Source organism: Schistocerca serialis, chromosome 2, assembly GCF_023864345.2.
Source record: "Schistocerca serialis cubense isolate TAMUIC-IGC-003099 chromosome 2, iqSchSeri2.2, whole genome shotgun sequence".
Taxonomy (NCBI): Eukaryota; Metazoa; Arthropoda; class Insecta; order Orthoptera; family Acrididae; genus Schistocerca; species Schistocerca serialis.
In genome coordinates, this window is record NC_064639.1 from 782,213,667 (window position 1) to 782,502,024 (window position 288,358).

Here is a 288,358-nt window from a genome sequence, read left to right on the forward strand (position 1 = left end):
GTACTTGTGAAAGTAATGGAAATACAGCAAATTGCGATATTGTACCTACTGATGATGAAGTTTCAAAACAAAATCCAGATGTTGAGACTGAACACAGAAAAAAGGAGCCACCGGACGACTCAGTGTTTATTTTGCAAAGAGTTCAAGTAAGCAAAAACTTTGAACCCCAGTAACCGAGAAAGCCGCCAGATATAAATGGTTCACAGGTCAGGAACGTATCTTGGGATGATGTCACAGTCGACCAAGGTGCGTTGCGGAAAAAACAGGAAAGGGCATGATTTAGAGTCTGGGGCAGGTTTATATCGGACTTTGAGAATGTCATGAACACATTACATCATGAAACTACTGGGTTCCCACCGGAAGAAATTTTGTTAGGCAGCAGAAGTAAAAGTTTAATTGAGGAAAAACTAGAGTTTCCACCTTGTACAAGCTTAGGCTTGAGTCAAAAGAAAGAATTGGTCAGAAAGAGGGCAAAGCAAAAAGCTGAATCTAGATCTAAAAGACATAATAAAAATCTGTAAGTGTCAAAATTTAAATTTGGAGATTATGTTCTTTTAAAAACCCACGAAAAATCTAGTGAACTGAACCATGAAATTTCCAAATTTAAATATATTTATAATGGACCGTAAAAAATACAGAACATTCCACATGATAATGCTTACTACCTGATCTACCCAAAATCCAAAAGACCTTTAGGTGTAAGAAACGTTGTGGACCTGAAACTGTATGTTCCTAGGAGTGAGTGACCTAAGTACACTCAGAAAGCAATCTGCAGTAAATGTGCTGTATTATATGCTGAAACTAATTTATTCCAAATGTAACAAATCTTTGTTAATATATGTATACCAATATCAGTGTACTAATGTACTTATGTAAGATTCAGATTGCCTAATGTCCTATAAATGTAAAGATGTATGGAGAAAAGGACTGAAAAGAAAAAGCAAATGCTGCAAGCCAAATAAAAGATGGGACTGTCAAAAATCAAAGAGGGCAGATCAATAGTCAAAGGAGGATTGTAAGTGTGGTACAGGAGATGTGATAAAATGATGCGAAATGGACTGCCCAAATCTGAATAATAGGCAGCAAATTTATGTAGTGATTTTTCTAAATTTTATTGTGTGTTTATTAATAAATAAGGAAAAGGACTGCCATTCAATGCAAGCAGCAACAAATTGTTTTATAGTATATATAGGTATTTGTATCTGCTTTTGTAGTTAAGTGTTTGTGTTCTAAAATTTGATTTTATTTCTCTGAGTAACTTAATAATAATGAGTAATTTGCTATTTAAATCATGTTGTGATAGGAGGTTGGACTGTGCCAAAGGCACTTGAGCAAATGATAGGTAAATGTTCTTGATATGTTCAAAAGTATAGATCTATATGATGTGAGTGAAAGGAAATTGTGGTATAAACTTTTATGATGGCACATTCATGCAAAGATTCAGAACCCCTGTATAAATATAAAGTTCAGTGTCCCCATAAAATTTGCACTTAGTGAAATTTACTGGAAACAGGGGCATGTGTAACAACAACAACACTGTACTGTTGTACATATAATATTTTTCTCTTCTGATTTTCGATAAATTAGTGTAATCGATGTTCTGATTTCATTTCTTTATTGTTTCATGCCATTATGTTAAGGAAACTGTAAAGAATTTTCAATGTGAATATTAATGTTTATGTCAAATTTCAAGCAATATTGTAATAGAATTGAAGTGTAACAAATGTTGAGACTGTTGTAAGATGTTAAAGTTGTAATTGTGAGTCTGGTCCATCGTAGGCAATGTATTAGGATATGTAGAATGCAAAACCTCGGGTGAATACCCTGTCTGTAAGGGAGCGGTAAAAGGTTGATTGCAGGCGAGCGCGGGAAAATGCACAAGGGCGCTGTACGGCATAACTGGCTCAGCAGTAGTAGTTGGAGTTTGGCATTGGTCTGAGCAACACGTTCTGGATCGAGGGGGCTCTCCTGGAAGACGTGGTTTCATTGAGCCTCGGATATGCCGTTCCACCGCCTATACAGCATGGCAAAATTCCATAGGCACTAAATGGAAAAGTATTGCGACGCTATAAAGAAGTAAAGTGCAGATACATCAAGAGCCATAGCTGTGGTTGTATGTGCGCTCTGCGCCTCGCCATCTAGCCGCCCGCCAACCGCCGCATCGATACGAACAGGTTAAGAACTTTTAGTACTGTATTCGTGTGGACCAGTGTTACTTTTGTTCCATACTGTTCAATAACAACTTAAATTTTACGAGAACTGTCCTATCATTTAATTATCCTTACAACTAACTTAGACAGGGTCCTTTCCAAATGTTGTGCAATCCGAGTGTCCCGAAATGAAGAATTAAAGTTTAGGTTAATAATAATTACCTGCAGACCTAGCTTTGTTAGAATGATATTTAAGGAACTGTTTTGTTAATGAACTATTTAATGAATAACGGAGGACTGACAAAGTTGGAAGATAATTTTGATATTGATTTAGTAATGAAGTTTAATTATTTCGAGACAGATATAATGGTATTTAAATGAGCAGGGAATAATATGAAAAGAGTAGTAACTCATATATTGGAAATCTTGAGCACATAATGATTTCAGTAATCAAATTTTTTAATACAGTGACCATAACAGTTTTAGGGTCCCCCCCCCCCTCTTTTTTATTCATTTGAATTCGGAAGTGTTCTAAACTGATTTGACCAGCAATGTTAAAGTCAATATAAAAGCCAAAATTTATCAGTGTTTTATCTTTATTAAAACTGACATTTTGTTTGTAGCTCGAAATTACTATTTCTAGGGTACCCTATGCCCGATTTTAATCAGATCAATAGACAGTACGAAGTTTAGTAGTAAACCTTAAAGTGTGGTGTTATGTATTTATGGTTCATCCATATCAGTACAGAAAGTGAAATTAACAGTTCAGTAGATTTTATGGTTCTCAAATTTACCATATTATGCAGTGTTACTACGTGTTGTTTTGCATGAACGTACATCGACTTGTACAGGGAAGAAAATCAGTTAATGCCTAATTAGGCTGGCGACCGTATTATTGACAAATTGGTAGCAACTGCTGTGTTGTTTCTTGTCCGTCCTGACGTGCAGTTGCATTTCAAACTTGCTTGACGTATCATTGTTATTACAGAGTGGGTGTAAGTCTAATTTCCCTCCATTCAGGTACACGCGGTCAATATCTATACGAAAATCCTTTCTCATAAGGTGAAGCCCGTCAAATTTCCATAGTACAGGCTTTAATGAGTATCGTGTGCCAAAAGCGCGCAGCGTTACAAGTGTTGTCGATAAGGGATCTCAGATCGATTCCATATTCCTAGATTTACAGAAGGCTTTTGATACCGTTCCTCCCAAACGAGTATTACTCAAACTTTGTGTCTAAGGAGTATCGTCTCAGTTGTGTAACTGGATTCGTGATTTCCTTTCAGAGAGGTCATAGTTCGTAGTGATAGACGGTATATCATCGAGTAGAACAGATCTGGCGTTCCGCAAGGTAGTTTCAGTCTCGCGGGATTAGCCGAGCGGTCTGAACCGATGCAGTCATGGACTGTGTGGCTGGTCCCGGCGGAGGTTCGAGTCCTCCCTCAGACATGGGTGTGTGTGTTTGTCCTTAGGACAATTTAGGTTAAGTAGTGTGTAAGCTTAGGGACTGATGACCTTAGCAGTTAAGTCCCATAAGATCTTTTTTGAAAATAAGAAGGTAGTGTCATAGACTCTCTGCTGTTCCTGATTTACATAAATGGTCTAGGTGATAATCTGAGTAGCCCCCTTAGATTGTTTGCAGATGATGCTGTAATTTACCGTCTAGTAAAATCATCAGACGAACAATTCCAATTACAAAATAATCTAGAGAGAATTTCTGTATGGTGCGAAAAATGGCAATTGGCACTAAACAAAGAAAAGTGCTAGATCATCCACACGGGTACTAAAAGAATTCCGATAAATTTTGGGTACACGATAAATCGCACAAATCTAAGGGACGTCAATTCGACTAAATACCTAGGAATTACAAATACAGTAACTTAAATTGGATAGACCACTTAGATAATATTGTGTGGAAGGTGAAACAAAGACTGCGCTTTGTTGGCAGAAGACGTAGAGGATACTGTGGTGTCACCGCCAGACACCACACTTGCTAGGTGGTAGCCTTTAAATCGGCCGCGGTCCGCTAGTATACGACGGACCCGCGTGTCGCCACTGTCAGTGATTGCAGACCGAGCGTCGCCACACGGCAGGTCTAGAGACACTTCCTAGCACTCGTCCCAGTTGTACAGCCGACTTTGCTAGAGATGGTTCACTGACAAATTACGCTCTCATTTGCCGAGACGATAGTTAGCATAGCCTCCAGCTACGTCATTTGCTACGACCTAGCAAGGCGCCATTATCATTTGCTATTTATCTTGTGATGCATGTACCGTCAGACCGATGTTCACCAATTATGAATTAAAGTTAAGTATTCCAGCAGCAACGCACCTTATTGGCTATATTAATTACATTGTCCTGTTCCAGACCTCACGCCAGCCTGCGTGAGCTTAAATGCGTGCCTTTCGGCTACCAATCATAGTGGCTTGGCTGTCTTGCCAAGTCACAACAGATACGACATTAAACTTATCCGTCCTCTGCAGGACTATTACTGCACGGTGCGGGATGCTAACCAGATAGGATTGACGGAGCACATCGAAAAAGTGCAGAAAAGGGCAGCTCGTTTCGTGTTATCGCGCAATAGGGGTGAGAGTGTCACTGATATACGCGAGTTGGGGTGGCAGTCACTGAAATAAAGGCTGTTTTCTTTGCGGCGAGATCTATTTACGAAGTTTCAATCACCAAATTTCTCTTTCGAATGCGAAAATATTTTGTTGACACCCACCTACGTAGGGAGAAATGATCATCATAATAAAATAAGAGAAATCGGAGCTCGAACGGAAAGATTTAGGTGTTCCTTTTTCCCACGCGCCATTCGAGAATGGAATGGTAGAGAAGTAGTATGACAATGGTTCGATGAACGCTCTGCCAGGCACTTAAGTGTGAATTGCAGAGTAACCATGTAGATGTAGATCTCTTGAAGGTATCGCGGACCAGTCAAATTTCCGTAGATTGGAATCAGAGCTGTCTGCCGTCCCATCATTATTGGCGCCCAGAATATTACATTTCCACCTGCAAAAGGGCGGAATTCCTGAACGTATCAGCGTTCTTGGCGTCGACTAGTGCTTCTACAAGCAGTAGTACATTCAGTGTCTGGTTGCAAACCAATCCTGATGTCGCCAGTAGTCATGACATTACTCCACTGTGCAATGGTCTAACGCTGATGTACAAGAGCCCACGTCCTTCGATTTCGTAGGTTCCGTTGGTTCATGCAATACTTCTCATTGGTCTTCTGGAATGAAGTACATCCTGATGCAATCTTCTACGCACTGTTTGGTCTGAGATACGAACCCCTGTTGTCCGAGAGAAGTCATTGCCAATATTTCTGGCAGTCAATGTCGGGCGCCTGGGAACATATACTTGGAGGAAACGATCTGTATTGGTGTTGTCATACGAGGACGGCCATTGTGAGGTCTATCGTTCACATTCCCGTCTCTCTGTATTTTCTCCACACCTTAGACACGCCACTTTGAGTGACATGTAACCAATCGGCATAATATTGCTGTGAGTGACCTGCTGAAAATAAAGCTACTGTCCTGACTCAAAGTGTCGTACCCCTCTACATAGCATGTTACTGCATTGCTGAACACAAACTGAATGAGGATCTTGTCGACACTGTATTGTTCGCGGTGTGCCGCTGCGGCAGCGGTATGTCGGTATGTTTACATGACTGGGAAACGGCCACAAAGCATGCCAGTAGTAAACACCTCCCAGTATATGGGCTCTAACTGGATAATGCATGAAGTGTCTTGGTCAGTGAGACCTCTAGTATCGTAGATTACATTTTACAATAGTTTTCCAAGATTTTGTTGAGCAGTGTATTTCATGAGTCCTTGTTTTTCATCTCCAGATTTAGGAGAACATTGAATCTGTGGCCCTGTAACGAGTGAGCTATACTTACGTATCTGGACTGGGTTAAGTCATCACCAAGAAGATCGGCTTTCCTGTAGAGCTTGATGTTTTCTTGTGTGACCTCTTTTCGTGTAACTGTCTGAGTTGTGGTGTGTATATCATGTATTTTCTCCCACAGGGGTACCCCTGGTACCAATCAGAGAACTTTATTTTGGATTTGCAGAGACTTGAATCTTTGAGGCTATTCCAGATGCTGAGTTACCGTACATCACTACCGACAGCATCGCGCCCTTCTTCAGTTTCAACTAGATCTTCATGAGCAGTTCTTAGCTGTTGAGAAACGGAGCCAGAGCTCCCGTCACTCGAAGGCCTTCCCTCCTCTTTTCCCGAATACGGTCATGAAAGTAGAGATCAGCGTTCAGCGTTATTCCCATGTACCGAACATGGGGCGTTCATTGCATCCGATGATTCTAAACTTGGATAGGGACTAGTCAAGATTTTTCCTAGAGGAGTATATCTGCGTAGTTTTGTTGAGGTTTAGTGTCACTTTATTTAAAGGCACCAAGTGACCACCCGGTAAGCTGTCTCTGGAGGCGATTTACGTGGAAAGTGCTGCCGTCCGCTGGTAAGGAGCGATGTGTCGTCCGGGAATTACGCCAGGTGGAAGTTTTCTTCTATGGGCAGACCATGACACATACAGGGTTATTACAAATGATTGAAGCGATTTCACAGCTCTACAATAACTTTATTATTTGAGATATTTTCACAGCCGGCCGAAGTGGCCGTGCGGTTAAAGGCGCTGCAGTCTGGAACCGCAAGACCGCTACGGTCGCAGGTTCGAATCCTGCCTCGGGCATGGATGTTTGTGATGTCCTTAGGTTAGTTAGGTTTAACTAGTTCTAAGTTCTAGGGGACTAATGACCTCAGCAGTTGAGTCCCATAGTGCTCAGAGCCATTTGAACCATTTTTTTATTTTCACAATGCTTTGCACACACATACAAAAACTCAAAAAGTTTTTTTAGGCATTCACAAATGTTCGATATGTGCCCCTTTAGTGATTCGGCAGACATCAAGCCGATAATCAAGTTCCTCCCGCACTCGGCGCAGCATGTCCCCATCAATGAGTTCGAAAGCATCGTTGATGCGAGCTCGCAGTTCTGGCACGTTTCTTGGTAGAGGAGGTTTAAACACTGAATCTTTCACGTAACCCCACAGAAAGAAATCACATGGGGTTACGCCGGGAGAGCGTGGAGGCCATGACATGAATTGCTGATCATGATCTCCACCACGACCGATCCATCAGTTTTCCAATCTCCTGTTTAAGAAATGCCGAACATCAAGATGGAAGTGCGGTGGAGCACCATCCTGTTGAAAGATGAAGTCGGCGCTGTCGGTCTCCAGTTCTGGCATGAGCCAATTTTCCGCGGGCTACGCGTGAAACTTGCCCGCACGCGTTCAACCGTTTCTTCGCTCCCTGCAGGCCGACCCGTTGATTTCCCCTTACAGAGGCATCCAGAAGCTTTAAACTGCGCATACCATCGCCGAATGGAGTTAGCAGTGGGTGGATCTTCATTGAACTTCGACCTGAAGTGTCGTTGCACTGTTATGACTGATTGATGTGAGTGCATTTCAAGCACGACATACGCTTTCTCGGCTCCTGTCGCCATTTTGTCTCACTGCGCTCTCGAGCGCTCTGACAGCAGAAACCTGTAGTGCGGCTTCAGCCGAAAAAAATTGGCTCTGAGCACTATGGGACTTAACATCTGTGGTCATCAGTCCCCTAGAACTTAGAACTACTTAAACCTAACTAACCTAAGGACATCACACACATCCATGCCCAAGGCAGGATTCGAACCTGCGACCGTAGCAATCGCGCGGTTCCGGACTGAGCGCCTAGAACCGCGAGACCACCGCGGCCGGCGTAGCCGAATAAAACTTTATGAGTTTTTCTACGTATCTGTAGTGTGACGTGACCATATGTCAATGAATGGAGCTACAGTGGATTTATGAAATCGCTTCAATCATTTGTAATAGTCCTGTATATTCAATAACACTGGTGACAGGACCGAGCCCTGTGGCCTGTTGGATTTCAGCTGAAAGCAGTTTGGCGTTAGACCGTTGTTCTTCGACGGATACTGTGATCCGCTTATCTTGCAGTCGACGAGGTGTGTGTAACAATCCGGAACTGAAGTCTGGTGCATCATCTTCTTGGCGATCCTTTTCCGCCCTACCTTATACACATCTTCCCAATCCAATAATGCCGCGACCGTGGACGCTGAGGTCCTACTGTTGTGCTGCATGGCGCGGAGGACTTGCATTTCTGCAGACAATTTCTTCTGAATGCCATATTGTTAGAACCTAATAGTTCCTTCGGCTGCAGGAGACTAATAGATGTAGTGGCGCACTACTCATTCGAGGATTTTAGCCATTGTAGTGAGCATGCTAATTGCCGTATAGTTTGTGGCTTGCCGGAGGCCCTTTCCTGACTAGGGTCGGGGTATAATTCTGGCTGTCTTCCACTGAGATGAAAAAAAAGATGAGCTGCAAATACCTGTTAATATTGTAATCAGAATAACCAATGGTCTTCGTGGAAGCTGTTTTAGGTGTTCATTTTCATACGTCTAAGAAAAGGCCTCCGCCACTAAGAGGAGATCGTAGAGCAGTGTCTGGGCTGTAACTGGGCTCTTTCCGGTTGAGGAGACGTCCGCAGAGCCTTCAAATGGTTCAAATGGTTCAAATGGCTCTGAGCACTATGGGACTTAACTACTGAGGTCATCAGTCCCCTAGAACTTAGAACTACTTAAACCTAACTAACCTAAGGACATCACACACATCTATGCCCGAGGCAGGATTCGAACCCGCGACCGTAGCGGTCACTGGTTCCAAACTGAAGCGCTTAGAACCGCACGGCCACACCGGCCGGCCCGCAGAGCAACTTTTGTTATTGCAGAAGAAGGATATCCTTGAACTTATCCTTCCATGCCGGTCGGAGTGGCCGTGCGGTTCTAAGCGCTACAGTTTGGAACCGAGCGACCACTACGGTCGCAGGTTCGAATCCTGCCTCGGGCATGGATATGTGTGTGTGATGTCCTTAGTTAAGTTTAATTAGTTCAAAGTTCTAGGCGACTGATAATCTCAGAAGTTAAGTCGCATAGTGCTCAGAGCCATTTGAAAATGACATTAAGTTTTAATGGTTGGTTTGAACCATATCCTTCCATTTCTCATGTTCCCATTCCACCGGTCGGGACCTGATTTCTCGCTCGAGCTAGTATATTTCCATCGTATACGGTGGATTCCGATACGTTTGCCAACTTCGTCGGTTTTTCTGATGACGTAACTGCTGTAGCAATGGTAGTAATGGTAGTAATGCGTCCGACGGCGGTGCCGCAACTACGGTTGTCGTAGTGGCGCGACGAATCGCTATTTGGTTCTCCTGGTATGTAGTCGACCGCTGTGACTATGTTCGCTGTCGATCTCGGTTACCGCGGGGCGAACAATGTTCATCACGGTTCGCCTATATTGGTCCCACCTTCTTGCTCCGATCACTGGTTGGTAGACTGATCCGGTGCTGCACGGCTAGCATTAGCTAGTGGTCGGAGGTGAGTTCGTTAACTGTCATAAGCTCAATTTCCGCCTGCTCATGTTTGGTAATGGCGATGTTGAAAGTATCGGGACGCTGCCTGCTTTGAACGACAGCTACATGGCGTCCCGTGAGCTAGCACCTGCGCCACGGCCAGGAGATGGCGTCCACGTATGTCTGTCGATCCTGCGAGAGATTCAGTGCTGGTGTCGATTCCGTAAGCGAGTTGAGTGCTTCCACCTCCTGCGGGAGTCGATCGTTGCAGAAGGCCAGGCATGCTGCCACGAATGTAAATTACCCGTCTTCGTTCGAATTGTTACTGCAGCGGACTCTATGTCAGGCAATTGTGGAAGGTCTTCTTGGTGATTGGTGAAAGATGGTTTGAAGAACATGGCAGTGTCGCCGCATGTCCTGTTGTGCTTTCAGACCGGTAGGATGCCACGTTACGCAGTCGGAAAGGTTCATTCTCACGAAGGTGTGATTTGCTCGTAAATAAAACTTGCATCGTGATGACCTGCTTCACTACCACTTCACTTCGACCGCTTCTGTTTTATTCCGTTGGCTTTCCATATTACCACGTTTAGGCCTTGTGAGCTCTCTGGGTGATGAACCATCAGTCGAGTATTGCCACGATTCCTTCCACTAATGCCAGTATTTTCTCGCGGCGTCTGGCGCTTATTTTATTTTTGTTACTGTATGTTTATCAATGACAACATTCACTGATGTCATTGCTATAATCAGTGAAGGTGAAGAGAAAATTATGAGATAACATTCGTTGCAATAAGGCACGCAGCCGTGCAGCGCGGTGGCTTCAGGATGGCTACTTTTTTTCTTCGCCCTGACTCATAACGCAGCTGACGCTTCCGGCCGTGTGAACGGTCTCAAGTAACATTCAGTCGGTACGCAAATTCATACCCCCTACGAAACTAAATAAACCATAGTAATTATCATCCAATTTCGTTTAAACTTGGTACACAATCTTTCGTTATTAATAAAGGGATCCTGTCAAAATTTCAGATTTTTATCTATTATAAATAAGGAGATTGAGAAAATTACTTAAATGTCCTAAAACCGACACTTATGTTTCAAAACTCATTTAGGAACAATAACCAAATGTCTTTTATTATCATCTGAAGTCATAACAAAGCTCACAATATATAAAATCACTTAACTCGAAGCCGGCCAATGTGGCCGAGTGGTTCTAGGTGATTCAGACTGGAACCGCGCCATCGCTACGGTCGCAGGTTCGAATCCTGCCTCGGGCATGGATGTGTGTGATGTCCTTAGGTTAGTTAGGTTTAAGTAATTCTAAGTTCTAGGGGACTGATGACCTCAGATGTTAAGTCCCATAGTGCTCAGAGCAATTTGAACCATTTTTGAACTTAATTGGAATTTTCTTTTCAAAACTTTAATTACTCTACGTTATGTAGTATAAAAATCATTCAGAATTATTATTTGCTTCTTATTTTGTTTTGTGAATACATGGGAATGAATGAGACAGTGTATGCGGGACATACATTAAAACTTAATGCCATTTTATGTAAAACCTTAGTCCGCAGCTCGTGGTCGTGCGGTAGCGTTCTCGCTCCCCACGCCCGGGTTCCCGGGTTCGATTCCCGGCGGGGTCAGGAATTTTCTCTGCCTCGTGATGACTGGGTGTTGTGTGATGTCCTTAGGTTAGTTAAGTTTAAGTAGTTCTAAGTTCTAGGGGACTGATGACCATAGATGTTAAGTCCCATAGTGCTCAGAGCCATTTGAACCGTTTTTGTAAAACCTTATAAAACTGGACCGTGGGAAAATTGTGTTACAATCACGATGCTGATGCGTATGTCGATGTGTGCTTGCTTTTGTAAGGGAGCAGCCAGAGTAAAAGTCTGAATCGGAATATGTTTCTCTATTAATTTAAAGATACTTTTGCATTTCGTTCTATTTTATTAAATAATATATTGGAAATTAAAATTGTAATGACGTAAATGACTATCTGATTAGTGGTTGTCTAATGCAAGTTTTGCAGCGAGAATGATCTGGAAGGATCATTCTGATTGGTCATTCAGTTCAATAACCAATCAGAACTAAGCGGTTCCCGCGCGCAGACAGTTAAATAAGCAGAGAGTAGAGGTGCGTCAAGAAAGGCGCTAGCTAACCTGCTTCGGAGTAACACCATGCTAGATGTCTCCTCGAAAATAGCATGTTAAATGAAGAGCTAGTGAGATCATTTCAGATAGAACGTGTCGTGACTAAAGCGGTTTAAGTTACGAACATTTTAAGGAAAGTGCGATGTTTCGGAATTAATTAGCTGAAGTTATTTTTGGGCGTGTGAAGCATTCGTCATAGTGACTATTCCGCATGGCACATTCCGTGTTCTTTATGGAATACTTTGGCGAGTAGTTCTGACATAGAAGACCACTGAAACGACTCAATGTTCAACTCGCTAATACTGGTGGGTCAGCGACTGTTAGATCGCAAAATTAACCGGATCGGACTTACAGAAATTCAGGCTCCTTTTTCGTGTGAAATATGTAGTATAGATGGTGAAATTGGAATGATAGAGCATTTGTCTTATTAAATACGGACTTCATAGCCATTAAATGTACTTCCTTATGAATAAAAAGGCGTTAACAGAATTTTCAAATGCTTACTGCAATTAATATGCATTCTCCTACTGAAAGTTTACCGTCTTACCTCCTTGCCTAGGGACGCCAGATGAAAGTTGATGTCGTCAAGCCCTGAATGAAAATTGCGCAACGGTTTACTGGGGAGGGGAGCTTGGGGGCGCTACCTAGAGAGTGTGCCCTTTCTGTACGATACTAGGCAAGGGGCTGGAGGGCTCACACGCTGATGTGTGGGTCCCTGCATTCTATATCTTTTACTTTAAATAAATTCCCTTAACTTGACTTCTTTGTGATTTTTAAGGTATGTTAAAGATTGATGACAGTTGATTTCCTATTTATTTTAAACATTATCACTCGACTTTACAGCGATAGCAGCAATTGTTTCAGTTTACAGATATTACAATTTTACAACACATAGCGCGGGTATATTATATACTAATCTGCACGCACATTTCTACGGGTAAGACGGAATTGCGTTGGCCAAATGTATACCACCAAAGTCTCCCAATATTTTACATAGGACATTCACTATGTGAGGAGGATAATGGGCAAACTGGTGACCAGATACATTAACACAGGGGGTCAAATTTCCTAAATTAAACGGGCACATTCATTACCTTACACAATCCGAAGCTGGAAATAAAAGAATTAGTACAAATATTCAAACACCTCTCTTCCATGCGTGAACCTTGAGACAGGCGTACTGTGGGCACGTCTGCTCACTTACCCGTCTTCGGTCACACTCCCAGAATATGGCGGGCACCCGGAGGTCTTCCTGGGCCCCGGTGGAGGGGGTGGTCGAACCACTTGGCCGTGACCAACCTCTCCACCCAAATCTTGTGACACTGAAAAGTCTTTGACTTTTACCTGCCTGTGCTGTCTCTCTGATCCCCTACCCAGGAGTAAGGTTGGCACTACTCTACTACAGAACTACTTCCCAACAAAGATTTGGCCACGCTTTACGGAAAGGTGTGACGAGGATTAGGAAAGTTCATGAGCAGATTCACATCCACGTACAAGAAATGCATAATAGACGACACATATAAATACGTATTATGAAGCCTGACACGTTTCTTTCCACCCGTCCACATGGGTTCTGTTGCACCCGCGGCCGGCCGCGTCGTGTAATAAAATTGGCTGCGTAGCCGCCTCTGTTTCTATTTCCCGGTGCGAGCGAGCAGCGAAACCTGCTGCTTATAGAGCGGAAACTACTGTAATGTTTCACTACCAACCGAAATTTGTGAAAATGAACTTACAGAACTGATCTGCAACTTGAGTTACGCGGCCTCTGTGTGGTAGCTGTTAGGTAGTGGTTTCATCAACGCTGCTTTACACTGCCTAGCGTGTATCTACTACTGCAGAGTGAAGATACGTCGGAAGAAAGAAATATAGAGGTAGGTGAACTGTTCGATGAAAGTGGCAACCCTATGGTACATATCTGTGCAGGAGTTTATACACTTTAGTGTCTTCTGTTGCTAAAAGGGTCTTAATGTTTGTAGACAGATCATTTCCAGAGGTCATCAGACGCCGTAATAGCTTCGTAGTTTCTTGATACCTTCTGTGACTGCTGAAGAAAATGTGATTAACATCTTCCTCACTGACGCGTTCACGTGAAGAAGATGTGATAATGTTAAGGCGGTAGACATGTTGCCGGAACCTCACGTGGTTGAAGCGAAGTCGAAGCATTGTCACAATAAAGTTTCTGCTACATTTACAATTTTGGTACCAGAGACGTGATGGGAGATTAGACATAGAGCGGCATTGTGTCTCCCTGCTACCTTGGAAGTAAATTAACCGATGACTGACGAAGCAAGGACCTCTAAAGCAGACTGGCACAGGAAGAGAGGGCTTTCTTGGGCAAAGTACCTCTATTAGTATCAAACATGGGACTTAATATAAGGGAAAATTTTTTTAGAATGTACGTTTCAAGCACAACATTGTATGATAATGAAACACGATCTTAGGGAAACCGGAACAGAAGGGAATCGAACTTTCTCAGATCTGGTGCTGCGGAACGATGTTGAAAATCTGATACTCTTGGAAGTATGGTGGTTCTCCGTAGAGTCGACGAAGAGTAAATTATTTGGAAAACACTGACAAGATAGGATGATGGGACTTGTGTTAAGGCATCATGGAATAACCAGGAACGCGTCAACTATGTGGGCTGCGTCATTTACGCTTGTTGCCGTTCTTGTGTGGCAGAGACATTATCTGCGCAGAAACAGAAATTCACTTCCGTGAATCTGCGAATGCACACTAGACAGCAATAACGCATGCATGCGTACACGGAGTACCCCGAGAGTATTTTCTACTTGTTATTGTTTACGGTTTTCTGTTATTGTTGAGAACTGTGGCCAGGTTTACGTATTGGAGTTTTTGGGCGTTTTACCGTGACTTATTTTACATAAACGCGGTAATGAAACGAAAGAAATATTTGCTGGCGGCATTCTTTTATGCACGCTGTTCGCAAAAAGCATTCTTCGTACTGATAGTGTTGTAGAAAAGTCGAAATCGAATGGACTAAAGAAACATTGTGTTAAGCGAGGAAACGTGTGTGTGTCATCCTGACGACCGACCATAATAAGGTACGTCTGGAGTCGTTTATTTCTTAGTAAATATTCTTATATCTTTACATGTGCGATTTTCAGTTTGTGATCCTGTCCGGAATGCCTTGCTAGCGCCTTTTCATGCTGTACAAACGTAAATTTAGATGAATATATGACTGGGCACACAGGTGTCATTATTGGGGGGTCCGGAAAACAGAGAAGGATATTGAAGTGCTATAGAACATACAAAATTGATTGAAAATGTAATTTTTTTTGCATACACAATAAGTAATTTCTCCCATTTATGTATGACAAATTATATCCTCCATATGGCCACCCAAGGCCGCGCGCCAACGAACAATGCCTTCATTGAATTTCTCGATGATGCATGCACAAACATCTGGTGGAATGCTTTTTAATTGCATCGCTCAGTAGGTGTACCGTTTGTGGTTTTTTCACGTGCACTCTTTATTTACAAATCCCTACAAAAAATAAGTCAATAGGCGTAAGATCTGGCGGGCCATTCCTGATTGCCATGCAGAGAGATAATTTTCTGAGGAACCTTGTCATTCAGCAGAGCAATCGTTTCGCGGGATGTGTGACATGTCGCACCAACTTGTTGAAACCAAACATCGTCATTTTCATCCATAAGAGAGAAAAACCAATCAGAAAGCATGTTTCGGTAACTATCGCCGTTCACACTGACGGCAGCTCCCTCATCATTTTCAAAAAAGTACGGGCCGATGACTCCTCCTGCCCAGAGCCCAAACGACGCAGACTTGCGTTGTGGATGCATCTCATCTTCCGCAGTCACTCGTGGAGTTTCGGTACCCCAAATTCTCCAGTTCTGCTTATTGACGTACTCACTGAGGTGGAAATGCGCCTCGTCTGAGAAAATTATTCTTTTGTGTAGTTCTCGTTCTCCGCTTGTCGACCCAAGACCCACTGGGCAAATCGGTGTCTTTTGCCATTATCTGCAGGTTTCAACTCTTGTGTAAGTTGAATTTTGTAAACAGGCATTTTCAGAGCTTTTGAAAGGATTTCATGCAGCGGACTTAGTGAATTCAATTGTTGAGCTCGTCCGCGAACCCATTTTCTGGGACCTACGGTCATATTGTCAAGCACACCAGCAATGTTTGCTTGTGTTCGAACATAACGCGGTCGTCCTGTTTTCTTAACGTTTGAAACAGAATCCGTAGTCTCAAAACTTTCGGATCAACTTACGAACTGATAATTCGGTAGAAGCAGCATTATGTCAGAGTGTCACACGCAATTCACGAACGGTCGCCGTGGGACTTTCATTGTTTTTGCTGCTCAGTTGTCATCTTCTCCATGACAAAAATAAACACTAAACATTAATGCTCACCACATTAAAGCTCTCTAGCTACTAATGGGAAGGACCACAGATACAAAACATGAAAAAACCACGACTGCCAATCGTAATATGACTAAATGGCGCAAAATTCAAATTCGTCCTTACTTCTCGGACACCCGAATCCATAATTCAATCGTTAACTCCCATAAGAGGACAACAATAAACAGGAATCTTGAGCTCCCTGAATTTTTTTTTTTTTTATAGTGAAGGAATGAGACATAACCCTTACAGTTTCGCGCGTTATTGCGCATCTGCTGATTCTCGTCATGAATATCTTGCGTGTATCGTGTAATCGAGCTACGTGAACCAATCTGCAGTTCGAAACATGTACACTTGTGGCGCTGTTGTAGAGGTGTAAACCGTAAGGGCCCTATACACGCACCAACCAACCCACCGACCGACCGAAGGATTGGACGTGTGTAGGCGTTTTGACCGATTGAGGACGAACATTCCCTGTCGGGATGTTGGGCGGGTAGAAACACGCGATTGCCGACCGCACACGTGTGTAGCGCTGTCGTGCCAACCTCACAATAAAAGTTATTTTCTGGCACTGCGCCGGTGTTAAATACTGTTTTGATAAAAGTGACAGGGTGCAAAGCGAACGAAACATTAAGGAATAGTGTTTCTGGAGAAATTAAAAGACTGAAGATGTTTGTGGGGTACGTGGCGCGAGAAGAATAGCAATACACGAGTGTGAAATGAACCTGTGGTTTCGTGTGGTACTTAGAGAGACTAAATGTCCGTCGACCATCTGCGTTTCTATTTTTTGGTTTTATTTCCGATATTTATCGGAAATGAAATATAAAAACAGAAATATCGACGTTTAGAGGATATTAATTAGTAAAGTATATTGCTTCATTGTTATTAATGTTAAATAAGTCCAGCCTATATCCAAGCCCTCTGCTATGGATTGTAAAGAGTGTGACTTCTTTACACGTCTAACAGTTGCTAACAAGGGAACCTCCCCATCGCACCCCCCTAAGATTTAGTTATAAGTTGCCACAGTGCATAGTCCTTGAAAAACTGAACACAGATCAATCGAAAAAATAGGAAGAAGTTGTGTGAAACTATGAGAAAAATATGCAAAATATACAAACTGAGTAGTCCATGCGCAAGATATGCAACATCAAGGCTAAACTGAACTCAAGAGCGCCGTGGTCCCGTGGTTAGCGTGAGCAGCTGTGGAACAACAGGTCCTTGGTTCAAGTCTTCATTCGAGCGAAAAGTTTAATTTTTTATTTTCAGACCATTATCAAAGTTCAGGTACTCACACATAATCAGCTTCGCTCTCCAAAATTCCAGCACGTGTTCAGATTTGCTTGGACATATGCAGGATTTAACGAGCTACACACGGAAAAATCTGAAAACGTTAAAAACATATGTATTGACAGAGCACAGGGAAAAGTGTGCTACTGTGAAACTGTTGGATTCATTTGTTGCAGTTTGTGACAAACTCTTATGTTTTCATCACTTTTTTGGGAGTGATTTTCACATCCACAAGAAAACCTAAATCGGGCAACGTAGAAGAATCTTTTTACCTATTCGCCAAGTGTACAAGTTAGGTGGGTCGACAACATATTCTTGTCATGTGACGCACATGCCGTCACCAGTGTCGTATAGCATATATCAGACGTGTTTTCCTGTGGATGAATCGGTTGACTTCTGACCTTGCGATCAAATGTTTTCGGTTCCCATTGGAGAGGCACGTCCTTTCGTCTACTAATCGCACGGTTTTGCGGTGCGGTCGCAAAACAGAGACACTAAACTTATTACAGTCTCGTCTCGTCAATGAACGAATGGACAGATCATAACTTTGCGAAAATCAAGAAAACTTTTCGCTCGGGGGGAGACTTGAACCAAGAACCTCTCATTCCGCAGCTGCTCACGCTAACCACGGGACCAAGGTGACCCTGAGCTCATATTAACCTTGATGTTGTCTATCTTCGCATGGACCACTCAGTCTGTATATTTTGCTTATTTTTTCATAGTTCCACACAACTTCTTCCTGTTTTCTCGACTGATCTGTGTTCAGTTTTTCAAGGCCTATCCACTGTGCCAACTTATAACCAAATCTGAGGGGGGTGCGATGGGGAGGTTCCCTTGTAAGTGCCTCATTCCTTATCTGTCTGTCGTATGTATCAGATGATATACGCCTCCACCAAATTAGTTTTTCTTGCTCACATTTGAAACTAGTTTCTTAAACTTACACGCTGGCCGCTGTGGCCGAGCGGTTCTAGGCTCTTTAGCCCGGAACCACGCGGCTGCTACGGTCGTTGATTCGAATCCTGCCTCGGGCATGAATGTGTGTGATGTCATTAGGTTAGTTAGGTTTAAGAAGTTCTAAGTCTAGGGGACTGATGACCTCAGATTTCAGTCCCATAGTGCTTAAAGCAATTTGAACCATCTTAAACTTACAGGTCATGTATTATGCTACATAAAGAAATAAATTGATTGTGTTTACATGAACGTCTTCTGTGTTATTTATTTTTCTTTAGCAGGATGTAGTACTTCAGTTAACTATAAATCAGACTGTAGATTTCAGGATCATTTTAATTGATAATTTTTGGGGATACGACAGAACTGGATTTGAGATCCTCGTAACTTCAGCCAGTCGCTAGAAATCATTAAGTAGGAAACATCCTCTCCAGTGACTTATTTTTCCTTAAGAATGGTTTGATGATGTGCGGCAACCCAGAAATGCATGATTCATTCATTCTGAGATAATAACGAATATCATCGGATCCCAGCTGCTGACGTGGCAGAACATGGGTGAATTCTTACCTTGCATTAGCCACTTCTTTGCCCACAGCTTTCTCTCGGCTTTTTTTGGCCTTACTACCTCCAAACCAGCAAAGGCAAACCTCCGTTTTGTTTCTGTGTAAAACTAAGCGGAATCTCGTAGAACACGAGCACAATGAACTTACGATACACAAATAGCAACAATATGGCCGCGCTGTCATCGTTCGGCACGTAATTAGGCTGCCACGAAATTGCTCGGTCGGTTAGGCGATAAACTGGGGCCTTTATGGTTCAAATGACTCTGATCACTATGGGACTTAACATCTGAGGTCATCAGTCCCCTAGAACTTAGAACTACTTAAACCTAACTAACTTAAGGGCATCACACACATCCATGCCCGAGGCAGGATTCGAACGTGCGACCGTAGCGGTCACGCGGTTCCAGACTGAAGCGCCTAGAACCGCATGGCCACTAGCGGCCGGCGGGCCTTTATGTGCAGCGAGTAATACGGGGTTTAGTATTGAGTCACGGCTGTATATTTGTTGAGACGCCATTCTACACCTTCCCTACTCCTCCCCACCGCTGGCGTCCTTCTCCGAGCACACCACGGACCTCCCCGCTGCCGCTCCTTGATCTCATTTACATGGGTCCCTCCTCCGTTCCAACTGATGTGATTGCCGCCACATGGCGCAGCTCACGTGCAACAGATACGGAAGCCTGAGGGCCGCCGGTGCGTCGCCAGTACCACTGAAGGGCATGTTACGCAAGGCTGGCCCCAGTTTAAGCAGAACTCGAGAGCGCCAGCGGCCAGAGCACCTGCCGGCGACTCGTCCCCTCCCCGGCGAGGCGTGTTTACGACTGTCAGCGCGCGGGCCGGCGTGCTAAGTAGCGGCAGCGGCCAAGCCGCAGCGCACCGCCGTTGGTTTATATTTACCGCGCCGCTGCCTGCCAGAGGCACCACGGACCACGCCTCGTCGCGTTGGTCGCCAGTCTCCAGCGACGCGGCTCTCTACACGTACCGCTCGTGTCGTGCCGTCTCCGCGCTCGTCTTCAGCCGTAAGAGCCACAGTAAGTACAACCACGGGCGTGAGACTCATATAGGGACTTCCGGTAACACGACTTTGGTTCGGTGCCAGACCGCTTGGGTCGCTGCAAGTTTATCAATTCCTCGTGCAGTCACTTTCCTATCGCGTGATTTAAGGTCTTCCGTACTTGTTTGTGTTTCGTAGTAAACTTATACAGGTTCCATCACATTTGGTTTCTGCTTGCGACTTATTGCGTGAATTCCATTGGAAATACGTTGCTAGTATTCCGCTTGGTCTCTGCTCACGTCCACAGCACTGGACGGAGTAAATGATCCCATATATTTTGATTCATATAAAGCAGAAGCTGGTTTCGTCGTATACTGTTCTGTGGGGTTACGTACATTTATTACTGTTTACGGGTTCGTGTGTGAACTGCTAGATTTAAATGTATTCTGGGTATAGAGGAATGTTCGATACGAGTTGTCAGCTTTGACCAGTGGCGTAGGAAACATACGACAAACGCCGTAAACAATATGGTGATTGTAATCTGATGTTATTGACGACGCATTCAAACGGGCTAAGCTACAGATCAGTATGTTACTGCAACAAGGCCTTTTTAACATAACATACATTGGCTTCGCCAACTCGCAACCGAACTATTGCCTTACAACCTAACCTAGATCTTAGTAAATATACACATGAGTCTAACTGGCAATCAGCCTGTTGCATTCCAATCCAACCTATGCCTCGGGGTAGACTACGCATCAATCTGTCACCACAACTAGTTTTTTTTAATTGCTTTATGTTCGTTTGCTTCGACAACTAACAACAAAACTGTGAATATATGCACGAAAAAGCGACCTGATGGCACCCATTAACTTTAAGTCAGTGGCAAACGCCAACGACTCGTATCGAAAATTCCTCTTGGCCCTGCATTCCAATTATATTGTTTTATTCCACTTCACTTGTTTGTATCCGTTTCCCGTTCTTTCTCGCATTTAAAGGGGAACTCCATGTTAGCAGCTTTTGACAGAATTGGTATTCATTGTATCTTGCGCTGAATGAGTGTGCAGTTCTTCTTTGAATTGTATTTCTTCTTGCCAATGAGTGCTATGCATTTCACAGTGATTTGCATATTATGTAGATAAGAATGCTTTGTAGCCTTGGTGACTACAGTTTCATTCTTTGCAAATGTTAGAAATGCAATAGTTCTTACGCAGATCTCTCCCCACGTTATCAAGAGGCATTTAAATCAATACAATCCAGCAGAAATACATCTACTAGAATCGTCCTCTCACCCAAATTCTAATGTCGGAGCTTTCGTATGTGTATCCACAGCTGTTAAATAATTTGAAAACAGCATATTTGTGCTGTCAGCTGTACAATTGTATGATTATTCTGTCAGTTTCTATTATTAACATTGGCTTCATAGGAGATAAACATCCACTGAAGGCTCTGAGCACTATGGGACTTAACATCTGAGGTCATCAGTCCCCTAGAACGTAGAACTACTTAAACCTATCTAACCTAAGGACATCACACACATACATGCCCGCGGCAGGATTCGAACCTGCGACCGTAGCGGTCACGCGTTTCCATTGAAGTATGGAGTTCTCACAAAGTGTGTACTACTGTAATCGTGCCATAGTACAGCGCATTTACACGGAGTATGTGACAACAGACTTACGATAGTTTTACATGTTCTGTATTTGATTGGCGCATAGATGACAAAATTATATGTTCGAGCCGGCCGCGGTGGCCGTGCGGTTCTAGGCGCGTCAGTCCGGAAACGCGTGACTGCTCCGGTCCCGGGTTCGAATCCTGCCTCGGGCATGGATGTGTGTGATGTGCTTAGGTTAGTTAGGTTTAAGTGGTTCTAAGTTCTAGGGGACTGATGACCTCAGATGTTAAGTCCCATAGTGCTCAGAGCCAATTGAAACATTTTTGTATGTTCGATGCATTGATGTACTTTTTGTACACTGTTTTCCTCCTGTGAAGATGACCGTAATAATCTAAACAGATAGAGAATACGCATACAGCTGTACAGCTGATGGAACAAATATACTTTTTCCAGATTTAAAAATCTAATGCCTGCATTAAATGCCAAAAAAAAAGTTGAGTCCACGTATTACCATGCGAAGAAACTAGCTTCTGGTTTAAGCGAAACAAAAACGAATACGAAAGCATTTACCACACCCAATACAATATTAATGAACTGAGCGAAAGTTAAGTAGAATAACAGCAACACTTTCGCAGGGCAATTCAAACTTTGCAATACACACAAGAAGGTTGCGGTCAGGAACAGGAACAGGTCAGGAACTTCTGTGTTATGTCATATCATCTGGTTTTAGGTTTTGATATCTGCTGAATCGCAACTATTTCCACTTGATACTGCAATACTGGGCTTGGAAGGAGAGACAGCATTGGTCGTATTTTTTTGTTTTATTAACCGCAAAATCGATTTTCGGTCACTTGGTGACCATCCTCAGTGCTGTAATATACAATTTAAATTGGTAGGCATTGGTGTCAACAAGCTTAGAGCGATCACAAAGCTTGTTGACACCAGTGCCTACCAATTTAAATTGTATATTACAGCACTGAGGATGGTCACTAAGTGACCGAAAATCGATTTTGCGGTTAATAAAACAAAAAAAAAAAAAAAAGACCAATGCTGTCTCTCCTTCCAAGTATATCCATTATCTGGTCGTGGTGCACAGGGCACTCCATGGAGTCGCCAATCAATACTGGGCTTTATAAATAAATAATTTACCCTCAAAAGACGCCACGATGTCATTCACGAAGTTTTACATGACTACGAGAGGTTAAGAATTAAAATTTCTCACTTTACACTGTCACAAAAACTTTTCCAAGTACACACTGTACCACCAAACTACGAGCCTCATTCATGAAATATTAACGAATAATATCATCTCATAATATTCATACTTCGCAAAGCGAGAATACGTAGATTCGCTCCATATTTTCCCGTATCCGAAGTTCACTAGAAGGCCGCTAAGAACGCTACTAATCTGATTTCGTATCTTAAACACAGGCATTCCACCGGGCCACGTGACGCAGTCGATATTCCGCTGGACTCCCATTTGGGAGGACGACGGTTCAAACCTGCGTCCGGCCAACCTGATTTAGGTTTTCCATGATTTCCCTAAATCGCTTCAGCAAATGCCGGGATGGTTCCTTTGAAAGGACACAATAGGACCCATGACATCGCTGTTTGGTAACCTCGCCCAAATCAACAAACTAACCTGTCTGTCATAGTTCGCTTCCCCTGATCCAAGCTAGAAAGACACAACAACAAGCCTTGCACTTCTTATTATTTGGTGTTTTTGAGCACAATAAGATCTTCTGTGTCTCTAAATGCAACACATTTGTTTTAATGAAAAAATGCTAGTAGGCAAAGAGATTCAAGATTCTATGATTCTATCTGTCTAATTCGAGAAATGTAGAGTTTCATGAAGACATGATTACTTGCATACAACTGATGCACATCTCAGCAAGTGAAAAACGCGTTTCTGTCGGTAACAAGAGTATGCCGTTGACGTAAATGAGACATGTCCGTTTTTGAATTATCAGCTCCTGCTTTCGCGCATTCAGAAAGCAGACGTAACTGAATGTAGCACGTATCAGACCATATGAAGCCTGTAAGCGAAAGTAGATTATTAATATTATGTAATTATTTTTCTTTGAGGAGGACACACCGGATTTCCTTGCCTAATGCTAACGTGCTCTTCTACTGAAATGGACTAATTGTGTACGAGGCGTTAAATTCTAATCTCATCCCATTCATTTATTTTTCCGTAATTGTTGTTTTCCCAATGTCTTCTTTAATCGCAATTGATATTGTTCTAAATAGCAGCGCTATAAAAATGTACTGAAATGTATGCCGGATTGGCGTTTGGTGCAGGAATTGGGAGCTCTTCTTCAGCTAAAAAGAAACATGGTGTTAAAATTATATTCCATATTTTGAGATGTGATGGTCTGGACCAAACAAGACAAAAATGCCCAGTAAACATGGCCTCTGAAATGTATATCTGAAGAGCTATAGGCACGTGTTCATCTTCATTATTGTGAAACATCTCTTTTTCTGCAAGCACATCGCCGTCACGGACGTCGTAGGGAATGCAGTATGCAACATAGTAACATCTGTTAGTGTTGTTACTATATTAACAGGTCTGGGTTCTAATGGAACCATTTGTGTTTTGATAAGTTTCTGAAATGCTTTTACATTGTAGTTCTTTCTTTGCACTTACCAGCATAATGAAAACCTATTACTCATCACAGGAGATGGCAAACGTTATTCTCAAAAGGAAGCAACCGTCGCCCACCAGACGTGTATCCTGAAAAAATCCACAACAAAGGGTACCACCAGCACAACAATTCAGCCGTCTTTGTTTACTGCGGTATGCTGGCCGTTTGTAATGACAAAGAACTTACAGTAGAAGATATAAGTTCCACAACAGCGAAGATGAACACGCGCTCATAGCTCATAAGGTATACATTTTAGGGGCCATGCTGACTGAACATTTTTGTCTTGTTTGATACAGACTATAACCTCTCAAAATATGGAATACATGTGTGTGTTTTTTACACGCTATAAGCAATATCATATGGCGCTTAAACACACAGAGAAACCAGTTATTCTTCGATTACAGGACTGACGAGTAATCATTGGGAACAGTCATATTGATTGACTATGTGGGACCAGGCGTACCGAGCGATTGAAAGCTGACAGACCAAATAAAATTAATCGTAGGAGTAGCAGACGATGGAATGAAATTCATTGACAGTATCTTCAAGAAGTGAAATCCACTCACGAATGACATAGCCTATTCATTCGACCGATACTTGAATATTTTCCTCAGAAAGGAACCGTTACGGACCAAGATTGACAGAGAAGATACAAGGAAGGCCTACGACAGACCGATTGTTCATCGCGACTTGCGGTTACTTTTAAAATTGTGAGAACGTGGAAGAGAGAACCAACATTTTGCCACCGGTACCAATAAAATTACGCTGATTACTGTATGAGTAATTTTTAAAATGCAATTATTAGCAATTCTAATGATAATGAAATACGCATCCGTTGTCATCACGACACCACATCTTATACTCACGACACAGGCTTGTATTTGACAGCCAGCCTTGTGAAAGATTTTCCTTAAATGAATGAATGAATGAAGGGAGGGAGGAAGCTTATGGATTAACGTCCCATCGACATCGAGGTCATAAGAGACGGAGCACACGTTCGGAAATATTTGAAGCATGTGGAAGGAAATCGACCATGTCATTTGCCTGGACAAATTTAGGGAAATGAGGAAAACCTGTACTGGACGCGGATCTGAACCGTTGTCTCGAATGCAAGTAGTGTGTGCTAACCACTGTCCCAACTCGTTCGGTGATATCGAGTGTTGCACTCATTTTGTGCCATGGTTATCAACTCGTCTGTGGCCTACAACCAACTCTCGTCTGCACAAGATGAACCACAACCACGTTAAAATGTTGCAGATTTTCAACGACAACATCCTACGCAAAGCCCGAATGCTACTGAATGTCTGTAACGGTAGTGTCGGTACACTTAAACTTACTATAAAAATGTTACGGATTAAAAGTGTGTGAATGCAGTCTCGTCGTAGACCCATCACTCCAAACTCCCAGGAAATTTGCGTAGCATTTGAGTTCCCTATATTCGCTGCTTTGCCTAGAGCTCTCTAGTCGCATATACACAATGGGGATCTCTTTCACGTTTCTATAGCGTCTTACGAAGTAGCAGCTGGGAGGGTTAAGTATCACAGGAACAGTCGTCTGTTTCTTAACATGCTGAACCTACCTACCAGTTCAAGATGAGATCCTATGGAAGTTAAAAAAGTAAGACAAGAGAGACCAAGAGAGGATACGACAGAATAAGAGACGTTAGTAATGGCAGGGAGAAGAAAACCAGAAGGTTTTTGACGAGATAGGAATACTCGAAGCAGAGGATGCGAGAAGTGGCAGAAGACGCAAAAAATTTACTAAAAATCTGTAGTTCCTATGAGAGGCATGCAGAGGTTCGTGGCCTGATGAGTTTTTTAACCTATTAGTAGGCGTTATATTGTTCATGGAATGTGGTGAATTTGTTTTTGATGATTTGACAAACATGTGATTACTCTGAGCTGCTCGATATCGATATTAACAACCGATTGACCTCCGTGGTTCGTATTGAGCACATCTCTGAAAAAGAAAAGCATAAGAGTTTAATATGTCTTCAACGAAGAGCTAAACTTACGGAGTGTGACGTCAGATTGCAGAAGAACGGCGAAGTAGTTCGGCAAGTCTTTCACAAGGCAGACCTCCAGTACTCGGTTTAGGGTACCCACAGAAAATTCTGTGATGGCCTACTGGGGATATGAACCACGGCCTCATGTGAGAGACCAGTGCCCTAACCATTGCGCCATCCCGCTCAGCCATTCAGGTCAGCAGTTCCTATTTCCTCTAAGAGCCAATCTCTTCCAGAAACATTCGTCTATGATTTTACTTGAGAAATACGGCAAAGGCAAAACTTTGAGGACCACCTGAGTGGTGAACAGCACATTGTGTGGAATTTGTTGGAAAGTGGAGGAGTACAAGTAAGAGTACAAAGAGCGGAGGGCTGCAAGTAAAAGTACAAGAGAAAACAGTTGCCTGTTTGCTGGCAAGTCCCTTTAATTTCTCTCACGCCGATATGAACCGTAAAACAATGGTGTAGCCTGGAACGATGGACTGCATTGGAGCACCGCATTAAATAGTATCTGTTTTTTTTTCTTTTTCTTCTTGAGGTCCCATCGGAGAATGAGTGTGTTAGTGGGAGCTGAACAAGAAATAAGCGGATTTTGAATGTATGCTGGTCGAGATGTCGGAAATATATGGGGACTGGGAGAGCAGTGTTTAGGCCAAAACAGAAGGCATTATGAATCAGTTACCGGCAACTGTAAATATACAAACTTGATGGTTTTATTCGTGTTTTTTATGAGAATATTGTGACTTAAAAACCATTAATTTCCATTTGCATTCTTGGAATGGCAAAGAGAAAGTTAACTTAGGTTTCTGAACATAACGGAACGTTTCGCCTGAGAATGTCATCAGCAAAAAAAATTTTTATGGACATTTATAATTTTGTAACATTTCTGTTTAAAAATTTAATCGTAGGTTAAATCGTTAGCGCCAGAAAATTATTTCCTTGGTATCACATTTTAAATTCAAGTTAACATCTTCTGGGTTATTAGGCCGTGTCATGTTTCTTCTAAAATGTTCGACGTTTCGACCCCTCTGCTGGGATCTTCCTCAGGATATTTTGGTGTCCACTTTTGCTAGAGTGTTCTAGCAGTAGTTGACACCAAGAGATCCCGAGGAAGATCCCAGTAGAGGGGTCGAAACGTCGAACATTTTAGAAGAAACATGACGCAGATTAATAACCCAGAAGATTTTAACTTCAATGAGAACGGCCACGAAAGCCTGCAGACTTGCATTTTAAATTATGCACTAGTCCACAAAAATAATATTCGGTTTCGGTAACACTACTCAGCGACACTAGTTTCAGAGCCAAGTTCCTTTCGAGGCCGTAAAGCTGAATTCATTTAACATAGTTTGCACCAGAGTACTGGCAGTGTAAGGATCACCATTAAATGCGTCGTCGCAGATTTACGTGAAAGGCAGTTTACAACGACAAGGCCGGACGCACGATTTACGTAGAAAAACAAGATCTGAAAAAGCTGCTCTGCAGCATTCAGCAGACAGCGTAAGGTGGGGTTTTCGCGGTTATGGGTAAGTGTCTTGAAGTAAATGTAAAGTGCACACTTGTAATTTTAAAGTAAATATGCATTTTTGGTGTTGTCATCAAACATTTTTTAGTTGGTGCTATACCATGGTCTATATCCTGCTTATTCCTCATACAAATTTCATATTACTAGTTGTAAACGATTACTTGTAAATATAGTTGATTCTCACAGTGTGTGGCTGCAGAAAAGCACCACTGTTGTGCGTACGGTTAACCAGTTAGAATGCGCAGGTTTCGTCGGATGACATGACAGACGTGGTATGTCGGTGGAGTTTCCTGCTCAAGTCTGTATCTACACTCCTGGAAATTGAAATAAGAACACCGTGAATTCATTGTCCCAGGAAGGGGAAACTTTATTGACACATTCCTGGGGTCAGATACATCACATGATCACACTGACAGAACCACAGGCACATAGACACAGGCAACAGAGCATGCACAATGTCGGCACTAGTACAGTGTATATCCACCTTTCGCAGCAATGCAGGCTGCTATTCTCCCATGGAGACGATCGTAGAGATGCTGGATGTAGTCCTGTGGAACGGCTTGCCATGCCATTTCCACGTGGCGCCTCAGTTGGACCAGCGTTCGTGCTGGACGTGCAGACCGCGTGAGACGACGCTTCATCCAGTCCCAAACATACTCAATAGGGGACAGATCCGGAGATCTTGCTGGCCAGGGTAGTTGACTTACACCTTCTAGAGCACGTTGGGTGGCACAGGATACATGCGGACGTGCATTGTCCTGTTGGAACAGCAAGTTCCCTTGCCGGTCTAGGAATGGTAGAACGATGGGTTCGATGACGGTTTGGATGTACCATGCACTATTCAGTGTCCCCTCGACGATCACCAGTGGTGTACGGCCAGTGTAGGAGATCGCTCCCCACACCACGATGCCGGGTGTTGGCTCTGTGTGCCTCGGTCGAATGCAGTCCTGATTGTGGCGCTCACCTGCACGGCGTCAAACACGCATACGACCATCATTGGCACCAAGGCAGAAGCGACTCTCATCGCTGAAGACGACACGTCTCCATTCGTCCCTCCATTCACGCCTGTCGCGACACCACTGGAGGCGGGCTGCACGATGTTGGGGCGTGAGCGGAAGACGGCCTAATGGTGTGCGGGACCGTAGCCCAGCTTCATGGAGACGGTTGCGAATGGTCCTCGCCGATACCCCAGGAGCAACAGTGTCCCTAATTTGCTGGGAAGTGGTGGTGCGGTCCCCTACGGCACTGCGTAGGATCCTACGGTCTTGGCGTGCATCCGTGCGTCGCTGCGGTCCGGTCCCAGGTCGACGGGCACGTGCATCTTCCGCCGACCACTGGCGCAACATCGATGTACTGTGGAGACCTCACGCCCCACGTGTTGAGCAATTCGGCGGTACGTCCACCCGGCCTCCCGCATGCCCACTATACGCCCTCGCTCAAAGTCCGTCAACTGCACATACGGTTCACGTCCACGCTGTCGCGGCATGCTACCAGTGTTAAAGACTGCGATGGAGCTCCGTATGCCACGGCAAACTGGCTGACACTGACGGCGGCGGTGCACAAATGCTGCGCAGCTAGCGCCATTCGACGGCCAACACCGCGGTTCCTGGTGTGTCCGCTGTGCCGTGCGTGTGATCATTGCTTGTACAGCCCTCTCGCAGTGTCCGGAGCAAGTATGGTGGGTCTGACACAACGGTGTCAATGTGTTCTTTTTTCCATTTCCAGGAGTGTATATACAGATAAGCTGCACGTTGACTGTACACTAGTGAATTAGGCGATAACACCTTTAAAGCCATAAAATTTTGTACCAAAATAATTATAGTACCCACTATTTACTCCACCGCGACAATTTTGTTTACAATTAAACGCTGTGAAGCGGTAAAGGTTTTTTCTCGAGAATGAAAGCTCTTAGCAAGGGCGTGTTAAGGTGAAATAGCTCTATGAAACTGAGTAATCTTCTGACGCTTCAGGAAAGAAACGGTATTGTTTCGTGTAAATAAACTCTTGGGGTGAAAGTTGAAACGTAATATTTGCATCTCTGCTTCCTAATTTATATTTACTTCGTCAAATGAATTAATTTCGCACAGAGAGATGCCGAGTCACTTTGACATGCGCTTGCTTTGTGGCTTGTAGGGCAGGCGAAATTTTGGTTTGAGCATTTACATTATTTGTGACCTCAAAGTAAACGCAGGAGCGACTGGAATGCTGGAGTGCTGTGTAACATTGTGTTAACGCACTGCACGCTTTGTTGCGGTATGTTGGATTCACTTTATATCGGGACCGAGCAATGACTTGTTGGTGCATGCGTTCACAAGCGTTGGTGACAGGAAACAATTTAGCTAGATATTCGTTTAAACAACTCCTACCTTAGCTTTATGGTTGGATTTACCGTTTATTTACTCTGGAGACATGCACAGTTCGAATTTTGAATTCAAATAAACTGGTATAGAAGGTAGACAACCAAACTTTTCTTGATAATCGTTCACGAAGCTTGATACCGGAAATAGTTTTGTTTACGAAAAGAAAATGGAATAAACTTGAAATTCCGCACTTAGGAGAGAACATAGGGTTGTATATCATTCTTCCGAGTTCAAGACCTGGTAACTCAGTACAAGCTCAGCTGGATCTGGGAAAGAAACGAAATCTACTGTGAAAGAAATGTGTAGCGTTTATCTTTGCTAGAGCTCTTGTCACATTTTTTGATTGAAATATTTTGTGTTTTCAATTGCACATACAAGGAGGATACAAGGATCTGGACGTGGAAAGCTACTGGACCGCACTCTTCAAACAACACTCAACAATTTTATTAAATATCAACAAATTCCACATGGAACATACTTTGATACCTTGAGCACAGAGCCAAGGTTAACTGAAATTTTATAATTAAAATATTCTAGACTGCAACAGCCATTGGCCTTCAAAGTTCATCACAAATGAAACCCAGTTATAAAGTTACAATTTAAATGACGACTGATAGGTTTTACACATTGGCTGAATTATAAAACAAAGGGTTTTAAACAACAGCAAAAGGCTCTTAGAATCTTACTTACCCAGAGAGAAAAATAATACTTCTTACCTAAGCAACCTGAACACGGATGGCGCCCATAGTTGTTTACAGGGAAGGACAGTTCATTTAATACAACAACTTGAATACGGCAAAAGACCCACGAAAATCTACAGCAAACAAAGCAAATGTCACTAATTACTGAAGTATTTGAATTTACTTGAACAAATGTTGATTCATCACCCTACATCATATTCAACAATCAAGGATCACAGGCAATGGCCTAAGTTACTTTAACAAAACGCAGCCAGGTTTTACCATAATCGGCAATACCCCACAATTTAAGTACAATCAGAACGTTAAAAAAATCTTGAGGCTTTTACAATCAGACCCCTTAAAAATTCTCGTGGTTGCCTGTTTCTGGAACATTATGATCAGAATATGTATTTATTTGTTTATTTATGTATTGAACCTATTGCGGAAAGGGCCATCAGGTCCTCTCTCATAATGGATCAGGATTTCACACGTGCAGTACATTTTTACATTTTCCACCATAGTTACTTAAGAAATAACGATTGTAATATGATAAGTAGTATTAAAATGTGGCTCCATAAACTTTCACGGTGTACCGTAGTATTAAAATGATTTGCATGTGTGTAGAGGCAATGTGAGAAAATGATACTGACTGTGAACTAGTAAAATTAATACCGGTAGATCTTCTACTATCACTGCCACTATTATTACTATTATTATGGGCAGCAGTAAAGCAGTAATGGAAGAACTCCTGGTACAAACTTTACTAGTTCATAGTCAGTTATTAATTATTACTATTATTATTATTATTTCTTTCTTTTCTCAGACGTTATGTCTGGTCAAAAATGGAAAGTGATGCGGACCTTGATCAAGTGTGATTTCCTTTTAACTGTACGGTATATGTTATATTGCATTTAGGGACTTTCGGGTGATTGAACATGTATCAGTAATTACGGATACCTGTAGTTGTATATATAAGTTTTGATGTAGCTGTATTGCATTGATTTACTGGTGGATATTTCGTGGTATGACTCCGGGTAGTTGATAGTACAATTGGTATAATGTCAACTTTATCCTGATGCCACATGTCCTTGACTTCCTCAGCCAGTTGGATGTATTTTTCAATTTTTTCTCCTGTTTTCTTTTGTATATTTGTTGTATTGGGTATGGATATTTCGATTAGTTGTGTTAATTTCTTCTTTTTATTGGTGAGTATGATGTCAGGTTTGTTATGTGGTGTTGTTTTATCTGTTATAATGGTTCTGTTCCAGTATAATTTGTATTCATCATTCTCCAGTACATTTTGTGATGCACACTTGTATGTGGGAACGTGTTGTTTTATAAGTTTATGTTGTAAGGCAAGCTGTTGATGTATTATTTTTGCGACATTGTCATGTCTTCTGGGGTATTCTGTATTTGCTAGTGTTGTACATCCGCTTGTGATGTGATCTACTGTTTCTATTTGTTGTTTGCAAAGTCTGCATTTATCTGTTGTGGTACTGGGATCTTTAATAATATGCTTGCTGTAATATCTGGTGTTTATTGTTTGATCCTGTATTGCAATCATGGATCCTTTCATGTCACTGTATATATTGCCTTTTCTTAGCCATGTGTTGGATGCGTCTTGATCGATGTGTGGCTGTGTTAGATGATACGGGTGCTTGCCATGTAGTGTTTTCTTTTTCCAATTTACTTTCTTCGTATCTGTTGATGTTATGTGATCTAGAGGGTTGTAGAAGTGGCTATGAAATTGCAGTGGTGTAGTCGATGTATTTATATGAGTGATTGCTGTGTGTATTTTGATAGTTTCTGCTCCTTCTAGAAAGAATTTTCTTAAATTGTCTACCTGTCCATAATGTAGGTTTTTTATGTCGATAAATCCCCTTCCTCCTTCCTTTCTGCTTAATGTGTATCTTTCTGTTGCTGAATGTATGTGATGTATTCTATATTTGTGGCATTGTGATCGTGTAACTGTATTGAGTGCTTCTAGGTCTGTGTTACTCCATTTCACTACTCCAAATGAGTAGGTCAATGTTGGTATAGCATAAGTATTTATAGCTCTTGTCTTGTTTCTTGCTGTCAATTCTGTTTTCAGTATTTTTGTTAGTCTTTGTCTATATTTTTCTTTTAGTTCTTCTTTAATATTTGTATTATCTATTCCTATTTTTTGTCTGTATCCTAGATATTTATAGGCATCTGTTTTTTCCATCGCTTCTATGCAGTTGAAGTGGTTATCCAATATGTAATCTTCTTGTTTAGTGTGTTTTCCTTTGACTATGCTATTTTTCTTATATTTGTCTGTTCCAAAAGCCATATTTATATCATTGCTGAATACTTCTGTTATCTTTAGTAATTGGTTGAGTTGTTGATTTGCTGCTGCTAGTAGTTTTAGATCATCCATGTATAGCAAATGTGTGATTTTGTGTTGATATGTTCCAGTAATATTGTATCCATAATTCGTATTATTTAGCATGTTGGATAGTGGGTTCAGAGCAAGGCAGAACCAGAAAGGACTTAATGAGTCTCCTTGGCATATTCCACGCTTAATCTGTATTGCTTGTGATGTGATATTATTTTAATTTGTTTGGATATTAAGTGTGGTTTTCCAATTTTTCATTACTATGTTTAGGAACTGTATCAATTTAGGATCTACTTTGTATATTTCCAATATTTGTAGTAACCATAATTGGGGTACACTATCAAAAGCTTTTTGGTAATCAATGTATGTGTAGTGTAGCGACCTTTGTTTAGTTTTAGCTTGATATGTCACCTCTGCATCTATTATCAGTTGCTCTTTACATCCTCGTGCTCCTTTGCAACAGCCTTTTTGTTCTTCATTTATAATTTTGTTCTGTGTTGTATGTGTTATTAATTTCTGTGTAATGACTGAAGTTAATATTTTGTATATTGTTGGTAGGCATGTTATGGGACGATATTTAGCTGGGTTTGCTGTGTCTGCTTGATCTTTAGGTTTCAGATAAGTTATTCCATGTGTAAGTGTATCAGGGAATGTGTATGGATCTGCAATGTAACTGTTAAATAATTTAGTTAGATGTGAATGTGTTGAGGTGAACTTCTTTAGCCAGAAATTTGGTATTTTATCTTTCCCAGGGGCTTTCCAATTGTGAGTAGAATTAATTGCTTGGGTGACTTCATGTTGCAAAATTATCACTTCAGGCATCTGCGGTATCATCTTGTATGTGTCTGTTTCTGCTTGTATCCACAGTGCATGCCTGTTATGTTGTACCGGGTTTGACCATATGTTGCTCCAGAAGTGGTCCATGTCTGATATGCTTGGTGGATTGTCTATTTTAATGTGTGTGTTATCTATTGTCTGGTAAAATTTCTTTTGGTTTGTGTTGAATGTTTGGTTTTGTTTCCTTCTATTTTCACTTTTTTTGTATCTTCTAAGTTATTTGGCCAATGCTTGTAATTTCTGCTTCTTTTCATCTAATTGCTCGATCGCTTCTTGATGTGAGATTTTACCTAACCTTTTTCGTTTTTTTTTCTGACATTTCATTTCTTATAAATTGTGTTAGCTGTCCCATGTCTTTTCTCATTTTTTCTATTCTGATCTGTAGCCTGTGTTGCCATGCTGGTTTTGTGGGTTTCTTCTGTGTATTGGTTGGTTCTGATTTCTGCCTAGTGTGTATATTTAGTGTAGTGAGTGCTCTTATGTAAACCAGTAGTTGTAACTCTTCCATAGTTGTTTTCATTTATTTTGTTGTGTATGATTGTGTTGATAGTTTTTATTGTTGTTTCGACTTGTGGGTTATTTGGCAGTCTATGCAAGAATGGTCTTATGTGTGTATTTGTGTTCTATGTTGTGTATTCTATATATGTCCGCTGAAATTTTTCTTCTATATCTAACATGTATGACACTTCATGTTCTGTTTGTGCTTGTTCTGGTGGCTGTCTTAAGATTTAGTTTTCCTCTGATTGTTTAATTGATGCGTGTTGGTCTTTGTTTGTTTGCTCTGGGATGTTTGAGTCAATTACGGTATTTTCTTCTTCTTCTGATTGCACATTATTTTGTTCCAGTATTTGTTGTACTTGTTGTTTGATGTTTTATAATTCTGACTGGGTATCCTGTTATTTTTTATTATTACACGGATCTGATCAGCTAGTCGTTGTTCTGTTAAAAATTTTAATTCTGGGTATCTGGTAATAAATGTTGTGTATACTTGTGATCTGTATCCAGTTGTGTTGGTTCCTAGGTTTGTTGCTTGGTAATAACAGAACATGAGGTGTCGATTAACTTCATCTGACCATCTCATCCTCTGTCTTTGTTTTCCTTCTAGGGTGGTTGCAGGAAGCATAACCTGCAAAACACCTCTATTTGGATTTAAATCATTTTCCAGTTGGCTAGCAGTGTCGTTACTATTGTGGGCGGGTATAGGGTTCAAGCGTCGACCCCGACCATGACGGCGCTTGTCCGAGGCTTCTTTAGTTCTGTCCTGAACCAAGTAATCACATTAAAAGGGGGGTTAGCCCTATTAGTGGTTTGTTCTTTTCGTCGCCTTTTACGAGTGGCAGAACATACCGGAGGCCTATTCTTTTCCCGGGCCTCCACGGGGTTTATTATTATTATTATTACTGTAGTAGCAGATAGAAAGAGAACTATGGAACATAAAATTTTTAATTTAATACCATTTCTTATACTACAAACTTTTAACAACTGGCAAATGCAACTTGTTTCACAGCAAGCTGTTTACACCAGTGCCTAAGGGAAATAGCATATTCAGGAACAGAAGCTGGACAAAATCCATAGGTCCGTTGCCGTCTTAAATTAGTATGCACAAATAAGAGCTCGGAACTCTACAACAAAAGAAACAAGTAGAAACACAGTTAATACACGCAAATAACAGCTCGGAACTGTACAACAAAAGAAACACGATTAAAAACACACGCAAACAAGTATGTGTCAAAAGGTGCATTCTTGTGACAATGTTCTGCACATAAATATGCAAGTAAATGACTGTCGAAAGATAAAACCTTAACAGAGAACGCGCTTCGTCCCCCTCCCCTCCCCCCCCCCCCCCCCCTCCCGTCAGAGGTTCGAGTCCTACCTCGTGCATGGGTGCGTGTGTTCTTAGCGTAAGTTAGTTTAAGTTAGATGAAGTAGTGTATAAGTCTACAGACCGATGACCTCAGCAGTTTGGTCCCATAGAACCTTACCACAAATTTAACAGTTAACGCGTCCGACCTTGCCAGCCACACTAAAGCCCAAACATGACAGGACTTTATGTCTACAGTTCAGTATTTGCCCTCCTGTATTTAAACCCACAGACTGGCATATTAGAAGGGCAGGCGTTAACAGGTAGCCTAATTCAACAAGGCAATAACTAAGCTCAAACTGCACAGTTCAATACATCAGTTAACGAATAAACTTCCACGGACAGTCGCTAAAGCTGAAACATGATCAATCTGTCCCCTTTTATCTCAGCATAACATGGCACCTTTTAAAACAGAAAGGGAAGCTCGGAATTTATCAGAACAGTTTGAGAAGATGAAGGTAGCCACTACAGATTTGCAGCACGATGCGGTACTTGATCCCCAAAGCTACGACATTCCCGGCCAGCAATATCACGCCGCGCCCTCCTGTGTACCTCGTCTCCACCTCTCACCGGGTCCAGACTGTTAGGACCACTATCTGTTCACAAATGGCAACGTCAACGCCGGCCGGGGTGGCCGAGCGGTTCTAGGTCTGGAACCACGCGACCGCTACCGTCGCAGGTTCGAATCTTGCCTCGGCCATGGATGTGTGTGATGTCCCTAGGTTAGTTAGGTTTAAGTAGTTCTAAGTTCTAGGGGACTGATGACCTCAGATGTTAAGTCCCATAGTGCTCAGAGCCATTTGAACCATTTCAGCAACGTCAACATGGGCGTGGCAGCGTTCACTTGGCCACAGGTGCTCTGAAACTCCCCTGCCCGACGGCCTCCAAGAGACAACTGCCTTATTCGCACTCTCGCACCGTCTTCAAATTGCCTCTTCCCGTGCCTCGCGCCGTATCGCCACATCAGCTGGAAGCGCAAGAGCCGAACCAGCGATATTGTGTGACGTCGTATTGCTACGAAAGTATGACTGACAATTATATGTAAATTGCTGGTGGAGGGGGGGGGGTGGTGGGTGGTGGTGGGGGGGACAGAGACACGAAAGGAAAGGAAAGGGACTCTAGATGTCAGCTGCATCGGAACTTAATGCGGAATCAACGGCTGAGAGTGAAAATGTATGCCGGATTGGAATTAGAATGCAGAATCTCCTGCTTAGTAGACAGTTACGTTAATCACTGCCCCTACTGGACACAGTGTTTATCGTAATTGTGCGGCCTGTCTCGACACGCCTCTCTGCCGAGCCGCATTCCCACCTAGCACCACCTATTCGCAGTCCCCACCCATGTCCTCCATGTTCGCTTCTTTCAAATCTCCGCAATGAGGTTGGACGTAATAGTGTATCCACACTGAAGGTTGTGAATTCATTCCCCATCGAGGTGAACCAATTACATGAATTGTATGTCCGAAAGAAAAGGTACCACGCTTTCATATAATTATATGTTTGGCCGTCTGCTGCATAACGTGCTAGACAAATAGAGCTCTATAGAAGATAACAGTAACTCAGTATCTATGAGATTATTTTTCCTATTGTGTCCAGAACTTACCATATCAAAAATTTATGAAGGGCAATGCTAAAGATCAAAAACCACGTGTAAGGAGACAAATGCCAGTCTTGAATGCCCTCGCAATACTGCACGGGTGTGCGAAACTTAAGAACTAATGTAACATTTTGCAAACTGCCTATTGGCTTCTGTCTCGGGTTCTTCGGCCGACGTTCAACTAATGATTTTACTGACGTTTTGCCAGCACGAGTGGCTGGCATTGTCAAAGCTTCACCCTCCATTGCCGGTGGTGAACTGGAGCCGAGCTCGCGGCCGCAGGCTATATGTACCTAGCGCGCCAACGTCCGAGGGCTTCTCCGCGGTCATTTCCGGTGCGGTTCTCCTCTTGCTACCTGCGGCGGTACGCTGCAGTACGGTAAGCCAGGATCCGTTTACCTTAAGGTTTTCCTCTTTCGTATTGAAGCTGTTCGCGTGTTTTTGTATTTCTACAGCTTCTCTGAACAAGTGAGTGTGATAGTACTTCTCTACAGCCAGAACTTCTGTGTAGGCGAATTTTATTACGTGGTCGGTCTCGCTCAGTGCGTGCTCTGCCACGGCCGATTTCTCCACGTGCCCCAACTTGCAGTGTCGCTTATGTTCTTGGACCCTGGTGTTGATTGATCGTCCAGTCATTCCGACATAAACTTTTCCGCATGTCCATGGTATACGGTATATTCCCGACATTGCAAGTGGGTCCCTTTTCTCCTTTGCCGATCTAAGACACCAACGTATAAACTGGCAAAACACTTGGCCTCTCTGCTCCAGGCATGGGCCATTGGAATTCGGTTGAAAGGGAAGGAGAAGAATAAAGAGTAGCGGGAGAATAAAGGATTTGTAGTAGCAATGAGACGGGAGAAAGACTGACTGACTGACTTCTGAAATATATTTTAGCTAGTAATGGCGAATACTCTGTTGAAGAATCACAAGAGGAGGTGGTATACTTGGAAAAGGCCTGGACACAAGGGAAGAGTCCAGCTGTATTACGTAATGACCAGAGAGAGATTAAGAAATATGATGTTTGATTGTAAGGCGTACCCAGTCGCAGAAATGGAACCAGATCACAATTCAGGTATGATAAAGAGTAAATTCAAGTTAGAGGGAATAGTCGGGAAGAACCAGGATGGAAACAAGTGTGATGCTGAAGTAGTGAGCAATTATGAGACGCTTTGAAGTTCGCTAAAGACGTGCTTACTACGATAGGGAGTACCATAGTGGGCAGTGTCCAGTTGAATAGCAGTGGACATCTCAAGAAATAGCAATCACATACGTTGGACAAACATACGTACAAGGAAGGTAACTGCGAAGAAACCTTGGGTAACAGGAAAATGCTTCAACTGATCGACGAACGAAGGAAGTACAAAAATGTTCAGGAAGAGGCAAGACTACATCAATATCAGTCACTTATTAATGAAATAAATAATAAGTACAGCGAAGCAATGGCGAAATGGTTGCACGAACAGCGTGAAGAAATGGAAAAAAATAAGCGTCGGAAGGACTGGTTCAGCGTATAGAAAAGTCAAAACAACCTCCAGTGAAACGTAAAGCATTGGTGCCAACATTAACATTGCAGCGGGGACCCCATTGTTAAACGCATAGGAGAGAGTAGGCAGGTGCAAAGAGTATTCTGAAGGCCTGTGTGAGGGGGAGGAATTGTCTGAAAAAGTGGTGGAAGAAGAAATTGGAACTGAAGGGCAAGACGTACGCGATTAGAATTTAAAAGAGCTGTGGAAGACTTGAGATGAAGTGACAGAAGAGATAGATAAAATTTCATCGGAATTTCTAAAATCACTGGAGAGAGTGGCAGCCAAACGACTATGCAACTTGATATGTAGAATATGGGAGACTCACGACATACCATCAGACTTTCAAAAAATATCATCCACACAAGCTCGCGCATCCAAATTGCAAACACGAAAACTACACAGAAGAACGGAACTGAAAACGCAGTACCTGTCGCATGACCAGTTTGGCTTTGAGAAATGTAAACGCACCAGAAAGCAGTTCTTAATAAAAGCAAGAGTGAAGAAACATGAATACCTGTTCACAGGATTTGTCGATCCGGAAAAAGCTTTCAATAATATAAAATGGTCCAAGATATTCGAAATTCTGAGAAAAATAGGTTTGAGCTAAAGGGAACGGTGGGTAATGGGCAATACGTATAAGAAACGAGAGGGAACAATAAGGCTGGGATATCAAAAATGAAGTGCTCGTATTAAGAAGGCTGTAAGACACTGATGCAGTCTTTCGCCCACTACTGTTCTAGACATCGATGAAGCAATGACGTAAACAAAAGAAAGGTTTAAGAGTAGGATTCGAATCCAAGCTGAAAGAGTACCGTTGATTCACTGATAACACTGCTCATCCTCACTGAAGGTGAAGAAGAATTACAAGATCGGTTGAATGGATTTGACAGTCTACTGAGTACGGACTTCAGATCGACAGTAAACGGAAGAAAGACAAAAGTAATGAGAAGTAGCAGAAATGAGAATAGCGAGAAGCTCAATATCAAAGTTGGTGATCACAGTGTAGACAGAGTTAAGGAATTGTCCTACTTTGAAAGGAAAATAACTTGTCACGGAAGAAGCAAAGAGGATATGATAATAAAGAAAGATAAAATAAATTGTTTAAATTAATAACACATGCAAAGATGGCAGTCCTGTGTGAAAAACGGAATAGAAGAGAATTGAAACGTTTGACATGTGCTACAGAAGAACGTTGAAAATTATGTGAATGAATGAATGAATGAATGTCGTGTGACCAGGGACTCCCGTCGGGTAGGCCGCTCGCCGGTTACAAGGGGATGAAATGACGATGATTAGGACAACACCAGTCCCTGAGCGGAGGAAATCTCGAACCCGGGCCCTTAGGATTGACATTCTGTCGCACTGACCACTCAGCTACCGGGGGCGGACTGAAAATTAGCTAAACTGATAAGGTAAGGAATGAGGAGGTACGACGCAGACTCGGTGACGACACGAACATATGAAAAACAATGGAAAGGAGGAGGGAGAGAATGATAGGACATTTATAAGACTTCAGGGATTTAAAACAAAAGTCTAATGTGTTAAGCTACTTCGTAAACAAAGTGCACAGTACTCTTTATTTAACGATCTATCTTCTTCTTGTATCTACTTTCAGTGAAACTGTCACAATTAGCGTTATTTAAACTATTTTAAAGCATAAATAAATTATACCTCTACAGACAGCTATCATAGACACTTATCTAATATTTTCACTACATTTATTGCTTTACAATTTGTTTTGTACTTAAACGCGTTTTTTAATCCTTAGAATCAACATTCCGTCTGATGATTCAAATCGTGCTGGTTAATAGAAGTTCTGAAGCTGATTTTTGACACGTTCGTTAAGATCGATTAAGACTTTTGGGAGTTATTTATTTTTAAAAGTAATAGGTACATTTGTATCTTCCTTCTCCGGTATCTGAAGCAGTATTACATCTACAGATTTGGTGTTCAAATATGGTTCCTCATCTCATTTCTCTCATCCATGTGTGCCGTTGACTATTCCGTATATAAATTAGTGTATATTTTAATTATGCAGTGGCCGTGAAAAAATTTGCGGCCGTTGAGTCTGCCTCACGGCAACACCTCTCGCTACGTGCGGATCTGCAACGACCACTCGGCCCGCGGAAACCACTCGCAGTATTCCTTCAGCCTGCCTGCTGCCCACCTGTCAGGCGGCTTACTTCGTGGTCCGTACATTTCGCCAGAAGCACAGCAGCACAGGCTGAGGTGCCGTCTCTTTCGTAGACGGCTCCACTCGCCACGTTTCGTGTATAATGCTCGTTTGTGCCGGGAATCATGCCGCACGACAGTACGTATCAAGCCAGAGCGCATCTATCCGTTTTGTCTGTCATCTCTCTATCGCCTAGCAACTACACATGTTGAATGGTACAAACAAATGTTTGTGTGTGAACTTTTCAAAATATGTTATCTCGTAAACGACTCGCACGGGGATCCTGCAACAAACCACACTGAAATTCGAATTTGCCCTACTTTTTGTTTGTTAATGTCAATAGGCATTTTTGCATTTAAAAAATGTATTTTTGTACAAAAATACACTGTTTAAGTATTATTCAAATCTTCTTTAGGCTAAATATACGAGCCCTCGACTACCAAACCATTCTTTGAAAACCACGCATTAGTAGCACTCTCCATTTCTTCAGTATCTGCGGTGATTCACCCTGTATTATCGTCTATCAACCTTACGATCTCTATCTTGTGGCGTCCCTACAGTGGTCGCTATCTGACGATCTTTGAGACTACCCACTACCTGTCAACACCTTGTCACTTAGCAAAGAACCAATTGCCACGTTGGGCTCTTCGTAGATCCAATTTACTGTCCCAGCCATCCGTGACCTTCGTACCCTTACTCTCAAACTGCCTCAACAAAGTTATTCGAGACCTCTCTAACATAATCACTCAAGCCACTGGAACTGCTGTTCCTCTTTATACAGGCCCCCTCCAAAGCAACCACTATCACTTGGCAACCTTTACTCAGAACCGTTGAAAGGCCCTGTAACGTCTGTAGCGACATTCTCTTTTAAGCAGATTCTTGCAAAGTCTCCCTAACTAATGAAATGCGCTACGAAGGATATTGGGTTCAAGTGTTACTCATATAAAGAATTTGGTATAAGAGACAAATTCGTGGCGACCCGCATCAAACCAATCAAAAGATTGGGGTGGGTTGAATACTTGTAGCACTACGTCTCCTCCTTGCGAACCGAGGCCCCTTGTACACAGGTGTGGCCAACTAGGTAGTATAGAGGCCTGCGAAAGACCAGAACCTGTTCCTAGTCCCCTTCTTCGTGGATCTATATCTTCTCATGTGTCGATCCTTGCTGCACACCTAGCAGCCCATTTAGCGGCAGCATTGGCGTCATTTTCTAACAGTTATAACCTTCGAATGCATAAAAGACAAGCTGAACATATCCCCCATCCTCTGTACACGAGAACAATTAACTATATAATTTACCTTTCATTGCCAGGTAACTGCTTTACGCTTTTTGCTTGTCATGTTATGCAGACCCCGGCTTTGATTAGATTCGTACTCAGATGTCCCAACATCTGGATGTGATTCGAAGCCTTCATATATCATTTTGTTCATCCGTATTTGGCTGGGAAGTATTCCTTCGCAATGAAAAGTGAGTGTCATCCCAGTTCTCAAGCCACCAAAAAACCCAACGTTCCTACCGACCGATGAGCTTCTGCAACCACGTTTGCAAACTGCTTGAGAGGAGTTAGCCAGATGATTATTCTGTGTTCTCGAATCGTGGTACCCTTTGGCCTCCTATCTGTGTGTTTTCTGAGAGGGGTGGTCGACAGCCTACCTCCTGGTTATATTGACCAACATCTACTTTCAACTTTTCTTAACCTGAATAGGGCATTGCACACTACTTGACGCATATACAGTCTTCTGACTTTTGATGCGTTCCTCCGCTAATTCCTCGCCTGCACCAACCTTTTACTCTCAGGATAGCGCTTCCACCAACATCCACAATTACTTGTTCGATGTATTTCAGTTTCAGTCTTCCGCTACAGCTTTTACCCTCTACAAGCTCCTCTAGTTGCATGGAAGTTATTCCATGATGTCTCAACAGATATTCTAACATCCTGTCCATTCTTAGTGTCAGTAGCTTCCACAAGTTATTTTCTTCTTCGGTATTGCGGAGTACCTCCTCGTTCCTTATCTCTCTAGACCTAATTTTTAACATCCTTCTATAAAACCACCTTTCGAACGGTTCGAGCCTCTTCTTTTCCGATTTTCCTACATTAATATAGTACTTTCTCAGAAATTTCATCCACAGATTAAGGCCGATATTTGACAATAGCAGACTTTTATATGTCCGGAATGACCCATTTGTCCGTGCTAGTCAGAATGTTATGTCGTCTTTGCTTGGTTTGTCTTGCTTTTCTCCTTTCCAAGATAGCAGAGATCCTCAACTTCGTGTACCTCATAGACACCTGGCTGGATGTTAAGGTTATTGGAAATCTCATGTCTGCTGCTCCTCATTACTTTCTTCTCTCTTTAGAATACTCTCACGTCATTTTCTCCACTGATTAGACTGTTCATTCCATTCAGCAGATTTCTTAAATCTTCACTTTCACTGGTATAGCAACGTCATCAGCCATTTAACCCTGAGTTTTACTCGCACTATTGAATATTTCTTTTATTTCAGACATTGCTTCTTCTGTCAACAGTATGGGCGATAGACTACGTAACTGCCTTACTCTCTTTTCAATCCAATCACTTCGTTCTTGGTCTTCCATGCTTCATTTTCCCTTTTGGTTCTTGCACGTACTGTTGTAAGTAGGCTGTTTATGTTTTCTTTATGTAAGTAGGCTGTTTATGTTTTCTCTATGTAAGTAGGCTGTTTAGGTTTTTTATTGGTAACGCCACCTCTGTATGACAATCACTGGCTGTGCTGTGTGCAGTCTGTGGCTGCTTTGCATTGTTGTAATACTCGCCATTGTAGTGTTAGGCAGCTGGCTGTGAACAGCGCGTAGCGTTGCGCAGTTGGAGGTGAGCCGCCAGCAATGGTGGATGTGGGGAGAGAGATGGCGGAGGTTTGTAATTTGTCATGAACTGATATATATATTATGACTTGTGATGATATTAAGGTAAATACATTGTTTGTTCTCTATTAATATCTTTCATTTGCTAACTATCCCTATCAGTAGTTAGTGCCTTCAGTAGTTTGAACCTTTTATTTAGCTGGCAGTAGTGGCGCTCGCTGTATTGCAGTAGCTTGAGCAGCGAAGATTTTTGTGAGGTATGTGATTTGTGAAAGGTATAGTTTAATGTTAGTCAGGGCCATTCTTTTGTAGGGAATTTTGAAAGTCAGATTGCGTTGCGCTAACAAAGTATTGTGTGTCAGGTTAAGCACAGTCTCGTGTATAATTGTTCAAAGGGGACGTTTCATATGGCGACCCTGCCAGGATTATGAAACGTCCCCTTTGAACAATTATACACGAGACTGTGCTTAACCTGACACACAATACTTTGTTAGCGCAACGCAATCTGACTTTCAAAATTCCCTACAAAAGAATGGCCCTGACTAACATTAAACTATACCTTTCACAAATCACATACCTCACAAAAATCTTCGCTGCTCAAGCTACTGCAATACAGCGAGCGCCACTACTGCCAGCTAAATAAAAGGTTCAAACTACTGAAGGCACTAACTACTGATAGGGATAGTTAGCAAATGAAAGATATTAATAGAGAACAAACAATGTATTTACCTTAATATCATCACAAGTCATAATATATATATCAGTTCATGACAAATTACAAACCTCCGCCATCTCTCTCCCCACATCCACCATTGCTGGCGGCTCACCTCCAACTGCGCAACGCTACGTGCTGTTCACAGCCAGCTGCCTAACACTACAATGGCGAGTATTACAACAATGCAAAGCAGCCACAGACTGCACACAGCACAGCCAGTGATTGTCATACAGAGGTGGCGTTACCAATAAAAAACCTAAACAGCCTACTTACATAGAGAAAACATAAACAGCCTACTTACATAAAGAAAACATAAACAGCCTACTTACATAGTGCTAGCCGAGTGCTAACAAAATCTGAAAAAAATTATTACTGAATTAGAAGCTTTAGCTATCGTTTGGGCATTTAACAAATTCCGTTTCTTTCTTTCTGGTAAGCACGTAAAAGTATACAGTGATCATCGTGCATTACAATTTCTTATGTCTTCAAAATTAAATCATGACAGGTTAAAACGTTGGGCATTGTTTCTGCAAGAATTCCGCTTCACAATAGTCTACATTCCCGGCAAGGAGAACATTGTTGCGGACGCACTGTCACGCGCACCGGCTGGGCTTGAGAAAAGTACCACAGAAGGCAACCTCGAGAAAAATTTCAGTATTCTTTACATTCAGAAAGTCGCCTTTGAAAACTTCATCACCACATCTTTAAAGGACATTTCAAACAAATTTTTTGTGAGTGGACATGTGGTGGTTTATGGACTTGCTATATTCTCCGCAAGACACTTCGATGGTGATTGTGCACCTACACATTTGCAACAGATGGCTGCTGGCCGTCTCTACAAGGACTACAGTGGGTCTGCGTCTTTGCTGACTCACCTGTACCATTATTTCTACAAGGACTGCAGTGGGTCTGCGCCTCTGGTGGCCCACCAATATCGTAATCTCTACCAGGACTACAGTGGGTCTGCGCTGTGATGACCTACCTACCAATATTCTTCCAAACTTCGAATGACTCTGCTGTGGGTTTGCTCTGTTGTGGCCCATTATCTGTCAGCATGTCGAGAGTCAGCACTGTCTTTCCGTTGGAAGGTCAACACTACTTCTTCAAGACTGCATGGAAATCCACTACTTCTATGTGCATTTTCTTTTACTGCTTGGACTTTGAGAAAAACTCTGCATTTTTACTGTGATGAACAATGTGGACTGTCTTTATGGACTGTGAGAAATTTTGATCTTTTGACCAACATAATATTAATAAGTGTGTGCATTTTATATCTTTGTTACTGTAATTGTGAAAAATTTTTGTCAAATCTGTATTGGCCAGTGCCCAACACCATTTGTAAAAATTTTTTGTGGGGAGCATGGGGGCTATGTAAGTAGGCTGTTTATGTTTTCTTTATGTAAGTAGGCTGTTTATGTTTTCTCTATGTAAGTAGGCTGTTTAGGTTTTTTATTGGTAACGCCACCTCTGTATGACAATCACTGGCTGTGCTGTGTGCAGTCTGTGGCTGCTTTGCATTGTTGTAATACTCGCCATTGTAGTGTTAGGCAGCTGGCTGTGAACAGCGCGTAGCGTTGCGCAGTTGGAGGTGAGCCGCCAGCAATGGTGGATGTGGGGAGAGAGATGGCGGAGGTTTGTAATTTGTCATGAACTGATATATATATTATGACTTGTGATGATATTAAGGTAAATACATTGTTTGTTCTCTATTAATATCTTTCATTTGCTAACTATCCCTATCAGTAGTTAGTGCCTTCAGTAGTTTGAACCTTTTATTTAGCTGGCAGTAGTGGCGCTCGCTGTATTGCAGTAGCTTGAGCAGCGAAGATTTTTGTGAGGTATGTGATTTGTGAAAGGTATAGTTTAATGTTAGTCAGGGCCATTCTTTTGTAGGGAATTTTGAAAGTCAGATTGCGTTGCGCTAACAAAGTATTGTGTGTCAGGTTAAGCACAGTCTCGTGTATAATTGTTCAAAGGGGACGTTTCACTGTATACTGTCTATCTTTTCCTAGAGCTTACTCCTCTTTTCCTCTGAATTTTCAACATTTTGCACCATTTTACGTTGTGGAATGCTTTTCCAGGTCGACAAATTTTACGAATAGGTCTTGATTTGTCATATGCCTACTTGATTCCATTATCAATCTCAGGGCCATAATTGCCTCTCTGGTGCCCTTATCCTTCCAAAAGCCAAACTGATAGTCATCTAACAGATCCTCAGTTTTCTTTCATATTCTTTTCCTTGTCAGCAGTTTCGACGAATGAATCGTTAAGCAGATTTTGCGAGAGTTCTCCCTCTTATCTGCCCTTACAGTCTTCGCTGTTGTGTGAATAATGTTTGTCCAAAATTGTGACAGCGTGTCTCCAGACTCACAGATTGCTCCACTGAGTTGAATAGTCACATGGTTGCCATCGTTCCCCCTCTTCCCTCCCCCCTCCCCCCCCCCCACCCATCCCTTCCACGGTAACAGAAATTCCGGAGGAATTGTATCCATTATATCTGCCTTATTTGATTAGAAGTCTTTGGAAGCTCTAACACATACTGGGTCCCCTATGTTTCCCATATCACTCCCATTTCTTCCTTAATGATACCAGACAAGACCTCACCCTCGTAGGACCTGTGTGTTCTTTCCATCTGTCCTCTTTCTCCTTTGCGCTTTTGGAATTCCCTTTGCTCTTTTAATGTTGGCACGCTTACTTTCAATTTCATTGACAGCTGAAACTTCCAGGTAGATTGAAACATTGTGCTGGCCGAGACTCGAACACAGGACCTTTGCCTTTCGCGAGCAAGAGTTCTATGAAGTTTGGACTTCTGTGAAGTCTGGAAGGTGGGAGATGATGTACTGGTGGACGTAAAGTCGTGACGACGAGTAGTGAGTCGTGCTTGGGTAGCTCAGTTGGTAGAGCACTCACCCACATAATAGAAAGGTCAAGAGCTCGAGTCTAGGTGCGGCACACAATTTTGAACTGCCAGGAAGTTTCATATCAACGCACTGTCCGTTGCAGAGTGAAAAACTCTTCTCACTGGAAGCTGTTGTGACTTTCCTGTGTGGTGAATCAGTCCTTGCGACAACCATCCTTTTTCGATTTCTTCACATTTTTCTTGTAGTGGATTCGCGTTGGCCTCCCTGCATTTCTTATTTATTCAGTTCCTAAGAGACTTATAGTTCTGTTTTTCTGAGTCGGTTGTGAGCTCTGCAAGATCCATGTATTAATTTATATTTACGTGAGAAACCCTAATTCTACCCCCCAGGGGATCCACAACTCTTTTGTGGATACGTGTGTAGCGAGCACGGGACCCCGAGCTAATGTGGCCTTCCTTCCTTTCCGGGCTGCATACCTTCCCTTTCCGTATCCTTCCCCATCCCCCATCTTCGCCCCCCCCCCCCTCACCTCTGGCTCTTTCCTTCCCTTTCTCCCCCTCTGGGAGTATGGTTTGTGCCTACGTCCGGAGACGGACGCTTGTAAATGTACCGCACTCTTCGCCTTCCTTGCTTGTATGTCTTCATCTTTCTTCGTCCTTCTCTTTTCCTTACCTCTTCTCTTTACCTCTTCTCTTTACCCTTTTCTCCGCTGCGGCGTTTGAGACCTCTCTTCTTTCCTTTCCCTGTCTCTTTCTTCCTCCCTGTGCGTGTCTGAAGGCCGACCCACGCACTTCCATGCGTAGCCGGTGACGGGGTAACGCGTAATTCCCCGCCCCGGGTAGACAGGTAGGACACGTACGTACCCCCTGGTAACGGCCAGGCCCAGGGAGGGGTGATTACCCGAGCTGATACCTTCCGAAAGTGCCGATTGGTCCCTCCGTCCGTTTGTCGGGAGGTGTGACCTGAGGTGTGAACAATCACCTAAGGCGGGTGTGCCCTCGGTGAGGGCCCCCACAAGGGAGGAGCGCGCCATCGGAGACGCCGGTAATCATGGGGGATTCTTCCGCAATGGTTTCCTCACCTTCCACTATGTCTGCTCAAAAACGTAAGTTCACTGAGTCTCAGCCACAGACGGTTCTTCCATCGTTGCCACAGTTCCTTGTTGTTTCTCGGTCTGACGAAGGTCACGACTTTTCCACGGTCAACCCTTTCATTATTCAGAAAGGTGTCGACGCAATTGCGGGTCCTGTAAAGTCTTGTTCCAGATTACGGAATGGCACCCTGTTGTTAGAAACACACAGTGCCCTCCAGGCTCAAAAATTGCTGCGTACGTCTCTGCTCCACACCTTCCCTGTCCGGGTGGAACCGCACCGTACCTTAAATTCCTCGCGTGGAGTCGTTTATACACGCTCCCTCGATGGATTGTCTGACGAAGAAATTCAGCACTACCTGTCTGACCAGGGCGTCACTGCTGTTCATCGGGGTATGAAAAGGGTTGACTCGAACATCATTCCGACCCGCACTGTCTTCTTGACATTTGACAAAGTTCAACTCCCATCAAAAATCAAAGCAGGCTATGAGATAATTTCCGTTCGCCCTTATGTCCCAAACCCTACGCGTTGCTATCGGTGTCAGCGGTTCAATCACACCAGCCAGTCCTGTTCCAATCCGGCCAAATGTGTTACGTGTGGCAGGGATGCCCATGAGGGTGCTTGTCCACCTCCATCCCCTCGCTGCATCAACTGTATGGGTGACCACGCTGCTTCCTCTCGAGATTGCCCTGTTTTTAAGGACGAAAAGCTGATCCAGGAAATAAGAGTGAAGGAAAAGGTGTCGACCTTTGCTGCTCGAAAGTTACTCGCCAGTCGACAGCCCACCGTGCCTCAGAAAGGAACATACAGCACTGTTCTTGCTTCTCCTCGGCCAACAAAGGAGGCGGCCACGCAGACTTGCGACCTTACATTTAGTACCACGGTCGTCAGATCGGCCAGCGCAAAGATCGCCCGTTCAACCTCACCACTTTCGGCTGCCCACTCTATGGCTCACCCTTCGTCGGGTTCTGCTAAATCTCGAGCCCAAAAGTCAGACGCCAAGTCTTCAAAAAAAGAGCATTCTCGTGAAGAGTTTTTACGTACTGCAACTTCACAACCATCGGTTCCTCCTTCATCTAAACATACCTCCAAGAAGGCTACGAAGAAACACAGTTCCTCTCCTTCTCCGCCAAGGCGTGTCCCATCTACAGCACCACCTGGCGGAAATCGCCCTCGGCCATCTTCTGTGTCGCCGAGGCGCACTGTTGGTGGCCGGTCAACTGGCCGATCGTTGGTGGCAGGAGCTGCTCCTGACCAACCTATGGATCAGGATCTTCTGCCTTCGACTGAATGCCATTCCATGCTGTCGGTCGCAAGCTCTGAGCAGTCGTTGAGTTGACAGCACCCTTGGTGACGTTCCTCCATTTTCTGTTCACCCTATGTCCATTATCCACTGGAATATCCGCGGCATTCGCGCCAATCGGGAGGAATTGTCGATCCTCTTAAGATCCTACTCGCCGGTCATCTTCTGTCTTCAGGAAACAAAGCTGCGTCCCCATGACCGCTTTGTTCTCCCTCATTTTCAGTCCGTCCGATATGACCTCCCCTCTGTTGAAGGCACTCCAGCCCATGGAGGACTCATGATTCTGCTCCATGATACTCTCCATTATCACCCAATCCCCATAAACACTTCCTTCCAAGCTGTCGCCGTCCGTCTTTCCCTTTCTGGATACACGTTCTCTCTTTGTACGGTATACATTCCATCGTCTACACCAATGGCACGAGCTGATCTCCTTCATCTTCTTGATCAGCTTCCACCCCCCTATTTGCTGGTTGGGGACTTCAATGCCCACCACCCGCTTTGGGGATCTCCACATCCTTGTCCACGTGGCTCACTATTGCTAGACGTCTTCCACCAAGCGGATCTAGTCTGCCTCAACACTGGGGTCCCCACATTTTTGTCTGCCTCCACGGCAAATTTATCTCATTTGGACCTTGCGGTCGGTACTGTTCCGCTAGCTCGGCGCTTGGAATGGTTCGCCCTTGATGATACACACTCGAGTGACCACTTTCCATGTGTTCTTCGACTGCAGCCTCAACTGCCATATATGCGCTCGCGACGCTGGAAGTTTGCCCAAGCCGATTGGACACTTTTTTCGTCTCTAGCGACATTCGATGACCGTCGCTTTCCCAGCGTCGACGATGAGGTCACACATTTTACCGACGTTATTCTCACAGCTGCGGAACGTTCAATACCACGCACCTCCGAATTGCCCCGGCGCCCCCCAGTTCCTTGGTGGAACGAGGCATGCCGTGACGCAATACGTGAGCGGCGACGTGCTCTTCGCATTTTCCGTCACCATCCAACTTTGTCCAACTGTATCCGATATAAGCAGCTCCGTGCGCGATGCCGTCGCGTCATCCGCGATAGCAAGAAGGCAAGCTGGAAATTCTTTACTAGCTCATTTAACAACTTCACTCCCTCCTCGGAAGTTTGGAGTCGGCTTCGACGGTTCTCAGGCGCGCCTAGTTTCTCCCCGGTCTCTGGGCTCACTGTCGCGCATGATACCTTAGTGGACCCCGTCGCAATTTCTAACTCATTGGGTCAGCACTTTGCTGAGATTTCGAGCTCTTCAAATTACCCGCTAGCGTTTCTCCCGAAGAAACGTGCAGCGGAAGTGCGACATCTTGCTTTCTCCTCTCAAAATCGCGAAAGCTACAATACTGTTTTCTCCATGCGCGAACTCCAACATGCACTCTCTTCTTCTCGCTCCTCCGCCCCAGGACCGGATGGTATCCATGTCCAAATGTTGCTGCATTTATCAACCCATAGCCTGCGTTACCTCCTTCGCCTTTATAATCGAATTTGGACCGACAGTACCTTTCCCAGGCGATGGCGGGAAGCTATTGTCGTTCCCGTTCCGAAACCTGGAAAGGACAAACATCTCCCCTCTAGCTATCGTCCCATTTCTCTCACGAGTAGTGTCTGTAAGGTTTTGGAGCGTATGGTGAATTACCGTTTAGCTTGGTGGCTGGAGTCCCGCAGTCTTTTAACACCAGCCCAATGCGGATTCCGAAAGCATCGTTCTGCTGTTGACCATCTTGTTGCTCTCTAGACTTATATCATGAACAATTTTCTCCGGAAACGCCAAACGGTAGCAATATTTTTTGATCTGGAGAGAGCGTATGATACCTGTTGGAGGACAGGCATCCTCCGCACACTGTTCTCTTGGGGCTTTAGAGGCCGGCTGCCCCTTTTTCTTCGCGAATTTATGGCAGAGCGCACATTTAGGGTGCGGGTGAACACTACTCTCTCCCGTACTTTCTCCCAAGAAAACGGGGTACCCCAGGGCTCCGTGCTGAGTGTTGTACTGTTTGCCATCGCCATTAATCCAATTATGGATTGTCTCCTTCCTGATGTCTCGGGCTCCCTCTTTGTGGACGATTTTGCGATCTACTACAGCTCTCAACGGACCAGCCTTCTTGAAAGACGTCTTCAAGGATGTCTCGATCGCCTCCACTCGTGGAGCATCGAAACCGGCTTCCGTTTCTCACCCAGTAAGACCGTTTGTGTTAATTTTTGGCGACGTAAGGAGTTTCTTCCGCCCTCCTTACATCTAGGTCCTGTCAACCTTCCGTTTTCCGACGTCGCTAAATTCTTGGGTCTTATGTTTGACAGAAAACTGTGCTGGTCCTCCCACGTTTCCTATCTTTCGGCTCGCTGTCTGCGTTCCCTTAACACCCTCCGTGTCCTGAATGGTACCTCTTGGGGAGCGGACCGAGTGGTCCTTCTCCGCCTCTATCGCGCCTTAGTGCGCTCGAAATTGGATTATGGAAGCATAGTCTACTCCTCTGCTCGGCCGTCTATTCTTCGGCGTCTCGACTCTATCCACCACCGTGGATTACGTTTAGTGTCTGGAGCTTTTTACACCAGCCCTGTGGACAGCCTTTATGCTGAGACTGCTGAACCTCCGCTGTCCAATCGGCGGGCAGTCCTTCTGAGTCGTTATGCTAGCCATCTGTCTTCCATGCCTGCTAATCCAGCCCATAACCTTTTTTTCGACGCCTCCTTTGATGTCGGGTATGCAGGCCGCTCCTCCTCCCTACTACCCCCGGGAGTCCGCTTCCGTCAACTGCTCCATTCTCTTTCCTTCCGCTTTCCTAAAACCTTCTTGACAACTTGGGGTACAGCACCGCCTTGGCTCCGTCCCCGGATCGACTTGCTCAGAGACCTATGTCAATTTCCCAAGGATGGTACCCCTACACTTGTTTACCGTCGGGCATTTGCTGCTCTATGTGCACAAATGACGGAAGCCACATTTATTTACACCGATGGCTCGAAAACATCGTTAGGTGTAGGGAGTGCCTATATTGTTAGCGACACCCCAAATCACTTTCGGCTTCCCGACCAGTGTTCGGTTTATACTGCGGAGCTTTACGCTGTTCTCCAGGCTGTCCACTACATCCGCCGCCATCAGCGGATACAGTACGTAATCTGCTCAGATTCTCTCAGCTCTCTCCTAAGTCTCCAAGCTCTTTACCCTGTGCACCCTCTGGTCCACCGGATTCAGGACTGTCTGCGCTTGCTCCACCTGGGGGGCGTCTCAGTGGCGTTCCTCTGGCTCCCGGGACACGCTGGTATCTGTGGAAATGAGGCGGCCGATATAGCGGCCAAGGCTGCAGTCTCCCTTCCTCGGCCAGCTCTTCAGTCTCTTCCGTTTACCGATTTACGGAGCGGTTTATGTCGCCAAGTTACTCATTTATGGCATGCGCATTGGTCAACACTTCCCCACAATAAATTGCGGGAAGTGAAAGCCCTTCCTTGCGCTTGGACCTCTTCCTCCCGAACGCGTCGTCGGGAGGAGGTAATTTTAGCTCGACTCCGGATAGGGCACTGTCTTTTTAGTCATCGACATCTTTTAAGCGGTGATCCTCCCCCACTCTGTCCCCACTGCTCTCAGCTGTGGACGGTCAGACACCTTTTAATTGAATGCCCCTATTTTAATCCGTTACGCTCCCGTCTACAGCTATCGCCTGATCTATCGTCGATTTTAGCAGATGACACGCGCTCAGCTGACCGCGTTCTACAGTTTATTAGTGACAGTGAAATGACGTCAGTCATTTGAAGCATTTTTTTGGGGGACAACCAACCCCTTTCTATAGTGGACTTTTAAGCATTCCTTCTGCCTTTAGTTTCTCAAATTTTCTGACTTTGTTTCCATTGCTGCTGATTTTAAATTTCGTTTTTTCCTGTTTTCTACGTCACGGGCTGGGCGCTAATGACCATAGAAGTTTTGCGCCCTAAAACCACAAACAAAAAAAAAAAAAAAAAAAACCCTAATTCTAGGGCTATATTTCATTTTGACAAATGGATCTATGCCGACATTTGTAAAAACGGCGATGGTACATTAGTCCTTACTAATGTAAAATTGCCACCTTCTGAAGAAGACAAATTTATATTTGTCGAAACCTAGGTAAAGAATTCTTTATCCATTGCAACTGGTCGGCTGTTTATAATTTTACTATAGTCATAACTTGTAAAAAGTTTGCGTTAGGACATTCAAATTGCTCGGCTGGCCACAGGGCGTGATGGAAATTAGTATGCTCATACATAGTCTGGTTCAGCGACGAAGCCCATTTTCATTTGGATGGATTCGTCAATAAGCAAAATTGGCGCATTTGGGTGACCGAGAATCCACATTTCGCGATTGAGAAGCCTCTGCACTCTCAAAGGGTGACTGTGAGGCGTGCAGTGTCTAATAACGCAATAATCAGTAAGATATTCCTTAATGACACGGTGACTACCAAATGGTACGTGAAGGTTTTGGAAGATGATTTCATCCTCATTATCCTAAGTGATCGTGATTTCGGCAAGATGTGGTTCATGCAAAATGTAGCTCGGCCCCATCGAAGCAGGAGAGTGATGTCATGGAGGAGCACGTTGGTGACGCCATTGTGCCTCTGGGATACCCGGAGGCACAGGCATGGGCCTCGATTGGCCACCATATTCTCCGGATCTGAACACATGCGACTCCTCCTTCTGGGGCTGTATTAAAGACAAGGTGTACAGCAATAACCCCTAAACCATAGCTGAGCTGAAAACAGCCGTTCAGAAGGTCATCGACAGCATCGGTGTCCCGACACTTCAGCCGGTCATGTAGAGTTTCGCTATTCGTCTGCGCCACATGATGGCAGGGATATCGAACACGTCATAATCTAAATCCGAATATCGGTTAAGTTTACATGTTGAATAAGTGTGTGAACGCCGTAGTTTGTAACTAATTTTCGTTTATTCCACGTAGTTCAATAATTGTTAGCCTGCAAGTGGACTGGAAACAAAACAGATATTCAGTCACACAAAGAAAAATAAGGAAAGGATTTGCTCGTCGTGCTTTATTGATCTTCACTGCAGTACTAGAACGGACATAACGGTACCGAAAACCCGGATATCACCGGCCAGGGTAAACATAATTATCGGTGGACCAACGACCTAACAGTAAGGTAAATGGTATTTGTACGTAGATATGTGACAAGACATCTATATTGTTTCCAGTCCACTTAATAACAGTATAAATAGCAATAAGTACAGTGTTTGTTGCATCGTAATACGTCAATCGCATCTGGATTATGAGCAACGTGGGATTCACACTTGCATCTCTGGATGTGCAGTAGCGGCGCTTTTCGTTTATTTCAAGCGTCAGCTTCATTTTGCAGTTTCTCAGGATGTAGTTGATGTACAACAATGCAACCAACGCTATTCTTTTTTTATTTTATTTTTCATGTTACCAGTTGCTTAAGAAATAATATGGGGTGTTCATTTTTTTAAAAATTACATGTTTGCTTTGAAATGATGTTTGCTTACGTGTTAGAATGTCTCATAGTATTTACATTCATGAACCCCTCCCTTAAATCCATACTCATGAAAGTCGTTTCTCTGTATCTATCGTTGTTCCAGAGCTTTTTTTTTTCTTGCTGAAACATTTAAATGGACAACATTGTATGTAGCTATTATAAGAGAAGGAAACATCCCTCTGTAACTAAATTACTCGTGTCACTTCAGAAGAACGATATTTTTAAAGGAAGCAAATTTTCATTATGCACAGTGCTGAAAGACTCAAGCTTCAGCTATTCAGTGTTTAACGGATGCAGAATACTGATGGAAAGAACAGTGCAAGGCAGTGGAAGTTTCTGCGTAGGACCGTGGGTGAGAGAATCGAAAATATAGTGTGGACAGAAGAAACTCGAGTTAGTGGTAGCCATTCATTACGTAGAAGCTGGAGCGATGGAATGCCCGAGGGGACCATGGCATTGCCTAACAGAAAAGGAGGGTGAACTATTGTTTGACATACAAGTAAATCGGACGGTTTTGTGCCAAACAACTTGTTAATGTTTCCTTTAAAAAGACAGGTGATTACCACGAAATGATAAACAGTGTGGTTTTACAAAAGTGGCCAGAGACATCACTTTTGACTAATCGGAAAAGTCTATCAGTGATCGTCATGGTGAATGTCCCTTTCTATATCGTTGTTCACGATAAAACATCAAGTATGGCAACGAAAAAAAGCCGACAGTATTCAAGGGCTGAACGGACAAAAAGTGTATTTCAGAGCAGGGTTGAAGAAGGCAGAATTATTCGACATTGTGGCACAAAAGAAGTCACAATTTCAGACATACGTAATTAATGAGATTGCTAAAGGACACGGGTATGAAATTGTTCGGTTTCATCCACGCCGCTGTCAAAACGGTGTCATTGAAGGGGTATGGGCACAAATAAAAAATTAAGTTGCTGCAAACACTATCTCTAAAGCTGAAAATCTCCTTGTAGCAGTTGTCAGTCAAATGAGAAGAGAGACCGGGACAAAAATTGCGAACCACATTGAAAGTGTTGTCAGAGAGGCAGCCAGAAACGAAGGCGTCGTGTTAAAATGCACATAAAATTTAATTATGCGTCTAGGAGCAAGCATTGATAGATCGAGCGGTGCTGAAGAAGAGCATTTCAATTCAGATTCTGATAGTAATGCGAGTGGAGCATTAGCATAACTATAACACACTCAAGGATATAAGGAAGGATCATACCGACGACCTATCATGCCATTGGTTATAACTTTTAATATACTGAAAAATTATCCTGTTCCTAGTAGTAGATCTAATAAATATTGCTAATTTGTAACAACTGTAACAAAGAATTTGCAGAAATAGTTTTCATGGTTAATTTTGGTAAATAACTTTATGGTATTTCAGCATATTCTAGACTAAATAGCTCTTTTCAACTTTTCGAGATTATTTATTACAGGTAGCAACTATATATAGATTCACGCGTGCAAAGACGACCTGCATGTTGTTGACGCTCTTGTTTCTGCTGCTAGAGAACGCGTGTAAGTAGAGACCGTTTTGTCGTAAGCCACTTTCGGCAGCATAACGGTCTGCACGCCTGAACTGTCAATACCAGTCACTCGTGACACTGACTATAGTCAGTACCTGCCCAATAAAATCGTAGTAAATGAGCTATTGCTGAATTATATAGACGCTAGCACAAAAAGACTCCTATCGGAGCCCAGTGAAGGCGAATATGGACGTCATTAAAAACTTCTGAGAGAAAAGTAGGGAAGCCGCTGCCTCAGACCGCATTCCACCTTCCTCAACAAAAATTTTGGCATGCGAACGTATTCGCGCTCTTTTACCACAGTACATTCTAAATTCTTTGACCCAGGCTGTCTTTGCAAAAAAATGGCTCTGAGCACTATGGGACTTAACATCTATGGTCATCAGTCCCCTAGAACTTAGAACTACTTAAACCTAACTAACCTAAGGACATCACACACATCCATGCCCGAGGCAGGATTCGAACCTGCGACCGTAGCAGTCGCGCAGCTCCGGACTGAGCGCCTAGAAGCTGTCTTTGCAGGTAAGCCTTCATACTCAACATCTCCCTCTTACTGCGACTGTCTGTATATGTCTCCCTCCATTGTCTCCCATTGATCTGCAGTATATTCCTGTGCGACTGTGTGCTCTTCTCACTAACGATTCCCCCATTTGCCGTTTTTGCCCACTGCCACTCTCTCTTCTATAGCTCGGTTGCTCAGAAATTCTGTGAAACCTTCCGTACAGCCACGTGTTAAAGTTTGCAGGTCTGAGAGGATCCAGAGACCCCCCTCCCCCCCTCTTAGCCCATTTATGGTCTCCTCTCTTCTGTATTTTCTCCTCCACTGTTTCCTCTCTCTTTTGCTCCAACAACTTCCATCTGCATTCACCTATCATTTTTGTTGTCGCTATCTTGACTGACCATCAATATCTCTTCTCTCTTGCACTCCCACTGCATTTGTCTTCATCCATCTGTCTTTCTCTTTCACTGCCACTTTTTCACTCCCACCATCACAGTCTCTTCTCAATTCCTCTCCCACTGTCTCCCCTCTTTTCCACCGTCACTACTTCTCTGCTACCCTCTTTCACCACAAAAAAGCGCGAACATGTATGCATGCGAAATTTTTTTCGTGAGGAAAGCGGAATGAGAATTCAGGAAGCTGGTTCCCCACTTTTCTCTCAGAACATTTGAAAACTGAACATATTCGTTTTGCTGTGTTCCGACACAAACATTTTTACGCTGGTTCCGTTGTTTTGCACGTTTCAACAGGGTGTGCTGTTTATACGACATGAATTCTATGGGTTAGTAAAGTTTTAACAGTTTATTTATATGCTACTACTCAGTTATATATTTCGATATATATAAATAATAGAGAACATATAATGTTTATGAGACGTACATAAAACCATTTGCTTCTCATTTTTCTGGATGCTTTGCTCATCGGTTGCAGTTCACCGAAAACACCCAGATTATGGTTTGTATCTTAAAAGAAATAGTTTACCGAATTTGCTATCTTTACAGTGTTACATAACTTTTGGCGGTCATGTTAAGTTTTTTTCAGGCGTGTTAAGAGCCTTTTTAGTCCATTTATTGCCACTGCCGTACCAGTTTGGGTGTATCTGTATAGGCGTGAAGTGCCCATTATACAGGGTGTTACAAAAATATACGGCCAAACTTTCAGGAAACAATCCTCACACACAAAGAAAGAAAATATGTTATGTGGACATGTGTCCGGAAACGCTTACTTTCCATGTTACAGCTCATTTTATTACTTCTCTTCAAATCACATTAATCATGGACTGGAGACACACAGCAACAGAACGTACCAGTGTGACTTCAAACACTTTGTTACAGGAAATGTTCAAAATGTCCTCCGTTAGCGAGGATACATGCATCCACCCTCCGTCGCATGGAATCCCTGATGCGCTGATGCAGCCCTAGAGAATGACGTATTGTATCACAGCCGTCCACAGTACGAGCACGAAGAGTCTCTACATTTGGTACCGCGGTTGCGTAGACAAGAGCTTTCAAATGCCCCCATAAATGAAAGTCAAGAGGTTTGAGGTCAGCAGAGCGTGGAGGCCATGGAGTTGGTCCGCCTCTACCAATCCATCGGTCACCGAATCTGTTGTTGAGAAGCGTACGAACACTTCGACTGAAATGTGCAGGAGTTCCATCGCGCATGAACGACATGTTGTGTCGTACTTGTAAAGGCACATGTTCTAGCAGCACAGGAAGAGTATCCCGTATGAAATCATAATAACGTGCTCCATTGAGCGTAGGTGGACGAAACTAAAATGAGCTCTAACATGGAATTTAAGCGTTTCCGGACACATGTCCACATAACATCTTTTCTTTATTTGTGTGTGAGAAACGTTTCCTGAAAGTTTGGTCGTACCTTTTTGTAACACCCTGTTTAGGGACATCGAATCATAAAGATTTATTGGTGAAAAAAATGCTAGCTAAAATTTAGCTTGCTCTCCTCAGAACCCTTGCCATGTGTTCAAAACGTCAGTTAAACCTGCATTTATGCCTCAAACCGGATAGTACGAGCGTATTTTACATGTGTAGTACGGTAATTTTGAATCTCTAGATGTTGGTAACGGATAATGATTATGAAAAATTTCCAAATTCCCCGAAAGCATCGCAAGATCATAAGATAAAATTTTTGAAAATCTACCATTAATAGGAATTATACAGGTAGCCAATCGCGCAACTGATACTTTTCGTACACAAAAATCACTTTTTTCTTGGGCTTTTATCAGGAATCGACTTTAAAAAGTGGCCCTTTTGTAAGTTAGTTACATCCTAGACCACACCTAACGGAAAAGAAGCAACCGGTAGATCAATTTTCCTGTGCTATTGGATTTCTACATCATGCCCTTTCCTCCGTTTGGTATGCAAATAGTCGGTAGGCCAAAGGCTATCCAAAACCCCAAACCTGATCTCTGTGATTAGTAGAAACTGAGATGCCTCCTCTTCCCCCCGCCTCTCCCCTGCCAATGGGAAGTGGCAATTTCGCTCCCTGATGTTAATGGAAAACAACTTCTGGTTGTTAAATGTAAACGTTATTGAGTGAATTCAGATGTGTTTGGTGTAACTGGGGTAATAAATGGGAATTTTAAGTCGACTTCCAGTTACACTTCCGTGGCTGCAATGGGAATCACCGTTTTTTATTGCAGATTACGATTCTATGGCAAAATCTACAAACGCTTTGCATGAAGCGTTTTCTTCGTTTTGCCACAGACGTTGCTGTAATTGGAGGAATAGAAATGAGAACACAATCGTAAATCACCATATGCTACTCAATGACCCTTGAATATACAGTGGCATATTGGACCCAACCGCTATACTGCCATAGTAGGAGAGGCCAGTATTTCATAGCTTCTAATTGGAAACTACTTTCGCAATGTTGTATTCCTCCGACATATCGAAAACGGGATAATTCGACACGCTACTGTGACCATGGCTTGAGGCGAACGGTTCTACTTTTCCAGGTGCAGTAGAGTACTGCCACCAAATTCAATACACTTAGTGATCCACTTTTCGAATGGTCGTGCACAGGACAGAAGCATATATGCCGGAATGTCAGCACAGGCGTTTCTGATGCAGTCAACCATGTCGTCAAGATCTGTTGGCACTTTCTGGTACATCTTATCTGTTAAATATCCCCACAGAAAGAACTTAGGCGACATCAAGTCTGGCGATCTAGCGGGACAATAAATAGGGCCACCTCTGCTGAGCCTCCGTCCAATATAAACACGGCCTAATACCTCCCGTGCTTCAGTTGTGTAATGCGCTGGGCAACCATCATGTTGAAACCACATGCGTTGTCGAACGACCACGCCAACGTTCTGCAGTAGTACCAGTGGCTCCTGTTCCAGAAACGTTCAATATTTGGGTCTATTCAACATTCCATTGATAAAATACGGACCAATGAGTTTGTTCCGTTAACCATCCAAGGACGATGATGCTCAACTTGTTGTAACCAGTCGGGGTTGTCTACACTCCAGTAACGTATGTTATGCCGGTTAACGCTGCCATCGTTTATGAACGTCGACTCATCGGGAAATACTACCTAAGGAAAGAAAGTGGGGCTTCTTTACATTTTTTTGACTTTCCCACTCACAAAGCACTACCCGGTTATGGATATTGGCGCATGTAAGTTCTTGATGCAGTGACACGTATATGGATGATACTTACGACAATGCAATATTGTGACATTACTACCTACGGACATACCGGAATCACGGTTTAATTGCTGGGGCTTATCCATAGGTTGTGGTGCATTGCCTCTAGTACAGGTATTTCGTTAGCTTCTAGTGTGACACGTTTGCTTAGTATCCTTTTGCCTGTCTATACACTGCCATCAGACTTAGAGGCATTCATAACGTAAAAGAACGAACAAGAGCGAGCTTACTCTGAAAAACGCTTGGTATACAAGACAACAGCATCGTCAACATTTCTCCTACATTCTCCGTAAATCAGGATCATTTCAAAGTTTTCTTCTGTGGCTGCAACATTCATCGTCCACTTGCACGTCTGTTCTCTAAATGATAGGCAGGTGTGCAGGCAATAAACACTGCACGAATATTGTAATGTTTGGAGCCGCTATCTGTTATACGTAAGCACGATAAATGAGCTCTGGTTGCAGTGTACTGCCTGTTATGATACGCCGTAGTTCACTACACGGCCGCGGTGCCGCATGCAGTTGTCCCATGTTCGATATGTTGGAGAAATACAACGTTGCGAATGGCATTTCCAGTTAGAAGTTGTGAAATACTGGCCTCTCCTACCCTTGAATCATGGAGATGAGACCCAACGTACCATTGGATATTCAAAGGCCACTGAGTGGCATGTCGTAGATTACGATTATGTACCCATTTCCATTCCTTCGATTACAGCGCCATCTGTGGCGAACCAAAGAAGATGCTTCAGACAAAACGCATGCAGATTTTGCCGTAGAATCGTAATCTTCCATGATAAACGAGGCCTCCCAATGAATATTTCAAAGTTGCCCCCGACGCAACCCACAGGGTGGGGTTGGGTGGCGGGTCGAGTGTGGTGTCATTGGATGTTCCCCACCGAGAGAAAAAAGTGGTATTATAACTTTTTTAATCTGATGTGTAGTTTTTGAGATATTGCAGAGTTTTCAATTAAAAATGAACACCCTGTAATTTGCAGATAAAGCTAGTTATTTTGAGATTTGCTACAAAAGGTATTATTTTAAATATGAAATCATATTTACAATTACTTAGATAATGATTTGTGTATTGTTTGGAGGATTGTTTGTGCTGCATGGAATTATTTCTAATTGTCATGTTGATGTTTCATAATTTCTAGAATTCTGTAAGGTTTCACTTTTCTAGTTAATCTACCAACAGAAGAGCTAAGAGATTGATGTGTTTATAGTCAGAGTCGGTCCATCAGGAGCTTGTGGAATGGTTTTAAAATTAGAAATGGTACAACATAGAAAAGTTGAGAGTTTCTTGGCGTTATGAAACCACCCAGACTGGAAGCATCTCTAGGTTTCAGTTTCTGTCTCAAAATGTATCAGTATTGTCACTTCGGAGCATTTCGACTACGTAGCTCACCTAATGCTGTTAACTTTGATGAGGTTTCACTTTTCACGACGGTATCACTCCCGGACTCTTTTGCAATAAATATTTCAGCCTTACATCACATCTTTTTATGGCCTGTTCATTTTTCACTCAACGTTACGTTTAACAAGGAACTCCTTCAACTGACGGGATCGTCAATGGACGCCCTCTTTCTCCATCGGCAACATACTCCTTCAATAAACCGGTTTCTGTACTACTTTGACAATACTTTCCTAATAAGGCCACATACAGGGGAAAATACATGTTATTTATCCAGCATTTCATCTCTGTTCGTAAGAGCACCTAGCGTACTACAGAAATGAAGAAGATGCTTGTTTGAAATTCGTAGACATTGTTGTCCACTAGAATGATGGTGGCTTTCTGGACCATTCAGATTATTGTAAATCCACTCAAACTTCATTTTTCCGTCGTCACCAATCACATATAACACACATGGTGAAACGAAATTCGCGCACTCGGGCTTCGTAGCGCGACTCATCACATGCCAGCGATAAAAAAACGTCTCTTACAAAATTTCGTTGGCGAGTCCATCCGGCAGGAAAAGGACGTTAAAGAGTGGCATTCTGGCAACACTGTAACCACATATAAGGTAACTGTCTCTGTCAACATCTATTAGTTGTATTGTACTGTTGGTTTGCTGATTTCATTCTGTTGTGTTGTACTGTTGGTTTGCTAATTTCATTCTGACAATTCGTAATGCAATATACACCGTTTCTTAGGTCGAATGTGTCCTAAATTTACAACATTTTGTAACGTTGAACGTAACAAATACGTGGTCTGTCAAATAAGAAATCGACAGTTAAAACAAATGACTTGTCATAGGGCAGAATAACTACAAAAACAAAATCTATTTCGAGATGCTAAAGATTACAGCTCAGTACGATAATACGACATCTACTTGTCATTTATACTACATGTAATATGAGCGCTCAGATGTCGCACATTAGCAACCAGTGACAATAATAATGTCCATATTAATGGCCGCATGACCTTCACAACGGAATACGTTGTTCTAAGAACAACAGATGCTCAAAGCGACCACCTGCATGTCCAAACATTGAGCAACCCACCTGTTCAAACAGCTCTGGACTCTTCGCAGCAAGCTGCGTCCACAGTAACAAGAGCAGCATGAACACGCGCTACCAATTCTTCCACTCTCGTCGGTGGTGTAGAGTACACGTGCTCCTTCAGGTGTCCCCACAGGAAGAAATTAGGTCAGCTGAACGCGGTGGCCATACAACTGGACCTCCACGTCCGAGCCATTTCCCTGGTAACGTTCTGTCCAAATACTGTCGCACATTAATTCCAGAGTGTGCAGGTGCAGCATCATGTTGGAACCATATCCACTAGCGAACATGTAGTGGAACACCTTCCAGCGCATCAGGCAGATAGTTTGAGAGAATGCATTGTAGGCCGGCCGCGGTGGTCTAGCGGTTCTAGGCGCGCAGTCCGGAACCGCGCGACTGTTACGGTCGCAAGTTCGAATCCTGCCTCGGGCATGGATGTGTGTGATGTCCTTAGGTTAGTTAGGTTTAAGTAGTTCTAAGTTCTAGGGGACTGATGACCACAGTAGTTAAGTCCCATAGTGCTCAGAGCCTTTTGAACCGTTTTTAGAATGCATTGTACCCTTGTGCAGTCAACCGGTCAGGCAACATGTAGAGGCCCAAACACTCCGTTGCAGATGTTGATACCAACCCGAACTTGATATCCACGGTCGCGAGTGACGTGCGGGTTAACCTCACACCACTAGTGGGCATTGTGCATATTGGAGACACCTTCACTAGTGAATTCTGCTTCATACGACCGTATTACGGTGTTCACAAAGTCATCTTTGGCTTCCTGTTGTTGTTGTAAGTATTCACAGAATTGCATCCACCGATGGCGATCTGCCGAATGCAGGTGTTGCATGAAAGCATAATGATAGGGTTGCAGCCCATGCTCGTGCAGCTGCCTTGCTACGCTACATGTGTTTCGCTGAGGTTCTTGATGTATGACCTCCAGAGTAGCTTCCTCGGTAGGAGAAAATCGCTCAAAAGAGGAAAGGCCGCTGGACCTGATGGGATACCAGTTCGATTTTACACAGAGTACGCGAAAGAACTTCTCCCCCCCCCCCCCCCCTTCTTGCAGGGGTGTACCATAGGTCTCTAGAAGAGCGTAGCGTTCCAAAGGATTGGAAAAGGGCACAGGTCATCCCCGTTTTCAAGAAGGGACGTCGAGCAGATGTGCAGAACTATAGACCTATATCTCTAACGTCGATCAGATGTAGAATTTTGGAACACGTATTACGTTCGAGTATAATGACTTTTCTGGAGACTAGAAATCTACTCTGTAGGAATCAGCATGGGTTTGGAAAAAGACGATCGTGTGAAACTCAGCTCGCGCTATTCGTCCACGAGACTGAGAGGGCCATAGACACGGGTTCACAGGTAGATGCCGTGTTTCTTGACTTCCACAAGGCGTTCGATACAGTTCCCCACAGTCGTTTAATGAACAAAGTAAGGGCATATGGTCTATCAGACCAATTGTGTGATTGGATTGAAGAGTTCCTAGATAACAGAACGCAGCATGTCATTCTCAATGGGGAGAAGTCTTCCGAAGTAAGAGTGATTTCAGGTGTGTCGCAGGGGAGTGTCGTAGGACCGTTTCTATTCACAATATACATAAATGACCTTGTGGATGACATCGGAAGTTCACTGACGCTTTTTTGCGGATGATGCTGTGGTATATCGAGGGGTTGTAACAATGGAAAATTGTACTGAAATGCAGGAGGATCTGCAGCGAATTGACGCATGGTCCAGGGAATGGCAATTGAATCTCAATGTAGACAAGTGTAATGTGCTGCGAATACATAGAAAGAAAGATCCCTTATCATTTAGATACAATATAGCAGGTCAGGAACTGGAAGCAGTTAATTCCATAATTATCTGGGAGTACGCATTAGGAGTGATTTAAAATGGAATGATCATATAAAGTTGATCCTCGGTAAAGCAGATGCCAGACTGAGATTCATTGGAAGAATCCTAAGGAAATGCAATCCGAAAACAAAGGAAGTAGGTTAGAGCACGCTTGTTCGCCCACTGCTTGAATACTGCTCAGCAATTTGGGATCCGTACCAGATAGGATTGATAGAAGAGATAGAGAAGATCCAACGGAGAGCAGCGCGTTTCGTTACAGGATCATTTAGTAATCGCGAAAGCGTTACGGAGATGATAGATAAACTCCAGTGGAAGACTCTGCAGGAGAGACGCTCAGTAGCTCGGTACGGGCTTTTGTTGAAGTTTCGAGAACATACCTTCACCGAGGATTCAAGCAGTATATTGCTCCCTCCTACGTATATCCCGCGAAGAGACGATGAGGATAAAATCAGAGAGATTAGAGCCCACACAAAGGCATACTGGCAATCCTTCTTTCCACGAACAATACGAGACTGGAGTAGAAGGGAGAACCGGTAGAGGTACTCAAGGTACCCTCCGCCACACACCATCAGGTGGCTTGCGGAGTATGGATGTAGATGTAGCTGGAGTACGGCGAGTCCGTGGACGACCTCTCCCACGTGATGGTGGAAGCAGGGAACCTGACTCCCGAAGGCGCAGTCCTAGACGACGTAACACATTTTTATCTGCATGGCGTCAACGAGGATATCTAGCAGCATATTCACGAGCGACAACAGCAGCCCATTTATCAGATGCACGAAGGTCCAGAATCATATTCACATACTCATCGTTTGTGTATGTCATACGCCTGCCACGCTGGTTTAGCGACTTAACAATGAGAAAATTCGATACGTGTACGCATGTACATTGCAGTCTGTCGCGGGAGCGTTACTCCGCTCGCATCTAGTCCCTGTCTGGTGGACATCGCACATAGTATAAACACTTCGTCAGTCCTTCGCGCTGTTCCACCTAACGCGCATTACCCGTCTGACAGATATTGTTCTCCATGATTCATCTCGACACCGCTAATTGTGAAATGTTCGGTTTAGAATTACACTGTTTCACTAACGGTAATGGACGTGATGTTTCCACAGTCCCACTCATAGAATAATAATAATAATAATAATAATAATAATAATAATAATGCCGTTACCACAGTCAGTGTCGAAAGGCATAGTTAGTGGGACCATGGTGATAACACATACAAATAGTAACCGAGTTCGGACATTATTCGCAAAATATGTTTCTAGTCGGACTGGTAACGTAAGGGCCTACCGAACTGTAATTCACCTGAACGAGGCAAGAATAATATTTGGTACAAATCTATGGGACCATTGGAGGAGTATACAAAAAAAAAAAAAAAAAACAGGTTTCACATCTAGTAGATGAAGTGGTGCGAATAAATTCACGCTCACGACGTGGAAACGGCTTCTTTCAAAGCCGACCAAGCTTCCATTTCTACTGTTGCAGTATGTAAGTGCAATTGTTTTCTGGAGCACCCTTTGCAATAGCTGTTGACGGATTAATATGCCACTACCTGGACTACATTTACCATATGAAAAACACATGTCTCAAGCCAGGATCGAAACATCGACCTCCTGCATGCGAACCCATATACTCGCGAGACGAAATTTTGTGACAGACATTTTTTTATCACTGGCATGTGAGGAGTCGTGCTGCGAAGCTCGAGTGCGCGAATTTCGCTTCACCATATACTACTGTAGAGAGCGAGAGAGAGAGAGAGAGAGAGAGAGAGAGAGAGAGAGAGAGAGAGAGAGAGACAGATACACCACCGTTCCCGATTCTGTGTTTCTGCCTAAAGATTTAGGCTTCTGAGAGCGAAGTTCAGGGAAAATTTTGCGTACGTCAGGCATATAAACAAGTCACTGTCAGTTAAACTACGCAAGCAAGAAATGGATGAGAAAGGTAATGCACCGGCAAAATTCGCAGATTCCCTTTCGCATGTTTCGTTCAATATAGGCGGGATCCTCCTGACATCTCAAGTTTATACAACTTCCGCCCGTCATCTAAGATGGAAGGCTATCTTCTATTGGTGAAGCATGATTTGCTTTTACGAAACACAGGGGTACGTAAAATGCTTTCTCTGTGTTGTATGGCTGACAATGGTGAGACCACATTCACCATGGGAATACAATGTGTAGAACGATGACGCTATATTCACCTTTTGCAACCCGTACCACTCCCGTTCTCAGGAGGTTCGCTGCTCTTTGGCGGGTTCGAGCTTAGCTGCCATGGGGCCCCAGCCTTTGCAGCATCTTTTCTCTCCCGTGTTGAATGTCTATCCCCTTGCTATTCCTTTTCCCCGTCCTTCTGGGAACATGAATGGGATGTTTTTGGGAATATGTTAAGCATTTTCACCAGTCTGACATCAGAGCAGTCTCTCCATTGTTTTTCGTTCCTTTTCTTCTTTCTCCTTCTCTTATCCTTCCTCGGCTTAGGCGTTAGAGGTTCCTCTTTCTCTTGTTCCTCCCCGTGTGTTCCTGGAGGCCGGCCCACTCGTCTGACGTGTAGAAGGTGACTATGACAGCAGGCCCAGGGAGGGGTGATTGCAGAGCTGTTACCTTCCAAAATTGCCACGTGGTCCCTCTGGTTTGGTGTTCTGGAAGTGTGACCTAAGGCGGGTGCATACCCCTGTGAGGGGAGCCCCCAGTTTGAAGGAGCGCGCCATCGGAGACGCTGGCAATCATAGGGGATTTTCTCGCAATTAGCCAATAATCTTCTTCACGGTCTATGTGTAATAAACGTAAATGGAATGAAGCTAACGTGTCAAAGATTCTCCCAGCTGCACCATGGTTCCTCGTGGTATCACATACTGTAGGTCAGTCCTCTGCTAAGGCAAAGGCATTTATTATTATACGGTAAGGTGTTGACGCAGTTGCTGGCCCTATGAAATCCTTCTCTCGTTTATGTAATGGCGCTTCGCGTTTGATTATCATGCAAAAGAACTGCTTGCAGCTTCATTCCTCCACGGATATCCTGCTCATGTCGAAGTCCATAGAATGCTCAATTCTTCGCTTGGTGTTAATGTACACTAGGCTACTCGATGGTCTGACCAAGAGAGAAATCTAAACGTACCTTTCTGATCAGGGCGTCGTTGCAGTCCATCGGACGATGAAAAAGGTACATACATTCATAGTGCCCACACGCACTCTTTCTCTCATATTTGCTAGACTAGTGCTTTCATCAAAGATCGCAGCAGGCTATGAAGTTATCACAGTCCAACCGTACATTCCAAACCTGATGTGCTGCTACCAACGTCATCATTAAAACCGCACTCGAATATCCTGTTGACACCTGGCCAAATGTGTAACCTGTGGTAGGCGATTGTCTATCCCCTTCTCCCCAATGTATCAGTCGCAATGGCGCCTAGATAGGCCCCTCCAGAGAATGTCCCGTGTATCCCGGTGAGCAGGCGGTCCAGGAGATCCACGTAAAGGGAAAAAGTACCTTATTCTGTGGCTCGCAAGTTGTTGGTTAGTCATAAACCCTGAATTTTACCATTCGGTACTTACAGTACTGTTCTTGCTGCATCTCGCTCCACGAAGGACATAGCCACGCAGACATGAGACCTCAAATTCAACACCACGGTTGTAAAATCGCCCAGTGTCTCGGTAGCATCCCCGTGTCCTCCTCCTCCTCCAGCTGTGCAACAAGCCACCAAACTTTCCCTCACAGGGCGAAGCCACCTGCTACGCAACCGGCAGGCCGGAAAGGACAGAAGGAATAATCCTGCGAAGACTTTGTACAAACATCTGAATCATCATCTGCCACTCGCTAAGGCTTCGTCGACTTGCAGATCATCTTCAATGGTGTCTCCTCGTGATACTCTCACCCGGCCAGCCTCCATGTCGCCGATGCGCACCACCAACCATTTATCTGCCTTGGACTCTGCAGACTGACAGAGGGAGAATGCTGACGCCTGTGTAGATCTCATAGAGCAGGATTGCTCAGTCTCTGCAGTGAGTCTTCGAAGGCTGGCACTCGGCAGCAGCCGTGGTGATACCTCTTCATTTTTTCCCTTCTCCCGTTTCCTCGTCATAACTTTCCTCGAAAGGAACTTTTTTGGCCTTAGATACAACAAAGAGGAATTGTGGCAGCCCTTGGAATCACAGCGTTCACTTGTCCTATGCCTCCAGGAAACAAAACTGCGTCCTCACGACCGCTTCGATCTCTCGCAGTTCTTTTCGGTCCACTTTGACCTTCCCCCGAGGACGGTATTCCGTATCACAGGGCAGTCATGCTGCTCATCCAAGATGACATTCATAGTCGAACTATTTTCCTGATTACGCAGCGACAAGCTGCTGCAGTCCACGTTTTCCTTTCTCACATCATCTTTTCGCTTTGTGCCGTTTACATCTGTCTGTCAATCGGTGTCACCAGGGACGACTTCCTCCAGCTTATTGGGCAACTTCCTCACACATTTCTGCTGCTCCTGTCCGAGAGGTGCCCTCTTGGCTGACCTTCTCAATCAATGTAACGTAATTTGTCTTAACACGGGAGCATCCACGTTGCTTTCAGACTCCACGCACACCTATTCTCATTTGGACCTTTCCTTCTGTACTGCCAGCTTGCCTGTGGTTTAGAATGGTCCATTTTTTCTGACACGTATTCGAGCGACCATTTTTCTGTGTGTTATCGTTTTGCTGAATCCTACCCCACCTACGTGCACACCAGAATGGCCGCTTTCTAAGGCCGACTGGAGGCTTTACTCATCCCTGGCAACCATCGACGAACAACATTTCCCCTTGTTTCGATGATCAGGTACAATATCTTACAAACTTTATACTTTACCGCCGCAGAACGTTCCATTCCTCGCACTTCCTCTTTACCGCACCGTGTCCCGGTCCCTCGGTGACTGAGGCGTGCCGCGACGCAATTCGCACGCGGAGACGTGTTGCAGAACCTTTCTCTTACGGGGAAGCACTGTCTCCTTCATACGTATAGTCGCATCTGGGCACGTTTCTGAAACGCTAGCGTGAAGCCACTGTCATACCCAAACCTAAACCGGTAAGATCTAACACCTTTTTTCTAGCTACCGCCCAATTTCTCTCACCAGCTGTGAATACAAGTTGATGGAATGTATGATTCATACCGGGCTGGCATGGCGGCTCGCGACTCGCACTAGCCACTGCTCAATGTGAATTTCGGGTCAGCCGTTCTGAATTTGACCATCTTGTCACATTGTCAACCCATGTCATGAATGGTTTTCCGTGGAAATACCAGACTATGGACGTGATTTCTGATTTGAAGAAAGCCTACGACACTTGCTGGAGGTCTGGTATCCTCGGTGCTCTCTAGAGGACGGGTTTTTGAGGCCGCATGCACCGTTTCCTTCAGAAAATTTTAAAAGAATGATATTCTATTGCAGTTCTCCACAGACTTGTCTCTTTGAGCGGCGTCTTCAGCGTTGCCTCGATGGAACATCGACAATGGCTTTCACTTTCCCACTGAAAAAACTGTTTGCATGAATTTCTGGCGGCGCAATTGGCTTCTTCCACCGTCTTTACATCTTGGGTCTGTTGCTCTTCCGTTCGTTGAAACTACGAAATTCCTGCTGCTCATGTTCGATAGGAAACTTTCTCGGTCTTCCCACGTGCCTTACCTGGCTGCCTAATGCCCTACATGTCCTCAGCAGTATTTCCTGCCGAGCGGATCGGACCACCCTCCTCCGTATGTACTGGTCCCTCGTCCATTCGAAGCCAGACTATGGGTGTTTCGTTTATGCATCTGCACATGCGTCCATCTTAACTCCGTCTCAATACAATCCACCATCGTGACTTCCATTTGGCCACTGGCGCCTTTTACACTAGCCCAATTGAGTGTATTCAGAAGCTGCTGAATTGCCACTGTCATACCGACGTGATTCTCCCCTCGGCAGATAAGCATGCCGTTTGTGTGCTATGACTGGCCACCCATCCCATGCCTCCTTCTTCGATGATTCCTTTGATCGCCAGAGGCCGCATCCCTCTTTCTCTTGCCTCCTGGTGTTCGCGGCTATTGGTCTGGCAGCTTAACTTCATGCTGCCTCCCACTTTCCCGGTGGGTGTGAACCCTTCACCACCTCGGCTTGCGCGGCGGCCCATGTTCACGTTGGACTTCATTCGCTTCCTAAGTACACTACTCCGGATTCGCTGTATCGCTGTAAATTTCTCGATCTTCGCACAGAACTTCGCGATAGTACCTTCGTGTACACTGATGGATCTCGGATTGACCGTGGTGTCGGGTATGTCTTCGTCATTGTCACCGATGATTTTCGGTGTCGGCTTTCAGAACACTGCTCAGTATTTACAGTGGAGCTCTTCGCCCTGTTTCAGGCCACGCAGTACATCCGGTGACACAGGCTTTTAAATTGTGTCATCTGTTCCGACTCTCTGAACGACCTTCAGAGCCTCTATCACATTGTCAATCCCTCAGTGCAACGGGTCCAGTAAAACTTTCGCTTCCTTACTCTTTATGAAGCCACTGTAATTTTTATGTGGGTCCCTAGACACGTAGGTTTGACGGGAAACGAGGCCGCCGACGCTGCTGCCAAGACCGCAGTCCTCGTACCTCATCCCGCTAGTTCTTCCATTCCCTCCAATGCTTTCGTTGTTGCCGTCTCTCAGCAGGTGGTCTCGTTTTGTCATCAATACTGGTCTACCGTTCATGGGAACAAGCTCCGAGGAATTAAACCTCTCCCAGAGGCTTGGCCGACATCCTCTCAGCCCTCTTGCCGAGAGGAGATCATTCTAGCTAGGCTGCGTATTGGGCACTGCATTTTTACCCATCGCTTTGTGCTCATTGCCTCAACCTTTATTGGTTCGCCGTTTCCTGACGGAATGTCCCTTTTTAATCACATACTTTCTCATTTATGTTTGCCGTCTGAGTTATTGGCCGTTTTGACGAATGACGCGCGAGCTGTCGACGACGTTGTACTTTTTATCTGTCGTAGCAATATGGCGAAGAATATTTAATCTTTAGTTTAGGCCCTCCTTTGTCTCTGAGACGTATTTTATGGATCCATCTCCAATATGCTGTTTTTAGCTGTATTTCCTTCCATAGATTGTGCTTAATATGTAGTCGCTTTTAACTCGTTTTTCGTCTGCGTGTTCTATGGTTCTGACATGGGCGCATATGGCCCTAGTTGTTTTTGAGCCCTAAAACAAATCCTTCTGCAGCCGAGAAGGTCTGCCGTTGCTGAGTACTGCATATCCACAGAAAATTCAGTTTGAATAAGATTAAATGGCTTTTACTGCATCTTTTGGCAGTCCATTATCAAATAAGGAGCGTGGTGGAAAAGCTAATAAATCGAAACAGCATGTATTAGTCGATTGAAGCATGGAATCAAATTATCTGGACGGTTTGTCTAAATGATAGAATACTCCGAGGTCTAAGGCGTGCAACAATCCACCACATAGGTGAGTTTCTGTCCTCTGCCCTCGAGGGTCCTGTCCATTGGCATCGTGATCTGTTTTGCTGTAACGAACTTGCCGTCCTCAGCATGTAGGTTGCAGCATCTGAATACGTAACAACTTTTTCTTCTTGAATTCCCTCAAATGGTTCAAATGGCCCTAAGCACTATGGGACTTAACATCTGAGATCATCAGTCCCCTAGAACTTACAACTAATTAAACCTAACTACGTGACACACATCCATGCCCGAGGCAGGATTCGAACCTGCGACCGTAGTGGTCGCGCAGTTCCAGACTGAAGCGCCTAGAACCGCTTGGCCACATCGGCCGGCTGAATTCCCTTTAGCCATAGTACTGTATGACTGTCATCAACAAATCATGCTAGTTTTGAATGATTGGACTTCGCAGGAAATCAGTAACTGTGGGTTGTTCTCCGTATAGTTTGCGAACAACGAGATTGCTGTGAAATGTCCACTTAGATCAGTTGTTTCGTCGATGGATGTTCATATGCTGTGTTTAATTATGTAGTGCCGTGCACTTTTCGCAGCTTCTTGGTTAAAAAAATCTAAATCCAGACAGTTATCTTTAATGTCATTTCATCAGGTATTTCTTGACTGCAAAACTTTTGTATAAACGTGCTGTATTCATGCACTTGACGATTGTACGATGTAACGTTTGCAATAACCGCTGCAGAGCACATGTAATGGGAAAAAAATCATTCGTAGAGTTTGGAGCCTTCCGTATATGCACCAGTAACATTTACTACTTATACGACTGTACTGATTTGTTGTTCGTTAGTGCATCATTATGTGTATGTTGCAGAAATTGGAACTTCTTATAGCTTCCCATCTGCTTATTATGCATTGGACGTAGAACAGTCGATCCTTCAATAGTGAAAGTGTCATTCATAGTAACCGAGAATCTTAATTTGGGTGATAATTGTGATGATCAGGAACACAAACAATCGTGAGCTCTTAGTAACAACTATTTGGCAGACGAAGAGCCGTACTCTACACAGTTTATCGTTTTATCAGCTTTGCTTTTGAGAACTGAAATTCCAAATCTTCGAAAATTACGCTGAGGCACGTCGTTCATAATCCAACTCAGTGTGCAATTAATCAACTTTTGTGATAGGTTTGATTCGGATATTCGTCTAATGGAATTGGCTGCTGCGGGTGTGGGGAAATATGGAGGAGAATGAAAAGCAATAATATGTAATCTTACGTAGTATGAAACTAAAATATGTAAAAAGAACACGTAAGTGTAGAATGAGATGCATCAACTCTGGTAACATAATTGCTTAACATTTACACATTTTGCGTGCTTATGAGCTAAGGGAAAAATGTAATTACATAAAAAGCCGGGCTATAGTTCCAGACTGCTTATTGCATACTGTATGTGTGATTTCTTTCCACAGTAGCCGCATCAGGCGTCTGCTGTGTTTCGGTGTAGATATCGTGGAGTCTGGCAGTCGAGTGACAGACTTGGTAGTGTAGTTTGCTTACGTGTAATCGGCAGTTTCAGCAATCCATACTGACAGGGCTCATACACACAGCTGCTACGTTTGTAATGTGTATATTCTAGATGGTGTATAGTTATCTTCGATTACATAGGCCGAACTGCAAGTGCGGATTTCAAGTAGATACTTCTACAACTTGTCTTTCCTCGTACATTAATATGAATAAAGGGACGCCGATCACTAACGTGCATGTGTCAAAAGAAATAAGTCAAACGTAATGTGAAGTAAATATTTATCTCAATATTTGTTACTGAAAATTACAACTTCACTTGCAACAGAAATGCAGCATGAGAGCCATTTTCTTAGAGTTCGTAAATAACTGGCAAATGTAAATCTCTCACCGGAACGGCATTAAAAATACCTCGACCATATGACCTATTAACAAAACCATAATGTACTGGCATAAAATACCGCAGGCCTCTCCTTATGCTAAATTGTGTTTAATTTTTAGTGACGGGAGGCGTGTAGATGTCTGGTTGTGAATTTGCATCGTTACTTTAACTGTGCAACTAGTGCCTCCGGCGTGTTAGCGATCAAATCTGTCAACAGAATATCGTTATTCAAAATGGCTTGAAATGGCTATAAGCACTATGGGACTTAACATCTGAGGTCACCAGTCCCCTAGACTTAGAACTACTTAAACCTAACTAACCTAAGGACATCACACAGATCCATGCCCGAGGCAGCTGGATTGGAACCTGCGCCCGTAGCAGCCGCGCGGTTCCGGACTGAAGCGCCTAGAACCGCTCAGCCACAGTGGCCAATACCATTATTACAATAGCACTGAATAAGATATCTTACTAGAATATTTCAGAACTATTTGTTCTGTTTCAACATTTCCATAATTGCTTACTAATTATTTCTGGATAATGGTATGTCTGTTGATTCATTTTCAGGTATTCGAGATGAACAGTATTAATGCTGCAATGCTTGTGAAGTTATTTCCGTAGAGGTTGTTGCTGGATTACTTGCTGTGTGTGTGTGTGTGTGTGTGTGTGTGTGTGTGTGTGTGTGTGTGTGTGTGTGTGCACCCCACTGTTTCGGTCAGTGTAAATACGTAGTGGAGAGGTCGTAGAGAATAGCGTTGAGCACTTCCCTAGGACTAAGCTGAAGTGCTGATGGAGCGCGTTCCCAGTAACCGATCCTAATGGATAATTCTGTTGTTTCTCTCTTGGAAGATCCATTAGCTTGAATAATGTCTGATTTGGAATATTTGCCGAACCACTGAGAGAGCACGCTACAAATAGCCTTTCCGTGAATTCCTCTGCATGCTAAGTGGGGAACAAAGCATTTCTCGGCTTCCATAATGCGTAATTGTGTGCATACTTCTAGTTCTGTTCTCTGATGAATGAAATTTAGCTTACACTGCTAGTTACGCTAGACAATGAATGTCGTTTACAATACGTTAAGAGGTATTGTACCAGGTAACATATAAAATAGGTTAATCAGTGAAGGAGTGGGTGGACATCGTTTTGATATTGCTTTCATTTTCTCAGAAGCGGATTAAATGCTGTAAATCATAGGTACGACTTAACACCACCACCACCACCACCACCACCATCACCACCACCACCATTCGAAATATGATGGAATTACAGCTTAAGGTGTGAAATAAAATACTCCAGAACAGTGCAAACATAATCCATACAACATGAAATAATTTTTTACTCAGTCATTATGATAAGAAGTGCCGTACACATTATCAGATACGAGATTGATCTCTGGATAATTTAAATACCTGGTTGACACCGTGACCACGAAAATCCAGATGAATGTCCACGTCAATAGCCGCGTAGCTGCTGCTGCATTTTGTGAATTGAGTCGGCGCTCTTTCCTTTTTAGTAACTTACTTTTACATAGCGCGGTGAGCATAAAGCCGTTGTTGTCTTTTTTTTTTATTTACACGTCAGGTTCCGTAGGACCAAATTCAGGAGCAAATCTCCAAGGTCATGGAAAGTGTCAGTATATGAAATTACAACGTAAAAGTAATAACAGATAAAAATAAAATGTTTATGAACCCGAAAAAAGTCAAGCCATAAGTTTATGTAAATGCAATCAACTTTGTAAACGGTCACTGACCACGCAGCCATGTTTAAAACTTTAATCAACAATACAACAAGAATAAACTTAATTTTTCAAGGAACTCCTCGACAAAATAGGAGGAGTGACCCATGAGGAAACTCTTCAGTTTCGATGTGAAAGCGCGTGGATTACTGCTAAGATTTTTGAATTCTTGTGGTAGCTTATTGAAAATGGATTCAGCAGTATACTGCACACCTTTCTGCACAAGAGTTAAGGAAGTGCGATCCAAATGCAGATTTGATTTCTGCGGAATATTAACTGAGTAAAAGCTGCTTATTCTTGGGAATTAGGTAATACTGTTAACAAGAAATGACAGTAAGGAATATATACATATATTGAGAGGCTAATGTCAAAATACCCAGACTCGTGAACATGGGTCGACAAGAGGTTCACGAACTTACCCACTTATTGCCCGAACCGCCCGTTTCTGAGCCAGAAGTATCCTTCTAGAATGGGAAGGGTTCTATAGGAACCATATATTATGCGAATGTAGTGGATAAACGTGAACACAAAATACATGAAATGTCTGGCATCGAATTAACACGTAAAATGATTCTGAGTTAACGCAATGTACAAAGAAGATAAATTTCAGTTCAGTTTGACGACCCAGACAGTCCGAACGCAGTAGCATCATGTGCCGAAAACATTTTATTGTGAGGATAAAAAGACCGAGTGACACAGTGTCTCCATGACGGCGACAGTGCTTAGTAGCTCTAAGTGGTATAGAAATAATGGGAAATGTAAGAGTTGATACAACCACAAATACTGAACAATCAACGAGTTGCATTAAACAGTAAGCCTAAGCAACAGTATTTTTACACTGTCAATCCCAAACAACAGCGTACTGTCCTAGATCTGACGAAAATTGCATTCACTTTGCATTCAGTACCCCTTACTGGAGTAGATAATCTGCAATAATTCCTGTGGTTGCACAGAGATGTAACATGTTCTGTTCGCCTTCAGAACCGTGTTTGTTGCGTCGTTTAGTTTAAGGGTACAAGTGGAGCAGCGACGCAGTTAAGCGTACATCCACCTCGTTGTACTAGATCGACTAATGAACGACGGATGAATGTTACCAGTTTGAGTGGTACGAAAACCAACAAAAAATATCCCGACTAGCAGTCTACAGTAGAAGTTACTGTAACGTAGTAACCTTGCAGAAGCATATTTAGCGTTTGCGTGTAAGAAATTAAGTTTGCCTTGGATTAAATAGCTTTTGAATTTTACACTGAAGAAGTACTGGCAGAACTAAGACATCTGATCTTTCCTTTATCCGACCTTTGAACTGACGTGTCCAACTAGCTTCATGGGGGTCACAGTTTAACTGGAACTCCGAACCACAGAGAGACTTGATATTTTACACGTAACAAATCGTTTCCAGACCTGAAAGAGGTCACACAAAAAAGGTCTTACGACCGACATTGGGTGCAGTCCAGACGTTCAGATTTCTAGTGTTGCACTTGTCCCCTAGGTCACCTAACGAAACCACAACGGAGAGTATTTACTTCTATTGGACGAAATGGGAGAACGAATTGCAGTTACCTGCTATATTAATAGTAATCTCCTTGATTGATCTACAACTAGATGGTTTGTATTTCCCTCAGTATTATTGATGACGTTTTTATTGATGTTTTCTCCCAAATTACGTTTAAGTTCATTAACTCATTACAAGGTAACAAACGTTTATATTTTGTTTACTTTAGCGGCAACATAGGTAACACTTGCAGAGTTCACTGTAGGAGGTGCATGTGAGTTGCCTTCTCTCAGTACCATGTGTAATATTTACCAGTTCGTGCTGATCTGTCGTACCAGTAGAACTTCCAAACATTCTTCTCTTGGGTACGTGGCTCAAACCAGACCTCCTCTAGAACTCTGTTCGTCTCTCAGGTTATACGCTTTTAAAGGGCTTATCGCGTAAACGTCGCGAAGTTGGTATAAGTCCTTATGCTCGTTTTAATTTAAAATCAAGGCTATTAAATTCAGCCTATATTAATGAAGAAAAGAAGAGCTCTTGTTTCGCGAAATACGTTGTATGAATTACAAGCTTTTAACTGGAGTGATGTAGAAGACATTCGAAACTGGCATGGTATTATTTTTCGAAACAGTTTATGAATCATGTCAGAATATAAGCATGTTACCGTTATGGAACATGTTTATATAGACCAACAGTTAAAATATCGCTATGCACGGAATATAAGGAGTGTTTCTGTTTAACAGTGATTAATGTACAGGGTGGTTGTAATTAAACTGACAGTGTTCCGAGAGCTGCAGTGCGTTCTTGACACATCGCAGGACACTCAAACACCGTAGGTTTGTGCATTAATTGGTGCGCTCGTGGAGTATTCTGAAAAAAAAAAAGAATAATACTTCCTCTTTCTGCCGCCACGTGAAAATATGTCGCTGTAAGTAGTCAGAATGCGAAATGTTCACTGTTTTCACGTCAGTATGCTGTTCGTTGCTTTGCGACGTGTGTTGATTTCTTTTACGAAGTGACTGTTGGTGTAAAGTGTTAAGAAGGTTGAAGATTTCCGTACTGTATGCAATACCTTGCCTATTGAGAAGACAGACCGTTCACTGCTGGTAAAGTCGTTTTATGAAAACGGCAGCTACAACAGTGTTGCATTGCGGATCACCTACAGAAACAGCTGCGGAGAGGACACATGTCAATAAATGGGCTGAGGAATATGACGAAAAAAATTTGAAGAAACAGTTTAGTTAGGTGGTGCAGCAGGGAGAGGAAGACGGCCCATTCCCATGGCAGTTGTCGATGAAGTTTCTGTAGCCATAGCCGAGCGTGCAGTGCAGCACGTGCCTCAGATTCCGCAGCCAGTGCTTGTTTCTCCCTTGGTCAACAGTTCAAATGATTTTTCGGCGTATTTACACTGGTATCCCTACAAGATTCAGAATGTGTATCAAATGAAGCCCCAAGATAAGATTGAACACCGTAACATTGCCCTTAGTTTTTTGGCACACATGGAAATGGATGGCATGAGGCCAGAGAATATTCTTTGGATGCACAAGGCACATTTTACTCTACACAGTGCCGTGACTGCTCATAATTGTCGAAGATGGAGTTCTCTTCTAAATGTCATGCAGTGACATCCATTGCATTCAGCTTATGTGACTGGCTGATGCGGTTTTGCAAGCTGTTGTGTGCACTGTCTGTTTCTCTTCAAGCGGATGACACCTCGTGAGCTTGTTAGGTGTACATACATGTGCACGTTTAATGACCTTCTTTGTGAACAAATGATGCCAGTTTTGCAAAAATTCAACCGTGTCACAACCATTATTTTCACACAAGATGGGATGACACCACATCTCACTTGCCAGATGTTCTACGAGAAAACCTTGGTAACGACCACATCATATCTAGATAATTTCAAGATGTATGGCTTTCCAAATCCCTCAACCTAAATCCATGTGACGTATTGTTGTGGGGATAACTGAAAAATCGTGTGTATCAGGGACGTATCCTGACTCTTCCTGATCTGAAGAATAGCATACCACGTCATATCGCCTTGATTAGCTGAATATGCCGCAATCAACTGCCAACCATGACGTGTTACAGATACAGAATGTTGCTGAGTAGGGAGTATTTAATCATTTGATTCATCGTTACACCACTTTTCCTCAACTCACACCAGGTTCTGCCTACTTACAGCGCCATATTTTCACCTGGAGGCTGAGAGTGGAACTATTGTTCTTCTCAGCGTCCTCTACGAGCGCTAATGAACGTACCTATGCTGTTCTAGCGTTCTGCAGTGTTATACAGCTCTTACCGACGGAAATCAGGAGATGTGATTTACAGGAACAGATAAACTAATGTACACAATTTCAGAAAAACTAGATGATCTTTTCAAGAGAAAGAGTTTAACAAATTCAGCAAGACAGTAACACATTTTTCCATCTGGGGTTCTTACGAGAGCAGTCATTCGCCTTGGCGTTTTCCTGGGTGATATCATGCCAAATTTTGTCCAATAGGCGCGTTAGATCGTCAGAATCCAGTTATGGTTGCGTAATGAGCCATTCGACCTTTCTGGCCAACGTAGGGTTTGCACAAAGTCACGCAGCAGAATCTCTCGCCGTGTGCAGGCAGGCATTATCTTTGCCGAAATGCAAAAAATGGTTCAAATGGCTCTGAGCACTATGGGACTTAACATCTGAGGTCATCAGTCCCCTAGAACTTAGAACTACTTAAACCTAACTAACCTAAGGACATCACACACATCCATGCCCGAGGCAGGACTCGAGCCTGCGACCGTAGCAGTCGCGCGGTTGCGGACTGAGGCGCCTAGAACCGCTCGGCCGGCGCCGAAATGCAAACCCAGGATCGCTTGCCGTTTGGCATGAAGGGTAACAAAGTGGGGCGTAGCATAACGTAACGTACAGCTGTGTTGTAAGGGTGCCGCGGATGACAACCAAAGCGATCCTGCTGTGAAAAGAAGTGGCGCCCGCCGCCTGAAGTGGCCGTGCGGTTCTAGGCGCTGCAGTCTGGAACCGCGAGACCGCTACGGTCGCAGGTTCGAATCCTGCCTTGGGCATGGATGTGTGTGATGTCCTTAGGTTAGTTAGGTTTAGGTAGTTCTTCTAGGGGACTAATGACCTCAGAAGTTGAGTCCCATAGTGCTCTGTGCCATTTGAATGGCGCCCCAGACCATCACTCCTAATGGTTAGTCAGTATTGCGGCCGACAGTCAGGTTGGTGTCCCACCGCTTTCCATGGCGTCTCCAGTCACGTCTGCGATTGTCATCAGGGCTCAGTTCGAAGCGAGACTCATATATGAAAACAGTTATACTAGAGTCAACCGGATTCCAGGCGGAGACGTGTCTGGTGAGGCCCTGAACAGTGGTGGAATGTCAACCTGACTCTCGCCCGCCGTATTACCCGACAACCTGGAGTTATGGTCTGACATTCCTTTTCATACCAGCATTCATTTGGTTGTCATCCGCGGCATAGTTACATGACAACATTACATCGACGATATTGTAGCTCCGTTTCTCTGGCCTTAACGGATAGCCATCCTCAGCTTACTTTGTGTTTACCAAACCCGACTTCGGCCAGTAAGGTCGCTTGAACTTCCCCAGTTGAAAATGTTTGGAGCATTGCGGTCAGGGCCCTACAACCAGCTCAGAATTTTGACATTCTATGGCGCCAGTCGGAGAGAACGTGACACACCATCCCTCAGGATTACATCCAACAACTCTATCAATTAATGCCGCACTGGCGAGTCGTGGTGCCGCACTGGCGAGTCGTGGCGCCGCACTGGCGAGTCGTGGCGCCGCACTGGCGAGTCGTGGCGCCGCACTGGCGAGTCGTGGCGCCGCACTGGCGAGTCGTGGCGCCGCACTGGCGAGTCGTGGCGCCGCACTGGCGAGTCGTGGTGCCGCACTGGCGAGTCGTGGCGCCGCACTGGCGAGTCGTGGCGCCGCACTGGCGAGTCGTGGCGCCGCACTGGCGAGTCGTGGCGCCGCACTGGCGAGTCGTGGCGCCGCACTGGCGAGTCGTGGCGCCGCACTGGCGAGTCGTGGCGCCGCACTGGCGAGTCGTGGCGCCGCACTGGCGAGTCGTGGCGCCGCACTGGCGAGTCGTGGCGCCGCACTGGCGAGTCGTGGCGCCGCACTGGCGAGTCGTGGCGCCGCACTGGCGAGTCGTGGCGCCGCACTGGCGAGTCGTGGCGCCGCACTGGCGAGTCGTGCCGCCGCACTGGCGAGTCGTGGCGCCGCTCTGGCGAGTCGTGGCGCCGCTCTGGCGAGTCGTGGCGCCGCTCTGGCGAGTCGTGGCGCCGCACTGGCGAGTCGGAATAACACATTTGTTCACAGAGAAAAATTTTCAGTGGAATCACTGTGATTGATGCTGATCGTTTGGACCTTACAAAGGGCTGGAAATGGTGCTTACTGGGGTGCGAGATCACCACAGAGGCAGTGCATGCTCAGCAACGTGGTCTAATGTTTGCCACGCATTTGTTATGCGTTCTTGTGGTAGACCGTTCCATTCCACAACCTGCCCGCCTGACAACTGTTAGAGGGTTGTTGGAGCGTGTGGACGTCCTGTATCATGTCTCCACAACGTGTCCTAGACGTTCTCGATGGGATTTAAGAAGGGGGCAGGCCAGTCCATTCGCCAAAGTCCTTTCGTTCCATGACCTCATCCACTCGGGCTGTTCGATGCGATTGCGCTTTGGCATCCAGAAAAATGAAGACAGGACGGAATGAAACCTGAAAAGATGCACATGGAGAAGAAGTACAGGTTCACAACAACGTTGACCGGTGAATGTACCGTTTTCAAAGATTTGGAGACGGTCTGGCTCCCCACGCCGTAACAACTCGACTCCAAGACAAACATATTTGACAATGGCGGACGTATCCCCATATGACAAGAGGTGGAAACACTTAATGCACCCAAGAGCAGACCCAATACCCTCTTTATCCCCTAGAGAGCCCAGTCGGAGCTGTCCATAATTTCCTGAGATGATGAAATTCATTCGCACTGTTAGTAGGGTCAGTAATAAGATGAGAATTCTCTGTAGGAAACTTATGTCAATCCTCAGGGCAGAAATCATATAAAAGAGGCGCATCTTGCGAGGTCAGATAGGTTTTCTGGATTTCAATCGGCTGGCTGTAAGTATATGGCTGGTTATACAGAGGTGAGTTCTAAAAGTAGTAAACTTTCGGAACACTGTCACAGCTGCTGCTTTTCGTGCCGGCCGGAGTGACCGAGCGGTTAAAGGCGCTACAGTCTGGAACCGCACGACCGCTACGGTCGCAGGTTCGAATCCTGCCTCGGGCATGGATGTGTGTGATGTCCTTAGGTTGGTTAGGTTTAAGTAGTTCTAAGTTCTAGGGGACTTATGACCACAGCAGTTGAGTCCCATAGTGCTCAGAGCCATTTTTGCTGCTTTTCGTCTAGTTGATGGCTGAGCAGTTTTAAATAATACGCCTCTAGTTATACTCGTTGCTTGATTTAGCTTAATATCAACTTTGCGGGCATGTGCTTTGTTTTCCGTACTGTGGCACAATATTCTGGAATAAACCAATGACATTGTAAGAGTACGAAGAGCATCTGCGATTCGCCCCGTCCTGAAACAGCTAGTTTCCTAGTAATCACAATTTTAATGTTGATTTTTTCTTATATTTTCTAAGTGGTTTTTAAAAGTAAGGACTCCGTCCATCATGAGCCTGGCTGTGCACCTAGCAAGGGGTGAAAGCATGCAACAGATCAAGGAAAAGAAATGAGGAAGACATCTTAGTTTACCCCAATATGCGACTGGTGGCGCTGCAAGCGACAATGGATAGAACGCAAACGTTATTTACGGACGTAGAGAGCGCCACCTCCGCATGTGCTATCTTCGTCATAATACCACAACGTACTCCAGCTAATCAGATGCCGTCCTCTAGAAATAAAAGCTGCGATCTCGCCAGTTTCACGACATTCAGACTTAACTCCTGATGACAATCACATACCTTGAATGAAAGCTTGGCATTTTATCCGATTTTGACAAGGCAAATTAACTTTTTATCCAGAGACTTCTTTGTGAAAAACTTCGTATCCAGGAGTACTGGTTTTGGATAGCTATCCTCTTAGCTCAAAGCGTTCATTCATTTGTAGCCAGCTTTCCTCATTGTATACGTCTGTGATACATTCTTCTATCACTTATACAGGGTCTCTCATGAAAGTTGAGTAATATTCAGGGATATGACAGGATCCTTTGAAGCAAAAAGCTTCCCACGGACATATGCAATATTGAAAGTGCTTTCCGAGATCTAACACATTTAATGTAGATTGTTATTTATTTCTGTATTCTTTAGCACATTGTCAGGTTTACATATGTACAATAGTAACTATTACAAGATGTGTTTTACATAGTATAATTTGAAAAATATGTATTTTCTACACGTTCACCATTAAGCATTATCGTACATGTCACATTACAACTAATTTAAATGTCAGAACAAATGTTCGAATACCCCACAGTCAGCTTAAGTGAATTTGTGCAATTTTAGGAGAACATTGTTCCTTGTCTTAGTGCCTCTGCACATTCCCTAACGAGGACACCAGTTTATCTCTCGTATTCATCTTTCGTTTGTACAACAGTGGCTTCATAAAACCCCGGAAACAAAAAGCTGATGGTGTAAGGTCTGGCGATCTCAGTGACTATTTATGGTACTACCACGACCAGTCCAGCGACTAGGGAAAGTACTGGTGAGATGGTAGCCTCACACCTCTGGTAAAATAAGGAGGGGCTTCGCCCTGCTGGAATACATCGCAGTCCGAGAGGCCAAGGGAACGTCCTCAAGGTGTTCAGCAAACGAGTTTTCCAAAAAAATAAGTGATTTTGTCCCGTCTTTCTCTCTTTTAAAATAACTAGACATAAAAACATGTTACCGATCATACCGCACCAAACATTGATCGAAAAACTATATTGGAAATTGGTTTCACTAGAGCGTGTTGGTTTTTCTGCGACCTTCGATGATTATTACGTATGTTGGTGATTCTATTCCGTGTAAACGTGGCCTCATCTGTGAATAGTATTAACCGAAGCAAATAACGATTGTAAGTTAACTAATGACCAAATTCAATTCGTGTGGCATTGTTTCCAATGTGAAGATAGTCGATACGGTGTGTGTTTACGAGTTTTTTGCATGTAATGTTCGCCATAGAAGTGTTCGTGGGTCTCTGATACGTGCAGAAAGTAGCCTATGCTGATAGTAGGACTACACTGCGCTATTTCAACTATGTGTTGATGTTCCCGTTCAGGTTGTTGAACTACATGTTCAGAAGAAAAATGGAAACTAGGAATATTACGGTTTTCACGCAGTGTACTGAAAACTCTGGTAAACATACAACAGTCAAGAACTCGACGTATCGGAAAGAGCCGAGGCTATTATTTGACAGCACAGGGAGCGCTACCATTGCAGAAGCCGTAAACGTATGTAGTTGTCATTAGTGAAGACGGTAGCGTTTTAGCCAGAGCGCATACAAACACAGTTAAGCGATGCTACTCCCTGATATAACCTCAGTCCCTCACACTGCTTCACTCACGATACACAATCGACAACTGCGCGTTTAACGAGCTGGTTTAATGGCAGAATGATATCTGGGCAAAGAGGTTGAAAGCAACAAGTAGCACTAGGATAAATCGTTCAAGATGGAGTGGCTAAGGCACATAGGTGCGCACCATTAGCCCAAAATAAATGTGCATTAAATGTGTTCTATCTCGGTAACCATTCGGAATATTGGATTTGTCCTGAACAAACCATTCGTCATGAGGCACCATATTTTCCGGCAATGTACGCAGGCCCTAATGACATTGCTTTTTCCATGTCAAATATGAGTGACAAGCTTTGTTCATTGTCACGATTGACACAAAAACTACGTCATAACGTAAACTCTAAGAAATCACAGATCTTCAGAACACACTGAACATTGGTCGTGGAACAGTTTGTGAATCAGTTCCTACTGTAATTTTCGGTGGTGCCTAAGCACGATACTGGTTTTAGCAGTGGAATGGCCTGTCAGGAGATAAGCCTACTCGGGTGGGTCACGAGACTATGCAGCTAAGCGTAAACCGCCGGGGTTGGAAAGATATCCCGAAAAGCCAAAACGTTATAGCCACTCTCCGATGCCAGGTTGAATACTCGCTGTTGGCGTATCGGGCGCGTGACGCGGTAAGAAAGGTATATACGCGGATTAGAGACAAAATGGGGTTCATTCTAGTGACTACATGAGCCGCAAATGGGGAAATCTATTGAGATAAGAGTCTTTGACAAAGCGCACATAGTTCTGACCCGGTGCCGCACAACGACCGTAACTGGAAGTGTGAAGATGACAGACTGTTCGCGTGATACTGTCGGTAGCGTCTATGGAAAGCGCTTGAAGGACGGTGAAACCGCGACCAGACGGCAGGTATTGGAATTCCACGTCTCATCACAGAACATGGAGATTGTAAAGTAGGATACGTGGCAGTTCCAGTTATAGAGTACAATTCTGCTGCAGGCACGAGTGTTTGGAGAACTTTGTTGAACATTGGGCTCCGTAGTAGAGTACCATCACTTCTGCCCACGTTGACACGATGACACCGTTAATTCAGATTGCAATGGGCACCAGACAATCGAGATTGAACCGTGGATCGATGGGAAAGTGTCGCCTGCTTGGCTTGGGTGAATTAAGTTTATTGGTACACCAGGTCGTGCCCAGATACACCGTCTGTTCGAAACATGCAGCACACTACGGACACAGGCCGGTGGTGGAGGGCATTCACCTATGCTTCCATCGGACGTGTGGTAGTAATAGAAGGCACCGTAGTAGCTGGGGCTACATGAACATTCCGGTGAAGCGTCTGCATTCCTTCACGCTTCGTAACGTCTCCGAAGGCGACAGCATCTTGAATAAATAGAGCTGAATGTGCCTCAGTGCACCGAATTCACATGCTCTGAATTCATCCGGGACGCTTTCGGGCATCAGCTCCCCGCGAACAGGCCACCAGCGCAGGCCGGGGTGGCCGTGCGATTCTAGACGCTACAGTCTGGAACCGCGTGACCGCTACGGTCGCAAGTTCGAATCCTGCCTCGGGCATGGATGTGTGTGATGTCCTTAGGTTTAAGTCGTTTTAAGTTCTAGGGGACTGATCACCTTAGAAATTAATTCCCATAGTGCTCAGAGCCATTTGAACCATTTTTGAAGACCACCAGCCGGGCAATTTACGGTAACTACTTGAGCTGTGCACAGAAATCGGGTGCATCAGAGATAATCTACATCTACATACATACTCCGCAATCCACCACACAGTGCGTGGCGGAGGGTACCTCGTACCACAACTAGCATCTTCTCTCCCTGTTCCACTCCCAAACAGAACGAGGGAAAAATGACTGCCTATATGCCATTGTACGAGCCCTAATCTCTCTTATATTTGTGGTCTTTCCGCGAAATGTAAGTTGACGGCAGTAAAATTGTACTGCAGTCAGTCTCAAATGGTGGTTCTCTAAATTTCCTCAGTAGCGATTCACAAAAAGAACGCCTCCTTTCCTCTAGAGACTCCCACCCGAGTTCCTGAAGCATTTCCGTAACACTCGCGTGGTGATCAAACTTACCAGTAACAAATCGAGCAGCCCGCCTCTCAATTGCGTCTATGTCCTCCCTCAATCCGACCTGATAGGGATCCCAAACGCTCGAGCAGTACTCAAGAATAGGTCGTATTAGTGTTTTATAAGCGGTCTCCTTTACAGATGAACTACTTCTTCCCAAAATTCTACCAATGAACCGGAGACGACTATCCGCCTTCACCACAACTGCCATTACATGCCTGTCGCGGACTTTTCCGATCTCTGGCACGCAGGATCGCTGCTGTACTGTATTCGAATGTTGGACCAACGCACTAATAAGCAGGTGATGGTAATGTTTTCACTCATCATTCTGTAGTTAAAACGTATTATGTTCCACATCCACGCGGATCTCCTCAGCACGGTTCTATGGAACGAAAAACTAATCTAATCTAATCTCTGTTCATTTTCAGGTAACAGTATCATTTTTCATTATTGAAAGACATTTATAAATAATTAGGTTTTTTCAGAAATTAATCAATTTTACTTCATTATCATCTTACCGTATTCTGATTAACAAACCAATATCCTTAAATAAATCAGTTATTTGGCCTTTCGTAATTTATTGTATACAGCATGCTTCCAATATTTTATTACTGTGGTGTCGATGGTCTGCTTCTTTCACATACAGTTGCTGACAAAGGCTGACAGTGCATAGTTATAAAGATAAGCATTAATACACACATCAAAACAGTTTTGCGTCAACTCGGTTCCGAGAGTTCCGGAACCTGTACAGAAAATTGGAACGGAGATCAACATAAACATCATTTCCGCCCCTTTTTATTGCTCATGTTGAGAGGCACCCACATGCCTTGCTCATACTGTGGCATCAAGCAGTCAGGCCTGCAAGATGAGTGGTCTGCCAAGCGAGTGGATTCATTCTTATTTATCGAGTAACATGAGCTCTAGTACTCACAATTAAGCTACAAATTATTCTCCTGTTTGAATATTTCGCAACGGAAACGGATAACTAACATCTGACTATCAGTAATTTACACAACTCTGACTGTTCACTACGCACTGGCAATACCACATTTTCTTTCTTACCCAACGGCTTTGATCAACACATGGCCATCGCACTGAATATGAATGGCGCACACATTATAAATTCTGGATATCATGACAACATACAATTCGAAGGAAAAGGCCACCAATCTTTTCCTTTTCACTATCTTTTTTATTCTGATAAATTCTATAACCTAAACACACCATTACATTTTCTACAACAATTGTACATGAGAAACTCTGCCCAGTGGGCATGGCCTTACATTGGTGATTCTCTACCTTATGGTCTCGTAATTATCTAACACTACAGTGCACTATAAGGATAGGATGGTGGATCTTTTGCTATAACTCACACTTCGACTCTCACAGCCATCATCACGAAAATTTCCTCCAGACCGAGCGGTACAAAAGGAACATGCATAACCCACTACCTCTGAACCTATCTTGCTACTCTCCCATGCAAACCACACATACTTACATTACATGAAATACACCACACTGGCAGCATGGAATACAAGGAATGGTCACAATGTTATAATCACATCACTTTCAGCTTTCCCACTTCATTTAGAATTCATCCCAGTTTCACACGACACTGCCCCACTTCGTAGCTTTTCTTTCCTACTATGAACTCTGGAGGATATATGCACGTCTTCCTGTGCAATGCAAGCCAAGTGGCGTTGCTGGATAGACGGCTGAGTCACCTTGCTTCACTCTCAGAGTATTATGGTTTGAATCAAGCGTCACACGGAAACATAACACGCACAGTAATATTAAGACATATTCGTCACACACGCGAGTCCTCAACTGATACCATGGACGAGTACTTCTCTTTATCCTTTGTCTCATACACAGATTGAGACTCACACAATACTCACCACGTAGAAGTACACGTCTCTAATTTCGAGTGCAGCACACGCCATTTCTTAAATATTTCCAGCTTATAGTACACACGCCAGTAATTCAGCTTGACTTAAGCACTCGGAAGTATTTCAACTTATGGCTACACGTGGTTTCATTGTGACCGTTGTTCACTTCCAAAGATTACTACGATCCCCTAATATTACCTGCCTGACATTTAATTCTCTCCACAAAAGTTCCAGAAATAGAGAAATTATTATTCCAAACTACTCTTAAGTACACTCCTGGAAATGGAAAAAAGAACACATTGACACCGGTGTGTCAGACCCACCATACTTGCTCCGGACACTGCGAGAGGGCTGTACAAGCAATGATCACACGCACGGCACAGCGGACACACCAGGAACCGCGGTGTTGGCCGTCGAATGGCGCTAGCTGCGCAGCATTTGTGCACCGCCGCCGTCAGTGTCAGCCAGTTTGCCGTGGCATACGGAGCTCCATCGCAGTCTTTAACACTGGTAGCATGCCGCGACAGCGTGGACGTGAACCGTATGTGCAGTTGACGGACTTTGAGCGAGGGCGTATAGTGGGCATGCGGGAGGCCGGGTGGACGTACCGCCGAATTGCTCAACACGTGGGGCGTGAGGTCTCCACAGTACATCGATGTTGTCGCCAGTGGTCGGCGGAAGGTGCACGTGCCCGTCGACCTGGGACCGGACCGCAGCGACGCTCGGATGCACGCCAAGACCGTAGGATCCTACGCAGTGCCGTAGGGGACCGCACCGCCACTTCCCAGCAAATTAGGGACACTGTTGCTCCTGGGGTATCGGCGAGGACCATTCGCAACCGTCTCCATGAAGCTGGGCTACGGTCCCGCACACCGTTAGGTCGTCTCCCGCCTACGCCCCAACATAGTGCAGCCCGCCTCCAGTGGTGTCGCAACAGGCGTGAATGGAGGGACGAATGGAGACGTGTCGTCTTCAGCGATGAGAGTCGCTTCTGCCTTGGTGCCAATGATGGTCGTATGCGTGTTTGGCGCCGTGCAGGTGAGCGCCACAATCAGGACTGCATACGACCGAGGCACACAGGGCAAACACCCGGCATCATGGTGTGGGGAGCGATCTCCTACACTGGCCGTACACCACTGGTGATCGTCGAGGGGACACTGAATAGTGCACGGTACATCCAAACCGTCATCGAACTCATCGTTCTACCATTCCTAGACCGGCAAGGGAACTTGCTGTTCCAACAGGACAATGCACGTCCGCATGTATCCCGTGCCACCCAACGTGCTCTAGAAGGTGTAAGTCAACTACCCTGGCCAGCAAGATCTCCGGATCTGTCCCCCATTGAGCATGTTTGGGATTGGATGAAGCGTCGTCTCACGCGGTCTGCACGTCCAGCACGAACGCTGGTCCAACTGAGGCGCCAGGTGGAAATGGCATGGCAAGCCGTTCCACAGGACTACATCCAGCATCTCTACGATCGTCTCCATGGGAGAATAGCAGCCTGCATTGCTGCGAAAGGTGGATATACACTGTACTAGCATGGGAGAATAGCAGCCTGCATTGCTGCGAAAGGTGGATATACACTGTACTAGTGCTGACATTGTGCATGCTCTGTTGCCTGTGTCTATGTGCCTGTGGTTCTGTCAGTGTGATCATGTGATGTATCTGACCCCAGGAATGTGTCAATAAAGTTTCCCCTTCCTGGGACAATGAATTCACGGTGTTCTTATTTCAATTTCCAGGAGTGTATTTCACATGCATACTATGTCTCCACTCTTTTGTCTTTTCGGAGCACACCTAAGACAGGTCTTACCAACACTAGATCCAGCTGCAGAGTGCTGAAACATGGCCATTCTTCAGATCATCTCGCACCTCCGTCGAGGTGGAGGAAGACCATGCTACCCATTGGTCAGCCACATTTCAGGCGCTCAAACCTCAGGTAAATTTCATCTCTTTGGTTCCACCAAAGGTGACCAAAGGACCGTCTCAAAGATGATCATACATTGAACATTCACTGTCTGTGGTTAGCAGACGACCATGCATTCATTCATTTCGCAGCTCTCACCAAATTGGATGTAGTGATTTATTTTGTGGGAGTGCACATGTGATCAATTAAATAAATAAATTGTCATTCTTTCCTACACTGGTGTATTAAGTGAAATTGAGTTATTATTACAAAAAATATGTTGTTCTGACAAGAATAACGAAGAATGTTGTACCTATTTTCAATGTCGGGCGGTACTGTACCCTCTCAATGTAAACCACACATTACATGTTGAACCACCACACAGCGAGACCTTCAGAGGTGGTGGTACATCTAATACCCAGTAGCACGTCCTCTTGCATTGATGCACGCCTGTATTGGTCGTCGCACACTATCTACAAGTTCATCAAGGCACTGTTGGTCCACATTATCCCACTCCTCAATAGCGATTTGGCGTGGACCCCTCAGAGTGGTTAGTGGGTCACGTCGTCCGTAAACAACGCTTTCCAATCTATCCCAGGCGTGTTCTATAGGCTTCATGTGTGGGGAACATGCTGGCCGCTCTAGTCGAGCGATGTCGTTATCCTGAAGGAAGTCATTCACAAGATGAACACGATGGAGGCGCGAATTGTCGTCCATGATGACGAATGCCTCGCCAATATGCTGCCGATATGGTTGCACTATCGGTCGGAGGATGGCATTCACGTATCGTATAGCTGTTACGGCGCCTTCCGTGACCACCAGCGGCGTACGTCGATCCCACATAATGCCACCTCAAAACAGCCGGGAACCTCCACCTTGCTGCACTAGGTGGACAGTGTGTCTAAGACTTTCAGCCTGGGGGGTTGCCTCCAAACACGTCTCCGACGATTGTCAGGTTGATGGCATATGCGGCACTAATCGATGAAGAGAATGTGATGCCAATCCTGAGCGGTCAATTTGGTATGTTATTGGACCCATCTGTACCGCGCTCCATGGTGTCGTGGTTGCAAAGGTGTACCTCTGCATGGACGTCGGGAGTGAAGTTGAGCTTCATGCAGCCTATTGCACACAGTTTGAGTAGTAACACGACGTCCTACGGGAAAAACATTATTTAACATAGTGGCGTTGCTGTCAGGGTTCCTCCGAGTCATAATCCGTAGGTAGCGGTCATCCACTGCAGTAGTAGACCTTGGGCGGCCTGAACGAGACATGTCATCGACAGTTCCTGCCTCTCTGTGTCTCCTCCATGTCCGAACAACATCGATTTGGTTCACTCCGCGACGCCTGGACACTTCCCTAGTTGAGAGCCTTTCCTGGCACATAGTAACAATGCGGACGCGATCGAGCATTGGTATTAACTGTCTAGACATGGTTGAACTACAGACAACACCAGCCGTGTACCTCCTTTTTGGTGGAATGACTGGAACTGATCAGCTGTTGGACCCTCTCCGTCTAATAGGCGCCGCTCATGCAAGGTTGTTAACATCTTTGGGCGGGTTTAGTGACATCTATGAACATTCAAAATGACTGTGTCTGTGATAAAATATCTACAGTCAACGTCTATCTTCAAGAGTTCTGGGAACCGGGGTGATGCAAAACTTTTTTTGATGTATTTGTGGTCTGTATATGTTTTCCAGAAACTCTATTCAAGCATTCAGATGATATTCTCGTGTGCTAGTGTTGTGTCTCTATGGACCTCATAGACGAAGAAAGTCCTATATATCCCGAAATTATGGAGTTTTAGGCATTTTAGCGCGAAGTTATTCAAACATTACTGTCGTGAATGAAGAAGAAATCGAAAGGCGTAGTGCTAATTATATTCTTCAATACTTCCTGTCTAATTCACTGTATTGTTGAACTAAGAACACTAATATTACTATTCGTCTAACTAGTTGCTTGTAGAGGTATTCAGTCTGAAGACAGCTCCTTCATCTCTGCACAACTGCTAGGACCTACAACTATTTTAACCTGCTTATTGACGTTAAGTCTTGATCTCCCTGTACAATATTTTATCCCCAACCTCTCTTGAATTACCAAACTGATTATTTCCTGATGCCTCAGGATGTGACCTATAAACCGACCCCTTCTTTTAGTCAAATTACGCTACAAATTTCTTCCTTCTTAATTTAATTCAGTACCTCTTCATTAGTCATACGATGTACTATCAATCTTCTGCATTCTGTAACACCGCATTGCTTAACTTCTGTTCTCTTCTTAACCGAGTTGTCCATCATCCACTTTTCAGTTCCGTACGAGGCAAAATCACAGACAAATCCCTTCAGAAAATACTTACTGACACATATTAGATATTAATGTTTATTTACTATAGCTAACTCGCATTTCATACCCTCTTTACATCTACCCCGCTCTTGGGGTAAAAGACGATTTGCCTGTTAAATCGCCAGCCGGTGTGGCCGTGCGGTTCTAGGCGCGTCAGTTTGGAACCGCGTGACCGCTACGGTCGCAGGTTCGAATCCTGCCTCGGACATGGATGTGTGTGATGTCCTTAGGTTAGTTAGGTTTAAATAGTTCTAAGTTCTAGGGGACTGATGACCTCAGTAGTTAAGTCCCATAGTGCTCAGAGCCATTTGAACCTGTTCAATCAGGCACAGTGATCTCCGAGAATCTTGATCTTCACAGATCAGAGATAAAAAACGTTAACATGATTTTAGTGAACTGCAGGAGCATCCAAGGAGATGTACCAGTATTAGTATAGCTCATTGAAGGTTAGAATACACAGATAGCATTGGGAATAGAAAGCTGGTTGAAACCAGAAGTCAGTGACAACTAAATTCTACGTTCAGATTGGAATGTTTATCCTAAGGATAGGTTTGTCGCCAATGGTGGCGGCGTGTTTATTGCAGTATAAAATTCGATGAAATCGACCGAGGTTATCACGGATTCCAAATGTGAATTAATCTGGGTGAAATTGAGTATCAGTTTTGACCTATGGCAGCGCCATCTAGTGAGTCAACCATTGCGCCACCTGGTTTCCCCCTTCAAGCTAGACAAGTTTAGTTCTTTGTAGTTTTTTCGTTTGTAGTTTTTTCGTGAGATATTTGGCCTGGTCACGATCAATGGATCACCCTGTATTTGCTCAGCAAAGGCGACAGGTTACATATTTCAGAATATCTCAGCATTCAGCATCAAATATTCGGTGATGAAGACGAATATGTAGAGAACAAATGGAAAAAATTCAAAGGCATCGTGCAATACGCCCTAGACAAGTCTGTTCCGAGTAAGGTTTTAAGGGATGGGAAAGATCCACCGTGGTTTAATAGCCGTGTTAGAAAAGCGCTACGTAAACAAAGATCACTTCTTCTCAAATTCAAGATAAGTAAAAACCTAGCTGACAAACAAAAGCTGAACGAAGCGAAAATGAGCGTAAGGAGAGCCATGAGAGAAGCTTTCAATGATTCTGAAAGTAAGACCTTGTCAACCGACCAGAGTAAAATCTGTAAGAGATTTTGGTCGTATGTAAAATCAGTAAATGGGTCAAAATCCTTTATTCATTCTCTCAGCGATCACACCGGCACCGAAGAGGTAGATAACAGAGAGAAGGCCGAAATACTGAATTCGGTCTTCCGAAGTTGCTTCACCGCGGAAGATCATAACATTGTTTCTCCTTTCAATCGTCGTTCGAAAGTCTAAAAGCCAGATATTGAGATAACCGATCGCGGAACTGAAAAGCAGCTAAAATCACTTAGTAGTGGAAAGGCGTCAGGACCAGATGAGATACCCATAAGGTTCTATAAAGATTATGCCAAAGAACTTACTTCCCTTCTAGCAGTAATGTATCGTAGACCGATTGAGCAACGAGAGGTACCTAAAGACTGGAAAAACGCAGGTCATTCCCGTCTTTAAGAAAGGCTGTAAGACAGATCCACACAATTATAGACCTATATCGTTGACGTCAAGCTATTGTAGAATCATGGAACATGTTTTATGCTAAAAAATTATGACGTTTTTGGAACATGAACATCTCCTCTATAAAAATTAACATGGATTCCGCAAACAGGGATCCTGTGAAACACAGGTCGCTCTGTGCCTCATGAGATCCGCAGCTTATATGGCAGTTGTTCGCCTGATTCTTGAGTACGGTTTATCAATCTGGGGTCCGTATTAGGTAGGACTGATAGAGAAGATCCAACGAAGTGCGGCGCGTTTCGTCACGGCATCGTTTAGCTGGCCATAGAGCGCCACGGAGACGTTAAACGAACTCCACTGGCAGACGTTACAAGAGAGATGTTGTGCATCACGTAGAGATTTACTATTGAAATTTCGGAACAGCACTTTTCAGGAGGAGTCAGACAACATATTAGTTCCCCCCAACCCCCACCACCCACATACATCTCGCGTATTGACCACGAGGAGAAAATTCGAGAAATTAGATCCAAGACAGAAGCTTACCGACAATCATTCTACCCACGCTGTACTCGCGAGTGGAACAGGATTGGAAGGATCAGATAGTGGTACCGAAAGTACCATCCCCCACACACCATTAGGTGGTTTGCGAAGCATGATGTACATGTAGATGTAGATCTGCCTCTTCCGATATAAATTTTATGACACTGCACGCAGTATCCCGTGTGTGATATGACGCATTTTCCTTGGAGTGGAGACTGCGAAACCATACTGTGTAGAACAAAGATAGCAGTCAGAACTCTCGCAGTACAGTAGTCAGTCGGCTACAAACCACTGTGGCGGCTACCACTAACAGATGAAGTGTGCAGCTCAGCAGGACACAGGCAACTGAGGCGGCCGCCTCTTCAGAATGAAGGATGGACTCACTGAGTGACCAGGAAGAGAAAGCATTCCTGCACACATTATCTTGCGTGACCTCTAAGCTGGTTCGAATCCTGGTGGTGGATGAAATTCTTCACGATCACCAGTCTTTGCGCCAATATCCTGGATTTAATTCCAAACCACTCCACGTTTGATGAAATGAGGGCATGTGACACTGTTGATGGTGATCCATCCGCTAGATGGGGACGTTCAGCTTGGCTTTACCCCTGGTGCTATTGGAGAGGAGTGCGTCATGTGCAGCACCGTGTTTCAACCTCTCCATACCACATCATAATCATAAAACGTATACATAATACCACACTGTGCACATATCCATTACACTCTCTCATATTGAAAAAATACACATAACCACATGGGACTGATGACCATAGATGTTAAGTCCCATAGTGCTCAGAGCCAGCCAGCCAGCCAGCCACATAACCACAAGGAAAGGGGCCATACAACATTTACATGAGAAGTAACCCAGTTGTGGAAGAACTTCATATTATGAAATACTACTTCACTTGGCTGCACTGTTCACAAACTAAAATTATGTACACACATTAGCATCTCTCTCTTAACCAAATCGCACGGGTATAGTGATGATTTCATCTCGCGGTAGCCACTTCATTCTACGTCGGATATAACAATAGTAACTTCACGATCAGCACGCGTCGCACAGCACAATACCTTCGCGATTAGTCCATGTGGTTCAGTTCATAGTTCGATGCACATGGCGTAGTCAGTGCACAGCGGCAGGTATTTACGAATACAGAATACTTCCCGTAAGATTGCTCTCAAACACACAAGTGCCTCGCCTCTCGCAATCTGCGAGATACTCAAACACGCACCTCAGGGACCTTTCCAACTAAGTTCCGCATGCCAGACGTCTCTAAGCTCCTAGAAACAAACGAAAGCATTGCTACCGACGAGCTATCTATAATATTAGTGTGCACTCAGCGTCAAGAGGTATACTGAGGAACTAACCGAATGAGAAGTAGCGGCTCCAAGTTTCAGAGCGCTGAAAATGGCTGGGAGAACGGTGTGAAGGTGCTGTGTCCCTGCACACATACGAACGGCTATACAGAGAGGAAATGGCACAGCCTTTGTTGAACATTTCTTGGTCCACTGCGCTCCATCACCGAGTTAAATTATGATTATTTTAGCCATATATTTGTGTGGTGTCTGCCCTGATGTCCAAAAAATGAAATGCTAATTCATCAGCTCTTTTCGAAGTTGGTCCTCGGAGGATAAAAAATTTTGTCAAGTGATCCTGTTATACAAATACGAACTTCGACTTATTACGTGGGTTTGCCAGCATGTCGATTAAGTCAATTTGGCATCGTGAATTCATTTCAGTGTGTGAGATAGGTTTCACTACAACACACATGTTCATTTTTTTTTAAATATGGTTAATATAATTTCAGAAAAGTAACAATTGGCTCAGTAGTCACTTTATTGTACTGAAATTCAATTCCATAATCATCCGAGTGCGGCTGCCATGGCCCATAGAAATGTGAGTCTCTTGTATTACATTACACAGTTCATGAAGACAAACGTAATAAAGAATTTTTTGTTTTCCAGCAGACACTGGTGCTATCTGTTTCTCTTCACCTCAGATGTTGAGAATATCACATCTTGCTTCAAACGTCTGTATTGAACTGTTTTTTTGGAAACGGCTTTTGCATTTTTCACGTTACTTAACAGAATGTTATTACGGAGTTGTTGCGTAAAAATTGTTGTCCTTATTCACTGATTCACTTAAAAGTTTATGAAATCTGTTACGTGTAACAAGAAGGAACACCACTAAGGCGAGTCGCAAAGATGAACGCACATGCGCTCACGATACTCGGCCCAGCGGTTAGCGGCCTGGTAACAAAATGTCATCAACAAAAAAACATGTCTGTACTTGGACGACGGATGTGGGATATTCCTTCCAGCTTTTACCAGTTCGCATGGGAAATCGAAAGTGTTGCCTACGTCTCTTGATGAAATTTAGCAATCTATGCACTCAATAAAAAATTTTAGGTTTTACTGGTAAATTTTAGGATTTACCAATCATCTTATTTTTACAGTAATATGTAATCTGAAAAAGAGGGAGACGGCACCTTGACATCGGTTTCAGTACGAATGCACAAATATAGTTAGAACTCTTATGGTAATCAGGATTTGCGATTAGAGAGTTTCATAAAAGACAGGCGGTCTATTGCAGCGTGTGCTGAGTTGGAAATTTGAATCTGTAACGGGACATCCTCCTCTAGCGTTATTTATCCTCAACAATAGTTGTCGACACCAGTATTGTTTCTTGAATCTTGGACAGATCAGTATTATCACAGTTACTTTTCTGAAAACATTCTTATAATTTTATACACAGCATGATATATTTCAAGCTAAAATTTAAGAAAATTATTTACTTTATAAAATATTTTAGTTTCTGTATTATAAGCGATAAGTACTAGTCCTGAATGTACAGTTCAAATAATTTTTTTTAGACATTACAAATTATTGGCGCACACAGTATTTCTGCTAGTAATTACGCAACCCTACACTTTTTACTATATTTATTGCTGTATTCATTTATGAAATAATAATCGAAACTAATACTGTAACGCAGGAACTCATTTATTAAGAAAATATTGTAAACCCTTTGGAATATTGTTAGTTTCCGCAGAGTGTGGGAGTCGTAAGCATGCCCCTGATGTGATCGGACGTATTTTCATATTTTATGCGAACAATGTAATTTCGGCTTTGTTAATGTGAAAAATCGAAAGACTGTATGATATACTAAAACCTACGAAAATATATTTACGTAAAACAAAAATTCTGTAACAACAATCTTCAAGTATAGATGAATCCAAAGGGCCCAAAATGTGACGTTTCCAGCTTCAAGAATCAGACCCCTAGACAAGGACTGGAGCCAATTCTACATGACAAGCTAAGTAACTTAGAAAATTTACTGTAACGTTCGACCCTCTCAAATCTTCATAAAAGAGTAATGTGCACAATGGATGGAATTAGGAAGGAGGGATTAATTACAAGTCGCACAGGGACTGGGTCCGGATGGTCGAAGCGTTTAAGGCAACCCATCACACGGAGCAGGAAATAAGGGTTCGAGGCCCAATCCGGCACAAATTTTCAACTTTCGCCACTGCTTTACCGCAATGCCCTATGCGGCTAGCCGTCACGATTTCCCATTCAACTCCTCCGTTTCCTTCCCCTTTCCTAAATTTCATGTTTATATAGCATTTTAATTGCCCTTCAGCCGAACTTATTTTTTGTCATAAATCTGAAGGAGTAACTATTTATCACAGCATCTCCTCAGTATACCTACCTTCCTCCACCTCCACCTCATCCTACCTCTCCCTCTCCACTTCCCTCTCCCCTCCCACTCCCACTCCCCCTCCCCCATCCCGTCCCCCTCCCCTCCCCCTACCCCATCCTCCACTCTCCCCCTCCCCTTCCCCTCCCACCACCCCTGCCTCCTACTCCCCCTCCCTCCCTCTCCCTTCCTCCCCCTCCCTCTCCTGCTCACTCTCTCTCTCTCTCTCTCTCTCTCTCTCTCTCTCTCTGTGTGTGTGTGTGTGTGTGTGTGTGTGTGTGTGTGTGTAGTCGCGAGTCCGAGTCTTCTAATGCTGTACTTGTTCGCAGCAAGATGTCGGCTGCGTGGTGGGCGCTGGCCTGTGTGCTGGTGGCGGCGGCCGGGGCCCCCGGGTGCCTGGCCACAGCCAGCCTGCCGCTGGTGGAGCCGTCGACGCTGGCGTCGCTGGTGCGCGCGGCGCCGCTGGTGTTCTGCGGGCGCGTGGCGCGCGTGCTGCTGCCCAGCCTCAGGGAGGTGCTGTCGCTGCAGATGGACGGGCGGGCGCGCGTCGTCACCGCGGGCGGCCGGCCCGTGCCCGACGAGGCCATCGCCGCCGTGCTGCTGGTCAGCGTGCGCACCATGGTCAAGGGCACGCTGCCCGGCCAGCGCCCGCCGCAGGAGCCCGTCGACTACCTCTTCCCTCGCAAGACTGTCGAGGTGAGCGCTTTCCGCGTGTTTGTACACTTCGTGTTCAAAAGTACCCGGACACGCCCAAAAACATATGTTTTTCATATTAGGTGAAATTTGTTTGCACCTACTGCCAGGTACTCCATATCAGCGACCTCAATAGTCATTAGTCATCATGAGAGAGCAAAACGGCGTGCTTCACGAAACTCACGGACTTCGAACGTGGTCATGTGATTGGGTGTCACTGGTGTCATACGTCTGTACGCGATATTTCCACACCCCTAAACATCCCTTTGTCCACTGTTTCCGGTGTGATAATGCAGTGGGAACGTGAAGGGACGCGTACAGCACAAAAGCGTACAGGCCGACCTCGTCTGTGGACTGACACAGACCGCCGGCAGTTGAAGAGGATCGTAATGCGTAATAGGCAGACATCTATTCAGATCATCGCACACGAATTCAAAACTGAATCGGGATCCACTGCAAGTACTATGACAGTGAGGCGGGAGGTGAGAAAACTTGGATTTCAGAGTCCTACTGCTGCTCATACGCCACACATCACGCCGGTAAATGCCAAACGACGCCTCGCTTGGTGTAAGGAGCGTAAACATTGTACGATTGAACAGTGGAAAAACATTGTTTGGAGTGACGAATCACGGTACACAATGTGGCGATGCGATGGCAGCGTATGAGTATGACAAATGCCCGGGGAACTTAATCTTTCAACACCAGCGGGCACCTGTTCATAATGCACGGCCTTTGGCGGAGTGGTTACACTACAATAACATCCCTATAATGGACTGCCTGCACGGAGTCCTGACCTGAATCCGATAGAACACCTTTGGGATGTTTTGGAACGCCGACTTAGTGCCAGCCCTCACTGACCGACATCGATACCTCTCCTCAGTGCAGCACTTCGTGAAGAACGGGCTTCCATTCCCCAAGAAACCTTCCAGCACCTGATTGAATGTATTTCTGCGAGAGTGGAAGCGGTCATCAAGGCTAGCAGTGGCCCAACAATATACTGAATTCCAGCATTACCGCTGGAGGGAGCTATGAACTTGTAAGTCATTTTCAGCCAGGTGTCCGGATACTTTTGATCACATTGTGTACGTCTTAGCACAATGTCAACGAAAGCAGGGAGTGTGAATTCCAGTATCCGTATCGGGGGAAATTATGTACCTTTATTTCATAGTCGAGGCACTTGCCGCACTGTGGCGCAAGGCAGTCAACGGCCGACTCGCGAAACTCCTGGGGTGGCGTTGTGAACCAGTTCCGAGCGCATTGCTTGACATCTGAGGAGAATTGTTTTCCTGTCAGAATCTTGTTTAGCTCACCAAAATTGTCATAATCAGTTATTGCAGTGCGTGTCTTATTCTGATCACAATGCTCTGCGGCGACACAGCCGTTACGAGACACATCAAATGAATTCGCAATTGGAAATACGTATTACCGTTGGCTATTGAATAGTAAGCGGGAAATCCGGGTTCGAGTCCCGGTCCACCACAAAATTTCGTTGTCGTCATTCCATTCAACAGCCGATGGTAGTCCGGTAGTCCTTATTCGCAATAGCGATTTCATTCGAAATGTCATAATGGTGGGAAGACAGATCCGGATTGTATGCAAGGTGTCTGAAGACCTATTTCAATGTATGTCACATCTCCTTCAGTACGTTTACTGCATAGCGTCCTGCACCGATGTGGAGCACAATGAACCTGCAGATGAGGTGCCGCGATCTTAGCGATTTGATTACTTTGCAAATGGTGGTCAAGGTTTCTGAGTATCGCTGAGCGATCACCGTCGTTCCAGGCTGCAGGAAGTCTGTAAGAAAAGGACCATTTCGCTCATAGAGGAAGGCGAGCATAATCTTTCCCACAGTTCAGTGGACAGCTTTGAAATGTTTCGGTGGCGACATTCCTGCGTACTTCGACTAGAGACTTCTTCGTTTTAATTTAGTTCAGAAGTGACGACACTATGTCTCCTCTGCAGCGACCACTGGTTACAGGAAGTCATTCCCTTCTTTGACATAACGCTTCGTAGAGAGAGAGTGAGTGACACTGCATTGACTGTGAGGCACCCAGTGGAAGGCAGTTTGTGAGATATCACTCTGACGTTAATGATGGTGTGAGCACTTCCAGTATTTCGACGCCAACAGATGCTGCCGCTACTTACTGGTCGCCAATAACGGTGGCTTACTCCTTCCGAACATTGGGATTGGCTGTTCAGTGGGGTGTTACAGAACGTGCATCATTGACCAACGACATCCATCCTTCTCTTCATCACTTGGGCCGCGTCTTGATCCTTCAACGAACATACATTGTACACCGTACACTTGTGCCAACCTCCAGTTAATTTCCGTTCCCTGAACTCCTTACACTGTCAGCAAACACACTAAACTCCTTTGCTCTTCTTTTAAAGCCTCCATTTAAGTACGAATGCGTGGTAGTGTCAACATCGACACTTACGTTTCATGCTGATGAATAAAGCGCAGACCGCGAAATATACTACTCATAGTAACTGATGCTCTTTTGATGTTATTTGCAGTAAGGTAGCTATAAAGTGCTACCAATGGTTGATTGCAATTAGCGCATTCCGTACGCGAGTGGTAGCATGCAGACTGGTAAGTGCAATTCAGCACAAACTCGTCACAATAGGAAAGTGTTTGGCAAACAAAAATTTATCAAGGTACCCATACTGATTAAACACTTGCAGCGAATATTATAGTCCTATTATCCAATCAAAAAGTGGAGATAAGCACTGTCTGATTCACAGTGGAAACTGGAAGGGAGGATAAATTCTTTCGATATTAGTTTTTTGGACTGACATTTTGTGTTAGTCCAAGCGTAAACGAAACACTCAGTATACGCGACACCGCCCAATTCTCGAAACCTCCTGACGATAAAACTACGATCTGAACCCGGATTAGAACCTGGGACCTTCGCCTTTCACGGATATGTGTTCTACCGGATGATCTATCCAACCATAACTCGCGACGCATCCCTCACAATTTTAATTCCGCCAATATTTGTTCTAACTTCCTAAGTTAGCCTTGAGGACGTGTTGTGAGTTTGTACAACAATTTCCTCTAACAGGTAAGAATCCCAGACCAGCACACATTTTTACTCTGACAGGAAGTTTCAAATCATCGCACACCACGTTGTAGAGAGAAAATTCATTCTGAAAACCAACACCCGTTTTTATATAGCAAGGCACAAGAAACAATACAGACTTTTGTGCATTCAGTCCTTGGAAAATATTGTGAAACGATCCTATATCATTATATTGCAAAAATTTGCTACTCTCAAATCAGGACCCACGTTCGTAGTGGACGTCTTTTGATTAATGAATGGTGTAGTTGGAGTCACGTACGACGGTGAAACTTCCGGCAGATTAAAACTGTGTGCCGGACCGAGACTCTAACTCGGGACCTTTGCCTTTCGCGGGCAAGTGCTCTACCAATTGAGCTACCCAAGCACGAGTCACGCCCCGTCCTCACAGCTTAACTTCTGCCAGTACCTGGTCACGTACGATGGCGGTTGAATTTAGGCTTGTTCTACGCATCTACGTCACGTATGCTCCGACCGCCAATGAGCGTTCAGTATGTTTTCTCTGCTGTTAAATGCCGTAACTAATGCGAGTATTCAACTTGATCGTAGCCAGTTGTTTAGTGGTGGTAAGCGATAAATTCCGCATAAGTAGGCGAGAGACATAATTTGCAGGAATACGCTTTCTTCAAGCGGGAAGCACGAGCTTGCGCGTGTCGAAACCGCTTGGCACCGTCAGCAACGCGAACCGCGTCCGTGCCTGGAAATGCGCCAACCGCCATCTTTCGCGAATCGAACTGTAGTGAGTGCCCAAAGAGAATGGAATGTTGCTGAGAACGTGTTTCCGTGACACAAAGCGTGACCTTCATTAGTATTGAGCATAACCGCAGCCAGAAGGATGCCAGAAAACTTATGGGCCCAATGAAACTATTGCCGATTTTGTCTACCAAGGATTTTCATCTGTCACGATCGTAGTCCAGCGGTGATAATTTTTAAATGCCCCAAGAAAGGCGTGAATTTGATCTCCGTAACGCTTAAGGAATTTACATTGCTGCCAGGAAGCAGTTTTCATTCCGCTTTTTAGTTGAATTGGAGCTCTACGTTTACGTTCGTATTGTCTCCTCTTTCGAAAGAAACCACTAAACAAATGGAATGGCGATGTGTAGCCTACGTGTTCATCCAATATTGTCTTCCAGTAACATCATAGCCAAAGGATGGATGTAGCCTACTGTACAGTGGAATGCAATTCCATGTATTTTAGCTTAGTTCCATACCATACCTGTGAATCCGGAGTTCGGATCACTTACACAAAGTACAGGGCTATTACAAATGATTGAAGCGATTTCATAAATTCACTGTAGCTCCACTCATTGACATATGGTCACGACACACTACAGATACGTAGAAAAACTCATAAAGTTTTGTTCGGCTGAAGCCGCACTTCAGGTTTCTGCCGCCAGAGCGCTCGAGAGCGCAGTGAGACAAAATGGCGACAGGATCCGAGAAAGCGTATGTCGTGCTTGAAATGCACTCACATCAGTCAATCATAACAGTGCAACGACACTTCAGGACGAAGTTCAACAAAGATCCACCAACTGCTAACTCCATTCGGCGATGGTATGCGCAGTTTAAAGCTTCTGGATGCCTCTGTAAGGGGAAATCAACGGGTCGGCCTGCAGTGAGCGAAGAAACGGTTGAACGCGTGCGTGCAAGTTTCATACGTAGCCAGCGGAAGTCGACGAATAAAGCAAGCAGGGAGCTAAACGTTCCACAGCCGACGGTTTGGAAAATCTTACGGAAAAGGCTAAAGCAGAAGGATTTCTTAAACAGGAGATTGGGAAACCGATGGATCGGTCGTGGTGGAGATCATGATCAACAATTCATGTCATGGCCTCCACGCTCTCCCGACTTAACCCCATGTGATTTCTTTCTGTGGGGTTATGTGAAAGATTCAGTGTTTAAACCTCCTCTACCAAGAAACGTGCCAGAACGGCGAGCTCGAATCAACGATGCTTTCGAACTCATTGATGGGGACATGCTGCGCCGAGTGTGGGAGGAACTTGATTATCGGCTTGATGTCTGCCGAATCACTAAAGGGGCACATATCGAACATTTGTGAATGCCTAAAAAAACTTTTTGAGTTTTTGTATGTGTGTAAAAAGCATTCTGAAAATATCTCAAATAATAAAGTTATTGTAGAGCTGTGAAATCGCTTCAATCATTTGCAATAACCCTGTATATCTTAGACAATGAAGTGCAGCACAAGGTCTGTATGTAATTAATAATACAGAAATAAAACTGTATTTTGCGTTAGTTTCATTTTTACTCGTTTCACTACGTGTTTCAGATCACAACATCGCGAACACCTGGAAACGTTTGTCGTGAAATACTCAACACAACAAATTCATGCGGAGAATTGTGTATATATGCAGCAAGTGGTATTGGTCTTTTCGAAAGCCTCTCATATCTCATTCTTGCCACTCGACGCGAAAAACAATGACATGATCATCAATTAACACAGTTTATGTAAACTACAAGTGAATCCTCCTGGCGTTGTCTGTGTCACTGTATAAACACGATGTGAATCTTGGAAAAGTTTCGTTAATGTGTAATATTGTTTTATTTATACATCCGGTATAACGAAGTACGATACGATAGTTATTCGTAATACCTCAGATCCTCAGTGCTCCTTGCACGTGATGAATACTGTAAGCCAGTGGCGCGGCAGATCTCTTTGTTTGATAATGTGGTAGGCCATCCAACTTCCAGCGAGAGAAACTCGCCTCTGTAAATGACGTGACGGATGCTTTTAGTGAACACCATACATTTTTGCGTCAGAGAGGCTTTTCTTTCATACATTTGCTATAAAGAACTTTACATTTTGCCCAGCTGCCACATACGGCGTGTTGCTGCAGGCCATTACAGATTGGTATCAGAAATTAATTAATTAGCCTCTAAAGCAAAAAGTACGTGGGCCAACTGGAAAGTTCGTGGTGTTGGTGGCACGCATGGGAGAACACTACCCCGCGGAACGCGGCGCCACACAAGCCTTTTATCAGAATGGAACCAGCTAATGCACTCGCAATCGTCCCTGAGCGCAGAAACAAAATTCCGCTGCGTGACGCTGAAACCGTGTGTTCGCCAAAACCAGGTATATAATGAACAAATGATCTTTTTGTAGAATTTACGAAGGTAACGTCTCGAAATCGTGATCACTGATCAGTTAAATATATATAGCGTCATGGTTACTTGCCTCTTAAAAGCTCAATACAACAGGAAAAATATCTGTTCACGTAAAAAATGGAAAACGCTGCAGAACGATAAAAATAAGCCTGTTATTACGTAATGAAGGAGTTCAAAATATTTATACTTGCACTGTTGATTATAAACTCCGGAAAACGCGTGTTATAGGACTACGAATTAACGTTCAATAAGTTCAGCTGCTAACATCTATTATCGAATATCAAATTTAATTTCGCTTTCATTTGGACTAAAAATATCGTGACACGTTATTTCGAAGTATGAAATACGTTCATTTCACGTATCTCTTACGTACAGCGCTACAACACGCTGCTTCCGATAGGTGCAGCATGAAGCAGTGTATGTAGTTTGTGTTTAACTACAATGCAGAAAAACTGCATTGTTTTGGAGGCCTCAGGTATTACAACGTCACAATTACAGTTTTTCATTAAGTATATACAGTCATTATTAACACAGGAATCTGACAGGAAATCACAAATTCTAACCGTAAAACTGAGCTCACAGGCGAGTCGTGTGCGAGGTTACGGTTACTAGGCACCACTGACTCAGGTGTGAAGTGCAGTCCGAGTTAGTATAGACAGGACGAGTAATGTAATATGGTTGGCCCTTCGTATTAGTTCTGTGATCAACCAGCCACATTTATACCATCAGTATGCTTTATTAATACTCTTAACACATGACTACGAAATCAGCAGATACTATCTACTGGAGAAAGCATATGAATTTTTTTTATGACTGAGGCTCTACATATATGACCGTAGATTTCTTTTTAATAAGACTGACTACTCGTACAGCAGAACCACTATACTGAACTAGGACACTGATGAACCAGCTGTTGATCGCCCAACAATTCAAAATCTATCTGTCCGTCCATCCTTAAAGAAGGTGAATATGCAGTGCTTATCTATCCTTTTCGCTTCTTGAGTTTCCGATGTTTGCAGAAAATGCTGTAATAATTCTCAGTTGTGACAAGTACTCCAGACCTGAAATATTCGCTTACATTTATTTAATTTTTAGCTTTAATATGTTCTGTTTAGTCGTGCTTTGCGTCGTCAAATGTTATCTCAAAATCCCTATATTTTGCTGTACTCTTCTTGTGTCTAGTCCCTTTCTCTAAAGATGGTTGACTTACGATGCCCCTCTAATTGGATAATCGTTCCGAAAGATCAGTATCTTCAGTAGAATACCCATCGTTAGCGTTTCCATAGTTAAGTATGTATTTGTTCTTCATAGTAACGATGGAAGAAGCTATGAAAATACGAGAGTTTCAGCTGATTCAATAAAGCAAAATCTATTCGTCAAAATTTAAATCTGTCTACTGTGTAGATAGAAGAATTCAAGAACAACTTAGCAATTACTTTCCTAGAAAGGATGATCGGTGCTGGTTCTCATAATAGATGGGCCCACCGGAAAGCTCAGTAAGTTTTTCAGTTCGGTACTAATATTATTCCTTCAGGAACTCAAATCGGCCCTTTGCAAGCAGCGCATTTTTGCCCACCAGAAAATGATGGACAATATTAGCTTAATTAAATACGAAATACTATCCTACACAAATTTCTGTTCATTGAAAATGCAGCATTTACAGTTTCCATGTTCCCCGAAACTGATCAGTGCGTTATCATTCCGCTTTTTACAATAGTCTTAATTAGCAGGTATTGTCGGCTATACTTGACAATACACTCCGCCCTTATTATATAACTTCTCTTGAAATATTAAATTTCATATATTTTATTTTGAAACACGCATGCCATGAGGTAATTCTGACAATCATGGTGAACATCGGAAAGTTTGATGATGAACATAAACTTCACTTCTTAGTGTCAGTTAACCCATCACTTGCTGTATGTGTTTGTACCAAGTGAACTTAGATTTGCGTCGGTTTCTTGAGTATAATTGAGGCAGAAATGCAGAACTATCTGATATTTCACTAAACGAGAATGATAAACCACATCAGATCCAAATTCATGTTGGCTAGTGTGTCGACATTAGTTTGGCGTAGCGTAGTATACTCGTTCACTTCATCGTACTAGTTTTTAATATTATATTGAGGAAGGTAGGAGACACTAAAATATCCTTATTCAGAGTTTTTTGGTTTCCTAAGTACTCACGCTTGCCTTTGACAATCTGCTTCGTCTCTATTAATACAACAATTTTTTGTGAAATCTTCATGACTGGCATTTCAATAACAGCAGTGATAGTAACTCACTTTCTCATGAATATAAAACACGCAAGAATAGAATAGCGTGTCAACATTTACTGCGATATGCAGACGCCTCACTGTGACTACTGATGCCTTGTCCTGTTACTGTCAACACCGATGGTCCACCAAAAGTGTGTGAGGTAACACAATAGTGATTATTAAGTATTGCTACATTTGTCATTTGTTGTGATCTTTTTCTTTTTGTTATAATGAGAGATGAGCCAGTTTATCGGTCGTTGAACAAATCGCTGCATGCGGAATTCTCGATCATGCAGAAGGTTACCTCCTTGTGTCACTTTTCGTTTTGGCAGATCGTCGAGGCTAAGCATAGGTACAGTGTCTGAACGCAGGCCTTAGTTCTTCAACTCTCGGAACAACCCTCCAAAATCAACCAGTAAAGTGAGCACATAGTCTTGTGCACGCCGCTTGGCGCCTCTCTGTTCACGATAGCGCACTTCCAAACCGGGCAAGTTTCCACGCCTTCAGCCGTACACAGCCGTACCGATTCAGCTGAGGAAAACTGACCACGTCGTAAATGCGGACGACACACGGCCCATAAATAGTTGGAGCTTACCTCACACTGGAGTCAGTAGTTGGAGCCCGCCAACTGGGATGGTTGCGGTTCGAAGAACACTGCCGGTTGGGTGACTAGCCGAAGCACCACCACGCCATTGAATGCTGCTTCTTGATGCTTCTGTATCTGTCGAGAGATGTGCTGGTTGCGTCTTACTGGAGTTCGATTATCGGACACTGTCCGAGACCACCGCATCCTACGCAACAGCTCCGTCGCCCCGACGTGGAGCTAACACGTACTGGAACAACCGCCGGCGTTGGAAGGCATCACCGTTGCCTGATACACTTGTTTTCTCTATGTTGCCTACATGTACGGGCACATAAGCCGATATATTACACTACCTGGCAAACATTTTGTAATATTTTTGTAATGGCACTTGTGTTGAGGCGCGCCAAATGCGAGACATACTGTCTGTTTATTGGGAGACAGTTATTTCTGCCACTGTGTGGTACATCGAAAGTGTAAAGTTGTGCACTATGTGCTGAAGTAAATGACCCAGTCTGTGGTAGAACACTTGAAACGACTGAAGTACACGTTTCTAGCCTTCAGTTGATTGCAAGTAACGCGCCCTTGTAAGGAAGCGCTGCCCTTTTGAGCGTCTGACTGGCTAACATTAGAGAACAGAGACTCTGAAAGTTTGGGAAGAGGGGGCGAGGCTTTAGGTGAGCCTATGCGGAGGAAACGTACCTAGTACGAGTGCACTAAACAGTGCTAAATTTAATTATGTTTTATCTAAATTGTTTGTATTTATTATTAAAAGTTAAAGTGCTGTATCCAACAGCAAAACTCGAATTAAGTGTTTGGCTTTAACAACCTGCCCATATCATCACGTTTTCGCCATAATGACGAGTAGAGATTTTGTAATGTCGTATGACCATCGCCTTACCAACACACAGAATCGCTGTATTTTGTACCATGTGCACTAACGGGAAAGAAAGTCCCAACGCCAAGGAGTTGCGCAACATAAACGAAAGTTGGTAAGCATGTTTCTACATCTATTCAAAAGTGGCTCTAGTAGTGCTACTGTGAGGATGAAAATCAGGTAAGCTTTAAATACCCGCTATAACGGCCGTTGGAGTTCGTTATCTTTGAGATAGGACGTAGTGAGCTGGTGTAAGGAATGGCTTAAGGCCGGCCAAGACGTCATTGTCACCACCTTGCTGAATTTGAATGAGGTCATGCAATAGGTGTATGAGAAGCTGGATGTTCCTTCTGCGATATTTTTCCTTCAATATATGGCGGGAATGCAGTCACTGTTCATGATTGATGGTAGCGGTTGTCAGGAGTCGCAGGCAGACCGGGCTCCGCACTACCGAGATGGACGACCATGACTATCGACATATGGGTCCGGCGCATCGTACTGCATTTTCAGCAGCAATTTGAGCAGCACTTGGCACCACAGTGACACAAAAAACTGTTAAAAATCGATTACGTCAAGGACAGCTCCGAGCCAAGCTGCCTGTACCGTGCATTCCAATGGACCTAAGCCACCACCACTTGCGACTTCAGTGGTGTCAAACGAGAGCACATTGGACGGCAGGCTTGTCTTTTCTGATGAAAAGCTGAGTCTGCCTCTCTGTCAGTGATGGTCGTGTGTTGGTTAGGAGGAGGTCATTTGAGGGACTGCAAACAACCAGTCTGCGTGCTGACACACTGGAACTGCACTTGGAGTTATGGTCTGGGTTGCGATTTTGTATGACAACAGGAGCACTCTCGTGATACCCCACGCATTGTGGCTGCAAACTTCTACATAAATCTGGTGATTCGACCTGTTGTGCTTCCATTCATGAACAACATTCCAGGGGGTGATTTCCAACAAGATAACGCTCGCTCGCATATAGCTCAACATGCTCTACAGAGTGGCGACATGTTGCCGTGGCCTGCTCTACATCAGATCTGTCTCCAGTCGAGCACTTATGGGACATCATCCGATGGTAACTCTAGCGGTATCCACAAACAACATTAACCGTCCCTGTATTCACCTAGCAAGCGCAAAGCCTAGAAACTCCGTTCCACAAACTGACTTCCAGCACCTGTACAACAAAATTCATGCACATTTGCATGCTTGCATTCAAATTATGGCTTTTTTGTTTGTTTATCTGTTTTTGCGTCCAAAACAGAAGGTCATAAGCGTCCACGCCATAACCTTAGTGTAAAAGAAGTTAAAAGCGACTATAAATCAAGCTCAATGGAAACACAGCTAAAACCAAGGACTTCCGTTTGGAGAAAGGTCAACAAACTAATTCGTAGAGACAGTGGAGTTACCTAACCAAAGATTAAATGTTGTTCGCCATATTGCAACGACAGATAAAAAGTAAAACGCGATCGACACCCTGCGCGTCAATCGCTGAAAAGGCCGTTTACTCAGACAGCAAACGCACACTGAAACGTAAGTGGTTAAAAAAAGAGCACTGATTCAGAAAATGGCGAACTGTCAAAGGCTGATGACAATGAGCACAAACTGTGGGGTGGGGGGGGGGGAGGGATGCGGGGGCGGAGGGGTTCACCACGTGATAAATGACAAATGGTGATTGATAAAAATTTTGCCCAGTACGCAACATAGCTGAAAGGACCTCCTCGCGACGGGAGGGGCCAGAGGAAGTTAGCCAAACCGTTAGGACCTTGTTCCCTTGAAGAGAAGTCCAGTGGTGCAGCCAAAGTGACACTACCTGCCGACAGACGGCAACACGGAGATCATGCGAAGGAATGGAAGACCCAGCAGACAGAGGGAGAGGACTGCAGCCTTGGCAGCACTGTCGACAGCCGCATCTCCCGTCAGACGGACGTGACCAGGACACACGTAAACATCACTGTTGCTCCCTCAACAGCGACACTAAGAGAATCAGAGCATATGACACAATAAAAAGCCTATGTCGCCGAATGTACTGGTTGGCCTAATAGAGGGCGAAGAGCCCATCTGTAAAAATGGAACAATGTCCGGGAAGCCAATGACTAAGGTACACCTGACACCACGGTCGGTCTTACAGCCATTAGTGTAAACGAAGGTATCGTCCTAAATTGCGTGCGAAGGTCGAGAAACTTCCAGCGATAGATCCAATCTGGAGTAATGTCCTTGGTAACTGAATGAAGACCAAGACGAACACGGGCCGCCGGCCGCAGTGGCCTAGCGGTTCTAGGCGCTTCAGTATGGAACCGCGCGCCCCTACGGTCACAGGTTCTAATCCTGCCTCGGGCATGGATGTGTGTGATGTCCTTAGATTAGTTAGGTTTAAGTAGTTCTAAGTTCTAGAGGACTGATGACCTCAGATTTTAAGTCTCCTAGTGCTCAGAGCCATTTGAACCATTTGAATACGGGCCGCCGCACGAAGCCAAGGCGGCTGTGAAGCGTTCACACCCATCGGGAATGTGGCAGGTAGCGTGAAGTTACGCTGCCAGAGCAGTAGCCGAAAGCGAACTCCGGGAGGTAACAGAGAAGAAAAGCACGCTCCGTACTGGCGATCTAGGGAGTCATCGAAAAAGGGAGCATATGATGGGTGACCGGGCGTGGAAGAAAAACTGCGTACATATCCGCTGAGAAGGCCATCACGCCGGTATTAGAATGGTAGTTCGGCAGCTTCTGCCTAGTGTCTCAGCCGGGCTAGTGTAAAAGGTGCCAGTGGTGAAAAGTACTCCACGACGGTGGACTGTGTTAAGACGGCGTAAGCTGGACTGACGTGCAGATGAATAAACGAAACACGTCTAGTCCATTTTCGAAAGGGCAAGGGACCAGTATAAAAGGAGGAGGGTGGTTTGATACGCTCCCCAGGAAGTATTGCTTAGGACATATAGGACACTGAGGGACTGGATACAGCGTGCTGTCAGGTAAGGCATGTAGTAAGACCAAGAAAGTTTCGTATCATGCATCCGCTCCAGGAATTTCGTTGTTTTGGCGTCGGAAGGGCAGCAGACCCCATATGTAAAGACGGTGGGAGGAACCCATTCATAAAACGTGTTTGTCAGCGGAAAAGCGAAAGCCGTTGTTAATGCTCCACAAGAAAAGACGATCGAGAAACCGCTTAAGACGCCGTTCAAGAAGAGAAATCAGTGGAGAACTGCAACGTCACGCAAAGTCATCACGAAAAGGAACCAGAGATGCCCGGCAGGAGACAGTCTATAATAGGGTTAATGGCTGTAGCAAAGAGGACGAAGCTTAGGACGGAGCCTTGAGGCAGCCCGTTCTCCTAGACAAAGACGTCTGACAAGGCGGAAACCTCACAAACCTTGAAAACTCGGTCTTTTAAAAGTTCCTGAGGGAAATTGGACAGGCAGCCTCGGTAACCCCACTTGTATAGAGAACGGAGGGTCTTCCAGCAGGTGCAATAGGCTTTCTCCAAATCAAAAAACACGGTCATAGTTTAGTATTTCCGCAGTAAACCGTTCATGGCATGGGTTAACAAAGTGACGAAACGGTTACCTGCAGAACGGTTAGCACCAAAGCCACATTGTACACTGGTTATTAGACTGCGAGACTCGAGCCACCATGCCAGCCGGCTATGAATTAAAAGTTCGATCACCTTGCAAACACAGGTGGTGAGTGAAATGGAGCGGCAGCTAGAAACGAGATGTTTCTCCTCACTGGGCTTAGGTATGTGTACGTACAAAGGAGAAGGTGCTTGCCCTCAAGAGAAAGATGCTGCAACACCTGAATGTAAACGTCGTCCGGCCAGGGCTGGGGGGTCGGTATAAGGTGAGAGCATGGTCCAGCTTCCGCATAGTGAACGCGGTTTTGTAGCATTCTGAGACGATAAGGATATCACCCGAGCCTCCTACACTCGTTTCCGAGGGAGGAAGGCGGGCTGATAGTCGGTGGGGCTCCAAATCTCCGCAAAATTGAGGTCCAATGTGTTGAGATAGCAATAGGGCCCACAATGACGGCATCTGCTATTGTCAGGCTGCAAATCGGGAAATCAACCATGGTCCCAGAGAGCAGCCAGAGGTTGCTCCACACGATGGAAGAAGAGGTTGCAACTGTTAAAAGAAATAGTAAAGGAAATCTGCTAGCTTGTTTGCTATCACGAAGCATGCAACGACAATGTGCACGCAATTCTTCATAAAAAATACAGTTCGCAATCGTGGGATGACGGTTAAAAATGCGGAGAGCACGTCTCCGCGGCAAGCCTCATTCGACCAGGGGACCAGGACAGGGCGCGATAAACAAGTAATGCGAGGTATGGAACACTCTGCTCTTGAAAGGATGACGTTGGTAAGCTACTCTGCCTGGTCACCATCACAAATGGGTAAATGTTGCCCATCGAAGGTCGCCAGAGGGGAGTAAAGCCTCCATTCGGCCTTAGAAAGCTGCCAATTGGGTTTACACGCATGCTGTGTAGGAGTCACCAAACGTATAGCACACGAGAAATGGTCGCTCGGGTACGTGTCAGAGAGAACAGGCCACTCAAGACGGTATGCAAGCTAGGCAGTGAAGAATGAAAAGTCCACATGGGAATAGGCGTGGGTGGGGTCTAAAAGGAACATGGGAACTCCATTGTTCAGACAGATGAAGTTGATTTGACTGAGAAGGTCAGCCAAGAGGGAACCTCTCGGACAGGTGGTACACAATACACGCGACAGGCTGTCTGTTGTAGGAAGGACAGGGCCAAAGGGAGAGTAAACGTCATTCGTGTTATGAACTTTCCACTTATTTTAACAGAACACACAAGCAGTATTTGTTAAATATCTATTCGAAAAACACATTCAGTGGTTCCAAAATGAGATTTTCACTCGGCAGCGGAGTGTGTGCTCACTACCTGGCAGGTTAAAACTGTGTGCCAGACCACCTGCAGATAGTAGAGCACTTGCCCGAGAAAGGCAAAGGTCTCGAGTCCGAGTCTTGGTCCAGCACACAGTTTTAATCTGCCAAGAAGTTTCACATTAAGTGGTGCTGATGTTATGTATGAGGCGGAACTGTGGGCCTCATGAAAAAGGGTGACCCGGCTGAGTCACGCAATTTGACTCTGTCTGATCACGAGGTGTGGCCATTAATTGCACGCGTTGATCACGTAGGCTGACGGGAGGATCGATGAACTATACTTGACGGGATGTATCTGGAACATCTTAGTTGATTAGAAAGTTAGTAGGCAGGAATACAATTAAATACTTAGCTTTAATTCAGCATCAGCGGTGAACGTCGATCTTGACTTTGTACAATAATATTTAAAAGTGCAGTTATAGACTGAACTGCGAATACTTCTTTACAATTCTGATTGCTTTACACACATATAGATCAATTGTCATTGCATAAACCTTATGTGGCGCCTGGCTAGGTCGTAGTTACTGACTTAGCTGAAGGCTACGCTAACTAGCGTCTCTGCAAATGAGATCTCTGAAGCTATAACAAGTGAACCATTCCTATTAAAGTCGGCTGTAGAACTGGCCAGTGCGCTAGCTCGTCTCGTAAGACCAGCCGAGTGGCGGCGCTCGGTCTGCTAGCGTCGACAGTGGCGACTCGCGGGTCGGTGACGGACCGCGGCCGATGTGAAGCCTACAGCCTAGCAAGTATGGTGCCTTACGGTGACACCACAGCTGATTACTAAGAAACAGAATAATTTACAAGGATAAAACTGTACCACATTTATTAATAGGAAACAGAGTAATAGTTAAAGCAGTACAATAAAGGAGCTAAAAATTCTTTCTCGAAAGAATATGATTTACAGTCAAAATTGGAAGTATACTCCTCAAATAAGCATCATATAGGAAAATTATTAGACGGATAGATAGCGAAGACGCAGAAGACACGAAAGAGAAATAACCAGACAAAACTGATGTAAAACATTTCGTCCTGAATGGTAGACATAGTCAGTGAGAACCTTCGTGAAACTAACAGATCTCGAATCTGCTGGTGCTTGGCCGGTTCAAAAATAAAAATGCATAAAAGAGGTAAGATTAATAATCTCTCAGTTTTCTGAGTCACACTTGCGTAACACATTTAAGTAAATAAAGTTAGTAATTACGCAATTGGCAAATTGACTGATTAACACTTGAACAATTTACATGAAATAAAATAATTAAAAGGAGAGCTGCAGTAGGCGCGTAATGATTAAATGACCAGTGTGTACATCGACGTGCTATACAGCCCTTTCTTAGCAAGGCATAGTGGGCTCAGAGAGATTGAGTGGTGCAGGACCTCATGAACGTGGCTGCCCGTTCTGCCGATCGCTGACTTGGCTCCATGTTCGGACGCTGTGCTTGCTCTATCAACCAGGCATATTTCATCCAGTTCCCACCAAAAGAAACACAAATGGTATACTAATTAGCAAAGAAACAAGAATTTAGCACAGGAATTGGGCCAGGCGTCTACTATAGACCGAAAGCCGCTGTACAACAGTCAAAATTACAGCAATAAGAAAGGGATAGGCAAAATTACAGCAAAAAGAAAACAAGTAAGTAATTTTTCAGTGAACTGACGGATTCAAATCAATGAAACTTGTAAGGCGGCTAAAATCTAAACACAGTTCCAGATACATTCACCGGGCAGGAAGTTTGACTGCCAACCACATACTGTACTTACTCTCGCCACGTGGGTGAGAACTAAACAAGTAACGGCCACGTGGAGCGGAGCACTACCCCGACTAACAGCAGATACAACATAACATTTTATTTAACATCACAGCCACGTATAATATAGTAATAACAATTGCAAAATAAAGTACTCACTGAGTGAGACTTAATAATTAAGATAAAGAGGCCCCACCATTACTGGGGCAAAGCCGTACCACCCCAATTGATCAACTAATTACCCTCACATTATGTAATAGGTTTTCCCCATCTGGTAGGATGGGTCGAAGTCCCCTCCTCCTCCCTTACTTTCGAACTCCCCCTCCCCTGTAATGCCCCTCCCCCCATACGCCCTAATGGCAGGAATTCCAAATTTTGGTCGAATTTCGGTGGGGAATTCAAAAAATGGTGGGAATTTAAAAATGGAACAAATTTCTTTGTCCCAAGGCTATGCTGATATCCCACTGCACCCCTACACGGGAAGTGGTGGGAAATTCAAACTATCAGAAGCGCTTTCCGGGACTCGAAGCCTGATCGTTCTGGGTGGAAAGCCGAAGTAAACCCTATTATACTCCTGTATGAGTGGAAAGTTAGGTTAGCGTACTTTATTTTGTTTCAGATGGTTCAAATGGCTCTGAGCACTATGCAACTTAACTTCTGAGGTCATCAGTCGCCTAGAACTTACAACTAATTAAACCTAACTAACCTAAGGACATCACACACATCCATGTCCGAGGCAGGATTCGAACCTGCCACTGTAGCTGTCACGCGGTTCCAAACTGAAGCGCCTAGAACCGCACGGCCACACCGGCCGGCGTAATTTATTTATTTTGGGTCGGAAACGTAGGTAAGGTTCGGTCCTAATTATGTAGCTAATCTAAAGATCAGTCCTAATTTCACAATTACATGCAGAGCTCTACACAAGGAGCGAATAAATTCGCAATACAGCTCAAAAATTGACGACGTTACACAACTGCTGTTATCCTGCTGGGGAACAAAATTCGCAATACCCCTCAAAACTAGTGGTAGACATACGCAAAATAAACTATACGTCGAATGATCCATTTACCTACAAGTAGAAATACGAGGGTAAGTCAATTATTATACGCAAAATAGTTATAAAATTTTATTGCAATCAAATAGGAAACTTACAAGAACATCATTTTGCGTTTTAACACACGTGGTCCATCGTTGTACAAGCTTCCTGATGCCGTCATAAAAGAAGGTTTCGGTTAAGCTGCGAACCAAGAAGGCACCTCTTCTTTCACTGCTTCGTTCGAGGTAAATCGACGGCCCCTTAACGCCTGTTTGAGTGGACCAAACAAGTGATAGTCAGAAGGGGCACGATCGGGACTATATGGAGGATGATCCAGTACTTAAAATTTGAGTTTCTGGAGCGTTTGATCAGTGTGGGCAGCAGTATGCGAATCGGCATTGTCGTGCAACAACACAACACATTTTGACAGCAATCCTCAGCCTTTGCTTCGAATCGCAGGCTTTAGCCTCGCCGTACGCATCTCATTGTAACGTACACTGTTTATTGTTGTGCCACTTTCCCCATAATGTTCCAGTACCGGATCTTGTGCGTCTCAAAAAATCGTAAGCATCAGTTTTTCTACAGATGGTTGGATCTTGAACTTTTTCTTGCACGGCGAATTTGGATGTTTCCATTCCATACTCTGCCGTTTACTCAACGGCTCGTAATGATGGATGCATGTTTCGTCAGTAGTAATGATCCTATCTAAGAAGTTGTCCCCTTTGTTACCACAGCGATCCAAATGGTTTTTGCAGATGTCGAAGCGCGTTTGTTTATGCAACTGTGTGACTTGTTTTGGGACCCATCGTGCACAAACTTTATAAAACCAAAGACTGTTGTGGATGATTTCGTAGGCAGAACCTTGACTAATTTACAGATAATGTGCCGCTACGTCAATAGTTAATCGTCTGTTTAAGACAATCATTTCACGTGAATGCTCAGTGGTTTCTTCATTTGTGTCGGTATCGGTCGTCCAGCTCCTACATCGTGCGTAACACTTGTGCGAACATTTCGGAATTTTTCAAGCCATTCGTAGACACTCCGTTGTGGCAAAACAGTGTTCCCGCACTGTGCCGAACGTCTTGATGAATTTTGGCTCCTGATACGCCTTCCGACCACAAAAAACGGATCACTGAACATTGCTCTTCTTTGGTGCAAATAGACAGCGGAGCAGCCATGATTAACAGCACGGCAGCGGTAACGAAGTTAACCTAACAGCTTGAAAATTGCAGACATTACAACAAATAAACAAAGCATGCATCATCAACGTGAAACGACAGTACTACCAAAACAAACAAAAATATAACTAAATTGCGGATAATAATTCACTTACCCTCGTAAATCTCTTGTGAACTGCCAGGAGAAAGGCAGTGGAAGGCACTATCTGTATTTTGGCGGGAAATGTCTTCAAGTGATGAGATAGTGATGAACAGAGAGGAGCTTAATAAGTGTATTACCTGTAAAATTCCATAACACATAGGGACTACTGCCATTTGCTGTAGCTGTTTGTGTTTCTGAAATGGCCAGTCAATCCACAGTGCAGGACACGATTTCGCACACCTACAGTCATGACTTTTACAGACCACGTATGTGTCTTGCTGGCTGACGTACGTCGGAATTCGTTACAGATGCCTCCCGCTGCATTGCTTGACAAGCACCCTGTTACTCGAAATTCAAACAAATGGTGCTCCCTTTATTTCTCGACAACTTCGTCATATTCCAGTAACCCTGAGAGACCACTTTGGTATCGCTGCGCTGTAACTTGTACATTGATGCATAGTAAGAAGGGGTAAAAGACAAACCATCATTGGGTGTGGGAAGACCGAGGCACGATACCACAACTGATGGAAAATGCTTCACTGTTCTAATTACAGCAATGCAGCGGGAGGCATCTGTAACGAATTTCGACGTACGTCAGACAGTGAGACACTTACATGGTCAGTACAAGGAATGGCTGTGGCCGATTGAAGTCGTCATCTACACTGTGGCCTGACTGACCATTTTAGATACACAACAGCTCCACCACAGGTAATAGTCCCTATGAGTTGTAAAACGCATCGTCAGTTCACCCTACTGCATCACTATTATTTGATGAAAAGTATTCCCCCTACGCTCGTCCATTATCACTTCCATCTATTCCTCAGATAGGAGGCTATAGATAGAGTCCTGAGCTGTATGCTAACAGGCAGCACACGTATTAAACTCCTCTGTCTCAGACCCCAATATCTCGTTAGCTGAACACATTTCCCACCAAAAATAAAGATAATATCTTCCACTCCAGCTTTTCTCCTCGCAGTTCGCACTTAGAATAGAGTAAAGGGATCGTCCTACGTAGGGTTTATTTTGAGTATATCTGCCAATAGCTTCGAGAGGTATTGTGAATTTTTTTGCCAGCAGGATAACAGCAGTTTTATGACATCGTCAATTTTTGAGCTATATTGCGATTTTAAGCGCTCCTTGGTGAGCACTCTGCATATAGTTGTATAATTATGACTGATCTTTATGATTAATTACGTAATTAGGATGGATCTGTACTTCATTTTCCCACTCTAAATTAATGAAGTAATCTAACCTTACTCACCTGCAGCTGGAGAGTTTCCCTGTGTATGGGGTGCACTTGGGCTTTCCGTCCAGGAGTACTGGGGTTAGAGTCCCGGAAATGGTATCTGATAGTTTGAATTTCCCACAAATTCCCAGATGGGAGGTGGGGTTGGACGTTCAGCAAAGCCTTGGGACAAAGAAATTCCCACCATTTTGAAACGCCCAATGTTTCTTGAATTTCCCGCTAAAATTCGAAATTCCAACCAGTAGGGCAGGTTCTCAGGGAGCGGCGAAGGGGAAAGGGGAAAGGGGAAGGGGAAGGGGAAGGGGTTCCTTGTACTGGCTGGGGATGATGTCAGGGGTAATAAACTAATCAGTTAATTATTTTGATATCAATTTTATATCAATATTGAGGTGGTAACGGTTTCGTCCGCCTATTCCCACACCTACAAACAATTAAAAAACAGTTAAAATTGGTAGTATAAAAACCCAATAAGACAGGAAATGAAACTGTGCCCTCCATTAATAGTTTATGCAGGGCATGGCACATGAAATGAACCCATTTAATATATAAATGTGTCCCACCACAAATCCGACGCCTTAACAGTGTCCATTTGGGAAGCTGAGACTGAACTTTACAAATAACACTTAGAATGGACCGGAACCGCGCGACTGCTACGGTCGCAGGTTCGAATCCTGCCTCGGGCATAGATGTGTGTGATGTCCTTAGGTTAGTTAGGTTTAAGTAGTTCTAAGTTCTAGGGGACTGATGACCACAGATGTTAAGTCCCATAGTGCTCAGAGCCATTTGTACCATTTTTTTTTTGAACTTAGAATTGAGCATTAAATGAAGAAAAAAAAATCGGTAATTTGATGTGAGTGCACACTTAACTTTCATGCCTAAAGAAAGAAGTGTGATCAATAACCAGAAATCTGATAAGGAAACTGACGTGAATCTAGAAGGACATAATACTGAGTGCACTATCCGAAAATTACCTCGAGCAATTAAACAGAGAACCGACTCGTGGAGATAACATCTTGGACCTACTGATAACAGACCCGAACTTTTCGACTCTGTAAGTGCATAACAGGGAATCAGTGAACATAAGGCCGTTGCAGCATCCCTGAATATGGAAGTTAATAGGAATATAAAAAAGGGAGGAAGGTTTACCTGGGTATTTGGAAAAATCTGCGGTGGCTGAACACAGCCTGCTTAACAAGCATAAGATTTTATTTGAAGAAACCAGAGTAATAGCCCACGCATCGAATTACTGGGACTCTGTGATCCGGGAAGCACTCGAAATTAGACATAGCGATAATAACTTTAACAGAGACAACGGCTATGCACTGAGCAACACTTGGAAGAGTGCACTGGATAAAGAAAAATCGCAGAGAAAAACTTCCCGCACTTTACCTCCTGATTCAAGGGATGGCGCTGCAAGCAACGCAGGATAGAAACTACATCTATGGAAGTAGAGGGCGCCACTTCACTACGCGCCATATCGCTGTTGCTATGACGTATTCCAGCCAATCAGAAGCCGTCCTTGGCATATAAAAGTGGGAACCTCGCTAGTTCACGACAGTCAGTTTTAGCCCTGACGACGACCATGGAGATAGTAGTTGAAAGCTTGGAGTTTTATCCTGAATTGACGCGGCATGTACACCGAGAGATTTTTATTCAAGAAAAACGTCGCGAAAGACTTCGTAGCCATATTAGTTTCCTCTGCGGGGAGGACATAGCGCGCAGCGTTCGTCACTTGGAGAAGCTGCGCCTGAAACAGTCTCAGTTGCTGAGCAATCTGGCTTTTTTACAACGCTGTCGTGACAAGGAGGTAGTACCGAAGTTTGCAGTCGTCAAACACCACATCAGAACCGCTGCAGTAAACAGAATTTTACGAAAGACCAGCCATGCTATTGTGAAAGAGAGAATACGTCATACCAGGTATGAACTAGACATGAACACTCGCCTGCTATTTAGTTGCCATTTACTTCTGGCCGGAGTCCTCTCACCATTGGACTGGGAACGGGTGGATATGACTTTGGCGGCACACCAACGAGCCAATTTAAGCAGGACTACGGCGAAACAGGCCGATAAATTTGAGCGGCTTAACCGTGATCGAGGAAATACTGGGTCCAACGGCATTCACCGCACTGTTATCAACTTCTCTGACAAGGAACTTGATGAAGCTACCATCTCGGCTCTCAGTAAAGGATTGAACTTTGCCGCAGCTCCACGTAAGTTACCGGTGGTTGAGATTATTAGTGGAGTGGAACAATCAGTTCGTCATCTTCCTCAAGAAGCAGCGGATGACGTAAGGCTTGCTACTAGCGGTATTTTAGCGACATCCAAGTCGCCTAAGTCAAACATCAGCAGAGAGGAGAGACAAGGACTGAAATTGTTGCAGAAGGATGAAGACCTAGTTGTTTTACCCGCTGACAAGGGGAACGCCACGGTAATCCTCAATGCTACACATTACCACAAGAAAGTTGGATTATTACTGGAGGATAGCACATACCGGATTCTCAGACGGGATCCCACATCGGCGCTCAGCAGGAAGACAAGGGAGCTACTAAAAATCTCTGGCCTCTCCGACGAACTGGTGAAGAGCTTACGGCCGAGAGCACCTAGGCCACCAAGACTGTACGGTTTGCCAAAGGTTCATAAGGAGAACGTCCCGTTGAGACCGATTGTTAGCGCTATTGGCTCTCCTACGTACAGGCTTGCAAAACACTTAACTAAATTGTTGGCGCCTATAGTTGGTCACTGCTCTCATCATATTAAGAATTCAAAAATGTTTGTTGATATCATATACCAGATGAAGATAGGCCCATGTGATATCATGGTCAACCTCGACGTGGTTTCTCTGTTCACCAAAGTACCTGTGGATGACACATTGCCGGTCGAAGTGGCCGTGCGGTTAAAGGCGCTGCAGTCTGGAACCGCGAGACCGCTACGGTCGCAGGTTCGAATCCTGCCTCGGGCGTGGATGTTTGTGATGTCCTTAGGTTGGTTAGGTTTAACTAGTTCTAAGTTCTAGGGGACTAATGACCTCAGCAGTTGAGTCCCATAGTGCTCAGAGCCAATTGAACCAATTGAATTGATGACACATTACAACTGTTGGCTACCCATTTTTCCTCAGAAATTTTGAAGTTGTTCCGGCATACCTTGACGACGACTTACTTTTTATACAGTGGAAATTATTATGAAATGACGGATAGAACAGCAATGGGTTCGCCACTGTCACCAGCAATAGCGAATTTTGTCATGGAGGACTTTGAAGAACGAGCGTTGAGCAGTGCTCACCTCCGCCCATCATGCTTCTACAGATACGTCGACGATACACTTTTAATCTGGCCACACGGCAGCGACACGCTGCAGCAGTTCGTCGAACATTTAAATGGTGTACATCCAAACATAAAATTTACATTGGAGGCAGGGAAGGAAGGGAAGTTACCTTTTGGTAGAGCGAAAGCCGGATGGACGACTGGGCCATAATGTGTACAGGAAGCCAACCCATACAGATTTATTCTGCATAGCCACAGCTTCCATCCTCCGTCTCAGAAGAGAGCTATGCTGAATACTTTAGTACACAGAGCCAGGACTATTTCCGACAAGGACCACCTCGGTCCCGAGATTAACCATTTGACGAATGTTTTCAAGAGGAATGGTTATTCTGCCGGTGAAATTTAATCAGTATTGTCCAAGAAAGTAAGACACGATGCCAGCCATTTACAAGAAGAGGACCAACACATAGCGCGGCTTCCTTTTTGTGGTGCTACAACGAGCAAGATAGCCAGAGTCCTGAAGAGGCAAGGAATAAAACCAGTTTTCCGACCACCTAGGAAAATTAAGGAAATGTTGAGATCAGTCAAAGATAGTCTCGGCTTAAGAGTGCCGGGAATTTATACTATTCCTTGCGAATGCGGCAAGAATTACGTGGGCCAATCTGTAAGAACCGTTGCCGACCGCTGCATCGATCACCAGCGCCACCTAAAATACAGGTATTTGGAAAAATCTGCGGTGGCTGAACACAGCCTGCTTAACAAGCATAAGATTTTATTTGAAGAAACCAGAGTAATAGCCCACGCATCGAATTACTGGGACTCTGTGATCCGGGAAGCACTTGAAATTAGACATAGCGATAATAACTTTAACAGAGACAACGGCTATGCACTGAGCAACACTTGGAAGAGTGCACTGGATAAAGAAAAATCGCAGAGAAAAACTTCCCGCACTTTACCTCCTGATTCAAGGGATGGCGCTGCAAGCAACGCAGGATAGAAACTACATCTATGGAAGTAGAGGGCGCCACTTCACTACGCGCCATATCGCTGTTGCTATGACGTATTCCAGCCAATCAACAGCCGTCCTTGGCATATAAAAGTGGGAACCTCGCTAGTTCACGACAGTCAGTTTTAGCCCTGACGACGACCATGGAGGTAGTGGTCGAAAGCTTGGAGTTTTATCCTGAATTGACGCGGCATGTACACCGAGACATTTTTATTCAAGGAAGGTTTACCTGCTTAGCAAGAGTAATACAAGGTGAATTCAGACTACCTAACAGATCAAAACCAAAATTTCTGTTCCGACACTGACAATATTGAGTGTTTATGGAAACAGTTCAAGGCAATCGTAAAATGCGTTTTAGACAGGTACGTGCCGGATGAAACTGTGAGGGACGGGAAAAACCCACCGTGGTTCAACAGCAAAGTTGGGAAACTACTGCGAAAGCAAAGAGAGCTTCACTCCAAGTGTAAACGCAGCCAAAACCTCTCACAGAAACAAAAGCTAAACGATGTCAATGTTAGCGTAAGGAGGGCTATGCGTGAAGCGTTCAGTGAATTCGAAAGTAAAATTCTATGTATCGACTTGACAGAAATTCCTAGGAAGTTCTGGTCGTACGTTAAATCAGTGAGTGGCTCGAAACAGCATATCCAGACACTCCGGGATGAAGACGGCATTGAAACAGAGATTGACACGCGTAAAGCTGAAATACTAAACACCTTTTTCCAAAGCTGTTTCACAGAGGAAGACCACACTGCAGTTCCTTCTCTAAATCCTCGCACAAACGAAAAAATGGCTGACATCGAAATAAGTGTCCAAGTAATAGAAAAGCAACCAATCACTCAACAGAGGAAAGCCCACTGGACCTGACGGGATACCAAATCGATTCTACACAGAGTACGCGAAAGAACTTGCCCCCTTCTAACAGCCGTGCACCGCAAGTCTCTAGAGGAACGGAAGGTTCCAAATGATTGGAAAAGAGCACAGGTAGTCCCAGTCTTCAAGAAGGGTCGTCGAGCATATGCACCAAACTATAGACCTATGTCTTTGACGTCGATCTGTTGTAGAATTTTAGAACATGTTTTTTGCTCGGGTATCTTGTCGTTTTTGGAATCCCAGAATCTACTCTGTAGGAATCAACATGGATTCCGGAAACGGCGATCGTGTAAGACCCAACTCGCTTTATTTGTTCATGACACCCAGATACAGGGTCCCAGGTAGATGCTATTTTTCTTGACTTTCGGAAGGCGTTCGATACAGTTCCGCACAGTCGCCTGATAAACAAAGTAAGAGCCTACGGAATATCAGACCAGCTGTGTGGCTGGATTGAAGAGTTTTTAGCAAACAGAACACAGCATGTTGTTATCAATGGAGAGACGTCTACAGACGTTAAATTAACCTCTGGCGTGCCACAAGGAAGTGTTATGGGACCATTGCTTTTCACAATATATATAAATGACCTAGTAGGTAGTGTCGGAAGTTCCATGGGGCTTTTCGCGGATGATGCTGTAGTATACACAGAAGTTGCAGCATTAGAAAATTGTAGCGAAATGCAGGAAGATCTGCAGCGGATAGGCACTTGGTGCAGGGAGTGGCAACTGACCCTTAACGTAATCAAATGTAGTGTATTGCTAATACATAGAAATAAGGATCCTTTATTGTATGATTGTATGATAGCGGAACAAACACTGGTAGCAGTTACTTCTGTAAAATATCTGGCAGTATGCGTGCGGAACGATTTGAAGTGGAATGATCATATAAAATTAATTCTTGGTAAGGCAGGTACCAGGTTGAGATTCATTGGGAGAGTCCTTAGAAAATGTAGTCCATCAACAAAGGAGGTAGCTTACCTAACAGACGTTCGTCCTATACTTGAGTATTGCTCATCAGTGTGGGATCCATACCAGATCGGGTTGACGGAGGAGATAGAGAAGATCCAAAGAAGAGCGGCACGTTTCGTCACAGGGTTATTTGGTAACCGTGATAGCGTTACGGAGATGTTTAGCAAGCTCAAGTGGCAGACTCTGCAAGAGAGGCGCTCCGCATCGCGGTGTAGCTTGCTGTCCAGGTTTCGAGAGGGTGCGTTTCTGGATGAGGTATCGAATATATTGCTTCCACCTACTTATACCTCCCGAGGAGATCACGGATCTAAAATTAGAGAGATTCGAGCGCGCACGGAGGCTTTCAGACAGTCTTTCTTCCCACGAACCATACACGACTGGAACACCGTTGGGTGGCTTGCGGAGTATAAATGTAGATGTAGATGTACTAGAAAATACTGAACTAAAAAGTCACAGTTCTGGTACAGAAAATGGCTATTATGGATATGGTTACTGCCGATGCTTGGCGCACTCGCATCCGATAAACCAAATCAGAAGCCCACCAGATATATCCATGAAACGGTCCAGGAAGGACAGCATCAGGCCACCAACAACGTCAATACAGCGGCAGTCCACTGTCTGGCTCCAAGTCCAGTCAGTCACTGAAGCATACCAGATGCTCGTTCCCTCTGTACACAGCTAACACTTCCACTGGTCAGCAGCCAGCTGGAGCAGAGATAATAAAGGTTTGCATTCCAGGAACCCAACTGAGGGGCTCTTCCTGGTAAGGCTGCTATGCTCAGAGCCGGTGACTTGACTGCCACACTTCTACCATCCACCAACTTCCGGCACACCACTCGTCTCCCTGTCTGGGTACAACTCCACTGCCTTACTCCAAGCTAACCATTTGGCCTTCCCGGTCTCACTACCACTGCCCATACGCCTCCACCCACCACGCGAAGTATGCCGTCCTAAACAAAGACACTGTCGCACGACCTATCGATCACGCAATGGTCCAAGCCCCAAAGGGGATGGTGGGCGTAAACAACAATAATGGGTGGTAGAACTGACTAATAAACACGAGTCAGTGTGCCCTGGAGACAGCGCGTAACGAAGGGATGTAGACTTTTTTTTATTTGTCACCAGTCTTCTGACTGGTTTGAATCTTGCAACCTACGTCCTCAATTATTTGCTGGATGTATTCCAATCTCTGTCTTCCTCTAAAGTTTGTGCTTTCTACAGCTCCCTGTTGTACTATGGAAGTCATTCCCTCATGTCTTAACAGATGTCCTATCATTCTGTCAGTTCTCCTTATCAGTGTTTCCCACATGCTCCTTTCCTCTCCGATTCTGCGCAGAACCTCCTCATTCCTTACCTTATCAGTCCACCCAATTTTCAACATTCGTCTGTAGCACTTCATTGCAAATTCTTCGATTCTCTTCTGTTCCGGTGTTCCCACAGTCCATGTTTCACTACCATACAATGCTATACTCCAGATGTACATTCTCTGAAATTTATTTCTCAAATTGAGGCCGGTATTTGATATTAGTAGACTTCTCTTGGCCAGGAATGCCTTTATTTGCCATTGCTAGTCTCCTTTTGATGTCCTCCATGCTCCGTCCGTCATTAATAATTTTACTTCCTAGGTAGCAGAATTTCTTACCTTCATCTACTTCGTGACCATCAATCCTAATATTAATTTTCTCGCTCTTCTCATTTCTACTACTTCTCATTACCTTCGTCTTTCTTCGATTTACTCTCAATCCATACTATTTACTCATTAGAGTAGTCGTTCCGTTCAACAGATCATGTAATTCCTCTTCACTTTCACTCAGGATAGCAATGTCATCAGTGAATCTTATCATTGATGTCCTTTCTCCTTGAATTTTAATTCCACTCCTGAACCTTTTTTATTTCCACCATTGCCTCTTCGATGTACATATTGAACAGTATGGGCGAAATGCTACATCCTTGTCTTACACCCTTTTTAATGCGAGCACTTCGTTCTTGGTAGTCCACTTCCATTATTCCCTCTTGGCTGTTGCACATATTGTATGACACGTTTCTCCCTATAGCTTACTCCAACTTTTTTCGGAATTTCGAAAATCTTGCAGAATTTTACATTGTCGAACGCTTTTTATGGGTCGACAAATCCTATGAACGTATCTTGATTTTTCTTTAGTCTTACTTCCTTTATTAACCGCAACGTCAGAATTGCCTCTCTCGCGCCTTTACCTTCCCTAAAGCCAAAGTGATCGTCATCTAGCTCATCCTCAGTTTTCTTTTCCATTCTTCTGTATATTATTCTCGTAAGCAACTTGGATGCATGAACTGTTAAGCTGATTATGCGATAATTCTCGCACTTGTCAATTCTTGTCATCTTCAGAATTGTGTGGATGATGCTTTCCCGAAAGTCAGATGGTATGTCGCCAGACTCATACATTCTACACACCAACGAGAATAGTAGTATTGTTTCCACTTCTCCCAATTATTTCAGAATTTCTGATGGAAAGTTATCGATCCCTTCTGCTTTATTTCATCTTAAGTCCTCCAAAGCTCTGTTAAATTCTGATTCTAATGCTGGATTTCGTATCTCTTCTAAATCGATTCCTGTTTCTTCTTCTATCACATCAGACAAATCTTCCCCCTCATAGAGGCTTTCAATGTATTCTTTCCACCTATCCGCTCTCTCCTCTGCATTTAACAGTGGAATTCCCGTTGAAATCTTAATGTTGTCACCCTTGGTTTTAATATCACCAAAGGTTGTTTTGGCTTTCTGGATGCTGAGTCTGTCCTTCCGATAATCATTTCTTTTTCAATATCTTCGCATTTTTCTTACAGCCATTTCTTCTTAGCTTCCCTGCACTTCCTATTTATTTCATTTCTCAGCGACTTGTACTTAGTATTTCAGTATTCCTGAGTTTCCCAGAATATTTTTTTACTTCCTCCTTTCATCGACCAATTGAAGTGTTTCTTCTGTTACCCATGGTTTCTTCGCAGTTGCCATCTTAGTACTATGTTTTGCTTCCCTACTTTTGTTATGGCCCTTTTTAGAGATGTTCATTCCTCTTCAACTGTACTGCCTACTGAGCTATTCCTTGTTGATCTATAGCCTTAGAGAACTTCAACCGTATCTCGTCATTCCTTAGTACGTCGGTATAATGAGAAATGGATGGAAAATGCGAATTCCAACAGCTTGCAGGCAGGTGTTCAATGAGATGGTCTGTCCATGGACATGTGTTGTAGAACTTTAGAACATGTTTTTGGCTCGAGTATCATGTCATTTCTGGAAACCCAGAATCTACTCTGCAGGAATCAACGTGGATTCCGGAAACAGCGATTGTGAGAGTCCCAACTCGTTTTATTTGTTCATGAGACCCAGAAAATATTAGATACAGGCTCCCAGGTAGATGCCATTTTCCTTGACTTTCGGAAGGCATTCGGTACAGTTGCGCACAGTCGCCTGATAAAGTAAGAGCCTACGGAATATCTGACCACCTGTGTGGCTGGATTGAAGAGTTCTTAGCAAACAGAACACAGCATGTTGTTCTCAATGGAGAGACGTCTACAGACGTTAAAGTAACCTCTGGCGTGCCACAGGGGAGTGTTATGGGACCATTGCTTTTCACAATATATATAAATGACCTAGTAGGTAGTGTCGGAAGTTCCATGGGGCTTTTCGCGGATGATGCTGTAGTATACAGAGAAGTTGCAGCATTAGAAAATTGCAGCGAAATGCAGGAAGATCTGCAGCGGATAGACAATTAGTGCAGGGAGTGGCAACTGACCCTTAACGTAATCAAATGTAGTGTATTGCGAATACATAGAAATAAGGATCCTTTATTGTATGATTGTATGATAGCGGAACAAACACTGGTAGCAGTTACTTCTGTAAAATATCTGACAGTATGCGTACGGAACGATTTGAAGTGGAATGATCATATAAAATTAATTGTTGGTAAGGCGGGTGCCAGGTTGAGGTTCGTTGGGAGAGTCCTTAGAAAATGTAGTGCATCAACGAAGAAGGTGGCTTACAAAACACTCGTTCGACCTATACTTGAGTATTGCTCATCAGTGTGGGATCCGTACCAAGTCGGGTTGACAGAGGAGATAGAGAAGATCCAAAGAAGAGTGGCGCGTTTCGTCACAGGGTTATTTGGTAACCGTGATGGCGTTACGGAGATGTTTAATAAACTCAAGTGGCAGACTCTGCAAGAGAGGCGCCCTGCATCGCGGTGTAGCTTGCTGTCCAGGTTTCGAGAGGGTGCTTTTCTGGATGAGGTATCGAATATATTGCTTCCCCTTACTTATACCTCCCGAGGAGATCACGAATGTAAAATTAAGAGAGAATCGGACGCGCACGGAGGCTTTCCGGCAGTCGTTCTTCCCGCGAACCATACGCGACTGGAACAGGAAAGGGAGGCAATGACAGTGGCACGTAAAGTGCTCACCGCCACACGCCGTTGGGTGGCTCGCTGAGTATAAGTGTAGACGTAGATGTAGATCCCGAATGAGCAGCATGACTCACCCAAGAGATGGAATGCCGTCCTTGGGGTGAAGGGATTAGTAGTCTGGAAGGAAATTCTAGAGGTCAAAGTGGTCACAGAAAACAACTGGACGCTGCAACTCCAAGAACAGCCATAATTCCACGTTTTTGGACCTAATGCGATGAACATTCAATTGAGGAAAAGTCGTCACATGGAATGGGGAGGAGGGAACAATTAAAGGGCGATCGTCGTGGAGGCTGCCATGTGCCAGCCTTTTAAGACTCACTGCTACAGGGCGCAGAGAATGGAGGATCTTGTTCTATGTAAGTGACGGAGGCGTCAGCATTCTTTCTCACTTGGCCTGCGGACTCCAGGGTAGAAAAATGGTAGGCAGTGCGTACCAGCGAAAAAGAAGTCGGTCTGTTGTGGGTATCACTCGGCGACACAGTTGAAGAGGATCTTCGAATCGGGCATGGAGAACATCGTTTTCTTTGTTCGGTTGACTCAGACGTTTGTTGGCTAGAGGGATGAAAAAAGTTTCGCGGGAGTATTCATTTTGTCCTTTCTGGCGTACAAATAGAGTAGCAAGGGATTTCGCCACCGGAGGCGAAGATGGAATGGCTTGTTGCGCAACTGCTGAAGGAGACGGGGACACTACCGTGATAGTAGGCAATTTCACAACTGCAGTACTAAAACTTGAGGTCGCAAGTCTATGTGGCCGTGTTCTTCGTGGAGTGAGACATAGCGAGAGCGATAAAATAAGTGTCGGATGCTAAAATGTAAGACTTTCAAGTAGCCAACAGCTTTTGAGCTTGGGTTGGGTACATTTTCCTTCACCCTGGTCTCCTGATGGGCTGCTCAACGAGATACACGGGACACTCAGGGGATGAAGCGGCATGGTCGTCATCAACAAGTAATGCAGCAGGGAGAAGGGGCAGGCAATCGCCCTCATGAGCCTATCTACCGCAGGTAACACATTTGGCCGTGTTTTAACAGGTCGTGGGATTGTGGTTATAACGTTGACACTGATAGCAATGCACTGGGTTTGGAATATACGGTCGGACCGTGATGACTTCTTAGCCTGCCTTAATTTACGTTGGAAGCACCAGTCGATCTAATATGAGAAAGAGAGTGCGTGTGAGCACGAAGTTTGCGTCAGCCTTTTTCATTACCCAATGGGTGACGGTGACTTCCTGATAAGACATGTAGAGTTTGATTTCTGTCTCGGTCAGGCATTAAGCGGCCGAGTGTGAATAACACCAGGCGAAGAATCCAAACTAAGATCGGCCCCCACACAAACAGGATAGCCATGGAGGAGCGAAGGTGTATGCAGTTGTTGCGATGGAAGATCACAATTTATCTCCAGAAGCAAAGTGCCATCATGTAAGTGAGAGCAGGATTTCACAGGACCTGCACTTGCATCAACGCCTTTATGACTAATAAATGGATTAACTGTAGCAAAAGTCTGATCTACGTCGGCAAGTGACACCACAAGGAACCCAGTTGCAACTTGGAGATCGTTGAATCTTTTGCCTCATCCCGATTACGGTAAGTGGACGTAGACTGAGTTGAAGATGGCTGGCTCATTGCGAAAAATATTCCGTCTTGTTGACTGCCAGCGTCTTCGACGGCGCACACCTTCCGCTGGGGGTCCCCTCTCTGAGGGGCGCGCACCTGCCTCGGACAACTGTTCACGCCTCAAGTCACACCTCGAGAACTCCAGACAGAGGAACCAGTTGGCAGTTGGGAATGTAACAGTTCAGGCAGTCATCCCTCCTTGGGCCTTGCCTGTACCAAGAGATAAGTGCAAACTCTACCTATCGAGGAAGGTAACAGTTTAGGCAGTCATCCTTCCCTGGGCCTTGCCTGCACCAAGAGATAAGTGCAAACTCTACCTGTCGACCTGGGGCTGCGGGTTACACCTTACCCAGTCGCCTGTTACGTGTCAAAAGCGTGAGCCGGCCCTCAAGAGCGCAGAGGGAGGAAGAAGAAACTAGAACAGACCTCAAACACCGAAGCGGAGGAAGGGGAGAAGGAGGATAACAATAAAAGAAGGAAAAGCAGATGAGGGGCTGTTCCGATGCCGGGCTACCGAAGCAGTAGAACGCATACTCGAAAATACCCAAGACATGTTTCGCAAGGGAGGGAAAAAGGTATAGCAGGAGGACAGACATACAGCACGAAGAGGTGCTGCAAAGGCTGGGGCCACCTGAACCAAACATGAACTCGATAAAGAGTGGTGAGCCCATCAGGTGTTCAACATTCTGGTGGTTACACCGCCTGTTAATGTACCAGCATTTCACACTTGCAATGGCTTAATTCCCTCTTAAATTAACCTGTGATCTTATAATGTTAATCACTTAAATATGTCATGGAGAAAAATGAATTCCCGAGGCTGTATTACTCTATATTAATTATTTTTTGGTGTTGCGATTATTATCCGTCAGAGTATGTATGTATGTTCAACATCTCCTCCTAATCTTCCACATAGATTTCAACCATACTTGATACACCTTCACTTGCTATCTGGAAAGAAGCGCAGTGTGGTTAAGAACCATCTACGTACCATAGGGATGGGAATGAGAATCTGGTGACATTGAAGCGTAACTCAGGGTTTACCGAAGAAATTTCAGCCAAATGTGGTATATACGGAACTCTCCTTTTGTATAAAAATACTGTGGGAGTAAAATTCCTAAGGGCCAGCAGGGGTGGTGGTGTCGATGAGAACGGGTGAATGTTCTTAAACGACCTGCTGGTATTTATTTCCTGTATTTAGTTGACTTCGAATACTTTTAAAAGAATGGAGTGCAATTTTTCTCTTATTTCTGCTGCTCAACTTGTCAACCAGGTCGCGAGAATGAGCGCTGCAGCGAGCCAATGATTTCGTCACTTTGTTCCTGAACGTATCATTAAGCCACACGGATGAATACCAGAGATAAATTTTACAACCTCTTTGTAATTTGCGGCGGAGCGTTGAGATTCTGCTGCGTATAAAGTTCCGCTCACCTTGTGGTGAATGTCTTCTCTCACACGCACCCGCCCTTGAACTTACTGAAATGTAGTTCTCAGTAGGAAAAAGCTGTAGGAAAAACAGGTGTGTTCTGGTTAGACACTGGACTCGCATTCGGGAGGACGACGGTTCAATCCCGCGTCCGGCCATCCTGATTTAGGTTTTCCGTGATTTCCCTAAATCGCTCCAGGCAATCGCCGGGATGGTTCCTTTCAAAGGGCACGGCCACCTTCCTTCCCCGTCCTTCCCTAATCCGATGAGACTGATGACCTCACTGTCTAGTCTCCTTCCCCAAAACAACAACAACAGGTGTGTTCCTCGTAACCGCAAGTAGTACTAAAATTTGTTTTGTCGGTGGAAGGTTATCAATAGTTAAATGAAAGTATATAAGTGCGTAAAATTTCTCTCTATTACGGTAAGCTTGCATACAGCAGTTACTACCAAGCGTTACTCTAAGCTGTAAAAGTCTGAATAGTCCACACGCACACATCATTCACAACCGTTGTCAGTTTATCGCAATTATTGGTACCCTTCACAGAAAATTTACAAATGGATTGTTTCTTTTAGAATAGCTCGCACACATGTTGCTATGAACAATCTCACGTAGAAAAATGTGCACGTTCGCGAGTAAGGAACATGCGATGGGAAATTTAGTTATTTAAAATGTCACCAAAAGTTCAATTTCACACAGTGGTTAAATCGAACTCTCTTCCACTCTTTACGCCATCATTCTCGTCGGAGCACCTCTCAATAGGTCCGACCACTATGAGACCCACGCCCCGACTCTACTCATCTCTCTGCACGAAAAAAGTTTCTAGTTCCCAAAATACGCGCCAATATCCTAATTTCTGATTACCAGAGAAACATCACAGCCAGTCGGAAAGCAGCATCAAATCCGCTAAATCCCGCGCATGTATACAGAACCAACCAAAATTAGCCACTGCATCACAATAGTAAATTAAAGCACTCCATCTTCAGGTCACGAGTGGCCTACCGGGATCATCGACGGCCGTGTCATCCTCAGTGGAGGATAAAGGTAGGAAGTGCGTGGGGTCAGCACACCGCTCTCCCGGTCGTTATGATGGTATTCTTGACCGTAGCCGCTACTATTCGGTCGACTAGCTCCTCAAGTGGCATGACGAGGCTGTGTGCACCCCGAAAAATGGCAACAGCGCATGGCGGCCTGGATGGTCACCCATCGAAGTGGCGACGACGCCCGACAGCGCTTAACTTCGGTGATCTCACGGGAACCGGTGTATGCACTGCGGCAAGGCCGTTGCCATACAATAGTAAATTAACATAAATAAATTTTGAAAACCCACAAATCTAAAATGAACTCCGTCTTAACATAACCAATTTACCGAAATCATGATCTCATTTCCCCAATACCATGAACCGAACAAATAGTTAATAACAAACTCCCCGGTACGAATGACTGACACACACGTTGTTCTCGAACCTTCCTCAAGAAGCCGGCCGAAGTGACCGTGCGGTTAAAGGCGCTGCAGTCTGGAACCGCAAGACCGCTACGGTCGCAGGTTCGAATCCTGCCTCGGGCATGGATGTTTGTGATGTCCTTAGGTTAGTTAGGTTTAACTAGTTCTAAGTTCTAGGGGACTAATGACCTCAGCAGTTGAGTCCCATAGTGCTCAGAGCCATTTGAACCATTTGAACCTTCCTCAAGAGACCAGTTACCTCAATGTATAGTATAAAAACCTTACATAAAACATTATTTCACATTCATACCTTAATTCACTCTCAAACTAAACACAATTACAATGGTAACTAACAGACAATTAGGGAATTAAACAAACCGAACTACAAATGAAAATGATAGTATTTCGACTGTAGCTCAGTGTCCGTCAGCTAGTGATCTCTACCACATTGCATAGAAACTACATACACTCTAGCATCTGACACCACTTGTCCAGAGCGTGACTCGTACTGCACTTCAGTTCACCGTTCTCTGATGTCAAATGGCATGAAGCAAGACGCTACACCTCAAGCTGTATGGCGAAAAACAACAGACAATCAGGCGTATACATGGTAGGCGAGAAGTCTTCATACACACTAGCATCGAATGCTGACTGATTTTTTTAAACACAAATCCTTCCTTACGTATTAAGTGTTCAGTATATCGGAATGTACCCCATAATGCTGTAAACACATTTCCATGCACCTCCATGTTGTTCTTGACATATTTTTGATCATGTCCAGTGTTATAGTGCAAAATGCATTCTCAACAAGTTCGCGCATTTCTTAGTTTGCAGCTTAACGACGTGCAGATACATGCTCCTTAATGACTCCCTATAATGTCTGCTCAGTTGAGGTTAGGTATTCTTGGTGGGTATTTCAAGGGCGCCGGTGTTGCTGATGAATCACTCTTCACCGTCCTGGAAAGTGTCCATTTCGGAAGTTAGGAGGGTAGTGAGGAGGCGCTCCGTCTTGCTGCGACCATACGCGTTCTGAAAGACCCATTTCCTCAAGATGAGGTATTGACCATGTTTGTAACTTGTGTCAGTACTTTGCGCCAATCACAGTCCCATTAAAAAAGTACGGTGCAAGCAAATGTTGTGATGTCATCGCTGCTCCTGTCATTACATGAGATGCGTTGCTTCCTAACTCGACTTTGCAAAGAGGATTATCTTTCGCCCAAACGACAATATTTCTAACACGTCAATTGCGATAAATGGTACATTCCTCTGAAAATATAAACTAGGTATGGTTCCCCGCTTTTTGAAATTGAGTTAAATAAGCACGATATGCTAACAAAACGCGCTCATTCCGCTCTGTATTCGATATCTCATTTACGATCGTAGGTCGGAGAGGTCTGACGTTAAGGTCTTTTTGCGTGTGATCTCGCATTGATGGCATCGGTGTACCGAGTTCTGTAGCACGTTTATTTAGGTGTTGACTTCATAGGTGACTGCTCAATTAGAGACTCTGGCACATGTGCCCTCTCGTGTCTTCTTCCCTCCACTCCGGGGCTCGTCTTTAACACAGCCAAAAGTAAAACCACTTCTTTTCAAATCCAGATGTGTTGCCTTTCCCGATGGTGCCTATTAAATATTGTCTGGAACGCTCCTAAAATCTATCTCATTGTCTGCCCTGTGTGCTGTCGTTTCACATCTGCCTTCGTTACAAATTAATACTCGACCTGCAGCTGCGGAAACATATTAACAAGAATTCCAAAAATGGATTCCAACCACCAGTAAGAAGTACCGTAGCTACCTACATGCATGATAACGTTTGATACTGAATACGAGTTACAGGAATACAGGAACTTCTCACCCATCCTGTATGTGTCCATATGTCACGTAAGTCATTTCTAATCTTCTAAGCCTGTTGCGTAATAATATCAATATAACCAGTTACGCTGCTATGAATATTATTTTTATTCGAAGTATAGGCCTATTTCTGCTATATAGCCATCATCGGGTTATCTGTATTAGAACATCTGATAAATTTTGGTACCCATTTATTACATGCAAGCTACTCCAGAATATTATGATTGTACATACATTTCCAAGTCTTGACTTCGGTGCAATATCAAGTCTCTTTTGCTGTCCATTTGTTACTGGTTATATCCTTTAATTGTTGTTCTAGTAGTAATCAGTTGTGTGTTATGTTCTGACATTTCATTGATAATGGTCAAAAACAAAATTAATTTCCAGTAGAAATTTTGTGACAGCAATTACGTCAGATGGTCAGCAATGTTGTATGATTACATCTGCTTGTTGACAACTCAACAAGCATAGAATGAAGGCTTTCACGACCGGATGACAGAGCTGCTCGTAAACCTTTCGGGATGTGAGGTCCTGGTCCGAGAAACTCTTTTGTTTCTCTTAAAAGTCAGTATCGTCATTAGACTTCTTTATTTGCATTGTTACATTTACACGATCATGATTTCGGCTTCAAAGTGCCATTATCAAGTGTCTTAACTGTTATACAGTGTCTAAGATGACATACTGTCGTATTTAAAATACGCTTTTAGACACATTGTCTAAGGGTCGATATTTCTGGTAAAGCGTACTGCTTTGTTTTATCGCTGAGTATATCATCTTCATACGGTGGTCGTTAATTTCTGTATGGAGAAATTTGAACAATCGGCTCTGCACAAAGCAAATAACAAACCATATCGCTGTTACTGATTTATAGACGACACATTTGTGGTTTGGTCCCATGGTAGAAAGGCCTTGGACGAATTCTTTGAGCATCTAAATATAATTAATCCTAAAATCCAGTTCACCATGCAAATAGAAAATCATACGAACGGATATGCACATTGGAACACCTGGACGCTTAAATAAAACGTCTGAAACAGGCTTTCGAGAAAAATGGCTACTCAGAGAAAGAGGTAAAGAGGATTTTGCGACCAAGGGACAGAAGACCGAAGGAAAAGGATGAACCACAACGATGGAAAAATACAAAAGAATGGTTCCAATGGCTCTGAGCACTATGGGACTTAACTTCTGTGGTCATCAGTCCCCTAGAACTTAGAACTACTTAAACCTAACTAACCTAAGGACATCTCACACATCACTGCCCGAGGCAGGATTCGAACCTGCGACGTGGCGGTCGTGTGGTTCCAGAATGTACCGCCTAGATCCGCTCGGCCACTCCTGACAGCGAAAAATACAGTTTATCTCCCTTTTACTGAAAAAGTAACCCATCAGATCGGCACGATTTTACAGAAACATGACATCAGACCGGTCTTTAGACCAACAAAGAGAATAAGTACTCCGATCTGTGAAGGATAAACGCCCTCCTCTGTCGACTTGTGGTGTTTACAAAATTCCATGTACACGTGGTAAAGTTTAAATTGGAAGTACCAAAAGGAGCGTAAATAGGCGGCTAAAAGAGCACAGAAGTCTTTGCCGATTAGGAAAAATAGAGAAATTAGTTGTAGCGGGAGATGCTCTTCAGTCAGGAAACCACACAGTAAAGTTTTCTGAAACAGAAATTTTATCTTCAACGGTCTGGAACCGCGCGACCGCTACTGTCGCAGGTTCGAATCCTGCCTCGGGCATGGAAGTGTGTGATGTCCTTAGGCTAGTTAGGTTTAAGTGGTTCTAAGTTCTAGGGGACTGATGACCTCAGCAGTTAAGTCCCATAGTGCTCAGAGCCATTTTATCTTCAACGTCAAATTATTATCCACTACTATGTAGAAAAGTCCTTGAAATTTATAAGCATCAGAATAATTTTAATAGGAAAGAGGAGGCAATGAAACTTAGCGACATATGGACAGTGGCTCTGCAAAATCGCTAGAAAGTTTTATCTTTGGTAAGACGATAATCGATAGTTATGCTTTACCTCTGACAAGGATTATCTCTGCTCATCACGACTTACTTTGACCACACCCCCTTTCCTACAGTACTTATGTCGCTCTAAGACGTCCGATCGGTCAATCGGCAAGACTCATCGGAGGAGCGCCTCAGAGGATGTCCAGCGCAGTCCTGGACGAAACATCAGGAAGAGAAGAGTTTCTTGGATCACGACCTCACATCCCAGAAGGTTCACCAGCAGCTAATTCTACAAGCGATGTTATTGGGTTATATAGAATGGATATCTGTTGTGTTGTGATATTTAAGCTAAATTTTGTCTCTGGTTGTGTTGTGGTGTATCCTGGATCTCGATGGATAATATCAATAAAGTTTTCGATGAACTGTTTATATTTTAGGACAGTTTGTTCGTTGAGGATTAAAAGTGGATAATTTCTTATCATAATTTCCTCATCGAGGAGATTGATCTAGAAGATGAACAATTTATCAGAAACTTCACTGACATTATCCACCAAGATCCAGGATAAACTATAATACAAACAAAGAGAAAATGTGACTTAAATAACACAAGAAGAGAAATGCACATTCAATATAACCGAATAACATCACTGGCAGAATTGTCAACAAACAGATGTAACTACAGAATATCGCTGATCGTCTGACACTACTGCTGTCACGAAATTTTGACTGTAAATTAATTTCGTTTCCGACCATTATTAATGAAATATCAGAATGTAGCACAACTGATTAGTATTAAAGTAAGAATGAAAGAGTGGAATGAGTAAACAAATAACATCAACAGAAATAACAAAATCGCTGACCATCTGTCACAACTGCTGTCATTAAATGTCAACTACAGAATAAAATTTATTTTTAACCACTACTAACACAAAAGTGAGAACATACAACAAAACTGATTATTATTCCTACATTAACGCAAAATGTAATCGTTAGCAAACAGACTTCAACAGAAACAACGATACTGCATGGAAGTCAGGACTTGAAAACATATGTAAAATAGTATTATTCATAGTAACTTGTATGTAATACAATATAAGTACCAAAATTTATAAGAAGTTCCATTAAATAGAATATGTTGATTGCTTTATATATGCCAATAAAGCCTGAAGTTTAAGTAAAAGTAATATTCATGAAGCGTAGTTGGTTATATTAATGTATTATGTCCTTAAAAGACTTGAACGTAAGTTCAGCATCTCCTTATCTCCTACATCGATTTCAGCCGAACTTGGTACGCATATTACTATCTCAAAATAATTACTGTTGGGGGTAAAACCACCAATTTTCCGTTGAGATGGAGGTAGTAAGGGGTGATAGACAGAGAAGGCGGGTGGAGGAGATGGGCAAAGAGGAAGGTGGTAGGAGGTAGGCAGAGGGAGGGGCAGAGGAGGTGGAGGACAGTGAGAGGGGTGGAGGAAGTGGACAGAGATGGGGAGATGGAGGTGAACAAAAAGATGGCAGGAAAAATGTTTATCTCTTACTACAGCTTCGCTGCAGAGGGAGGGGTGGTGGTGGACAGAGGGAGGGGTGGAGAAGGAGGTGGCCAGAGAGTGGGAGGGGTGGAGGAGGAGGGGATGGGCTAAGCTAATAGAAGATGTGGAGTGTCGGGGCAACGTCGGGTTTCTCAGCTAGTGAATAATATACAGCACTGCGCTATTTTCGACGATGAATAGACGTAAATGATGACAAAAATATTTCCGCTCTTCAGGTGCTTCTTCGCGGAGGCGGCAGCCCGGTCGAGGCCCGTACGCTGCGGGTCCTGCACACGGCCATCTTCCTCGCCAGGCCCGACGGGTCGCGCCTACGCCTGTTCGCCAGCCCTCTGCCCATGGCGCTGCGCTACCTGGACGTCGTGCGCGCTGCAGCCAAAGGTAGGTCCGCGCCATTCATCTGCACTACATTGTTCCTCCTGAGCAGTACCATGTAGCGCGCTTGGAGCACCATCTGTCACGTACATGGTGTTAATGGACAAGGAACGACAGCGAAGTAGTTTGATCTTCTTCAGAAAGTACTGTCGTTTCATAACTTCTTTTGTTCTGGATCGGGATAACTAAGACGTGATGTGATGCCTGTGATGCCGATAGTATCAAGCTCTTTGAAAATTATGTCCTGACAGAGACCGCTGCGATGTAAACATCCTGTGTTCAACAATGCACGGTGACCTGTGTCCTTTACGGCTCACATTACAGAGGCAGGAGAGTATCTTAACCCTGGCATCGCAGATTTGATTTGAATTAACTTGCACCTCGCATTGGGATCCACTGGTCCCCAGTAAAATGTTAGCATATATCGTGTTTTTCAAGCTCATTAATATATACATTGGACTGTTTATTTGTATCGGACTTTGTAAATGACTATGTAGTTACTTGCAGTGACTTTTTTATTACAACAACAATGAGTAACACATGGTATTTGTAAAATGTGTGTAGTATTATTAATAAATGATGTTTTATATTTCTTTATGTTCACTTCCTCATATTTGAATGTATATAATGGAACAGAATGTCTTATTTGACTTTATTTAGTTATTACAATGAGTAACATACGTATTTACAAATTTGATATAAGTTACACTTAAACGCTATGCTGCAAACGAGTTTTCATATATTTTTTATTAATGTATAAATTCAACATGAGTCTGAACTTGAATGTACAAAATAATATAATAAAATGGATTATTTGATTTTTACAGGATATTTTGGCACTGGGTGTTTACAAAATTACTATTATAGCATATTCGTGCAAAAATGCATAAGAAATATGAAACTAATTTATATTAGAGTCAAATGAAAAACTGTAATATATCAGTCACCATTTTTATTATCAGTGTGCACACTTGGTACAAATTAGGGCTCTATGTTAATCACAGGTCGCCCTTTTGCAAGCGTGGCGACTCATTTTTGTTTTTCAGTCCCTTTTCCTTGAACACAGTGAACATCTCACTTTGCTGGTTAGAGGTTCTGGTCTGTCTGGTGCCACAGTATCTATTTCCAATAGTTCTTCCAGAGTTCTCTTCACATTCCTTCATAGTGTAGGGTATTTTCAATCTAGGCCTTAGGCGAGGCGCAATTAGGTTCCATGCCAGTTCATGCAGAAATTTTCTTCGTGGCTTCTTTACTCCAGAGCTGGAAAGGGTAAAGAGAACCATGACGTTTATCCCACATTGATCCAAAATGCCACAGAAAACCCTCACAGTTCATCTTGTTGCACGTGCAGTGGTGTAAGTTTTACACAGTTGATCAAAAGTGTCACTACCACCTCTTGTTTTATTGTATGAAATTATCATTTCAGGTTTCCCTGTTGTTTTGTCGATGTCGTTTGAGTAGTGCATGGTTGTCAGCAAGAGTACAATTTTATTCTTCTTTGGGACATATGACAGTAGCGACTTATTCACATCAAAAGGAAATTATGTTTCTCCGACATTTCGAGAACGGAAAAATGATTGTGGTGTTTCCCGTTTATTTTTTCTTACAGTTTCCAACATTGTCAAACCGAAGTTTTTAGTCATTGTCTGATAAAGAGGAACTAAAGAAAACGAGTTGTTAGAAGTCAGATTCCTATTAGTGCCATAAATGGGTTCTGATAACTTTCTCACATGATAAGATAGGACAACTTCATTTTTTTCTGTTACTACCTTGCCAATGTGTGGAATAGTGTTTAGCTTGTATTAAGTCTTGGAATCATTCAACACCAAAATCTTAATTCCATATTTGTCCGGCTTTGAAGACATGTATATAATGAATGGGCATCTGCCATGGAAGCCCATTAGCTGCTGGTCTATTGTACAGTATTCGAAAGGCGATTATAGGGATTTGCAGTTATCAATGAATTTAGTCCAGATGGCTAGAATGGGTGCAAATTTGTCTTCTTGTTTTCTTTGCATGCGGGTTGCTTTCTGATAAAATTTTAGACAACTAGTCAAAAACTGAAATAGCCTTAGTGACATTGTAACGCGAAACACGTCATTGTCAAATTTAGGAGACCAAAGTTCTAAATTTGTGTGAGCAACCTTGTTTACGCCGCAGAGATGGAAGAGTCCAGGGGCAGCTCTTAGCTCTACAATATTTGTAGTGTTATGGTAACTTTCCGGATTTCCGATTGAAGAAAGTCTGAGAGTAATTTCGGCGTTCGTGTAAGTGACAATCGTGTCCAGCATTTCACCTGTCACTAATAATTGCCATGCTCCAATTGGACTAGAATTAGACCTTGCCTGACCCTTTGGAATTGGGAGGTGACTTACTAAATTTCTGGGTTTAGTTCTACCTCTCTAAGATGGTGTAGCTGAAGACCACTTATAGACATTCTTACCTAGAATGATGTTTGAATTGGAAGAACTACCAAGAGTATCATCATCGTCTCCTCCACTCTCTTCTGTACCTGGTGGTTCCTGTATTTCAACAAAATCAGGATCTTCATCAGAATCTAGGCCTCCAAATGAATCTTCCCGGCCCAACTCGTCCATAAGTGCATTATATATGTCGTCATCAGTTATCTCATTATCGCTAAAAAATAAAATAAAACAATATAGGGATACATTGAAAGGAGGCAGTTATAAGTTACACACAATATATATTTCGATATTGTGTACTTGCCAAGTTATTATTTTCAATCTGCATAAATGTGCTACACAGAACGCAGCCTGGAGTAAACAAGACCCTAGGGACGTTCAAAAACCTCTACAGCTTGACACTACCGCAACAACAATGCAGATGTTTGAGTTAACATCGCATACATAAAGGCAGTGTTACCAACCTAATATACGCTAAGTTTCAGTAAATTGTAGCCAACATACTCTTCGTAATAAACAATAAAAATTATTCTGGGGTCCCTACGACCCCAGCGTGTGGTGCGAGGGTTAAAATAGCAAGTTTAGTGTAAGGAACCAATACTCGAAATTGAATATTTCAGGCGGAACGAGGGGCTGAGAATAAAAGAGGTAAAAGTGACGTTTCACAAGAAACTGATCTAAATGCGCATTTTGTAAGGTAATGTGTGGACATATTCTGAGTAAAAGAAGTACAAACAATTTCCTGCATATAGATTGACCCTGTGGAATGAATTTGGAGTACAATTAGTACAAGTGAAATGGGGCAGAAGAAGAATTCTGTTGTCTTTAACGAAGCTTCAAGTACAATTTTTTTTATAAATATGGCTGTAGCCTAGTGTGTATCGTTCCAATGTAACACTTCTGTCACTAAATGTAACTGAGTTTTCTCCTTTGATGCTAGGCAATTGTCAGGATGAGCATTACTGCAAAGGGCATTTGATTCTAAAGCGTTATGTCAGGGTGAAAATACTAAATAAATTAATTTTTGTGTCTTAACAACATGTGGGCAGGATGGGTTCTTCCTTGGCTCGGGTATGAGGTACAATGAAACAGCATTTTTACGTAAGATAACTTTTATTGAAAGTTTTGTACAACGGTTTCTTACTGGATGTTCTGGCTCGGAGAGCGGCAGCTGTGTCGTTTGCGAAGCCTTCTGCTGCGGCAGCGGCGGCGTCTGATTACGCCTGGCTATGTGTATCTCGTGTCGCCGTCTCGCCCAGTTGACTGGAGACGCGGCTCTTGCGGTGGCCCGTTTAATTATTGAGAGCGAAGTCGTGCATCGGATGATGATACATTGGATGTGGCGTCCCATTGTTTCTCTTCTCTAAGCGGCCGCGTGTGTTGTGCGTCGGCCAGCGGAGCGGCGCGGCGGGGGAAGGCCAGTGTCCCGGACTCGAACAACGGACTCCCGCTTACCAGTCTTCGGCTGCCAGATCTTCATCCCAGCTCACAGGTGACTGCTGATGTGAGGCCGTCTCCTTCCCGTCCTCACGAGTCACCAGTTTACGTGAAAATCAGACGCCAAATACCTTTTAACTTCTGTTCAAAATGGTTCAAATGGCTCTGAGCACTATGGGACTTAACATCTGTGGTCATGAGTCCCCTAGAACTTAGAACTACTTAAACCTAACTAACCTAAGGACATCACACACATCCATGCCCGAGGCAGGATTCGAACCTGCGACCGTAGCAGTCGCGCGTTAACTTCTGTCTTCTAGCGCCGAGGCTGCTGCTTGCTATTCCATTACAGCGGCGGACTTGGTGGGTCTGTGTATGATGTAGTCTCTTCTTGCATGACGGTCTTCAGCACCGAAACAGACTGAAATCTACTCTACTCTCGTCGGGCCCACTGCGTCTCGCGTATTTATTCACTTCAGTTCACTGGAGGTGAACAACTTCACGGTCATTGCCTCTTCTGTCACGTTGAAAAGCTTCTCGAAGAATCTTCTTAACGTCGGTCATTGGCTCTTGGAATGTAGGCGAAGGCCTTTGATCACATGTGACAAATGAGAAACACGTTGAGCCGGTCGGGCGATGCCCTGACGGCTGTATCGACAGTTTCCGCTTCCCTCCTGAATGTGCTGACTTCAAGCGCCGGCCGTTGCCACTGCTGCTTTGTCCGCTGTTTGCCAGTGTGTAATTCTTCTAAACTAAACTAAGTTTTTCATTTATTTTCTAATTTCTACTTCACTTCACATTGATTTCACTAATTTATTTACCTATCTTAAGTACCACTCAACACCAAGAATACTTATTGTAATATTTAATGCACGTCTAAACAGGCCATATTTTGAAATACTGGCTGTATATCTTGAGGCAAAACCAACTTTCTGACACAACAGACCAGAAGATCCTTGACCATGGCCGTATGTCTTGTTTATGGAATTTGATAAAGATTGTAGTCTGTCTGAAAAGGAAAAGAAACGCTTCAGATATGTACTGGCTCCCCGGGACACGATATAGGCAGTGATGGAGGTCAGCTGAAAGCGTTCCGTAGTGGAAATGGAACAGAACTTTCATTCAATTGAATCCATAGATGTTTCAGTAAAGGAAAAAGTGGGGAACACATTGGAAGAACATCAGGTGGATCTTAATCCGCAAAGAAAAGCCTGTAATAGTGCAGTTCAAGTATTCACTGAACCGTGATGCTTGAGTTTGTAGAAGCGGCTTTCAGGAAGCCCAATATTAGTCCTTCATCAATACCTTTTCTGCAGTCTTCGCATCAAGGTAAGTTTGAAACAAAATTTGAGAAGTTGAAAAATCTTAAGGAAATAATGAACAGCATTCCTGAACTTTATCATGAGCTCCATAACAATATATCCCATTCATAGACAGCTGTTACCATTGGTGTAAGGAGAGGGAGTGGAGAAAGAAGATGTTGTCAAAGAAGGAGAGAGAAAAATTGAAAAATACACAACACAAGGGCACAGCATCATGATTGTTGCTGAAGGATGACACTCTTAAAGAGTCACAACAGAAGCGTATGATTATGACGGCGTTATAGAAAGTAACTACGAATTATCTTTCCTAAGTGTTGGAAGCACACAAATATATTTTCATTTTGGTACTTTGTTTACTATTAACCTACTGTTTTTAATCTCATCGTATTTTTGCTTTAATTCCTCATAATGTTTTACGATGAAAATGTATTTTACTACGTATATCATATTTGTCGCACCAAAAAATCTTCAAACATAGTACAGTAAATATAATGTTATCGCACATGTATCTGTTTGACTCTAAAAATTTCTAAGACGCAAGGCGTATAAGTATTTTTTGAGACAATGTAAAAAAATTATGAAAGGGTATTAAAATTTCTAACCGTACCTGCAACTGTACACAGGCTAACTGACCACCAAGGAAAAATATCTAATGTTTTGATATCAACTCACATTATTTATAAATAGCCATTGAACACTGGCAGTGAGTTACTCTGTTTGCTTCAGCAAGCGCTTGTACCACGTATAGTCTCAGTCCTTCAGTAAACATCCGTAAGCCCCATCGACATTGATGGTGTTACCGTGAAACGCAGTTCACTATCGTTGTGCTCACGAGTGGAATCTTGTCACTTTTTACGCGTCGCTACGAAGATGAAGAATTGTTCTATCTCAATAATCATTTCACCAATTGAATTCGTTACGTATATGCACATGTCTCGCTCTCCTCCTCCTCCTCCTCCTCCTCCTCCTACTCTTCTTCTTCTTCCTTGTCTTTTCGTCCTGCACCTATGAGGGTCGGTGCTGTTATAAGTGTTTTGGCAATGTTAGTGGGTGGCACTCAGAAACCATCACTTCTTCCGAAAAAGAATGTGTGTGCGCCATCTATCTGCTTCTGCAGCAAATCTGATTTCCTAGTGTGAGGAAATCTTTCAGGTGTGGTTTTAACGTGTGTCTGAGTTGGGATGTGGCTACCAGACCAGTATTTACCTACCTGGAAGTGGAAAAAAGCATAAAAACATATACAGCCTGGCTCTTGCAGCTGATTACGAGTTTAACGAGACTAAACATCTACTGTCATCAATCTCCTAAACACCCTTTCCGGGACGGAATCAGTGTACCTTGTCTGTCTACTTCTAGAGTTAATTCTGTGTGCAAGTGTCAGACAGTTTCCTGAATGTTTTCGTAGCGTGTATATGAGGCAGGATGCGGGTACCAGACCGATATTCACCTAGTGGGACGTGGTAAACCGTCTCGAAACCACTGTGGCCGTCACACCGTTTCCCGTCATTAGTCCACCGGGCGGTTTAGAGCAGGGGTCGGCGCACCTACCTGTTCCCGAGGCTGGCGCTGAAACACGCACGGCTGCCTGGGTCGGTGCCTTGACTGTGTCCACACACAGTGATAAGCATATATATATATATATATATATATATATATATATATATATATATATATATATATATTCTTTCGGACATGTCCGAAAGAACAGATACCATCTGTGACAATGCCGCTCGTTAGAATGAAATTACAATGAAGACAGTTGAAAATGTGTGCTCCGACCAGGACTCGAACCCAGGATCTCCTGCTTACATGGCAGACGCTCTGGGAATGTGGGTCTCACGGGAGGCGTGCCAGAGATAAGTCCCTGCAGTCGCACTATTATCTCTGTACCCTCGGTAGCTCAGATGGATAGAGCGTCTGCCACGTAAGCAGGACATCCCGGGTTCGAGTCCCGGTGGGGGCACACATTTTCAGCTGTCCCAGTTGACTTATATCAACGCCTGTATGCAGCTAAGGGTATTGATTTCGTTGTAAATCCAAAATAATATGACCACTGCCCACAGCGACGATGGATGCCACCTGGTGTCTGTGAGGCTACATGACGAGTAACAAAAGTATTTAAGTGCAGCAGACACGGACGGGGCTCACCCTAACGAAGATATGGGCAGCAAATGGGGTAATTAATTGAGACAGCGTCTTCTCCAAAGGGCAGATTATTATTGCGCAGGGCCTGTGAACGAATTTCTCAAAAACGGCGGAGCTGGTCTAATGTTCACATGCTACTGTCGTGGGCAACTACGAAAAGAAGTAGGACGGTGAAACTATCACTAGCCGCTGAATGGTTGGACGTCCGCCACTCTTCGTAGAACGTAGGCTTCGGTGGCTCGTCTGCTATGTTAAGTGGGATAGATAGTGATCTATGGCATCTCTACCGAAAGAGAGCAATGCTGGTGCACGCACAAGTGTTCCAGAGCACATCGGAATCGTACATTGGTGAACATTGAGCTCTGCAGCAGAGCACCCCTACTTGTTCACATGTTGACCCAACGACATCGTTAATTACGATTACAGTGGTCGGGATTCACTCGCCGATCAACGGGAACGTGACGGCTCTTCGGATGAATCACATTTTTGCTACATTAGGTTGTCTCCACAAATTCCGTCACCGAGGTGAACGGCGGCTCGAAACGTGCAGCGCGCCGCGGACGCAGGCTGGTGGGAGCAGCATTATGCTATGGGAGACGATCTCCTGCGCTTGCATGTGATCTGTGGTAGCAAACGAAGATTCGCTGACAGCTGCGAATCACCTGCATCCTTTCATGCTTTATGTCGCCCCCCGATGGTGAAGTCATGTTTCAGCTGTATGTGTTTCGGAGCCAGAACCGTACTACAGTGGTTTGAGGAACATTATCATGGACTGACGGTGGTGTATGAGCGACCAAATTCGCTTAATGTAAATCCTATACAATCCATCTTGTTAAGTATCGGGCGCGATTACGGCGTTCGCAAATCGCCTGCCCGTTATTTACGCGAATTACAAGACCTGTTCGTAGACATCTAATGCCATATACCTTCACAAGTCTGTCAACCAACTGTCGGATCCCTGATACCCAGAATCAGAGATGTATTTCGTTCCAAAGACGGACAATTAAGCAGGTGGTCAAAATGTTTTGGCTCATCAGTGTACGTTCATGGATATGCAAGCGTAGCAACATTTTAAGATAGTAGCTCATAAGTTGTTTCACGTAACTTTTCCTCCTTACAGTGAGCGAATTTCTATTCGTCGCCAAAGAAATGGAGCGAACACGAACGAAATGTGAATTACAGATGTAGCACGTCTTAAAGCGTATGTTAATACAGGAGGAAATGTCAGTGCGAATATTTTTCATGCGTGAGTCGGTAGCAGCGAAGTATCGCTTTTCAGTAATCCTTCTAAATGAGTACTGCACACAGTCTTCCATTCTAGAGTTTACATTAGCGGCTGGTACCTTTAGCCATTGCTTTAATTAAATTACGTAGATCGTTCCGCCAAGCTGACAGCTTCTCGGGTCTTCCTCCAATGCACCCACGGCCATTTATCGAGAACGTGAGTGTTCAAAAAGCAAACTGCCTGCTCACAACCGTAGCGGAGTTCGGTTTCCCTACGTTTGTACGGCCGTTTTAAGCCGTTATCTCGCTTGTTTTCATTTTGCGTGCTCTGATAGTATATCCCTTCGCACTGTATTTAGATCTCCCTACAGGTGCACACCATTTACTAAGCTCCTGTCTCTCTAATTCATTCAGTCAACAACATATAGGGTGGGTCAGGATGAAAGGTACATGCGTTGAGCGGTGACGGTATTGGCCATTCTGAACAAAAAACTTCAAATCAACGTACGCCCTTTTCTTAAATGTACTCGACACAGTGCTGTTCGAAAATTTTTATGGTCAGTGACCCTGAAACGTATGATGCGCGTTCGATCTATCCCCATGTACTCATTTCATGGCCACCGAGGTCACTAGCTCTTCTCCTTTAGTTTACTGTTTCTGGGGTTGAATTAACAGCCAAGTCTACAAGCGCAGAGTGGACGTAAAGGAGAACTTCTTGCTCGTACATGCGCCCATCGCCTCGTACACAACAGAAGTACTGTTGTGACTGCACAAAACTATCGAAGATTGGTGCAACCACTGTAGTACTGAGACCTGAGGCAAATAACGTGAACACTTGTAGGACTCGTCACCCGACAACTCGCAGGTGAAGTGCGCATTGAAATGGTCAATAAAGACAACGCTTCCTAGTCTAATGTCACTTCGATTGTATTCGCATGTGATTGTTGGCGATGAAGGACGTGACCGGCTCCCGTGTGCTCAAACAAAGGAACGTACGAATAAGTTCAGATTAGCAACATAGCTGCTGTCGAAAGGAGCCGCAAATGCCTTGCTGCTGACCGTCGACTTTTTGGACAACTTTTGTAAGAAATATCTACACAATTAAATGAAACATTACATTGCAAATATTTATTTTTCTAACACCTGTACTTATGGTGTTCCCCATAGTTTTCATTAGTTTCCTCGGAAACTGTTAAGAACAGGACATATGTTCATATGGCGTATTTTGTTCAACTCACAAATACTATCACCCCTCAAAGCATGCACCTTTCCTTCTGACTAACACAGTATACGTAAAGCGTTCATAGAGTAGAAAATGTTATGGTTTGACCAGAGGAAGCGCGATTTAAAGACTATTTGTTACATGAAAGAACATTGTGGAATACAGTCTTCTGTGACAGCTTACGAAGTAAGCTATACCTCTGAAGTCAGTGTACCTCAAACCAACTCTGAAATCTGGAAAACATACAGATGAGGCATATTATACTTGACATCTGCTTGGTACTTGTGTGTTCCAATCAGCTTTCCAAAAGCAGAAACACTGTTATGAACAAGTACTGCCGTCAACGACGTACTTAGTACAAAAATATGGTAAGAATGAAAAGCTCCAGTACCTCTTTTAATGTGAGCATTAGGCAAAGCAGAAAAAAATCATTCACCAGTAAGAATACTGTTCCTTAGTCTTTTGTAATGGCTCTACCACTGTTCAAATAAATCCTTATTGGCATAAGTTTTGGCACATTACTGATATATTTTATTCACCAAAGAGATATCGCGTGCAATCCATTTTCGGGCGTACCAGGTATCAACGTGTGCAACAGTGACAACGAATAGCCAGTTTTAAAACTTTTAGAGGTCTACCATATCAAGGAGCACACGACTGAGCATAAACACACCAAGTGATAGGTGTGAACACCCTGCATACAAGCGCTGTTACGCTTCTCGGTCTGCACACGAAGCATTTGCCGACTATCACCAGCAACAAATTCTGCTGGTCTGACGGCCGAGTAATAACTCAGTAACTACCATGCCAGAGGAAGGAGACGATAGTCTGCCTAGAACCCAGAAATGTTCAATGCATACAGCTTGTCCCTGAACTCTAAAGTCAAAGATAAACGTATAGAGGACTCTAATATTAGTACTTTGACACTATAGATTAATGTTAGGGAAACAGTAATTGGTTTTCTATTGGCATTAATGAGTTGCACTTCACACCAACAACAGAGCTCATAGAAAATGGTCAAACTGACAACCGCTATCCCAGTCCGTGTATTATAACATAGTGAATTAACATACCGAAGTTTTAGTTGAGAATCTTTGGGACTGTTGCTTGCATAGGCTACTTGCTAGACGGAATAATTCCTTTTCTGCCAGTGCGCTCCGTACTTTATTCTCAAAGATTTGGAGTCTAAGGTGTGCTTTTCACAGGCAATTTGAGGGGTCTTAATCGATGGGTCATCTCCCACATGATCATCACCATCTCCTTCCGTCGTACTGTCTGAACAATTTTCTGCCCAGAAGAATGGCAATCTCTCTGCTGCTTCAGCGAGTCAGTTTCTATATATTTCTGTCCATCACGACTCTTTTCCATTTATTATCAATTATTACGACGCATGTTGCGAAAATTTCCTCTATTCATTCATCCAAAAGGTCTTGTTCTATCTGCTGCTTCCTGTGACGAGTAGTACGTCATCTGCAACAATCTGTCATGAAATGTGGACGTGGTAAACTCGACCATGGACCTAACACAGGCACTTGTGTGTTGTATCTCATTCAAAGTAGCCCCTTCAATGTCGATGCTGGATTTTAGTTTGTCGACAAATACAGATGGTTTACAAGTACATGACTAAAACGCATTCATCATAAACTACCTAGATCGGCCTGAAATATTCATTTCTAACCATACTTTCCTCATCACAAAATGTAGATACCACATTTTGTGTGATATTCATCGTACTGGCCTGGGACACCTTGTGAGACAGAAGTACGAGGTACGATTGGAAAGTTTTAAGAATGGATCCGCTACTTCTTACAGGTTTGGCAGGCAGCTACACGGAGGGTGGGAAGTGAGTCATTGACTCGTCCTTGAACGCCCTCTGACAGGAACCTGCACTTCCTTTATTCGCATCGTTGTGGCAGCTGGTTGAGAGCTAGTCTGTTAGGGCTAGTTGCCGGATTCTGTCTGCTTGAAAATTGACGTAAAAACGGAGCAATGAGTTCGTGTGAAATTTTGTTTTAAAACCAGAAAATCAACTGAGACCTACGAACTATTAAATTAGCTTTTGGAGATAATTGTATGAGCCTGTCAAATGTTTCTGTCTGGTTCAACATATTTCAAAATGGCCGCAAATCATTTAAGATGAACCACCTCAAAAACGAATTATTTGAAGATTAACCACCTCAAAACGAATGAAAATGTTGTGAAAGTCCGCGAATTAGTCGCTCTGATCGTAGACTTACAGTTAGTGAGATGGCTGTTGAACTGAATTTTTCTATGCAGTTCCGTCAATTTTAACTGAAGATCTGAACATACGTCGAGTGCCCGCAAAATTCATTCCAAAAGGGTTGTCAAGTGACTAGAGACAATACTGATTAATCGGACTGAAAATGACCCAGATTTGTTATAACTAGGATAACTACAGGTGACGAATCGTGGGCATATGGATATGATCCTGAAACCAAAGCGCAGTCTTCGCAGTGGAAGACTTCAGCTTCACAACGACCGAAAAAAGCACGGCAAAGTCGGTCGAAGGTAAGGAGGACGTTGGTGATTTTTTCTCGTTTCTACCGGTATTGTAAATCAAGAATTTATCCCTGTTGGACAAACAATTAACCAGGAATACTACATATGTGTCCTTGAGCATTTGTGTGAAAAGGTGCAAAAGAAAAGGTCTGCATTGTGGATAGACAGGAGTTAAGTGCTACACCGTGACAATGTACGGCTCATAGTGCATTCTCCATCGTTGAATTTTTGATCAAATTCAAAATTCCTGTGCTTCCACAACCACCATATTTCCCTGATTTAGCCCCTGCGGACTTCTAGCTGTTTCCTAAACTGAAATTTTCACTGAAAGGGAAGCGATTTGACTCGATTGAAGTCATCCAGGCAAATACGGAGAGCTTCTTAACACACTCCAGGAAATAAATTTCCAGGAATGTTTCCAAAAGTGGAAACACCGTTGGAGTTGGTGTGTTCGGTCAGAAGGGGACTATTTTGAAGGAGATGCATCACAGTAAGTACTAGCATTGTACAATTACAAGCCCACTCTTAAAACTTTCCAGTAACACCTCGTATATGCACTCAGTTTCAGCAACAGAATAACATCATAGAACATGACAATGTATAAGGAAGAGGTATTCTACAAGTTTGATCTTATGTACCTGTGAGTAACTATGGATCGTTCCCCAAACTGCGGAAGGTATCTTGGAAACATCCAACAGAAACGTTAAAGTATCAAGATGAAACCATATCTCACTGTTAAATCTGCTGTTTTCACCACAACTTGCAGCTTAGTGTACCCAGTTGCTGAATACTGCCCCCCAACCCAATCCGACTTGTAACTCAGCTATTTTACTAGTAAGATTTCCGTTAACCTACATGAACGTAAAATAAGTATTATAGGCAGAGTCCCATGACTGAATAATATCAGGTTCTAGTAAATTACGAAACTAGTACTGAACAAGGTATGTCACCTCAACCGTCGACAGGGCCTCCAGATGAAGGATGCGTAGACAACCGTCTCCCAAACCAACTTCAGTTCTGGAATACAGAATGATGGGATATGAACGTTACTGTCAATGTGAAAGAAGAATGACAGTGGCTGTGTAAATTACTTCCACCTGAAAATTTCTGGTAAATTAAAACTAGTTGCCAGATACGAATTCGAACCTGGCACCTTCTACTTTTTTGGGCGAGTTCTCAGTTGACTGAGCTATCCTGAGATGGATAGCTCAGTTTATACAGTACTCCTCCCCAAAAGGCGAAGGTGCCAGGTTCGAATCCGGGTCTGGCACACAGTCTGAATTTGCCAGGAAGTTTCACATAAACTGACTCCCCGCTGCAGAGTGAAAATTCATTCCGGGTTAGTTCCAGTTACCGACTAAGATGTCATAACTTTCTGTGAAATGGGATAAGTTGAATGCAGGAAGGCATGTATATTGTCGTAAATCGAATGAGAACGACTGCGCGAGGTGCTATATATTGATGTGTAAACATGGACCCTGCAACTCTCGCATCTATCACTGGGGAACTCGTGAACACACAGTGGAACAACAACAGTCAAAGAATGCGTTAAGCGTTAATATCGCGGGCTGGCCGCTGTGGACGAGCGGTTCTAGGCGCTTCACTCCGGAACCGCGCTGCTGCTACGGTCGCAGGTTCGAATCCTGCCTCGGGCATGGATGTATGTGATGTGCTACGGTTAGTTAGGTTTAAGTAGTTCTATGTCTAGGGGACTTAGTACCTCATATGTGAAGTCCCATAGTGCTTATAACCATTTGTTAATACCGTGTAAGGTTCTAAGATCTTACTGGTGCGACTTTTTTGTCATTAAGTGGAGTTGCAGTTATATGTTCGCAGGCTTTCACCACAGGAATCAGTGTTAAACATTTTGCGATACGATTCGGTCTACAAGCAGACTCATTTAATGCTGATTGCTGACCTGCTTAACATAGATCTTTGATCTAAGTCACCCATTTGATATTTAACTGTTGTTCTTCCATACGAATAGATACAGTAAAATCCGTAAATAATAAGTTGCGAAGTTCTGTTAAGAAGACAAAGGTGTAAATTTTCTACTCATGAAGTGCAATTTCACGGACCACAGCAGTGTAGTAGCAGAATCAATCCCGGAATAAGTGTTTAAACATTGATGGAAATCACAGAAACTAACTACGCGGTTTCGTGGTAAGTAAACGAATTACATTACTTATGATTCACATGAGATTGGGCTCGAATATGTAAGTCATATTAGCTAGTGTCAACAATGCTTTAGCGAAGCGCTTCCAGAGCTGCTTTGGGCTCGTCAGTTGCTAGGCAACTGCAGGGACCCACTCATCCCTTCCGTTAAGCGACCGCTGGCTATGGTGCAGCAGCGTCGGTTCATATCAACCCACGAAGACGACGCAGGTTGGTTTTTGCTTCAGGTACGTTGGTACTACTGTATTTCGCTCTCAGTAGAGATGCTCCATACTTCCGCCGATGGATACGTGGCCATTCTGGACAGTATTACTAAGGCGGCAATGTATTCGTACTGTATCTGTAATGAAAACGTCCCTTCTATTCCGTGGCGATGCGTTATTATAAGAGTTTCTGTTGCACAAGTATCACTTCTAAATTACGTTGTTATGTCCCCGCAAAAATTAGTTTCCTGTTCTGCGCCCATGATAATAGCAAAATTCGATAAACTGCAGTCTGTGAAATCGAGAACTGTGCCTGGGATGTAATCCACACCATTCTTAACGATAGGGGAGATAGAGCTTCAGAAAAATTAGGAGCAGTGTACATGAAATATATCACTGATCTCGCGTATCGTTAATGGGTTTCCTGTAGTTCAGAATACCTCCGTTAAATTTTTCCTTTAGGAATGGTCAGTCTCCTGAACGATTAAAGTACTCATTAGTAAAGCCGCTATATAAAAAGGAAGAAAGGGACAATGTAGACAATTTTAGACCAATTTCTATGCCATCAGTGTTTGCTAAAGTTATTGAAAAGTCTGTGAATGTAAGCATAATTGATCATATTATATCATACGATTTGCTACCAAATGTACAGTTCGGCTTTAGAAGTCGTTTAACAACATAAAATGCTATATTCCCTTTTCTCTGTGAGGTACTGGGTGATTTAAACAAAAAGTTTCGAAAGCTAGGCATTTTTTTTTATTTAACTAAGGAGTTTGATTGCTTTAGAAGTTGGACCATTACGGAATACGGGGAGTAGCTCACAATTGGTTCACCTCTTACTTTAGCAACAGACAGCAATTGGTCGTTATTCAGAGCGCTGAGAATGGCAGTGATATGGGATCTGAGTGGAGTACAGTCAAATAGGGGGGGGGGGGGGGTGCCCCAGGGATCAGTGTAGGGCCACTCCTGTTCCTTATTTATGTAAATGATATGCCTTCTAGTATTATGTGTAACTCTAAAATATATTTGCCTGCTGTTGACACTAGCTTGGTAGTGAAGGACGTCGTGTGCAATATTGGCTCGGTTTCAAATACTGCAGTTCGTGAGATAAGTTCATGGCCTGTAGAAAATAAACTACACTAAATCACTTTAGGACTCCGTTTTTCCAGTTTCTAACAAATAATTCCACAAAACCTGACGTTTTAATATCGCAGAATGGGCATATGATTAGTGAAAGTGAACAGTTAGAATTTCTAGGTGTTCAGATAGATAGCAAACTGTCGTGGAAAGACCACGTTCAGGATCTTGTTCAAAGACTTAATGCTGCCATTTTTACTTAAACTTATGGCTTGACTTTGTTCGGGTTCGTAAACATTTTATTTTTATCTGTTATTACTTTTACGTTGTAATTTCATGTACTGACACTTCCATGATCTCGGAGATTTGCTCCTCAGTTTGGCCCTGCGGTACTTGGCGTGTAAATCAATAAACAGCAAAAGTAAATAATGTTAACGGTGCTTCAGATTCTTCCTTCTTGAAACGGCTCCATCAGCTTACGATATTTGAACGTGATATTTGAACGCTGTTCACCAATTTTTAAATGATTACGTTTTATAGCGTATCAGCTAAGGCTTCACCAAGAATTTACCATCTGAGCTAAATCATTTGCCCATGGGCCGAATATAGTTCGACATTTAAGATTCTGTATTTTGTCTGATTTGCTATAAATGTTAATGACGAAGATTTACTAGATTTCCTGTATATCTGATTCTCTTTCCTTTGATCGACAAGCCGTTCCTTGTCTGAATATGTGAGCTACTTCTGTTTTGACAACAGATTTAGCAGCATTACGTTAATTTATTGCATTCTACCTTATGAGAGCGCAAAATAAATGGCCAGACTGGGTCACATACAAATTTCGAATTTTACTTTTTACAATGCAAATTTTTAATATTTTGACTTCATTCGCTATAGCATTTTAGAAATTCCACTGATAATATTGATTCCAGTCACCAGTTCCATACAGGCGGTTTCGTCCCCGGCGTCAGTGTGCAACAGTTTCCAGTAGCAGACGAGGCGGTTTGTCGACGCATGCTACATTAGATTGGAAACGAATTTTTGGATGTAGAATTTCAGTAGAGGGTTCGCAAAGAGGTACTAATCCAAATGCTAGAAAGGATACGTCGTCATAAAAGAAAAAAAGTGGAGAATAATGTGGTGAAGAGTAGGAGTAAAGAGAAATAGCAGTGAGGGCGAAAGAGGAAGTGCATGGGACCTAAAGAAGAAAGGATCTGAATCACTATTACGACGCTAAATGAAGTATGTTATTGGTTACGGTTTCAGTACTTCGTTGTTTTAATCGATGACTTATCGGAAATATGCTGCGTATTAGCGTCATATTTTACATGTTTGGTATGAGTTGATACTGGACTTTCTGAGTTTCCTGTTTAGATGTTTACATATGAATAACCGAAAGAACTGGATGGGAATCTTAATGTGTGGGTAATATTTTTGTAGGCCCTTCGGTTGGAATGTGAAGATTCTAGCAGTGTCAGTGTGTTACACACAAATTTACGTTCACTCCATTGTGTGTCGTGGTGTTTCTGAAGGGCTCGTACTAATAACAGTGTTTAGCTCACCACAAACCACCGTTTATATGGCATGAAGCTTCTATTGGAGATCTTTTACATGAAACTGTGACATTCCAGCTTAGACGGAAAAAGTTTTCAAGATAGCAATTTTTCCCTGTTATTTCATTCGATTATAAGGAAAGTGGGACTCCAACCCAACTTCAGTTACACTGCTGTGACAAAAGTGTTGGGATAGCAGTATGCATATACACAGATGGAGCTCTTAACGAACAGTGCATTGGCGCAGCTGTCATTACTCACGTGATTCATGTGAGAAGGTTTCCTACTTGATTATAGTTGCACGAATGGAAATAAGACTTTGAATGTGGAATGGTAGCTGGAGCTAGACACATAGGACATTCAGTTTCAGACATCGTTAGTTAGTTCAATATTCCGAGATCCACTGTGCCAAGAATACCAAATTTCAAGTATTACCTCTTACCACGAGCAACGCAGTGGGTAACGGCCTTCACTTGACGACCGAGAGCAGCGCTGCTTGTCAGTGCTAACAGACAAGCAACACTGCGTGAAGTTACCGCAGAAATCAGTGTGTGACGTCCGTTAGGACAGAGCGACAAAATTTGGCGTTAATGGGCTATGGCAGTAGACGACCGGCGCGAGTGTCCTTGCTAGCAGCACGACATCGCCTGCAGCGCCCCTCCTGGGCTTGGGACTGTATCGGTTGGATCGTAGACTACTGGAAAACCGAGGCCTGGTCAGACGAATCCCGATTTCAGATGGGAAGAGCTGATGGTAGGATCTGAGTGTGACACAGATCTCATGAAGCCATTGAGCCAATGGCCAACAAGGCACTGTGGAAGCTGGTGGTGGCCCCGTAATGGTAGGGGCCTATGTATAAGTCGAATCGACTGGGTCCTCTGTTCCATCGTAACCGGTAATTGACCGGAAATTTTGTGAATCCTCGTCACCAGTTCTGTAAAGGCCTCATCGCTACTGCTGTGAATTCGTGAAACGGCTTCTGGTGCAGTACACCGCTAAGACAATTTCTCACTGCTACTGTTACACAGCTATGCCCCACGGTCAGGTAACAGGATAGGAAAACGGAGGTTCTGCAACACATCAACAAATTAGTAACGAAGTCACAAAAAGAAGTTTAAAAGATTTACTTACCTTTGTGACTTGTTGAATGATTAAGTCTGCAACTCTGCATGTAATATACACTACTGGCCATTGAAATTGCTACATCACGACGATGACGTGCTATAGACGCGAAATTTAACCGACGGGAAGAAGATGCTGTGATATGCGAATGATTAGCTTTTCAGAGCTTTCACACAAGGTTGGCGACACCTACAACGTGCTGACATGAGGAAAGTTTCCAACCGATTTCTCATACACAAACAGCAGTTGACCGGCGTTGTCTGGTGAAACGTTGTTGTGATGCCTCGTGTAAGGAGGAGAAATGCGTACCATCACGTTTCCGACTTTGATAAAGGTCGGATTGTAGCCTATCGCGATTGCGGTTTATCGTATCGCGACATTGCTGCTCGCGTTGGTCGAGATCCAATGACTGCTAGCAGAATATGGAATCGGTGGGTTCAGGAGGATAATACGGAATGCCGTGCTGGATCCCAACGGCCTCTTATCACTAGCAGTCGAGTTGACGGGCATCTTATCCGCATGGCTGTAACGGACCGTGCAGCCGCGTCTCGATTCCTGAGTCAACAAATGGGGACGTTTGCAAGACAACCATCTGCACGAACAGTTCGATGACGTTTGCAGCACCATGGACTATCAGCTAGGAGACCATGGCTGCTGTTACCAATGACGTTGCATTACAGATAGGAGCGCCTGCGATGGTGTACTCAACGACAAACCTGGGTGCACGAATGACCAAACGTCATTTTTTCGGATGAATCCAGGTTCAGTTTAGAGCATCATGATGGTCGCATCCGTGTTTGGCGACATCGCGGTGACCGCACATTGGAAGCGTGAATTCGTCATCGCCATACTGGCGTGTCACCCGGCATGATGGTGTGGGGTGCCATTGGTTACACGTCGTGGTCACCTCTTGTTCGCATTGATGGCACTTTGAACTGTGGACATTACATTTCAGGTGTGTTACGACCCGTAGCTCTACCCTTCATTCGATCCCTGAGAAACCCTACATTTCAGCAGGATAATCCACGACCGCATGTTCCAGGTCCTATACCGGCATTTTTGGATACAGAAAATATTCGACGGCTGCCCTGGCCAGCACATTCTCCAGATCTCTCACCAGTTGAAAACGTCTGGTCAATGGGGGCCGAGCAACTGGCTCGTCACAATACGCCAGTCACTACTCTTGATTAACTTTGTTATCGTGTTGAAGCTGCATAGGCAGCTGTACCTGTACAAGCCATACAAGTTCTGTTTGACTCAATGCCCAGGCGTATCAAGGCCGTTGTTACGGCCAGAGGTGGTTGTTCTGGGTACTGATTTCTCAGGATCTATGCACCGAGTTCTAGTGTAATATATTTGTCCATTGAATACCCGTTTATCATCTGCATTTCTTCTTGGTGTAGCAATTTTAATGGCCAGTAGTTTAACACATAAAAGGCCCTCAATGGCTAAGTGCAAATAATCATAGGAAACTTCACCGTACATATCAAATGCAATTTACAACTGTCTGTGGGCTTACAAGAGTTCACTAAGCGACGTTCCCTTTCTAAGTCAGCTCGGGACGATGATCTATAACCAAGTGGGCGTGAGCTGCTCTTCTATCTTCTGAGTAGTCTTCTATCCATTGTCGTCGGGTCATTGGAGGATTGTACTCGGTCGGCAATTGGCCGAGGCGAAGTCGATATCTTCATCCTCAGCGCCGCCCGTGGCGCTGGTGGGACTCGGTCAAGTGGCGAGTCTCTATGGCTATGGCACCAGGTTTCATCTTTGCGTCTGTGGTGCTTTTGCCCTGGCTGTGTGTTGTTTGGATACACAGCAGGTAACTGTTATGTTCGTCCTTCTTGTGGACCATTTGCAGCCATTCATGGAGATAATGTTCCCATACAACGATGAAACTTTCGTGAATGGCAGTGCACCATGTCACCGGGCAAGAATTGTTCGCGATTGGTTTGAATAACATTCTGGACTATTCGAGCGAATGACTTAACCATCCATCGAACATTTATGGGACATAATCGAGAGGGGTAAGTCCGTACATAAAATCCTGCACTGGCAACAATTTCGCCTTTATGGACGGGTATAGAGACATCATGGCTCAATATTTCTGTAGGGGACTACCAGTGACTTGTTGAGTTCATGGCACTTCGATTTTCTGCACTACGCCGAGCAAAAGGAGGTCCCATACGGTATTAGGAGGTATTCTATGACTTTTGTCACCTCAGTGTATATTGGAAAAGCTTAGAAACAGATATAAGCAAAGTGCAATATAAACAATAGCAGCTAAAACAGTACTGCTACGCTGTAGCATCTTTATATCGCCTGTATTTGAGCTACATGTTCACAAAACAGGATTCAAACCGGTAACTATCAAGTGACAGTAGTCTTGCAGTTATTTCTGTCAATATCTACTACTCGAAAGTAATATGCACAATAGTATTCAGTACACGAAGAGAATGTACTGGTGGAAAATATATGAGAAACGAACGCAGTTCAGAAGTTTAGGTATCTTAGTCAAGTACCAGTTATAATTTCATGCGTTCAGATTGTTTAACAAATTGCAGGAAATCGAAGCAGGCGGACTACGTAATTATGGTCGGTATTCCCAAGGTGTCCTATTCCGTATCTGCGAAGATATTAATAATAGAGCATATACGGCAAACAAACTTTCGTACGCCCAAGTTCGATATGAGTGGATATGGGAAACTACTCGGGCAACCGGTTAACGATATCGACTTCTTCCACTTCCCCAGCTTACTGGAGCTGCGACACTTGTTCAGCTGTAGTCCATCAGTAGTAGCAGGAACATAATTTCGCCACTGATACATTTCTTTGTACAACACAGGCTGAAAATGAAAATTATATTGAGTTCTATGACACAGAACGGCGGATTGTATTTCCACATATCAGCATAGCTGTGTCCGCCCCCGGTAGCTGAGTGGTCAGCGCGACAGAATGTTAATCCTAAGAGCCTGGGTTCGATTCCCAGCTGGGTCGGAGATTTTCTCCGCTCAGCGACTTGTTGTGTATTGCTCTAATCGTCATCATTTCATCCCCATCGTCGCGCAAGTCGCCGAAGTGGGGTCAAATCGAAAGACTTGCACCTGGCGAACGGTCTACCCTATGGGAGGCCCTAGTCACGCGACATTTATGTAGCACAGCTGTAGCGCAAAACTTCCTATTTGCACAACCGCAAAATTGCACGTAGCCTTTCCGCAAAATATTAGAAATCACTACTGCTAATGTAAAGTGTACCACAGCTTACCTTTAAAAATGGCAGTGCTGCATACCGGTTGCGCAGTTGACACTCTTGTCCTGGAATGGGGCAGACTTAAACCGATGTGCAATTCTTTTCTCTTACTACAGTATCGATATTTCACCACAATGACATTTGCCCACAATTTAGTAGCAACACGATGATCCCCAGAGTCACGTATATTTATTTTTATTTTCCAATTGACCGTGTTAAAACACAAATAAGTTAAAGTGACAAGAAAAAATCAATGCACTCCGATATCACTGTCGAGATGTCGTCCCAACTACATACCTAAAGCAATAACTTCCGGCTGGAGATGCCCAACACACCACCGAACACAGCCTTCTACCTGATGCAGCCCCTTCTACAGTAACCGTCGCCTGAGGCCATAGAGTCAAGACACTGTCTTCGATCTAGCGCAATCTACAAGCGGCAGTAGTTAGGTGTGCAGGACGGGACAAAATAAAAGAGGACCTTAATTCTCAGGCAGTATTTAATCAGGAATTTAATTTAACGATATGAAAATTTAACCTTTTTGGTAATGAAAAAATATTATTTGTGATATTTAAATTAATTTTTACGGAATATCTTCTATGTTTTTGGGCATTTACTATCCATCCCCTGAGAACTGATAGTTCGTAGAAGACACGGCAAAACTGCGACTGTAGGATCTCTTATAAACAACCATTCCTATTCGACGAGAAACTGCTATGCAAAGAGGCATGGATTTCCGCTCCTCCCTCATCAACCCTAGAGACCCTCGAACGCCATGCACTGCGCCTAGCCCTTCGAAACCGCTTCCCTCCCCCCAACTGGATGCTCTAACAGGCACTACCATTCCTCTCCCCCCCCCCATCCCACCCACCCCTCTCTTCGCAATCCGTTTCAATTCTGCTCACTGCTCCTGGTGGTACTCTGCCGCGCTTGTACCACAACATTCCCCCTACGCTACGCTACAACGAAATTTTAACCGCCTTCCCCTACCCGACCATGAAATTCTCCCTGATAAACAGGGTGGTCCACTGATCGTGACCGGGCCAAATATCTCAGCGCCATCTATCACAATGCGAAAAAAGTGGTCCAACTAAAACATTCATATTTCTTTATGTACTATACGAATATGTAGGAAAAATGGGGTTTCCTATTTTTAAAAAAAAACGCAGTTGATATCCGTTTGACCTATGGCAGCGCCATCTAGCAGGCCAACCATAGTGCCATCTGGTTTCCCCCTTCAAGCTAGACGAGTTTGGTTCTTTGTAGTTTTTTCGTTTGATGCTTATTTCGTGAGATATTTGGCCCGGTCACTATCAATGGACCATCCTGTATACCCATTCCACCAGATCCAAACAGAACGCGCCTCACTTTTCCCACTGCGGATTCCAGCATTCCTTTCTTCCCCACACTTCTCCACCCACATCCAAGGCCTCAGGCTGGAACAGCATCCTTCGTCACTCTCTCGAATTCCTCCTCCAAACATCCGCCCACACAAACACCCTCTTACGCACTACCCCAACTGCTACGCTCCCATGATGCCCCTCTTCCTGACAGTCTAGGCCCACTCATCACGTTACTGACGTATGTCTTTTTCTTAGTCATGTCACCGGCTTTTTACTTTTTTAATTTGTGCAACTGTCCCTCCGCTTTTTATCCTTTGTGAAATATTCATTTGCCACTTCATCTGTGTCAATCTTTTACGAAATCAACAAATCAGCCTTCTACATTTTAAATGATGCAACTCAATAAATGTCTTTTTGTTATATCAAGCATTCCTTTTGTAAACCGCAGTGTCCAGTTTCATAACATGTTCTAACTTTTTACTGTCATATGGCTGAAGAGTGGCGACTTGTGCCTGGTGACACCCCACACCCCCATCCACCCTCCGGCCACACGGGGTGAGGCAAATGAAATGAAATGACAATAAACGAGGAAAAAGTTTGACATGCAATCCATACCATAGCTATCCATATTCTGGGTCAAAACTGATAGCCGCCCACAGTGCAACTGTACTTGTGGGACTGTCGTGTAGTGACAGTATCATTAAGTAACTCTTAAATTAGAGGCTTCCATCATTGCAACCTATGGAGAAGCATCATGGCCCCTGTCACAATGAAGCACGATGTCTCTAGTACTCTAACTATTCACTAAACTACAATACTCACCGTTCACCAAGGAAAAATTTAACATTCCTTTTTACATTATCTTAAAATACCTAGTGACAAGGGAATGTCATGTGACACTCATTAGAAGATTGTTTGCTTAATTTGACTTCTGCAATACCGCTCGCACTGCTGTTTAATATTCACTGCTAGCCATTAAAACTGCAACATCGTGATGCTAGCGGGCAATAGACGTCACATTGGCGTGAAGTGTGCTTAATGCTACTGACCAGAATGAAAAATGCTCCGATCGTAGCACAAAAAGGCGCATATCTCCTGGGAAGAGTTAGGGATGTGAAAGAAGGGAACTAGCTTTCCGATTTATCTGGTAGCTTCAAAGACATTTAAATCAAAACATATTCACATACTAGCGCTTCTTTACTCGTTAGTATTCGTACCCATGTCATGTAATATAACGCCTTGTGTCAAGGAAAGAAACTTGGTAGATGATGTTATGTCATATAACACGACACATGCCATCGCGTCATCCAACATGATATTTCCCATGTCTTCAACGTGACAAAGCGCGTGATTAAAGTTTCGAATGCGTGCATCACCATGCTGGTATGTAGATTTTTGTTGACTCGATCAACGACTGAACCGGTATAGGTTTTTTCTTTCGAGCTATGTTGCCTGTATCGCGGCAACAGGCAACACATTCACTAAACAACAGGACGACCATTAATTACATGTTTTTACCTACCTTCTTGGAAAATTTGAACCGACGCGCGTAAGTCTGAAACAAACATTGAAGTGGTGTGCGTCATTTTGCGTGTAAAATCCGAATGGAACTAGAATTTTGAAAGCGAGTTCAGTTTTATCGTTAGAAAAAAATTTTTTATTTATTTCATTCATTTTAAACGGCTTCCGCAAACATACGAACGAATTTTAAACGCCACATTTAGTTCAACTTCAAACCGCCGTATCTAGACTAAGGATAAAGATTACTGGATAAAAAATGCCGTTTTGCAAGCTGCGACATTGTCGCGAATAAAACAGTGACCCGTATATAGAATAAATTTTCTTTAATTTACGTCTATTGTGGCTGGCTCTGAGCACTATGGGACTTAACATCGATGGTCATCAGTCCCCTAGAACTTAGAACTACTTAAACCTAACTAACCTAAGGACATCACACAACACCCAGTCATCACGAGGCAGAGAAAATCCCTGACCCCGCCGGGAATCGAACCCGGGAACCCGGGCGAGGGAAGCGAGAACGCTACCTCACGACCACGAGCTGCGGACTACGTCTATGGTCACAAACGTTTTGTTCACAGATTACCGTTTTCGATCTATAATGACCATCTTCAGATCTGTGTTTTATAAAGTGGCTCTGAGCACTATGGGACTCAACTGCTGGTGTCATTAGTCCCCTAGAACTTAGAACTAGTTAAACCTAACTAACCTAAGGACATCACAAACACCCATGCCCAAGACAGGATTCGAACCTGCGACCGTAGCGGTCTTGCGGGTCCAGTCTGCAGCGCCTTTAACCGCACGGCCACTTCGGCCGGCGTGTTTTATAAAAACAGTGTCCTAATGCCATAAGGCTGCAATACATTAGGACACTGTTTTTATGAATCACAGATCTGAAGATTGTCATTAGAGACCGAAACCGGTAATCTGTGTACAAAAAGTTTGTGACCATAGACGTAAATTAAAGGAAAATACCGTTTTGGCTTTGTTCATTCATCTATCTCTGTGCAATGTTTGAAACCGTTCGTATAAGTTTAAAGCATAGAAGTGACGCTCTTCGAAAACCTTCCAGAAAAGCATGCTTTCCGCATGTAATGTCTGAATAAACATTTTTTTTTTCAAACGGTTAAAACTTTCCTTAGGCCATGTTGCGATACAGCGGTGGACCAAATTTGAACCATCAGTTTCGCTCTGGTCCGGAGTTATTTAAGGATAACTGTTGTTGCACGTCAAATCTGAACGGTGCACGTACAAATGTTGCCATTAGGTGACCAGTAATTTTAGCCCAATGTCTTTCGCGAACGGAATTAATGGAAAACATAACTGCTGTATGACAGATATTATAATAGCTATACAAATGGCCGCTGGTTCGGACTGAACCAAAAGCTTTTTATCCCATGTTCCTAGCTCAGATACGAACCGAGCACTAAGACCGTCCCTCCCTCCCCCAAACCGCGATTCAGCGCGCGGCGTTTTCAGACATGTTCATATTCGATTAGCATCTCAGCGTAGCCACACAAATTTGGCAGGAGTAATGCCATCTGCGTTCTGTATACAAGGAAACTGTACGCAGCGGCTTCCGGATTCAGCAAAAGCATTTCAGTGTTGCTCGTTTGCGAGGAGATTGTGTTATGCCTCGTGCAGGAACGAGAAACGCCCAGTAGCAAGTGCGGAAACGCGACAGTAGCAGGAACGTGTCGTGTACAGACAGCGATTTATCATTCCACTGTACTGTTCCTCGCCAGCAGACAAGCATTGGTGCTTTGCAGAAGTTTTCCTACGAAATATGGGAACTACAAAACAGCTCGTCAGGTGAAAATGTATTTTTTGTAAGTGAAGTGATAGGGCAACCATTCCTAAGAGCAGATGAGAGGAAATGCAATTCCGGGGGAAATGAAGAATAACTGAAGATTTAAAGTGCAAAAGGTTCTAATAGCTAATTAATTCAAGCAAAATAAGTTTTAAATGTACTAGGTAATTAATTGTCATAATTGGACTATTACTGTGTTGTATTTGAAAGTTGAGCATAGTATGGAATTAGTTTACAAAGAGAATTACAAACATTGTATACTAATAGTATCAAAAACTAACTGCACTTGCAAATGCAGTGAAATTCTCAAAGTGCCGTAGTTCAGAACTCATCAAAAAGATGCCGAAAGCTCATTCTGCTTTTGTAAAAAGGTTTTTGGTCATTATTTGTAAATTATTGCATCTTTTCAGTGAGATCTTTCTTCCTTTCTTCACAGATAGGGCTTGCAACATATAGGGCATGAAGCTGTACTCTTACACCTTTTCTCTAAATAGGGATAGTGACCTTAACTACATGAGAGGACAACAAAATATTTCCACACTCGGATGAGAAAGTTTATGATCGAAAATCATGAGAAGGTCCTGCCGCTGCGAAAACGCCTTTGTTTTAATGACTGCCGTCTCGATTCGTGTATCATATCCGTTGCACTCTTTCCCTTACTTCACGATAATACGAAGCGAACTGCCTTCCTCTGAACTTTTTCAGTGTCCTCCGTGAGCCACATCTGATGCGGATCTCACGACGCACAGCGATACTCCGGAAGAGGACGTAGAAGCGTAGTGTAAGCCATCTTTTTACTAGACGTGTTACATTTTCTAAGTGTGTTCTGCCAATAAAACGCTGTATTTCATTTGTTTGCCCCAAAACATAATCCATGTGATTGTCCCAATTTAAATTATTTATTATTTCATTCCCTATGTAGCTGAATGTACGGCCTTTGGATTTCTATGATTTGGCAGACTCCTTTTACTAGTCATTTTCATTATTTATTGCCACATTTTGCACCATACGGGTAACTTGTTTAAATTATTCTTCAATTTGTTCTGATCATCTGGTTACTTTACAAGAGGGCAAATGACAGCACTATCTGCAAACAATAAGAGGGCTGCTCAGATTGTCCTCTGAATCGGTTATATAGAACAGAAACAGCAGAGATCTATAACACTTCCATGGGGAACGTCGGACATAACTTCAGTTTTACTCGATGACTTTACATCAATTAAAACGAACTTTGGCCCCTCTGAAAGGAAATGAGGAAAGCCTTCCGGAAACCGAAAAATATCAATTTGAGGTCTCCTGTCTGTAGCGCTCATTACATCGTGAGAATAAAGAGCTAGGTGAGTTCCAGAAGAACATGTTCTGAATCTGTGTTGGCTGTTTGTCAATAAATCGTTTTTTTTTTTGAGGTAGCATTTAGTGTTAGAGCACAGCATATGTTCCAAAATCCTACCGTAAATTGAGGTTAGTGATATGGGTCTGTATCAGTATGCTCTGAGAGCAAACTGGCTGGCATGCACTTTGAACTGCAGGCGTTGCTTTTATTAAGTGGTTTAAGCTGCTTGTCTACACCGAGGATATCTGCTTCTAAGTTACTCGTGTTGGCATTTGTTATAGATTCTAATTCTGGAATATTTACTTCGTCCTCTTCTGTGAAGGAATTGGGAAAAAGCGAATATAGTAACTCTGCTTTAGTAGCACTGTCGTCCATAACATCACCATTGCTATCGCGCACTGGAGGTACTGTTCACGTCCTTACCATCTATGTACATTGCCCAAGGCCACCCCCCCCACCCCTCAACCCACCTCTCTCTCTCTCTTTCTCTTCCTCCTTCTCCTACTTGTGTCCATCTCTTCAACCCCTCTCTTTGTTCATCTCCTTTTCCCGCCTTCTGTCTCCATGTTATCAGACCAACCGAAATAGGAGGTTGCTAGTTCTTACCCCTACAGTATTTTTTTCCAGATAATAAGTAATACGTGTACCGCATTTAGTTCTTTCCCGGTAATAAATGATACATGTACCAAACCTGGTTGACATCGATCCAGTGGCTTAGCAGGAATTGTAGCGGGAAGCGTTGTTAATAATAATCTCACCGAGTTCTTCACGAGCTTACTCAAATTTTTTAAGCATCACTCAAATAAATATACATACACACCCCTTCGTGAATTATGTGGATGTTATCCGACAGTGGTTCTTTCCCGGTATTAAATGATACATGTACCAAACATCGATCCAGTGGTTTAGCAGGAATTAGCGTGAAGCATTGTTAACAATAATCTCACCGAGTTCTTCACGAGCTTACTCAAAATCTTTAAGCATCACTCAAATGAATGTACATACACAATATTTACTTCGTCGCTATCGCGGCACTCACATTGTTTTTAAACGATAATGTATAGATCATCTGTTAATACCGACTGCGAGAAAGATAATGCTGTGGGCATAGAAGGGGATGCACACCGTTAGACAGATTATATCTTCCATATTATTATTTCTCCTGATATATATTGTCAAATAAAAACTGGATACACAACAATGTTCGGTTGTGTTTTACTTCCTCGCCGTCGGTTTTACAAGAAACGGGAAGTTTTGTTTACCGGTTGTTGGCTAACGATTAGAATACTACCATTAAATTTGAATTATCCATAGTTTGTAATCCTATCCAATCGCCGATTTAAACTATGGGAAATACTTTCATTGAAGCTACTACCCTCACAAATCCAGCAACTGGAGGTGTATCTCTCATACGCCGTACACTAGTGATGCCAACCGATTTACCCATTCGTTCGGAGCGTCTTCAATTCGCACTGTTGGTTTCGTTTGCAGTAACAGTAAACGGTAGAAGAGGAATCGGTTAGAGAAGGGGAGACGAGGAAACATACATATAGGATGGAGGAGGAAACGGACAGTTCCAGGGGTAAGGAGACGATGGACAGTATATATATATATATATATATATATATATATATATATATATATATATATATATATATAACGCAGATGGCATTACTCCTGCCAAATTTGTATGGCTACGCTGAGATGCTAATCGAATATGGACACGTCTGAAAACGCCGCGCGCTGAATCGCGGTTTGGGGGAGGGAGGGACTAAGACCGTTCGTATATGAGCTAGGAACATGGGATAAAAAGCTTTTGGTTCAGCCCGAACCAGCGGCCATTTGTATAGCTGTTATAATATCTGTCATACAGCAGTTATGTTTTCCATTAATTCCGTTCGCGAAAGACATTGGGCTAAAATTACTGGTCACCTAATGGCAACATTTTGTACGTGCACCGTTCAGATTTGACGTGCAGCAACAGTTATCCTTAAATAACTCCGGACCAGAGCGTAACTGATGGTTCAAATTTGGTCCACCGCTGTATCGCAACATGGCCTAAGGAAAGTTTTAACCGTTTGAAAAAAAATGTTTATTCAGACATTACATGCGGAAAGCATGCTTTTCTGGAAGGTTTTCGAAGAGCGTCACTTCTATGCTTTAAACTTATACGAACGGTTTCAAACATTGCACAGAGATAGATGAATGAACAAAGCCAAAACGGTATTTTCCTTTAAGTTACGTCTATGGTCACAAACTTTTTGTACACAGATTACCGGTTTCGGTTTCTGATGACCATCTTCAGATCTGTGATATATATATGTGTGTGTGTGTGTGTGGAGATGGACAAAGAGAGGGGGAAGGAGGGAATTCGGAGAGAGAAAAGGAGGGAGGATTTTAGGATATATATCAAGTTCCTTTGAAGCGTTGGCGGAGTTCACTAGTCTCCAGTACTTTCAAAGTTACGCGTTTCGAAAAGATAGCGGGGCTTTATGTAAACTGGAGAGTTGCCCCAAAGGTAAGGATAGATTTTGCAGACAACAGCTATTAAGCACAAGACCTTTTATATTAACTTTATGTTTACAACATAAAGTAATACAGATACGATATGCTAACTACAGCAATATGCTTTTCATTCCAACACTGTTAAGGGTGTTCCGTCCGCTCTCATGACATCCATCCACTCTCCTTAGTCCCCATCATCATCTACGTAATGCTATTCTCCTCAGTTCTTCCTTCAACTTAAAAAAGACAAGAGTAAACGACACGGAGAATGTACAGACTCAGTAATGTATGCGATAAAACGTCTCACCCATATGACGGTGTCAACTTGCGTGCGTCTCGAACTGTCTGTTGATGGGGGTAGGATAGCAAACAAATACCCACAAAATCTTTGTTCGAAGTTTAGGGGTTAAATTCGTAGGAGACATAATATCAATTAATTTAACGTTCGTTGAGATTCCTAACTGTTTAAAACCATACTTCCTTTCCTTTGATTTTTATGAGATCGATAGGAAATCCCAAAGTAAGTAAATTCGGACATAGAAACGCTGTATTCTGACAATAATAGCTACTGCATATGGATAAACAATTTCTGGAACATTGGATTCTGGAAACATAAGCGGAGAAAGATTATTGTCTGATGTGCTGGTAACTCATTGATCTGAAATGGTACATAATTTATCTGGACTCACATTCTTTCAAAACCTGTGCTCCAGAAATGGCTACCGAACGGATATTAACGTAGATTCAAAAGAGAGATATAATGAACGCAGGCCTATTATGCTGGTGACGATATAAATGTAAATCTACATAAGTCTGGTATTGTTTATTTGAACCTACACGTAGCCAGATAAGCATCAAATATTGATAGAACAGCTGTGTTGTTATATGAGCTACTTGCTGAGTAGCTGACGTGATGAACTCTAACAATTACAGTTTATGGAAGTGGAAATCGATATTCATGAAATGAACGATACTCGTGGAATATAATCTACTTTGCAGTCTTATTTTCTGTTAACGTAATACCTTCATTCGAAAAAGGCAGCACCTTTCTTGTCTGCACCTCAACTCCGGTACAAAGTTTAGCGGATCAAGATTCCGTACTGAAATAATTATAGAGCCCCCAGTAAATGAATCATAATGATGTCAGAATTCAAGATTCCGCATTGAAATAATTATAGAGCCCGCAGTAAGTGAATGATGTTGATGTCGGAATTTAACTGGATTAAATTTGTTTGGAAACTGATGTGAAAATGATTTGTTCCAGTTGAATTTGGTTCTTCAACATTCTAAGGACTACATGCCATCAGAACGGTCACCAATTAGCCTAACAACTTTACAAACCAAGGATACTACACTACCATCACAGATCGCTCATGGTGGCAACGCGTACTTCGACTCATGTAAAATGAAACTTCACGTTATTGTGGGGATTACTTCAATTTTTGCTTTATCATCCAGAGTGTTCTGCATTTTATTTTATTGATTAATTTTTTCATTATTCGCTGTCACAATTTGTTAAATGTAAGCGCTCGCTAAAAGCAGCCGTTCAGATACCCCTGCCACGGTATTTACGCGGCTTATATTTCTCTCCCCCTCACTCACTCTCTAGCGAAAGCCGATTTTGCAGAGATATGGATTTTTCCAGTTGGACTGTGGATGTCAGCTGTCTCTCTTCCTACAGCGAGACCATTGCACGCTATTTTCCCAACAAATGCATTGTGAATGTGACGCATAGCAGTATACAAAATCGAAGGTGTATTCAGTTCTTTTCTTTTTCAACTTTTTGTTAATTTATAATTGAAAGTATTAAATGGAGCCTAATTTACTTTTCTGTTTGAGCTTTCAGCGTTCTGTGCCTTTTTTACGTGCGTCTGCTTCATAACTGTCCGCCACCAAGGGGAGGAGCTACAAACGGACATACCTTGCTCCAGATTACAACATCGTTGTTATTGCAAAAATGCTCTTCTCCAGAATCCGCCAGTAGTTATCTTATTATATTGACTAGTAGAGGTAACGTCTTTCCCTAGTAATCAAAAGGTACTCGGTCCCCGGTCTGAACATAGCCACTGCTTAAATATTGAATAAAAGTCATCATCAGTGGCATTCGAAGATTATCGGCATAAGACACAACCCTCGCTCTGCCCTCGGTATTGTCAAAAGGGCGAAGGAGCGGACAGAGGTTCAGGGCATTCTCTTGTCCTTGGTGTGGGAAACTGCCCATAAAAGGTGAACGAGTCAGTAATCATCAACGCCATTAGTATGCAGCAGACCATGGAAACCACTGCATTAAGCACACATAACATGTGGCCTGTTATTGAAAAAGTTTGATGATCACCTCTCCATTGGCGAAATATTACGGATTAGGCCTCATTCGGATCTCCGGGATGGATCTGCCAAGGAGGAGGTGACCATCAGAAAAGGATTGAATAACCAATGAAAGAATAGCGTTCTACGAGTCAGAGCGTAAATGTCCGGGGATTTGAACGTGGTAGGGGTGATAGAAAATCTGAAAAACGAAATATTAAGACGGAATAAGATATAATTGGGGTCAGTGAAGTGGAATGGAAAGAAGACAAGGATTTATGGTCAGACGAGAATAGGGTAATAACAGCAGCAGAAATAAAATGGTATAAGGGGAGTATGATTCTGAATAGAAAGCTAGGACAGAGAGTGAGTTATTGTGAACAGTTCCGTGATACGGCTGGTCTCATAAGCATCAACAGCAAACGAACACCGAAACGATAGTTCAGATGTACATGCCGACGTAGCGAGCAGAAGATGAAGAGATAGTGGATATAGAGATGAGAATGTAGAGCATGTAGCTTAATATGCAAAGGGAGATGAAAATCGAGCACTAGATTGTGGTTTTAGGGGAAGGTGTATAAGAAAGTATTACGGGAAAGTACGGGTTTGGTAGTAGGAATGTGCGAGGAGAAAGTCTAATTGCGTTCTGTCATAAATTTGAGCTAGTAATAGCGAATAATGTTTTCATAAATCGCAAGAGGAGGAGGTATATTTGGAAAAGGCCGCGAGATACAGGAAGAATTCAGTTAGAAATATCATGACCATGCACGCATTCCGAAATAAGATATTGTGTCGCAAGGCGTACCCAGGAGCAACTATAGACTCAGATCACTAATATCACTATTAGTAATGGCGAAGGGCCAGCCGTAGTTCAGAAGACAAGTAAGGAAGAGTCAATGCGAAAAGAAGTGGGATACGGATGTACCAAGGAATGAAGACATACGCTTCAAGTTCCCTGAGGCTGTAGATACTGCGATAATGAATAACTCAGTCGGCACTTCAGCTGAGGAAGAGTGGAAAACTGTAGAAGGGGTAATCAAAGAGGTTGGAAAGACAAACATAGGTATTAGGAAGGTAACTGCGAAGAAACCTTGGGTTACAGAAGCAATACTTCAGCTGTTCGAAGAAAGAAAGAAGTACAAAAATTAACAGGGAAAGACAGTAACATAGTAGTATAAATCACTTAGAAAGTACATAATTAGGAACTTCAGTGAAGCTAAGGCGAAAGTACTACATGAAAAACGTCAAGAAGTAGAAAAAGAATTGTCGGAAAGACTGACTGAGCATAAGAAAAGTCGGAGCAACCTTTGGTGAAACTGAAAGCAAGTGTGAAATTAAAAATGAAATTAAAAGCAAGGGCAGTAACATTAAGAGTTAAGTGAGTGTTTCACTGTTAAATGTAGAGGAGGGATCCGCTAGGTGAGAAGAGCACAATGAAGGCCTGTATGAGGGGGATGTCTTGTCTGATGGCGTGATATAAGAAGAAACAGGAGTCATATAGAAGAGATGGGAAATCCAGTATTACAATCAGAATTAAAAGAGCTTTGGACGACTTACGACAAAATAAGGCAGAAGGCACAGATAATATTCCTAAGGGAGATCTAAAATCATTGGAGGAGGTGAAAACAAAACGACTATCACGTTCGTGTGAAGACTGTATGAGAGTGGCGATATACCATCAGACTTCCGGAAAACGTAATCCACACAATTCCAAAGAGAGCAAGAGCCAACAACTCCGAGAATTATCTCACAATAAACTTAACACCTCATGCGTGAAAGTTGGTGACAGTAATAATTTACATAAGAACGGAATGAAAGCTGGGGATCTGTTAGATGACGATCCGTTTGGCGTTAGGGAAGGTAAAGCTACCAGAGAGGAAGTTCTGACGTTGCTGATGATAATGGAAGGAGGATTGAATAAACATTAAAACACTTCATAGGATCTGTGGACCTGGAAAAGCATTCGACAATGAAAATAGTGCAAGACGTTTGAAATTCCGAGATAAATAGGAGTAAGCTATAGTTAAAGGCGAGTAATATACAATACACACAAGAACCAGGGGGGAATAATAAGACTGGAAGACCAGGAACAAAGTGTTTAGATTTTAAAAAAAAGTGTAAAACAGAGGTGTAGTATTTCATCCCTGCTGTTCAATCTATATATTGATGAAGTAATAACGGAAATAAATTAAAGGTTCTACAGAGGGATTAAAATTTTGGTGAAAGCATGACAATGATAAGATTCGCTGGTGACATTTCTATGCTCAGTGTAAGTGAAGACGAATTACAGGAACTGTTGAATGGAATGAACAGTCTGTTATACAGAACTTCGATTGAGAGGAAATCGAAAAAAGACGAAAGTAATGAGAAATAGCAGGAATGAGAACACCGAGAAACTTAACACTAGAATTGGGGGTTACGAAGTAGACGAAGATATTGAATTCTGCTACCTAGAAACCAAAAAATCCCTGATGGACAGAGGAAGGAGGGCATAAAAAGCAGACTAGATATGGAAAAAACGGCAGTCCTAGCCAAGAGACGTTTACTAGTATCAAACACAGGTCTTAGTTCGAGGAGGAAATTTCTGAGAATTTACGTTTGGAGCATAGCGTTGTATGGCACTGAAACATGGACTGTGGGAAAACCTGAACAGAAGAGAATCGACGCATTTGAGATCTGGTGCTACAGAAGAATATTAAGAATTATATGGACTGATAAGGTAAGGAATGAGGAGGTTCTCCGCAGAATCGACGAGGGATGACTACACGAAAAACTCCGAGAACAAGAACTGAAAGGATGATAGGACGTATCTTAAGACATCAGGAAACACCCACCATTTTTCTAGAAGGAACTACAGGGGACAGCAACACTAGAGGAAGACCGATTGGAATACATGCAGCAAATAAGTGAGGACTTACACTATGTGATCAAAAGTATCCGGACACGCCCAAAAACATACGTTTTCCATATTAGGTGCATTGTGCTGCCAGCTATTGCCAGGTACTCAATGTCAGTGACCTCAGTAATCACTAAACATCGTGAGAGAGCAGATGGGGCTGTCCGAGGAACTGACGTACTTCGGACGTGGTCAGGTGATTCGGTGTCACTTGTGTCATATGTCTGTACGCGAGATTTTCACACTCCTAAACATCCCTAGGTCCACTATTTACGATGTGATAGTGAAGTGGAAAAGTTAAGGGACACGTACATTCAAAAGCTTGCAGGCCGACCTCGTCTGTTGACTGGCAGCGACCGCCGACAGTTGATAAGGGTCATAATGTGTAATAGGCAGACACGATCACACAGGAATACCCAACTGCACCATGATCCATTGCAAGTACTGTGACAGTTACGCGGGAGGTGCGGGAACTTAGATTTCATGGTCGAGCGGCTGCTCATAAGCCACACACGACGCCGGTAAATGCCAAACGACGACTCGCTTGGTGTAAGGAGCGTAAACAGTGGATGATTGAACTGTGGAATAATGTTGAGTGGAGTGACGAATCACGATACATAATAAGGCGATGCGATGGCGGGGGGTGGGTATGGCGAATTCCCGGTGAACGTAATCTGCCAGAGTGTGCAGTACCAACAGTAAAATTCGGAGGTGGTGGTGTTATGGTGTTGTGTTGTTTTTCATGGAGGGGGGCTTGCACTCCTTGTTGTTTTGCGTGACGCTATCATAGCACAGGCCTACACTGATGTTTTAAGCACCTTCTTGCTTCCCACTGTTGAAGAGCGATTCAGGGATGGCGATTGCATCTTTCAACGCCATGGAGCACCTGTTCATAATTCACGGCCTGTGGCGGAGTCGTTAGACGACAATAACATCACTGTAATGGACTGGCCTGCACATGTCCTGACTTGAATCCTATGGAACACCTTTTGAATGATTTGGAACGCCGACTTCGTGCCAGGCCTCACCGACCGACATCGATACTTCTCCTCAGTGCAGCACTCCGTGAAGAATGGGCTGCCATTCCCCAAGAAACCTTCCAGCACCTGATTGAACGTCTGACTGCGAGAGTGGAAGCTATCATCAAGGCTAAGAGTGGGCCAACACCATATTGAATTCCTGCAATACCGATGGAGGATGCCACGAACTTGTAAGTCATTTTCAGCCAGGTGTCCGGACACTTTTGATCACATAATGTAAGTTGCTGTTGCTACTCTGAGATGAAATGGTTGCACAGGAGATGAATTCGTGGCTTGCCGCACCAAGCTAGTCAGAAGGCTTTGATTTAAAAAGAAAAAAAGGAAAGGATGACCGTGCGAGAACCTTGCGATCTAAGTTTGAAACTTCAAGTGGAGTGTGTGGGTAACAATCTTTAATATTAGTCCGTCGGTCTCAAGCTATGATTACTACGTACAGCTCTTTGCACCAGCTAGTCTCGTAAGTAGTGACTTGTTACAGACTTAACACCCTGGTGTAAGAGCTTTTTATTCCTGTTTCCTAATATATTGTGGGGATAAACTCTAATGTTGTTTGACTTCTTTATGAAAGTGATAACGGTCTGAGAACTACGCATTTTGGAAGAGACGTATACTTTTGAGCTTTCTGCACACCTGTTCTGGTGATAAGTGGCGATAATTTGTATCATCTGTATCAAAGTATTAACTTGTGACAGGTAAACGTAAATTAACATCAATAGCTGTGAAAGACTAACAGTTATTCATGATATAGTCTTCTGTAACGAACAGTCAGCTGAAAACGAGACACATGGAAAAAAGTAAGTGAACTGTTTATTATTCAGGAGTAATCACCATAACTGTTAATACATTTTTCCTACTGTGTGACAAGACGATCAGTGCCTACATTGAAAAATATTTGTGGTTGCCTACGGAATCGTGATTGTACCCAGGCGTGCACCTCATCGTCCGAGGCAAATCGACGGCCACGAATGCCTTCCTTCAGGACTCCAAAAATATGGAAATCGCTTGGGGAGGAGGATGTGTAATGCCTTCCTAGTGAAACTTCTGCACCGTAGTGGAAACAACCTTGGCAGCATGTGGGCCTACTTGTACGATTTCCATATTTTTGAATTCCTGAAGATAGACATTTGTGGCCGTCGATCGAAATAATAAACAAGTTACTTACTTTTTTTCCATCTGTCTTGTTTTCACCTGACTGACTTTATAATTTGTGTGAAATAAAAAGAAACGAAAGACCACTTTACCAAATATTTAAAAACTTGATTGACAATTTGAAAAATAGACATCCTGTTGTGAGGGAGCAAGCACGTACCTCTATTCTAGTGCGGCGAGCGAGTTATTGATCTTCCTCGGTCGCTCAAACAAGGTCAAGACGGCAGCGCCTGACGTATGCCGTCAACAGAGTGAACAAACAGATTGCACAATATTTTATGTAAAATTAAACATATAAATATTGTTACTGAACTTGGACATATTATACGAGGGCTGTCCAGAAAGTAAGTTCCGATTGATCGCGAAATGGAAACCACATTGAAAATAAGAAATGTTTTATTTGTAATAGTTAGCTACACCTCCCAGCTACTTCTCTACGTAGTCGCCGTTCTGACGTAGACATTTGTCGTAGCGTTGTACCAACTTTCCAATACCCTCATCACAGAAGGCAGCCGCCAGTGCTTTCCGCCAAATCTCTTCTCTGGCCTACAGCTCGTTGTCTGTGCCAAAATGTTGTCTTCATAGCCAGCGGTTCATGTGAGCAGAGATGAAACTCAGAGGGAGACAATTACGGGGTGTATTGTGGGTTATCACACATTTCCAATTGAAAACGATGCAGGAGCATCTTCATTGTCCCTGCCGAATGCGGCTGAGAATTGTCCTGAAGAAGAAACAGCACGACGGTTATGTACTGGAGGCTGCATAGCTTCAGGCGAAATTTCTCACCAGGCCCTCATACTTGGCGGTAGGCAAGACCCTTTTATAGACCCTCTACATACTCCTTCCACCTTTCTGATTTCCCTTCTTTGCTTAGAACTGGGTTTCCATATGAGCTCTTGAGATTCATACATGTGGCTCTCTTTTCTCCAAAGATCTCTTTAATTTTCCAGTAGGCAGTATCTATCTTACCCCTATTGAGATAAGCCTCTACATCCTTGCATTTGTCCTCTAGCCAATCCCTGCTTAGCCATTCTGCACTTCCTGTCGATCTAATTTTTGAGACGTTTGTATTCCTTTTTGCCTGCTTCACTTGCTGCCGTTTTGCATTCTCTCCTTTCATCAATTAAATTCATTATCTCTTCTGTTACCCAAGGATTTCTACTAGCTCTCGTCTTTTTACCTACTTGATCCTCTGCTGCCTTCACTATTTCATTCCTCAAAGCTACCCATTCTTCTTCTACTGTATTTTTTCCCTCATTCCTGTCAATTGTTCCCTTATGCTCTCCCTGAAACTCTGTACAACCTCTGGTTCTTTCAGTTCATCCGGCTCCCATCTCTATAAATTGCCACCTTTTTGCAGTTTCTTCAGTTTTAATCTACAGTTCATAACCAATAGATTGTGGTAAGGGTCCACATCTGCCCCTGGAAATGTCTTACAATTTAAAATCTGGTTCCTAAATCTCTGTCTTACCATTATATAATCTATCTGAAACCTTTTAGTATCTCCGGGGTTCTTCCATGTATACAACCTTCTTTCATGATTCTTGAACCAAGTGTTAGCTATGATTAAGTTATGTTATGTGCAAAATTCTACCAGACGGCTTCCGCTTTCATTTCTCTCCCCCAATCCATATTCACCCACTATGTTTCCTTCTCTCCCTTTTCCTACTCTCGAATTCCAGTCACCCATGACTATTAAATTTTCGTCTCCCTTCACTACCTGAATAATTTCTTTTATCTCATCATACATTTCATCAATTTCTTCATCATATGCAGAGCTAGTTGGCATGTAAACTTGTACTACTGTAGTAGGCACGGGCTTCGTGTCTATCTTGGCCACAATAATGCGTTCACTATGTTGTTTGTAGTAGCTTACCCGCACTCCTATTTTTTTATTCATTATTAAACCTACTCCTGCATTACCCCTATTTGATTTTGTATTTATAACCCTGTATGCACCTGACCAAAAGTCTTGTTCCTCCTGCCATCGAACTTCACTAATTCCCACTATATCCAACTTTAACCTATTTAATTCCCTTTTTAAATTTTCCAACCTACCTGCCCGATTAAGGGATCTGACATTTCACCCTCCGATCCGTAGAACGCCAGTTTTCTTTCTCTTGATAACGACGTCCTCCTGAGTAGTCCCTGCGCGGAGATCCGAATGGGGGACTATTTTACCTCCGAAATATTTTACTTAAGAGGACGCCATCATCTTTTATCCATACAGTAAAGCTGCATGCCCTCGGAAAAAATTACGGCCGTAGTTTCCCCTTGCTTTCAGCCGTTCGCAGTACCAGCACAGCAAGGCCGTTTTGGTTAGTGTTACAAGGCCAGATCAGTCAGTCATCCAGACTGTTGCCCCTGCAACTACTGAAAAGGCTGCTGCCCCTCTTCAGGAACCACACATTTGTCTGGCCTCTCAACAGATACCTCTCCGTTGTGGTTGCGCCTACGGTACGGTCATCTGTATCCCTGGGGCACGCAAGCCTCCCCACCAACGGCAAGGTCCATGGTTCACGGGGGTAGTAATTCAGTGAGGGGATGGAAATTGGGAAGGGACAGTTCAGAGGCCACTTTCTACTCTCGGTACCATTTGAAAAATTCTCGAACTTATGGTTTAAAAGCTATCGGATTCAAAATTTTATGCAGTATAAAGAGAGTAGAGATTTACGTAGAAAACATTGAGGTCGTTGTAGGTCTTCAACCAACAACGATATAGACAGTTCATCAGTGAAAAAGGGTGCAGGACAAGCGCTGCTGCCGAAGCTGGAAGCAAATTAGAGCGAATGGTTCCTTCACCTCACGCATCACGAATACCTAGGTGTCTCCACTGAGGAGGTTATTCCATCGCCGGCAGTCATTAGGAATGTCTTAAGGTCCGCTGCAGACTATGCAGGGATTCTGTTCGTGACCAGAACCACGCAGCCTTGTATGACGTTAATGACGCGTGACATAGTTGGAGTTCTGATCAATGAGACATCACGTAAGTCTTATGAAACTATGCAAAAGTGTATTTACTTTGATTAAGCACTTAACTGGAAACCCTTGTTGTTACACCGGAGCCTAGGTAGCACATGAGGGCCGGCAACCCATATTACACCACAGAGGACAGGTTGTCAATGTCCAAGGCGTACCAAAAGCACCATTGTAAACACCGGCTGTTTACGTACAAGATAATGGAAGCAGACATTCCGAGCACTACTTGCTGCAGGGGTTGATCGATTTACGGCCTACATTCACGGCCTACAGAAGTATTACTACGCCAAAACCTGATTGGTTGGAGACAGCTGTTTAGGGGCTAGAACCAGCCCCGAAGTTCAGTTCACTCAGGATACCGACCTCGTGGACTTCGACCACTGAAGATTGCGTCATCGTCTCTGAATTGGACTTTCACTAGTGTATGTGTGTGTGTGTGTGTGTGTGTGTGTGTGTGTGTGTGTGTGTGTGTGTTTTACCACGAACCTTTGTGGAAAATTAGAATTGAACTTTTGTTTGCCTCTGTTGGGAGACTTTTACTGGCATCGTTATCGTTACCCTTCTTTGTTGTTCCGTCATCAAACTTGTAAACCTACATAACTAAAAGTGCTGTTTGTGAAAACATTGCGAATTGTCAGTCAGAACACTCGTGTTTCGATTTCGAAGTTATTACAGACAGCCTCGTAGCAAGGGTCTGACATTATTTGCAGTTTGTAAGTAGGCTGTTTAGATTTTTATATTGGTAACGCCACGTAGCGCTCTATATGAAAAATCGCTGGCTGTGCTGTGTGCAGTCTGTGGGTAGTTTGCATTGTTGTCTGCCATTGTAGTGTTGGGCAGTGGCAGCTGGATGTGAACAGCGCGTAGCGTTGCGCAGTTGGAGGTGAGCCGCCAGCAGTGGTGGATGTGGGGAGAGAGATGGCGGAGTTTTGAAATTTGTCATGAACTGCTATATATATTATGACTATTAAGGTAAATACATTGTTTGTTCTCTATTAAAATCTTTCATTTGCTAACTATGCCTATTAGTAGTTAGTGCCTTCCGTAGTTTGAATCTTTTATTTAGCTGGCAGTAGTGGCACTCGCTGTACTGTAGTGGCTCGAGTAACGAAGATTTTTGTGGGGTAAGTGATTTGTGAAACGTATAGGTTAATGTTAGTCAGGGCCATTCTTTTGTAGGGATTTTTGAAAGTCAGATTGCGTTGCGCTAAAAAATATTGTGTATCAGTTTAAGCACAGTCAGTAATAATTATTCTAAGGGGACGTTTCAAGTTTTACATAAATGGGAACTAAGAGCAATAATCGCCTCTGAACCGTGTCGAGATCTGAGGACGATAAGACTTTAATGCTTTTCAAAGCTACCTCTTGTGCGTGTGACGTTTGTCGAAATTATTGCTCAGTTATACGAGCTATTGTGTTTGGAAGTGCCTACGACCACAGTGTGTGTGATATTGGCCGATTTATTGGTGTATCAACGTGAAGTGTCAGTGTGGTTACGTGGAATGTTGCGCCACTCGCAGTCATCAAACAACGTTTAAAACTGTTGACGTTAAAAGTCAGTAACCGAAAGGACCCAGAGACGAGCGTCACACCTTCCGGTTTCAGAACCTGAAGTGATCTGCTACCGACAGTGACTGATGTGATGGTCCATCACAGTCAGTTACAGAGCAAACATAGTGCAGGAAAGCAGCATGCACTGGATACGTCGTACAAAGCCATGGTTCGCAACAGCAGATGAAACAGCGTACCTTGAACGGCCAAGAAATGGACGCACAAGCTGACTGAGGATGTGTAGTGTGGATGAGTCGCGACTTTACCTTTGATCAAATGACGCAAGGTGTAGCGTCCACCAACGGCGCAATGAGGTGTTGAATCCACATTGTAGTTGAGGCCAGAAATTTAATGACATTTTCTGGGTGTCTTTCGAAACATGGCTTGAACACACTCGTTCAGATGAACCAAGTTAACCGGAGAGTTCATCTTCAGCAGTCTAGGTCTCCAAGTACTGCCTTTTCTTACACAATTTCACTATTCGTATGGTGTGCATCTCTCATGGTGCAAAGATGGAAAAAGCTATTTTCACGAGGCTGCTCAAATGCATTTCAGGTGCGATGAACGATCAGGCACTAAATCACAACTCTACTAGGCCGCTAAATCACCTGATATTGATTCAAAAGAAAATATCTGGGACTGTTTGAAACAGCGGGTGAAGTATAGCAATCAGATCCCAACAGGTTAGTAGCTCTGCGAAAACTAATCATAAATTACACTTAGATGAGAGATATGGGCACATACAGATGTCGGTAGTATCGCGTACACAAGGTATGAAAGGGCAGTGCGTTGGCGGAACTGCCTTTTGTGCTCAGGTGATTAATATGATATGATTACCGACGGGATTATGGCCACACGACGAAAATCAACAAGCTTTGAACGCGGAGCAGTAGTTGGAGCTAGACGCAAGGGATATTTCAGTCCGTAAATCGTTAAGGTGTTAAATATTCCGCGATCCACAGTGTCAAGAGTGTGCCAAGAATGCCAAATTTCAGGCATTACCTCTCAGCACGAACAACGCAGTGGCTGACGTTCGTCACTTAACGAGCGAGAGCACCAGTGTTTTCGTAGAGCTGTGATTGCTAACAGACAAGCGACACCGCATGAAATAACGGCAGAAATCAATGCCGATCGTATGTACGACGAACGTATCCATTAGGACAGTACGGCGAAATATGGCGTTAGGAGGCTATGGTAGCAGGCGACCGACGCGATAGACTTCACTAACAGCACGACGTCACCTGTAGCGCCTCTCCTGGGCTCATTACAATATGGGTTGAAGCCTGGATCAAATGAATCCCGGGTTGAGTTGGTAAGAGCTGATGGTAGGGTTCGAGCGTGGCGCAGACCCCACGAAGCCATGGATCCACGTTGAAAACAAGGGACTGTGCAAGATGGTCGTGGCTCCATATTAGCGTTCACGTGGAGTGGACTGAGACCACTAATCCAACTGAACCGATCAGTGACTGCAAATGGTTATTCATGGACTTCCTGTTCCCAAACAAAGATAGAATTTTTATGGATGACAATGCACCTTGTAACCGACCCACCATTGTTCCCCATTGGCTGGAAGAAGATTCTGGACATTTCGAGAGAGTAGTATAGCAATGCATACCACCCGCCATGAACCCCATAGAAAATTTATGAGACGTAGTCGAGAGGTCAATTCGTGTGGAAAATCCTGCGCCGGCATCACTCGCAATAATCGATGGTTATAGGGGCACCGTGGTTCATTTTTTCTGCTGGGGATTTAACGACACGAGTGCGTACCACGTAGAGTTGCTGTATTACGGCCGGCAAAAGGGGGTCAAACATGGTATTAGCAGGTATCCCGTGACGTTTGTCACCTCAAATAGCAGCCATTATAAATTAAGACGCAGGAATTAGGTTAGGTTAGAGGCATGAGCTGCGAGCGGGCATTGATTGACATCAATGGGGAAAGTTGAAAATTTGTGTCGGATCAGGATTCGAACCCGAGTTTCCTGCTTACTAGGCAGATCCTCTGACCTCAATTTTTCTTTTACTGATTTCGATCGTTATTGTTCGTTGTAGTTGTTATGGGCGGACGTCCCATGACACCCGTTCAAGTTCATCGTTGATCCGTTTCCTCAGGGTTTTTTTTTTTTTTTTTTTTTTTTTTTTTTTTTTTTTTTTTTTTTTTTTAATTACAGACAGCACCTATCCCTCCTATCGAACGCGCTGAGATACCGTGCTGGCAATCCACTAAGCCCTCCAGACACAGTGGTCATTGTAACTGCACGGACTACCCTAGAACGCCTCCCGTTGCATCGAAATTCCCTGCTTATCCATACACTACCAATTTAGTACCCATTGCCCAGTATTCTCATTACTTGCGCCCTCTCGCCGATTCCCATAAGACTTCGAGCCTTGTGTGCATCTGCAATGAATAGGTTATTTGGCCGTTTCGCCTTAATTATGGATCTGTCAAAACCAATTTTTCCCCAGCCAATTGAAACCACCAATGGATCACCCGAGGAGAGGACCACCAAAGTTCGGAGCAGAGTAGTTTTTATGTTCACCAAACAATTTATTCAAGAAATTGATAAATTGGCAGGATCGTTGCTTTGACATTCAAGCATCACCAACACCGATCCATAAAGATACTAGTTTCTCCGTGCTTGGAAAACTGGCGCCACCACAAGGCCAATAAACTGAGCCCACTCTGGCCGAAAGCAGCAGGAACGGCTTGCATGTCCACCCCTCCTCCGCATTCCATAGTGACTGATCCCCGATTTTGAGCTCATTTTCTAGTTACCTTTCTGGAATTGTGGAAGTACCTACTTGTATTGGTATGGGAATATTGATACATTTGAGTTGAAAAGGAGCGACGTACGTGGTAATATTTACGAGAAAGCGTGGTTTTTCGAGCGTTTTTTGGCAAGCGTCAGTGAAGAGTCACAGAAGCAAGACCGTAATTACGTTAGCAGTCTCCTTCGCCAATGATACAACCATTCTCGTCTTGCAAACGGACTTTCGTTGTTTTATAAATGGTTCAAATGGCTCCAAGCACTATGGGACATAACATCTGAGGTCATCAGTCCCCTAGACTTAGAACTACTTAAACCTAACTAACCTAAGGACATCACACACATCCTTGCCCGAGGCACGATTCGAAAATGTGATCGTAGCAGCCGCGTGGTTCCGGACTGAAGCGCCTAGAACCGCTCGACCACAGCCGTTGCTTTCCGATTAGTCACTATTTGTTGTAATAATGGCGCAGGTAGATTGTTTCAGTTCGTCTATCAATGACACGCATGAACGAGGCGAAAAGTGTAAATGTTAGCTCTGTTGTTGCCTTTCACGGTTGTTATGTTTTTATGCACATAAATCTACATAAACCGTTACTATCTCGTGTTAAATTCATTTGCTCAGGTATGCTATGTTGCCAGGCCTGTGGACAATATTTCCATTTCATTGTTTATTGCTGTGGTGTACTCATCGGGGCTATCTGTCTGATAGGAACTAATCGTGATGCCATTCGTTGATGTGTACAATTGTGGGAATGTCTTCATGACATAATTACTTGCCTTGTACTTGTGTGAAAACATGCATCCTTTAAAGAGCTGTGAAAACTCCATGGTGATCAGTGTTCGTGCTTACATGATGCCGAAACAGAACAAGGTGCACGCAGTTCCGTAGCAATACCTGTCAAAAGAACTTGTTGGTCATCTCGGTAAGTGAAAGTACACTGAAGCGAATTTCCGGAGAATGTAGAGAAACTTAATGTCTTGTATCACCAAAAATGAATTCTGGCAGACGACAGAAATTTTCATTGGACAGTTTCACCTGAGGAATCATAAGAAGAAAAATCCACGATCTCTATGTGGATAAACATTTTGTGGCAGTAGCAGCTGTATTGGAAAAGTGGAAAATTTTTCTGGTCCGAAATAAATATTCACTTAGGTGTGCTATTCGGAAATTGGACTTAAGTTAGTAAAAGTTGCACAAAAAAAAAGATAAATGGTGGGAAAATAGAGTAGCACGAAAAAGAGACGAGTTCTAGTAGGGGATAAAACACTTGCATAACACTGGATGGACTACTTACCACACTGATTAGAATTGATGTAGTGCAAATCATTCCAGAGAGTTTAAACGGCAGGAACACAGAATACATCACGCTTCAGAAAACGTATAAGATTATCACAGAGGAAGTGTTGAACAGCTGTACGGCTAGGAAAGAGGAATTCAAATAACGTCCAGATGTGGAAAGAGGATTATAATGCTCCACATTGGGAATGAAGAAGTTTTCGTACAGAATGGTAACTTAAGGCTTTTCTTGGGAGCGGGGGGGGGGGGGGGGGGCAGAAAAATTATGCACATTATCATTCTGAGATGAGTACCCTAATACCGACTCTTCCACTAATGCCTTAGAAGCACCTCGAAAAATTACCTAACAGATCTGTGATTGTTATGGTACAAGCTTCTTACCACACGATTATAAATCCAGTATCACGAAATCGATTTGTGAAATGAAGGAAAGACTCTATTATTGAATGGATGGGAAACAACAACGTTGAGCTTCCATCTAACGCCACGTCGTACGTGAACTTACTGAAGCATCCCTACTGGAACACGTGTGGAAATACCTAAGGGATAAGAATATCTTTTGGAAAGCGTTTTGCGCACAGTGGACAACGAAGTTAAACTGCTGTGGTTGCCTGTGACACTCTTCGAGATTAGTAACATTGAACTCATTTGTGTCGCTCCACTCTGGATAGTATTCCCCAAAGTGTCTAGAGAAAGTCAGTGAGTCATGTTCGCATACTTGATTACAGGAATAGAATTATTTTGTTCCAAGTAGATGACTACAATAGCAGCAGCGAGACCTCAGACAAAAGCAAAAACGATTTAGGTACGTTTTATTCCATTCATATCTCTTTCCTGCATAATTTATTCGAGCTCGTCGAGTTTATATAAATTTTCCTCCGTATTGGAATGCCATTACGAAGTAGCCTTTATTCGTTGGTAAATACTTACTTATTGAGGCTTACAACAATGGTAGCTCGCTGGTATGACAACTTCGCTGCATTACAACCTCGCACTGATTGCAGCTACTAACACAGTTGCTTTAAAAACTGTTAACTGACAAATACGAGGAGTATTCATCAGTAACGCCATACGATGTAACCAACACATGTTCTAGCTTGAAACACGTACTTTCTCCAAAGAAATACCTGCAACGGTAAGCTCAAATCGCAGCGTATTGCTTTTGACATTATAGCGATGAAACTACTAATCATAAAATAGGAAATCCGCCTGCAAAAAGGAAATTATTGTAGCTTCAAACTCTGCAAAGTATATTTTTCTTCCAACTGTATTCTGGTTTTTATGACTTTTTAAATTTGACACTTGCCAAAAATATTCGAAAAGCTAGCTTTCTCATAAATATTAACACGTATGTCACCTCCCTTTCACCAAATATGTAATACTCCTACACCAAATGGAAGTAGACACTTCTGCAATTCCGGCAAAATACAATACATCCATATTCGTGATGTGACGTAACCAGAATATGACCTAAAACTCAGGAGTCAGTCATTACAAAAGGAGTAACAGTCAAGAAGGTGAAAGAGGCCTTCATCGGAGGGAGCACACTGCTGCACTGTATTCGAGGATACAAGATTACGGAGAGATTGATCTCCAAGCCCCGTTTAGTTGCATTTTTCGGTCAGCTTTGCTTCATTGTTAGTAGCAGTGCGGGAGTTACCGCCATTTTATTGTACATGTGTGGTCTTCCAACACTTTAGAAGCAACTAAGTATAGATTCAATCAGCTTTAGCGGAGATTTTTCGTGGCAGAAGGCTCTAACATCTTTGCCCACAATTAAGATGCAAATATTTTTTTGATGTAACTCTTCAGGCTTTCCCGGCGATCTGATGACATCTTGGGTTGTCGGGTGTTCTGCCGGATATCAGCGTCGTACTTGCACGATATTTCGGTCACGTAGCTCGTAACCTTCATCAGGTGCGATCTGAGACTGCTCCTCGAGTGGACCTGGTCCAGTATTTATGCCTATGGCCTTCCCCCTCCACCAATGGCTGACTATCTTATGAACCGTGACACAGGGTACCAGCTAAGCAGAGCCTGGGATCCGGCTCTGGAATTGTTAAAGGAGCAACGGGGCCAGCTGCAACACTACACAAACAGAAGAACCCGAGACATGGAGATGGAAAACGAGCCCCTGACGGACTGCCAGACGCACCAGACCGAAGACGGAACACCCAGAAGTGGGACTGGTGGGCGCGGACCGCAGAGGGAACATCCAGGGCCGCAGCGGACGAAAAACGGAGCGGCAACGCTCCAACAGGTCGTGGTGAGCGGGCGCGGACCGCAGGGGGAACGCTTGGTACCCCAGACCATAGATGAAACCCCCAGGAGCGGGTTTGGTGGGCGCGGACCGCAGAGGGAACACCTAGAACCGCAGCGGACGGAAAACAGAGCAGCAACGCTCCACCAGGTCGCAGGGAATGGGCGCGGACCACAGAGGAAGCGCCTGCAGCCGTTGGTGGAGGGGGAAGGCCATAGGCATAAATACTGGACCAGGTCCACTCGAGGAGCAGTCTCAGGTCGCACCTGATGAAGGTTACGAGCTACGTGACCGAAATATCGTGCAAGTACGACGCTGATATCCGGCAGAACACCCGAAACCCAAGATGTCAAGATGCAAATATGCTATCCGCACGACGAGCATCTACCATTACGATTCCGTTGATGTAAGGGGATCACATTTGACGCTTTACCCTTCTCTCTTTGTTAGTATTTCGTGACTTTCCACGGCTAACCACTTTCTTTTGTGATTCTCAATTCACAAATTTAATCTCAATTTTTCCGAACATGACTCTCTCTAGGGACTTGACGAGTTATCGTTGTTTCTCGTTTAATACTCATAATTATTCATCAAAATTTATTTCGTTCTGCGGGTAATTGGCAGCTTGCCATATAGCCCACAATTGTGGGTTGGATAAAGTCCTTTCTTTTTGACAAGACTGTCTCGCATGTGTGTGTTTTTACAGTGAAATACATTTGATTTACTTTCAGTTCACTGTGTTATTGGTCTGTGGCTTCCCCTAGCCCCTTTAATTAATTAAGTCACTTATTTAGACAATAGGATCTACTGCTGTACCAGGTAGTGGCGGCTGGTATCTCCGCGGTCCAGGGAACGCAGGATCAGCAGGTGAGATTGTGTTTAATTGCTCACAGGGAAAGAGTGACAGGGAGTATATATCATGTGTATCCGATAAGACACCCAGCCCCAAACCATACCTAACACCAGTATCTACAGGGTGGATGTAATTAAAATGCAGCTACTCACAGAGGTCCAGTATGGGCTGCAATTATCGACTGACATCGAAACTTCGTAGATACGCTGATTCTTTAACGATAAACCAATTTACACTGAAAAAAAGTGTTAGCTCTAATTTTGGCAACGAGGTGAAAATCTGGCGCTGTACAACATCTCCTCGAGGTCTCCGATTCTCATGTTGAACAAACTGTGTAAGCGACGGTTAATACAAAAATCAACATAATGCCTTTCTAACTTGTTTGACCTTTTCTGCTCACGTCCCGTTCGTAATCCATTACCTATCGAAACATTTCCATAGGTCTTTCTTGCATTCACAGCACGAGATTTGTACCTCGTGACCAAAATTGAAACTAACGTTTTCCAAAATAAACTGGTAATGCACTAATGCATAAGCATATCTACCACGTCTCTCTGTCATACGATAATTATAGCCCACATTGGAAGTCCCTGAGTAGCTGCAAGAGGAACGTCTTTAGAAATTAATTTTTCTTTTCTATGCTAAACATTCGTACCATTACAGCTTCAAGCTCTCTCTGACAACTGTATAATTCATTTCTGAAACTCACATAGTCAATTCGCCCTGGCGTACTACAGAACAATGATCAGGTGCATGAGGTCTTGTACAAGCGTGATAATAGGTGGTAGCTGAATAATAGTTTACAAATTACGGGGATAGATTCGTCGCAGCACAACAGATAAAAGGTGCGGTAAACCTGCGTCCGAAAATCCTTTGCTTTAGAGTTATCGATTATAATTCCTGTTCAATTGCTCTCCAGGTACAACTCAACAACAATGCACTCAGTTCAAAGAAGGTTTTGACTTAAGGTCCAGGGTATCCCAGATGACAATGTGGTGGTTTTTTACATCTGCCATTTGTCTGGCTTCAGCCGTGCAATTGTATTCATGTAATGTGCTAACGGAAAGTGTTCCGTTCAAACATATCATAATATTCATTTCGAGAGTTGGCAGATCTGATATTTATGTAAGGTCACGCAAATGATAATGGTCTTGGCTTCATCAGGTGGCATTTCCAGACCGAAGACACCCGTGTCATCGAACCATTGCTGCTGTCTGTCGTTGCACTGCTGAGACAGGATCCATAGCACTATAGAGGAAGCATCAGGTAGAGAAAATTCTACGGACTGTCGAAGAAGAGCCACATATCAGCACAAGACATTATGGGAGAACTTCTTCCGATCGTTTTGCGCAAGCTGACAGTCCGTTACTATGTGGACACTTCAGTGTGGCAGTTCTCGTACAGAAGGGGGAGGGTGAGGGTTATTTATTTGTTTATTAATTAATTTATTTATCTATCTATTTATATATTTGGGTTTAGATAATATCTACCAGCTCATCAGCTACACTTCAGATATACATCTACATAAGGTAAACTTTTAAAATGTACACATTATACGAAGATTGAAAGTTTCTTCCAGTGGTCGTTGTTGAAATGTGTTGATGGGAGTTGTTAGCCGAATAGTCATGAAACAACTCATAGCAAACTTAGAATCCTAGAGTAGATCGACACTGTTCTCCCTAGTCCATCAACTATCTTACAATCAAACAAGATGGCTGAGTACGGTGCTCCGTACCTTCACTGAATAATAAGATAACTATCATTGAGTTTGGCCACTGTGCACAACGATAACGCCATCATAGTGAGAAGAACAATGTTAAGTGTACTCCAAACTGCATCTGTTTTTACACGGTCGTATATCCATGGAGAAGTTGTCAGAGCCATTTAAAGGGTCTTTGAATTTAAGACAAGACTGACTGTGAGAGTAATAGGTATTAAACATAACTGAGATAAACATCACAGTGAGAGTAATAGGTATTAAACATAACTGAGATAAACATCACAGTGAGATTAACAGAGAAAAGTTCTCCAAGACTCATATCAAATTACGAACTGACACTGTCGTGGTGAGTTGGGGGGGAGGGGTATAAAAATGCATGGAAGATTGAAGATTGTATGAAGGAAGTGCATCGAGATGTGCTCATTAGGGCAGGTTATGAAATCATAGTTAATGAAACAATAAGGAGTCACAAATTAAGAAACTCGTGTAGCAAAGTGAGCAAGCAACAGCCTGATCATAGTATGTATCGCACTAGAGCAATTGCAACATTTACAGTTACGCAACAACAACTTGTTTGCATCAGTTAACACCAGCTGGCCGCCGGGGAGATGACTAGCAGTCATGGTGATTGTTGATCGATTGACTATGAATCGTGGATCTCCCTCCTCAAATGTATGCTATGAAAAAACTCTACAGGGAGGAGACAGCTATTGATGGACGAGAATATTGCTTGTTTCATGAAAAAGGGGGGAATCATTGTGAAAAACTACATTGGTCTTGCGGTATGACTTGAAAGGCTACAGGTGACTATGAGTTTTCACACTGACAGCAATAACTTCCGCTAATAAGCAATGCACTTGTCAACCTGACCCATGCTGCTGCTAAACTGATTTTGCCCTTTGGCAATGGTTTTTGTTTTTAACCTGCGTGAGAGGTTATCACTGTTAGCAGAATGTAAATAAACTAGAATGCTGAACTGTTGGCAACACAAATAGACACAAAAAATAGTGAACACTCCAATGCCTGGCCATTGCTTGGCAAAGACTAGGGTTTGTCTGATTAATCATTTTACATTGCCTCAAAACATGGATAACGCTGTCTGAAATTATCTAATGATGAGTAGACTTCAACGGATTTATTCTACACAGAAATACTGCATTGGTGCAGCCGAGAAGAAGGGGCGAGACTTTGATGCTTATTGCCCTAACGAGCCACACCAGCAGTAACATACCCCTTTCTCAATGTGTAGCGCTGTCTCAGGTGATGGTCATGGTGCAAGTATCTGCAGAGTAGCGTCATGTGGCGCCTGTAATTCGTTATCGTGGGCACAAAATATGCCAATTCACGGCTGGCGATCTTTCAGGTGGATTGCAGTTACTCTCTAATGGAGCTCTGGCTCTGAGCACTATGGGACTTAACATCTATGGTCATCAGTCCCCTAGAACTTAGAACTACTTAAACCTAACTAACCTAAGGACAGCACACAACACCCAGCCATCACGAGGCAGAGAAAATCCCTGACCCCGCCGGGAATCGAACCCGGGAACCCGGGCGTGGGAAGCGAGAACGCTACCGCACGACCTCTAATGGAGCCTTAAATCTAAGTATATTCCAGGGTTTGTCACTCCTGTTCGCCGGACATACAATGGACCAATTTGAATCACTTACATGACAGTGCACACAAGGAGATCAGACATCATGAAAACAGGTGTGACACAAATAAGATTGCCCTCAGCACAGCGAGTGGTCCGAGATGACTGAGGTGTAAACTGTTGGTACACCTAAACCCTCACCATAGGCTCCTCAGTCCGAGTGCCCCGAGTCCAACCCACTCATAACAAGAGTCAAGTTTTAACACTTCTACTTAATTACTATCTACTCGTCGGTAAGGTAATCCTCAAAAGTTCGAAGACAGATGAACTGACTTATCAAAAGTGCATGTCGTCTGATGTTATTTAGAATCATAAGTAGAAGGTTAAAACGAAATTTTTCTCCACATAACTGAAATATTCGTAGATTGCCTGGATCTTCATGAAGTGTGTGGTTTACAGTGAAAGTGATCGGTTCCAGGTTTTAAATATTTATTCTTCCGTTCGTAACAGCTGATCAAATCCATCATGACACATTGCAAAGAGGCTGAGTTGTACAGTATGTCTTCGTAAAACAACTGACTGCTTCACAAATCAAGAAACATTTTTTCCACAACTTTAAATCTTAGTGAAATTATATTCAAGTAACTAACACAAGTTACACTTCGAGATATCAGCTCAAACTGCCCATCCCAGCAGCATCGATGCTTCCCTATTTATATATTCTAAATAATGGATGGTCACTTGGTCCATTATTACTTAATAATGACAACATATTTTTAATCGTATTTACAATTTAAAGTTCCAAAGCTAAGATGTTCTGATTACACAGAATAATACGTCTAAAATTACAGAATTGTAAAAATGTTTTTAAATGTGAAAATTCCATCTAAATATGAGTACAATAATGAACTTAACAAAATAAATTAATACACGCTAATTACGCAGCGACTCACATTCCTAACAATAACTGAAGCTAAGAGGGTAAAATGAAACAGGTTTTGATTGACAGATTTTTAACAGATGCCTAGAATTTTATAATTAGGCGTATATCTGGTTACAAAAATACGAGTTTAATTAATAAAGTCTTTAATACGGAATGTTCTTTACAGCTGTTATCCGAAATTTACGTTTTACAATATGTGCCTTCATTTGCAAGCGACAGAAAAACTTCTTGAATGAATAAGCTACATTCGTAAAAGTTCAATTATTTGAATAATTACAGTTGGTAATTTATAACATATATTTTATTCCTACCGTTTTCACTAATTCAAGTGTATCCCATTACTACAATGAATGCCACAGTTTATTAAAATACATCGTCGTTTGTTTTATTTTGTAATAGTGTCTGCTAATTAGTCTCCAATTTAGTGTCATTTTTATGAAATTCACGAATCACCACAATACCAATCATTTTAAAGTGAGGTATTGTACTACTGCCTCCTTGTTTTCAACTCCATAAAATACTATTCAAAGGAGAGCCACCATATAGATCCTGCATGCATTAACAATGTACATGCTCCACTGAATCCGTGCTGATGTTGATAACTTCCTGCCGTCTCACAAAAGTGATATCCTGGGTATAAAATCAGCACTGAAGAGTAGCCTTGAATAAGAAAAATAGTAAGAGAGTGACTCGTCCTCTCTCAACTACAAATTTCCATTCTTTGCGTCAAAACGCGCCTTAAGAAATAATTGGTTGGTACTGGGGTGAAGTAGCGTTGCATCGATTGTACAATCACTTCGCACAAAGCATGGTCGCAGGGGTGCTCCTTGTGGTTGAGTGCATCAAATTTTGGAGTGAAAGAAATGGACCTTTCGACGTTGGACACGGGGTGTTTTGGTGACTCGTCTTTCGATGTCTGAACTAAAAAGACAAAAATGTCTTGCCCAGTTGTTCTCTGGAGATAGCAGTGATGGAATGGCACCTCCTGCTCAGTGGCAGAAGGGGCGCCGGCTCAGTCAACAAAAGCATAAAGCAGGCTGCAGCCGTACTCCTTTGAAACTTGCTTATCTCACAGCGGAACTCCACACCAAGTAAACAGATTCACGACCGCCTTTTACCAACAAAGTGTACGCAGGGACCACAATGGGACACCACCTCCCCAGTGAGAAAAACGCAATTCTTTCCTCCTCGCATATGTGGACAGTACACTAAAAATAAAATTCACTACGCACCTGTGTCAAAGATGAATCAATATTGCGTAGAAATACGTGAAAGTAACCTAACAAGATGTATACATAGTTACATACACAGATAGAAACATTCAAAACAAAAATATTGATGTCTGAGTCTTCTAGGTAGGTTCCTACGATGAGGTGTATTCTTATCTCATTCGCACATAAGAGAACATTAATGGATCTTGGCAACTGAATCTGCAGTTAGTTCAGCTTAAAAGCGGTAAGCCATCTGGAATGCCCATTTTCATTAACACTCTATTTGTAAGATAATGAGGGGGCAGAGTATGATAATAATGTTTTTAAAAGCAAAATGTACTACAGAGACTGTAAATACTGACTTTTAATCAACTTCAAATCAACTTCAAATCTTAGTCACATTTAACGTGGTGCTGGGTTTGGTTGCTTTTTTTTTACTTTTCAGAGTGTATGGGAGCAGGGAACAACGCTGGATCAGGACAGGCACAGCAGTGTCCTACGTAGCGACAAATGTGGCTTCTCGCATCCACACAGGCAGGTTGCCTCAGGTATTATCTCTGTGAAAGTCGCCTTGCTGGGCGAGCTCCAGAAAATAGCATCTGTTGTGTGTTTATGATCCACCCCCAGCCCTGTAACCAAGCAGAGGCTAGGGAAGGAACTTTATCAGCAGGAGACTGGCACTTCCTTGTGTTTTGAAAACAGCCATCAGCAGATAAGTCTTACGCTTTCCTGAAGAAACACGGTTTGCAGAAAAATAAGAAGCTAGCCACACGTACAATTTCTTTTCTTTCTTTTCTTTTACTTTCAGAGGACTTCTGATGCAAGACTAATTGCTGGACAAGATAACACGTTAATGATAAAATTGCTTGTGATGTCAAAAAAATGGAGCAGAGATAGTAGATTCTTTGATAAAGATGGGTGAGTCAGACAGTCTTCGAAATTTTAATACGATGTACATTCTTGACGGGATTTTTGTGCAAAACGATATTGCGCCATTGGTGGTCTTACTGTTATTAGGCGATTGGCGGGCATGACCTGTTTGGCTGGAAGAAAAGAGCAGTCTGTAAGATTCAGCTAGAATACAGAGAGTTGGTTATGGGATGTAGACATAGAGTTCATCCAGAGATAGAGAGGCGTGAATCTAGTGTGCAACTTAGTAGCTGATTGGGGTCTAGACGTCGACCTTCACCCTATATCGCAGAGATGCACGCGTCTTTCTTCATATATAATGCTGAGTGTTTACGATGAGCAATATTAGCAGCACTGGCATCGTGGGACAACCGATGGTCTGTCATTGCTCAGTTCATTGCGTTTATCTGTGTCAAGTCCAGCCGGCCGCCGGCCGGAGTGGCCAAGCGGGTCTAGGCGCTACAGTCTGGAACCGCGAGACCGCTACGGTCGCAGGTTCGAATTCTGCCTCGGGCATGGATGTGTGTGATGTCCTTAGGTTAGTTAGGTTTAAGTAGTTCTAAGTCTAAAAAACTGATGACCTCAGAAGTTAAGTCCCATAGTGCTCAGAGCCATTTGAACCATTTTTTTGTCGAGTCCAGCACTGTTTTAGTAGACGCATACGTTCCTCAGTCAAGCTACTGGGCCAACAGTCACTGTATTCGATGGAGTAAAAGCTCATGAGTAATTATACAGCGTCAGTTGCGTCTAAAGAGCACGTTCTCATTTAGCTTCAAGTAACGCTCGAAACCATTAGGTTTACTTGATATAATTCCCGTGGGGCACATTTTGTGCCGGCCGCGGTGGTCTAGCGGTTCTAGGCGCTCAGTCCGGAACCGCGCGACTGCTACGGTCGCAGGTTCGAATCCTGCCTCGGGCATGGATGTGTGTGATGTCCTTAGGTTTGTTAGGTTTAAGTAGTTCTAAGTTCTAGGGGACTGATGACCACAGATGTTAAGCCCCATAGTGCTCAGAACCATTTGAACCATTTTTAGGGCACATTTTGTAATATCAGATGAAGTTCTTTCATAGTAGTTTATGTGCGTTATTAATTGAATACATTAATATGTTCATCTAAAACTTGCTTCGTTCTTTTGTTCAAACTTAATACTCTGCAATTAATATTATGCAATTCTCCACTGCAGGATCCATGGCTAGGGCCTATAATTCTTCGCAGTAGCCATTATATTGTGCATAAAAATTTCAGCTTGTGTCCTAAAGGTGTGTACGTCTCTTGTTTAACTTTCTGTGTCAGGGTAAACATTTTAAACATCGACGGTGTTTTACACAACTTGTGATACAATTTTTATTTATTTATTTTTTTGCTGTATTTGGTGTTAAGTGCATTCTAGTATTATGTGATTTACATCAGCTTCTGTATCACTACCCTGACTTCGCATTGCGTACTCTGTAATTTGATAGAAGTGTGTATGGTAACAAACATGCCCCAACTGAAGTCGTATTATGGACGTCTTGCAGCGCCTATTCATTCTGACTCCATTAACCATGGTTTCCCCGAAAGTTTCCGCTGAATGCGGGCGTAAGATGGGGAGCAGGCTAGAATAATGGTTGCGTAAGGGCCGGTAAAGGTCGGGCCTGAACTACCTCGTTTTCAAGCAAACTCAGCAAGCAGCTGAACTGTAGTCGTTGGGGAATGGATAGTGTGCTGGGCGTTGTCATGTGTTTTTATTTTGAAATAAGTGAAGAGAGTTAACACTGATCCACCACGGAGTTGTGGTATGACTCTCTCAACACCCGAAGGGATCCTCCATCCGAATGAATGTGGCAGTTTTGCTTTCGCAGCAGAACAAAACACAGCAGTAGGCTGCCAGCCACGCGAGAGGGTGAGACACGGCTTGTTCGTCCGCTTCACTCGTCTACCCTCGAGCGGTCTAAGTTCTCGTTTGTTTACACGCGCTGCCGAATGCCACATTGTGATGTACGCACTGTATTTGTCTCTTCAGAGTTTTGTTTACCAATGCGGTAATGTTTGGAAGAGTTAGAAAAACAAATTTACGTAACCAACACACACATACTGATGTAAATCTTCGTATTGCAGTTCAGGCTATACAATGGCATCACCTTAAGGGTACGTTCACTATCTTTGGCCCGAAAAAGCATGTTTTTTCACAATTTTTTCCTCGGATGTGTTATAGCTTTCAAAGTCAAATTTGGTAACAATGTTTATTCGTATTTCCTCTACAAACTGGAATTTTTTCGACCGGAAATGTGGAAGAGCAAAGGTGGAAGTGCCGGCGGTATGTCACAGGTCAGCCGACTCGTCTGAAATCAAAATTGAATTGAAGTTAGCGCATTATATAAGATTCTATAGGAGTTGTGCCTCGTTTAAGTTATTTGGACCATAGGAAACAAAATGGCAGCCATTTGAAACAAAATAGGGTCCTTTTCCTCGATTTTTCGACTTCGTCGGCCAAGTAAAAATATTTATAGTTGATGGATCGGATTAAAAGTGTCACAAGTCCTAGACAATTTAGTTAACTTCGTCGAAAACAAAGAATCATGCCAATCGGTTCAGTAGATTTGAAGCTACCATACCACGCGATAGAAAAAAGGTCATTTCGAGAAAAACGCGTTTGAAGTTTTGACTACATATAAATGAAATATTATGCAACTTACGTTCAATATGCTATTCCGGGTCCATAAACTAGTCGTTCCTCTTCCTCATAGAGGGCGTTCTGTTCAATCTGGGTCATCCTGCGCTGTTCCAGAGCCGCTCGTATGGCCGGTGACAAGCGGTTTACGGCCGCTCGAATCCGGTGGTCGTCCGAATGCTTGGCAAACTGCGTCGAATAAAGTCCCAGGGTGACGTCCATCGTTGTCATGGTCGTCAGAATTGCTGAATCTCCTTCGCTGAAGCTGCTCACTGCCACGAAAGTCGCAATCTCCACAGTCTTCGCACCAGAATGCAAATGCTTGGGGTCTAACTACCAAACACACGCGTTCAAACTTTCATTTGAATTTTGTGCGTTTCCTTCCAAGCACCGGTACAATAACTCGTCATATGTAAGGGCCTCGTAGATCGGATGAATCAATTTTTGAACTTCTTTGGAGAGCGGCTGGCCGTGTTGATATTCGTCCAGATGGCCGGTAGCCTCTGCAATGCGCCACTTGCTCCAACTAGTTTCCCCTGCTGGACAACTTTGGTGTTGTGCGTGGTAATCCGTCGAACACTTGTGGAAATACGTTGCACAAATTGACTTCTTCCTCTGTTCCTCCGAATTAGAATGCCATCGGATTGCCAAGCCGTAGTACATCGTAAGCTCCTTGATCACTTGATCCTTTGGCAAGCACATAGAATAATTTTTCAAGGCAACAAAGCTGAAATTCCTGAAAAAAACTGGTGCGTGAAAAAGGGCGATTTCAGGCAGGTGCATTTTTTTGTTCAACCGCGAATAACAGATATTTCCGTTCCATATTCGGAAAAACCGTTTCAGGGGTGGATTCTAAACACTTTTATGAACCAAAAATTCAATTTAAAAACCTTGATTTTTTGAACCAAAAGAAAGTAAACCTCCCCTTAAGATCAAGGCGCGGGCTGAGATTGTACGTGACTCCCTGGTAGGCCGTACATTCCCACATCAAGTGTAAGTAGGCTGTTTATGTTTTCTCTATGTAAGTAGGCTGTTTATGTTTTCTCTATGTAAGTAGGCTGTTTATGTTTTCTTATTGGCACCGTTACGTAGCGCTCAATATGAAAATCACTGGCTGTGCTGTGGGCAGTCTGTGTCTGCTTTGCATTGTTGTAATACTCGCCATTGTAGTGTTAGGCAGCTGGCTGTGAACAGCGCGTAGCGTTGGGCAGTTGGAGGTGAGCCGCCAGCAGTGGTGGATGTGGGGAGAGAGATGGCGGAGTTTTGTAATTTGGCATGAACTGCTATATTTATATATGATGATATCAAGGTAAATACATTATTTGTTCTCTACTAATATCTTTCATTTGCTAACTATCCCTATCAGTAGTTAGTGCCTTTAGTAGTTTGAATCTTTTATTTAGCTGGCAGTAGTGGCGCTCGCTGTATTGCAGTAGCTTGAGCAGCGAAGATTTTTGTGAGGTAAGTGATTTGTGAAAGGTATAGTTTAATGTTAGTCAGGGCCATTCTTTTGTAGGGAATTTTGAAAGTCAGATTGCGTTGCGCTAACAAAATATTGTGTGTCAGTTTAAGCACAGTCTTGTATAATTGTTCAAAGGGGACGTTTTTAATATTAAGCTACATTCACTATGATGAGGAATACTGTTATCCTCGAATATAATTGGCATTAATAATATGTTATTTACTTTGTAAAGATGTTAGATATTGTTAATTCCGTTCTGTTTAATGCTCATGTGTGAAGTTGATGTTTCAAAAATTATGTATGTACTCATGTCATAATTCCACTGATGTATATGTTTATTTCTATTCTTTTGTAAAGCCTGTACTACAAATGTTATCTGTATTATTATGTTTTTAATGATGTTTTCTGTGTCTTTGTAATTGTATTTTTATGTTACCAAATTGTAATTGTTACCAGTTCTTCAAATTAAGTTACATTTCACTGCACACGTTTCTGTTGGTCATAGTATATGGACAATATGTGAGAAGTAGGGACTGTTAGTGTCTGCACGTGTGTTACTAATTCAGCAAGGGACTGGATAACAGCATTGCTCGTTCTAAGGACAATTCCAAAAACGTTGTGAGTGCACAAGTGGTGGTTTATGGACTTGCTATATTCTCCGCAAGACTCTTCGATGGTGAATGTGCACCTGCACAATCAGATGGCTGCTGGCCATCTCTTCAAGGACTACAGTGGGTCTACATCTTTGATGATCCATCAATACCAATATCTCTACAAGGACTGCAGTGGGTCTGCAGCTCTGGTGGCCCACCAATACCATTATCTCTACAAGGACTACAGTGGGTCTACATCTTTGATGATCCATCAGTACCATTATTTCTACAAGGACTGCAGTGGGTCTGCGCCTCTGGTGGCCCACCAATATCGTAATATCTACCAGGACTACAGTGGGTCTGCTCTGTGATGACCTACCAATATTCATCAAAACTTCGATTGACTCTGCAGTGGGTTTGCTCTGTTGTGACCCAATACTTGTCTGCATGTCGAGAGTCAGCACTGTCTTTCCGTTGGAAGGACAACACTACTTCTTCAAGACTGCATGGAAATCCACTACTTCCGTGTGCATTTTCTTTTACTGCTCAGACTTTGAGACAAACACTGCTATTCTCCTGTTATGTACGATTAGGACTGTCTTTAGGGACTGTGCGAAAATTTGAGCTTTTGACCAACGTTGTATCAATAAGTGTGTGCATTTTATATCTTTGTTACTGTAATTGTGAAAAATTTTTGTCAAATCTGTATTGGCCAGTGCCCAACACCATTTGTAAAAAATTTTTGTGGGGAGCATGGGGGCTATGTAAGTAGGCTGTTTATGTTTTCTCTATGTAAGTAGGCTGTTTATGTTTTCTCTATGTAAGTAGGCTGTTTATGTTTTCTTATTGGCACCGTTACGTAGCGCTCAATATGAAAATCACTGGCTGTGCTGTGGGCAGTCTGTGTCTGCTTTGCATTGTTGTAATACTCGCCATTGTAGTGTTAGGCAGCTGGCTGTGAACAGCGCGTAGCGTTGGGCAGTTGGAGGTGAGCCGCCAGCAGTGGTGGATGTGGGGAGAGAGATGGCGGAGTTTTGTAATTTGGCATGAACTGCTATATTTATATATGATGATATCAAGGTAAATACATTATTTGTTCTCTACTAATATCTTTCATTTGCTAACTATCCCTATCAGTAGTTAGTGCCTTTAGTAGTTTGAATCTTTTATTTAGCTGGCAGTAGTGGCGCTCGCTGTATTGCAGTAGCTTGAGCAGCGAAGATTTTTGTGAGGTAAGTGATTTGTGAAAGGTATAGTTTAATGTTAGTCAGGGCCATTCTTTTGTAGGGAATTTTGAAAGTCAGATTGCGTTGCGCTAACAAAATATTGTGTGTCAGGTTAAGCACAGTCTTGTATAAATTGTTCAAAGGGGACGTTTCACAAGTCTTACTGGTGCCACCAAAAGGGACGTTATTCGGAACACCCTACAATACTTAATAGAAGATGTATCTCTGCAAATAAGAAGAAATATGTGGTTCGTGCATAAAGAGCCTCTAGCGCGTTTTACTGTCTGTTCGAGGCGCACTGAGTGGTATCTACTACGACAATTGGATGGATAGAGGTCGGCAGTTCTATGGTTTGCACGATCTTCTGAGCTCATTCATTGGGATTATTATGCCTGAGATCACCTTCAGCGCCTCGTGATGACTGGGTGTTGTGTGATGTCCTTAGGTTAGTTAGGTTTAAGTAGTTCTAATTTCTAGGGGACTGATGACCATAGATAATAAGTCCCATAGTGCTCAGAGGCATTTTTTTTTCACCTTCAGCAATTGGTTAACGCAATAGACGACCCGGATGCAGAAAATCTTCGCCAGCGTGTCATGGAAATTTACGAAACCGTTCGCCATATTCAGGGAGTATTTGAAAGGATGCGACAGTCCGTACTCGACGTTCGTAAGCACGCGTGGAAGTAAGAGGAGTGCGTTTTGAACATTTGTTACGAATATCTGAGTTGGTGACCCTTTCAAGCTGATAGTATGTAATTGGCATGTTGATTAGAGTTTTGTTATTACCCGGCGGGGTCAGGGATTTTCTCTGCCTCGTGATGGCTGGGTGTTGTGTGCTGTCCTTAGGTTAGTTAGGTTTAATTAGTTCTAAGTTCTAGGCGACTGATGACCTCAGCAGTTGAATCGCATAGTGCTCAGAGCCATTTGAACCATTTTTTTTGTTATTAAATTAAAGATGTTTGAGCATATGTTCTTTTACTTCTTAAAATGCAGGGATTCTTTCTGTAAAACTTTTGAAAGTATTTTTGCATCATTCTGTACGTAGAAAGTATCAATAACACACATAATATCGTATATATAAACAGTAACTTAATAAGCTAATGACATGACATCTTGAGACGTTCTCTGGGTTCTGCTCAACTTTGACAGCCGTAGAGCAACACAACAATGTAGACTTCGGCACCGAGCGAGGTGGCGTAAGGTTTAAATCAGTAAGACATTGTCCTCGCGAGGACCGGAGTTGCGTTCCTCGTCCAGTCATTCCGTGGTTTTCCTAATCGAATAAAGCCTATGACGGAATTATTCCTTTGTCTAGAACAAAGTCCAGAATCATTTCTAAGAAGTTTGCATTCCTAGAACGTGATCTGCCCGCAATATTCGCGGCGTCGATGGGACGTTAACACCTAATCTTCCATTCAGGTTTCTGCGCGTGCTGTTACCCTTGTAGCCGCGTTCGATCTTCTAGGTGGAATTACAAAATGTGGTCTTTTGCTGAGAAAAGTGCCCCAATCAGTGTGTATTGGGAAATGGAAAGCATTAATCTCTTTTTTCTGACACATTTTATGTTACTTTGGTTGCGAGCCAGAAAGTACGGAACTTACACTTTCAGTATACAAAAGGCTGCTCACTTACATTAACAGTGGCGAAGGCAATATACACGTATTTGAGAGGAACATCCTCTCATCAGTGTGTTAGTTTCCTGCGGTTTCCCTAAATCTATTGAGGCAAAATCCGAAATGGATCCTTTGGAAAGAAAACGACTGCCGTTTTCTTCATTCATCTCCTGCACGTGTACGAGAAAAACTACGAGGTGCCCTCAATAAGTAATGCAAAACTTTTTTCTCGACCAATTTCTGTTGAAAAAGTGCGGAATTTGTTGTGGTACAATGTGGAATATTCCCGCTTCAAACCCTACAGTTTCATGGAAGTTCGATATGTGGCAGCGCTAAACATAGCCTTCAAAATAGCGTCTATAACAGGAATGCGTTCAAAGCAGAGAGGTGTTACTCAGTTGAGAAACGGAAAACCAGAACGTGACAGATGTTCATCGGCGCTTGAAGAAATTCTACAGAAAAAACTGAAAACCAGAGCGTCACAGGTGTTCATCGGCACTTGAAGAAAGTCTACAGAAACTTGCCAGTGAAAAAGAGCACGGTGAGTCCTTGGGCGGGTCGTGTGTCATCATCACAACACGGTCACGGAAACCTGTCCGATCTCCCGCGTGCCGGTCAACTGCACACAGCTGTGACTCCTGAAATTTTGGAACGTGCGGACACTCTCACTCGTACCGATCGATGGATCACAATGAAGCTGCTCGTTGCTCAAATGGACTTCTCTGTTGATAGTGCGGACACCCTCGTCCACCAGGTAGCATACTCAAAGGTGTGCGCCCGCTTGGTTCCTCACCGCCTAACAGAAGACCATAAAGAGTAACTAAGAACCATGTGCGCGGAATTGCTTGCGCGTTACGAGACTGATTGTAAAAAGTTTTTTTTCGAACATCGTCACTGACGATGAAAAATGTGTTCGTCGCTTTAAACTGGAAACAAAACTTCAGTCCATGGAGTGTGCGCCACACCACCTCTCCTCTGAAGGAAAAGTTCAGAGCCGCACCCTCAGCCGGTAGTAATGGTGACGGTCGTCTGGAACTCTGAGGGAGTTATTCTGTTTGATGTCCACTCTCGTGGTGCAGCTATCAACTCGCAAGTATACTGTGCTACCCGCAGGAAATTGAGGAACGACCTCAGTGTCTTCGTCGCCACAAAAATGAAAACGAACTGCTCCTTCTCGATGACAACGCAATGCCTTGCACAGGTCTGCGCACCCGAGAAGAGCTCACAAGAATTCGTTGGACTTTTCTTCCTTATCCGTGCACCTTCCGACCTCCATCTATTTGTCCCAATGAAGCGACCACTCCGCTGGAAGCAATACATGGGTGATGAGGAGGTTATTGATGCTGCAAAACGTAGGCTTCGACGTCGACCAGTAGAGTGGTGCCGTGGGGGCATAAGGCGTTCCCAGTAAAGTGGCGTAAGGCCTTCGCATTCAACGGAGACTGGGTTGAGAAATTGTGTTTTGTAGCAAAAACAGGAGGGAATAATATGGTGTACAGAAATCCTGAATTAAATCAACCTGCCTTTTGTTTCACGTACTGAACGCACTTCGTATTGCGACCACCTGAATAATATCTTGTTGCTCTACCTTCGGAACAGAATACAGCAGCGAGGATACTTGGCATGGATTCGACAAGTTACTGCTATGTTTCCGTAGGTATGGGACACCTGATGTCTACACATTTACTCAGTTCTTGTAAATTGCAAGTCAGTTGTTTGTGGGCGCGGAGCTGGCTCCTGGTAGCAAACCAGATTTGGAACATTGAGTTCAGACCAGGCAAATTCGGTGGCCAGGACGTCAACTTGTGTCTCCTAGCGTTCTCCTCAAGTCGCTGTAGCACGATTTTGGCCCTGCCGCATGGAGAGTTATCGTGCTGGAAGATTACAATACTGTCAGGAAGTCATTAAGCGTGATGGGATGCAGATGGTTCAAAATAATTTTCACGTTGTCCACAGCCCTTGCGGTGTCTTTGATTGCTACTTCAGGTCCCATAAAGTCCAGGTGAATGCCCCAAATAGCAAAATACAATTCCCTACGGCCTGTGACCGTGGCGCAGTGCATCGATCGGTTTTTCGCATGGAAGACGACGTATCCAGACACGACCTTCGACTTGCTGTAACAAGAAACGGGATTCATCAGATCAGGCAGCAGTATCCTACTGCTCCGCGGTCCAGTCTCAATGATTCCGTGCCCACTACATTCGTAATCACGGTGTAGGTGGATCTCTATGGAACACATAGATATCGTCTGCTGTGGAGGCCCATCTTCAACAATGTGCGCTGAACGGTGCGCTCACTAGCATTTTACTGTGTTGTCAGACTTGTCAAACAATCGCCGCCTGTTCCGCTTTCTGTACAGCGAACAAGCCCTCTGACCTCTATTTTTGGTGACGAGGCGTTGACGTCCAATACCTTGTCGTCAACCTGTGGTTTCATCGTCCTTTAACTTTTTCCACAGATGCTCATAGATGCTAACAACAGTAGGACACGAACAACCGACCAGTTTCACCGTTTCCTATACCCTTGTTCCCATGCGCCCTTTGCCGGTCAAAGTGGCCGTGCGGTTAAAGGCGCTGCAGTCTGGAACCGCAAGACCGCTACGGTCGCAGGTTCGAATCCTGCCTCGGGCATGGATGTTTATGATGTCCTTAGGTTAGTTAGGTTTAACTAGTTCTAAGTTCTAGGGGACTAATGACCTCAGCAGTTGAGTCCCATAGTGCTCAGAGCCATTTGAACCATGCGCCCTTTGTTGCAGTCGCATATGTTACTGGCTTTCCCCATTTGCGTCCAGTATCGCCGGAATGATTCCCCATTGTTCTCCGTTTCGCTTATATACAGGATGGTTATAATTAAACTTCTACCACTGGCGACAATGTAGATGGAAAACTAGCGTGCGGGTGCTCAACATTTTAGAATCTTGCTCAGACTTTGAGTTGTTTGGCGCTGGTACCGGCGCGGTGACGAAAGGCTGAAACGCAGACATCAGTATGCATTACAGTAGCAGACGGTCAACATGGGTGCAGACAAGATGAACAGGGCTTTACTCGTACAGCTGTTTTGATAAAACTGTGGAAACAGTACCGCTATTCCCCGTGAGTATCGTCCGCATCTCGTGGTCAAGTGGCTAGCGTTGCTACGTCTGGATTAAGGGATCCCGGGTTCGATTCCCGGCCGTGTTGGGAATTTTCTCTGCCCGGGGACTGGGTGTTTGTGCTCTCCTCATCATTTCATCATTATTCTCATCATTCGCGAGAGTGGTTAGATTGGACTGTGAAAAAGAAAATGGACTGAGAAAAAATTGTGACTTTCTACGGGCGCTGATGACCGCGCAGTAGAGTGCCCCACAAACCAAACACCAAGTTCATCATTATCAGTGAGTACCGACGCATAAAAGAATACGGAGCGGTCCTCTTTCCGCCCGGGATCGAAGAAAAGGTTTCATAAGTTCGAATTAACTGGCTATTTGGGAATTGCTTCTGAGAGACGCCGACTGTCAATTGCACGACAAATTTCTGAGAAAATTACTACTGCCTTGGTTGAGAATTCATGAAGCAATGTGCGATCTTCAAGCAGTGCACGAGCTGTGTGCCAGTAGCTGAATATCCTATGGTCCACCGTTCTGAAGAAAAGAGCTGCAGACAATTGTGAAATGGTATATGTAATGCGGTTCGAGGCTATCATTGATACAGATAGTCGTCGCATGGAGCAACGTTTGTCGCCTGGAACGTAAACATGGTGCGCAATTAACACATGTGCCCCTCTAATGTGGAAACTAAAATGTGTTCCTTTCTTTGGTTTATTCGTCATTTCTCCTCCGCATGTCCTTACAAATGTTTCCACGATGTTTCATTAGCCTCCGGTCACCTGCTATTCATGACGGCCCTCTCAAGTAGGTAAGGTTCAAATGGTTCTGAGCACTATGGGACTTAACATCTGTGGTCATCAGTCTCCTAGAACTGAGAACTACTTAAACCAAACTAACTTAAGGACATCACACTCATCCACGCTAGAGGCAGGATTCGAACCTGCGACCGTAGCAGTCGCGCGGTTCCGGACTGAGCGCCTATAACCGCTCGGCGACCGCCGCCAGCCCAAGTAGATAAGGTTTAATTACATAGTACAGTCACAATAAAGTGGCCACTCCCTACGTCCGAAGTCAACGTGCAATAACCAGTCACGGACGCCTGGTGGCAGCACTAGCAGTAAAGGGTATATAAACCATGTCCGGGGGAAGCGAAAAACAGTGCAGTCGTTGTCGTATGCGGAGATGGAGCGATTTATCTGACGTCCAAAAGGGCGTGATCATTGGCTTTCGGCTCAATGATGGAAACATTTCCGAAACGGCTAAGTTCGCAAACTGTTCATGTGCTGCCGCCGTTGAAGTATAGTGTGCATGGCAAAATGGTGCAATGCAAAACAGACACCTAAGCTATTCCCTCTGACAGGGTCCAGGTTGGAGGAAGGATTGTTTGAGTCTGGTGTATCTTTTCGTGGTATTCCCTGGTGATCTCATTATGGAAGGCACGATAGAGCAAGAGAAGTATCAATCTGTCCTTGGAGTCCGTATCCACCTCTACATGCAGTTTGTCTTTCCTCGGCACGGTGGATCTGCCAGCAGGACCATGCAACGTCTGATACAGCTCGCAATGACGCGCGTGCGTGGTTCGAAGTGTACCAGGGTGAATTCACCGTATTCCCTGGGCCACCAAACTTCACGCATTTAAAGCCAATCGATTGGGCAAGGAGCCTCAACGAAAAAACGTAGCGGAGCAGGCCACGGCATTGTGACGGCAAGGCTTCGCATCCCAGTCTGTACCTTCCAGAACCTTAGTGACTCTCTTCCTGCATGTTTCGCAGCAGTCCACGATAAAAAAGGATGTTTATTGAGCTTTTGACACATGGTCACGGTAATGCGACTAGGCAGTGTATAACTACCCCATACTTTCCTTGCCACGACGCACGCCGGCAATGTCAGCAGGCGGCGTTTAAACACAAGGTAAGTAGTGTTTTATCGTTTAAGCGCATCAGTGTATTTTCCGTCTCTAGCGAGCGCATCGTTGATTAGTCATTCAAATCATGGTCTTCATTCCTTCCTTCGTAATTATGAGTACATGCACTATGACAGACAGCAACTAGCTCCATAAATGTATCACCCTGAACTCACAGTACCACGGAGAAACGCAAAAGAAGAAAAGGAACCTCAGTTACCTTCCTGAAACTGGCTCTCCACTCACTGGGTGTAATATAAATTTCGCAATACGTCTTTGCACAATTCCGTGGCCCAACGGCGTTGCCATATACTTACTACTCTCAAGAAACTTTTTTACCCGCTTATAAATTATTTTTACACGTCTTCATCGGTTTTGCCAACTTTCAGCGTATTTTAGTATGCGATATAAAGCAGCACGCTTGCCAGTATCTCGACGATTTGTGTGATACCACTTCTGATCTGTTTTGTAAATAATAAAGATTTTTCATTGGCTTTGTTTTAATACAACGCACCTAACACACAATCGAGTTATGTACTGAGTCAAGGTGATTTCGTTCCTTCGTAAAATATTAGCTTCCGGTCTTTGCAAATTTCTGAACGTGCAACGTTTTAAAAAAGTAAATAGTAATTCCTCGAACCACCGCGTCCCAGCAGAGGTCCTTCATCAGCTTTAGTTAAAGCTGTGGCGTACGTAGGAAATCAGGACGTTGACGACAGCGTGGGCTGAGGTCTACTGAGTCACCTTTAAGAGGCTCCGGAACGCCCTATACTTGCAATGTTAAAATAACGCTTATAAATTACATCTTTCCTCACAAAGTATTTGAGGTAGGAAGTTGAACTTTTTACAGATTATTTATTGGAATATGGGCTACAACTTAACACAGGGGTTTTACAAAATTTTAGTTCAGTTATTAAAGATGATTTTTTTCAATTGTAATGAAAATTCACAACATTTTTTTGCAATTTTTTATTTATATATTCAAAAATATACAGTTTTTTTGGAAAAAGGCTGTGTTAAACTATGCAGAAGGTACTGTGTAACATTTACTGAAAGTTTGAAACAAATATGTTTGGAAGATCTTTAGAAAACATGTAATTAGTACGAGAAAATAAAAGTTTTGGGAATCGAGCGACAAAGATTGGATTAACTTTTTAGTACATTCCAGGTCCATAGGATGGATTATCTTCATCCTCTGCAAACTCCTCCTCCAGCTTCCTCTTGTTCCTCCTCCTGTTTACTCTTGCTTGTATTTCTAGACTCTTTACAGCCCTGTCTGCAGCCCGAAGGCGTTCCTTGTCTAAAGCAAGCATCGCTCGTTGTTGTGTTCGTAGATTTTGCTACCATTTTCTTCAGTTGCAGTTACTGCAACACTGTTCCAAAAGGTGGTCATGTATGAACACTTATCACATTTCAGTTGTATTTCACTAGCAAGTCCTACGTGCTTTATTATGGAGAGTTCCAGACCAACTTCAATGAATACATCTTACACAGTTTGAAAAAATTCCTTTGAGAACCGACATATCAAATATTTCATTCACATCCAATTCGCCCATAAAACATTCATAGTTTTCGCTCATTGAACCAAGCTTCTTCTGTGAAGTATTTTCTTTCCCACTTTGACTGCTATGGGCAGGTGTACTTGAGAGGTTAGGTTCACTCACTTGGTTATCGTCTTTATTGTTTACAGTAATAACACATACCTTTGGCTTTCCAACATTTCTCCTTTTCTTAAAAGCCTTCAGAGGATTTCTAATAACTTTACTTTTACTCATTATTATACTTCAACAAAACAGAGACTCAAGAAACAGAATTAATTACGAAAATTTTCGAGATAACGACAGAATAAATAAACATGAAACAATCGACAATCACACCAGCGATATATATTGAACCATCACAGGTTAGCCACAACACATACTTTATCTCACATCACTAAAATGTACCTGATGAACACGGACGTTAATAATAACACCATTTGACAGCAGTTTAACAGCGCCACAGTGGGTCACGCCCATGTAGAACACATTTCAAAAAAAAAATTTAAAAATAGTTGTAGTCTTCGGAATTGAATAACTTATATATATATATTAAAAGGTAATAGTCTGCAGATTCAGAAAACGCAAAAAAGAAAAAATTGAACTTTTCATGATTTTGAGCCTTTCCGGAGCCCCTTAACGAAATTAGAAGGGAAAAGACCCATAGGATGCTCAGCGTAGTTAATTCTGGAACATAGAGATTTGATTCGCAGGACGAGAATAAGAGTGCAAACACTTAAAGATTCAATTTAAGAATAACTTATTTTTCCAACACTTTATCCTTACTCGGAGGGATGTCCTCCATTACCTGTACGTCTTTTCAAATCAGTGAACACATCCTGCCACTCTGTATGTTGGACCTTTCCAGCAACTCCAGGTTCCTAAATTCTGCCTTTCGCTATCAGAGACAAGTGCTCTGCTTGCAGTTTATTCTAGCAGTACGCGATCAGAAAACTGTTCGTCTTGTTCGTCTTTGCATTCTGAAAAACAGAAAATATCAAAGTACTACTTGTCGCTACTGGACACTATGGTGTCATACACTATCGACACCACTCCAGGCAGTCTATGTCAAGAGATTGGCAGTAACTCATGTGACTACCTGGACAATCCCCGGCCGGCTCGAAGACATAACTTCTGCTGCACACACAAGTAGCGCCACCACAGAGCCGAGATAATAAGACGCTGCACAGACGCCAGCTCACTCTGATAGCGGAGTTCATTCGAATCATTCGAAGCCTACTAGTTAGCCTGAGCTCTCTATGTTACTATCTGCGACGAACTTGTTTGTGTCAATGAACTGTTGGGATACAAGTGGACTTACTGAACTGAAGTGTAAGTAATTCATACTGACATACATATTACGTCGGTTCTCATTAATTTTGTATCTGTGTCAGTACGCACCTATGCCCTCAGCGTAGAGACAAACGGTACATGCATGTTCTTCTCTAACGGGCAGAAAACTCAAGATAATAACTGGTCGCGAATAGCGGTTGAAAACTCACTTGTTACCCCTCGAATGTGTACGGATTTCTCGTGTAGTTTGCTTGCAGTAGCATCGAAGTGTAGCTGTATAGTGACTTTGAGGCTCGGCTGTGGCATTGCCCCCGTTTACTAGCTGCAACCTCTTCCCGTTCGTTACCCATAACTCGTGGTAATACGTTCACTTGGCCATCTGAACTGGCAGCTTTTATACTGATTTTTCAGAGCTCTCTCAACGATTTTCCCACGTAGCGTTGCCCTCCTATGGCTCTTCCGAAGCACAAAAATTTTTCCAGCACATTATGCCTGGTTCGAGTTCTGCTGATAACAGTGACCTCGGTGCTTCCAAGCTGCCCATTTGGGTCACTCTTCTCGCCACACGACCGCTTTCTCGCCTAGCTGTCAATATGAGTTACCTCATACGTAATTCTGGCCCAGAAACACTCCACCTTGTGCCCACATTACACCGCCTGTGGGTTGTCTTAACATTATTGCTTAATAAAATTCTTCTCTTTTCGTAGGAACCATGACGCCTCTTACATAAATAAAATTTGACACCCATGACATAACATTCGGTCCACTAAAGACGGTTGTTTGTAGCATGTCACTAAATGAAAAGGATTCTCAAAATTTAGACCTTTTTATTTTATTTTCATACACCCAGCAATTAAAGAAAGATATTATTTTTGCTAAAAATTCATTTAATATTTGTTACCAGTTCCCTTTATGAACTAACGTGGGGCTTTAAAAAGTTAAAAAAAGTGCGCTACTATTAAGTTTCGAACCAATGACTGCATGATTACAATCCAGTTACGCTACGGTTTTTTTTTTTTTTTTTTTTTTTTTTTTTTTTTTTTTTTCCGCGCTGAATTAGCTACGAATCCGTTAATAAACAGCAAACATCTTGTAGTGTTAACATTCTGCGTGGTGTCTGTTTGTTCTAAGTCGTGTCTCCCTACCACTTTCGCGCAACGACGCTCTGAGCGTGCTTTTTAGGGAATTGACTAGTTTGAACCTGGGACCAGTTGCTGGTAAGGAGACGCCAGACCGCACATGACATGAAGAGTTCAGTGAGACTAGCGATGATATAATCAAATACTTAATGATTTCAGCGTCAGCTCCACTGCACTCCTTGTAAAAGAATCTTAATACTAACTAAATTTAGTGGAAGGGGTTCAAGGCTTTCCTATTTTTAGTTAGCTGGTAAAATAACGTCGAAAAAGCAGTTAAGTTTACCACTGGACATTTTATTCTACTCACAAAACATTCTTTATAAATTGCACTATTGATGAAAGAAAATATTTTATACAGGATGATAAAAACCAACTGCGTTCAGCAAAAATGTGAACTAATATTCCCTGAATGGGTTTCCAAGTTCTACAATGGATCGAAGGATGACCTATGTCATAACACATCTATAATCTAGGTTTAAATTAATTTTCACAAAAGAGGAAACTATCAAAATGGTCTACAGTGACCCTCAATTATCTTTAATTATTTATCTAACTTGTCGTAAATTACAGTGGCTGATGTAGCTTCTTATTAATTATATAACAGAAAAATCATCGCGTTCCAGATTTTTACTTCAAATAGCAAATGTGAACACCATGAGATTTAATTGACGATCGACACTAGTATTACGTAAAAAGGGGGTGTAACAGATGAGACTTCTGCAGTTCTGAGTGAAGCTTTATGCACTGTTATGCGGCATCGAGTGCGTTCATTACCTTGTCGTTGGTTAGGCAGCGTCAGGGGGCGGCGGGCGGTGCAGCTTCGTACAGCTCGCCATCTCGGAAGCAACTCTCTCCTAACTTCTCCTTACTACAATTTACCGAAGATAGTTTAAAAATAAACTGTCTGGCTGTGTTTTCATCTGACCAATCAGGATCTCAATGTTAACCTTAAGCTCCGCCTACAAAAATTCTGGCTATCCAATGAGAAACGTTATACTTTTCGTGGTGGGGCAATGTTTTCAACTTTTGCAACGTAACAGAGACGCGAAAAAGTCTCATGCTAAAACTTGCAGCTGGTGTGGCCCTTTTAGTGTTATCGTAAGATCTATACTGTTCTTCTGGAGGGTTCTATGTAGTAACCACAACCAACAGCGGGAACGCCTTCGGCTGCGGATCGGAGCCGCCAGGCGGGGAAGCCGCCGGTGGTGAAGCACGCACCACCGGGTAAACGCAGGACGAGTCGGACGACAGACCAACGACAACTGACGACAACCGACTATGAGCGACACAACGAGGAAGAGATAAACAACAGAGGCTAGTGGAAACCACAACACCAAACACCAAACACCAAACGTAAAGCCACTCGGAACCAGAGCCAGGCAAATGTCAACAACGAGCAATGACCAGAACGCAGTACCGCCTAGATAGAAACGAAATCCAGAGCGAGTACCAGACTGGTTGGAGTAGGGTTTTTTTTTTTTTTACTTTATTGTTATTTTAAAACCTGTAAAAATCAGGTAGGCTGGCAGCGGCACACTACGCCACTCTTCAGCCATAGCGTTTGCAATAGTATAAGAACGGAGAATGATAGTGAACAAAGTGACGGGCAAAAGAGAGAGGTCACAGAGACACAAAAAACACGGAGTCGTTCACACGTGACGATAACAACACTGAAAACACGTTGGCACGAGGCACAGAGCACTGATGAATCCGACGGCACAAGTGAACGTAGTAGTGGGACGGCGGACACCAAAAAACACTAAACGACATCACACACACGAGACACAGAAGGCGATGATCTCCGGCACGCGAATGTTCACTATGCGTGTGCGAGTCCGGGGACCTGCCAAGAGAGGAGGAGGAGGAAGGGGAGTGGGAGAGCGAGAGGGGAGAGCAGAGATGCCATGGGCAGGGGAGAGAGGGGGGGGAGGGAGGAAGGGGGAGAGGAAGCCCGGGGGAAAAGGAGGGAGGGAGGGGACAGGGAAAAGGAAAAAGAAGGGAAGAGAAGAGAAGGGAGGGAGGGTGCCGAAAGGAAAGGACACCGGAAGTGGGAGGCGGGGCAGGGTCAAAGTTGATAGGAGGGGTAGATGGAGGGGACGAGGACATCATCAGGGAGAGGTAGTTGGCGGAAGCCACCTTGGGTGAGGGTAAGGAGGGTGGAGAGATGGAGACCGGGCGGGACGTGGGAATACAGGCGCGGCAGCGGGCGGGGATGGGAGAGGATCGGGGATACGAGCGGGTGAGGAGGATCAAGTTTACGGGAGGTGTACAGGATCCGTATCCTTTCAAGGAAAAGGAGGAGGTGGGGGAAGGGGATGAGATCATACAGGATCCGCGTGGGGGAGGGGAGACGGATGCAATAGGCGAGGCGGAGAGCATGGCGTTCAAGGATTTGGAGGGATTGGCATTGATTTATAAAAGGTAGGGGGAGCGGAGATCCATGCTGGATGGCCGTAACAAAGGATAGGGCGGATGAGGGATTTATAGGTGTGGAGGATGGTGGAGGGGTCCAGACCCCACGTACGGCCGGAAAGGAGCTTGAGGAGACGGAGTCGGGAACGTGCCTTGGCTTGGGTTGTCTGGAGATGGGGAGTCCAGGAAAGGCGATGGTCGAGGGTGACGCCAAGGTACTTCAGGGTGGGAGTGAGGGCGATGGGACGGCCATAGACGGTGAGATAGAAATCAAGGAGGCGGAAGGAAGGGGTGGTTGTGCCTACAATGATCGCCTGGGTTTTGGAAGGATGTTGGAGTAGGGCAGAGTGGGTCCCTGTATACGAAACCGGAGGGAGTGGCTATTGGCCGCTGTCTCCACGTGGCTTAGCGGTGGCGCCCTCGCTGCGCAAGAGCCGCTGCGCGGAATAGCCGCCGCGGAGGCGGAGCCCTCTATGGGCTGACCACATCCATTTGTTCCTCCGCGTGTTTGACTTCCGCGGCGGAAGGTACTAGACTCTATCTTTTAACATGGGCTGGGGGGTGGTCCTGGCGGTTGGTTGGCTACGTGGGTGTTCGTCCCTTATCGTAGGGCCTTCTAGCTTAACACAGATCTGCTCTCGGCTTCTGTTCTCGTTTCTCCCCTCGGAACTGCGTCTTTTTCACGGTGGGAAGATATGACATGCATTTAGGCATTCTTGTGTTAGTCTGTGGTATTCCATTTGCTCACTCGTTAATCGTATTACTTTGGTTAATTTAATGTCACGATTTAGTCGCAGCTATGTGACATACTGCTGGATTTGCTTATAATGTCAGGGTTTTCATGGAAGGTGTTGGATTTGCCTGACACCTTACATAGTTAGCAGCGCTCGGAAATCTTTCACTCTTCAAAGTCGATTATTTTAGCTTTTTGAGAGTTGCCTCGTACTGCTTTAGGAAGTTTATGTTTGGGCTCTGATCTTTACATGATAATAGTACTAAGGAAATCGGAGAGGGTCACTACGCAGCGTCTTTTCCTTGGATTGCAATGGATACGAGTAAACGGCCCGACTTGCTGAATATATTTTACTTTGAAATTACTACATGAGCTTTTATAGCCTCTGATGATCAGTCTAGAGTTGAGAAATCAAATGTTAGGCAGAGAAATTTACCCTGGACAACTGTCTGAATCCCATAAAACAAAGCTACACAAGACTACATATAGTTTCAGACAAATGCTAATATTATAATTGTTCCAGGGCTTTTTCATCTTCTTCGCAGTGGGTATCACAGCCATAAATGTATTATATGAATGCGGTAATTTCCGCTTAGATTCTGTTTATGTATTCACAAACAGCAGCTGACAATTTACCTATTAACATTCCCGATTTCCGGCTGGTACTGGCACAATCTTTACCCTGACACGAACGATATAGAATTTTTTTGCCGTTTTACGTCATAGCAAATGTCTGTTACTTTTCACTTTAGTGAGAGGCTGCCGGGGAGGACCTGCTATACGTTTCTTCATGCAAGTTTCCCAATCCGGTCATCCAGATTTAGACACAAAGTAGATACAAACATTGCCTGAGAATGGGCATTGATTTAAATCAATGGAAAGGTTGAAAATTTGTGCCGGATGAGGATTAGAACCTGTCTCTTGCTTGTGAGGCAGATGCGCAGACCTCTGGGCCATCCGGACGCTGTGGTCATCTCAACTTCACGGACTATCCTGGCAAGCTTTCTGTCAAACCCAAATTCTCAGCCTACCCACAGTAGTTTCCCTTGTCCATTATCCTCGTTACTCACGGCATTTTGCCGACTCCCGTAAGAATTAGAGTCTTGTGTGCATCCTCACTGAAGAGAGAATTCACCGTTCTCACCTTAATTATACATATGTGGTGTTTGTTCTTTCAGACACCTTATATACATCCAGATTTAGGTTTCCCGTGATGCCCCTAAATCACGTAAGGCAAATGCTGGGCTGGTTGCTTTGAAAGAGCATATGCAATTTCCTTCCAAATCCTTCCTTAATCCGAGTTTGCGATCCGTCTCTGACGATTTCGTTGCCGGAGGGACTTCAGACAGTAATTCTTTCTCCTTCCTTCCTTCCTTACTTACTTACTTCGCGACATGGGTATCTAGACCCAGCACTCTTGAAAAATTCACCATCCAACTGTAGCAAAGAGTATATCTGAACTTCACTGTTTGTTTGGGTCCATTTCACATTGTTTAACTACTCGGAAGGAACAGCATGCTGAAGGACGACTGCTGCATACTCACAGAACAGAAAACAAGAAATAGAAACAGGAAGACTCGATAGCAGCCAAACTATTTAGGGAAATTGGAGTGCCTCGCTAAATATGCTCAAACAGGAAAATTGAAAAGGCTCAGCTAGCGAGTTGTGTATTGATATTGCAAGAAACTGAAATATTCGGCCATGGTTGGTCTTTAATGATAAGCATCTTTACAGTTCTGCTCAATGCCATAGAGGTACGACGAAGTATTCATCGCTCATTGGTCCCATTATTTGATCCATTTTAAAAGCCAACTGTCTGTAACGTTTTTATGTACCCCATTTAGAAACATAAGCATACGATATAAACCATACAAATTTTATTTGGCATAGTGAGATTAATGCTTTATAGTCATTTGAACAGATAATGAACAACAATACATTACTTCCCGTATAACACTGAAATTAATTTACATTCTGCAATAGCGTCACATCTGGTTTAACTGAATAGCTGCGAGCTTATCTAATTAATCCAGTGATTATTATTTGCTCTGAAGCATATCGACTTAATCGTGTCGCTTCACATGCACACAAAGCGAAGTATCGTAATCTTTGTTTTCAATTATTTCCTCTGATAATATCATTACGACTTTTCATTTGACGAAATTCATCATAGCGTGTGTTTAGACAGTCAGCGCACTTTGTTACATTTATTAACTTTGCTTCGTCGGCATTGCAATGGATCTCTCTCTCTCTCTCTCTCTCTCTCTCTCTCTCTCTCTCTCTCCCTCTCTCTCTCTCTCACACGCACACACACACACACACACACACACACACACACACACACACACACACACACCTCGTGTGCATGTGTGTGCGCGCGAGTTTTTGATATTTGACATTGCTACGCTGGTTGCTTCAAGTGGGGAGAGTCGGAAGCAGACAGTTCGATGTGAACAATTCGGCAGTATTGTATGAACGTCACTATACTCGTATGTACGTCGAATTGTGCACGTTGCAACTCCTTTTTTCGTTAGTTAATAACTGACCACAACAGACAAAAGCCACGTTTTACGAGAGGTAGTTTCATAGGGTTGAGGCTGCCCGAGCGCAGTGGGCACTCTAACAGAAGCTGAATGGTTCACGAAGTGTCATTTATGGACTGTGGAAAAGGTCATACCGCAATGGAAATGCCAGCTTGAATTTCTACGGTGAGCACAAAAGGTTCTCTGACAGAACGGGACGCCGATTTCTTGTCTTCTAGTGGTGAACGTGAATTACACAGGTGGTATTTCCGGTGTTATTTAGCATCGACTGTGTCAGTAAATTCTTCCTACTCGCCCTGTTCCCTATTTTTTTTAATTTATTGGCTTTCGTACTGGAAATGTTATAATGCAGTTTGTTTTGACTATTCGGAATAGACATTAGTTTAAGTCGTACCCTGGAAGTTACGTAGATTTAACAAAGGACAGATTCCGAGATAAAACAGACTTTGTATCTATAGTATATTAAAAAGATAAACAAGACGCATACGTAATACAGGCTACACAGATGTAGTGTGCTAGGAACATCCTACTTGTAACACAACCAGAAATCATCTATCACCGTTGGGACACACTTGTGGTGTTCTCAGTTCAACCCATATTAAAGACTATGTACGAAAATTGGAAATAAAATTTTATTTTGTATGTCCTGTAAGAATTGTTTCACTAGCTGCGGATAACTCATCCTGCACAGGTCATTATGGCCCAAAGGTACTGACTGGCCGCCGTGTCATCCTCAGCCCACAGGCGTCACTGGATGCGGATATGGAGGGGCATGTGATCAGCACACCGCTCTCCCGGCCGTATGTCAATTTACAAGACATGAGCCGCTACCTCTCAATCAAGTGGCTCCTCAGTTTGCCTCACAAGGGCTGAGTGCACCTCGCGTGCCAACAGCGCTCGGCAGACTGGATTGTCACCCATCCAAGTGCTAGCCCAGCTGGACAAAGCTGCGGATAGAGAACTGAATGTTTGTGCAGTTCTCTGAGTACCAGCTAGACAGAACACGAGAACAGTGTACAGGAACCGGATTTGGATACTGCAGTCATACATATAGATATACCAGTATTCAGACACATGCATATAGGAGGAAGTAGTGACTGAGCAGCACGGGGGAATATGGTCAGTTAATTTTATTTTGGCCTTCCCCTGGGATACGTTTTATCATCTGCATTAGATTAGTAGCGCAGGGAGCTCAATCAAGTTGTTGGTACCGCTGACGAACTCATACAATATCTTAGACATTGGTATGTCGTTGGAAGCTAACAAGGATTGGAGGCTGCTTGGGAACTGATGACCAAGAGCCCAAAGATTGTTTGCAAGTACTTTATTTCATACTTGTTCCGAGGATATTGTAGGAATATGCGGTTTGATCTTCCTCTCTGCAAATACATTTAGGGGTATCACATTTATGATAAGGGAGTTTATCATATTTAGTAGCCCCATGTAGAGATGCTTGGTTTGCTAGGATATATACTTTTTCATTTCCAGGTATCCCAGAGGGGCCTTTCATACATGCAATCACGATATTGCGATAGTTCGTTGCACTCGCAAAACAACGTCGATAATTGATGCAAATATTGGATTAGTACAACTATTATGATGATTTCGTATCAGTTGTAGGTCTGACATACTATCAGTAGTTGTTTAAGAGTATTGTGTCTGCTGTGATTAGCAGAGTTTCCAAAACTGCAGTCAGGTAGGCTGTCATAAGGCGGTGTGGATCCAGCTTGTGTAGGCCATGTAGCTTGCTTCAGGTACCCAATAAGCACTACCAGTGCCGTCACTACGCTTGGACTCATCTGTATACACTACTCATGCATCATGGTAGTGAGACAGGAATCCCACTGCCGTTGCGTTAGTTTTGAAATGATGCACTGGCCTTGGCATCAATCTGCAGAATCGACGTCCCGTATGGCCTGTTGGCGTGCGGTAGAAGAGGACTTTTCCACGCCTTGTGCCTTAATGTATGCATCTCCATGTATTCACCCGCGACGGGCGGAAGTTGCTTCGTACCCAATACACACAGTATAATGTTAACGCCCGGATTCGTTCCTCAAAGAGCCAATATTCGTCGAAATAAAGCAGCAGAATTAATTTCCTGCAGTGGAATATTCTTCGCAGCTTCAACCGTTGTTCGTCCACTTCATCCAGTAATCCATTGCTTGGAGAGAACATAAACTCCGCAGTAACTATACGTAGGCTTCGTACTGTATAGTGTAGAGCTTTTGGAGTGTGCTGTCTGACGCTACTCCGTAGCAAATGTGTCCGTAATCGAAGTGTGTCCATAGTAATGACCTGTATGAAGTCATCGCTGTTCGCCGATCAGAGCTTCACCATACTTCAGTCATAACTCTGGTGAGATCCCACGTTTTTTCGCATCTAGTAATGACATGTAGGATATGATACTGTGTTTTTTTTCAGAACTGGAAAATTGTGTCCTTTCGGATGCATTTATTTGGGGAAATGGAATGCTGTGACGAATAAAGATCATCAGATTACACACACCAGCAGAGATTTCGAAGCCACTTTCTGTGCACCACTCATGCAGACGTATGAAAGTGGTCTGCATTGTCAAACGGTAGGACTGAAGAGTATTGTCTTCGGAAAATAGGCATATGTTGTCCGCGTGTTGTAGTACTTGGATGTCACTGGCAAAGATGTAATTAATGCGTGCAGTATAGAGAGAGAATAATAAAGGAGCTAAGGCTGATCTCTACTTGTTTTTATAGGTCCCCGAGTAGTTCCATGGTGCAAAATGATTGTCTTCCTATTGCTCAGGAAGCTGATAATATTACGCATGAATGATTTTTAGATATGAAGTTTCTTCAATCTTTCCGTAACACTGACATGGGGACGTTGTCGCATGCTTTAGTCAAGTCTATCAACGCAACTATCATACAATTATTCCTAGAAAAGTTTACTTGCATGTCATTAGCTAACGATAGAAGGATTTCAGTTGTCCCTCTTCCTTTTCGATATCGAAATTGTTGGTCCGGTAATATTTCCTTGCTCTCTCACCACCATTCTAAGAGTCGCTTAATAATCGTCTCCAGTACCTTTAGCGAAAACGGTAGTAAGGTGATAGGTCGACTCGGATTAATTACATCTTTTTCCTGATTTGGTTCTGGGGACGATACGAAATGTTTTCAGTCAGTGGATTTTGATCTTTTGAATCGATATGCTTTTGTAAATGTTGAGCAGTAGTTTCCCTTTGTGTGGAAAGTCTCCTAGCACTGGGTAGTCAGTATAATCTGGGCCAGGTGCAGTACCCTTCCGTTGGGAGAGGGCAATCTGGAGTTCTTCCAACGAAAGAGGTTGTATAATTACACTGTTTTCCTCTTCATATTCCTCCTCATCTTTCGTGCCCGTGGCCGGCCGGAGTGGCCGTGCGGTTCTAGGCGCTACAGTCTGGAGCCGCGTTGAACGCTACGGTCACAGGTTCGAATCCTGCCTCGGGCATGGATGTGTGTGATGTCCTTAGTTTAGTTAGGTTTAAGTAGTTCTAAGTTCTAGGGGACTGATGACCACAGCAGTTAAGTCCCATAGTGCTCAGAGTCATTTGAACCGTTTTTTTCGTGTCCGTTACGTGAGGTGGAAGTATCGGACAGAAGCATGATTCTAAATGTTCTGCGGATAATGGAGATTCGTTCATGTCCATCGTCAGACCTTTTTTATGTTAATAATTACATTCCAAATCTTGGTTAACTGTGCAGAAATTTTGCCAAGATTTTCCTTTTTTGTACTTCAAAATTCTCTTGACAGTAGCCTGGGCCAGCTTAAGTTCGTATAATTAGAGTTGTGTGTTTCTTTAATACTTCCTTTAATTCCTTGAGGACTGTGTCACATTCTGAATCCCACCAACAGAGTGATGGCCTCTGAGTAGTCCGCTTAAGTTCGTTTGGAGGTATTGAGTCTTCCGCTGCTTCACTGACACGTGGTACCAAAACCTTAGAGTGTCTTTCAGGACACCCAGTTCCCATGACTAAATCCAGTTTTTCTTCCAGCGAAGTTTCGTATAGGTTCCAGTTGGGTTTGCTTGTGCTACATTTCTGGTTGAATGCGTGTTTGACAGTTTCCCTAGGCTGTGCGTTTATTATGATTTCAATTGGCAAGTCATCCAGTCCTAAACTGGCCTGTATTACTTCCCATGGTTTTCGGTAGACAGTTCCGTGGCTGCTACGCTCAAGTCTACTGCAGTCGGGAATTCATTTGTTAGGACTATTCGTATCGGTGAGCATTATTTAGTCTGTAACGTTTACCTGATCTAGTACATTCACTACTATTTTTCTCACTGTGTTAGCTTTCCTGCACTCCCAGACAGTGCGGAGGCCGTTAAAATCAACATAGTAACAGAAGTTGTTTCGCGATGGAGTCTATTACTGTCGTTAATTGTTGCCTGGAAAGCCTGTAGTTAGGTGCATTGTACACCGAGGCCAAATTCTGATGGAGGTCCTTGATCCACAGGAGGATAACCACCATTTGCAATATGTCATGTTGAGTGCCATTGTTGACATAGGAAATGTGGATATCTTGTTTTACCAACAACGCTGAACCGCTGTAGGCATCATATCTATCTTCTTTAAAGACAGAACATCCAGGAGTGAGAACGGTTCGTTCGGCTTCAACCATATTTCTGCAGTGACAGAAATGTCTACTGCAATTTCGAGCAGGAAAGGTTGATGGTTTTGTTTGTATTCCTTGGTCGATCTTGCTTTCCAGTGGCTGACTTCATAGGCCATTTTTGGATGTCAGGTATGGGAAAACATATTTTGGATTGACACCCGGATCGAATCTATTTGTAGTACTGCAGTGGACCCGTTAGTATCCTGCTGGTACGATATATCGTTCATCACAGCCATAATTATATTTAAAATGTCATTAACGAGGTAGTTGCCAACATCAATCTGCCCATTGAGTCTGTAATGTGGCGTTGGGTAGTGGATGGATCCATTGGGGCAAGGGGAAGGCCGAGTTCCGGTTGGTACAACTGGTCCCGGGGGACCACACTTCGGTGCGATCCTCTATGATCCATAGAATTTACGCATTGCTGATGATGTAATTAGGCAAGCTGTATTAAAGGGGGGGGGGGAGTGGATGTATCGGCAGTTAATCCACTGGAGCTACGTTCCTGAAGCCTGCGGCGTTTTCTTCATGACATGGGTTGGTTGCTGCGTATAGTAGGTGATGGTGCTGATGTTTATATTGAGCCACTGTTGACCTGGAAGGGGCAGGAATTCCGTACCGTGTTTCGGAATGCTTAGCGGAGAAGTAACTGCAATCGCATAAGGCCTGTTTTCAAATGTACCGGCTGTTTCTCGAAACGTAACATTATTGAGAGACGTGAATTTGTTCATTTCCTTGTGTTTAAGATACATTCGGTAGGTTCAGATAGGGCATTATGACCACCTGTAGAATGAATGTACGTTGGTTGATTGACCCTCCCACAGGCATCACTTCTGTGTGCAGTACGCACATCTTGCGTTTCTTCTGCATTTTTCGCAGCCATTCCAAATCACAGTAAATTATAGTTCTATAAGACTGGGGGTATATGCAGGGTGGTCCATTGATAGTGCCTGGGCCGAGTATCTCACGAAATAAGCGTCAAACGAAACATCTACAGAGAACGAAACTCGTCTTACTTGAAGGGGGAAACCAGATGGCGCTATGGTTGGCACGCTAGATGGTGCTGCCATAGTTCAAACGGATATCAACTGCGTTTTTTTTTTTCAAATAGGAACCCCCATTCTTATTACATATTCGTGTAGAATGTAAAGAAATATGAATGTTATAATTGGATCACTTTATTCGCTTCGTGATAGATGGCGCTGTAATAGACACAAACGTATAAATATGTGATATCACGTAACATTCCGCCAGTGCGGACGGCATTTGCTTCGTGATACATTACCCGTGTTAAAATGGGCCGTTTACCAATTGCGGAAAAGGTCGATATCGTGTTGATGTGTGGCTATTGTGATCAAAATGCCCAACGGGCGTGTGCTATGTATGCTGCTTGGAATCCTGGACGACATCATCCAAGTGTCCGGACCGTTCGCCGGTTAGTTACGTTATTTAAGGAAACAGGAAGTGTTAGGCCACATGTGAAACGTCAACCACGACCTGCTATAAATCATAATACCCAAGTAGATGTTTTAGCTGCTATCGCTGCTAATCCGCGCATCAGTAGCAGACAAATTGCGCGAGAATCAGGAATCTCAAAAACGCCGGTGTTGAGAATGCTACATCAAAATCGATTGCACCCGTACCATATTTCTATGCACCAGAAATTGCATGGCGACGACTTTGAACGTCGTGTGCTGTTCTGCCACTGCGCACAAGAGAAGTTACGGGACGATGACAGATTTTTTGCGCGCGTTCTATTTAGCGACGAAGCGTCATTCACCATCAGCGGTAACGTAGACCGGCATAATATGCACTACTGGGCAACGGAAAATCCACGATGGCTGCGACAAGTGAAACATCAGCGACCTTGGCGGGTTAATGTGTCGTGCGGCATTATGTGAGGAAGCATAATTGGCCCGCATTTTCTCGATAGCAATCTAAATGGTGCAGTGTATTCTGATTTCCTACGTAATGTTCTACCGATGTTCCTACAAGACGTTTCACTGCATGTCAGAATGGTGATGTACTTCCAACATGATTGACGTCCGGCACATAGCTCACGTGCGGTTGAAGCGGTATTGAATAGCACATTTCATGACACTTGGAGTTGTCGTCGAAGTACCATACCATGGCCCGCACGTTCACCAGATCTGACGTCCGCGGATTTCTTTCTGTGGGGAAAGCTGAAGGATATTTGCTATCGTGATCCACCGACAACCCCTGACAACATTCGTCGGCGTATTGTCAATACATGTGCGAACATTACGGAAGACTAACTACTCGCTGTTGAGGGGAATGTCGTTACACGTATTGCCAAATGCAATGAGGTTGACGGACATCATCTTGAGCATTTATTGCATTACTGTGGTATTTACAGGTAATCATGCTGTAGCAGCACGTGTTCTCAGAAATGTTAAGTTCACAATGGTACATGTGTCACATTGGAACAACCGAAATAAAATGTTGAAACGTACCTACGTTCTGTATTTTAATTTAAAAATCCTACCTGTTACCAACTGTTCGTCTAAAATTGTGAGCCTTATGTTTGTGACTATTACGGCGCCATCTATCACAAAGCGAAAAAAGTGGTCCAACTAAAACATTCATATTTCTTTACGTACTACACGAATATGTAATAAATATGGGGTTCCTATTTTAAAAAAAAAAAACGCAGTTTATATCCGTTTGACCTATGGCAGCGCCATCTAGCGCCCAACCATAGCGCCATCTGGTTTCCCCCTTCAAAGTAGACAGGTGTTTTGCGGAGTTTGTGTAGCAGGGGGCTGCAGTCACCACCTCCCATAGTGGTTATCGCAGAGTAGCAAAAGTCTTAACGATTTGGCAGAGCCCATGGAACTACATTATATGAAATACTGACATGAACTATCACTAATTACACTGTGCGCGCACTAGCTGAGTAGGAAGTGTTTACACTGTCGTAGGACAACCTTCCGTGTTTTATTCCTTCTTGTGTATGATAAGCCACATCTTCAACCTGCTTAAAAGGCAAAACGATGAAGAAGGTGTGTTAATACTGCTTTTATGACGAGCGACTCTGATTCAAAACATGAAGTTTGTGAATTTTTGTAGGTTTAAAGTGTGTCAGGTATCAAGTAAAAGAAGTTGGAGGAAGAAGTGTGTCGGTAAATGATGTGAAATGGAGAACAGAGTGCCCTTTAATGTTTCTCCAGAAAGGGATGTCACTAAATCAATAAAAACTAATTTATTGCTCCGAATGGTAGAAAGCATTAAAATTGTAGAAAATGGAATATCTTGCATCAATAGAGTTTCATCAGCGAGATTTCAAATCGTTGTAGGCATTCTTGAAGACCTTGGCTGGAATATCCTGTAGGGCATGCGTAACAACAGCTTTCCCGTTGTCCATAGTGTTGAAACGGTGTCATGAGCTGAGGGGAAAAAAAAGTCTGCCGGATAAAGGATGTGACTTTATTTTTTGTGGGCGGGGGTGGGGGGTGGGGGGTGGGGAGGGTGTAACCGCGCTCCCACGCCGTCTTTGACGAGATAACCTCTTACCAATAAGGTAGTAGGGCTCGGTGTATTATCTAAGTGGTGCTTTCAGGGAATGATGGCGTGTGGTCTGACGCACAAGTCTTTTTACTATACTTTTGAGCACCTTCACATGAAAGAAAGTATTGAAATCTGTCCGGTGTATACAAGCTCATGCTGGACGAGACTACTAGCATTGCTTTCACTATGTACCTGTACCTGCCTGTTATCTTGCGGCATAAGGAAAGCGACATGTGCAATTCAGAGAATTCTTCTTCTCAGTTCCGTATTCCAAAAGCCATGACTGACGTATCGTTACAACATTTTCCAAAAGAGTTGCATCATTTGTACTCAGTTCCAGATGTTCTTCACGAACACTCGGTTTGGTTGTAGTTGTTGGTAAATATTTTCAGGTTTCGTTTCGGGCACACATTTTTCAACTGCATTCATCCGATTATGGTCTTGTGGACAATGGTTTTGTCAGACGAACCTTCATTCTGCAGTCAGTGTTCGAAAGTTAACGCTTAATATTCACACCGATTCCACTTAAAGAAATTGAAGGATGTCCCGACGGAATATCGTCTTCGGCCCCTTGTCGGCCTTTTAAAAACGAATAGTGCCAATGAAACATCTGCATTTTTGACAGAACCCAGTACCACATGGATGCTCAATCACTGGAAACGTTTCGCCAGCGGACTTGCAAAGTTTCAAGCAGAATTTTACTCCGTAGTGTTGTTAAAGTGAACGCTGTATGGTAGCTGGAACCCGACCACTAAACAGAGATCCATATGTGGACGCGTGCCTCGACTCTCCGGGAGCGCGGAGAAACTGGTGCTTATTCCATTCAAATGTCGTGTGGCTACGGCCTCCCGTCGGGTAGACCTTTCGCCTGGTGCAGGTATTTCAAGTTGACGCTACTTCGGCGACCTGCGCGTCGATGGGAATGAAATGATGATGAAAGACACACAACACCCAGTCATCTCAAGGCAGAGAAAACCCCTGACCCCGCCGGGAATCGAACCCGGGACCCCGTGCGCGGGAAGCGAGAACGCTACCGCAAGACCACGAGAAGCGGACGCTTATTCCATTGGGAAGCTAACACCACACACCAAGCGGGCCTGAAAAGTAGGCCACGCTCCGACCAATAGGAACGTCAGCATAGAACAGGTGACATTAACACTAAATTATTAGGGGGAGGTGATGACGACTCAGTATATAACCCACTAGAAAATGTTATGTATTTCGTAGTTTAAATTACAGATATATGCTTTTAAAACATGGAGAATGCTGGAGATTTATTACTTTACAAGAAAACCCTCCAAAAATTGAAATGCCTGGTTTTCTTTTACTGAGTAACGCGGGCGAAGCCACAACGGGTAAATCGCTACTTTACAACAAAACTTTTCTTAAGGAAGAGTCAAGAAAAAATAACATGTACAGGAGGTAATTGACTATATACAATATTTAGATCAATTTAAGAAACGGTTGATAAATTCCTATATACTAGGTGCTCTGCTATGTTGTAGTGGTAAAGTAGAGTAAATTTGAACACATTTTGTACTAAATATTTAATTGCTATCATTACTTTGCCTTTCAAAAAAGGACACTATTAACGAATTGCTTTGAACTCTCTTCTCTACATAACCCGCTCCTTCATCACTCGCAGTCGTACAAACACAGTACATCAAAAATTGGAATATTGTGTTTTTAATCAATAACGTTGGTGGATTTGATTTACTGCAAACCATTAACTCTTACAGCGCATTTCTTAGTAATTGTTATTATTTAAGCTTGGATATGTTCGTTCAACGGTGTTATTTTTTTGTGAACTAGGACTGAAAATGTAGAAATTGCTTTTCAAAAAGTGTTGTGAGAGACGTATGTCCCTTACTCTTCCCGGCTGTGACGCCCATGGGTGACATTACCTTCCGAGCAAAACTTAGAACTAACAAAGTCAAACACTTAAAATAAGCCATTAGGTACGTGTACAATGAGTTACTAGCGAAGATACTGATTGCGAGTACATTAATTTATCTTCTTCCTTCTGCAAATACACTCCTGGAAATGGAAAAAAGAACACATTGACACCGGTGTGTCAGACCCACCATACTTGCTCCGGACACTGCGAGAGGGCTGTACAAGCAATGATCACACGCACGGCACAGCGGACACACCAGGAACCGCGGTGTTGGCCGTCGAATGGCGCTAGCTGCGCAGCATTTGTGCACCGCCGCCGTCAGTGTCAGCCAGTTTGCAGTGGCATACGGAGCTCCATCGCAGTCTTTAACACTGGTAGCATGCCGCGACAGCGTGGACGTGAACCGTATGTGCAGTTGACGGACTTTGAGTGAGGGCGTATAGTGGGCATGCGGGAGGCCGGGTGGACGTACCGCCGAATTGCTCAACAAGTGGGCCGTGAGGTCTCCACAGTACATCGATGTTGTCGCCAGTGGTCGGCGGAAGGTGCACGTGCCCGTCGACCTGGGACCGGACCGCAGCGACGCACGGATGCACGCCAAGACCGTAGGATCCTACGCAGTGCCGTAGGGGACCGCACCGCCACTTCCCAGCAAATTAGGGACACTGTTGCTCCTGGGGTATCGGCGAGGACCATTCGCAACCGTCTCCATGAAGCTGGGCTACGGTCCCGCACACCGTTAGGCCGTCTTCCGCTCACGCCCCAACATCGTGCTGCCCGCCTCCAGTGGAGTCGCGACAGGCGTGAATGGAGGGACGAATGGAGACGTGTCGTCTTCAGCGATGAGAGTCGCTTCTGTCTTGGTGCCAATGATGGTCGTATGCGTGTTTGGCGCCGTGCAGGTGAGCGCCACAATCAGGACTGCATACGACCGAGGCACACAGGGCCAACACCCAGCATCATGGTGTGGGGAGCGATCTCCTACACTGGCCGTACACCACTGGTGATCGTCGAGGGGACACTGAATAGTGCACGGTACATCCAAACCGTCATCGAACCCATCGTTCTACCATTCCTAGACCGGCAAGGGAACTTGCTGTTCCAACAGGACAATGCACGTCCGCATGTATCCCGTGCCACCCAACGTGCTCTAGAAGGTGTAAGTCAACTACCCTGGCCAGCAAGATCTCCGGATCTGTCCCCCATTGAGCATGTTTGGGACTGGATGAAGCGTCGTCTCACGCGGTCTGCACGTCCAGCACGAACGCTGGTCCAACTGAGGCGCCAGGTGGAAATGGCATGGCAAGTCGTTCCACAGGACTACATCCAGCATCTCTACGATCGTCTCCATGGGAGAATAGCAGCCTGCATTGCTGCGAAAGGTGGATATACACTGTACTAGTGCCGACATTGTGCATGATCTGTTGCCTGTGTCTATGTGCCTGTGGTTCTGTCAGTGTGATCATGTGATGTATCTGGCCCCAGGAATGTGTCAATAAAGTTTCCCCTTCCTGGGACAATGAATTCACGGTGTTCTTATTTCAATTTCCAGGAGTGTACAAGCAATGACTGGTGCTTGAAACTATATAGTTGGTCCATGCGGTGCAATGGTTGATGTATTTCAGTCGTAATCGGTAGCTGCTGGATTCAAATTGCTGCTGGTCATGCTGATTTAGGTTGTACGTTGTCACCCTCACTTATTACAGACCAAAGCTGGTATTTTTTTCTTTGAATAGCAAAACGGTTAATTTTCTGTTCCAACCTGGACCAGTTTGAACACTCCATTCGCTCTATTATGTAAAAAAACCGGAAGACACTTTAAGGATACGTTACCACATATCTGTGCTGATATTTATGTAGCTCCAGAAAGCCCCATCTTTCCAATGTTACAATAGCCCTCATAAACTACATATTTTCTCACAAAGTATTTGAGCGAGAAAGTTAAAAGTTTTACAGGTTATTTATTGAAGTATTGGTTTTAACTTGACACAGGGATTTTTAAAACTGTGAATTCAGTTGTTAGAGATTAATTTTTTCTGTTATAGTGAAAAATCACTACTTTTTGTGCCCTTTTTTGTTTATATATTCAACAATATAGAGGTTTTTGGACAAAGGCTGTAGTAAGTTACGCAGAAGGGACTGTGTAATATATCATGAATATCTGGAGCAAATTGGTTTTGGTAGACCGTGAGAAAACGCAATTTGTACGAAAAAATAAAATTTTTAGGACTCGAGAGACAAAGTACGGATTACCTTTTCAATGCATTCCACGTCCATAGAATGGCTTATCTTCATCTTCTGCCAACTCTTCCTCCAGGTTCCTCTTTGTCTTCTTCCTGTTTAATGTGGCACGTATTTCTAGACTATTTACAACCCTGTCAGCAGCCCGAAGACGTTCCTTGTCTAAGCATCGTTCGTAACATGTTGAAACCCGTCTTCATTCCCATATTTCTAAGTACTTTGCATCTTACAACATTGCCAGCACTGAAAGCAGCAACAGCATCATACACACCAAAGTGAAGTGTTTCTATTCCAACAAATACTGTCTTGGGGGTTCTTGACCATACAACACTATTTACACTTTCGTTGGGGTTTTGAGTTTTTCCATGCACACACTTTTTTGACAGTTTAGGTGCTGCTAAGTCTCTAAAAATGGGTTTTATCACCTTCATTACTGCATCAGGCAGACTTTGCTTATGAGTGTACACTTCACCAGTAAGAAATCTCTTGGAACCGAGCGAGGTGGCGCAGTGGTTAGCACACTGGACTCGCATTCGGCAGGACCACAGTTCAGTCGCGCGTCCGGCTATCCTGATTTAAGTTTTCTGTGATTTCCCTAAATCACTCCAAGCAAATGCGGGGATGGTTCCTTTGAAAGGGCACAGCCGACTTCCTTCCCTGTCCTTCCCTAATCGTATGAGACGATGACCTCGCAGTTTGGTCTCTTCCCCCAAACAACCCAACCCAACCGCCAGAAGTCTCTTGTTGTACTTACGCCAACTGCAGGGACACAAGTAATGATGTATCGCACCTTATCACACGCAGCAGAACGTCGAAATATACTGGCAGCACCAGCCACTTCCATTCTTCCACTGTAGTTAGCTTTGCAATTATTTTTGTGTGTACCTTTATTTTCTTTGGACACCTATAATGTTTAGATACTACTGCTACATCTAAAACTTTCCGTGTATTCATACTGGTGGAAGATACTACATCATGATGTGAGTCCCCGTTTATCCCAGGTACCATCGAATGCTGCAGTCAGGTCTCTATTACCGCTGTTTTCTGCTACTGCTTCTTTGTTGATAGATTCTATCTTCTGATTCAGACTCTGTAAATCCATTATAGTTCGTAAACTTGGTTGGGAAATTTGGAAGATTCATCATGCCACAGAGAACTGCACTGCAGTAACAACCTTACCAAGCAAAGCATAAACAAATCTAATCTTGTATTCATAGATTTTGGTACCATTTTTTTCATTCGTAGTTACTGCAACGCTGTTCCAAAAGGTGACCATGTACGAACACTTACCATACTTCAGTTCCATTTCAGTGGCAAGCACTACGTGTTTTTTCATAGCGTCCCAAACCGACTTCACTGCACTGGATACATCTTACACTGTTTGCAAAATTTCCGTTGAGAACTGACATATAAAATACCTCATACACATACGATTCGCCCATAAATCACTGATACCTTTCACTAGCTAAACCAGGCTTCCTCTGCGAAGTACTTTCTTTCTCACTTTCTTTGCAATGAGCAGGGGTACCAGCAAGGTTAAATTCACCCATTTGGCTGTCGTCTCTATTGTCTACGGTAAGATAGATACGAAGCCCACGCCTACTACAGTAGTACAAGTTTATATGCCAACTAGCTCTGCAGATGACGAAGAAATTGAAGAAATGTATGATGAAATAAAAGAAATTATTCAGATTGTGAAGGGAAACGAAAATTTAATAGTCATGGGTGACTGGAATTCGAGTGTAGGAAAAGGGAGAGAAGGAAACATAGTAGGTGAATATGGATTGGGGGACAGAAATGAAAGAGGAAGCCGCCTGGTCGAATTTTGCACAGAGCACAACATAATCATAACAAACACTTGGTTTAAGAATCATGAAAGAAGGTTGTATACATGGAAGAACCCTGGAGATACTAAAAGGTATCAGATAGATTATATAATGGTAAGACAGAGATTTAGGAATCAGGTTTTAAATTGTAAGACATTTCCAGGGGCAGATGTGGACTCTGACCACAATCTATTGGTTATGACCTGTAGATTAAAACTGAAGAAACTGCAAAAAGGTGGGAATTTAAGGAGGTGGGACCTGGGTAAACTAAAAGAACCAGAGGTTGTACAGAGATTCAGGGAGAGCATAAGGGAGCAATTGACAGGAATGGGGGAAATAAATACAGTAGAAGAAGAATGGGTAGCTTTGAGGGATGAAGTAGTGAAGGCAGCAGACGATCAAGTAGGTAAAAAGACGAGGGCTAGTAGAAATCCTTGGGTAACAGAAGAAATATTGAATTTAATTGATGAAAGGAGAAAATATAAAAATGCAGTAAGTGAAACAGGCAAAAAGGAATACAAACGTCTCAAAAATGAGATCGACAGGAAGTGCAAAATGGCTAAGCAGGGATGGCTAGAGGACAAATGTAAGGATGTAGAGGCCTATCTCACTAGGGGTAAGATAGATACCGCCTACAGGAAAATTAAAGAGACCTTTGGAGATAAGAGAACGACTTGTATGAATATCAAGAGCTCAGATGGAAACCCAATTCTAAGCAAAGAAGGGAAAGCAGAAAGGTGGAAGGAGTATATAGAGGGTCTATACATGGGCGATGTACTTGAGGACAATATTATGGAAATGGAAGAGGATGTAGATGAAGATGAAATGGGAGATATGATATTGCGTGAAGAGTTTGACAGAGCACTGAAAGACCTGAGTCGAAACAAGGCCCCCGGAGTAGACAATATTCCATTGGAACTACTGACGGCCGTGGGAGAGCCAGTCCTGACAAAACTCTACCATCTGGTGAGCAAGATGTATGAAACAGGCAAAATACCCTCAGACTTCAAGAAGAATATAATAATTCCAATCCCAAAGAAAGCAGGTGTTGACAGATGTGAAAATTACCGAACTATCAGCTTAATAAGTCACAGCTGCAAAATACTAACACGAATTCTTTACAGACGAATGGAAAAACTAGTAGAAGCCAACCTCGGGGAAGATCAGTTTGGATTCCGTAGAAACACTGGAACACGTGAGGCAATACTGACCTTACGACTTATCTTAGAAGAAAGATTAAGGAAAGGCAAACCTACGTTTCTAGCATTTGTAGACTTAGAGAAAGCTTTTGACAATGTTGACTGGAATACTCTCTTTCAAATTCTAAAGGTGGCAGGGGTAAAATACAGGGAGCGAAAGGCTATTTACAATTTGTACAGAAACCAGATGGCAGTTATAAGAGTCGAGGGACATGAAAGGGAAGCAGTGGTTGGGAAGGGAGTAAGACAGGGTTGTAGCCTCTCCCCGATGTTGTTCAATCTGTATATTGAGCAAGCAGTAAAGGAAACAAAAGAAAAATTCGGAGTAGGTATTAAAATTCATGGAGAAGAAATAAAAACTTTGAGGTTCGCCGATGACATTGTAATTCTGTCAGAGACAGCAAAGGACTTGGAAGAGCAGTTGAATGGAATGGACAGTGTCTTGAAAGGAGGATATAAGATGAACATCAACAAAAGCAAAACAAGGATAATGGAATGTACTCTAATTAAGTCGGGTGATGCTGAGGGAATTAGATTAGGAAATGAGGCACTTAAAGTAGTAAAGGAGTTTTGCTATTTGGGGAGCAAAATAACTGATGATGGTCGAAGTAGAGAGGATATAAAATGTAGGCTGGCAATGGCAAGGAAAGCGTTTCTGAAGAAGAGAAATTTGTTAACATCCAGTATTGATTTAAGCGTCAGGAAGTCATTTCTGAAAGTATTCGTATGGAGTGTAGCCATGTATGGAAGTGAAACATGGACGATAAATAGTTTGGACAAGAAGAGAATAGAAGCTTTCGAAATGTGGTGCTACAGAAGAATGCTGAAGATTAGATGGGTAGATCACATAACTAATGAGGAAGTATTGAATAGGATTGGGGAGAAGAGAAGTTTGTGGCACAACTTGACCAGAAGAAGGGATCGGTTGGTAGGACATGTTCTGAGGCATCAAGGGATGACCAATTTAGTATTGGAGGGCAGCGTGGAGGGTAAAAATCGTAGAGGGAGACCAAGAGATGAATACACTAAGCAGATTCAGAAGGATGTAGGTTGCAGTAGGTACTGGGAGATGAAAAAGCTTGCACAGGATAGAGTAGCATGGAGAGCTGCATCAAACCAGTCTCAGGACTGAAGACCACAACAACAACAACAGTAACACCTACCTTTGGCTTTCCAACATTCCCCTTTTCTTAAAAGCTTTCAGGGATTTCTAGTCACTTTACGTTTATCCATGATTATCTTTCAATAAAACAGAGATTTCAATGAACACAATTCACTAAGAATATTTTCAGGCTTACGAAAGAGTGACTAAACATGGAAGACACGACATTCGAGCGAGTGATACATATCGAACTATCACAGATTAGCCACAACACGTATTTTGTAACACTAATTTTCTCTCACATCACTAAAATGTACATGATGAGCGTGTCAGTTCATGAGTGCAACATTTGACAGCAGTTGGACAACGCCACAGTGGGTCATGCCCCTGCAGAACATATTTCAAAAATATTTTTAAAATAGCTGTAGGCTTCTGAACCGAATAAATTATATACCAATTGAAAGGGGGAATCTGTAGATTTTCAAAATGCAAAAAAGCAAAAATTGAACACTTCATTATTTTGGATCTTCCTGGAGCCCCTTAATTCAAGTTATTCAGGTGTTAGGAAAGTGAAGATCATTCTTGGAAATGATTAGATGGCCACGTTACGATTAGATACCACTACGAGTAATACGCTATTATTATGCATCTTAACAACAGCAGAGTACACAAGCAAGTATTACATGAATGGTCTGGCAGTACCATCTTCAGGTGTGTTTTTTAAGTGACGATTCCGAAACCGGTAGTATTTGTAATGTACGCTACACTCAAAACGGATAAGTAAGTATGGAGTTAAATTGCAACGACAGGACGCATGTTTATGACTACTGGATAAATCTGCATACGACACAATACAGTGAGAACCTATATCAATTAGCAGGTGTACCGAAACGTGTGGGAAGGTGTAAGTGCCAATAACAGTCATAATGTAGTATACGACAGCGGTTGTATATCTCTACCAGGACAATATAAAATAATAGTGATAATAATAATAATGCGCCTGCTACATGAGTCCTGAATTGATTGTCCAATGTGCTATGGCAGGATAGAGTCAGTAAAATAGTATTCATTCAGTAACCAATCAGGATGTGTGGGAGAGAGACCACATGATTGACCATATAGATGGCCTGCTTAGTGACTCATCGCAAATCTCGCTCTCCCATATTTACGTTGTGTGTACGGCCTTAGGCGGACTCACTCGGTCCATGCTCTCTCTCTCTCTCTCTCTCTCTCTCTCTCTCTCTCTCTCTCTCTCTCTCTCTCGGCCTTATTTAGTCTTTACCTACGAAGAGACCACCATTTCGTTAGAATACGTTTAACGTTTGACACCCACCTCTGTTGCTTATGGAGCTGACGCTCGGTATAAATGTATCTTTCCTGGATGGAAGCAACGTAGACCTTACGACTGCCGGCAATGGAGGTTTCTTTTGATGAAATTTTGTGCGTTTCAACTGCACCTGACACAGTCATTTACTCCATTCTTCCCACAATTCATTTGGGGCACTCATCTATACAGTATGGAATAATTAGAATGTAGCTGAAATGCCAAAGATCTAAGCGTATTATCCGAATGTTTGTAGCTAAAGCAGTTTTGTGTGGACAACAGGCATTCTGCATTAAGGACCGAAAGGTAAATAAAGTAACTTCCGAAGTAGTTCAGACATTTTTAAAGTGAAATGTGCCACAAATTCCTATGTAATATACATTGACGGAAAAAATCGCAAGACCGAAAAATAATGTAGAAATTTGTCTGGGTAACGTATTTCAATGATTTAACATGGCAAGATCACAGTTTAATGGAAGCGCGAGTTAAGCCTTTGTAAATGAGAAGAGCTGGTGCGTTAATAACCCGTGTAACCGACAGAATGTCGAATGCCAAGAATGCAGACGTGCATTCATTCTATTGTAGAGGTGCCGGATGTCAGTTTGTGGGATGGAGTTCCGTGTCTCTTGCACTTGGTCAGTCAGTACAGGGAAAGTTAATGAGGTCTGTGGATGACCCTTGACTTGTCGACCGATGACGTCCCATATGTGCTCGATTGGAGGCAGACATGCTGATAGAGGATGCCAAGGCAATATTTCCACTCTGTAGAGCACGATGGGTTACAACAATGGTATGTGGGCGAGCGTTACCCAGTTCCAAAAAGACCCCTTGGAGTGCTGTTTATGAAGGACAGCACAATAGGTGGAATCACCAGACTGACGGACGTATTTGCAGTCAGGGCGTGTGGGATAACCACGAGAGTGCTTCTGCTGTCGTACGAAGTCGCATCGCAGACTGTAACTCCACGTATAAGTCCAGCGTTTCTACAACGAAGACAGTTTGGTTGCAGGCCCTCATTCCCAACACACGGCCATCGCTGGCACCGAGGAACAACCAGATTTCATCAGAAAACACAATAGACCTTCACCCTGCCATCCAAGCTCTCGCATGACACCACTGAAGTCGCAAATGGTGGTTTGGGTTAAGTGGAATTCACACTAAAGGGCGTCTGGCCCGGAGATGTCCTAGAAGAAACAGATTTGTAATAGTTCGTTGCGTCAATGTAGGGACAGGTGCTGTTCAGATTGCTGCTGCAGATGACGTACGAGGCGTCAGAGTCATACGCCGAACACGACGGTCTCCCTTCACGGCAGGCCCACGTGGAAGTCCGGAGCCCAGTCTTCCTGCGACCGTATATTATCGTGACCACCGCTTCCATCAGTCAGGTACAGTGGTTACATTCCTGCCAAGTCTTACTGCAATATCGCATTAGAAGCATCCAGCTTCTCGTAGCCCTATTACACGACTTCGCTCAAACTAAGTGAGGTGTTGATATCTACATCTACATATATACTCCGCATGCCACCTTACTTTGCATGGCGGAGAGTACCCGGGACCACAGCTAGTTGCTTCGTTTCCTGCGCCACTAGCAGATAGAGCGAAAGAAAAACTACCGTCTAATGGCTCCCTATAAGCTCTAGTCTCTCGTATATTATCTTCATGGTCCCTGAGCGAAATGTATGTTGGCAGCAGTAGGATCGTTCTGCAGTCAGCTTCAAGTATCGGTTGGAATCTGATAGCCAGCGGAAGTGTTTAAACTCAGAAGAGAGTCCCTAGAGTCAATCCGTAGCATTTCTAGACGAGTGTGGTGTCGCATTGTCCTGCTGGAATTGACCAAGTCCGTCGGGACGTACAGTGGACATGAATGGACGCAGACGACCAGACAGGGTGCTTACGTACGTGTCATCTGTCACAATCGTATCTAGACGTGTCAGGTGTCCCATATCACTCCAACTGCACACGTCCCTCAGCTTTACATAGCCTCCACCTGCTTGAACAGTCCCCTGCTGACATGCAGGGTCCATGGATTCATGAGGTTGTCTTTATACCCGTACACGTCCATCTGCTCGATACAATTTTAAACGAGACTCCTCCGACCGGTCAGCATGTTTCCAGTCAGCAACAGTCCAGTGTCGCTATTGACGGGCCCAGTCGAGATCTAAAGCTTTGTGTCGTACAGTCATCAAGGGTATGTCCGCGGCTCGTGGTCTTGCGGCAGCGTTCTCGTTTCCCGCGCACGGGGTTCCGGGTTTGATTCCCGGCGGGGTCAGGGATTTTCTCTGCCTCGAGATGACTTTCATCATAATTTCATCCCCATTCACTCGCAAGTCGCCGTAGTGGCGTTAAAGATCTTGTGGAGGGTTGTCCCGGCCACCAATGTCGTACGCTTATTATTATTATTATTATTATTATTATCAAGGGTATACGAGTGGACTTTCGGTTCCGAAAGCCCGTATCGACGAAGATTCGTTGAACGGTTCGCACGCTAAAACTTACTGATGGCCCAGCATTGAAATCTGCAGCAATTTGCGGAGGGGTTGCACTGCTCTGATGTTGAACGATTCTCGTCAGTCGTCGTTGGCCCCGTTCTTGCAGTATTTTTTTTCCGACCGCAGTGATGTCGGATATTTGATGTTTTACCGGATTCCTGATGTACACGGTACATTCGTGAAATGGTCGTACCGGAAAATCCCCACTTCATCGCTATTTCGAAGATGATGTGTCCCATCGCTCGTGAACCAACTATAACAACACGTTCAAACTCACTTAAATCTTGATAACCTGCCATTATAGCAGCAGTAACCGATCTAACAAATGCACCACACACGTTGTTGTTGTATATTGACGTTCCGGATTGCAGCTCCGTATTCCGCCTGTTTAAATACCTCTGTATTTGAATATGCTGCCTACACCAATTTCTTTGGTGCTTCAGTGTATATGCCGTCTCCTTTACAGATGTACTATACTTTCTAAAATTCTTCCAATAAACCGAAGTTGACCATTCGCGTTCCCTACCACAATCCGCACACGCCCGTTCCATTTCATATCGCTTTGCAACGCTACACCCAGATAGTTAAACGACGTGACTGTGTCAAGCAGGACACTGCTAATGCTGTATCCGAATATTACGGGTTTGTTTTTGCTACTCATCCGCATTTACTTACTTTTTTCTACATTAATGGCCAGGTGCCATCCTCACACACCTATAATTTTTGTCTAGGTCATCAGCATCATTAGCGAAGAATCGCAGATTGCTGAGAGCCCTGTCCGCCAGATTATTTATGTATATAAAAAAAAAGTAACGGTCCTGTCACACTTGCCTGGGCCACTCCTGATGCTACCCTTGTCTCCGATGAACACTCGCCGTCGAGGACAACTTACTGTATTCTATTGCTTAAGAAGTCTTATATCTGGGAGCCTATTCCGTATGAACTTACCTTCGTCAAAAGTCTGCAGGTAGTTACCGTGTTGAATGCTTTTCGAAAATGTAGAAATATGGCGTCTTTATCATCTTAAAGACATTCTTGACTAATATCAACTGACCACGTCCAATCTCGATCGTAACTAATGATCATTACTGTGTATTTAAGGTAAACCTTGTTTGCATCCTCATACTGGCGCTACTAGCGCCACTCTTACGCGACTAGTGAGACATTCGGATAGACATAATCTTTTCAGATGAGAAAACAGGCCTTCCAACTTTATGTAGCACAGCTCTCTCTTGGAGTTGTGGTTCAAAAAAATGGCTCTGAGCACTATGGGACTCAACTGCTGAGGTCATTAGTCCCCTAGAACTTAGAACTAGTTAAACCTAACTAACCTAAGGACATCACAAACGTCCATGCCCGAGGCAGGATTCGAACCTGCGACCGTAGCGGTCTTGCGGTTCCAGACTGCAGCGCCTTTAACCGCACGGCCACTTCGGCCGGCGGAGTTGTGGTATTTTATCCGATAGTGTATCTATGGATGAATCACATCTTACGTCTGAGTCTCAGAACATGTTTCACTCCAATTTGTTGTTGTTGATGATGATGGTAATACTGATGATGGTGATGGGTTTAAATGTTGACTTGGAGTTATTTCAGGTGTCACATGGGCAAAGATAACTTTGGTAGCATGAGGTGGAAACAATGTTGCAATGGCTACCACTAGTTCAGTGATTCTGTAATAAACTTATGTAAGAAATTCGCTTGCAGTAACTGGAAGTCTGAAAACTGCTCAGACGAAGATCCTTGATGCACTGTGAAAACACCAGTTGGAGTGTTTGCCTCTGCTACGATGCTATCACCCAAGTAATGCTCTTGCACTTTATAAAATTCGTCTTCGGACGTTGTTACTGAAGTATGTTCGGGCGTATGTCTGTTTTTTTGAATATCTTGTTATATCGTACTTCAGTACTTCCTACATTTCATTGGTTGTAGAACGTTCCAGGGCGAACTGTACACACAAAAAGGTAAGTTTAAGCTGTTGCGTCTGACTGCAGAGCTTTTGATTTCGTTTTTCTTTTCGTATGGTTTACGTGGATTTGGTATAATATATAAAATAATATGTCTGAAACAAAGTGATAACGTTTCGCGTTTTAGTCACAAGGATAAAGCGATGCAGAGTTTTAAGTTTCAAAGAAATCACATTTTTCTACTGGATAAGGTGTAAGGCGGCATCCATTGACAATGTGGTAAACAATCTGACGAGATTCTCCGCAGTCACAGGTCGATATTATTCACAATTTGTCAAATGCGTCTCGACATATGACGTACGACGTTATTATTCTGTTGAGTGTTTTCGATACGTGGCAAGGCAGTTCATTTACTGATTGTTGTGAAGAAGAGATAATAGAGGGTGAAGCCTGAGCATGTTTCAGGGCTTCCCAATTTTCTCTCCAAGTGTCGCTGATTTTGAAACTGTCCCTTAGAAGTGGTTCAGGTAGTGGTAGTGGGGGAGATGTAGACTTTAGCCCCCGCAGAGCAGTGTTAGCGAGGTCACGGTGCAGTTTAGGTGGGAATGGCTACAGTTTTGTTGCGTACTTTAATTATTCTTTCCTGTCTGCGAATATGAGGAGGGGCGCTACGGCTTAAAACAAGTAGCCAAGTCAGGGAGTGCTTTTTATACAGCCACTGATTATGCTCACGGTCTAATTCATTTCGTTGTCAACCTTCTGCAAGTGATGGCTGCTTAACCAGACTAGAGCGTAATATTCGGCACCCGACTACACAAGACTAAGTGCTGATTTCTGAGGGTGGTTGCCTTCCCCTGATATCAGGGTAAAACGACGATGGGATCAAAGCAACGGAATGGGCGGAACAAGGACCAGGAGGAGAATCGAGGCTGACCTGTTAAAAACACCATTCCAGTATTCGACTCAAATTATTTTGGAACACTATGGAAAGCCTAATATAAACTAAAACATGTTTGGGTTTCACATCCCATCGATGACTCTGACGTCAGGGACGGAACGCAAGCCTGGACTGGAGGAGAAGATCGGCGTATTTGCCTTAAGCTGATAAGGAAACCCTGAGAAAACTAAATCGTGTTAGCCGGACAGGGATTTGCGGAGCGCCGTCCAGTAAGAGGGCTACTCTAACCACTGAGCTTCCTACATCGATTGACGTAATGGAAGGCGCTGTCACAATGCGGCCGTCAGTGAGCTTGTTATTAAAACTTACACCTTAATAACCCCGTAATATAAATTATTTCAGAACTGGTTTCGTATCTTACTGTGTTTGTCATCAGGACTGACTGAGTTGGTCCTCGTGGTGTAGTAGAAAAGCGCGTGGCTCTAAATCGAAAAGTCTCGGGGTCGAAAATTGGTCGGACCGCGGAACCTTTCCATCTGCTTCCCTTCACTTCTCAGCGCTGTGATGTTTCTCCAGGAACGACATGTGGTTCGGGTTCCTTATTGAATTGGGTGCCTACTTTCCCTGGTGTGATTAATGGCTTGAGTTACAGACACGGAAGTCGCCGACGTGAAGTCCAGTTGAAAGACTTGTACCAGGCAATTGAGGCACACCGAATATTGTTAGCATTGAGACAATCTGTTTACTGTCAAACCGTCTAGGTCAAGCGAATTTCTATCTTAAGCTGTGCCACGCTGTATTACTTAACAGAAAATAAAGTAGCCGAAATTTAATTGCCCTGTCGGAAAAGGAATTAGTACAACTAGAAAGGTGACGTTGGTTTTGATCCCATGACGCCATATGCCGACTGGGGGTAGTAGAGATAATGGTTTCATCGTCGTCGGCCAACTGATAGAGTAGTGGTGTAGCTACCATAGCGCCATTTCTGTCTACTCATTTATAGGGAATGCTCACGGCGAGAGAGCTCAGTGTGATGCAGTCACATGAGGCATGCTTCCTACAGCCAACGGGGCAAGTATGAAAGAGGTCCAGTTATTGCCTTCCAAATGGCGCGATGGTCTTTAGGACAATTGCCATACAAGCTGGACACGGTGCGTCAGTTGTGCAATGAAGCTGGTTTCAGCGTACACGTGAACTTTGTCACGCGTGTGGACAAGGTCCTGGACGTCCACACAACACAGACGCCCACCAGGATCGTCATACTCTACGGGCAGCAGTGCCAGATAGTACAGCTACCACAGCACACATTGGAGGGCTTGTGGTCCCAGACGTGTCAGCACGAACTGTTTTGAACTGGTTATTGTTAGTGGGATTACGGGCACGCATACCGCTGGCCCGTCTGCCACTCACGCCACAACACTGACGTACACAGCTCGACTGGTGCCGTCAGAGGATCACTTGGAAGATGGACTGGCGCCCCGCGGTCTTCAGCGATGAAAGCAGAGTCTACCTGCACTCATGTGATGGTCGTTTGCACGTATGCTGTCTCATATGGTGCATTCGTCCTAGACAGGCTTACCCCATCCCACGCGTATGGTCTGGGGAACCATAAGCTACAGCTATCTTTCACCTTTAGTGTTTCTAGAGGGGACGCTAACCAGCGCTCAGTGCGTGCAGAATGTTGTTAACAACATTCTTCTGCCGTTCTAACAAGAGGAAGATAATGCGTTGTTCAAACAAAATCATGCTCGCCCAGACTCAGCCTGTCCTCTGCAAAACGTGCAGCAATTTCCCAGGCCAGAACCATCTCTGGACTTGTCTCCAATCGAGCACATGTCGGATATGACAGAATGAGACGTGACGTTTCCGACTAGTCAGCCAGCGTCTCTTACTGGACTAAGTGAACAGATCGAGCAGTCTTGGCACAATTATGCCAGAACAGTACTCGCCATTTCTGCGATCCACTGGATGCCAGAGTCAGTGCCTACATATGCCACCTATGGAGCCTGCATCACGCACTAACTGTTTCAGCACGGTTCGATATCTGGTACCTCAGATCTGCTTGTGCTACAGATCTGTAAATGTAATCATTTCATGTCCTCCATTGGCAATGTTGTAACAATAAATCTTGAGTGAATTGGAAACCGCTAAAGGGGTTTACTAATTTCCTCCAGCAGTGAAATGTTGCCAAATATTTGAAACATTTCGTTATCTTTATCAAAGGAAATGTCGTTCTTGTTCTGTTCTACAGTCACATGGTTACCCTCTATGTAGACTCCCTATTTTAAACGAATTTGTGACATCAGTTGCTTTATAGGGCAACTTTTGAATCTCACTCAGTTTATAGAGGATGGCTTTGAAACCCGTCAAGTAACGGGCGAGGTCTTCGTGGATCTCACAGCAGCGTATGATACTGTCCATCATCGGTTACTCCATGCAGAATGATGCAATATGATCAAGAACGCCCACCTCGTTAGACTACTCAGCACCCTCCTCCAAAACTGCAGGTTTTTTGTTGAATTTCAAGGACAACGCAGAAAAATGGGCTACCTCAGGGAAGCGTCTTGGCTCATCTTCAACTTTTATACCAACGACCAGCCATTGACCCCAGGCACAAGGAGATTCTTATATGCAGATGACCAAACCCTTGCTACGCAGAGCTCATGCTTTGAAAGAGTGGAAAGAAACCTGACAACAACACTTAGAACACTGTCAAGCTACTACAATCGGAACCTACTCAGACCAAACCCCGTGCGGTAGCGTTCTCGCTTCCCACACCCGGGTTCCCGGGTCCGATTCCCGGCGGGGTCAGGGATTTTCTCTGCCTCGTGACGACTGGGTGTTGTGTGATGTCCTTAGGTTAGTTAGGTTTAAGTAGTTCTAAATTCTAGGGGACTGATGACCATAGATGTTAAGTCCCATAGTGCTCAGACCAATTTTTTTGAACCAGACCAAACCCTTCGAAGACACAACTGTGTGCCTTTCATTTAAGGAACAGGGAAGCTAATCGTGAGCTACATATTGCATGGTCAGGCACCCAACTCCAGCATCATCACGCACCTAAATACTTGGGAGTCACTCTCGATAGAATTATGACATTCAAAACTCACTGCAAGAACACGAAAATGAAAATCTCCGCTCGAAACAACCTAATTAGCAATTTTTTTAATCACATCCACAAACTATTCGCTGTTCTGCAATGGCACTGTGCTTTTCAACTGCTGAATATGCTTCTCCAGTCTGGTACAGGTCATCTCATGCCAGACAAGTAGACATTGCTCTCAACGGAACCTGCAGGTTGATCACAGGTTGCTTAAGACCTACCCCAACTGATAAGCTCTACTGCCTGGCTGGAATAGCGCCACCATGGGTACGCAGAACAGTGGCTGCCAGCAAGGAGAGAATGAAACTGGAACAGGACAGTGCCTATCCACTGCACGGACATAATCCACCACAGCAACGGTTGAGATCGCGAAAGAGCTTCCTGAGAAAATCCGAGAAGATCACCATTTCACCAGAGAAGGCAAGGCTGGAGTTATGAAAGGAGTCGACGCCTCACCTGCAGACGCCAGAAGCTGAAGAACTACCACCTGGACACAACGAGAGCTGGCTGGTATGGAAATCTTTCAACAGATTACGATCAGGAGTTGGACAATCCAGAGACAACCTGAAGGGATGAGGCTTCATAACAGAAGATTCGTCCTGTGATTGTGGACATGAACAAACCACAAGTCACAAGCTCCAGTGCCTGTTGTGCCCTACATCCCGCACGAAGCTTGATCTCCTGCAAGCCACTCCAAGCGCCTTGGAGGTTGCAAATTACTGGGAGCATGTAATATATATATATATATATATATATATATATATATATATATATATATATATATATATATATTGATGTGTATGGCTACTGTAAATTTGTATCTTTCTGACTCGAGAGTTGCATGATAATAATGCTTCTCACTTAAATAACATCAAAATGTTTCGAACCACTCTGTCAATACCGATGATTCTTTGGTAGTTATAGCTACTGTGTATTTTGTCTATTTTATGGTATTTAGTTCCGTTTTATGTTACTTGTTCGAAGCATTGTAAACAGTTTTAATATTGCAGATTTGTTGAGGTTTTCATGGCCACTAGTTGACGTTCGACTGACGACCCCGATAGAAAAGGCAACAGGCAGTATGACAGTTTCCCTATTCAAAAGTTAAGAGATTAAAGAATCTGATGGAAATTAATCTTCACATTTCGTCTTGTTGGAACCAGGGCAAAGTTGCCACGGCTGGAACCGAGTTAACTCGGAAATTCTGGGGGTAGTCCTGAAGCGAGCCATTCAGCCACAACAGCCAGAAAGATAAATTGTTACGCTTCGTTACGACTCGGCAATTGAATCCCTTCGGGTGAATCCATTTACATCAGAAAGGCCTATTTGCTCAGTTTCGCTATGAAATCCAATTTCTCGTCGGCAAATTGGCAATTTGTCAAGGTAATTATGTAATTGTCGCGGAAGCGAATGTCTTTTGAACGGAGTAAGAAGCGCCCGCTTTGTGGCGTCCGCCGTCGCCCCCCTCCCCCCCCCCCCCCCCCCCTCCACCCCTTCTGCGATTATTGGGGTCGCGCCCGCCTTTCACTGAAGCCGAGAAATTGCACTCGCTGTCAGTCCGCGCATTAATTCCGCTGGAACAGACGGACTCGCACAAAAAGCCACAGGTTCAGCGATATTAAGCGACAAATTCTTCTACTGACCTACGCCATCACGTTAGGCAGCTGCTTCGAACCTCCTGGCTCCAAAGAGAGAGACAAAGTACGGGAAGATTGCCCATCTATAGCGCAGTTTAACTGCGAGGTTTGAGTTTTCAACAATTTTGAGAAACCAGGTAGATTTATGTGTGGTTAACAAGCGATATTTCTTCATAGGCCATTATTTGTTAACTGAGTACCTCTAAAGTGTAATGGCTTCTGGTGGTCACTGCGTCGGTCATAGTAGCTTGAATCCAAAAAGCTAAAAAAGTAATAAGTTTACTGGAAATAGATAACAACAAAAAGGATTACCATCTTTTATAGCGGTTTTACTGTGACAGTTTACAAGTCCTAGCTTCATCACCATGGCTCCAGTTCCTATATTAAGACCGTCAGTGCGATATCAACACGTACTTGTAGGAATTATAATGTATTCTGAAAAATATACAATAAGCATTGGATAAAAATTGAATCCTTAAGAGCTATGACTACTTGTTCATCTGCGCGACTGTGGAACACATACGCCGTAATGCAAGCTCTTTCCTATTACGAGCAACCTGAACAATACAGTAAACATCTATTAGTGTTCTCAGGATAAATTTTCACTCTGTAATGGAGCGTACACAGATACCAAACTTCCCGGAAGATTAAAACAGTGTGCCGGACTGGGGATCGTAACCGGGAACTCTGCCCTTCGTGTGCAAGTGCTCAAGCACCTTTCATGTGCTACTGCATATTTTAAAGAAGAAATATGTCACCATTTTTTCCTCTTGCGACACTAATACCTATTTTTTGTATTTAAGTTTTTGCTCTTTCACTTGGGCCTAATTAAAGTGTACATAATAAAATGACAGCAGAAAATGACACCTAAGAGACAACGTTTTATTTCATTAGTAAAAAATACAAAACAGAATACAACAAAACTGAGGATATTCTTCCGGTAGTACAAAACAAGAACGACGACCACTCGAAGACATAATAATAAACGCTCTCAGGTACCAAATCTCCACAGTGGGGGCTCTCGTACGTCTTCTCTGAACAGAGTCTTGTTCTTTTGTACATATCTAGATCCAAACACAAACACTGTATATCAGAATCAACTTCTCTTACGCGGTGCGGAGTGGGGGCCAGATTCTTGAATACAGTGTTCAAGTGAATTGCAAAGGTCTGACGACATCTGAATGTGTACTGCAATTGTCGTGTTGTTACTGAAAGAAACTCCAAAAGTCAAACTTATCTTTGAGACGTTCCAGAAAAAGATAATTCACAGAAAGTTCTTTGATCTAGTTAACTGCATGAGACTTTGGTTGAGGAAGTAAGCTTTAACCAGACAAAGGAGCATTCCGGCGTCGATCGTGTGGCGTGGCACTTGGAGACAGAGGGCAAGCATCTTCTGAATTAGAACCGATACATCCACGGAAGGTCCACGTTCCAGGCGATGTTTATCTGTGTCAATCGGACGACTCCGCGTGCACATTGGGGAGTCAGCTAGAGCAATGTTGTACAGTTAAGTGTTGTCGGAAATTTTCCGTTGAAGATGAGGTGCCAGGTGACGTGGATCTCCGTCGTACAATAGTTTTGGTGAATCGCTCGCCACACCACAGGCCACACCACTCTTGGGTGATGTCTTTCAGCCATATTCCGAGGGTGATTCGTCATCAGTCGACCATACACATCGGTCGCCGTAGGTCCCCTGCTACACGGGAGAGTCATCTACACATAGCTATAAATGGAGAAGAATGTTATTATGTGGGAGACTGCAAGTACGATGTGATCGAGTGCAATAAGGGCAGGCATGACGAAGGCGCTAGTTCCTCAGTGATGAGACTGGTGAAACTGTCTCGACGATGGTTCCACATTTTGAGCATGGTGCTGGTGTAAAGGGCCACTGCACATGCTCAGTTTTGATCAGTCCCACTCCTCCTCTGTGAGGAAGGAGGGGTGAGGGCATCATATCACATCTTGAAGACAAGTCCATTACTAACAAAGTAGCTGAAGGCCACCTGGGTCCGCTCTGCCATCATTAGAGTCAGTGGCTAGATCTGTGCCAAATGCAGTAGCCAGGATGCTATGTAGGCTTAATGAAGGCGACCTTCTGCACCGTATCTGAAGCTTGAAAGAGGTGGCTTTGGACGACCATGTGGAGAACTTATGAAAGGTGGTATAGTTTTGCACCATCATATGGTAGATATCCTTCATAAATACGATGTCCAAACATCGAAGTATATCCATGTCCACAATGGGACCACAGTCCCCTCCCGCAGCCCTCTGCCACTTTACATGGCAGGTGACTCGATCATGTTGATGTTCCTCCCTGCCTCTTCCCATACTGCTTGATCCATTCTAGCACTATCCGGATCTCCTTCTCATCTGCTCAAGCGTGGCATTGGAAATTGTGTCCTCTGTGTGATATCCAAAAGATGTTGTTTGAGCCCACATAGATGTTGCTCTGTCGTTATTGGATAGAGGACCAAATGTAAAATGGTGATGTGTCCTTCTACCCAGGCATTAATCATCATCCTTGAGAACGCATCATAGAGAATGTGCATGATCACGCAGGTAATGGCTGTTGGTAAGGCTCTATGATTCATCATGGCAGTCAGGAAAGAATTGCTCAGTTCATCAACAGCGCGATGAAAGTACAGGGAGACCAGGGCACCGCACAATGTAAAAATGACACGATGGTCGCTAAGGGCGGTCTGGATATTGCTGTGCCCCCAAAGATATTTGTTCACATAAAATACTGCGTAGTCAAGATTCTGGTGAAGATCGTAAAATCACAGTCGAGGAAGATGATCGGACAGTAATGTTCAGTCAGCATGTCTCCAGTTGGTTTGGGCACTGGAATAACGAGACCTTCCACAAAAGCCGGCGGAAGTGGAACCACTAAGGACAGCAATTCTTGATACATCTTCAACCTCAACGCCATCAGATCCTTAAAGATCCGGCAGAATCCCAAGAGAAAACAATCTGGTCCTCGTGATTCATGAACTACCATCTTGGCAAGGGCGTCCGCAACATCACCTCTCGTTATATCCTCCAAAAGGGATTCCAACGCTGCATCGTAAAGTGCGCCAAGTAGGGCTGGGGGACTCCTGTCAAGGCTGCATCATAATGGCTCACCTCTGATACAGTCGATGATACTGGTTGATGAATGCACGTTTGATGTATGCCTGGATTGCCATCCTTCTACCACCCTTGAGATCCAGAGCGTGTACCAGCTTTTATCGTCTTTATCGTCGTTTGGAGATAATGTGGTGCATGGAGAAATATTCTGCCCAGTCCTGTCCTGTCATGTTGTTCGCATCAGGACACCTTCAAGTGGATACGGGGAAGATGAATCTCCACCTGACGATCGGGGGATGGTGAGAGCACCAAAGTTCTCACAGAAGCGCATAATACAAATCCGTCGTTTGTCAATGCCATAGTGACCTTCTCCTACCATAACCAACCAGCGCATGTTGTAAAGTAGGTTTGACATTTTCGAGCCAGCATTAAAGTCATGACAGATATCATAGTGGTCGACTTTCACGTAAGGCCCACATACTTGCTGCATTCCTGATCCCATAGGAGTGCCACATTGAGTTTTCGTAGTCCCCAACTTCTCTGCACCACCTACCTCGGGAGGTTGACCATGCATATTTATGCACAGGGTTGCGAGAAAAGCATGGGCCAGCACTCTGCTGCTAGAATTCCCTTTGCAAGGTCAGAGGAGACGTAGACGCGATCGAGTCTTATGGCAGAATGGCTGATTACGTAAGTAAGGACATCATGTAACACCTCTCACGTATTAGTATGACGTAGGTGTTGTACCAAGTGACGCATTTTTTGGGCGCGTAATGTAGTGTGGTTTTTGGTCTTTCTGAGACAGCACACTATTAAAGTCTGTGCCAATAATGATGTGGTTGCTGCGGCCCAAGACGAGGGGTGTAATTTCTTCCCCATAAAACGTGACAGGTCCAGCCTTTTATCAGTCCCAAAAGGGGCAAAATCGTTAACAACTAGAGTGCCCTGCATATCGAATGCCAGTTTCCACGCCGACGATACGTACATCACATTGGTTACCTATATTCGGCCTCGCACCAGAGCAGCCGTTCTATTGCGCCCTGTAGGAGAGATGTAAGCAGTAAACCCGTAGAAGCCTGGTAACGTGCCAACTCTTACTTCCTACAGCATAAGCAACATCCACGTCTGCCACCCTACTCATGTTGCTTCAGCAGTTCAAGTTTTATACATGTATCTATCATGTTGAGAGTCATTGAGGCAAACTTGCAGGCTTGCAGCTTGTTCACAAGCAGTGGGACGTTCATAATAACTGGGGCAGGAGGTGTAACTGCAGCTGCTAGTCAGTCACATCGAGGAGCTACTTCCCTCCACAACACATTCTGTCGTTCTGTGCACCGAGGCAACAGTCGCCCGTGCATTCTAGGCCGAAGGTTCAAGGACTGTAACACCTACTCAAATCATTGGGTGAGTGATGAAGTCTTCAAACACCTCTACAATTGGATGTGAAGACTGTGGCGGTACTTTGAATGACACGGGGCACCGCTCATCGCGTTGGTTGGCAGTCAGCGGCTGCACGTTCGAGAAGAGCGAATAGGCGGCCAGCTTGTGACGCTACAACGCAGTCGTTGCTATGAATTTTTTCGCTTACTTAACACATGTAACTGTTTGTATACGATGTATTGTCTAGTGTAAATATGTATTGTAAATACTATGTTTAAATTATATAATATTTAACACTGGCAAGTCAGGGCATATTTAGTTAACGTTGAAGTCAGAGAGATTGTTTTGTCGCGCCTCTGGGTGCGGGAGCGCGCCAGCGGGTAGTAGTAGCAGTAACGCCGTGCTCGGAGTAAGAAGTACAGTCGAGTGCTGCTAGTCCTAGCTGTGTTACATCTAACGGCTAGTGTGTGGATCTAAGTACGACTGGAAAGTAATGGTCGGCATATCTGGAAGCATGGCCGGGCAAGTTATTATGGATTAATGGGCATAGTGCTGAAGAAACGAGGACTTAAATGTGAAGCACACTGTGGACCCAAGTCGCCACAGTAAAAGCCCGATGCCACATTGTGTCGCTGCCGTGGACTTCCGTCGATCCACCGTCAATGAGGGAAGTAAGATCTACGTAATTTTCGTAGGATAAAATTGTAGAAGGCTTGCCAGTGACTGTGCTTTTCTCTGAAGTTGAACAATTAATAACAAGCACTTTATAATCGAAGTGTTGCAGTTACATTCCACCCGACAACAACACCAAGTAGGTTCCTTCCAATCCTTACCTCATTGAACCGACTGTGTCACGCCATTATCAAGAGAAAATATGTTAATTATCAAATTATTTGCATAGTCGGTGAAGAGTAAATTTCAGACTGGTTATCGTAGTTAATTGTTGCACTTAATAAGCTTACTCCAACCGTAGTAACTTAATAATAGACTGAAGTAATAAATTTGATTATTAAGATTTATTTCAATGAATATTCAGCTGAAGTTAATTCAAGGATATTTCATGAAACTATAAAGTTTATTCCACCTGACAATCCCCCAATTAATGAATTATTATCATTCAAAACATAGTTAATCAATTATTGGCAATATATTTCGTTATCAGTAGATTAAACTGTGCAAAGTACCTAATTTTAAAGACAGAATAACAGTCCATTATTCAAAATCAGTGTTGTCAGCATTGCACTTATCTGACAAATTATGAACAAAATAACTATCAAAATTAATGTTTAAGTGTAGTTAGATTGTTATGACGTTGTTTTATATGACTACTGAGCCTGACACAGCACTTACGTAAAAGTTCCTGTTCCACCTGCTGCGCTACAAACAGGTAAACTTTATTTTTCACACAATTATTCACGTACTTAACAGTACTGTCGCTCATGAGTTGAGCTGGCGACCGATTTTTTGATTGCCTTTACAACTTAATCATTTCTTTCGGCAAAATTTCCACTGGCAAAATTTATTTCCAAATTATTTCCATTATTTCATTTACCGATCGTTACTGAATGAAATTACTGATTCAATAACGATCAGGTTATAACGTCTCCTGTTTCCCGCGGAATAATCATTATTTACTTCGGATTCGGATGCCTTATCCTGACGCGGGTCAAAATTCATAACTCACGGTCATTGTCAACTTGTAATTTCGCAAATCCTGGGAAGCAGGGGGGTGTTATAAGCTCGCTGGAAGGACACGTGTCAGATTGGGTGAGGAGGCGGCTATTGGAATGCCATATCGTGGTGCTGAGAGATCGTCCTTCTAGAGCCGGCGGGGCTTGAGGGTGGGGGGGGGGGGGGCGGGGGGAAACTGTTTAGGTGTCGGCTGCCCCTCCTCGTCCTGTCTTGACGTCGATGGTTGTGAAGGATCATGTGGGTGGTCAGGCCCATGCATCTGACTGTGGTAATTCCGGAGGTCTGCTACGTCTGTGAGAAGTAAAGATATCGGGTTCGTGGAGGGCATCAGGCCTGCAAGTCGGATCTAGACAATCCGTCACTGCAGACACTCTGAGCCAACGTGGCCCTCTTCCTCACAAACTGAACAGGTCTTTGGCTGGCCGTCGTATATGATGATCGCTCTGCATCCGCCGTTGTAGAGTTAGGACGGAACATGCTCACTGAGTTCAACGCATACTTGTCATACTGCATTCAATACAGGGTAGGTGGTGAACTGCGCTCACTTCTCTGTGATGTGGCTGTCAATCGTTCCATAAGGCCTGACTGCACCCACCACATCGCCCGTCGACTTCGAATGGGAGTTCGAATGTGTGGATCGTTCTGTCAGAGACCCACATAATATAGCCACTGGACCAATATTGCTGTCCGAATGTCGTGACTTGAACTCGTCCCTCGTGTTCTTTGAAATCGCGGTGCGTGCAGCGTCAGTTACAAATTTAATGTAAACCATACTGCTCACAATTGAGGGGTGGAATCCAACAACATCAGTTAGGATGATCACATCGTATCGAAGCAATAGTACTACATCCAGCGTTTTCAGGCGTGCACATTCATTCGAGAAGCTGAATTTCAGTGTCTTTTTCCGGTATGAACAGGCCACTTACTTCGAAAGACACTCGCATGGAAACCGCTGTAGCGCGTAAACACCTCGAAAGCGCGCGCAACAGGGAGGACGTAAACAGCCTCGCCCGCACCGCTCCGCCGACGAAGACAGGCTGCAGCTGAATTACCCAAGCAAAGCTTACGACCCGTCCTCACAGCTTTATTTCCTCCAGTGCCTCATCTCCCACCTTGAACCTCATAGCCCCTCCGCTCTCTAACTTGGGAGAATAGTACTCCTGGAGGAAAGGATGAAGACATACTTTAGCCACACCGTGGGCGATTTTTTACAGAATGAATTTTCACTCTGCAGCTGAGTGTGCACTGAAATGAAAGTTCTTGTAAGATTAAAACTGCATGCCGAATCTGGACTCGAACCTGGGACCTTTGCCTTTCGCCCTATGACGACTCATATACCAATCATTCTCGAAAACAAACTGCCAGACTGTGGCTGAACCATGTCTTCGCAATATCCTTTCTTCCAGCTGCGATATCCCCACAAGTAAGGCAGAAAAACTTCTTTGAAGTTAGGAAGGATGGAGATGAGGTACTGGTGGAAGCAAAGCTGCGAGAACGATCGTGAGTCGTGCTCGTGTAGCTCACTCGGTAGAGCAGTAACCCGTGAAAGATAAAGGTGGGATCGAGTCACTGGCCAGTACACAGTTTTAATTTGCCAGAAAGTTTCATCCGGTATTGTTGTTACTGTACATCGTATTGGTAGTCTGGGTACGTGCAGCGCATAATCTACTCCTAATGGAATCAGTTTGTGTTTTGATAAGTTTGTAAAATGGTTTTAGTTCTATCTTTGCTCTTGCCAGCGTAATGGAAGTCTGTTGTGCAAATGGCAAATGGCTCTGACACTATGGGACTTAACAGCTATGGTCATCAGTCCCCTAGAACTTGGAACTACTTAAACCTAACTAACCTAAGGACATCACACAACACGCAGTCATCACGAGGCAGAGAAAATCCCTGACCCCGCCGGGAATCGAACCCGGGAACCCGGGCGCGGGGAGCGAGAACGCTACCGCACGACCACGAGCGGCGGACGGAAGCCTGTTGTTCCACACGGCAAGTGGCAGACGTGATCAGTCGTTAAGGTATGGCAAATGGACGCAACCGTCGAACCCCTCTCCTGTATGGTGACAGATACAATGCACTATTTTTTTAGCATAGTCACCAAGTTTCTATAAACGATTGTGACTTTTTACAAATCGTTCAATTGCTCGACGACAGAAATCCGCTCCTTGGTCACGGGACAACTCGAGAACTGTCATGGGAGCGTCCTTATTGTTGGAAAATCCCTTTCCCTCAGATTTTCTTTCAGTTTCCCAGATAGGTTGAAATCCCATGTCCAGGCCTGGGTAACCCATCAGCACCATCCACGTCTGTCTGGCCTTGATCAGTTTGTTGGCACCCTTTATCGATGCCAGCGCGCGAAATTACATTTCATCCATATATCGCCAGAATTTCACGGTAATCTTTGTGGAACTATCGTGGAATCTTACTGTCTCGCGTACTTCATCTTTGGAGTACGTTTCCAGTAGCCACCGCATTTCACTCGCACCACATGATGCACCAGTTATCCCTAACCTCACTTATGACCATTCTCCAGTCTTACTGCGCAGCGATTTAGCATGCGATGACATGTATAACTTATCTTTCTGCAGCCCCTACGTACTTCGGCGGGCATACGCACACCCAATACTGAAGGATTTCACAACTGTTTTTTTTAACATGACTTTGCAAACGCTGTTTGTAAATTTTATGCATGAGTCATTATAATTTCAATAATAGTTATAAAACATCATACAAAATACGTACTTAATTTCCAATAACTAAAAATATGCTTTACGGATTTATGTTACAGTCGTTAATCGAACTAAGAAAGAAATAGTTGCTTCGAAATGTACGTTTGCATAGTAGCAGCGCAGTAAAAGACAGTAGAATGTTCATAGTAATAAGTTTTCCACTTCTTTCACTATCTCGGTTTGATATGGGAACCATAAAATATTATTATTCCCTTCGTTCCAAAATCCTTTTCTCTTTACGTAACGAAAACAGCCAAAGTTGATTAAGGATACAGACTGCATCTAACATATAAGTACATTTGTTCGGGTATCTGAAACCTTCACCACTGCGAGTGGAAGTGGAAACGTCGGTCCTTGACACCCGCGAAGTAAGTCATACACTGTAATCAGTCTCTCCCTTTCTCTCTCTTTCTCTCTCTCTCTCTCTCTCTTTCTTTCTTTCTCTCCCTCCCTCTCCCTCTCTCTTGTGAGGACTGGCAGTGGCATTCTTTAAGTCAGGTGTTCTCTGCTTTTTTCTTTATTAAAAACTTTTATAATGTCAGCCTCGCCAAATATTATAAAACATTCACATTATCGGGATTCGGCACATCATTGCTCTCGACAGATGTGATAATAACTGAGACAAAAGTTGTTCGTCCTTGGATAAAGAGATTAGTTTTGTGTACATGAATGTCATAGTGTAGTAAAAAAAAGTCAGCTAATGTATGCTAACACATCTGTGAACCGCGGAGTGCTGACAGGCTGTATTATCATCCTCTGATTAAGACACCCAATTGATATGATGGATGGCCAAGTGGTGAGCACATTGAAGATCACAAATAGCTCCGTATAGCTGGTTAAACATGTTCACGCTGTCGTGTATCGCTGGTAGCTCACGCCAGACTTCATCATTTATGCTACCAACTATGCTCTAACATATGATGTATTACCTATGTACAAGTGCAACGAACGGCTGTGAATACATACATGTGTGAGCCTTCAACGAGAAAGTTTTATTTATTAGACGTAAATACATTCGTTACGAATTTTATATAAAAAAGTAATTGGGTTTTCAGTTTAATTGGTGAAGACTAATTAAATCATTAATCAATTCATTTTGTTTATATCCATCCAAAATATTAAAATAAAAGCAATAGCAAACAGTACGTAAATTTTCCTTCATTGTCTGCGAGACGAAACAAGCGCTATATCATAATATGAGGTACGGTGGCGAACGAGTGTGCCGGTCGCACCCCAGTTCACTAATACAAGCCCCACGTCATCATAAGGCGCCTGCGCTTGACATACAAAGGATGGCACCATAATCTAAGAGTGAAATTAAAATTTAAAATCACTTTTCCAAACATCGTCAGCTTATGCATCAGTATATTAACGTTAATATTTTAAAGTCTCAGAATGGTCAAATGAATATATTAAGCCGGCCGCGCTCGCCGAGCGGTTCTAGGTGCTTCAGTCCGTTACCGCGTGACTGCTACGGTCGCAGGTTCGAATCCTGCATCGGACGTGGATGTGTGTGATGTCCTTAGGTTAGTTAGGTTTAAGTAGTTCTAAGTTCTAGGGAACGGATGACCTCAGATGTTTAAGTCCCATAGTGCTCAGAGCCATTTGAACCATTTTTTTTAAATATATTAGGCAAAATTTACAAACCTCAGAAAAAAATAAGTGCCGCTGAATAATTGAGACTATGAAGCTAGGAACTGGTCAGAATGTACCAACGTATGTCATAAATAACACTTACAATTCTCAACATCATCTGAGCGATATTTTGGACAAAATCGGCGTTTTCAAGGAAAATTAGACTCAGAAAGACGAAAATTCGTGTTTTACTGCAGTTACATGTAAAAACCTTATATATGTGACACCAATAAGCTAACTATATTGGTTTTCAAGAGATTAAATAAAAATCAAATTTACAACGAAAACTTTCCTATTCGTAATAGATTAAGTATCACTTGTATTTGTAAGAGAAAGTTCTAGATACAGTGCACGATTACATCCAGGTAATAATACAGCTGTACCAAGTTTCAAGTCTGTATTACTAATAATGATAATTACAAGGAATCTTAAAGAGGCAGTTCAGAAGTCATGTTGTACTGTCGGTTCCGCTTTAAAAATGTTAGCCGGCAAGGTTTAAATGCAGTCGAACTAAAACTATTTCAGTAACTAAAGCAAACTTAAGTATATTTACATGAAAATGTAAATTGTTAAACGACAGAGATGTTAATTAATACGTGTCCGAGAAAGGGGCAAATTAGATACTGCTGCCTGTGGCTAGGCCGGTTGATTGCAGATGTTCCGTTTGGCGGTCCCCTGCGTCCATATATAAATACAGCCAGAGAGGAAGTGGGAAGAGAAACTTATATCAAACTGTCCGCGTCAATCTAACGCCTGTGTATGTTGTGCCTCGGGTAACGTTGGTAAAAGTAGGAAGTGAACTCGCAAGGAGTGTATACCGTCCTGGATCGCTTAAATTTCACGAAAGTAACTGTTTGTGGCCGCCCATAATGTTGACAAAACCGTGTGGCAAGGGCGAAACTATTTTCCACTTTTACGGCAAGCCATTAACTTTTGATGTTTACAAGTCATGGCCATAGTACATTTTATTTGGAACTTCTCGCAGATGTCGCATCTGAACTGTGAGTAGTGTTGTTTCCGACAGGAATATTAGACTGAATACTAAGACTGATATTTTGTGAGTGTGGACGCTTGCTGAATATATGGCTCAAATGGCTCTGAGCACGTTGGGACTCAACTACTGAGGTCATTAGTCCCCTAGAACTTAGAACTAGTTAAACCTAACTAACCTAAGGACACCACAAATATCCATGCCCGAGGCAGGATTCGAACCTGCGACCGTAGCGGTCTTGCGGTTCCAGACTGCAGCGCCTTGCTGAATATATCAATCAGTTAAAAAATATATCAATCAGTTAAACAACATAACATTTATTTATTGGCATAGTTCGTAATGCCGCTGAGTAAATATCAAGTAGTAACATTTTCTTCCAGTGAGCACAAGGAGTCCTGTTGACTTGAAGTTTGGGAATTATGGTCGATTTATTCTCCATCGCAGTTGTCATGCTCTTGTAACGGTCGATTTATTCTCCATCGCAGTTGTCATGCTCTTGTAACGGTGAATGTAGGTGTAAAGCACGCACGGACAATTTAAGTATATTTTCACAAATTTAGTTACAAAGTAACGAGAAATATGTTCATTTACCCTTCGCCCCACAACATGATACATTATGTCATGTATTATAACATTAGACATGCCATCATGTTATCCAACATGGCATTTGTCATGTTATGCAATATGACATTGTATCATTGAAGTTCAGAATGCATGTATTTGTCTACCTTCTTACAAAATCTGAGTCGATTCGCTCAAGTTTGAAGCATGGAAATGGCGCGCGTATAAAGCCACTCAAAGAAAGGTTTTTGCACGTAAAATCCGAATGAAGCTAGATTTTCGGAAGTGGCTTTTCAATTTTGTCGTAATAATGCATTTTTAATTTATCTGATTCCTTTTAAATCGTTCCCGCCCATTCAGTTGATGTAACGTTACATGCTACATTGAGCTCGATTTTCAGCCATCGTATCTCGACAGTGGATAAAGATTATTGCATAAAAAACTTTCTTTTAACTTTATTAATTTGTCTACCATAGTGAAATGTTTGAACAGATTCGTACATTTTAAAGTATAGAAAGGGTACGCTCACAGAAAATGTGTTTTTTGCACTTAAAATCCAAAGGAAGCAAGATTTTTCAGAACGTTAAAAGATGTTAAATCGAGATCAGATACACCTTTGGGCAAAAGGTGAGCCATCTGTCTCGCTTCAGTCCTGAGTTATACAAGAATTGCCGGCAGGGATGGCCGAGCGGTTCTAGGCGCTACAGTCTGGAACCGCGCAATCGCTATAGTCGCAAGTTCGATTCCTGCCTCGGGCATGGATGTGTGTGATGTCCTTAGGTTAGTTAGGTTTAAGTAGTTCTAAGTTCTAAGGGACTGATGACCTTAGAAGTTAAGTCCCATAGTGCTCAGAGCCATTTGAGGCATTTAAGAATTCTTGCACGTAAAATCCCAGAGGTGCACATAAAAATCGTATGATTGGATGAGAAAAAATTTCAGCCCATTTAAAATCTTTTGCAAAAGGAATTAATCGATTCGCACAAATTACCTAGGTGCCAGCTCCGGTCCGTCGTTCAAATCTTACATGTTACACTGTAGCATAGTTACAGCAAGATTTTCGAATAGCTGTGCAAAACTTTCTATACCATGTTCTATGCTCAAATAGGAACCGAGCACCAAACCTCCCTCCAACATCGTGATTCTGTAGAAGCGTTACAGAAACATGGCCTTTAGCTTTGAACGAAACAGTTCTTTATGAACACTTACTAATTAATATCTGATACGTTGAATGGAATTACAGCCGCATTTGCTGTAATTTACTCACTGTACCGACGTTAATGCGTTCGTATAACCTAATACATTATTTAACAATGAGCTTATATTATGATCCAAAACTAGTAATTGATATGGCAGTTGTTTTTTATATTTTATGGAAGTTTTCACGTCATGACTATTCTTTGGATTGTAATTTGCTATATTAATGAGGAAATTGGACTTCGCGACCCTTGAAAGCTACCACAGTTTTCCCACTTTCTGGCAGTTACGAGATTTACGACCTGCATTAGGAATCAATGCATGGAGACTGACCAGGTTTCAGCTGCTAATCCCTCATGTTCATATCCCCTTAATATGCATTCCATTGCCTCTTTTCTTCTCTTATCCCACAGCATATGATCCTACTGTGATTAATCTTCTTAATCATGCATCTAAGAGCTTTCCCACGTCTGAGCTATCATTGCTTGATGACACATTAAATCAAAGAACTGGAAAATATCTTACGACATCAGTCTGTGATTCTTCTTATATGTTTTAACTTCTAACGTGTCTATTTTGAAATGGAGAATCAATCCTACATTTGCCTTTAAGCATCCAACAATGATTCGCATTGTGTTAAGGAGATTCCCTCCCCCCATACTACTTTCTATGCCTTCATAGTTCATGTATAAAATTGACCATAAATTTCTTTTCAAAATTCCAATGATAAGTTCGTACAGTGAGCACATGTTACACAAATTATCAAAATTGTAGATATAAATTCCCCCCTCCAGCCACAAAGCTTTGTTATTCAGATCATTCAGTTTGTTGTTCTGCTTGCAATGAGCCAAGTAATTTCGTCAGAAAAGATGACAACCAATAGTTATTACGATTATACGAATTTCGTATACGTAGCCATAGCGAAAATCTTATTAGTTAATCGCTTTCAAATTAAAGAAATATTTTTCCCCTTTTCAGTAAGGTATGTACTTTAGCCCAGACTTAATTACTTTAAAAGATATTGATAATTAAAAATTTCACATGGAACAAACTTTCAGTGCATATCAAGCCCAACTACAGTAAATTTCCGGAATTTCCTGATATGCTTTCCATCACCGGATTTTTCAGAGTCTCCTGACGCCCAAGTCAATAAGCAAGGGTTCTTAATTAAGGGTTTGTAAATTTTCAGCAAATAAATTTTTACATACAAAATGGATTCCATGGTCACAAGCCTAGGATTTCCATAGCTGAGGCATAAATTACTACCGCTTACTTTATCAGCTGCTGCTCCTGAGAAATAAAATACAAACAAAATATAATGACATAATGAATAATCTTTCTTACCTATAGAATTCAAGTTATCTATTGCAAATTAACGAAGTTCAGCAACATCGTGGAGCGTGTCTTAAAGCTCGCGCCATTTTCAGTCATTCTGTTTGGTCTCCTTTTAGTCTTCCTCTGGCACAGCCTCAGGTTGGCTAGTACGTATTTTAATCCAGCCTCGGGAGCCGTTTGTGTAGCCTACCTTAGTTTAATCCAGATTGAGAGAACATATTTTATAGTTATTAGCAACAGACATCAAAATCTATGTTTTGGTTCATTTGAATGATGTTTGAAACTGTAGTAACAGTTCTGTAACTTTTTCTACTTAATTGCATATGATCACTTTATCTGTAGTGTGTGCAGTTTTACAATGTGACGAGGAATAAGAACTATTAAGATCCGAATATGTCCGTACTAACTACCTGTTTGCAAACAGAGACTCCATGAGACTTGGTTATCACAGGTAGAGTCTTAAGGGAGTAATTAACGATTGGTGAATTTCCAATTTTGGACTGAAAAAGAAGTTTTGGCAATTCATTTTAAGGATAGATTCTACATCAGCATTTCAGGTGGTGATCCAACGAAACTGCGCAGGTGTTTTAGGCTTATACCATAACAGGTAGATTGAGTTACGTGACAGTATTCCCCACCCAGCGCGAGTATCGATGTGTATGGTACGTCAGAGATATTTGGGCTTCATGCCAAGGTTACCGTTCACTCCCGTGGTTATCGCTTCTGAGCCGCGGGCATGTCACGTGGGCCGGTCTACACACGCGACAGTGTCCATAAATTCTGCGGCCCCCACTTGTCTAGGGGTTACCCCTATTCTCTAAAGCCTTGCGTGATCGACCTTCACTGTGATTACGTTTTTGAGTTTAAGTCTCTCCGTGTGATGTTTGCAAACTAGTTTGATGGCTGTCGCTACGCTCTGGACTGTGCTTCTGCCTAGCCGTTTACTTCGTGAACTCCGCCATCATCGACCACTCGACTTGCAAGTTTGTTCCACCGGTCTCTGCATCACCGTCAATGTGAGGGATCATAAAGTGTGTTCTACCTACACTGAGCAGGAGAGCAGGTGCATGATTAGGTATGAGACATTGCTTGATGACTAGTCATGCTGACCACTATACAATACCAACAGGTTACAGTAGGAAACATACAGCTTACTGGCGGCACACAGTAGAAGTAGCAGCCCGACGCTTCTACCAGCAGTGAAGCGCCGCCGCCAGAGGTTCGCCGTCTGACATGGTGACCAACGGGGAGCTGCGACGACACGCACCTGCTAGGACAGTGTTTTGCAGCATGGGGACAACTACCACCTGAGTGATGAAATGAAATTTTCTAAGGGGTAAAAACTAAACAATTCGGTTGTGTTTCAGCCAAGAAACTAAATTATTTACAAAAGATTATTACTCTTATCACAATTTTGTAAGACTCCAGTATTCATTGTATAAGTTATCAACAATTACTTTTTTCTCAATTAGTAACATTAATGCGGTGGAGGTCACAGGTTCCTCACATAGGTGACCCACTACGCACATACGTTGTACTTTTTCCCTACATGGCTTATGACGAAATTGAGACACATCGTAACAATTCAAAACACCTCAAGAACATGTCTTCGCCAAGTTCCAGATAGTAACCGCAGAGGGTCAGAAATTGCTTCATTACTCGCTTCGAGATATAAATGAATTAATTGATAGCTCTACACAGCAGTATTTATATAATGACTACTATAGGACTGTACATAGTCTTATTATTATCATTATTATTATAGTGGGTAGACACAAAGCATTAAGTGTCTGATGTTGTCCACTTTCTGTCAAATGAGATGTAAAGAGAGCAGCAATCAAACAATTTACAAACAGTACGTATAGTACCCACATCTGAACCAGTTTGATTTTAAATGGGGTTACAGTGTGCAGGTCAAGCAAATGCCGCAATATAGTGGAGTAATGCATGGGAAGTATGTTCTGTAACAAGTGTCTACCCTCAGTAGTACAGTTAGCGTTCGTATCTGAGGAGGAGTTACAGGTAGCACTTGCGATGCACCATGAACGGGTAGCACTTGCGATGCGCTATGAATTCCGTCGTCATTCTCTCTCTCTCTCTCTCTCTCACCAACACACACACACACACACACACACACACACACACACACACACGCACATACACTCAAACTAAATATAATTCATGTTTCATCATTTTAAAAACAAAAGTGTTCCAAGAAAAGTCTTTCATTCTACAATTTAGGTAGGTGCGAAAGTTGGTGATCCTGTGGGCAATGGGGCGGGGAGGGGGGGGGGGGGGGTTGCAAGAGGTGACGGTGTGAGGAGAGCACTGAGGGGTTGCGAACTACTGTGGCCGGCCGAGGTGGGCGAGCGGTTCTAGGTGCTACAGTCTGGAACCGCGTGACTGCTACGGTCACAGGTTCGAATCCTGCCTCGGGCATGGATGTGTGTGATGTCCATAGGTTGGTTAGGTTTAAGTAGTTCCAAGTTCTAGGGGACTGATGACCTCAGAAGTTAAGTCCCATGGTGCTCAGAGCCATTTGAACCATTCTTGAACTACTGTGCTTATGAGAAGACGCTGGCGGAGTGAGCTGCAGCCAGCCTGGGCCTGCTGTTGCGCCGAGTCGCTGCATATGCTGCTCTACAGCAACGAATTGCGCTGCCACACAGATTCGCACTGACCTCTTCGTGATGAACAAATGGCTATCACAGTGAGACCGAACAGCATGATCTGTAGGAGATAGAAAAAAATCCGCTTCTGCTCTTAGTAGCTATCCACGCTATCGCGAAGGTTTTGTCCCATAGCGCTTAGCACGGCGTTTTACTCCCTCTGACCTTTAATCTGCTATCCGTCGAACGTTTTTCCTCACTTCTCTCTCCCGATGGGCCCGTATTTGTGGGTACGTCTAACATCACAGTCTCGCAACCTGTGATCTCGATGTAAATAACTAACCAACGCGGAGGTGACAGTAGATGTTTAATGATGGTAGTCATGCCAGACTGTGCACAGGGATCCCCTTCTCTTTAAAAAAACAAAAAAAAAGAGAGAGAGAGAGAGAGAGAGAGAGCACAACATGATACGCTGCAAGTATGTAGGGAGTGGAAAAAGCACAAGACATTACCATTCCTAATACGGTACAGGCATTCAAAACAGCTCCCCATCATCTTCGAATTGACAAATACAGGCCCTTATTGTTCTCATGAGAATCTTATACCATTCTTCTTGCAAAATATTCGCAAGTTAACGTACCAATGGTGGACGTGGATAGCGATCACGCCCCCTTCTCTCCAAAGTAGACCACAAAAGTTTAATAACACTGACATCTGGTGACTGTGGTGGACGGAGAAGACGCGACAAAAAATCCTCCATGTTCTCACAAAATCTGTCCTTGAGAACGTGAGATGTGAACAGGTGCCATGTTGTCTTGGAACACAGCATCACCATTGACGAACAAATATTATACCAAATGATCGAGCTGTTTACCTACAATGGTCATATAGTCCTTGGCAGTAATACGAACTTTATGATTAACCATGAGATCAATGGAATATCATTACATGGCTGCCCAAATCATTAGCGAATTCTCGCTATTTTTCTCTCTCTGGGGAGCAAGCGCCCTGTATCGTAGGCTTCTAACGGCATTCGCCAAACATAAACCCGGCCAGAAATTGGAAACATTGTGAATAACGACTCATTCGACCAAATTACTTCCTTCCGTTGCTCCATTGACCTGGATTTATGGTTCACCACTACTCTTACTGTTACAGGGATTTGCATCAATCAACTCAGCTGGCCCTCCAATTCTCAGCTTAGGGAGATCCTTTCGTCTTGTTTCGATTGAGACTTCATTTTACAGTGACTTTTTCAGCTGTCGTCATCTTGTTTTTCGTCACAATACTCGTCCATGACGGTGTCACGATCAATGAACACATACTTTCGTCGGCGAAACACCAAACACTTCAGCTACCTCGGTTATGGAACCGTACACTATACTAGCAGCAACAACTTGCCCACGTTCGAATACACTGTGCCCCACCATATAGCACTCACAACTACACAGAACACTGTACTGACACGACTGAAATTTGCAACGTGTTGAGGACACTGCACAAGTGCCGTTCGCGCCTAAATACGATAGCACCATCTGCAGGCTTGGTTAGCATCTGCATTTATGCTCAAGCGTGCATTTCTGGTGTATCCATACTCTTGTCGAACCCCTGTAGGTTATGACCTGAGCCATGACTGCTTTATCGCAGACCTGTCTGATGTGAACAACAGTGTATATAAATAGCAGATTACAAGGAGAGGTATATTTTTACACCTGCATAAGTATATTATGCTTGGACCATCATTTTAGGTAGGATAAGCAGGATACTACAAAACTGTCATACTTTAAAATCAGAAACTGGACTCTTTCATTTTTAAGGACGAAATAATTCACATCCTCTTCTACTGAAACGTACAGTTGGTGACTGTATAGAAATTAATTAGCAATCAGAGGACTTCGGGAAAATTGAGAACAGTGTTCCTACGATGAAACATCTTTTATCGCATGTAAGTATGCGAAGAATATATCAAGGAGTAATGTTGTTCTACAAACGGATATTCTCATTTAGTATGAGAGAAACTAATTCCGTTGACTCAAACTTCACAACATATTGGTGTCCAAAATTAGAAATGGTCTTAAAACCAGTTTTTCGACAGTACATTACTTCCTTGAATGCGTCAATCGAGCATGTCTTAGTACGCGTGTGAGAAGAAAATTAAACTACTAACTGATATCAACCCCATCATAGAAGACGAGATGATGTCATTGCTGGTGGTTTCGTGTTTTCAGATTTGTCATAAAACGCTGATGGTTCATTCTGCCAAATAAAATGTCTGAGTAAATAAAATACTACTTATTATGTGTCCTTTGTTTTCCAGCGTCTTTTTTCCGCAGTGCAGCTATAGGAGTTGGATAAGTCAGTTACCATATTTTGCAACTTTAACAAAGTGTTATTAAGACCAAACGTGTTTCGCTTTATTCTAGAGTACCCACAGTGGTCAGTGTAACAACGTGGTTTTCTTCTCTTAGAATTTTGTTTGCTAGGATCATGAAGAGTTTGCGCACTTTACTTACTACAATAAAAAATTTAAATTCTTATCGTTACTCAGGTTTTTCTGTTTTTTATTTTTCCTGTACTTAGACTTAGATATGTTCGGTTTTAGCGCACAGCACTTTTAGAACTAAATAATTCACATGTTGAGAAGAAACACTATCGCCTCGCTATTTCGTGTGTTTTGTTTTACTGTTGCGGAATCCATTCCTGTTTTGTTAGTTTTGGTAGTGGTGGGAGCGTCTGCTATCTCTGTTTGGGTGTTTATATTTTCGACTAAGAGAGAGAGAGAGAGAGAGAGAGAGAGAGAGAGAGAGAGAGAGAGAGAGGGAGGGAGGGAGAGACAGACAGACAGAAAGAGCGGGAGTGTGGCCGTACAAATCTTTATATACTTTTTTAAAAGGTTTATGATTGTGTGCGTGTACGTGTGTGTGTGTGTGTGTGTGTGTGTGTGTGTGTGTGCGTGTGCGTGTGTGTATGTGCGTAGGGAGCGAAGGTATCCCAACTACTGAGTATGTGAATTACTTCTCTACTAGGGTAGAGTGATGGATGATCCAGGGTGGGATATTAGCTAGTTTGTGGTAGTCTGTGATGTCTAGAGGGTTGTTATTACTACACAATATGTTTTATTTGTTTCAATAGCGTCTGGTTACTGAATCTGAAAATTCTCTTGTAGGTTCAGGAGATGTTTCTTGTTGCTGAACCTTTCTATTTTCGTGTCCTTTTCTAATTTGGAGAGGTGGTGGTTTTCTGGCTTGAAGTCAATGGAAATGTTGAATGGCTGGTACCAAATTTCCACTCTCCTTTGTGTTCATTATACCTTATTCAAAAAGTTCTGCCTGTCTGTCCTAAGTATAGAGTATCACAGCTTTTACAATGAAGTTGGCGAATGCCGGGTTTTTGGTAGGTGTCCGTGTCATCTTCCTTTCCTAGACGTCTCTTGTATTGAGCTGTTGCTTTGATATGCTACTTTTATTCCTTGTTTCCTGAGGAAGTTCCCAGTTCTGAGTGTAAGTTTGTTTGTGTATGTGAACGTGTACTAGCCTGTCTGCTGAGTTTCTTTGTTGTTCCCTAGCTGTTTGGTGGTAGCAATGGTTTGCATATTTGTCGTTTCTGTGTTATTCCCTTACCTTGTAGTGGTGGTGAAGTTGGTGTGTGTCTTTGGGGTGAGCGTTGTGTTTCTCGATTTGTTTGGTGTTTCGTTATTTATTTTCATGTTTTTCAGGATTTTCTTGTTCAGTTTTCTTACTATCCATTCTTTGTATCCGTTACGTTTTGCTCTCTGTGTAATGAGGAGCTGGAAACAGATACCAGAAAAACGGACATCAAGCTCCTTAGTAACCAAACTAAACAAGAGAATGTAGAAAAAATATGAAAATAAGATAAAAAACAGCGCCCAAATCCAGAGACCCACAATATCACAAACAAACACACCATCACCACCCGACTACATAACAAGGGAGAAACACAGAAACCCAATAGCTATGCGAGTGGACACTTACATACCGAAACAAACAGACACACAAAATTTGGAACATCCTCAAGAAACAAGGAATAAAAATATAGTAGCATACGAAAGCAGTAACTCTACACAGGAATGTCTGAAAGAGGAAGGTGACACTGTACCAAAAAATTGCCATTTACGAACTCCAGTATAACAGCTGGGATGCACTATTCTTAGGACAGACAGGTAGATCTTTTGACATAAATTATAAGGAACTCAAAAGAGCGTGGAAATATGCATTCGACATTTGCAGAACATCTCAGGTAGGAAAATCACCACCCTGCCACAGTAGAAAAAGACATGAAAATAGTAAGGTTCAGCAACAAGAAATATCTTATAAACTTACAACAGAACTTCGATATTCAAAGACCACTGATGGCGAAGAAACACGTAATAATAGAGCCGACGAACGTCAGCAACCACATGCTACTTAATCTAATAAAACATATTGTAGAGAAACAACAACCCCTCCATACACCACAATATCCCCAACCTTGATCATCCACTAATGTTCCATACTAAACGAATAATTTACATACACGGTGTTTGGGGCATGTTAGCTACATTATATATAGTCGAAAATATAGGGTGAACGGAGGAACAAAGGTACTATGAACATGTGTTCAGAAATTCATCGTGCCACGGCAGATGGCGCGGACGAGTCACAGTTCCTCTGACCAAGTGCTGTTTGTTCCTTGTGTTGGGGTGATTTTTCTGTACTGCCAAGCAGATGGAAGTGGTCAAGAGAGAGCACAGTTATACCAAAAGAAGTACTTTCACAGACATCAACCAACCACACAACATTTCAAGCCATTTTTGGGCGTTTTTGTGACCATGGATCCTTTCAGACAGACGAAAGAGCAGGAAGGCGGCGGACTGTGCGTACACCAGATCTGGAGCTTGCACTAGGGTTCGCCTCAGTATCCTGTAGGATCTGGTCCTCCAGACACGCACAGTCCACCGCCTCCCTGCGTACACCAGATCTGGAGCTTGCACTAGGGTTCGCCTCAGTATCCTGTAGGATCTGGTCCTCCAGACACGCACAGTCCACCGCCTCCCTGCTCGTTCGTCTGTCTGAAAGGATCCATGGTCACACAAATGCCCAAAAAGGGCTTTAAATATTTGATGTGGATGGTGTCTATGGGGGTACCTGTTTACGTATAGCAGCGCTGCCTGGCGACCGTTTCCATCTGCTTGGCCGTGCACAGACACCACTCTGGCTTGATCCCAGCATGAATACCGGACCGTTCGGCCACTTAAGTACGCTACGTCAATCACACAGTCTGCAGCACACAATGTACACAAGACATGTGGTGAGAGGAAGTGCCATTCCTCAGCGTCATGTACCGTGGTACGATGCATTTCCTGTCGCATGTTCATAGGACCTTTTTCACTCCGTTTCCAGTGAGGCATCAGTCTTTGCTGTCTGTCGGTTCACGTTGTATGAACACTCACAGAGCGGCAGCAGACGTTCCTACCACTAGCGCAACAAACTAAAGACGAACGCATCCCGAAATAGCAAAACAAAGCATTTACATAGCGAGCTGACAGTGGTTCTTCTCAACACAGAAACGTGAATATATTTAGTGCAGTGAAAGTTCTGGTTTCTAAACGCAAACAAATACACGTGTAAGAACATGAAGAACGAAGTAGATTAGAAAAACCTCCGATTAACGATAATGATTAAGAGTGTTAATAGTATTAAGTTCAGGGTGCAATTGTTCAAAAAACTAGCAAACCAAATTATCAGTTAAAAGACCTTATTGTTACACTGATCACTGAAGATGCTTTGGAATATAGCCAAGCGCGTTTGGCATTAATAAGACTTTCATCACAGTGTGAAAGACGCCAATTAACCCATGCAGCTTGTTTATCTGCAGCTCAAACGTCGAAAAAAGAGGCCGAAAAATAAAGAGGACAACATATATTTAATGCCTACTCAACTAATTCCGGGACGCCGTCACCTGAAGTACCGAAATATTCATCTCTAGTTTTGTAAGTTGATTCAAAACATCAGTTTTAATAAATATTGCAAATTTAATAACCTTTTAGCTCTATATGACCATGTAACAATCAGAAACAGTTCACACGAAGCTCAAAGAACAAGGTAATTAGCTCAAAAATGCTGGCGTGCAAGTGAAATTAGAACGCTATAGAGAAGGAAAAAAAACAAACGAACTGAACTTTCTATGAAGAAAACATGAACTTAGCATACACAGTTAGTAACAGCTCCCATCCCTGCTATATACCGGACGAAGTTGAAGAACACTTCTATAAAGCCATAAAACAATTAAAGCAAAAACAGAAAAATAAACTCATGACAACTATCGACAAATAAATACAGTCGAATGCCGCTAACAGGCAGAGACACGCCCATCCATTCCGCCCACGTCTCATAAGCCTCAGAGACACCACACTTAGGGATGAAGAAAAACAGTTACTTCTGAACGGTTTTAAGACCCAATTTAACCCAAAGTTAAACGAACATTCTATATTAAATCCGATCACAGTTCTGAGAGCCCGCATCTCGTGGTCGTGCGGTAGCGTTCTCGCTTCCCACGCCCGGGTTCCCGGGTTCGATTCCCGTCGGGGTCAGGGATTTTCTCTGCCTCGTGATGGCTGGATGTTGTGTGCTGTCCTTAGGTTAGTTAGGTTTAAGTAGTTGTAAGTTCTAGGGGACTGATGACCATAGCTGTTAAGTCCCATAGTGCTCAGAGCCATTTGAACCATTTTAGATTCTGAGAACATACTGTCTCAAGAACAGAGGAAAGTTACATGCACTATGAACATAGGTGTAACAAAAGAATTAAGAAACAAAGAAATTAAAAACCTCATAGATACAAGCACGATCACAGTAAAACAAGAGAGATAACTACAGAAGCAAACACTTTGAAAACCCTCAGAGAGGATGTGCGCAGAGGCAACATAATCACAACGAAGGAAAACAAGGCGAATACAGTTGTCCTTCAAAATAAACACGAATACGATAACAAGACACAATAATTCATTTCTGAGAATACATTAAAAAACTTAAGTCAGGTCCGAAAAGCAAATTCCACACAAAAATGAAAAACATGATAAAGACAGCAGAACACACACTTGATGACAGACAGAATGTTCGTTTAGCACATATGAAACCTAATGCCCACGAATTCCGGAGCCAACAAAAGCTGAATAAATTAAACACCTATGTGAGGCCCTTCGTAAAATACAGCGAAACAGATATTCTCTAAACATGCTCACACAACAGTATAAAACACGAAAGACAGAACAGTGAAAAACACAGAAGAACTATTAATCCACATAAAAGGCTTACATATTCCAGATACAGCTATGTTGGCCTCTTTTACTGAAAAAACACGTGCTCCACAATCACAGACAAAGAAGCAATCAGAATAATAGAACAAGACCTGGGTTCTTACGACCAGTTACGACAGGAACACACAACAAAGATAAGCACATTTCCACAACCCATTACTAACCAAAATTACTTTGAATTCAACAAAGAATTCTACCTACAAGAAGAAGGATTGCTAATGGCAACCTCAGTTTCAGGAATGTTGGCAAATATATTCATGAACACAATAGAAGAAGGAATTTTCCAAAAAATAGTACCAGAAAATACAATGTAATGTATTGTTAGAGATACAGATACTCTGTTTGCCAGGTGAACCAGGAAATGAAAATAAACAACTACATGAAAAAGTAAACACATTACACAAAAACATAAAGTTCATCTTTCGATACACAATTAGCACGCCTAATAAACTTTCTAGATGTATACATCGTAAAGAAAAAACTTATTCAGCATTTAAAGGAAAAGCACAACAACATACAGATATTACATAAAAAATCTAAGTACCCCCAGGCCCAAAATGAATCTTCTCTCAGGTATATCACTCACAGATTAAACACAGTACAGCCTGATAAACATAAACTATAATAAGGAGCTCGACGTAGTTATTCAGACAGCAAAAACAACGGACACCATGACAGCCTAGTAACAAAACTGAACGAGAAAGTCCAGAAAAAGCATGATGGTAAAAACAGAACACTACCACACACAAACACACACACACACACACACACACACACACACACACACACACACACACACACACACACACACCAACCAACAACCAACACATCACAGCTACACCGCAAGGGAACAAGACAGAAACTTAACAGACAAGCAATAACTCTATACAGAAATGTCTAGAAAAGGAAGATAACAATGATATGTACCAAATATGTGGCATTTATCAACTCCAGTGTAACAGCTGTGATGCTCTATACTTTGGACAGGCGGACAGAACTTTTGAAATATGGTATAAGGAACGCAAAGGAGAATGGAAATATGGCACCAACCATTCAACATTTACAGAACACCTCATGCAAGATAGCCACCACTCTACCACAACAAAAGAGGGCATGAAAATAGATTCGACAACAAGAAACGTCTCCTAAACTTACAAGAGAGCATCCAGATTCAAAATGCAGTTATAGAGAAGAAAACATGATAAATGACGATACGAACATGAGCAACTAGACGCTATTTCACCGAATATAGCATACTGTAGAGAAACAAAACCCTCGCTAGACACCACAAAATACTTCCACAAACCAGAAAATATCTCCACCGTAGATAATCCATCATAATAATAATTTACATATGTAGGACTTCGGACCTGTTAGCTTCCTTCACCCACACACACGCACACACACACGCACACACACACACACACACACACACAACAACAACAACAACCAGAACAACAAAAGACGAACGCATCCCGCAAAAACAAAACAAAACACATTAAATTGAGATATGACATTGGTTCTTCTCAAAACCGAAAACTGAATATACTTAGTGCTTTGGAAGTACTGGGAGTTAAAACCCAACTCAATTACGTGGAACAATAGGAAGAATATAGTAAACAACGAAAATGCGTGACTAATGGTTAGAATTACAACTGCTTATAGCAGCAAATAAAGCATTCGAATTTTTCATGATCCTGTTGTTGTTGTTGTTGTGGTCTTCAGTCCTGAGACTGGTTTGATGCAGCTCTCCATGCTACTCTATCCTGTGCAAGCTTTTTCATCTCCCAGTACCTACTGCAACCTACATCCTTCTGAATCTGCTTAGTGTATTCATCTCTTGTCCAAACTATTTATCGTCCATGTTTCACTTCCATACATGGCTACACTCCATACGAATACTTTCAGAAATGACTTCCTGACACTTAAATCAATACTGGATGTTAGCAAATTTCTCTTCTTCAGAAACGCTTTCCTTGCCATTGCCAGCCTACATTTTATATTCTCTCTACTTCGACCATCATCAGTTATTTTGCTCCCCAAATAGCAAAACTCCTTTACTACTTTAAGTGCCTCATTTCCTAATCTAATTCCCTCAGCATCACCCGACTTAATTAGACTACATTCCATTATTTTACCCTCCACGCTGCCCTCCAATACTAAATTGGTGATCCCTTGATGCCTCAGAACATGTCCTACCAACCGATCTCTTCTTCTGGTCAAGTTGTGCCACAAACTTCTCTTCTCCCCAATCCTATTCAATACTTCCTCATTAGTTATGTGATCTACCCATCTAATCTTCAGCATTCTTCTGTAGCACCACATTTCGAAAGCTTCTATTCTCTTCTTGTCCAAACTATTTATCGTCCATGTTTCACTTCCATACATGGCTACACTCCATACGAATACTTTCAGAAATGACTTCCTGACACTTAAATCAATACTGGATGTTAGCAAATTTCTCTTCTTCAGAAACGCTTTCCTTGCCATTGCCAGCCTACATTTTATATTCTCTCTACTTCGACCATCATCAGTTATTTTGCTCCCCAAATAGCAAAACTCCTTTACTACTTTAAGTGCCTCATTTCCTAATCTAATTCCCTCAGCATCACCCGACTTAATTAGACTACATTCCATTATCCTTGTTTTGCTTTTGTTGATGTTCATCTTATATCCTCCTTTCAAGACACTGTCCATTCCATTCAACTGCTCTTCCAAGTCCTTTGCTGTCTCCGACAGAATTACAATGTCATCGGCGAACCTCAAAGTTTTTATTTCTTCTCCATGAATTTTAATACCTACTCCTAATTTTTCTTTTGTTTCCTTTACTGCTTGCTCAATATACAGATTGAACAACATCGGGGAGAGGCTACAACCCTGTCTTACTCCCTTCCCAACCACTGCTTCCCTTTCATGTCCCTCGACTCTTATAACTGCCATCTGGTTTCTGTACAAATTGTAAATAGCCTTTCGCTCCCTGTATTTTACCCCTGCCACCTTCAGAATTTGAAAGAGAGTATTCCAGTCAACATTGTCAAAAGCTTTCTCTAAGTCTACAAATGCTCACGTGTTCCAGTGTTTCTACGGAATCCAAACTGATCTTCCCCAAGGTTGGCTTCTACTAGTTTTTCCATTCGTCTGTAAAGAATTCGTGTTAGTATTTTGCAGCTGTGACTTATTAAGCTGATAGTTCGGTAATTTTCACATCTGTCAACACCTGCTTTCTTTGGGATTGGAATTATTATATTCTTCTTGAAGTCTGAGGGTATTTCGCCTGTTTCATACATCTTGCTCACCAGATGGTAGAGTTTTGTCAGGACTGGCTCTCCCACGACCGTCAGTAGTTCCAATGGAATATTGTCTACTCCGGGGGCCTTGTTTCGACTCAGGTCTTTCAGTGCTCTGTCAAACTCTTCACGCAGTATCATATCTCCCATTTCATCTTCATCTACATCCTCTTCCATTTCCATAATATTGTCCTCAAGTACATCGCCCCTGTATAGACCCTCTATATACTCCTTCCACCTTTCTGCTTTCCCTTCTTTGCTTAGAACTGGGTTTCCTTCTGAGCTCTTGATATTCATACAAGTCGTTTTCTTATCTTCAAAGGTCTCTTTAATTTTCCTGTAGGCGGTATCTATCTTACCCCTAGTGAGATAGGCCTCTACATCCTTACATTTGTCCTCTAGCCATCCCTGCTTAGCCATTTTGCACTTCCTGTCGATCTCATTTTTGAGACGTTTGTATTCCTTTTTGCCTGTTTCACTTACTGCATTTTTATATTTTCTCCTTTCATCAATTAAATTCAATATTTCTTCTGTTACCCAAGGATTTCTACTAGCCCTCGTCTTTTTACCTACTTGATCCTCTGCTGCCTTCACTACTTCATCCCTCAAAGCTACCCATTCTTCTTCTACTGTATTTATTTCCCCCATTCCTGTCAATTGCTCCCTTATGCTCTCCCTGAATCTCTGTACAACTTCTGGTTCTTTTAGTTTATCCAGGTCCCATCTCCTTAAATTCCCACCTTTTTGCAGTTTCTTCAGTTTTAATCTACAGGTCATAACCAATAGATTGTGGTCAGAGTCCACATCTGCCCCTGGAAATGTCTTACAATTTAAAACCTGGTTCCTAAATCTCTGTCTTACCATTATATAATCTATCTGATACCTTTTAGTATCCTAGGTAACGAAATTGTAAAGAGTGACCACTGAAGATGCTTCAGAAATAAGTGAAACGCGTTTGGTCGTAATGAGATTTATTACAGTTGCAAAAGATAGTAATTAACGTTTACAACTACTTATTTGTTGGTTTTTTCTGGTGGTTGGACACTAACAAAACGGAAAGTATTAGACCATGAACACTTTGGCCAAATGGTAGCAAACTTGTCCTCCAGAGTTTCCATGTGAGCTTATTTGCAGTACAGAAAAAAGCCATTGTCATAGAACAGTGTTAAGTACACAACAGCTACCGCATGTAACTAACGTTGCTGCCGCGTTTCAAATGAAGATGTTAACACAGCATGCATACAGAACGCCCGCGTGCAGGAAATTGTCTTCTTTCAGACTTTGAGATAGTTCGAATCCTTGGAACGGAGGACGTTGAAGCATTATACTTATCTGTCACGCAGGAAACTGGCTGTTGTGTAATTAATTGCTTCAGAACGACTGGTGACGAGATGGGTCCCACGAGAACAGTGTGGCAAGAAGAATTAGGTCCTTCCAGAAGGATTACATCACGAGAATATAGTGGAATTCTTCGTCTTGCTGTAACGAGTACTAAGATTATAGTTGAAATGTAGGCTGGTGTTACAAATATAGTATCACCGCGAACGGTCTGTACATACTACTGGAAGCTAGTTTAACGTGACGGTTTCCCATGCTTTTTTTACGGCTGACACCATACCACAAACAGCAAATTTTCATGATGGATGGGGCAGAGTCTAATGATACACACAATCACATATTGTATTAAGCGAAGAGTCTCAATTCTGTCAGATATGATCATATCGCGACCATTGTGTCCACAGATGACTTGGTAAGAGGTCATGGTAAGCAGCGTTTCTCAAGATCCCAACCACTTAAACCCTTCTTCTGTACACGGCAACGAACTCCTTTGGTACGCTGCAGGGAGGCGAGAATAGTATACTCTTGTCATATCTTCATGACCAAGATACCAAATGGGATACTTTCGCAGTGAGGTCCACACTACACATGCTTTGACAAATGCACGAATCCTTGAACGTCCTGCTCAGTCCCTGTCTTATCAACGACAGAGTATGACTGGGATGCGATCGTTAGATCTAAAATTTCCTATCACGGTGCAGCCAGAAATCTTCGTAAAGTGACTCAGTATGTTTCTCACAACTGACTAGAAACTCAAGATGACTTTCGAAGGGTGTTAAGCATCCTACTGATTTCGCTGTTCGGAATTATTTACTAACGGAACGAAAGCTTAGTCGTTTGATACACGTTATGTAATGAACATCTCCACAAAATAATTTGATAAGGGCGCTGATAAACTAGCCGTTGAGCGTCCATAAGCACCGAACACACACACACACACACACACACACACACACACACACACACACACACACACGAATTTTGACAAATATCGGACAGGTATTCCATGGTGTAAGTCTCCATTTTCATGGGTGTGATTTCCGATCTTATTCGCTTCTCCAGTGTAATTTATGCTCTTTTTGGTGTGTCGTTAGTTATTCTTAACCTCATTCCGTCGTTCAGTAATACCAGCTTCGCTCTTACAGAACAACATTTTTACTCGATCGACATAATTAGAGATAAAAAAGCGTACCTTCAGTATGTATTTGGCGCATTGCATCAACCAGTCAGCTTTCAAATCATCCCGCACACAATACTTTTTGGAGCAATGTCAAGTTAAGTACATTTACCAGGTGGCTCATTTAGGCTAGTCAGCACTCCTGAGGGAGTAGAGTAAATATGCTGTTTGTACATAAATAGCAGCTGTCCAATTCATCAGCGTTCAAAGCTGAAAATTCGGTAGCTGGCTTTCAAAGCCACTCCGAAAAATAATCAACGTCCAGTCACATACGAGCCAGCTAATAACCGCTGACATAAGCGAGAGTAAATGAAAACATTCGAGAAGAAATAGAGAACTTCCTTCATTTACATCTGTAACGTGGAGGTAGTAACGAATTATGTTCCCCCTAAAGTAAGCTTCTCTCTTTCAGATATCATTTACCCTTTCAGGTGGATAAATTTAAAAAATCTGACCGGCGGATTATAAACTATACTACACCAACTTAGTCTCACAAGACTGTGAGATAGAATCTTCAGTCACAAATACAAAAGGACTATCTGATAATCCGTCTTAAGTGATGGGGTAAAACCGGAGAGAAAATTAATGGCTGTGGTTCAACCTAAATTTTAGTATGTGCCAACTGGTAATCATATTGTTGAGAAGTGTTACCTTCTATACATGCTACCGTTACCAATGGCGAATAAGTATCCCATATCAATTTGCACTGACTACATTTATCTATCTTCTGGGTAACTCCATGGCATCTGTGTATTTTCTCTGTGTGCCTTGTTCACGCCAAATGTGTTGTGCGGCGCATATCCTCTAACATCTCTCTATGTGCTTACTATAAAGTTTATGTAGCTGTTTTAGGACGAAAGAAGTATCTGAAATTCTGTAACTAAGGCGCAGGTCGTGACACATGGTACAAAGAAAACCAGGCTGTAAAAATACATAATATAGTCAGAACACAAATGACAAGAGAGAAAAATCAGCAAGTCACCTCTGGAGTAGTGTAGGACATAACACAATAAAATCTGTACCGAAAATACAGCACGTTCGGCAAGCTCTTTGATTCGTAGGAGCAGAGTTCGTATTCACGCGTTACTGTATTGCATTAGATTTTTCGCACTTTCAGTTAATCGGTTTCAGGCGAATGACACGACTGTTCCAAAAGATACGCTGTGGTCAATTTTGCTTCCTCTTGTTTGTAAATGCCTTAGTAAGTAAACTTGTACTTCGCTTCTGGTGATCAAGCTACCGACAGGACAAATTTGACACTCCTTCCGTCTTAGACAAAACTCCAATCTCTTACGATAGAAAAGGATTAGAAATTAAAGAGAGGAAGAAGATAATAGTGAAGAGCTAGTTAGAGAAATATTGAATAATGGTTTTACTGTAACACGAACATTTATAAAAGAAATGCATTCCTACAGTTAATCAAACATAGAATTCAGATTGTTTAATTCACCGCAAGATCTGAACGGTCGAGGTTACCTGCGATTTCTAGGGACCATACCTTACATAAGAACTAGTTAAACTAACATTTATCTGTTACTTTTGAATGGTTCCTACAATTGTCGTTTTCCTTCAGTTATTTTGTGGAAAACGCTACGTTTCCAGTAGATCACTATTTTTTCGATCTTGCATTCAATACATTTGATACTAACATCCGTGTGTATTGCATTCGTATGTTCCACCGTGACACCAAACAATTTTAAAGAAGTTCAGCATCCATTTATAAATGGTTTGTGAATGCAAAATATTTCCTGTAGGTTTTATATAACTGCAAATGTCCTTAAAAGTCATCAGTTTTTAAGTTGTCAGTATGCTCATTGGGCATGTAAACAAATTTTGTCCCAAAGAAGAAGAACCAAAATTATTCTTGTTTCTAACGATGGTGTAAACTTGAAATATAAAAGGGAGATTACACAGACGAATGTTGAAATTGAAAATTATTTCTCGACCTTAATGCATGTATTATCTGAATCTTACTGTTGTTTCATGTGAAATACATTTAAGTTACGGGAAATACTGATCGAAAGTCGTCGAGAACTCCTTAGGAAATTTTCAGCAGATGACGTGTCTATAAAGGAAGAAAAAGAGGAATAATAAAATACTAGGAAACTTAATTATAACATCAAACTAACTTCTATACACAATTACACCACCTAAATATCTCAGACAGTAACTCCTCAAGGTATCACTTAACAGGCCAGGAGAGGCATGTGTTCAGCATGCCTGCATTGTGGTTGTTGTAAGCTAAGGGCTTCAGTGAGCTACATAATAGTATAAAACTGGCGACATCTGAAATGAAATTATAAGCCTGACGTATTTAGAATACGTATAAAACTGACTGTGAGCTTTACAATTCTTAAAGCGAAAAACTAATTAAAACTTTACTTTATGAGTGCCTCTGCTGGGCTGTCCAATTTTACTTTTACAATTAGTACGTAACACAGTTAAGTGAGTGTAGTTATGTGCAGAAGTTTGTTTGATTTGGTAATCTAGTTTTCTGTTATTTTATTGTTCCCTTTTTTGTTTCTTTTTAAATAAACTACTGTGAAAATTGCAAGCCGTCGCTTGCTTTAACATAAATATGTATCTGACTGATGCTAAATGTTGTTATTTTTATGTAAAGCAAAGTATTACCTTCTCAATAAACTTCAAATCACAATCTGCACCCTTGATTTTTTTTATATATGGATCAGTGAATTTACTCATGGCGCTTGTGTTCCCTACGTCTGTGGTCACTTTCAGAACTCAAATTAATAATCAAATTAACTAATCTAATAAGATTGAGCCTTTAATTGATGGTGTATCCGTATACCACCACAAGGAAATACAAGCAGTGAATAGTAGAGGGAGTATTAACGAGAACAGTGGCGTATTTAAATTTGCAAAATAATGACAAGTTTTATTAATCCTTTTGTAAGTACAGCTAGTTGATAAACAAGCTAGCTGATAAATGAGAAACCTAAACCAGAAAATGAATGGTGTTTGATTGGCAAACCATACATTGGGGTGGAAGCTACACAAATTTTTCCCTGAATTAATCTCTTTTACAACGCAATCTGACTTCGTTTACAGGAATCCACTGTGAGGCCCAACTCTATTCAAACTGTATGAACTACGACCAAGTATACCGCAAACTACACCAGTCTATCTTAAATGGATTCCTCCACCCACTTCCCGCCAACTAGTCATCTTCAAGACCGACTGCGCCTGACCCAGGTAAAATGTTTTGTGAACCAGGGCCCTTCCGTCTGACCCTAAGCACAAAAAAGACAGAGATTCGGTACGATCCACTACATGCTGCTTCACAGAATTACTCATACAGGCTGGCCGCTGCACTCGGCATTTATGGCCTCCATTTCATCTCCTTTCCTGTTATCTACCAACGCCAATACAGCCCCCTTGGGTACAAGATCTGTACAGGTTACACGTGCAGTTATAAGAACGTTCTGCTCATAGTGTCCTCATTTAAAAAAGTCGTAAACCATGCGTACAAAATATATGCCTGATAATGTTGTGAAAGTGAAGAGTGATATACACCTTTCAACATGTGATTACAAAAAAGGTTATTCCACAAGTTAGAGAACTTGACTATAGATAAATGGTTAGAATTACAGAGTTGTACGTTTACTGTGAACATGATAATTCAGAATGGTGTAAAGCACCATGCACTGCAGTCAGAACTTCTAGACATCGTGGCATCAAATCTATAAGGTCATGATATGCTGCTGGAGAACACACTGCCATGTGGTTTGTCGACATAGCTTCGACAGTGGTTGCAACAGGACCAGAATGAAAATGTTGCCGATACACTGTGTCCCAGATGTGTTCGATTGACAACATGTCAAGCGAATGTGCATACAAGAGACGTAGTGGAACCTTTTTTCTTCGAAGAAGGATGGAAATTCTTCCCCAAAAGTAGCTGGTTATTGTCCTGCTGAAATATGGCACGCAGAGTTGTTTGCAAGAGTTGCAGTATTTTGGGCTGTAAAAACCCTCTGTTCAGACTGCCTATAATACATACTAGGAGAGATCACAAGTAACAGCCAATGGCGCCCAAACCATCACACTTGGCGTTTGTTTAATAAGCCACTCAGCAATGTAGTCTGCCGTAATGGGTTCACCATGGTAGAATGCAATATGCAGTACGTATGTGGCCGTCACAGTAGGACAAGTTGAAATGGGACATTTAGAAAAACACTGCATTTTTGCCATTCAGCATGCCAGTCAGGGCGTCTATGTGCCCTTTTCAGTCTGAGACGTTGGCTATTTCTGATTAGTGGAAGGTGACGCAATGGCATATGTGCCAGTTGTCCAGCGCTCAGCAGACGGCGACGAACCATCAACGTAGACATGTCCACAGCCATTGCAGAGCTCCAACATCCAACGAACCATATGGACAAAATTATTCTCTCATTTACGGTCATGTGGACAAGACGGCGGCCATTCCACGTATTGATCAAGTTTTGTGCTACAGTACCTACTCGTGTCTTTGCACAGCCCCCTTTTGTCCACTCGTTCCACACACGCATCGCTGTCACTGCAGCACACTCGTACGTGCAATATCAGTGCGACAGACCCATTTCATGGAGACAAATCATTCTGCCCCATTCACACCTGCACATTCCCAGGCATTCCATACTTCGACATTAACAAGTCATACCGAATCTTGTTTCTACTTTTCCACTTCATTTGACAACTCTGCACTGCCTGTGATGTCACAGTCACCTGTGTGGTCACACAAAAGAGGTCAGTGCTGGACCTGAGACTTAAGTGCACGCTATCGCCATGCAATCTCAAGCACTTACTATGGTTCCACTTTCCCACATATCCTTTGATATTGGAGCGACACAGACCACTCTTGGGTGTTGCAGTTTTCACATACAGTAGTGTACATCACCTAGCGATGATTTTTCAGTGAATCTGAAACGGGTTGCTACACCATTTGCGGGATCTACAGCTGAATATACAGGCATGGCCAGTACAAATTAGTTGGGCTATGCAGTTAGTACAGTAGATAGAGTTTTGGGTTAGCACGCAGGAGATCGTGTGTTCGATCCTAGGTTGCAGCACTTTTTTTTAATATTTGCTAATTTCATTCTGACATTTCATACTGTAACATATACCGTTTTTTGGGTCACATTTACCCTAAATCTACAACATTTTGTAAATCTGAACATAGCAAAAAAAGAAAAATGGAAATGTGTGTATGGCGTTGTTGGCTGGGAGGCCCAATCTGGGGAAGTTCAGCCTACGAGTGCAAGTCTTATTTCAGCGCATTAGGCTGATGGTTTGAGAGGAATGCATGAGACCTTTGTGCAGTCAATCGGTTAGACAACATGTAGGGACCCAAACACCTGTTGCGCAGTATTCTGGCCCAGACGTTGATACCAAAGTGAACTTCATATGTTGTTGGTGACATGCGGGTTAACCTCACACCCATGGTGGGCACTGTGCATATCGAGGACACCCCACGAGTGAATTATGCTTCATCCGACCATATTTCATGAAGTCATCGTTGGCTTCCTGTTGTTGTTGGAAACATTCACAGAACTGCATCTGCAGGATGCAGGTGTTGCGCAAGAGCATAATGATAGGAGTGCAGCCCATGCTCATGCAGCACGTTAATGACCGTGCGTTGCGAGACATGCAGCAGCCTTGCTATGCTATGTGTACTTCGCTGAGGTTCTTGGTGTATGATCTCCAGAATAGCTTCCTCAGTAATTGGAAGACGGCGAGTCCGTGGATGACCTGCATCACCCGATGGTGGAAGAAGAGAACCTGACTCCCAAAGACGCAGCTCCAGACAACAAAACACCTTTTTATCTGCATCCCATTAACGAGGATATCTAGCAGCATATTCACGAGTGGCAACACCAGCCCGGTTACCAGATGCACCAGGGACCAGAAGCACATCCACATATTCATCATTGGTATATGCCATACGTCTGCCACACTGGTTTCGAGGCTTACAATGAGGAAAGTCGATATGTGTACAACTCTGAATTTCAGTCTGTCATGAGCGCATTACTCTGCTTGCTAGTAGTCCCTGTCTAGTGTACAGCGCACACAGTGTAAACAGGCCGTCAGTCCCATGCGCTGTTCCATCTAATGCACATTACCCCCCTGACATATTTTGTTCTGTATGATTCATCCTGACACCACTAACTGTGAAATGTTCGGTTTCGAATTACGCTGTTTTCCTAACAGCAATACATGTGATTTTTGCACAATCCCATCGATAGAATAATAATAATAATAATAATGCATTGAGATATGTACTAAACATCATGCAATTACCAGACTTGGTGTTGAAAGGCACGCCTAGTGGGACCATGGTGCTAACACATACAAATACTAACCAAGTTTGGACATTATTCGCAAAGCACATTGCTAGCCCTACTGGGAACATAAGGCCCATACGAAATGTAATGGACCTGAACGAGGCAAGAATAATAGTTGGTACTAATATATGGGACCACTGGAGGAGCTTACAACGAAAAAAGGTTTCACATCAAGTAGATGAAGTGGAGCGCCCACGGTATGTAAAGTACTTCTTTCTAAGCTGACCAATCTTCCATCTCTACGATTATAGTATGTAAGTGCAAATGTTTTCTGGAGGACCCACTGCAACCGCTGTTGACGATTAGCATGCCAGATACTGAACCGTCTCGACTACATTTACCAAATAAAAAACATATGCCTCAATCCAGGATCGAACCGTCGATATCCTGGATGCTAACCCAAAACTCTATCCTCTGCACCAATAGTACTGAACGACTAATATATACTGACAGCGGTAGGTACCATACATGCGGTTACAGTGTTGCCAGATTGCCACTCTTTAACGTCTTTTTTCTGCCTTATGTACTTGGCAGACAAAATTGTGTGAGGGTCATTTTTTTTTTATCTCTGGCATGTGAGTAGTCGCTCTGCGAAGCCCGAGTGCACGAATTTTGCTCCATCATGTGCATGGATGGTCACTGTGTAAGTCTATGGTAGTACTGAAAAGCGTCTGTTTCAGCCAACTGTGACGAAATTATTACTTGTAATCGTTAACACGGCTCCAGTTAGTTCAGGGTATTTATCTTCTTCTACTTGGGTAACTTACAGTATGTTAGGGACATAAATGCTGGTATTTCTGTTGATGACCGAGGTGAGTGTACTGAAAAACAGCACACCACTGTGTATTTAATTTTCAGAGTAGTAATTACAGCTCTGACGAGTAGTGTGGTTTTATATTGACTAGTACCTCCAAGTACTGCGGTAAAAGGAAGCCATTAATGGTTTTTTCTCTTTGAAGCAGGTTAACTACTGACGTGTGGACATACAGACACAAAACGTATAGTCTATATCGACAGGCATAGCCTACTTTGTACACAGTTTCAACTGTGCAGAAAACATCAGGTAGTAAGTTGCATGATATGTTTGCAGGAAGATTCAAAGAAAAACAACCAACACACTGAAGTAACTACGTATTAAGATATCAATTATAAGAATATCTTTACCTACACTACTAATACTCTGTTTTGTGTTGCCTGGGAGAAGTACTGCGCCCATAAGGAATCAACTTTTATTATTTTAATTCCATTTTATTTCAGCATTCTGTATTACCCTTTACCCATAATCCTAACCATGGGTAGTTCCGTGATGTATGATTGTGTGAATTATTGTAAGTATGTGTGACATCGTAGAATTGGGATAGCTTTATTGGTTCTTACTCGTTGTAGTTGCTTCGCAATGTTTCCAAATCTGGCTTGTGGCATAACCAAGCCGAAGATAACAGTTTCTCGTGTTCTTTTCAAAAAGTACTTCTTGCGATTGGTCAGGAAGTCCAGTGTGCGAGCAGTGAAAATTCCCACCAAACTCGTGTTGCAGTATTGTACGGTAAACAGGAGGAGGTCCTGAGCAACGAGCGCTGGCTTTTTTCAGCACCCACCCGATCGGACAAAGCGCCTGGCGCTAAAGGTGTCAATTCTTGGCGATTGACTCTCTTCCGCCTCCCCACTCAGGGACATCGCACCACACCACACCGTCTGCGAAGTTTTCAAAATTATCTGAGTAAGTAAATCTGGATCTGATTTTTTGGTGAGTACGTAAGGCTGGTTTCAAGCGCACTTCCGTTTGGGATTCTGGTTAGTTATTTCGTTTTATAAAGCAGGTAATCCTTGCAGCAGTTACTTTCCGTTATAAAGTGAGCTAAATTTTACAAATGTCAGTTTTACGAATTTCAGTTTAGTTTTTGGAAGGATGGCTGGATATCTTTATCCACCCACATTACCGTTTTTTCTTTGTGCTTTGCAGACGTTCTTGGGCAGAATGAATGTTTACAAGCCAGGCGGTGACCTTACTTTTAGTGATTTTCTTTCTCACCTCTAGCGAGTGTTTGATATTTAGTGCATAATCAACAACACCAGTGTCCCAGCCTTCTGATGACATGATCCTTTACCGAGAGAATTATGCCAAGAGCGTCTGTTAAGAACTCACCTCGTAAGATGGCTTTGCTATGCTAAAACATGGCTATAATCAAGGAGAGGACACCACACTAATAATGAATTGCCTCTTTCGTGGGTTATAGTCCTGTAGTCTTTTTCACTCCTGCATTCCACCACTCCCTTTCATCTCCTGTGATTACTGACAAGAGTTGTCCTGCTTTAGAAATGTTTTCTAAATGGTTAATGAAATTTATTTCCTGATCGGTCATGCTGAAGTGCTTAGCTAAACTCCGTCGCGTATTACAGACAAATTATCGGCCCAAATTCTATTAAATTCTCTTAATGACTTCAGAAAACGTTGCACTCAGAGGCAGTTTCAAATACAGAGCCATCGTTTGCTCATAATAAGAAGCACAGTGGCTTCATAAAGTCCATGGTATATGGCGAAAGATGTATCTCATATTTTCAAAAAAGTTGCAGTTCTGAATCAGTGATCGGACGATATACAGCTTAAATGAAGAACGGATATCTTTTAATATACTTGGTCGTCGTCAACTTATTGTTCAGTTCTTGTAATTCAATACGCACTGTATCCTTGAGGTAAATACGTAACCGTAGACTACCGTAGCTTTACGGTTGCTGCTGTGAAAGAGACAAATGTTGCAAACTTCTCAGAGGCCGCAGCTGCGTTCGGAACTTATTGTGGTCCCTGTGGCTCCGGCATAAAAACGAGCTGCGCCGAAGTAGGTTAGAGACTCGAGATTGGGATTTCGTTTTCCGGCGGAGCGCAGATTACTCACGGGCCCAACAAATGGCCCCCTTAGCGTGCTCTTAGAGCCCTCCGCCATTGATTCGCAGCAGCAAACGAGAAAGAGGAGGCACAAGTGGCGTGGCATTGGAGGGAGGCGAGAGGCAGGCAGCTAAGGCCGGCGTCTCAGTGCGTGACGCAGCACGTAAATACGGCACTGACACGATCCTAAATTTTTGTGTCTGTGAAAGCGTATGGAACAAAAAGTAAAGAAATTTCACCACATAGTGTATACGTTAGAATTTTTACAATAATTCGATGAAAACGCATTTTCTTTTTTTCTGTAGATTGTAGAGGGTTATCAATAAATAATCGTATAGGTGTTAAGCAGGAGTCGTTTTGACAGTGAACGAAAAAATGGATGCTGTTTAGCTCTTCTGAACAGCATAGTGAACACATTATCGTATCCAAGACGGAGACACCCATCACCCAACACACTAATGCATGTCCATATGTCTGCTATCTCTGCAGGTGATGTAGTGATTGAAAGAATGTATAGTGAGGTAAAATGAAGTTATCAGTTAGTTAAGGAGCCAAAAATTTAATTGTTATGCAGAGCTGTAATTCCTGACCCAAGAAAAGAAGGTAAGCAAAGAAAGTAGGAGAAGAAGAAGGACTGGATGAAAGAAATATGAACAGAAATCTGCGTGACAGAGCTCTGCAAAAAACTAGTGAACTACATCATCGAATCATTGTTCAGGCAGAACTCATCACCACCACCACCAACAACAACAACAACAACGACAACAGTTACATAGGAATGGCAACTTACGTAAAAGTTGGACAAAAAGTGAAAATATTCAAACAAATATTTTCTGTGTTGGTCATAACCTGTAATAATGTGTTTGTGAGCTGCTACTGCAGAATACTTCTTCTCTGGTAATTGTAACTGTGTACAGATTCCCTATAGGAAACTTTTAGCTATTTATAAGAAATGTGGGTGCATCGCTGCCCTCCCTTTCAGACAAGATTAAACAGTTAGTAGCTTACGGAAATATGAATATGGATTTCTTGAAAGTTACACATGGTAAAAATGACCTACAGTTACTATTTGGGTTGACTGCTAACATTTTTATAGACAGTTTCACGCTAAAACAATTAATGTCTACTCCGTTGCTCATGGACTATTTGGACATGATGCACAGTTAATGGAAGCAAACAGTATGGGACCTTACAACCCTGAGGCAGGATCAAACAGAGGAGTGAGGCTTGTTTATGAGAACAGGACATAATGTTTTAAAAGTAAGCTTAAGGTATGGTATGGTATGAGGTATAGGTAGAAACGGATCATAATTTCAAATTCCATTTATTCCGTACTATATTTGTGTCAATAATTGAAAATTGCTTTCCTAAGACATTATCCAGAAGATCTATTAAAGTAATAGGTAGGCCACAGGTATCTAATGGAATTAAAATCACATGTAAGAGGGAAATTGAGGTAATGGCCAGAACAAGTCAAGATCTGACATTACATACTGTAGTACTTCAAGGAAAATCATTAAAATGTCCAGACGTATGTTTGTCCTGTCAGAAATAAATAATGCAGGTAATAAGATCAAAACTATATACAACATTTTCAGTTGGGAGGCAGACCAGCCAGTCAGTGTTGAACATTCCATTACAGTTAAACTAAATGACAGTGTTGTGACTGATAATTCACAAGTTGGAAGTATTTTAACAATAACTTTCTAAATGTAGCAGGAAATATAGATCAAATGGTTCTGTTGAAAAAGCAAGAGAATACAGTAAAAGTCTCATTCAACAAAAGTTTAAGCTTCTAGAAGTATCACCAACATCCTTCACTGAAACTGACTCAGTTATAAAAAATGTAGAAAGCAAAATCTAATGTGGGGTGATGGAATTTCAAACATAATTGTGAAAAGTTGGTCCAGCTTAAAACGTAACGCCCTTAGAGCTATATGCAATGCATCACTAGCACAGCGGATTTTCCAGGCACATTGAAATATGCAGTTGTTAAACCACTTCATGAGAAAGATGACTAGTCAGTTTTAAGTAGTTATCGTCCAACTTACTTATGAACATCATCTTCCAATATATTCAAAAAAGTAAATGTACTTAAGAGAAGTTGCGCACTTAGGTGGAAACCTATTACATTCGGATCACAGGACTGTTGC

At 43.3% G+C, this 288,358-nt stretch overlaps 2 protein-coding genes across 2 annotated transcripts; one reads left to right on the forward strand and one right to left on the reverse strand.

Moving 5' to 3' along the window:
• Positions 1 to 19,776: 19,776 nt before the first annotated feature.
• Positions 19,777 to 143,247, forward strand: LOC126456403 (uncharacterized). The gene is made up of 4 exons (XM_050092157.1): positions 19,777 to 19,920; positions 99,805 to 100,171; positions 140,902 to 141,064; positions 143,219 to 143,247. Exons 2-4 carry the CDS (start codon positions 99,809 to 99,811, stop codon positions 143,245 to 143,247), a joined length of 555 nt encoding a protein of 184 aa, XP_049948114.1. The 5' UTR covers positions 19,777 to 19,920; positions 99,805 to 99,808.
• LOC126456402 (uncharacterized) lies at positions 81,645 to 82,244 on the reverse strand. Its single transcript, XM_050092156.1, has one exon. It carries the CDS (start codon positions 82,242 to 82,244, stop codon positions 81,645 to 81,647), a length of 600 nt encoding a protein of 199 aa, XP_049948113.1.
• Positions 143,248 to 288,358: the final 145,111 nt, after the last annotated feature.

Coding starts and splice junctions, on each gene's coding strand:
- LOC126456403 (XM_050092157.1), top strand. CDS start 99,809: ATGTCGGCTGCGTGGTGGGCGCTGGCCTGTGTGCTGGTGGCGGCGGCC. Junction 100,172..140,901: donor TCCCTCGCAAGACTGTCGAG/GTGAGCGCTTTC, acceptor TCCGCTCTTCAG/GTGCTTCTTCGCGGAGGCGG. Junction 141,065..143,218: donor CGTGCGCGCTGCAGCCAAAG/GTAGGTCCGCGC, acceptor TTTACGCCGCAG/AGATGGAAGAGTCCAGGGGC.
- LOC126456402 (XM_050092156.1), bottom strand. CDS start 82,244: ATGTGTTATTCCGACTCGCCAGTGCGGCGCCACGACTCGCCAGAGCGG.